The following is a 288358-nucleotide window of genomic DNA, read 5'->3' on the forward strand; positions in this document are numbered from 1 at the left end:
GGCGCTGTGTGTGGACAATGCTGTCTCGCCTCGCTCGCGCATTTCTCGGCACACATTTCACATCTCTCGGTATAGTGTGTAACCGGCCTAAGAGTTTGTAATACCCTAGATCATATATGTAACAGATAACTCCTCCCTACGTTAGAATCGGCAGCACTTTGAAGAGAACAACCGCCAGGATCGCCACCCGTCCGCCGTAAACGAACACGAGATGGCAGCACAGTCGCTAATGCAATTCAAATGGGTATAATGACGTGACTCCTTATGTAAAAACTAGATGGCAGCGTAGTAAACCTGACAAAAGTTGTAAACCTCAAAGCCTATAACCCCGACATATCTGTTACATATATGATCTAGGGTAATACTTATATTACAAACTCTTTGCTGTCAGCTGATGGAAGCTATACCAACACCACCTACAAAGAAAGCCTTGCAACAAAATCTGAATATGTTGTGACGTCATGCTGTTTGGGAGTTGGCCTAGTGTTTAAAGCTCAGGCGGGAAGCTGGCATTTTCCACATGATTTTAGTTGAGATTATTTTATGTTTTAAATGAATGTGCATGTAAAATTACATTCCAGTGGTGCAATATTAACACATTATAAGGCATAATGCCTCAAAAGTGCAGTGTGCCGAACTGTAGAGGCAATTACTTAAATGGACCGAAAGTGAGTGTGTTTTCTCTTTTCCCACCAAGGAAGACAAAGTTTAAAATGGATTAGAGCTATTCATCGGAAAGATTTTATTCCTACGAAAAACTCCAAGTTATGTGTAATGTTAGCTTACTGGTACCGAATTCTTTTCATACTAAAATAACATTAAAGGATAAGAGCATAGTTTGCAAACGTAACATAACCTCTCCTTTCATTGGTCATTCACGGTCCAGTTTGAATTGTCTTGTAGGTGTGTGAACTTCATTTTAGAGAACATGAGATTGAAAGAACTACATGCCTGTTTGATGTAAAGATTGGAAAGTTACTCACTGCACCTTTGTCAAACCCAAGATTGATAAAAGGTTAGTTCTATATTTCATTTCTAGATAGGGTAGGTCTGCAATGCTGTAAATAAATAGCCTATTCATTTTTTCTTAATAGAATATTAATTACAAAATTTTAAAAAATTTAGATGCATTCCATCACAGTTCCCAAACTGCCCTGAATCTCTCTCTGACATCACTGCTGTCTGCCGTGAAGAGCCAGAAGACAAGAGACATACAATAGAAAACCAGTGTTTAGCAAATGCAATTGCTAACAGTTTATGTACATACAATGAACATATTGAGGCAATTACATTTAAAGATTTTGATGAATTGAAGTTGAAACTGGATGGCAATAGGCTTAATATTGAATGGGACTTGATAAAAAAAAGAAACATGCATGTATTTCATTCTAATGAACGAGGATCCTAACCCTCATATTTCTTGCTGTGTTAGAATAACACAAGATTTGTATGCTTCATTATTTGTCAATAATGTAGAAATCAAATGCTGTAAAGAGATGTCATTACCAAAGCATGTTAATACTCTTACAGAAATTGAAACATTGATACATAATGCACATTCTGTATATGCGTCTTCCACCATGTATAACAGCAAAGATATTGATGAAACTTTGGCGGTTCTTGATGGTTTGTTCCAACATTTAGAGAGTATGTTTCCTGAGAAGAATCATATGTTGAGCTTCTTAAAAGAACAGCTACATTTGCTACCTAAGAAAAGGGTAAAAAACTATTCCTGGGAATTATTGATCTTCTCTTCATTGGTTCATTCGATATCTCCCCACGTGGGTCCAGGAACTTAACTCTTCCTGCTCCACGTACTTTGAAAATAGTGTATTCAAATCCTCTGCAGGAGCAAAATGACAATTTTCTGCAGTACATGACAAGTAGGCTAAATTTTCATTACTCTCTCGAGAAGACAAGTTAGTTCTATTGTCAATGGATGAGGTCCACATTAAACCCCAAATTGGATTTTAAGCAGGGCAGGGTAGTAGGCGGTGCAGTGATGAATGTGCCACAAGTGCATGTGTTCTCATGATTCACATTATAAAGATGTTGTCCATATTCTGCCTGTCAGTAATATTCATGGTGATGCATTATTCATCATTCTGAAAAATGTAATTCTTGGATTACAAGAAATTGGTTTTGAAGCAACAACACTTATTTCAGTTGTATTTCCCAGACATGGTTGAGTGTGAGAGAATGCATGTTGCATAATTTAATGTACTGAAAGACCTATACTTGCTAGAAAAGAATAATCTTTTAAAATATGGTTTCTCTCTCTAATTGAAAGCATTGTATCCAACAAATTTGGAACGTCAAAATGTTTCTTTGGCATAATTAGAAACATTAAATCCAGACGTTTGAGATGGTCAAGACATGTAGGACGTATGGGCGTATCCAGATATGTATATAGACTGTTAGTTGGGATGCTGGAGGGAAAAGACCTTTGGGGAAGCCGAGACATTGATGGGAGGTAATATTAAAATGGATTTGAAGGAGGTGGGATATGATTACTGTAGAGACTGGATTAATCTTGCTCAGGATAGGAACCGTTGGCGGGCTTATGTGAGGGCGGCAGTGAACCTCCAGGTTTGTTAAAAGTCGTAAGTAAGTAAGTAAGACATTTCTCTTTTGCCTCTTGATCGCAACAAACAACCACTGACCTTATTATCTCCCTCTCCTTACTGTGTACGCTATATTAAAATTAAATTATGGTTTATTTAACGACGCTCGCAACTGCAGAGGTTATATCAGCGTCGCCGGTTTGCCGGAATTTTGTCCCGCAGGAGTTCTTTTACATGCCAGTAAATCTACTGACATGAGCTTGTCGCATTTACACATACTTAAATGCCATCGACCTCGGCCGGGATCGAACCAGCAACCTCGAGTGTAGAAGGCACATATTACCTTGTTGCATCTCGTATTACTACTGGCCATTGCGTAAATATCTCTTCACAGAACGCAAAATTACTGTAAGTACAGATCACACTAAGCAAGCAAATGTATTTTACCCGCCTCTCCTGCCCCTCTACACCTCGCGCCTCTCTCTTTTAGCTGCCCAGATAAGTTGCGCGGACAGTAGATGAACATAATCTAATTATTATGCAAAGCTGGTATTAATGTAGGCTACTTATATATATATATATATATATATATATATATTTACCTTGGGGATTTAGTGAAGTGAATTTTTAATGGCAGGCAGAGTAACTATCTCATGCCCCCATGTTTTAGATTGCTACCAGTGCACTTCATTAGAACCAGGTACCCAGCTTCGAAGCCGTTAGCCCTGTGAACTTACAATATATTTATGTTCCCCTATTATCATAATTCAGGGTTTGTATCTAAGAAATTAGCAAGTTTTTTGTGATAGTAGAAGAGAAGGCCTACGTGATTTATTTAAACTTACCTGTAGGCTTTAACATTCTCGATCGTTTCGACTTTATTTTCATTAAAGCTTCTCGAAAATCTGGATCAAAATCGTCATCTTTAAATTGATCAAAGCATAATCTGCTTGTATAAGATTGAATTTATCCTGTTTTTTTGCACACAATTACCCATTTTTTTTTCTAATTCCTAAATCTTTAGGAATGGTAAAGAAAGACAACTCTTTATTTTCATCGTTGCATACCGCAACAGCACACCTTTACCTGGCATAATGCATTCAAAACAACATAAACAAGAAAAAACATGAGATACTGCTTTGAAGCATTTTAGCTTTGGCGCCCTCAGATATCTTGTGACGTCAGAATCGCTCTCCTTTCTCCGTCGATCCCTCGCCAACAAGTTCGATACTAATGCAAACCTATGAGAAGCCTTGGGCTGCCATTTACCATTGTCGTTTACGTCTTCCCGCTTTATATTCAAATCATTCAGTACGTCAGTAGAGAGTAAATTGTTGCGAACTTGAGTACGTTAGGGATATACTGTAGTTTCAGTTCTTGTGTTAACAGCCGGGAAAAATGTACATGTTGTACATTATGACCATAGTTTTAAGTTGATATTTTTTAAGTGTCTGTTTATTTTCTTAGTTTTAAATTACTGATATTTTTAAGCGTGTGTTTATTTGATTGGTACAATGAGTGATCCTCAAGAAGGACCGTTCACGCCGAAAAAAAAAACGTGAAATCAGGAAAGAGTTATCTAAAAGTGAGAAATCTTGGCGGAAACAATCATTCGTTGAATCATGGTTGGAGGAACCTCATTTTAAAGGTTGGTTGGCTAAATCTAATGATCCCTATAAAATAAAATGTTTTTTTTTTTTTTTTTTTTTTTTGCAAAAAGGAACTATCGACCGGTAAGAGTGAATTAGAAAGACACAGCTCCACGCTCTCGCATAAAAAATGCATTACAGTTGAAAAATGTCCCCAGAATGACCCTTCTTTTTACAGGAAAGCCATCTGATGATAAAGTAAAAGTTCAGATTACGATGTTTGGAATTCTATCAAGTACCTTTCAATGAATCCTTGTAAAGATTGCCCCTCAACAAGATGTTGTAAGTAATTTGACTTCTAGATCCAGAAATTGCATTAACTTAGGTGTCAGTAAGATTGTAGAAAGGTCTAGTATCACACTTACTTCACTAGTTGATAAATATAAGACAAAAGTAAACCAAGAATCAGTATTAAATGAATGGAGTCTTTTACTCAATTACTTCTCTTCTGAAGAGAAAACTGCTTATCTAAATTTTCCTGCACTAGAATTTTGGAAGCAAATAGAAGAATGTCACAATTTCAATTCTGAATTTTTGTTTAAAAATTTAGGAAAACTATCCAAAATTTGCTTCTTTGCCTCATTCTAATGCAGCTGTAGAGTGCATAAGTTATTTTTCAATGGTTAGTGATATAAAAACGAATAAAAGAAAAACTATCAGCAAAAACAGTGTTGTCTCTAGTGCGGGAGAAACTTGACATGAGCAACATGAACAAAAAGTGTTACAACTATCCAATCATCGACGAAATATTGATACTGTTCAATGAAAATGTGTACCCGTAGCTTACAACAAGGATTCAAGAGACAACAAAAAGCTGGGCTGCTGGTTGCGGAAGAAGAATGTGAACAGAATCAGCAATAATATGCCGATCTGAGGGTGAGTACCGTACTCTGTTGCACTGTGATATTTATTAGGAACATTGTCTTGTTCTAATTTATTATTTTATTTCGTTTTTAAAATGTGTATTTTGGAGTTTAGACCATACTGCCCCAAGGGGGATTGTTTCTAAATATAGGGGATTTTTCACCCCATCTGATGCTCTATGCATTTTCATTCAGTAACCTGTTCCCACTGTGAAGTGTTGCCTCTATTTTTTCATGCTGAATAGGTTATCTTACCTGATTGTCCATGCACCTCAAACTTACAGGTCAATGACGAATGTTGCGCTCTAATAACAAAGGTACGCTATTGAAGTTTGAATTACCAATATAAATATAATTACAATAATTCATATTACAAAATGATATATTCCTGACAGGCCAACTCATCACACACAACATAGCATTAATTCAATGTTATCCACGAGAATGTTTTGTAAAGTAACAATGTATTGTTCAAATAACTTATTAACCTACATGTGTGAGTGTTGGTAATTTAAATTTAGGACATGAAAAACACGTTTTTAAAATTTTGAAATTTTTCTGGATATTGAAAGAAAATTTTAAATTATGAAATTTTTCGATTTTTTTAAATTTTGAAAATTTTTGGAATTTTCAAAATTTTTGAAACTTGTTTTTCAATTTTGAAAATTAAGAATTTTTAAAATTCTTTTAAAATTTCGAATTATTTTTTTGAATTTGGAAAACTGAAATTTATTTGAATTTTCAAAATTTTGGAAAATTTCGAAACTTTTTTTAATTTTTCAAAATTTTGAAAATGAAAATTTTTGGTATTTTGAAAAAAAAAATTTGGAAAAATTTGAAAATTCCTCAATATTACAAAAATTTGAAAATTCTTGAAATTTTCCAAATTTTGATATTTTTTTTTGAGAAATTTTGGAATTTTGAAAATTCTTTTGAACTTGATATTTTTTGAATTCTGAAATATTTTGAAAATTTGTACAAAATTATTCTAATTTTGAAAATTTTTTAAACTTGATATCTTTTGGAATTTTGAAAAATTTTTAAAACGAATTTTTTAAAAAGCTGAAAACTGAAATTTTCTTGAATTTTGAAACATTTTTAAAATTGTTCGAATTTTCAACAATTTTTGAATATTGAAAATTTTAGCAATTTTGAAAAATATTTGAAAAATTTGAAATTGTTTTGAATTTGAAAAATTTTTTAAATTTTGAAAATTATTGAAAATTTTGAAATTTTCTTCAACTTGGAAACATTTTCGAATTTTTAAATTTTTTTAAGCTTGATATTTTTTGAAGTTTGAAAATTCTGAGTTTTGGAAAACTTTTGAAAATTTTGACAATTTTGAAATTTTTTAATTTTGAAATATTTTGTAAATTTTTGCAATTTTGAAAACTTTGAAAATTTTTGGAATTTACAAAAATTTGAATTATTTTTTTTTTTAATTTTTGGGATTTGGAAAATTTTTGAAAATTTCGAAATTTTTTTTATTTTAAAATTTTTCTGAATTTTGAAGTTTTATTCATTTTTGAAAATTATGAACATTTTCAAAATATTTTGAAATTTTTTCAAAATTCCATAAATTTTAATTTCTCAAAATTTTTCAAAATGACAAATTTTCAAAATTTTTAGAAATTAAATTTCTAAATTGAAAAAATTTCAAAAAATTTTGAGAAACTAAAATTTATGGGATTTTGAAAATTTAAAAATTTTTTTTGAATTTAGAAATTTTTTTAAAATTTGACTAATTTTGCAATTTTTAATTTTGAAAATTTTGAACATTTTTTCCCATTTTGAAAAATTTTTTAATTTTGAACATTTTACGGATATTTAAAATATTTGATAATTTTGAATATTTTGGTTTTGAAAAAATTTGAAAACTATTCAAAATTTTGAAATTTAAATTAGAAAATTGAAACTTGATATTTTTTAATTTGGAAATTTTTGGAATATTGAAAAATTTCGAAATTGTTTGAAAATTTTTAAACTTCCTTGAATTTTGAAAAATTTTTGGAATTTTGAAAAGTTCTGAAAATTTTGAATTTTTTTTAAATTGGAAAAATTTTGAGTTTTTTAATTTTGACATTTTTTTTAATATATCGAAAGATTATGAAATTTTTTTTGGAATTTTGGAAATTTTTGAAAATTGAAATTTTTTTGACTTGAAAATTATTTAATATTTTTGAAATTTTGAAATTTTAGAAACAATTTTTGAATTATAAAATTTTTTGGAAATTTGATAATGTTTTTAATTTTTGGAATTTTAAAAATATTGACAATTTTTGGAAATTTTGATAATTTTTGGAATGTTGAAAATTTTTTAAATTTTGAATATTTTTGAGTTTTGAAAATTTATTTTGAAAATTTTTGAAATTTGCAAAATTTTGGAATTTTGAAAAAAAAATTGAAATTTTTATCTGAATATTCGGAAGTTTTTTTAAAATTTTGAAAATTTCTGGAGTTTTCAAAATTTTTTGAAACGATATTTTTCAATTTTGAAGAAATTTTGAAAATTTAGAAATTTTTTTAATTTTGAAAATTTGGACATTTTTTGGAATTTTAAGAATTTAAAAAATTCAAAATCTTTTTAAATTTTGAAAAACATTTTTTTTTGTATTTTGAAATTTTATTTTGAAGATGAAAATTTTTGGAATTTTCAAAATTTTGATATTTTTTATTTTTGAGAGATTTTGAAAATTTTCGGAATTTTTTTAATTCTTTTGAACTTGAGATTTTTTGAAATTTGAAAATGTTTGGAATTTTGAAAAATGTTTGAAAATTTTGAAATATTTAATTTTTTTAATTTCGAAAAATTTTGAAAATTATATTTTTGAAGTCTGGAAAATTTTGATTTTTTTTTTAATTTGGAAAAATTTTGATAATTTAATTCTGAAAATTTTTGGAAATTTTGAAAAATTTTGGAATTTTAAAAACCTTTGAAACAGTATTTTTTGAATTTGGAAATTTTTTGGAACTTTGAAAATTTGAAATATTTTCGAAAATTTTGAAAAATTTTTGAAAATTTTGCAATTTCTAATTTTGAAATATTTTGAAAAGTTTTGGAATTTTAAATATGTTGAAAATCTTTTAAGATTTTTTAAAATTTTTGGAATCTTGAGAATTTTTAAAAAATTTTGAATTTTTTTTGTTTTGAAATCTTTTTGAATTTTGAAAAATTTTGTTGATTTTTGAAAATTTCCGAAATTTTAATATTTTTTGAATTGTGAAAATTTTGAAAATTTTGTGGAAATTTTTATATTTTTTTAATTTTGGTAAATTTTGAAGATTGCAAAATTTTGAAAAAATTAAAAACTTTTGAAAATTTTGTAAGTTTCTTGAATCTTGAGAATTTTTCAAAATTTTTGGAAGATTTTGAAAATTTTTGGAATTTTGAAAAATATAGAACATTTTTGAAAACTTTTATATTTTTTAATTTTGAAAATTTTTGAAATTTTGAAAAATTTTGAAAAGTGAATATTTTTCAAAATTTTGAAATTGGAATTTTGAAAATGTTTGTAAATTTTGAATTTTTTTTAAATTTTAAACAATATTGACAAATTTTTTAATTTTTGTAAATTTTCGGCATTTTGAAAAATATTTAAAAATGTTGAATTTTGAAAAATTGTGATATTTTGGAAATTTTTTAAACTTTTGATATTTTTTAAATTTTGATATTTTTTTACATTTTCATTTTTTTTTTAATTTTGTAATTTTTTTCAATTTGTTTTGTTTTGTAATTTTTTTAATTTTGAAAACTATTGCTAATTTTTTTTAATTTAAAAATGTTCAAAATTTTTTTGAATTAAAAATAGAATTTTAAAATTTTGAAATTTTTTTGAATTTTCAGACTTCAGATTAGAGTAACGTATGAAACGAATAAATACAATTGAAATGTAGACAAATAGTATACGTAGTGTTATGCTTAATAATATTATATTTATTAAACAGTGTATATAAGTACAATTAAGGAAAGTTAGCATCGTTTGCATAGTGGGATAGTGTCAGTTCTTTCTTTGCATTCGATAATGTGATATGACGTATCGCAGGGTCCTCCACATATGGTGCACTGACATCCGTCGGTGGGGCTTTTTTTTTTTTTTAATTGGTCAACTTTTGGATACAGTATCGGAATCTTGGGTGATCTCCCGACTGTTCCTAATTACTTTTACTTATTGCTGAGAGGTAGTTCATTTATGATGCTGCACTCCCGTCATAACCAGGATGAACAGCGTGAAAACAAATTTGACAGATAACTATGAGAAGAGGAACAAAGGTGTACAATGTCTTGTGTAGTACTGAGGGTTATAAGTTCCTAGTTTTGATACATACACATTTTGGTGGGAATGTGCCTGTTTATAAAATGTTTCAGCGAATCTCCTAATGATAACTGGGATACTTTCCACTTTTAGATCTTGATGTATCTCTTCGTTTCTTGTGTACCACCCGCTGTTATGAATTACACGTAATACTTTATTTTGTACAATTCGAATGGGATCTAATGTTGTCTCAGGTGCGTATCCCCATACTGTAGAACCATACAAAAGCACTGATCTAATCAGCAATTTATAAATTGTTACTTTTTTAGATGTTGACAATGCACGTGTTTTTAAAAGGGGATACAGTTGTACCATTCTTGCTTTTGTTTTTGCTCGTATATTTGCAATGTTGGTATGCCATAACAGACGACTATCCAAATGGATTCCAAGATACTTAACAGAATCCTTAAATTCAAGGGCAGTACCATACAGTGTGAGTTTAGTTTGTGGTACACTTCGAGTTCTACTGAAGGCTATGACTTGACTCTTCATTGTATTTACAGTTAAGCGCCAATGTTGGAACCATTCTTCTATAAGGTGGACATGCCGTTGAAGTCGACCAATGGCTAGATCGGCATTACGATGTGTAGTGCATGCTAGTGTATCATCTGCATATAAGGCTAACCTGGTGACGTCAGTTTCTGGAAGATCTGAAGTATATGCACAATATAAGTAAGGGCCCAGTACTGAGCCTTGCGGAACTCCTCCTTGAATTTTCTTTTGTCTTGATAAACAGCCGTCTTCCTTAACACAGAAACGTCTGTTCCGAAGAAAATCAGCAATAATATGAATCAGTGCATCAGGAACCTCTGATTAGATTAATTTATAAATTATACCAGTATGCCACACAGAGTCAAATGCACTTTTGACATCGAGAAATATTGCTACGGTAGTAGCTCTGTTGTTGAAACCGATAGTTGTTTGTTCAACAAGACGCAGCAGTTGGTGTGTTGTAGAGAGACCTTGTTGATATGCAGCCTGATAGGGTGGAATAAGGTTTGGTGCACTTTGTAGAAGTCTGGTCATAAGAATTCGTTCAAATACTTTGCCAAGGGCATTAATCAAACTTATTGGTCTGCGATTTGCTGGAACCTTTGGATTTTTCTTTTGTTTGGGAATGGCAGTAATATATGCAAGTTTCCAAGCATCTGGAAAATATCGATGAGCTATACACTGATTGAAAAGCTTGGTAATATACATAAGTGCCTTTCTAGATAAGTTTTTAAGTTCCATGTTGTTAATTTTATCAGGACCTGGTGCCTTTTTAGGTTTAAGGCGTTTAATAATGGTTTTGACTTCTGACGGGCTCGTTAAACAAATGTACTGGGATACGGGACATAGTAGGAATGTGCTGACAGTTTCCTCGACATGGCGATAATGTTCAACTAAGCTGTCACATTCGGTGGGGCTGTGGTATCCCTTGGTTAGGCATATTCGATGATGTAGTCCATGGGCTGCAACTCTCGTGTATAGATGGCGCAGGTGGTAGTCTGCTTCCTTCCATTCGCTGTTTGTCATCGCTGGGGTGCTGAGGAGTCTATGGTTAATGTCTTTTGCTTTTTGTCGTCTGTCTTCCAGGTGCTTTATTATAATGCATAACTTCGAATATGGAAATAAGGTAAGTATTGATAGAGAAAACATAACCTATAATTGCAACACAAAATATGCGTGCGATGCAACTGAAAATTATTGAAACGAGCATAAATGAATGTGCAAGAATTTCGTAATGAAGCGTGCGTGCTTTATTTCAATTAATTACAATATTAGGTACTGTAACAGTAATTAAAGCTATACTGTATAATTTTTCGTAATATACTATATGTATCTCGTTTTTAGTTCAAATTGTGTATATTATCAAACATCGTATTATTTATAATGTAGGTTATTCACACATAAAAAGGGCGCAATAATTTAAATTTAATAAAACAAATACGGTAAAGTAACAATAATGGATTAGACAAGAGTAACATCAGTAACGCTGCACTTAGCCCTAATCACAACTTACTTTGCATGTCAGTCAATGTTTCACTTTTACATGTATATTATTACCGTTGCTTACGATTATTACACATATTTACTGTTTATAATTCACTTAACTATATAAAGGGCGCAATATTTAATCGAAATAAAGGCAGGTATTCATACGAACTTTGCCTGCAACAACGTAATTTTCACACCAAAAATAATATTATACCTCAAGTTGCAAGTGAATTATGTCTCACAATCACTGTTTCAAATTTTGCTCATGCAATTACACTACATTTCAGACAGATATATGTTATTCTTCATGCACTCGAACTATTCATATCGTTGCTTACGGGATTACACAAGCTGGCGCATAGCACGATCGAGAGTAGGTCTCTGTGAGTCATGACAATTTCTGCCGCTAGGTTCGCCTCTCTGCCCTAGGAAATGATGAATAGTACCATTACAAAGCATTGTGCATCGTGAAAATAGTTCGATTAATTGTGCATTACTGATTGAGTACGAATATTATAAATATGCCAAGCATATTACAGTGTTATTTGAAGTTTGTTCAGCTAAGTTATATTCGAAAATTGTCTGTGTTTTGCTATGTGAAGAACTCGGTACCAACAGGTCGTATCTTTATATGTTAAGGTAAATCTCAAAGTTCTCTCATATAACAAGCAATGCTATGTTAAAAGTGGCGAATTGCATTTCCCGACTCTCGAATGATGTGACCCGAAATGTAAAACAATTTCATGCATTGTTTCACTTACCAAGCATTACTAATATAGGCCTAATGAAAATGTGAACGACGTGATGTAAACATTGAAGATAATGTTGTTACTGTTTCCCCTTTCTCTTTTAGAAAATACCGACAAAAGTAATGAATTATCTTCATGCTGTACTTATTAGATAATTAATGTGTATTTGTCTGTATTTTAGACCTGTGTATTGTTATGTAATTATCAGTGAATTAGGTTAGAGAACTTAACAAGGTTAGTATGAGATTAGGTAATGCACCTCAAACTGTAACTAATACTGGCTGCTGCCGAAATAGGCTGAGGTGGTTATCGTGTGAAACAAATTATATCTGGAATATCTAGTTTTATTATATACGGATACGTAAAGGTTTTTTTTTTTGTTTTTGTTTTAGCATGTGTTTGTAATTTTGTGAGGTTATGTCTAGCCTAATTTCTTTTTATTCTTGTATCATTACCAATACATTAATTTATTTTATATTCATTTCAGGTGTTACATCTATGGTGGCAACTCTACTTATGTTAGGATATGAAGTAACAGTATATATTCAACTTCATCATTTGCTAAATATTAAAGAAAACGGTATGTGTTCGACTCATTCCATCGTCATTTCTTTTTATGTATGTGAACCACGTTCGTTCTAAAAGTGCTACAATAAATGAACACTATAGACAACGTGATGGAACAATTTACAAGTTACTGTTAAAATGCTCAACATTTTCGAGTGGTGCTATACCCATTGTTTCAAAATGTACATACATATTTTTACATTTCTATAAGAGGTGTCATAAATTATTTCAGCATATTTGTAAATTCTTCAAAATTAATTCTTCTAATTAATACCATAAAGTAATGAAATAATATAGCCTAGGCCTATATGTGATTTTATACTACCGGTATTGATGTTGATCTTGGTAAATTAATCCAATTTCACAGTGTTGTCTTTTGTATTGTGGTTCATAACAATTATAACAGTATGTACGTGGAAATGTGTTTAAAATAATAAATTCTAGCTCATGATTTTAAGTGGTCGTTTCAATGGGAGGTTATATTGGAAAGATGATCACAAATGGATAATTTACTGCAAGATACAAAAACTGAATATAAGTGAGTGTTCCGTTGAAAGTGAAAGTGAAAATTTCGTTTTACAAGAGCTAAGTAGGCGTACACGCACTAAAATACTACAGCGTTTACTATTACTATGCTCAATAGATTAATCAGTAGGCCTATAGAAATGTTTTCACCACTGCAAGAAAAAATCGCGCAATAATTATACTTCTCAGTTATTGTGACGTCCGTATTTTTTTTTAAGAGAGGGAAAAGTTAGGCCTTGCAAATGCGTAATTATGAATTCAAGGAAATTAAAGATAATGCAGTACCTTAATTAGTTGCAATATCTTATTTAATAACAATATTAATAATATTAGGTGAAAAGGGTAGGCTATAGTGCGTATATGTAAGATGTCAATTTAATTTATTTCCGGAAATGTTTGGTGTATGAACTGAAGTACAGAGCAGACAGTCCCTCAGTTTATATGTAATATGTTTTAATATCAAGAATGATAGCCTTTTATTGTAATATAATTGAGGAGTAGAAGTTTGCAAATTACGTCTATTGTCCATAAAATATTGTACGAAGCATTTAATAAGCAATGATGAGTCCTTTAAATGTCCCAAATGTCAATGTCTTTTAAGTGTTCTGCTATGAATATATAGGGCAGAACAGCGCTCCGAGCGGCGGAATTGGCATTACGAGGGAACCGCTTCAGACTCGTTTTTCAAGCTCTATGCGCTAGCTTGTATAATCTCGTAAGCAACGATTCATATCGTTGAAAGGCCGCCCTTCGCAATCAGCTGTTAAGTGAGTCACGTGGTCTGCCTTACGGCCTGTAGTAGATCAAGATGGCAGTGCGTTAAGCCGTTGTGAGTTCTAGTTTTATCCATGGAGCTCTTTATAATGTTGGGATCGTTGGTTCTATCTACAATATGAACTAGTTGGTGAGCAGAAATAGTAAGGTATATTTCTCTAAAATGTAGTGTAATTACGTTAGTAACATTTGAAACAATGATAATGAGACACATTCACTTGCGACTTGTATATTCTGCAGTGCTTGGGAAAAGTGACACAAGTTAGTTTCCACAAACCTTTTTTGATAATTTATTGACAACTTACGGAACTTCTGCTCGCTTGGAAAAAAATACATAAGTATTTCTCCCATTACAATAATTCATACAGAAAAAAATCAAATCGACATAAACCAGTGTAAGTTGTCAAATTATCAAGAAAGGTTTGTGGAAACGGACTTATGTCACTTTTCCCAAGCACTGCAGAATTATTATTTTTGGTGTGAAAATTACGTTGATGCAGGCAAAGTTCGTATGTGATACCTGCCTTTATTTCGATTAAATATTGGGCCCTTTAATGTGGTAAAGTGAATTTTTGGTGTTATAAACAGTAAATATGTATAATAATATAGGTACTTGTGTAGTAGAACATTAACTGGCATGTAAATTAAGTTGTGATTAGGCCCAAGTGCTTTAACTTTGTAATCAGACTTATTTTTTACCGTAATTTAAATTATTGCTCCCTTTGTATGTGAGAATAATCTACATTATAAATAATACTATGTTTGATAATATACAAAATTTGAACCAAAAACAAAGAGATAAAAATATATACGAAAATTATAAAATGGTACCGTATAGCCTAGTTTTCGTTACTCTTACAGTATCTAATCTTGCAATTAAGATGTCCTGCCTTTACATACGTTATGATGCCATACCGGTATAGAAATTATAGGTTATGTTTACTGTATTTACCTTATATTCCTTTATTCGCAATTATACATTATAGTGTTATGTATGATACCCAGCACATGCAATTTGCATTTATTTATTTAATTCTTACTATACTGAGTTGTATTGAATTGTTTTTATCAACTATCTACAAGGGGAAGTAATATAACTGTATGTACATTTCATAGGAGGGACTGTTGTGAATTTTCTACCTACAAGTAATGAAGGTAACCGCGTTCTGAAGTTTATCCTAAATTCTTCTTTACTAAATCTTAAAATAGCTTCCATTCTGAACTTAAATGTTGATGCAAACAGGTTATGTCAACATGGTGAATTCTCTTCACTTGATATACCAGTTTTATAAATTAGTACTAACTTTTTAGGGATCTTTGTGTTGGCTTTATTCGACATATAAATCTAGCTACCTGGTTACATCAACAAATACCTTGGATACATAAACAAAACAGAAGAATCGATCATTATGGATATGGTCGATTTAACTATAAAACTCATTACATTCTCCCCCAGATCAGTATTGAATATAGTCCAGTAAGTAACTCGGAGGTTTCACTACTCTGCCAGAACGAGATACCGGTATATTGTTCTCGTTTGACTTAGTCTCGCCATTCTTCCATAAGACTCATTCAAATTGGAATCACTCCTTTCTGTTATTCTCAGGCTTTGTGAAGGTTTAGAAATAGCTGTATTCTGGTTGTCATTATTTTCGACGTCTTCCATTTGAATTCCATCCCACTCCTCAAAAACAGACATCTGTTCTTTCGGAGCAAGTTGTCGATTCAATACAGTCATCTCTCTTACATTAGATGTTCGGACATAAGAACAGGTAGGGTTTGCCTCTATCAACTGAGCTTCTTCAACTAATGGATCGAACTTGCTTGCATGAACGTTTCTTCTCATGTCTACAGTTCCCGGTGTTGTCAACCATGTCGGTAGCATACATCCATTTGCAGAGCATCTGGAGTGTGAGAACATATGTTCATGTGGTGTTGTGTTAGTTGCTGTACATAACAGAGATCGAATAGCATTTAAGGATTCCTGAAGAACAGTCTCCCATTGTATAACTGGAAGACCTCGAGATTTTAAGGTCAGTTCTATAGTCTTCCAAATTATTCCGTTATATCTCTCAATCTGTCCGTTCCCTTGGGGATTATATGCTGTAGTGCGGCTAGTTGCTATTCTTTGTGAACAAAGATACTGTTGAAGTTGCTGCGACATAAAAGCAGAGCCTCCATCAGAATGGATAAATGACGGACTCCCAAAAATCGAGAATAAAGTTGATAATCTGTGTATGACCGTCGAAATTGTAACATCACTGCAAGGGAATGCAAATGGAAATCTGGAATACTCGTCGACAATTGTAAGTATACATTGCTAGTTTTTGAAGGTATTGGCCCTTTAAAATCTATATTCAGACGCTCGAAAGGTGATGTTGCTTTAATTAGTCGATCTTCTCCTTTGTAGAAATGAGGTTTAATTTCTGCACACACCGGACATGATGCAGTCATCTTGACATCTTCTAAGGAATACGGGAAATTAGCACAACGAATAAAATGTGCCATTCGCACTACACCAGGATGGCAGAGAGCCTGGTGAAGCTGATAAAGAGTAGGCATTCTAGCAGATGAGGATGAGCAGACTCTGGATAATGTATCAACTACTGTGTTATCCTTTCCAGGACGATAGACAATATCAAATTTGTAACATGATAATTCTAATCTCCAGCTTTCAATCTTCTCATTTTTTATTTTTCCATGTTTAGTACAATAAAAACATGAAAGATGCTGATTTTTGATCGGTTAACAGCGAAAATGGGCGTCCTATTAGGTAATGTTTCCATTTTTGCAGTGATTCAATAATAGCGTAAGCCTCGTTCTTTACAGCAGAATGGCGGCGTTCACTTTCAGAAAGGGTTCTAGAAAAGAACGCTACTGACCTTCCAGATTGGGACAAAGTTGCAGCTATAGCAAAATCAGAAGCGTCAGTCTCAGCCAAGAATGGAACTCCTTCCTCTAGAGACTACAACTGACTTGGCGATATCAGATTTTATTTCCTTGAAGGCAGTACAAACATGAATAGGAATAGGAAATTCTCTGCATTGTATTAAGGGTCGTATTTTATCAGAAAAATTTCGTACCCATTTAGCATAGTGTGAAAACATCCCAATTGCTCTTTTTATTGACTGTTGATCTTTACGAATAGGTAGATCCAGTAAAGGACGAATACGATCAGGATCAGGTTTAATAGTGTTGTTTATAATTTCATAACCTAGGAGGTTAATGGATTTAGTAGAGAATTTACATTTGCTTTCACTGAGAAACTTTCTCAAGTTTTTATCGTGATCTAGTTGACTAGTACCACACACAGTAATATCGTCTAAGTAAGCATATACTCCATTTAGTTTTTCATTGCTGATAATTGAATTAATCACCCTCTGGAAACATGCCACGCCATTCGTAACACCAAATGGAATTCGCAGAAATTGGTAAAATTGTCCACAGGCTTCAAAAACTGTATAAGATCGCTCATGTTCAACAATGGGTATCTGATGATATGCACTCTTTAAATCGACAGTACTAAAATATTGATATTTAGCTACTTCTGAAACAGTGCTTTCAATACTAGGAAGAGGGTACGCATCAAGTAGTGTAAATTTATTTATGGTTTGTGAATAGTCAACAACCATTCGCTTTCTATGATTAGTACTCGAAGTAACAAGAACTTGTGCCCTCCACAGCGATGCACTCTTTTCAATTATGCCTTCATTTAAAAGTTTGGCGGTTTCAGATTCTATGAATTTGTTGTCTTCTCGTGAATGTTTACGAGACTTTATAGCAATAGGATGACAATCCTGAGTGAGATTAGAAAATAATGACACAGGCGATATGGAAGCAGTAGCAAGACCACAAACAAAGGGGTTCACGAGGTCCCCCAAAAGCAATTTCAATAGAAGAATGAAGTTTGAGTATATCATGCCCAAGTACTATAACAGCACACAAGTCATCCATAATTAATAGCAAGACATCATCAAGTTCTATAGTAGCATTACAGCTACCTCTCACATGAGAAATCGACGGTCCCAAGGAAGAACATTGTAACTGACAAAATGGACTTTTGCAGTAGAATTAAAAACAACTTCGGATGGCTATGAAAAATCCTTTGCATTACCATTATTGAAATTGATGTCTTACTCCATTGTAGTGATAACACATTCTCTAAAATCATTCCTTATATGAGGAGCATCGTTTCAAAACGTATTATGTGCAACTTACAATTTTTTTACATGAACGACGAAAAACTGGATTACTCGTAAACCGGAAAAGTTTTCAAAACACTACACAAAACCATTTTTAAGTACTGGTTTCACAGTTTACAAATATGACGACTTGGAACCATCAGACTTCACAGCATGAAAGATAAATAAGTAGAGAGTAACAAATTTAATCTCATCCACTGGGGGACTTAATACGTTTTGAAACGATGCTCCTCATATGCATATTGTTACTTACAATATTAGAAAGTTGACATAAATTCCCGGTAGGAACATTGTATGTGACATACAATAGTATTGCTTTTGAAAGAAGGAGTGATAATGTCACAGTTTACACTTAACAGAATTGTAACTACATAACTACAAACAGGAATGTACATAAATATTTACAAAAAGTACAGTAATTTGTTTTACAATGCCACTGAATTTAATGTTACTCATCACTGCCGTGATAAATGCCAGGAATATGGGCTGTATTTCGTCACACTGACAGCAGATCGATGAATACTTTACTTTGAGAGATGGGTAGTGGAGCAATGTAGATTTATATCCTTCCAAGTCCTGAGTTTGACTTTGCGTTGTATGTCAATGCTACTGTATGTTCTTGTTCTTTAATATGATTGTATTTTATGAATATTGCTTGCTTAATTCAGAAACAATTTGAATTTGCTTCACTTTCATCGAAACACTTTTTCATTTTCGTCTGTCAAATTTGAGTTGTCCTTTTCGTTGGCTATTAGAGACTTCAAGTTTTTTAAAATCAATTTGTGCTATTTAAGTTACCTCGTAGGGTTTCCACTTGCTTTAGCCATTTTCACCAGCATTATCCGTTGTTCAGAGTGAATACTGTTCGTGCTTTTTTTCTTCGTTTATTTAAAGGATGGATTGAATCTGCTTTATTCCATGTGTGTTCTTTTTTCCAGGAATTTATCCTGCACAGACATATTATAATACTACTGTCAAATACAATGTGTTGTAGAAGTCCCTTATCGTTATCATCAGAAGTATCTTGCTCTGGTGCCATTTCCATTTGTTGCAGGTCAATCTGTGATACAAAATGAAATGTTAGAATTCCATTGTTATACCGCAATTTTTTCTTATGAAAAGCAACATTCAAAAAGCGAATCATGATTGTATTAGTTGAAGTAATACAATACAATATTATAGTTAATGTTGGGTTATCAGTAGGGAGACTAAACTTGGATCTCAATGAATAATCTGAATCGAAATATTCGCCCTCAGACCCAAGTATGGAAAATGTTTTATAATAGGCTACTCTGGAAATTTCAGACGGTGGAGAAGAAGTTAAAAACTCAGATTTTTCATTTAAAAATTATTTTAAAAGTACAGAACTCATTTATAAGAATATGTTTAGATATAACTTAAAACCAATACAGAGCTAACTGAGCTTCAAAATAAAATGTCAAGATTGAGGTGCAGTTACTAACAAATCTAGAATACAAGTAAACTGTAGATAGGTTTGTAATAACCGTGCCTTAATATTGCATCAAACCAGAGCCACACGGACCATATGCTGGATTATATAGAATCTATGGAATCCTATATTGTTGATGCAAGGAGAACTTCCCTATTTTTAGTTATGAATGTGGTCACACGATAGTTATTTGGATATTTCATTCTTAAGCTAAAGTTTTCAAAAACACACTATATAGTAAGTAACAACAAAATATAGCAAAATCAAACTTACCAGGAACATCTTCTTCTGCATCTTTATAGATACACTCCTTCGCAAACATCCTGCCTAGGACTCACGTTACGGAATGCGCGCTGGTTCGAGTCCTCATGGGGGAAGAAATTTTCTCATGAAATTTCGGCCAGTGTATGGAACCGGTGCCCACCAAACATTGTGATGCACTTGGGGAGCTACGATAGGTAGCGAAATCTGGTTGTGAAAGCCAGCTATAACGGCTCGGGGGATCATCGTGTTAACCACACAATACCTGCATTCTGGTTGGATGATCGTCTACATCTCCTTCTGGATGTGGACGTGAGGCCAGCAGCCGGCTGGTCTCGTTGGTCATGGTCCTTCATGGGCTGTTGTGCCTCGGATTATTATAGGTCTGCATGTTGTTGCAAAATGCAGATACAATACTTTTCAATTACTTACACTGATTCAATTATTCATTCACAGAAGACTATGGTAACTGTGTCACTTACAATAGTTTTAACAGGACATTATTGCGAAAGAAGGCAGTCGACAAATGCTTAAGTAGATACAGTACTGGCCTATTCTACGTATAAAATGTATGAATGTTGGTTACAATATTTCAATATAGTGCGATTACTGCCCAAATACCCGGCCGATCTTAATCATATTTATTCCACAGATGGTCTGTTATGAAACCTTCAGGTCTACGATTAAAACTCAAATTCTTCAAAATGTCAGTTACAATGTTCTTCCTAGGGACCGTCGGAATGAGTACTGATGATGCATTGCAATCTGCACATTAGTAGGTGTCGTTTCAAAATTATGCCTGTTTACTAAGGAACTGTTAATGAAGCTGGTGGTACTTCCTGTATCAATGAGAGCTTTAGCTTGCACTCCATTAATTTTAACTAATAAGATAGATTTATTTAAAAAAGTAGTTGAAGCCTCACAGAGAGTATGACTCAAACTAATGCAAGCATTTGAAAGTTTATTGTTTCCATCATAAACTTTCCTTTTAGATTGACATACCTTAGCAAAGTGTCCTTTCTTCTTGCAAGTATTACAAATAGCATTTAAGGCGAGACAATTACTTCTCATCTGACGATTGAAACCACAGAAGAAACACTTGTTAAATTGTTTTTGCGCAATGGTTGGTACACTATCAGGATGATGTGATTTGTTAGACTTCTCACTTATCTCTTGCACATTACCTGATGCTGCACTGACTGATGACACATTATTGTACCCATATTCTTCTGGTTGTCTGAAAGCCATCTTCAAGGCTCATGCTTGGGAAAATGCTTCATCTAATTTTAATGTAATATTTTCTAAAAGACGTTGTCTAATCGGACATGATAATAGTCCAGTAATAAAAGCATCACGGATGCATTCATTTCCTTTTCTTCTGCTGAAACTGCTTTAAACTTGCAGTCCTTCCCCAATAGTTTAAGTGCTTGCAGATATTCATCTACAGTTTCGTGTTGCAGTTGTCGTCTTGTAGCTAGGCGGTGTCTTGCAAAAATTTCATTCGTGGGTTTTACAAACACAGATTCAAGGTAAACTATAGCTGCCGTATAGTTGTTACAATCTCTTATAAATGAATAAACTTTAGGAGATATGTGATTTATTAACAGCTGAAGTTTCAGCTCTTCTGTAAGTTGTCCTCCTGCATTGGCTGCCAAGAAATTAGTAAAAGTATTCTTCCAGTACTTCCATTCCTGAGATGATGATTGCGATGCAGGGTCCAAATCTAGTCGTTCTGGACGCAAAAATTTCTCCATGTTCTTTCTTCTTCCCCTTTTACTTATTAAATTCGTTAAAGTACATATCTTAATAGAATTTAATCAGTACAATATTTGTTTTATTTATGTCGAATAAATTGTAATAAAGTTGCAATCTATAGAACCAAAGTTGGTTTTATTCGACATATAAATCTAGCTACCTGGTTACATAAACAAATAACTTGGATACATAAACAAAACAAAACAGAATAATCAATCATTATGGATATGGTCGATTTAAGTATAAAACTCATTAATTTAAACAGGGTTTTCTTTTAGTTAACATGATTGCTATTACTGTAATTAGGCCTGCTGTCTTTCTTATTTTGTACAAATTTAGGGATATCAACATAACATTTAGACCTATATGATATAGTTCATTATAATTCTTAACATTTACTATTAATACTTTTAATAATAGGCCTTTTATATTTTAATTCAAATATAATTTATATGTCTACTGAAAGATTAATAGCTGGTCGAATGTAAGAGAAAGCCTTATCACTGACATTTGAAATAAATATTAATATTAACTACACAACTCAAATGTCGTTTACAACTTTTTATTAGCGCACCAATAGGCCCGCAATTGAGGGCTTTGCCAGAAAAAAGGCGGATAGACCTATACGCCCTTCTTCGGGAAAACGGTTTAAAATGTAGTGAATAATTATAGTAGCGAAATTTTGTTTTGATTGTACTGTACATACCTTCAGGACAGGACTGCGTGCGTGTATAACATTTTATTCAGGTGCATTTTAAAATCTTAGATTGCATGTATCTCAATTCGCCATATTGACGTATATGCCCTTTTTCAGGCAAACCCCTCGATTTGTCACGCAGTTAAGGTTACATTAGTCACTCATCCGAGGTTACGTTAGTCACAGCTTTTTTTTTTTTATAGGAGTAATGCGAAATTTTGAAACAAGCTTTATTATTATTAACGAGGTTGTTCTGTTATTGGTCTAACTTTTATAGAATTCATTTTTTAATTTGTTTCGAAAATTTGAAAAATTTCAGTTTTTCTTGACAAATGTGACATCAATTGCCACCACTTTCAAAAGTGTCACGTGGGTTTTCATATGGTCGATAAATGTTGAAAATATCCTTTTATGCTCTCAATGATGTCCATATTATATGATAAATTTCAAATTGCAGGAAGTGTATAATGTTTAGCTCCTCTTTTCATGGCATAAAATGACGTAAAAATTTTAGTATTTCTTCCTTTCGTAGTTAACGTGTATCATTGCCAATGGACATGAAAACGAGTCTTAAATAAATCGATGTTGTCAAATTCAGATTCTTCAATAATTTAGCATTAAAATGATATACCTATAACATGTTATCAATCATCCATTCCATGCGGACGGGTGTGACATTTGCATACCATTTGTAACTAGTTGTGACTGGGGTGCCAGATATTAAGCTGAGCTTTATTATCTCTTAATTCTGAATCAAGCAAAAGTAATATTCAGATTGTATTGACCAGTGATTCAACCTTACTTCTGTAAACTTTTATTTCTTTCATAGTTTATTATTAATAAATAAAATAAACTTCAGAGTAATTTTTGAGACGGGTGACACAACTGTTACCATGAATGTAGGCTAATTCAAATCTTATTATCTACCTCACTTGCTTTTAGAATGAATTCCTAAAATAAGAAAGAAAACTACTGTTGTAGATAAGAAGACACCAAATCAGCTGATTGATGAAAAGAAGGAACAATTCAAGGACTCTCAACATAGATCATTTTTCACACTGAAGTTCAGCGTGTGCACACTTCACATTTGTTCATAAAATAGACACAAATACAGTTGTTGAACTTATTTTTACTGTAAAATATAAGTAATAAGAGTTTATTATTATTAGTCTTCAGAAAGAAATACTAAACTTCACAGTTTAGCATGGAGTGGCTGCAATGCAGAAAGATGAAAAAAAAAGTATAATGTCGCGAAATCGTGGAATGATCCTTTTTCTTAGTTTCATAATAACCTATGCTCTGCCCAGCTGCATTTTCGATATTATCTCTGATATTTTTCCACGTGCTCTTAATATCTAACTCCTCAACTTCATCGACACTTTCTCAAGTGGCAAACCTATTTGAAATTTCGACCTGACAATGTTACTTAGTTTTCCTCATCTTTTAACTTCTGAATATTGAATCTCCTAATATTAACTTGTTGTTCTAGTCTTTCTCTTAATTTTCTAATTACCAAATAATGGTCAGAATTATAGTCCGCCCATCTGATGTTCGAATGTCTACTACACTAGTTTATCTATCAAGATGTGATCTATTTGGTTGTGTGTCAGTCAATCTTGGAGAAGTCCCAAGTGTGTATATATCCTATCCTTATGCGGAAATGTTGTACTTTTCACAATTAAATTTTTTGATGTGGAAAGTTGACTAATCTAACTCCATTATCATTACTACTCTCTTTTCCAATAGTCAGTTTCAAAATATCCTTCCATCCTACTTTAGCATCAAAATCCCCCAATAAAATGTTCATGTGATATCTAGATAACTGGTCGAAAGTGTGTTCCAATTCCTCGTAGAAGCTATCCTGTACATGGTCGTCTTTCTCTTCTGTAGGGGCTTGAGCATTTATAACTATGATATCACACCATCTACACTTAAGTAGGATCAGACCATCTACACTTAAGTAGTATTAAATACGATAACCTGTCACGGATAAATTCGACCTTTTTTACTGGTGATTTTATTCTTTTGTGAATAAAGAATCCTGTTCCTAATTGGTGATTATTGTTTCCTTTCCCCATAGTACAACAAGTAATCTCCTATTTGTAATATGCCATTCCCATATAACCTAACGTCCTGTACTTCCACAAAGTCTATTCTCTGTCTAGCTAGTTCCTTTGCTACTGATGTTACCCTTCCTGTTCTATAAAGACTGTGACATTTCGAGCACCAAATCTCATAACCTTATTCCTTTGCTGTGGTCACGCGAAAGAATCTGTCCCAATCCAAGGCTTATGTTGGGATTTCGTAATAAGCTCGTTTTTTTTACAGTGATGGGTTGTTATCCCTTCGCCCAACCTCCAAGCTGGAGAACCACTCCTTATTGGCTGTCCGTGACTTCTTATTCAATATATTCGCAGCTACCCTCTATATCTGGAGGTTGTCTCCTCTATCCACAACCTGAGGACGCGCCATGCTGTGTGATAGGGACTCACAATGTATGACATGCCACTAAAAAGTATAACAAAAGTAATTAATAGTAATCTGACTGTATTTGTTGTATGTTCCACATTTTCAGTGCTGAATAATTTGTTATTATAATAATAATGTATTTACTTATAATTTTTCTTATGAAAATAATTTGTGGTGTCAGCTTTTTTGAACACGATATCCAGCTGATTTTAGAATTTTAACTTGGCAGCCCTGAAGTGTGATAGATTTCTTTCATACTAGATTCCCTGCTGCATCATACAGTATGTAATTCAAAACCTTAGGCCTACATCATTCATAGTACTAACATTGCATTTAGTTATACAGGCCTACTGCATAGAATGCACCTTTGAACACATCGTCCTCTCAGATGGATTGGTATTTTTTTTTTTTCACAGGTACTGGTACTAGTCCCACTTCCCATTTTCATAATGTAACCACAGTCTACTATATACAGTCACGAAGCTTGAGTTTTGAGGGTGCTAGAAACAATAGACTGTGACGGTACTATTTTGCATTGCCTATAATGAGGTGATATTAGCGATGCTAGTGGTGAGCAACTATCTAATGTTTGCATATTTACTACGTATTGAGCTTCGCGACTGTATATAATAGACTGTGATGTAACTAAATGTGAATACAGTCTATATTACAGGTACAGTAGCACTATATTTAAAAAATATCTAGAGAGACATTTCACTGCAGTTGCTATACAAATGATTTAATGGCCCCGGAACAATTTTTCCCTTCAAATTATTCGAACTTGATTTCTGGTCAATATCATTTGATTCATTCCAGTGTATTAAGGAGCTCATATGATAGGCATATACTGTGTTTTTTGCGGACATGCAACCACGTTTCCACAGTTTTAATCAACTTTTTGAGTACATTCTGGAAAAACTCAAAACAATTATCACTATCACAAAGATTATGAATCCGTTTTTAGTTGTGCTCAACTGATTGAAATTCCAGAAACTATGAAGAAAAATCTCATTTAAATATGTACCTTGAAATGAAATGTTTAAATTATACTTTTTTCACAGAATGTAGATCAATGAATCAAAAGAATGCAAGAATACCTCGACCTTGCAAAAATATACGCGATTCTTAAATTTTTAAATATTTGCAACCTTGTATTTATGCAAAATGAGTTTCTCTTCTCTGTTCACCATCAAAACAAAAGTGAGAAATTTCCTTGGACTTCAAAATGATATCGCTGTGTGTGTATGGATTGCTGAGTCCAGACTTGAGAAGCACATTAATCACATTAATTGTTTTTTACTTCATAACTAATGAAACATTTTTTATTATTATGTTCAATATTGTTTATGTTTCTAAATACAGTAATAAAAAAATTAATTAGAAACTTTTTGACATTTTGTAAATCATCTCACGACCCCTTTCAACCCCTTACACAACTCCCCTGGAGGTCGTTGTTGTATCTCAAATGTATGCTAGGGCTATAGTTTTACACACAAAAAAAAAATAAGCATAAAGACAAATGGAAAAGAAAAAATAAATTAGCTTACACAATGTAAACAAAACGTAAACAATCCGTAATTTAGACATTGCGATTGCAAAGCAAACATCAGGCATTAATTTGAGACATACAAAAACAGTTACAACACACATTCGTAACACTTCTATAACACAAATATGCAGCTTTCCGTACCATACATCATAAATTAATACGCAATAGTCACAGAAACACAAACTATAATTGAGGGGCTTAGAACAAAAAGCAGGTAAGTGACATTATTTAAAAAAATGAGGTAAGTGCGTGTTGTGATAGCCCAAAAGGATGTTTCTTTGGGATAAAATCAGGTAAGTGATCACCAGACATCGGATTCTAGGGCAAATGCCTATTTTGTTTCTTTAGGAGAAAAGTAAAAATAATTATTAATATTTGTGTTTCATGGAAATTGAAAGGTATTCAAAGAGTTTTATAGTGGCCTAAAATGCCCTAAAACGGTTATTAGAGCCTAATTTGTTAATATTCGCCTAAAAATGCCTAACTCACTGTAAAGTTTCGCATTTTACTCTTACTTTTTATAATTTATACATGCATTCACTGCGAAATTTAAGGCATTTAAAAAGTGGAAAGTTTGCTTCACACCGACCATGAAACCAGTGATAAAGGAAACAAAATGTTTTGAATCTCACGACACTCGCAATAGATTTCACCTAATTTAACATGTTCGGAGGCATAAATGCCGACAAAGAACCAACCTTAGTTTTGAAGCAGGCTACAATCACAACATGTGCTGCTACCGATTCAGAGATATACTTTACTATAAAAATGACTGTTTTCTGTCTGAAACCGATTAGCTGTACTGCCCTTCAGAGTGTCATAAAATCACAATTTTTGGAGAAAGAGTGTTTTTGAAATATTTATGAAAAGTCGTAAAACTGCGAATTAGTAGGGTAAACCGTTACAAAATATTTAAAAGAATGGCCCTCCTAGTGTTAACACTACCAGGAAATGCAACAATAAGTGGAACTTTGTATTTTTGTCCAATTGAATCTCAATAACAACGGTTCATTTGAATGCTCGTTAACAGTTGCTCTTTCCCTCACCTTATTTGTGTTGAGAAGTTTTGAGCGGTAGGACGTTTTCCTGTGAAGTTTAACGCGATAATGCCAAAAAATATAAGTGCAAAATCTACATTGATCCGGCAATGGCTAACAGAATATTCAGAATTCACTTATGATGGAAAAATAATATTCTGCAAGATTTGTAGCAAACAGGTATGTAACAATAGTTGAAATATATAAATTCTATTAATTTTAATGAGTAGGCCTATAATATTTATACATTGACTGAGCTATCCTGAGGTATAATTCTTTTTAAGACCACTACACTTTAACCTTTTAAATTCCGATAGTTAAAGTATTTGCAGGTCATTAAAATTTTGATTGTTCGAACCCACTAACTTTGTGATAGAAATACGGCAATACAACAATTAGGATTTTATTTTAATTCAGTTTACTTTACATTTTTAGATTTCGCAAGAAAAGAAGTGCCACCTAAAGCAGCATGTGCAAGGAGCGGCTCATAAGGCTAAAGCTCAGCAGAAAAATCAACTGCAACAAACTTTACTAACACAGCCTACTTCATCCAATCTCAGCAGCAATTTCTATGCTGATTTAACCAGAGCGTTTGTTGCTGCTAACATTCCCTGGAATGCAATTGAAAATCTGGTTTTAAGACAGTTTTTACAAAAATACTGCAAACAAAATATCCCATCTGAGTCGACCCTAAGAAAAAATTACTTAGACAGAATATACAATGAAACTTAAGCTTCCATTCGGGAGGATATAGGTGATTCTTACATATGGGTCTCTGTGGATGAAACCTCAGATCCTATGAATAGGTATATAGCAAATATGGTAGTAGGAAAACTTAGTCCTGATGGACCTTCGATTCCACACCTCGTATGTGTTAAGGAACTTTCGAAAGTGAATAGCCAAGCCATTGCTTATTTTGTAAATAAAGGCCTACAGTCTTTATACTCAGGTAATATAGACGATTCTAAAGTTCTGTTGTTTTGTACTGATGCTGCCTCATACATGGTTGCTGCAGCTCCACTTCTTAAAACATTTTATCCTAACCTCACGCATGTAACCTGTCTAGCACATGGCCTTCACAGGGTTTCTGAAACAATCCGGAATGAATTTCCTCTTGTCAATTCGTTTATTTCTAACACAAAAAAATGTTTTTGTAAAGCCCCATCCAGGATTTCAATATTCAGAGAGAACTTTCCAGATATCCCACTCCCACCTCAGCCGGTTGTTACACGATGGGGAACCTGGATTCAGTCAGTGGTGTATTATTCTAAGTATTTTAAAGAAGTGGTCACAGTTATTGATAAATTACCTGAAACTGATAGTTCAGCGTGTGTGAAAGCAGTGAAAGATTGTCTGAATGACTCACGAGTGAAAAACGATATTGCCTACATAACATCAAATTTTTCTTTCATACCTGCAAGCATTGAACAATTAGAACGTGAAAAACAATCTCTTTGTAGCCAAATAGCAATAGTAAAGGAAACTCAAGTGAACATACATTCTGCTTTGGGCGAAACTGGGGAAAAAGTTAAAAATAAGTGGGACAACGTATTAAATAAGAATGTAGGATTTTCATTGTTGGAAAAAGTATCAAGAGTGATATCGGGGGAAAATGTAAATGTTCCAGTGAGTATCGATGTTTGTATTGTACCTAATTTAAAATTTGCGCCTCTCACATCAGTTTCGGTTGAAAGAAATTTTTCTGCTTTCAAAATGATTCTCAATGACAAAAGGCAAAGGTTAACTGTGGAGAATTTAGAAAAAATTCTGGTGGTGTACTGTGCAGATAATTATAATAAAGTCTGAGCATGGAACTGAATTTCAATAACTTAAAATTAGTAATCTTGATATCAGTAATCATTATTTCATTAGTTTCAATATATTAAATTTGTGCAGCTCTGTTTATAAATATAATATAGTATTCTTTTTTAATGTTTAAACATACTTTTTTGTGCGTATTTTAGTGTATAACTAAAAATTTTAGTGAAAGAAATAAGTATGATACCTTGATGTACCTAAAATGCCTATTTTCATTAAAATAGAGCCTAATTTTACAAATTGTGAGCTTATTTTAGGCGCCTAAAACTGCAATTTTTAGTGCCTAAAAATCCGATGTCTAGTGATCACACTGTGCAGTGCTGCTATATGGGCATCATTTCATTTGTGTATAATATTTCATTGCATGTAGAACTTTAACTGTAATTTCCTCAAAACTAAGTTTCCGTCACTTACCTGCTTTTTGTTCTAAGCCCCTCAATTAAGACATTGCGAGAACATCAAGCATCCCATAACTATGACTCACATACAAAACATATCAAGCATCCGCTGCAACACATACACTTCAACATAGTAACCACACTTTTAAAAGTTACAAATTTGGCTCCAAGAAGAATAAATAGGACACTGTTACTTACTACTGTTATTTTCTACAAGGTCTTAAACACATCTGTAATAAATCTGTGAAATTCCTTTAAGCAACATTGCTTCAGAAGAACTTTTGTTATTGGTGGTGACAAAGTTGTATCGCATATGCTGAGATGGGTTCCTAGCCGGTTCTTGTAGCGGGCACTCAATAACAGCTGCTCGACTGTTTGTGGGGTGTTCACAGGGACATGAGAGCCGCTTGGGTTGTCAATTTTGAAACGTTCAAAATATGAATTAAATTTTCCGTGTCCAATCATAAATTGCGAGGAGTAATGGTCAGCGCGTCTGGCCGCGAAACCAGGTGGCCCGGGTTCGAATCCCGGTCGGGGCAAGTTACCTGGTTGAGGTTTTTTCCGGGGTTTTCCCTCAACCCAATACGAGAAAATGCTGGGTAACTTTCGGTGCTGGACCCCGGACTCATTTCACCGGCATTATCACCATATCATGCAGATGCTAAATAACCTAGATGTTGATACAGCGTCGTAAAATAACCCAATAAAATAAAAAATAAATTGATTGGATATGTATGATGGTTCATAATTCTTTACGGTTAGTCTATCTTTAACTGTGGGAAAATATAGTGATTTTGTGATTTGTACTATTTTACCACATTGCATTCCAGTCATTTAACATGTCAACCTTCATTTCCATTTTAACATAAGAGAGGGGTTATTTAGAGTATGTGTGTTCTGTTTCCGAATTCGCGGCCATCTTGGCTAGATGATCTGCTCTTTCATTTCCTGTGTCACCTACAGGACCACGTACCCAATCGCGACCCAAACTTTGGGAATCACTGGTCTAGGCACTTGAACACAACATATTGCTGTTTACACCACTTACACATATAATTAATTTCTTTGTTGCAGGAATTTGTGAAATGTAAATTTGAGATGGAAACTTCGACCAGCACCTTCAGTTGTTATGTAGGAGCTGATGGCAGTGTTTATGCATATCAAGAAAGAAATGTTATACAAAGGGAACCTCCTGTGTGGCTATCTTTCATTAGAATCTTCTTCAGTCCACGAGTTATGACAGCTGCATTAAAGTTTGGACTAGCAGCTTTTTTTATGAATCGTTTTGAAAGGCTTGGGTTTATAATAATGTTGTTGTGTTTTGCCCTGTACTAAGAGAATGCGGTAGGAAAATGGATACACTTTTTTTCTTGTTTTGCTTATATTATTTTTGTAGCAACGTAAGTTCTATTCGGTTTTGAAACTTAAGTTTCTTTATAAAGAAGTTTTCGTTCTTATTCACAGTTTATGGAATTGATATATTAATATATTGAACATGTTTCGGATAGTTAATAGAAACGGATTTATTTCGATGCTTACAGCAAGGAATGTATTAAATTCCAGTGTTGGAAAAGTGAAGAGTGCATCAACATTTAACTGTGTAAATTTTCACTGCACACATCTTTTTTCACGAAGTGGTAAATGTGGTAATATTCTTAAACCCCAAACAAGATTATTTCATGTGACAGCAAGTAGGCCAGCACTGCCATCTGTGGTCATCATTGCTCTTAGACCTCTGACAAAGATTGTGGCCATTTTGTTTGGAAGAACGTTCAGGAAATGGTGGAGATCTTTACCGCCAGAGAAGAAACAAGAGTTACTGCTTAAACTGAAGAAGAATAAGAAAGTATTAGTAGGTAAGAAATTTAAAAATCTTGTTAGTAATGTTTAATATACATAATATAAAATGTAAATTAAAGTTTGGTTTTGTAAAAATTTTAGTGTGGAGGTTTTCGTAGAAAGATTATTTTTAGAATTAAAAGAGTCATGTATTATTTTTTCAGTAAGCATTGCATTCATCTTTTGTAATGATAAGATACAAGTGCAGTAGAAATCCACTAGTCCGAGCCCCACTTATCCGAATTTTCGGAAAATCCAAACTTGCAGTAAATAAATAAACGAGTCAGTGAGTGAATGAATGAATAAACAAATAAAATATAAATAAGAGAAAAAAAAGAAAACTGTTATTTGAAGTGAAATACAATGAATTTCATGCTACAGTATTTGAATCTCAAAATATACAGAATCTCTAGTGAATGAATTAGACCTCGAAACTGGATGAAGCAAAGGGCGGGGAGGGGATGTCAGGTTTTCCTGCTTGCATTCCTGTCCCCTTCGTAATCCGTAATTTTGATAATCTAAAAAGGCTCCAGTCCTGATCAGTTTGGACTAGCGGAGTTCTACTGTTCATAAATGATTCACTTTACATTAACAAACATTGAATTAAAATTTTTATCATCATCATCATCTCAGTGAGACATTCTCGATACTTGTTTTTTTTGGACGGCCCAAAGATCTCTTCCCCTGGGGACAGTATTGAAGCATGGCTTTTGGAAGTCTTTTACGATTCATTTGTTTGGACATGGTATTTCCACTGAAACTGGTACTTGTTTATAAACTGTGAAACTGATTGTTATTGGAGTTCTTACATGATATCCTCATTTCTTCTGCGGTCCAAGCGAGTATATTCTAGTATTGCTATCATAAATTTAATTTCACAGGCTGTTATTCTGCTTATATCAGTGCTTCTCATTGTTCATGCTTCATTACAGGTCTAACGAAAATACTTTGTGTGTTGCTGTACTAGGGAATTTTGTTGATTATTCCCATTGTTTTATTATCTGAAGGATTATGTCAAAAACTCTTAACGAGAGAAAAATATGGTGATAAATATTGTCTGTTGTTATGGTTATGTTCAAATGCTTGCAATAAATATTAAACTAACTATATAATATTTATTAAGATTTTGCTCATTATTAAATTAATTAATTAAGTAATAATAATAATAATAGTAATAATAGAACAATGCTATTTTACTACTACTACTACTACTACTACTACTGCTGCTGCTGCTGCTGCTGCCAACCCTTGTCACAAAGATCTGAATTGAACGAAAGCCTTGTTGTTATAAATAATACTAGAGAACCCGTGCTGCTCCACAGCATTCATTTTTACAGTCTATGGAACTTCTTTCCATATGAAATTTGATGTGTGCTTGTCCTTTGGTTCTATATCAACCTTCAAGACTTTGCTTGGGATAGTGCAACATGAAGCTGTCCATGACTGAATACAGGTTCTGGTAATTAATTGCCTACTTCAGCTGATATCTGGCCTTGAGCTGTATTGATCGTTGTGCAAAAAGCCAAAAGTATTGGAAATTGTCGTCCTTTGAACAAAAATGGCAAAGAAAAACCTAATGGTGTTATGTCAATGCGAGGAATACTATTCTTTGGCCAACATTTATGCCAGTAATAATGCCCAGATCTAAACAGTTATCTTACATGCAAATCTAGCTTTTAGGTAAAGCTCCCTGTGAAGCGGACTTGAATAAATTCAAGGAAAAAATTGTTCCAGAGCTGGGTATCGATCCTGGGACTCTTGGCTTAGTGCACCAATGCTCTACCGACTGAGCTATCCAGGAACTTCACCCGACCGTCTCAATTTTTCCCTTTTTATCCACATAACTCGAATAGGCTTACACAATGCCAGAAACCCACATCGAGTGCACACAAACTCTGTGTGACTTGGAATTGTGATTTTCTGGTAACATACCTACAGTACCTGTACCCTGCTTCACAGGGAGCGTTGCCTGAAAGCTAGATTTGCATAATATATATGTTACTGTAGGTACATTAACAGAAAACCACAATTTCAAGTCACACAGAGTTTGTGTGCACTCGATGTGGGTTTCTGGGAGAAATTAAGACAGTGTCAGCTGAAGTTCCTGGATAGCTTAGTCCAGGCCTGCTGAACCCGTAAGTAGGGGAAAAATGACGTCAGCCTCACTCCACTTCTATTGGGGATGATCGACTTCCGCATAGAGTTGTTTACATTCTCTGTCCTTGCAAAGGTCCATCAGTGGCGGCATGTAATTTTCAAAAAGGATTGTAATAAATTCATTCTATTTATAATGCGTTATTTCGTTTCAAGGTTTACAGTTATGCTAGATTTCCTGTCGATAGTTTTCTTGCACCTAACCTGCTTTAGATTTTCGAAAACTTTCCTCCTATCATCACCTTACTTACTCCTGAGCTTCACGGTCCTCTGAGAACCTTGGCTTCCTTCATCAATGCCTCTATCTTCTGCTGTTTTTCTCATCTTTTAACCTTCATTTCCCTTAGATCGTTTCAACAGCATCTAACCATCTTGCTCTAGGCCTGCCTCTTCTTATGCCCTCAATTTCCCATTTAGGGCCGTCTTTACCAATCTATCCTCCTTCATTCTTATAACATGCCCTATCCATTGCAGTCTTTTCTTTCGTATATTGCCAACTATATCAATATCTTTGTATAACTTTTGTAACTCATAATTTATTCTAATTCTCCATATGTCGTTTATTTTCAGAGGTCCATAGATTTTTCTAAATATTTTCCTTTCCCGTGTATTTAACTGTAGCATGTCAGCTTGTGACACGGTCCATATCTCACCTATCATCACCTACGGAAACATAAATTTATAGCATTTAAGTAATGAACCTTGAAAGCATAGGCGGAGTTAGGGGGGGCACTGTCCCCCCCCAAACTTGGCCGAACTCTTTCTTTTTTTCTGTTAACATTATAAAATATTGAATTCAAAAAATGTTTCTTGTTTTTGTTTTGATTAAGTTTCTGTGCTTAAATTGACGAATTAATGTCTTCAGACCATGTGTGTGGACTATTAGCCTATATTTATTTTAAATTTCTGAATGTTTAAGAATTTCTATACCTCATTTAAGGAATGGAAGCACTGTAATGTTTTCTTACTGATGTGTTAGAACTCTGCAGCTGTTGAAGCAGCCACTTGGAGAAATATGAGTAACACACTGCACAGCAGTATAATGTGTAAACTTGAAGACGAGAGATTAAGTAAAATAATTAGAATTTACATTTGATGTGACATCTTGCTTTTTTAAATAAACAGATATAGTAAATGTAGAATTGGTCCATCGCTGTGGAGTGGTGGTTAGCACGTCTGGCCATGAAATGAGCGGGCTCAGGTTCAGATCCTGGTTGGGACAAGTTACTTGGTTGGAGTTTTCCGAGGTTTTCCCTCAACCAATTGAAGCAGAATTGCTTGGTAATTTTTCAGTTTGGACCTCGGACTTATTTCGCCATCATTAATTCACATATCATCATCCATACCATAGCCCTGACCAAGTTCACTGTTCGACATGCTGTACTTGTACAAGAGCACGGCCGTTCGGCTATCCAGTCATTCACAGAATAGGAGTGGTAAGCACAATAAGCCTCAGGCTGCAGTGTAAGCCTTCGAGTCCCTACTCCGTACAAGAGGAAAAAAGAAAGAAAAATTGACTGTATATTTTGTTACAGTTTTACTTTATTTTACAATACCTTTATTAAATGATCATATTCAGATATACTGTACCAAGGTCAAGCTATAACGGGGGAGTAGATAAATGATGTCCCCCATAATCTCGTTATATCGGGATTCTATGGTTTTGTTCCCCCCCCCCCCCCAAGGAAACGGTTCTCTCTCCGCCTGTGCTTGAAAGTCACTATTCATTTCAATTCAAAATGAACACGAGTGACGTCCTTAATTTAACAGTATATAAATAAATAATCAATATACAGTTCGTAATAATGAACTTATCTGAAAGTTTGTGCATTCCATAATTCTTAATATGCGCTTTGTTGAAATGTAGTTTAATATTGAAATGACGAGTAGAAATAAATTGGATGAGACACAGTAAATAAGCAATTCTTCGGTCTTCAACAACAAAATAATCATATTCCCATTTCCTTTGGAAGTAGTATTTCTTCATGGGTTTAGATTTTGCCATGTTCCAGTTGTCTTTAAACTGCAGTATGCATATTGTGTATTTATTTATATATATATATATATATATATATATATTATTTATTTATATACTTATTTATTTGGCTGGAGTGCATTACAATGTTGAATGACAGCATCGACATCCGGTCATATAGCTATCACTCACTTATCAACGTACGATTTATTTATAGTCCTATTACTAGTAAAACCAGTTAAGACCAGTAATGCAAGTTGTGTAAAAACAGGAATTAAAACTTTATTAATGCACGAAAAATCATAATAAATTCTTCAAATAAAGTAATTGGTTTGTTGCCTGCATGCAACATTTCAGACTTATTTCATTTTAATAGAATACAGAGCACGGAAAGACAAGTCGGGGACTTTACTTAACTTATTTTACACAAAAAGTGGACTTTTCGGCTTTACTAGTAGTAGGATGATATATACATAGGTAGACCTTCTTACATTATATGCACACATACATTTTAAAATTTATTTTACGTGTCTCTTAACTTATTTATTTCCCTCATTCATTTTTCTCCTACTTTCTGAATGTATGTTCCTAAGGATTTTATTGTCTTGATAGTGTATTGTATACCTGCTGCCGCGAGAATGAATGTTGATGCAGTCGAGCGTAACTAGAACGCCATGACCGCACTGGTAGACAAGGTCGGTGGGTAAGAAGGGTAGTAAGGCAGTCACTCTGAGGAGCTACAGTTCTGCAGGCCTGGCTTAGTCGGTAGAGCATTGATGCGCTAAGCTAAGGGCCCCAGGATCAATACCTGGCCCCAGAACAATTTTCCCATTGAATTTATTCAATTGTCGTACATATTCCAAACTGTAAGTTGAGTACCATTCAACAGGTCTTGCGAAACATTAAGAATTCTCAACAACAACACAATAGAACCTTCTTTCAATTGTAAATTATGAAATGACAAGTTATATCTAAGATATCTAGGAATTAGTTGGAAACTACAAATATTTGCTCTCATCTTCAGCAATTAAATTATTCACACTGTTGTGACTCCTCGATGCTCTGGGAATAAGATATAACACTATGCCATTGATTTCGTTACAGTGTTCACTTTAGTGCCTAATTAGCTGTTTTTGAAGAAAACATGATACATTTTTCAGTGTGGCAACTTCATTTCAGTATATTTCAGTGATATCACTTTCAGGAATTTGGAGGGTGGTAAATCAACCAAGTCTGATTTTTCGTGATCGACTTGGGGGGGGGGGGGAATTTGCCATGACTTATTTGCAGTAAGTCACATTCCTTTGGCTTTGCTCGCATATTTTTATCATGTAAATATTTTGAATATTGGCCACAAAGGAGTGAACCATATGGAATTTTGGACAGTGGTTGCTCTCGACAACAGTCAATACCTGCCTGAAATTGCCTCTCAGAACTACAATTTTGTCCTCAAATGACACATCATTATTCTTGAGCACATTATTTATACACGCATATTAGTCATAGATACTTCATCCCAGATCATTAGGTTTGGTGAATTGAAGCCTCTTTGCTATTAACTTTTACACCTGATACATGTAATTTGAATCGACAGTACAGTCTTGAGGTAGTAACATTGCTGTGTCACCAGTCCATTTTGAAAATTAATGTTAAGACAGCAAATTATAAAGGTTTTACTATCTAAATAAATTACATTTCAATGAGAATTTAATAATTTTAAAATCAATGGTCATGTCCATCTGTACCATGGCTTGTTCTTGTAACATTATGCTGGGAGGAGAAAAGAGAAGGAAGTACAGTGACATCAAAAACTTTTTCTTGCATTTTTAACTAGCCTATACTAGCATAGCGAATACTGTCCACCTGAATGTATAATGAAAGTATAGGATGAGCAAAGGTATGTTGCTGATATTGGAATAGAAATGCAATGATACAGTGAGTCATTAAGAAATCAACAAAGCACATTTTGTTTTATGTTAGCAAAATCCACAAACACTTAAGTCTGGAGAAACTGAAAAAGCTAATGTGCCTGAAACCGACACGTGGATATGAAATAAAAGTTTAACATAATTACATAAACAAAATAAATCTCTCGAGATTGCAAATTTAAGAACATGCACTCTTAACTCATCAGTGCAACACGTTCGCCTTGAAACAGTGTTATTTACTATGGCACATAGTTCCTTAATTTTCCTTTACTTGTTTTAGGAAGCTGTGTAGGAGTTACAATATGAATATGGAGAAGTGGAAATTCAAAAGTTTTTAAATTAGGTGTTGAAAGTGATTTCCATCCATTTCAATACATGCTTCAACCTTTTAGACATATTAACAAAAACCTTCTGTAGAGTGCTTCCACTAATGCCATGTATGGTTTCCTCTATGTAGGTCTGCAATTCTTCAATTTTATGGGATGTTTGGCGTACACTTTCGCTTTGCAATACCCCCATAGAAAGTAATCTACTGTTGTCAGATCAGGTGATCTTGGTAGTCATAGTCCTGCACTTACCAACCTACTGTTGTAAAACTCTTCCAAGAATTGGATCGTATTATGTGCCGTATGTGCTGTAGCACCATCTTGCAGTTCGTCTTCATGAACTTCTAAAAAGTTTGCTATAATATTCTCTCTATAAAATTTAGCATCTATTGATTCTTCGTAAAATATTGGGCCAATAATTCTTCTCTGAGACATAGCAACCCAGACTCCTATTTGTTGTGGATGTAGGGACGTTTCAATGAATTTATGTAGATTGTTGTGTTCCACGACCTTTAATTTGACGACAGCAAGCTCCATCAGAAAAAAGTGTAGGTCCAACTTGTCCTCAGTCATACTTTCTTCAAACCAATGGCCAGACAATCTAATGTGTATTACCGTAATGTTGTATATAAACATGTGTAACTTTTTGCTATTAGCACTTCCGTAAGAAATGCAGATTTCTGCAGCCAACCTCTCTAAGGCCAAGAGGACTCTTCTGCGTCTTTTCTTTTACATTTGCAACTAATTCTTCTCTTAGTTTTGTAGCCTTTCCAACATACCTTTTCCATTCTGTGCATCCGGTTTCTCTAAATTTACTAACCAAATTAAGATTTCTGCGGAAGTTTTCAGTGATTACATAATCAGGAAAACGAGAAACAAACTGTTCTTCAATGTTATGCTTCCAGTTTCCATCTCCATCCTTGCTGTATGCACACAGCAGAGCGAGCGTGTTCTGACAGTTACCTCGGTTTATAAGCATGTGCCTACATGGTACAGGTACAATAAAAATGTAAGGAAAACGTAAGTAAGATGGCCTGGAACTGCAACAGCTGTGTAAGGCTACTTACTGCTTTGAAAATATAATATTCAAGTTTTAATTTCATGCACTTAGTTAACATGAGCAGCCAATTTTTTGTATTTGTCTATCTCTTGTGAAGATCTATGTGCAAAGTTTCAGCGTGATCGTATATACAGTCTCCTTGTTAGTGTTCATTAGTGTGTTAAGTTGACTAGTTACTGTCATTTGTTGTTCTCTGTTTAATGGCGTGTTAAGTGTTTCACATGGATATTTTGCTAATTTCCGTTTTATTGTCGGTAGCCAAGCTCCACAAATTGTACGGATTATCCCTTATGGATTGTCCGCACTGGAACCAAGGAGACAAGATGTAATGTCTCACCATTAGCGTGCTCGGCTCCCAAATTTAGTGGTGGTGGTTGTGGTGGTGGCGGCGGTGACATCTAATGCCCAGGCACTTCGATGTCCTCCATTGGCTTTGAAAAATAGGTAGAAGTACTACCATTTTCTTTATATATTTAATTTATTAAATTATAATGCCCAGCTGTTATTGTATTATGATGTAATGTCATTATTTGTCATTATTAAATGCCTCCAAATATAACCAGACACACACAACTCTGGAATCAAGAAATCATTGCTTCTTTAAAATCGCCTACCAGAAATGTCTCGTGGATTCCTACCAACAGAAATTTCTAGAAATAGTCTGGCTTCCAAAATTAGAAAATGAAAAGTAATACATGCAATGTGAGAACATTAAATTCATACATTACTGATATAATTTGCGGAAATAATATTCTTTTATTATGGAATACTTTAGTAAATAAGGATCTAAATGCCATTCTCAAACTTTCAAGGAAGCTATTGGCACATATACATTCCGGCATTTAATGAACACATAATAAAAACGATTAAGGAACGAGTTTGGGCTTCGATCCTTATTTATATATATGGCTAGGAACATAAATTATTACCGGTATTGCAGTAGGAACACACGTTTCGCAAATTAGATTTTATTTTCTTGTAAGTTAATTCAAGATCCAGGAAGTGTACTTTCATCTGCTTGTTGTATGTTGCTGTCTCGTAATGTGTCATTGTGAATTACTGAAGTAGTTCTCCTAATAAGTCGTATTAAACTACTAAGCATTTATTTTATATTCTGTGTGTTTATTTTTTTTATAATACAGCTTCAAGTGTCCTGGCTACAACTAGTGTGGTGTGGTATTATTCAAGTCATCTTGTGGAGGACCCTATCACAGGCAGAAGAAAGTTCATTGTGTTCAATAATGATCAAGTTCTGCAAGTGGCAAATCTGGAATTGGAATTGGTGAGTCTTATAATGTGAAATATTTCTGTTTTCAACAAGATTTGTGATCTCTTAAGAGAATGAAATGGCAAGGGAAGATCCCTGCATGGGAATGGTAATTTTAATTGCTGAATTTGAAGAGTAAACAGTAGGCCTAATTTAATAAAAAAGGGGTTGTAATGAAGTGCAACTAATAGCAAGCCTAGTGGATTGGGCAACTTTACAGACTAGTACATTTACAGCTGAAGTGAACTAGATAGTCGGATGTGAATAACAAGCCATGATTCAAAACTGCATAGTAAACGAAAATGCTTGCTTGATTGATGACTTATTCACTAAATAAACATGGATGCCTTATAATTAACTGGAGCTATGAAATCTGAAGGTGCATTCGAAGTATAATGAAAGGTTTCTGCAACATTGACGTTCTTTATATTTTTTAAGTATTGTAATATTTTAGATCCTTATCTTTTCCACATAACTCATAATGAAACTGCACTGGGAAAGTGCCTTCTTAATTCAGTGCTGCATCGTGATGTCATGGTTTGAGAAAAATAGTCTATGAAGAAGGCCATGACTCAAGCATACATGTCCAAAGCTCCCTAGTGTGTAGTTTACAAGTCAGCTAGTTGCTGGTCACTAGTGTGTAGTAGGGACACGTCCTTAGGTTCAAATCCCTATATTTCTAATTGTTGCTTTATTACTTTCTACTGTTCAGCGATTTATATTGTCATTATATATATATTCTTTTATTGAATGTCACATTTTTATGTTCAGTTACTTATCTCTTGAATATATCGACTCTTGAGACTTGTAGTTTGGTAAACACAAGAAATGTATTTAAATGTATGTAAAATTCAATACAAACATATAATTGCATATGAGATTGTCGAATAATAACACAATAATACAAAGAAGAAAAAGAAAAGCAGAAGTACGAGATTGGATCATATTACAGGATGTGTGTGTGTTTTAGATTTTTGAGAGGCTAGTGGTAAAAAGACAGGTGTGTCAACTACAGGACGACCCATACTTTTTATTGCTCTGTAGTAGTATAAGCACGAGGTTAAGTGACCCATTCCATACCAAATGAAGCTTTAATTTAATTTTATTCTCAGTGTGGTCCGAAACATGTGCATTTAATCAGAAAATTTTCTGGAATATGTTTTGTATAAAGAAATAAATCTTGAACCAATAACCATAGCGACAAGACCAAAATTGCTGCTTGAATGGAGGTCTACCCACCAGTAAACCGCAGGATGTGATCACTTTAGAAACAGTAATTCGAGAGGAGTGTGGTTGGGTGCTACATGATATGTCAGTCACATCAGCAGCAAATGCTAGTGCTTACGATGACTAATGACTCTATTACTGTTTCATTCTAATTTGATCCTCTCATGTACTGTCATTTATGTGTAATAAATGATTGAAAAGTTGGATATAAATATGGGTCACCTTCAATAGAACATTGCATTATGATTTAGTATCTGACTGTTGCTTTCTTAGTGAATAGCAACATAGTACGATGGCAGCCTCATCTTGCATTCCCTTGTTGGAGAACAGTACTGGTGATGTGTATATTGAAGAATGTGAAAACAGCGCCATTTTAAAAAGTCATTCTTGAACTTATGCATTGTATTATGAAAGAAGATAGCTGGGATGAGACCTAAAGTGAAACAAAAGCTGCTATGGAAACATAAACAGACTTCATATTTAACTTAATCAGTGTTTCCAACTTCATGCACAGCACGAATAGATTCCCCCTACAGTCCCTTTTCTTCTGATGCATCGAATTTACTTGAATTCTGTTACAGTAATTCCCCCATCCATGTCCGTGATGATTGTCATTATAATGCAGATCAGTAGAATGTGTAGGCATACAACACATCAATACGAAATTCTGCATCAGTGACAGATGGGCTATATGGTTAGCATTCTTTGTGGAAGAAAAGGTGTGAAGGGGTTTCTTATTTGCATGCCAAAGAAATCACTTCTTAACAAAAAAATTTGAAATTTACACAAACCTTTGTTTAATTTATTTAAATTTACCAACATTGACAAACCTCCGTGATCAGTTCCTTCCAATCCCCACCCACCGATAACCTTCCCCACATGACACACACTGTAAGCCTGCTTGTGTCCATCATTCAACAATATAACCTCACAGCTTGCAACGTCATATGTAAGTCCCGCATTTATATAAAAATTTTTGAAAACTATTAATTACCAGTAATAGTTAAGCACAATACTAATTCTTTTTCATTTTGAATATTTACGGTTGCATGTGGCCTGGTTGATTTACACAACTTGCAACGGTTTTCCTTGTCATTAACTTCAGTTATAAGAGCAACAAATGTGCCACGTAAACACATAGCCACAAACAATACCATTTGTCATACAATGCATTAATGGAAGCTAATTTTTTCATTGTTTTATTATTATATTTAAACAACTTATTAATTAGCAGTAATTATTTTAACTATTTTAACTGTTTTAACTTTTGACATATTTGTATTCTAATCCACTGTTACATTTATACCAAAATGATCTGAAGAGGCATAGTTCATCTATGTAACTTCGTCATGCTAATTTAGTGAATATATTTCACTTAGCAATTGATAAGCTTTTAAGATGGCAAACACTCAAACTTCTAGATTACCTTAATTATTTATATGTGAAAATTAAAAACTACATACTAACTTAATTACATATTAGCTTAATCACACATCATCTTACTAACTATTAACTTAAGTCATTACACGTCAACTTAATTACACATCAACAGTTTTATTTATCAACTTAATTTCATATTAACTTAATACAATTTAGGGATCCCAGACATCCCAATTTTGAAACCTTGGTATTGTGCTCTACCTAGGACCTATATGTGTACCACTTTTTGATGTTGCTTTTTTGTATCTTGTTTTGCTTTATGATTCCATGAGCTGACTTGAAACCCAGATCATTTTTGTAGTGTTCTTTTGTTTATTGTTGCATTATGTCACTTCTGTGAAACTATGTGAGTTCATGAACAGGAAGTAGACAGGGAACTTGATAAAATATGTAAAAATGTACTACAACAATGGAAATAGGTGTTTGTATAAAATATTTAAATATATTTATATGTTTGTAATATAGCTGCAGCAAACATAATATATTTAAATAAATTTTCTACTTTGTTTTTGAACTACTGCCTCGTGATCACTCACTGCTCTAATCAAATCTTAACTGTTCAAGCAGTACATGATTGAAGGAAGGCAAGTCAGTACATGCTGCTGAGTGATAGTGAGATGCCACCGAAGCGAAAGTGTGTGTTTTTGGGCGACTTTCCTTTTTTTTGTTAGTGGTGCTGAAAATGACGTGGATGAAGTGTTTTGTGTTATTTGCAAATCTATTTTTTTCAATCGACCATGGTGGTAGAAATGATATTCAAAAACATACTAAAACCACAGTCTAGTACTTGCAGTCACGAAGCTCAATACGTAGGGAATATGTATCCACAGATAGTTGCTAACCACTAGGATCGCTACCATCGCCTCATCACAGACAATGCAAAATAGTATCGGCACTATCTATTGTTCCTAGTACTCTCATCACCTCAAGCTTCGTGACTATATATACTAGACTGTGCTAAAACCAAGAAACACAAAGAAGCATTGTCAAGCAAAACAATTAATTCGTATTTCTGCAACTAATTATGGGTGACAGTGGAATGGTTTTGGTGGCTAAAAAGGCCATTCACTTTTCATACAGTAAATGACATGGTCCAGAAATACGAATTTATTTTAACTTCGTATTACTAGTTTGAATTTGTGATGTGCTGATATCATGCATTTCGTATATAAATTTCGTCTCTAACAGAATACTGCACATGTTTCAGCAAATTCATTTACACAGAGATCGTTTCCTGCCTCATTCTCATCCTGCATATAAGAGAGTAACGGAAGTGGCAAACAGAATTCTTATGAAGAACAAAGATATGCAACCATTGAGAGAAAGGAAGTGGGTTGTTACTGTCGTGGATGAGCCTTCAATCAAGAATGCGTTTGTTTTGCCAGTGAGTATTCCTATATATATTCTAAGCATGATCAATTTTTATTTTTTCTTCTTCTCCTTTCCAACGTAAGATCCAGCTTCTATGGTCTGTGCCTATGTTACAGAAAACCAATGTACTCACCTCTTTCTGGGAAGTAAGAATTAATTTAATCTCCAAAACACAGTTCATTTGAAATTACAGGGTGAATCAAAAGTCTGGAACCATATAAATATCTTCCATATGCTTGATTTTCGATCACTATTGGTGTGTTACCAGTATTTGTAAGACTAAATGCTCTACCAGAGACACATTCGATTCTAGCCCTCAGCTATCACAAAAACGCCATTTTGAATGCAACTTTGAAATTTTAAATGAAAAGGGGTTCATGTAGGTGCTCAAAATCATGTGAAAATTTCTGAGAAAAACAATGGTGCAATCCGTTTTGAGATATCTCTTATCGTTTTCAAGTTATTTAAAGATAACAGTAATAATGACACAAACATTACCGTAGTTACTGCTTCTACAGGTATTTTGTAATATGTTAGGGTACTAAGGAGGCTTTGAAAAATGTGTTTTTATGCAATTCTGGTAATTAACTTTTCCTGCTTTACTGTTTGGTTAACCTGTGACAGTTTCAATGCATTGTTGTGATTATTTGAAGCTTTCCTATAACAAATTTCTTGATTTTCGTGATGGCATTATTGAAAGAGGAAAGAATTGATATCATTCTTCATTCTGGCAGGTTAAGCCACAGATATGTTGCAGCAGACTGGACGAACAGTTCCATGAACATTGGATTGGTCGATGTGGACCAGTAGAATGGCCGCCCAGGTCTCCAGATTTAACACCCTTTGATTTTTTTTCTTTTGGGGTTATATAAAGAGCTTGATATATGAAGAGAAAATTGAAAATGTGGCTAGAACATTTTGTACCATTTCCGGGGTGACTTTAACACAGGTTTCAATTATACAGTTCTTTAAATGTTCCACACTCTCAATTTGGCGTGGAATTCTAGAACTAGGCATTCTGATGACATGTGATCTCCAGTTTTGTCTGTATTTCTGTAGGTATTCTGTAATCGGTTCAATCTGCAGTTCTTTCATAATGTTAAAATTTCTAATGTGATCCATTCTCGTGTATCCTGTTGTATGACACATAAATCTCATTTCTGCCGCCGTTAATCTTTGTGAATCAATATTACGAATCGTCCAAGCTTCACTACCAAAACAAAGTATAGGTCTGGCCAATGTTTTATAAATTCTGATGCGCGTGTGTTTTTGTACTAAGGTTGGTTTGAATATCTGATTAATTATTCCCATAGCTCTGTTGAATTTAATAATTTTCTCATTCAGATCTTTTTCTTCTTCACATGAAATTTGGTAACCGAGATAACTAAAATTTTTAACTTGTTCAATCTTATTATTGATGCAAATTTTGCTATGGACTGGTTCCTTTCCTAAAAAAAGCCATCACTCTGTGAAGAGATTTATTAAATCTACATACTTAGACTTCAACAAACAAAATTTGATAACTCAATCCCAAGGGAAAAAATGGAACTCTCTGCATCAAAATCCACAGTTAATTCCCGATTTACCACGAAAATCGTCTGTAGCTGCATTTAGATTGGCAACAGGCCATGATTGTTTGGCCAAACACCTGCATAGAATTGGAATATATCAGTCCCCTAACTGCCCATTGTGCAACTCAAACCAAAAAATGGATTCGGAACACCTCAAAATCTGTGCTTCAGTGGCTAGTCATGATAATATCTTTGAAAAATATTGGAGTGCAAACTTTATTGTCAAACGCCTGGCATTAGAAAACAACAACTTTAGATTTTTCAGTTGAAATTTCCATATTGAAACTTTCTGCCATTTGATTAAAGTTGTAAGCCAAATGTTGTAAATTATCTTCTGAAGTTGCCATAAACACAATATCATCAGCAAATAATAACGTATCTATTTGGGACAAACGACTTATTGGTATACTTCATGTGGTATCAATCTCCATTCCTTAATAATGTGATTACAGAGGAGATAAACTACAACCCTGCCTCACTCCTTGATTTATTCGTTTCCATTCTGAATATTTGTTTTCAATCCTAACCTGTATATGATTATTATTATAAATATTGTAAGTAGGTGTTATTAATTGATTTGGAATACCATCATGTGCTAAAATATTCAATAATTTGTTTCTATCTACTCTGTCGAAGGCTTTCTTCATATCAATTTACTGTACAATCATTTGTGGGTTCCATTTCATGAATAGCATATTGAATTTATATTTTGTATTTTGTTGAAATATATTATACTAGGGTTTTGCACTTACCTATCAGCTTATTTCTTGAGAAACAACAAAATAATAATAATAATGATAATAATAATAATAATAATAATAATAATAATAATAATAATAATAAGTAGTGTACCAGGAATTGAAAGACATTGAGATTATTGTATATTATACCAGGCTGCAAAATTTAAAATTATTTCTACTCTTTAAATGTGTTCGATGACTGCATATCATAGATATGTTATAACTAACAGTATGTGTTTCTAATCTATTTTCGTTACCTTTTTTTTTTTTTTTTTTACATACATACAGACAGGCCATATCTTCATCTTCACTGGAATGCTAAATGTTTGTGTAAATGATGACCAGCTGTGTGCAATTCTAGCACATGAAATGTCACATGTTCTTCTTTCTCATATGGTGAGTTGATATCTGAAATAAAACTGCAGTGTGCATATTGAACCACCGCCATAATTTTAATTGTATTCTTGCTATTGTAGTTGTAATCCCCTGGTAAAGGGGAAGAGAAGGCCTGATGGCTTAATCTCTACTGGGTTAAATAAATAAATACTAATACTAATCAGTGAATAAACCATTTCTTTTTTTCAGTTTAGAGCATAAAATAAATTTATCGTCTAAAATTTTAACATACAAATAATCATATCCAAAGACTGTCTAATTAATGTTCCCAAATAATGAGTTTTCATCATTGAGGCTTATAGTAAACATATAACTTCAAAATTATTATTAATTTCTTTAAATGTGTTCTGGATTGATTTAAATTTGTATATACATGTAATTCGTAGTAGGTCATGATATGTACTGCTTATTTTTTGTTGCACCTGCTTGGTTCTGAAATGTTATCATTTAACACAGAAATGTAACTGTGTAATATTTCAAATTTTCTGTTTGAGTAAACCATTTCTTTTCCTCAGTTCAGAGCATAAAATAAATTTGTTTGAAAATAAAAGCCACCTATATGGTTGGTATCCAGTGGTTAGGGATCAGCTCATGCCAGTAATCCTCTTGCTTCCCAGTAGAGTCCTGGAAGATCCCTTCTTTCCTTCTTTCTTCTGTCTAGGCATCTGCAGCATAGTGGTGATCCTTGTTCATGATATCTTCACTGGGCATTGGTTTGTTGTGATGATTCCTATTTTCTTGAGATGTTCATATCCGGTTCCCAGACTGAATGATTTTCGTGATTCTGAAACTATATGTCTTTCAGTTCATCTCTGTTGTCTTCTTGATATATGAGTATTTTGTTTTAATTCCCTCAGATGTGAGAGGGGATTCTTTGTATTATCACTGTTTTGCCTTGTGATGTTAATATCTTATACATGCTTCTTATTTCTTCTATAGTTCCTGTTCTTGTTGTAATTGTTTAATGCTTCTATAGCTCATTTGGAGTCCACCAGTATCACTATGGATAGTTGATATAGAAGGTGTTTCAGAGCTGTCATCAGTTCTGCTTCAAATGCTAGGTACTGTGCGAATGTTTTACTGTAGATCTGTATAGATTCATCTGGATATCTCGTTGATAGTGTTCAGTGATTCCTGCAGTAATAACTGTGGTAGATCCATCGATTTTGATACCGTAAAGTGGGGTGACTTTGAATGCTGAGGTGACTTTGAACAGTAATTTAGCGCCTTTCTAAATTAAATGCTGTACCCAATTGCGAAAAAACTGTTTAAGTTGTCAATAAATTAGTTCAGTTTTTTCGCAATTGGGTACAGCACTTAATTTAGAAAGGCGCTAAATTACTGTTCAAAGTCACCTCGGCGTTCAAAGTCACCCCACTTTACGGTACCTCTTCTGTTAGTGTTGGGTTTGTTTTTATACCTATGTAGTCTAATGGATTTGTGGGAGGGAGACTTTGAATTTTTCCTCTGTGATCTTGTTTTGCCAGTAATTCAGCTGTTTTAGTTCTGAAATATTTTTTCTTTCGTCAGTTTATTTTGACAGTCTTCTTTATGGAACCATGTGTGTTTTCGTTTATTGATGTCTAACTTTTAATCCACAAGGTTCATACAATACATGGTTCTTTCAATGTTATATTTTGAAATGGCAAATGTAGTATTCATAAGGTAGTTCTATTCCCACTGCTGCTGCTAGTTCTTAGAGATGAACATCAGATTTATTTACATTAAATTAAATAAACACAGCTTACTTTTCGAAATATAGCCTGTAATGCAATTTGGTGGCAATATCATACTTTTGGCTGGAAGGCAAAAACTCCTTTAATGTCTAGTTCTCATGAAAATCATTGAAGTATCATTCCTATAAAGAATGAGCATATAGTAAAATAACCATAATTTGAATGTACGTTGTCTTGCATTATGCCTTTCAGTTCTTGGCTTGACTTCACCATCCTGGAAATAATCCGCATTCTGTTGACTGAAGATCTATAGCAATTATGCAGAATGTCACATACATGCTATTGAATCTAGTTCATATAGTTTCATTCATTGAAAATGGTAAAAAGTTAGGTTCTAAAAGAGTATTTACTGCTTCTCCATTTTTTACTCTGACTTAAATTTCATCTTGTAAATATTTGTATCAATATTTCCAAGTTTATTCTAAATTCTTTAGTCATTATTTAGATATGCTTTTCAGAAAAACTATGTACGAATTTATTACGAGTCTCACAAGTGCACAAGATGCGAGAGTCAGTGTTTGTATTCTTATAAATCTCTTGCAGGCCGAGCAGATGAGCAGCTTGCATTTAGTGGATCTGTTGGTTCTGGTGCCTCTGGCTTTCATGTGGGCTGTCCTCCCAGACGTCGCTGCTCTGCTAACTCAGTGGCTGTCGGGATATTTCACTAAAGTACTGTTCCACCTGCCGTTCAGCAGAGCATTGGAGGCTGAAGCAGACCAGATAGGACTTCAGCTCACGGCAAAGGTTGTACCAAGCATGTCAGAATATAGAATAAGTAGTGTGATCACTCCTTCTGCCTTGACGTAGCAGCAGCATAAGCAACCACATTTTTAAATCAGTGTGCTATAGCTGGTATTCAGTGCAATATTTAGAAGAATCTATCAGTATTTTACGAGTAAGTAATAATATTTTATTTTATTACAAAACTGCCCGCCACTGAGGGTAGCCCTTACGGACTCAGTTTATCCTCAAAAAAAATTAAAATACATATGTAAACATAGATATTAAATTAAAAAAAAAAGAAACAAAGTAAAGGGCATGAAAAATTACAATTGCTATTAATGTGATTAATTAGGATATGGCAGGACTTTTTAACACAATTATCACAATGTCTTCCCTTAGAGATGTTGGCAGGCCGTCGAAATTCTTCGACAAAAGCTGGTATAGCCCCTCGAGCACCTATGAGAAAAGCCGAATACCTCAACGTGAATTAAGGCATATTTCAGCTTGAAATAGTTGACTGTAGGCTCATAGATCGACTTCTTCTCAAGGTGGACCTCGGCTGACTGATGACATCTACTTCAAAACGTATCGTGGGGTCCACAATGATGCCCTGTTTAGTGTCAGCATTGTACGCTAAAATATCTACTCGTCTCGTTGACCCATTTCCAGCTAGACAGGAGATTTCTTCTTCTACTATCCAGCCCTTATTTCTTAATGCGGCAGCAATTTTAGATCTTATAAGGTGGTGTCTAGAGTTCCTCAAGAGCAATCCTACTACATGTGGCAGGTTCGAGATTTTCAAATTACACTTTCTAAAAAAAATAAAAATAACTGGAGACAGTCTCAACATAAATGATAGAAAGGTAAAGGCTCTCCATGGGGGCATGGAGGTGGGGCTCCATGCATTCCTTTACCTCGGCACTAGAATGAGGTGGTGTGTTCAACACTACGCTCAGACCATCTTTTTACTCCTGTACTCAGTTTGATAGGAGGCTGAGTGAACCTCGGGGCCATTCTGGAAATTTGGCAAATAACAAAAGTGATTGCTATGCTGAGCTACAGTTTGTCACAACTTTATTGAATTTCTTAACTAAGGCTACTGCTCACAACTCTGATGTTAAGGCTTTAATAAGCTGAATTTGGTACATATTGTGAATTTTATTAGTAACAACAATGTAATTTATTCGCCACAACAATAATTCCTTTCTACAATTCGCCTTAAACGCTCTCGTCAACAATTGGATTTTCACTCAACACAGTATTCGTTATAGCACTCCACTGACGACAATGACAATTTACTTGGACTAGTACGAACAACAATAAACTGTTAATCTTAACTAATATTTACAAAGCACTATTTACAAATCAGAACTATCAGTTCTCAGTTCACAGTTCTTCTATCTCAGTCACTCGAGTTCACAGTATCTCGAACCACAGACCTTCAGAGACAGTTCACTGCACTCGAACTCAGGTCCCTCCAACTGCGGTCCACTGCACTCGAACTCAGGTCCCTCCAACTGCGGTCCACTGCACTCGAACTCAGGTCCCTCCAACTGCGGTCCACTGCACTCGAACTCAGGCCTTCGGATGCTGACGCAGATGCGGACGCACACTCGAGTCGAACTCCGGTACACAAGACTGGCTTGCTTGCTCTGGCTTTCTCACTGACTGGCTGACTAATCAACTGAAAACTCTGCTCTCGTTCCTTCGCGTCCGTAATTTATAACCACAGCGACGTAGCCTCGAAAGTTCCACGCGTCTCTAGAGATGGCACTCCAGAAAAATCCAGAGCCCTCTCCTCTCTACCAGCACCAGATGCGCGCGCGCTCTCTCTCCACTCTCTCGCCGCGTTGGCCCTTTCCCCTCTCTGCCGCGCGCCATCCCAAAGTGCTCCGCGCGATCTTTTCTCTTGCGGGACGCTGGTCGTGAGTTCGAATCTCACGTCGCTGTCACAATATCGTCGCTGCACCTCCAAGATCTGCTGTGTGTTTTTAAAAAGATTTTGCAGCAGAAAGAAAAAAGCATTCTACATCTTGATTACAAAACTTTTAACACTGTATCACTTCGGAATATGCATGATAAGACTTTCTTCTGTATATACATATAAAGCAAAAACTAGGTATACTTTATGAAGGTAACATCACCATTATTCTTACCTTATTCACTATCAGTATTACTGTGATCCTCTACTGCAGCATCTCTTGCATCATCCTCTACTGCACAATCACTTCGATCGTTGTTGTATATTACCACAGGTAGCAGCAACCACATTATGTGGGGATTCCCCCTTCCCCTACATATTACTGTCAAAAATTGGAGTGCGCACATTATGCGATGGCATCTCGTAGTAAGTAAATAAAGTAACCCTCTACAGTTTCATTTCTGTTCTTCTGATGCTTTTTTTTGCCAAGAACAGACTTTTCAAGTCTTGTATGAAGGATGTAATAGGAATGCTTTGGAACTTCACTTACATCTTCGGGCATTGTTAACAATTTCAATATTAACAGACTATGTTACTTTTATAACTTTTTCTTTGTTTACATTGGTTTCAATTTGCTGTATGCGTCCTTACACAGTGCAGCACTGTACATGTATGTGTGAAACTGTCAAGGGTAGCAAATTAAATTCACATTTTGTGTAATAATTGTGATTATACAGGCATGTTATGACGTGCGTGAAGCAAGTGCATTCTGGGGTAAGATGAAGTCAAATGATTCCCACATCGAGTGGCTTTCTACTCATCCCAGCAACGAAACACGACAAATGGTACTGGATGCCCTAATGCCTGTTGCCATCCAGCTGCGAGAAAAGTGTCAGGTGGGACATAATTTTGGTTTCTATGGTAAAACTTTGCTTTACAAGCACTCTGAGTAGTATCACTTTCCTTAAAAATAAATTATATAATCATTATATTTATTTCCTTTGTATAAAACTATTGTCATGTTGGCCTATATCGAGATGAGTGGCATGTAATTTGTTCTTCCTGAGTGTTGCAACAATTTTGTCAACTTCCTTGTAGAATTTTGCTGACAATGCAATGTGAATAGTAGCACGGAATGTGTAATTCTGTTGATTGTGAGTAATTTATATGAATTCTGATTGGTGAGCTTCCTTGTAGAATTTTGCTGACAATGCAACGTGACAGGTTGAGTGACAGTCTAATTTTCTGTCTGGTGGAGACGGTACGATTGACATAATATTTTTATGTGTGTTATTGTCTTAGGTCACTTTGCTCGCATTACGACACATCAAGAGTTCAAACACTGCCCATTTTGTATGCATGACCATTCACACCTGTGCATGATGCCACAGTGCATTAATGAGAGTCTGCGGAGCAATACAGTGCTGTGCAATCAGTATTTATTTATACAAGCTTTAACATCCATGGTCATATTGCATGTGTAGGATCTTTGAGTACATCAGCACGCTGTTGAGTATATTTGCGATTTTGTTTCTACTGTCGTGTGTTATAGATGGCTTGTGTTTTAATGTTTAGGATATGAATCATGGTATGTGAATTTCCAATCCGGCATTTGCCTTTGTGATTGAGAGAAACCATGAAGAACTCTAAATCAGATTGGCTTACCACAGGGTTTGAACCTGGAACCTCCCGAATGCGAGTCTCTGAGCCACCTCGCTCAGTTGATCAGTATTCATCGGGAAGGATATTTTCAATCAGAAGTTGTCAGTAGACACTAGGGTTTCTCCATTTGAAGCTGCATTGTTGAAATAAATAGTCAACTGTTTTGTATACCTGTGAATCTTAACTTCTTATAGGTTAAGAATTAAAATGGATTCTAAAAAACTCATTAATTTGGTGAAGAATATCCACTTCTTTATGACAAATATACTATTGCAATATCATTCGTGCAGGGGAGTACATAACACACTAGCAGTATGCTGTTAACACAATCAAATACTAGCTACATGCTGCACAGCACCATTCCAATTAGAGTGGACTGTGCTACTTCCTACTTCACAGCTGTACTTTCCTTCCAAAGGAAGGCTTGCTAAGGCTTTTTATCACCCTGATTGCTCTTCAGTGGGCTTGAACCTTGGATTGATTGGCAAGCATGACTGCACCACCCAGGACGACATACAGATGACAATTTTTAGCCTGACTTGCTTTGAGAGGAAAGTAAAGCTGGAAGTCTGTGTGGCATGTAAGAGAAGAAAAATATACTGGCAGTTTCTGTTGTTAGCATACATTCTGTTCATTCTATTATGGAAGGTTATGAAGTTCATCCCAGAAATACACTTGGAAAAGTAAAACACATATACTGAAGAATAATAATAATTTCACTCGGTAATTAGTAATCGATTATTAACAATGATAGAGTTGTGAAAAGTCTCAATTACACAAATTGTTTTAAACATACCAGTAACAATGAGATAACTGAAATACATTCTAGAGTGCATTTCGGTTTGAGGGATCCATGACACAGTGAGCATGATAAATCTTCAGAAGAGAGGAAATTGAATAAAAAGGCCGTTCATTGGTGACAAAAGTTAATTTGTAAAATAATTGATGAGGCGCCTCAAAACAAAGGCATTAGCTACGCTATTCCACGTGGAGCAGGATGGTGGGCACTACTTAAGACAAAATCTGACAATGAAGAATCACAGACATAAGCCAGGTGATTCTCACAGCTTGACATGATATTGGGTTACCACTGTTGTAATTATAATAATTTGAAAAATTATTGAATTACACTTTCCTAGAACATGAATCTTGAATTCTGTAGGTATACTCTTTAAATTATTACTTTTATATTGCGTGCATTACCAGACTTTTTTTCTTGCTTTCACTTTGTTATAGTGTCCCGAACTTCCACTACTGGATCCACGCAGATTCTTAAACGAAAATTCAGAGAAGAAGCAATAATGAATATGATACAAACCTATTGTGCATGGTTGATTTTATTGCTGCAGCACTTCTGTTTCATACATTATTTTATATTTGCTCAGAGAGCAGAGATTGCAATATTCATTCTAAAATTATATACTACTACTGCTACTGCTACTGCTGCTGCTAATAATAATAATAATCATCCTGTTTACTTGAGAGAAGTTAGTAGAAGACTGTACACGTGATTTTCTTCCTTTGTGGAACATAATACATTAGTATAGTGAAAGGCTGTACAAACACGCAATATTATTTGTATTCTTTTAACGAGTTCTGTAAGAAGCTTTGTTTTCAGTTAGTATCTATAGTATTGTATGAATTTTGTTAGTTTTCAACCTTGTTAATACATGATGAGAACTAAAATAAATTAAACACGTTTTTTGTGTTGGAACTTGTTCTTGTTACTGTTAAACTTCCTCATAAGTTTTATTTACTTCCTCAGCCTATGCCATGACAATATATATTCCTATATTTCATAGTAATGGTACATAAAGTTTTCTCGTTCAAAAGGATACAGTTTACTTGTTGCCTCATTGATTCGCCCAATCCGAGTCCAGTGAAAATCTCTTCGCCGCACTATCTCCCTGATAATTTATCTTTGCCTGGGGTGCAGCTCCTTCGTCCTTACTGCCAAGTCGTACATACCCAAATCGTCGCCTCAGGTCATTGGTCCCCACATGTAATATTACAGTTTTTATGTCCCTTTTCTCCTGTTGCCCCAATTTCTGTCTCACTTCTTCGACTCGTATCCCCGGGCAGCACAGCACTTCGAGGTCCTTATTTTCCTGTCCCACATGTCGCACCATCACCAATATCTGCTTCTCCTCGCTCGCCTCCCCGTGTCGTTCCTCGCGTAGTCGCCTGTTCTCTGCTTCCATCTCTCTCAGCCGTTCTTCCATCTGCTGCAGCTTCCCTTTCAGTTCCGCCACCTCCTTCTTCAGCGATTCAATTTCTGTATCCGTGGTGTATCCCTCATACGTTCCTTACACCGCCAGTTCTCCTCAATATGCTGGTCCCTCTTGAGTTTCTGGCAGCTGAAATGAAACCACGTCGAACAGGTGCTGCACAGAAGACCAGTCCTCAAATTGTTTCTGCATACTCCACACTTCACAGGTCCTGGGTTCAGTTCCACTCCTCCAATCACCAACAGCATGGCTAGTATCAGGATCACAAAACTGCTCAGTGTCGGTTCCGCACTCCCCTGGCCCGAAGCTGCCAGGATTCACTTCACCATCCGCGCCGCCCGGTACGCTGCCGGTTCACATCCCATTCTACCTGCTCTCTAAGATAACCTGTTCTCGACAACCACCTGCTCTCGACTCTGTCATGTCCCATCTTTCAAAAAAACAAGTATAATTTTATAGCTTAGGTATTGAATGTTTAATAATTATTTATGCTGGTATATTTTATCTGCGCAATATTTAACAGTTAGTGCAAAAAATCTATAGGAACGAAAATCTGGTGGGTTTTATGCGAGCCTCTACAGTCTGGGCTGCCCAGAACGAGGAAACGGGGGCAAATCATAGAGTTAGTATCATATAGAGAGCACATAGCTTCTCAGAAGGCTGTTGAGGGGTATCAACATCGAAACACGGACGAATCACGTGACTTTGGGACGAACACAGCCGATTTCTGTTGACTGACATAGGTACGTAAAGATTTTTTCGATCCAGCACAACAAGTAGAAATATTACGTTGTTCCTATCATACCTAGGTATAATGAAGTTCACTGATTATCTAAAGTCCTGCTATTCGTCCTGCAGTATATTATTTATTAAACTTAATGCCCAGACACTTGGACTTGGTATAAGACCATTGGTCTGCTTATTTTCCGATTTAATTCACCTTCAGACTTGTATTCAAAGTTTTTAATGTCACTGCATTATTAATATTAGTCTTTGTATAAAACACATGCTGGTGAAGAATTAATGGAAAGAAGAACGTGGCCTGCTGTATCATTATAAGGAGAGGAACAAATTGAACGGTTATGCATGTTTTGTACACTAATAATAATAATAATAATATCGAATACATGAGTCGCCTAGAATCAAATCAAACTGCACTTCATCAAAAAAATCTGATTTTTCAGGAAAGACGAAAAACTAGTGCAGGTAGACTCCAAACGGTGATTTTGCTGTTAAATTAAGAACATATGAATTGCAGTTTGACTTCAAACGAGCAGTTTATCATATTCCCTGGAAAATTCTGCAGTGAGACATGTCTTAAACCCACATTTCATATTTTGGAGAAAGTGGAGTTTGATTGTAGGCGAATCATATAAGGTATACTATAATGAAACTAGTTAATGATGGTTTTATAACTACTTCATAGGCCTAATACTCTTAATACTTTGTTAAATGAAAAATATTAGTCATTATCGTAACGCGACGAGACTTCTACACAATTATGTAATATTTTAATTGTAACCTTCTTATACAGGGCGATTCAGACCACCCGCAACAGTCATTTATTTCGGAAACTAATGCATTAAAATTTTCGAGAAAAAAATATTTATTACTAAACCACATGTGAACTTTCACTTGAGCTTGATTTCATCAATCAGTTCTAACAGGAAGTAGGATCAGTGGCGTATCACTTTAAAATTTCAAATGTGAGTATGGGTCAAATAGGGTACCATTTGATACAGCTCTTCAAAACAAACAACTTTCATAGGAAACGTTTTTATTAATTCCTATTCTTTCAATGAGAAAACGTACGAAATGCAATGGGTGATTCGGACCACACGTAAGCCATTTATTTCGGAATCTAGTGCATTAAAATTTTCGAGACAAAAATATTTACCACTAAACCACGTGAACTGCCAGTCACTTGACCACGACGAAGTGTTATGAGTCACTGACAGTGTTAGAAGAAGAGTACGGGTGTGTGCTGCTCAGAACGGCAGACAGTTTGAACATTTATAAAAATTAATGGAATTGTCCAGTCTTTAAGTAAAAGTCAACACTAATTGTCTTGTTTACGTTTTCGTCTTTTAATATTTCTCAATATTGATGGCATTATCTTTTTGTACGTTTTCTCATTGAAAGAATAGGAATTAGTAAAAACGTTTCCTATGAAAGTTGTTTGTTTTGAAGAGCTCTATCTAATGGTACTCTAATAGACGCGGACTCCCATTTGAAATTTTAAAGTGATACGCCACTGATCCTACTTCCTGTTAGAGCTGATTGATGAAATTAAGCTCAAGTGAAAGTTCACATGTGGTTTAGTGATAAATATTTTTTTCTCGAAAATTTTAATGCATTAGTTTCCGAAATAAATTACTGTTACGGGTGGTCTGAATCACCCTGTATGCTGTTCTGTTTAGTTTCAGAATTTTCTTCTTTATAAACAATAAACGATTTTCTGACATTTTGAGTGTCCTTTACATTTATTTATATTGGTATGGATTTTTACAAACTGTAAAATTTGAGAATGTATGTCACATTATTAAGTCGGTATACTGATAATTTTTTCGTGAGCATAATCAAAGAAGAGGATTTATCGACATCTTAAAAAATCATGAACAAACTATTGGATTTACTGTCCATTTTGTCTCAACTAGAAAGTAGCCTTAACCATATCATTAATTTACCGGTATGAAAAAAAAATGGCTAGCATTGAACACTCCTGAGTAACTTGTAACATCAATTTGTTTTTAGGACTAAAAAAACATTTGGAATTACTTGAGAAGGGAAAAATTCACTAAGGAAATACATTCATAGAATAAAAAAAATGCGCAGTATAGCCCACGTAGGCCCGTAGAATACATCACCCAGTCTAGGGAATGAAAGTATAGCTTTTTTGGTTTAAATATTATATTTTTGTTTTTGATTTACAAATGGAAGGGGTCTATGCTCAGTAATGTAGGTACATTTTGAACTTAGAAATTACAATAACTAAAGATAAGTAGGGATCATGGAAGATTAACTGCCGAAAGCTCATAAAAACCTTCAAAACTGGAATAAAAAATCAGCGATATTTTAGAATAGTATAATGGATGAGAAAAAGAAACCCTGGAATAAATTTCTATAAAAAATTTCTATATGAAGGATAAATGATGTGTGCGATAGTTACAAATGGAACGATATATTTGAGTAGCTTAATATCAAAGGCAGACATCTGACCTTCAGGTGAAATTTAGATAATGTGGATTCTTATACATTTTTTCATGCTTCTTTCAGTTATGGTGAAACTATATACAAATTCTAACACTACATTTATAAAAATAAATTGTTTTAAAGTACTACAAAGAACACTGTGAAACAAAAAAGTGCCCTTAAATCAAAACTATGGAGACGACAGATGTCCGTCTTTGATATTAAACTACTCATTTCTTCTTTTCATGTATTTTTCTTTGCATCCATAGCAACAGCAGTAGTTCGCCATTACTATAATCGGTATATCATAACTTATTATCTTACTTGAATTAATGAATCAAAAGCAAGACCCCAGGTATAAAAACACTACAGAATCGTCTGCAACATACCAAAGTCACGTGACTTACGTTTTCAATGTTGATACCAACGAGCTAGAAGTAGAATATTCTACTTCTAGCTCTGTTAATACCCTGCGCAGTAGACAGGCATGCTCTATCTATTTTAACCAACGAGCTAGAAATGATTTCTATAGCTTATAGCTCGTTCATATCTGCTGTGTTTCGCGGTGGCACCAGAAAGAGCGCTGTACAGGACAACATGACCCCTCTATATTCTCTTTCTAACTCGTTGGACTTCACAGAAGAAGGTGATGACGAGGAAATTATATTTTTCTCCGCAAATGTATGTTTTTATTATTTTTATTTAGTAATATTTATTATTAATTTTAGCGACATTTCTGGGGATTTTTTAACAAACTTTGGTGGCCACACCTGTGAAGTAACGGTTAGCGCGTCTAGCCGCGAAACCAGGTGGCCCGGGTTCGATTCCCGGTCGGGGCAAGTTACCTGGAGGTTTTTTCCGGGGTTTTCCCTCAACCTAATATGAGCAAATGGTGGGCAACTTTCGGTGTTGGACCCTGGACTTATCTCACCAGCATTATCACCTTCATCTCATTCAGACGCTAAATAACCTAAGATGTTGATAAAGCGTCGTAAAATAACCTACTAAACAAACTTTGGAGAAATTAAGCTACTTTTTTGCTTAAAAGTTAGCGAGATTGTAGGGCGATATGTTTGCAACAATGGTTCGGAGAGAAGAATATTGAAAATTGTATTCAGTGTTGCCAATTCAGCGGGTTTCCCGCTAGATCTAGCGGTTTTCAGTGTTAGTTTAGCGGGTAAAATTTATGAAATTTGTATTGCTGATATGGGGATTTAGCGGGTATTTTTAGCACTCACAGCGGCAAAATAATCTAATTTTACATTGACAATATAGCAATTTAGCGGTTTCTGCACGGTCTCATAGCGGATTTTTAAGATTCGTGTTGGCAACACTGATTGAATTTGCATTGGTAGTATGGGTACGTGCGCCGGGCGGATGGATCAACCCGTAATCCTTTAATAAGTCTATGGATGGGTTCGACGGATGTATGGGAAGAGGCGGGCAACATCTTCACACTTTATAGAATATTTAGAAAATAATTATATACAAACTGGTCACAGTATAAAGTATCTTTCGTATACTGTGAACAGGTTGAACGGACGAGGTATACTGAGACAGATGTTCGGTAAAAGCGTACAAAAAATAAACGTGGAGAAGTAATTATGTTGTTAACTGTTAAGAGTGGCGTCTGTGTTTTACATGTTAACGGCTAAAGTATTACTTACTATGGCATCAAAAGCATCCAATGAAATCGAGACGAAGCTCGCAAAGAAGTACTCGTTTCGTTCTAGAAGGCGTCAGGACTCAAGAGACAAGTGTGCTGAGGTTACAGAGACATCCCGTAGTAAAGAGTACTCCATCGATAAAAGTATTCACAGTAAATCGAAACGCAATACAGAGCACCATGTGTCCATACGTTACGAAGAGTGTCAGGAGAATGAATCCCTAGATAATATACAACCAGAGTCCAGTAATTCGGGGATCACGACAGGAAATAAGGGCAAGAAATCGAAGTGGGAACCGAAAAATTGGCATGAAGCTATTAATAATATAAGAGAAATGAGGAAACATAAAAATGCTCCAGTCGATACAATGGGTTGTGATAAATGTCCAGATAAGACTGCTGAACCTAAGGTAAGTGCTGAATTTCTGTCAATAGACTATTCACATCTTCACCTAACATTATTTGAGTGGCGTTATGTATTAACAGGCTATGCCACATTCTGTTAGTTTCGAGAAAACTGCATTAGAAGATTTTGGAACATTTTAAATCCTGGAGACATATAGGCCTACTGATATTTAATTCTTGCGGAGTTGATAACCACACATAGGCCTATAATAATGTTTCATGTACTGATTCATACTATGTGGATAAAAATTACAGTACGCACTATTATGGACGATATTCCAATATTTTACTTAGTCGAAATAGAAACGATCGCATTGTAGCGAAGGATGGGTGGAGCGGAGAAAAATTCTCTCCGGCACCGGGACTCGATCCCGGGTTTTCAGCTCTATGTGCTGACGCATTATCTACTAAGCCAAACTGTATTCCAGTTCCGTTGCCGGATTGGATCCTCTCAGTTTCCCTTTGGTGCCCAACCCTCATGCACTGTGTCACAGATATGTGACAGTGGTACAATGTCCAACGTACTACTTGCAGAGATCACTCATTACGAGTGACTAAGTGGCCGGAATCCGATGGAAGTGATTATTTATGCATATATTATTATGATGTACCGAAGTGCATATGATATTTCCGTGCAGGAATTCTGTGTTATCATATGATGAAGGATGAGTGGAGTGGAGAAAAATTCTCTTCGACACCGGGACTCGAACCCGAGTTTTCAGCTCTGCGTGCTGATGCTTTACCCACTATGCTACACGGATTCCAGTTCCGATACTGGATTGAATCCTCTCAGTTTATATCATAATAATATGATATGCATAAATAATCAATTAGTGATTCAAGACGGCGCTCATTCCGTCGGATCCCTCGTAATGAGTGCACCTCTGCACATAGTGTGTTGAACATTGTGCCAGGGTTGTCCACAAAAGGGAAACAATATTTGGTTAATAAGGGTTAAAAATCTGTGTTTATCACCAACCTTGTTAAAATAACGTAAATCCTTTTGCTCAGGAGCATTTGGTACGATTCAGAAATGATTGCTGACAGGTTACCTCAAACAAGTAAATTGAATCGATATCATACCATTTTGTTACAATTCATTCATACCGATTCTTACAATTCTTATCATTAGTTATTCAAATGAATGATTCGTTCATGCTCACATTGAGTTCTAGGCATAGTCTCTCTCAGGATGGTATTCAGAGGGAGGCAGTGGATTTAACCTCCGTGAGTACTTAACAGTGGCAATCTCTCTTGCAAAGAAAATAATATTAAGTACGGTAAGCAGTACGAGGTAAAATTTCGGAAATTTCATCACTTATACTAGAAGAGGACTGTTAGGTGTTCCTGCAGTCCTTTTGAACATCTTTCTCCATGCATTTGCTACTCACATACATAGACCTACAACGATTTCACTCTCGCATAGGCCTATTAAAAGTTTTTGCTAAGAACAACAATGCCTGCAAGCCTGGATAAATGGGCTGACATTCACTTGAATCGTTGTTGCCCTCAGTGTTTTACGGATTTAACTGAAAATAAACCACCCCTCCCTCCCTCCCTCCCTCTCTCTCTAAAATTCACTGGCACAACACTGGTCTACCCATTTCAAACTGTTTCTGTAGACAACGTTCTTCTGAAGGCACCAGACCATATGATAAGAGGGCAGTTAAGCAAATTTTGCAATTGCCAAGTGATACACCTAACATTATGCTTTATACATCCCATAAATATAAGTGACTATCAGTTTTTAGAACGTGGGAAGCTTATCTGCAACAAATAAATATTAACAATATGCTTCAAACTGCATATTAATGCTGCACGGAATTATGAAGAGATTCACAAAACTTGTGTCACTGAATTAAAGATTAATGAGTCAGAAGAACATCTATCTGTCCAACAATCACGATCACGCCTTGGAGAAGATGAATATAAATCATGGTGTGACTGCCCACATAAGAGGGAAGTTCTGTCTGCAAACCAATGGATAGTGATAAAAGATGGAGAGACATGCATAAGATGATGGCAATAGTTCCACCAAATAGATCTATCCCTGGGCGTTCTGGCAACTCAAACCACCGCAGACATTGCAATGCAAAAACTGCCCTAGTAAATATGTAGGACAAACCAAGAGAAATTTTCGCACACGTTATAGGGAACATGTTTCCGATTTCAAATATAATAGAAATAAGTTGAAGTTTGCAACACACTAATCAACCACAATCATGAACTTACAGGCGTAGATGACACCCTCCAAGTTCTAAAAACTGTCAATAATTATAAGTACATGAATGCCACAGAGAGTTTTACATGGCTACCCACTCTAATAATAATAATAATAATAATAATAATAATAATACCCATTTACTTAATGAACAATATCCTAATTTAAACAACCCGCTTTTCAAGATTGTGCAGAAATAATTCCGGTTTATCCACTAGGTTTGCCTGGTACACAGTTTTCCTCATCTGCTACATTCCACTGTAAAGTTCAGTCGTGTTGCTGCATCATTGGACTCAAGTCAACTTCTCCTCAACCTTCTCGTAAGTATCGTTAATTCACAATATCAAAATTTATATCCTTTCTAAAAATTTTATTAAAAAAATTCTTTCACACTACTCTTTATACTTTACAGGGCTTTAATTCCACACGTCCATAAACAGCAACACGATCATCCTATATATTGTAGCATATTTTAATCATTTTGGGAACTACACCTGCATAAACTTGAAGATTGCCATGCCTTCTGTCTTCGTTATGTACACTTCCATGTTAATACAGTGTTATCAGCATATTCCACGACATCTTGGTAACATCATCCTGCTACACGTATTTTAATGACATATTACTCAGACTGCCTATTATACCAGTTTTTAATTTTTAAGGATTGTGTTTAACTGGAATATCTTAAGTGTTCATTTTATGTTAATATGTTTTTAACGTGACCTGAAGATGCCAAATTTATTGGTGAAAACGTTTATCATAATTTGTAAATGCTACTTCATGTAATAACATAAAGGTTGAATGCATGTAATATTGTTAAGTAATTGACTGGAAGAACTTACACTATTTGATTGATACTATACTTATCGGACCCAACATGCCTTTAAAATCCTTCCTCATGTGTTAGGGAACTGTTCTCAGGGAGGATCCCTAAGAATTGTCTCTCTGAAGTGGATAGCAACAGAAGAATTGATATAATAGCTGTGAGCAGAAAGAAACAGTTTTCTGAAATAATTTATCTTGGAGTCGAATTTGAAATATCTACTAGACAACACATGAGGTAGATGAAGAGAAGGAAAACAATATACGAGCCAACAATACATTAATTTAAAATAAAGTCAGTGGGCTGTTCTTTGGTGCAGCAAGACCATTACAAAATGTGGAGAGGATACAGAATTATTACTAATTCTCGACGGTTATCTTAAAAAAAAAAAAAAAAACATTTATATGGACTCTCATTCAGAATGTAATCACAATATATATTCTATATTATAATATAAAATAGTTATTTATGCTACAAGTGGATAATCTTGATAATTATGGCATGAGTGAATGTTTGTCGCACTCACTATCATTAGTGCGACAATTTTCACGTGTGTCGTAATAAGATTATCCACGAGTTGGATACAGCACTTTATGGCATCTTAGCATTATAAATTGTATGAAAGAAATTCAATTTGGGACGAATTGTCTTCATATGTTCATATCGATTAGTTGAGCCTGGCCTTGGCATTGAGTAAAGAATAATGGATGACCTTTTTTTTTTTTTTTTTTTTTTTTTTTTTTTTTTTTTTTTTTTAGTGGTTAGCAACTATATATTTATTTATTTATTTATTTATTTAATAATAACATATACATAAAAACGTTACATTAAAATACCCCGAAAGAGCAAAGCTCGTGTTCGGGGACAGTTCCGTTACATAGATACACATACTTTGTAGACAAAATACTTAAGAAAAAAGCTCACATAAAGATTGTAATAAAATTAGTAAATAATAATACTAATAATAACTGAGTGAAAAAAGAGACAATGTTTAGATTGATGGATTAATATTAAATTATTATTAGTAGTATAATTAGTGCAGGTCATGTTGACATAGTAACCAAGATAAAATAGAAAAATACACTTAGGATAAAAATAAACTTGTTTTACAATACATGGTACATAATATATATACAGGGAAGTCTGTCATATTAACCTTGCAGGTTATGTTTTCTTTATTTTGTTAATATAGTTTCTCTGAACCACAGAACTGTTTTATGTAATATCACAAAAGTGATACAAATTGGAAATAAATGACACGTTACCTTGTGACCTGCATTTCATTTCTTGTTACACAGAGTAGAAGATAGTCAGACGAGCTGCATGCATCCCGATCCAAGCGTTCCAGTATTACATCATAAGCGAACATGTCATTGCTTTTATAAGGCGATTGTGAATGATATTCGATGTAGTAACAACCTATTTATAATGCTAGGAAGGCATAAATGTTATGTAGGCCTATTCTTCCTTCCTTTTTATGTAACTTGTAACATTTTTCAGTAATGAACCTTATTTTGTACAATATTCTGTGTTCTGGCAAGCTGAATGTGAGTCAGATTTGTAAAATAAAATATAAAATGAAATCATTAACTAATCCTGCATCAATGATAGAGATATTAAAACATACATAATAGATCAAATTAGATTGGATTCACATGGTATTAAGTAGCTAACTTATTTCTTAAATAAGGCAAGGTTTGAGCCCAGGTGCAGTTGCATTCTTCACTTTACTAAATCTCATTTAGTTATCATTAAAGAAGGAACTCTCTCTCCTGCTGCTCATTATATTCAGAATTATATAATTTTGCAGGACACAAGATATCACTGTTTAATATCTCTGATGTTATCGAGCCAGACAAAGGATGCAGTGACATATGCAGCTATGCAAAGACTCCAGAAACATGGACTGACTGTACCCAATATTATCACCACAGATGACAAAACGCTGGGTGAATTGATATATCCAGTTTCATTTTGGAAGGTAAATATACCGATCTTCATTATTGTTATCATGTTATTTGTAAATGTAGTAATGATATAGTGAAAGTAAGCAACATTATTGATATTTTTTACAACTTTTAAACTAATTTTTTCAACTGAGCACACAAACCCTAGGTAGTTGCCTGACTATGCTTGTAAACTTTGCTTTGTTTCTGTGTACCTATTGTCGTCTCTGTTTTCAATCAGATATTGAAATAGTTTTCGGAAATGCAAAATGATTGCACTAGAAAATCTGTATAGAGTACTTAAAAATATAATTCTAAGCTGTCGGCTGTTATAGTTAACACCATAATGAAAAAAGTGTTATTACTAGATTCGGGAAGTTTGATATGTCAGCATGAATAGATTTGTTTTATATCTTGTTTCAGGTTGTGTATAGTAAGTAAACTTAAGTGAATACATATATGCAGGGTGTAAGGAGGTATTATAATGAAAATATTTTTAGAGGTAATGGATGTATTCATGGTATATTGAACTACATTATGTAACAATTTCTCATCCTTCGCAGGTATTTTTAGGCATAAAAAATACTATGTTTTTAGGTTCTTAAGTACAGTGCACCCAGGAAGTCTCTCCGCACTGGAGTGTATGTGCTCGCAACTGCAATTATGTTGGTAGCATCAGCCGGGCCGGGTTGTTTAGCTAACGGTATCAGTTGAGGGCAGACGGGGCGTACTGCAGTCTAATTGTGAGTGAGTGGTGGCTAAAGACTACCGGTGACAGTGCTTTCTATTGAAGAAAGAGCGTTTTAGGTGGAATACGTTTTTCGCGAAGGTGATAAAGTTATGGAAAATGTGAAACAGAAATTTCATATACGCTTTCCTAATTGCAGGTGTCCAAATCGCGATACTGTACGTGATTTGATCAATAAATTTCGTGGAACCAGGTCAGTTCTTGATGCACCAAGAAGTGGCAGGCCTACATTTTTAACGACAGAAACACGTGATGAAATCTCGGATTTAATGTTGCAGAGTCCTACAGAATCAACGCGCAAATTAGCACAAGAGGCTGGAATGTCTAAGTGGACAGCACATGAGGCTGTAAGAAGCGAACTTCAGCAATTATTGTATCCCTATAAAATTGCAGCGGTTCATGAATTAAAAGAAGGTGATTACGAAAAAAGAGTGAGGTATGTGAATGATTGTAGAGATTTATAAATGGTCATGGACTTGACGTTTTAAATGAAACTTTCATTATGGATGAAGCATGGTTTAACTTATCCGGCTATGTAAATTCTCAAAATTCATGGGTTTGGTCTTCAGAAAATCTCTATGCTGAAACAACCAATGAACTTACGACGAATATAATTAATGATGTGCATTCGATTACGCAAGAAACATTAGTGAAAGTGTTTGAAAATAAGTGTATAAGAGTCATACTGTGCCTTCAAGAAACGCTTCCAGCATCTGTTATGATTGTGGTGAGTACACTGTTTACGTTTTGTTCCAGCTACTACCAACATAACTGCAGTTGCTAGCGCATACACTCTGCTGTCTGACACTTCCTTGCACACTGTACAAAGTGGTCCTGCATGGCACACAGCATCAAACACTCGCTGTTTTAAGTTCTTGGCAATAAAGCTTCCCGGGCATGTTGCTTTCTACATTCATTGAATATCAGCTAATTCAGCAATTGTGACTTCTTCCATTACATCAAATATTGGCAAGTAAGCTTCCTGTAGGGCTAATAACCCTAACTGACTGAGACAGAATGTTCATGTTGCAGTATGTGTGCAGCATTTCATGATACGATCATTGATGAAAATTCAGACTGTAAAGTAACGTGACACATATTATGTGGAAAAAGTATTAGCATGGGCAAGGGAGAGGTAAATAGAACATTTTCTTATATGCATTTTTATTTCACAGGTATGAAAATATTTGCATATGTACTCTCATAGTTTCTCGTGAAGACTTTTCTTGCTGACCAGTATCATTAGTAATGTTGATAACAGAGTCTTGAGATGATGAATTATGACTTCTAGCTATATGTATGTGAATACCTCGTTTTGTAAAATTTCTATTACAAATGGTACATTTTATTATGTCAGAAATTAACAAAGATGTGGATGTAGATGGATTAACGTCAGTTTCATTCATGATAACGTAATATTGGTTGCCAATGTAAACAATTCTTCCATGTGGTTATCAGTATTCCATATTGGAGAAAGAAATAAATATATAAAACTTATATTCAAGTGCCACTAACATCATCACACGTTCCCACCAACTTATACTTCACATTCAAAATCAGGACTAAATAAATTAACTGTTTAAAACTATGAAATCACAAGAAAATAATGAACTAAATATAGCCTAGGGCTTTGTACTTTTATTTTATTTATACTATTTATTCCATTAGATTTAAAACTAGTCCAGTTACAGCTTTTTACCTTATATAGGTCATGAGCTATTATAAAATATGAAATCGCATACCCACCTGAAGTTTTATCATTTTTGCTGATTTTGTGAAATCAGTAATTCGAACAATAATAAGAATACACATTTTAATTAAATGCACATGTCAACCTACAGTTACGCCAAATCTCATGAAAATCTAAAATGGTAAGGTTGAAAATGGCACTGGGATGTGTTGATTTGACATGGAATGATCCAGTAACATTTCTTTGCGGAAGTATAGCTACAGTTTCTTCATTATCAGTTCTGGCTGATCACAAAGCTGGTGTTTGAGTGTGATTTCCTCTAAATTTTGAGGATGTAAATGCCACAGCAACATTGTCCAAGTCCGCGTTTATATTGTAACTGTTTCAATCTAAGTATCTTCATTATTTTCGGGTTCCTTTGCGACTGTCAGAATAATAATATTAATATAAGTTATCTCTATGTAATAACCAGACATCGGATTCTAGGGCAAATGCCTATTTTGTTTCTTTAGGAGAAAAGTAAAAATAATTATTAATATTTGTGTTTCATGGAAATTGAAAGGTATTCAAAGAGTTTTATAGTGCCCTAAAATGCCCTAAAACGGTTATTAGAGCCTAATTTGTTAATATTCGCCTAAAAATGCCTAACTCACTGTAAAGTTTCGCATTTTACTCTTAATTTTTATAATTTATACATGCATTCACTGCGAAATTTAAGGCATTTAAAAAGTGGAAAGTTTGCTTCACACGGGCCATGAAACCACTGATAAAGGAAACAAAATGTTTTGAATCTCACGACACTCGCAATAGATTTCACCGAATTTAACATGTTTGGAGGCATAAATGCCGACAAAGAACCAACCTTAGTTTTGAAGCAGGCAACAATCACAACATGTGCTGCTACCGATTCAGAGATATACTATACTATAAAAATGACTGTTTTCGGTCTGAAACCGATTAGCTGTACTGCCCTTCAGAGTGTCATAAAATCACAATTTTTGGAGAAAGAGTGTTTTTGAAATATTTATGAAAAGTCGTAAAACTGCGAATTAGTAGGGTAAACCGTTACAAAATATTTAAAAGAATGGCCCTCCTAGTGTTAACACTACCAGGAAATGCAACAATAAGTGGAACTTTGTATTTTTGTCCAATTGAATCTCAATAACAACGGTTCATTTGAATGCTCGTTAACAGTTGCTCTTTCCCTCACCTTATTTGTGTTGAGAAGTTTTGAGCGGTAGGACGTTTTCCTGTGAAGTTTAACGCGATAATGCCGAAAAATATAAGTGCAAAATCTACATTGTTCCGGCAATGGCTAACAGAATATTCAGAATTCACTTATGATGGAAAAATAATATTCTGCAAGATTTGTAGCAGACAGGTATGTAACAATAGTTGAAATATATAAATTCTATTAATTTTAATGAGTAGGCCTATAATATTTATACATTGACTGAGCTATCCTGAGGTATAATTCCTTTTAAGACCACTACACTTTAACCTTTTAAATTCCGATAGTTAAAGTATTTGTAGGTCATTAAAATTTTGATAGTTCGAACCCACTAACTTTGTGATAGAAATACGGCAATACAACAATTAGGATTTTATTTTAATTCAGTTTACTTTACATTTTTAGATTTCGCAAGAAAAGAAGTGCCACCTAAAGCAGCATGTGCAAGGAGCAGCTCATAAGGCTAAAGCTCAGCAGAAAAATCAACTGCAACAAACTTTACTAACACAGCCTACTTCATCCAATCTCAGCAGCAATTTCTATGCTGATTTAACCAGAGCGTTTGTTGCTGCTAACATTCCCTGGAATGCAATTGAAAATCCGGTTTTAAGACAGTTTTTACAAAAATACTGCAAACAAAATATCCCATCTGAGTCGACCCTAAGAAAAAAATTACTTAGACAGAATATACAATGAAACTTTAGCTTCCATTCGGGAGCATTCTTACATATGGGTCTCTGTGGATGAAACCTCAGATCCTATGAATAGGTATATAGCAAATATGGTAGTAGGAAAACTTAGTCCTGATGGACCTTCGATTCCACACCTCGTATGTGTTAAGGAACTTTCGAAAGTGAATAGCCAAGCCATTGCTTATTTTGTAAATAAAGGCCTACAGTCTTTATACTCAGGTAATATAGACGATTCTAAAGTTCTGTTGTTTTGTACTGATGCTGCCTCATACATGGTTGCTGCAGCTCCACTTCTTAAAACATTTTATCCTAACCTCACGCATGTAACCTGTCTAGCACATGGCCTTCACAGGGTTTCTGAAACAATCCGGAATGAATTTCCTCTTGTCAATTCGTTTATTTCTAACACAAAAAAATGTTTTTGTAAAGCCCCATCCAGGATTTCAATATTCAGAGAGAACTTTCCAGATATCCCACTCCCACCTCAGCCGGTTGTTACACGATGGGGAACCTGGATTCAGTCAGTGGTGTATTATTCTAAGTATTTTAAAGAAGTGGTCACAGTTATTGATAAATTACCTGAAACTGATAGTTCAGCGTGTGTGAAAGCAGTGAAAGATTGTCTGAATGACTCACGAGTGAAAAACGATATTGCCTACATAACATCAAATTTTTCTTTCATACCTGCAAGCATTGAACAATTAGAACGTGAAAAACAATCTCTTTGTAGCCAAATAGCAATAGTAAAGGAAACTCAAGTGAACATACATTCTGCTTTGGGCGAAACTGGGGAAAAAGTTAAAAATAAGTGGGACAACGTATTAAATAAGAATGTAGGATTTTCATTGTTGGAAAAAGTATCAAGAGTGATATCGGGGGAAAATGTAAATGTTCCAGTGAGTATCGATGTTTGTATTGTACCTAATTTAAAATTTGCGCCTCTCACATCAGTTTCGGTTGAAAGAAATTTTTCTGCTTTCAAAATGATTCTCAATGACAAAAGGCAAAGGTTAACTGTGGAGAATTTAGAAAAAATTCTGGTGGTGTACTGTGCAGATAATTATAATAAAGTCTGAGCATGGAACTGAATTTCAATAACTTAAAATGAGTAATCTTGATATCAATAATCATTATTTCATTAGTTTCAATATATTAAATTTGTGCAGCTCTGTTTATAAATATAATATAGTATTCTTTTTTAATGTTTAAACATACTTTTTTGTGCGTATTTTAGTGTATAACTAAAAATTTCAGTGAAAGAAATAAGTATGATACCTTGATGTGCCTAAAATGCCTATTTTCATTAAAATAGAGCCTAATTTTACAAATTTTGAGCTTATTTTAGGCGCCTAAAACTGCAATTTTTAGTGCCTAAAAATCCTATGTCTAGTAATAACACAGGTTTACTTTTCTGAGAAAATATAATTTGAGGCATTACAATTAAATTTAGAGACTAATTTTGAAAAAAAAATTAAATTCCATAGTAATGATATGCTATTACTGAAAACTGAATGTTGGACTATTAGAATAACAAGACTATAAGTTTTCTTAACAGCATTTTTTTTCTTAGTAAATATTATTTCATATGGGAATGCCTGTTATTATTCGGTTGAGAAGCTTTTGTCATCCAGTCTCAAAAAAGCTGAAAGTTAGAATTTATAAAACAGTTATATTACCGGTTGTTCTGTATAGTTGTGAAACTTGGATTCTCACTTTGAGAGAGGAACAGAGGTTAAGGGTATTTAAGAATAAGGTGCTTAGGAAAATATTTCAGGCTAATAGGGATGAAGTTACAGGAGAATGGAGAAAGTTACACAACGCAGAACTACACGCGTTGTATTCTTCACCTGACATAATTACTTATTTACTTACTTACTTACTTACTTATTGGCTTTTAAGGAACCCAGAGGTTCATTGCCGCCCTCACATAAGCCTGCCATTGATCCCTATCCTGAGCAAGATTAATCCAGTCTCTACCATCATATCCCACCTCCCTCAAATCCATTTTAATATTATCTTCCCATCTATGTCTCGGCCTCCCCAAAGGTCTTTTTCCCGCCAGCCTCCCAACTAACACTCTATATGCATTTCTAGATTCGCCCATACGTGCTACATGCCCTGCCCATCTCAAGCGTCTGGATTTAATGTTCCTAATTATGTCAGGTGAAGAATACAATGCGTGCAGCTCTGCGTTGTGTAACTTTCTCCATTCTCCTGTAACTTCATCCCTCTTAGCCCCAAATATTTTCCTAAGAACCTTATTCTCAAACACCCTTAATCTCTGTTCCTCTCTCAAAGTGAGAGTCCAAGTTTCACAACCATAAAGAACAACCGGTAATATAACTGTTTTATAAATTCTAACTTTCAGATTTTTTGACAGCAGACTAGATGACAAAAGCTTCTCAACCGAATAATAACAGGCATTTCCCATATTTATTCTGCGTTTAATTTCCTCCTGAGTGTCATTTATATTTGTTACTGTTGCTCCAAGATATTTGAATTTTTCCACCTCTTCGAAGGATAAATCTCCAATTTTTATATTTCCATCTCGTACAATATTCTGGTCATGAGACATAATCATATACTTAGTCTTTTCGGGATTTACTTCCAACCCTATCGCTTTACTTGCTTCAAGTAGAATTTCCGTGTTTTCCCTAATCGTTTATGGATTTTCTCCTAACATATTCACGTCATCCGCATAGACAAGAACTGATGTAACCCATTCAATTCCAAACCCTCTGTGTTATCCTGAACTTTCCTAATGGCATATCCTAGAGCAAAGTTAAAAAGTAGAGGTGACAATGCATCTCCCTGCTTTAGCCCGCAGTGAATTGGAAAAGAATCAGATAGAAACTGGCTAATACGGACTCTGCTGTAAGTTTCACTAAAACACATTTTAATTAATCGAACTAGTTTCTTGGGGATACCAAATTCAATAAGAATATCATATAAAACTTCTCTCTTAACCGAGTCATACGCCTTTTTGAAATCTGTGAATAACTGATGTTCCTGGCATAATTAGGAACATTAAATCCAGACATTTGAGATGGGCGAATCCAGAAATGCATATAGAGTGTTAGTTGGGAGGCTGGAGGGAAAAAGACATTTAGGGAGGCTGAGACATAGATTGGAGGATAATATTAAAATGGATTTGAGGGAGGTGGGATATGATGGTAGAGAGATTAATCTTGCTCAGGATAAGGACCGATGGCAAGCTTATGTGAGGGCGGCAATGAACCTGCCGATTCTCTAAAAGCCAGGTGTAAGTAAGTAAATATTATTTCAGGAATGTCACTGTAATTTTGTGTTTGAAATGCGAAGTAGCCTGTATTTCAATTGTAGAGCAATATTACAATGTTTTTTACAACTGAATGTTATATTGGTTTTTATACTGCTGGATATTGAACCTTTTAGAACACTGGACCTTAGTGGGCGACTTCACTGTTGGACAGAACATTGTGAGACTAGAGTAGGACCATTTCATATGTGAATGTTAGTTAGTGTGGATTTTCTTTGATGGACTGTATCTCTCTGAATTGTCAGCTCCAGTTTAAACACCAAGGTTTTCTTACTAAGAGTCAGCAGTTCTTCTAAGAGGGTTAGAGTAGATTATAATGATTTACTTTCTCACTGTTTGAACATAAAAAACTCATGTGGCACAATATTATTTTCATTTTTAGACCTTTTACATAAACATAAATACATGTTTGTTGGCAGTTCTGATACCGAATATTCTATCTGTTCATCCATCTGTGAAAAGTCTTTTCTGCTAAATTATTGATTTGTTCATATTCAGTATCTGCAAGTATTTTCAACTCTAAGAAGTATGCCCACATGAAAGGTTTAATTTAAAAAATAAAGAATAGTTTATTTGAAGAGCTAACATTGAATGGAAATTTACTTGATATTGACCAATGATTTCCGGCTTTCTTTAGATAATTAATAGCAGTACCAAATACGTAATAAGCAATTTTGGAACATGTAGCACTGCAGTACAATGCATTGGCGCTTGGAGAGACTCCATTGATTTTTTTGCTTCGTGGTGTGAATTACTGATAGTTTTGTCTGTACTATTCACAGTTTTGTAAAATTAGAGGGGTTTTCATACATAATTTAGAAGAGTGCACTTATTGATTCAGACATGTCAAGTCGAGCAGATATCCTGTTGTCATTGCTTGAAATGTAATGGGAAAGTGTGTATCATTTATGTTACTTCTTCAGAAGTAGTGGTTGTTAACTTGTTCTATTAACAGGACCATATTGTATCATTTCCTCGACAGTTTCTCACCTCCTTCCTGTCTATCAAAGCATCATTATAGAAACTGATTTGCTGACTAATTGTTTTATATCTTAAATCTAAGAAATTTTAAGAAAGAAAGAAATCACTATAATATGAAGGATTAAAAGCAACAGTGGCGTAAGTCAGCAGTTGCAAGAAAGATATTTTAACTTTTACGTTCTGTGTGCAATTGAAATATAATTTAAGCAGCTATTTATGGAAGTATAACGTTGTTTGATATTTTAAATACAAGAGAGAAGTTCACACTTATTCTCTTTTTTTTTTACATAACTTGAAATGTAAAAAACAAACTTGTCTTATGCCACTGTTCCTTCGACCTTCTCATGTAGTCCATGAGTCTTTTGACAAGCTTGCATAGTGGCTGCTTATTATTACTTAGTCTGCACAGAATGACTGCCATTCTGTGTTACACTTTTACAATAAATGAAGATAATTTTTGCTGTCATGTGATGTGACGTGAATATGTATACTGTTCTATTCTTTTAAGAATTAAAATTAAAGAATACAAATACAAATACAAATGGAGATTCATTGCCGCCCTCACATAAGCCCGTCATTGGTCTCTATCTTGAGCAAGATTAATCCAGTCTCTACCAACATATCCCACCTCTCTCAAATCCATTTTAATATTATCCTCGCATCTACGTCTCGGCCTCCCCAAATATCTTTTTCCCCTCTGGCTTCCCAACTAACACTCTATATACATATCTGGATTTGCCCATATGTGCTACATGCCCTGCCCATCTCAAACATCGGGATTTAATGTTCCTAATTATGTCAGGTGAAGAATACAATTTGTGCAGTTCTGCGTTGTGTAACTTTCTCCATTCTCAAAATTTCAGAGTAAAGTGAATTATATAAAGAAGACAACACAGATACTGCAAGAAGAATACAGTGGAGACATACCAGACACTGCGGAGAAGCTGTGCACATTGCCAGGTGTAGGCCCGAAAATGGCTCATTTGTGCATGAAAACAGCGTGGGGTGTACTTAGTGGAATAGGTAAGATATTTCTTCTGAAACATACTTTCATAATAGGTACTTAGTAATATGAATAATACAGAATCACCTATATTCGATAAGTTCAGTAGCATTCTTTACTTTTTTGTAACACTTACCTTTTAAAAATAGCTATATTTCCACTCATGTCAAAAAAAAATTATTTGCAGCTTTGTACTTGTAAGAATTTCATTGTTAAAACAAAATTAATGGTTTTTCATGAACTTGTAAAAATTTCTATGGTTAAGTACTCTTTGTCCCTTGTGGCAGTTCACGAATGGTGAGAAGATATATAAATTTAAAAAACTTTTTAACCTTCAATGGGGGTTAACACTAAAAAGGCGTTTGCTATTTTTGTTTAAAGAATTTGGAATACTTTTTCCAAAATTTAAATTTACTTACAAAAGAAAGCTACAATTACTAAATTATGGATAATACTGTACAAAACTGTAATTGAGATTCTGACTGACACGTATATGTATTAGCAAGCAGTACATCTCATTTGATGATATGTGTCAGAGGAGGAACAATTGAAGGGCAAGGAGCTTTGTACACTTTTTTTTTTTTTTTCAAAAATGAGTTCTGCATGTTGTGTGGAGTTGAATTCCATGTAGTTTGATCCTATGAATAAACATTGTGATAATGTGAACAGCCTAAGTCCTATGACAGATTTTAAATTTGGCATACAAAGAGAGAACACGACATCAGGCAATTTAAAAACGGGAGTGCTCCACTCCTGAGGGTGAAAGGAGGGGTGTGGATTGCTAGTGAAAGTTCTGCAATGCAGCAGGGATTGGTTCGTCTCGCTATTCAACTTAGTTTGTCATTGAGGGGTTTTGAAGTGGATGCTCTATAATCTCAAATTTCATGTGAAACTGGGAAAATCTCCAACGGAAGTGCTTTCAATTGTTAAAGCAGGTGTGCAGGGCTAATTTAATGTCATACAAAGCTTTAGTGAGGGTCAGGGGGAAGTGCAAGATGATGAACATCCGGGTCAAAGTTCAAGGCAATGCTAATTGTTGAATGGGTACCTGAGGGTCAGACTGTAAACCAGCATTATTGTGTTGAGGTTCTGACAAGCCTGAGAGGATCAGGACACAGTGCTCTTTGAGTGAGTGAGTTGCTATGCCGATAGACGCATTCCATAATCCATGTTCGCCAGATTCAGCCCTCTGTCCTAACAGAACCCATTTATGAATAACATGCAGTGGTGTGTAGACAAGAGTTAAAGTGTAACTTTCTGGAAATTAACCGCATTTTTAAACCAGGCTGACCTCGTATGCTAAAGACAGACTTTAAATTGCTCTCCTCAACAATTAGTGGACTGAGCTCGTTCTTTCCCTGTACCCTTCAATTGTTTGTATACATCTGAAGTCTGATGAGTGTAATATGTACGTAACTAGTCAGTGATGTATGCAATGGAGAGAGAAAAAACTGGCCACCCTACCCTATTATCTCCTGGTTTAGTTGTCTCATGAGTGATACCTTATTGGTGTCTCTTATGAAGTTCAAATCCGTCTTCGGACAGTTGACTAAGCAACTATTAAGAGCACGTTGGGTGCAAGTCAGTTCTTCTTGTTGCTCTCTCGCTTACCTCATCTAATTTAATTTACATTAAATAATAGAATAAACTTGTACAATGCTGAGCTATTCCCCTTAAGAGATGGATGGGGAAATCTGCAGTATGCAGCATATAGATACGAGTAAATTGAATGTTCATGAATCTGAACGGGAACTTTGAGAACAAGGTGCACGAATAAAAAAAAAAGAAAGATTTTTGTCAAAGGTGAATATTGCCTCTTCAACCATATTGTAAGTAGGTACCGTACGTGATAAACAAGATATGCAGCCACCAATGTCTTTTTTTTTTAATAGGGAAGGGACTATGGGGCTTGAATTCCTCATACTTTTTTCTCTGATTGCAGAAAGAACAAATGCAATTTTTAATAGATGATACAATATGATCGCAGTAGTATCACAATTATTCGTGCGTTTTGTAGGTTAAAGACAAGCAGTTTTGAATACTGTGTATGTGTGTATCTAATGCTCTGGATTTAACAATGAAGTCATCATCCTTAGTTTTGAATAATATGTATGATGATTTTGAAAATTTGAAGTTAACATGGTTTCAATAACTTACATAGATTATATTATTTATAGGCCTATATTTTTTTCACTGTGGATCGTCCTAGATAATAAACATCCCAGTTCATCGAGAGTTTACTGTAGGCCAAGTATCGTTCCATTGTAAAATGCAGTTGTAAACTTCGAGGACTTCTACAAGTACTGCATACAATCTAATTGTAAGCTAACATAGCTTGCTGTCGAGGTTGCATATGTTTTTATTAATTTTTTTTCTTTGCCTCTTCCAAAATGAAATTGTAGCCAGCAATTCCTTATTTGAAGTAGTTCTTGTTGTTTAATAGGCGCAATTTAATTAGTTATATTTTTTTAAGGTTGAAAGCATATATTCAGAATCTTCCGCATCTGATTGAAGGCAAAAATCTTTCACTGGTTTTTACATATAGGAACAACAAAAATTTGGCATTTTGAGTTGTTTTTAAGAGTATTTAACATACTACTACACTGCGTAAATCCTCAGTGTTTATATATTGGAAAACAAATGCACATGCAAAGCACATCCTTCAAAGTACACACATGCTATCTGTTGGTGCTAGTTCAGGATATCCCTATTACATCTTAAAAGATTTATTTTTCGCATAACAGTATTGCTATTATAATGACATTGATGTTGTACTTCAGCAGTTTGAGAAGTTTTAAACGTGAACGCAGTTATTTTCAAATTAGTTATTTGATGCTGAAAATTACAACTAACTTTTGGTAGGTTATTCAAAATCGCATATATAACATTTTCTGTTGTGAAATAATGTTATTGTATTTATTAAATAGGTAAAGAAAAATGTGTAAAGAATTAATGTAACTCGATTTTATTTAAAGCTCATTTTGTTCACCTGTCATTTAGTCACTGTTTCTTATGCATCTCTGCACTAGACCGCCAATGCGTGAAAAGGGGCCTAAAGTCGTGAAAGGAAATTTTACAGGAGAACAAAATAACGAATTTGCGGTGTAAAAACTGCATTTCTATGTTTTGACATCTTGCGCTACCTGTAGGCTTTTTTACACACTAAACTAGGACGTAGTTTTACACAATGCTTTATAAATACCTACATCTATCTTATAGTTTCTAAGAAAACAAATGAAACCTTTAATTTGCATTTTTCTCGAAAAGTACATAATGCAATATCAATATTCAATAAGTAATATATTAAAAACTATAGCACCTAGAACCATGAATTTTTTTTTTTAACTCTCTGTATTTCCATCCTCTTTTTGAAACCACAAAAAAAAATTTTTAATCCGACTTCAGGTCCCATTTCCTGCAACTAGTCACATACAGTATATGATTTTCATAAGGCATCAAGAAACAAGAACAATGTACAAAACAGCGTATTCACAGAATCTTGATCAGTGCTTTTTGTTCTAGGAGTAGACACACACGTCCACAGGATTTCGAACAGACTGGGATGGGTCCCAAATCCTACCAAGACACCCGAAGCAACCCGTATTGCACTGGAATCATGGTTACCTCAAGAACTCTGGGATGAGGTGAATACTTTGATGGTTGGCTTTGGTCAACAACTCTGCAAGCCTGTGAATCCCAGCTGCAGTACGTGCCTCAATAATGAACTCTGTCCCTACGGTCGTGCCAGAGTGACATGAGATTTATTACACTACAACCATATATACTTGTAACTTTTAAATTTTGTAAAACTTTTAGGAATTGTAAACATTAAACCATACAGATAATTGTTGGCCAGATTTGTAAGACATTCAGTTACATACAAAATAAAAATCCAAATTTAACATTCCTTTTCACGTACACATAGCTACAAAACTTTTCTCCTGTCAAATAATTCCCTCACACCAAATTGTTCTTTTTCTTGTTTATTTATTTATTTTTACATTAACAACTTTCAATTATGAGTGCATATCACGATCTTGGTGGAAAAAGTTTGTAACTACAGTATATAGAAAAACAATCAGACTAGCAAACTTTTTCCAGTAAGACTACAATATCAATGTTTTGTAAGGTTACAAAATGCTGTTGTGGTAGAGAATTTCGAATGATAAGAGTCTGGAACAGCATTTTGGCGTATTTTGGTTTGAGTATCACTAAATCTTTCATGAGCATACTAACTAGGAAATAGTACTGTAATACAATATTAATTAGTAGAGCCTGGATTTTATGTAATATGGAAATGAGAAATATGTAACTAAAAATGACAAAATATGTAATAAATAAAAAATATGTAACTTAAAATCTAAGCTTTATTAAGTTTAGATGTATATGTAATACAGGTAAGAAAACTGAACTGAAAAAAATTACAAGTGCACATGTGATTCAACCTCATTTCATTATTGTTTGGAGGCACAATTAATAATTAAATATTTTTGGCAGTCGTTGATTGCCTTTTGTCTGTTAGAATATAACCGGCACTTATTTCAGATGAAGCATAATACTCGAAATAATGTTCTCAGGGAGCTGCACACACACTCACCTTTAAGTATTTTGCATACAGTGGAGAAAGTTGTGTATCCTGGGTTCTCTTTCAATGCATCATTAAATTTTACTGAAAAACACTCACTGATAACTCCTGGCACAACACTCAGTTTGTTGGTTGCATCTTCCATTATCAACATAGATTCATGGAGGGCCAGTCCAGAAGTTTCCAGCTTTTTAATGGTGTTCGAAGTGACTGGATACCAAACACAGTTATTAGAGTGCCTTTGCCTCCACAGCCTATGACTACCAAATGGAAACATGGATAGAAGCTGTGAACTTTTTTAACCTAGCGTTACCATATGGTAACGCAGTGCAGAAAGCAATATAACTTGCTTCATACCCGTCCTTAATTAATAAAACTGGAATTTTTCTTTGTGAATCCAAGGTACATGATTGGTTCTTTCTTATTACATTATGAAATCACAACTTTATTATACCAGTTGGGCAAGAGCAGCTGCACGATTTAGATGTTGCTTTCTCAGCAGCAATTTTGGAGAGCAACAAGAAGTAAGATAATTTTTTTATTACTTTGATTAACTTGATTGTAATGTTTGTTGTGGTATTTTACTTATTGTTGATTGTGTATTCGTGTACATCAAGCACAAGTTTGCAATCCGTAACATTGTTGTGGATATAATACATTGTTTCTTACGTTACCATATGGTAACGCTAGGCTAATATGTTGTCACTCAGTCTTTGTGCTCTCGTGCTACTAACAGTAAGCTGGAGGAGTTATAGGAAAGTACAAGTAACAAAATGAATGTTACAAACAGGTGCGTGGAAGTGCATGAGATACTTTGGGAATTAGAAAACGAAAAATTAGAGCATCCTACATAGAGCCACCAAAGCCCAACTTTGTATCTGACGAGAACTCTGCTGATGTAGAGGGCGGCATGTTCGACAACCTGAGTATTGAAGCTGGGGTTATTTTTGTTAATAGCGACAGAATAGGTGGACCAGACGATATTCCTTTCATAGAAGAAGAGGAAGTTGAAGAGTCATGTGTGATAGAAAGAGAATGATACCGTCAACATTGCAATGTGTGGAAATGGTGGCATTAGGGAAATGTAAGTGGATAAAACAGTATGTTATAACAGTTCAATAAATTTCTCCAGAGAGTGACTTCTAAAGACAGAGATGTGACAAATTTTGTTTTCTTTATAAAAGTTCGCTTTATCTATGTAAAAACCGTTTTAGCCCATTTTCACATGGTAGCTACAAGATGCTTGGCAGCCAATTCTACTTGGCTGCCAAGCATCTTGTAGCTACCATGTGAAAATGGGCTAAAACGGTTTTTACATAGATAAAGCGAATGAATTAGAATTCAAATGGGAGATTTGAAGAAGTCGGGAGCACCCCAAAAGGCTAGGGGTGACCATCTACTTCCAAATACAGCGATATTGGAGCTACGAGATGGTTCCAAAAAGTAAATTTCCATGGGGCCGTTTCCAGAAATAAATACAATTTTATGGAAAGATTTATTCGAACAGATACAGGAGTTGTTGAGCTATTTTTTTCAACATATTACCACCTGAATTGAGACTTTTTGATACCGTGGTATCAACACAGAGGTGCAAACGGCTGTCACACACTGGTTCCAGTTCCAGGTGGGAGACTTCTACAAGGGACAAAAGTTGATCGCACGGTGTGACAAATGTCTCAGTCCCATTGGGAAATATGTTGAAAAATAGTTCAACAATTGCTGTATCTGTTCCAATAAATCTTTTTCATAAAATTGAGTTGTCTTTGTGTAAGCGGCTCCGGGTAAACTTCCTTTCTGGACGTCATTCGCAGAACATCTAATTTTATAAGATACGATGGAATGGAACATTAGTGATTCTGATACCCGGAGACAAAAGACAGCAATGTGCTAGTGAGAATGCTCTTCTAGCATACAGCTTTCTCAAAATTAGATGTAGGTCTCTGTAGCCCATGTTTTTTTTTGTCATATCATAAGAAATGTTTTACCTTACTACCGAAAGATGTGAAAATCGCACAAAAAATTAATGCAAAACGTTATGTTACGAAAATGTGTTTTGTTCATACGACTATATTGTGACAATAATTCTATTTCGTTTATTTGTTCAGGTATTGTGAAAGTAATTTTCTTATTTTTGTATTATTTGTATGCAGTGTGGTATTGTGTGGGGCAGAAACGTGGACATCACGATGAAGTGAAGAGAAACGAATAGATGCATTTGAAATGTGAATAAGGAGAAGAATGGAACGTGTTAAGTGGACAGACAATAAGAAATGAAACCGTGTTGGAAAGAGTGGGTGAAGAAAGAATGATGCTGAAACAGATTAGGAAGAGGAAAAGGAATTGGTTTGGTCACTGGCTGAGAAGATACTGCCTACTGAAGGATGCACTGGAAGGAATGGTGAATGGGAGTGAATGGTGAAGAGTTCGAAGCAGAAGAAGATATCAGATGATAGACGACATTAAGATATGTGGATCATACGAGAAGACAAACAGGAAGGCAGAAGATAGGAAACATTGGAGAATGCTGGGTTTGCAGTGAAAGATCTGACCTGGGGCAAAACACTGAATGAGTGATGAATATATTATTTGTATGCTAAAGTTCAGTTAAGTTCAATAAATTGCTTGAAAGATGTTATAAGGCAACAACACATTCTTCAAGATTTGACAACATAATGACCTAGCGTTACCATATGGTCACGCCCTGTAATTCCACATATTCGCTTCAACAATAGAAAACAAAAGCATTATTGTGTTCAATTACATCCATTTAATTAGTCTATAACGAAATAAACAAAAAACTTGACGAAAAATAATTCAGGCTTTTAAGGGTTAATTAACATTTTGATGGTGGATACATTTTCTTTTGAATGTGCATGAGTCCATGAGTGCCTTTCAAGACAGTTGGATTTCGAACACCATTAAAAGCTGGAAACTTCCGGACTGGCCCTTCATGAATCTATGTCACAGTGACACAAAGGGCATATTGAAGGGAATTTAATATTTGTAGTCTTTCCAGGAGGAAAACAATATGGTGTGGAAACGATTGGATAACTTGTAAATGAAATTGGTAAGTATATTTTTATAGATTTATTAATTTGCCCTTACAGAATAATATCTGTAATATTGACAATATTTGAGGAGAAAAATTCGCTCCGGCGCCGGGGATCGAACCTGGGTCCTTGGTTCTAAGTACCCAGCGCTCTGACCACTGAGCTACACCGAATTCAATCCACAGCACCCGATCGAACCTTCCTCCTTCAATGTTTCCCTTTGTGGCCTGACTCCAAGTTAGGCACATGTGTTGTATTCCGCAGTTAACGAGTCACTCAGCTGAGTGCGCTCGAAATCCAGCAAGCTAGCCATCCAAGGAGCCACCAGAGCGCATTACTTCCGGCAAGTGAGCACGCAGGCCACCCATCAGCGCAACCGCCTTGGAATCCATCACAGAAACACCACAGTCTGCTATATAGCCTACAGTCACGAAGCTAGGGATGATTTTTTGCCAACGAGTTGCATTTCTCGCGATAGTTGCTAGTCGCTTGGAGCGCTGTGAGTACTAGGAACTGCCATCGTGATCTAATACAGGCTGTAAGGCAGACCATGTGACTCGCTTAACACGATCACAAAGGGCGGCGTTTCAACCATATAAATTAATTGGAATGCATAAAGAGTAACATATGTTTATCTAAAATGTAGTGTAATTCCATTAATAAAATCTAAAAAATGATTAGGGGACACTTCAGACATAATTCCTTGCGAGTTAAGGTGTAATATTATTTTTGGTGTGAAAATTACGTTGTTCGTATGTGTAATACCTGCCTTTATTTCGATTAAATATTGCGAAATTCTTGTACATTCATTTATGCACGATTCAATAATTTTCAGTTGCACCGCACGAATATTTAGATATGTTGAAATTATAGGTTATGACATTGTTTACTGTACCAGTTGCCCCTTTCTGTCTAATTTTAATGATCTCCAATGCCTTGCCATTCAATGAAAATTATAGGTTATGTTTACTATATTTAACTTATATTCCTAAATTCGCAATCATACATTATAATTAAGCATAATGTCATGTATGATACCCCGGATATTCAATTTATCTGTATTTTAGTACTGCAATTGAGTACTGAATTATTGTTATTTATCTACTACTTAAGAGACGAATGTTATATTTTATTTAACGACGCTCGCAACTGCAGAGGTTATATCAGCGTCGCCGGATGTGCCGGAATTTTGTCCCGCAGGAGTTCTTTTACATGCCAGTAAATCTACTGACATGAGCCTGTCGCATTTAAGCACACTTAAATGCCATCGACCTGGCCCGGGATCGAACCCGCAACCTTGGGCATAGAAGGCCAGCTTAAGAGACGAAGTAACACAATTGTACGTACACTAATTTTACAGGAGTGGTATGGTAAATGTTTTGTCTAAAATTAAGGAAGGTAGATGTGCTAAATTGAAATCACAATATAAATTCTTTTTTTATTAAACCTCAAAATAGCTTCCATTCTAAACTTAAAATGTTGACGTGAACAGATTATGTTAACATGTAAAATTCTCTTCACATCAAAATAACAGTTTTGTAATTATTTCTGCAACATATTATGCATCAAGAAGTAAACGGAACTTATGGGCACATTACACTAAATAAAGCTTAGCAATGATACGCAATAAAGTTATAATATAATATTTCACTGAGCTCCATACACTGAAATAGAAAATACGAACGAACATTACGGCCTGGGTCTAGATCGAAAAGGCATTGACTGTGCCGTATTTCGCATTTTTGTGAGAAGCTATGTAAACTATGAAGTGTTCGTTATCGGTTGTAATAACTGTAAATGGCTAAAATACAATAATTTGAATAATAATATGGGACAAGGAGACGTTTGTAGTACTATAAATTGTAAGAAAAATAGGTTAGAGTTATTCTTATTCCGAAAGATCCAGGAAGGTGAGTTTATAGAATATAATATATATTTTATGAAAATAATATATAAGTTAAACCTTATGTATTTCATATTTCAATAGTGGAAGGAAGGTCTTAATTTTTTCAAAAGAACATGATATCGAAACTAAAATACATTTTATCGTCTGCTAGGTAAAGAGTCTATGATGAGGCGATAGTAGCGATTCTGGTGGTGAGCAACTATGTGCGTTTGCATATTTAGTAAGTATTGAGCTTCGTGACTGTAAATATTAGACTCTGAAACAAGCACCGTCTGAACCGGGCTATGATCTAGGAGTATCACCACTGTCGCCATGTTCGTTGTTTTCCAACTAAACCTGTTTATATATATATATATATATATATATATATATATTCTTCAGTTTCTAAGAAACAGCAATTAAATATCGGACTTTGGCTGTTTTTCACTTATGGCTTAAGTACCTTATTAAAACATTTACTATTGTTAATGTAGGAAGTGTGTTGTTTTCCACTCATGGTATAGTTTCTTTTTGACCACGAGTGTTGGCAACAGAAGAAACAGCTGATGATTTTCCAATTTGAACTGTGAAAAGAGCCAGCTCCGTGAGAACAACAACCATCACGTCACCCAGCTTGCCAGCCAGCAAGAAAATAAGCACCTCTGAACCGGACTTAACTAGTTGGTTGTTCTCTTTCCTAATTCCTCCATATTTATTCAGGGTCCTCAACTGTAGCGGATTCTATTTTTCAATAGTTGGGTACACTGAGAACAATTAAGAATGACAACAAGAAAGTCTTGACTACATAAACCAACGAAATAAACACAATAGCATTCACTTTGAAGATGAATCCGTCGAGTGTTTTACTATTCAGTGGCAAAAGAAAATCTGGAAAGGACTATCTAACAGACAAGATACATGAACGGTAATTAGAAGTTAGCTGTTTTAGTGAAACTAACGCTGAGGTAGTTCCGATGACTTCGGAAGTGAAAGTCGAATTTATAAGGGATTTTTTTTTTTTGTGAAGATACAGTTGATCGTATATGGAAAGCATAACAAAAGCAGGTCAATATAAAGTATCCACCGGCCACTGAACGAATATTGCACATTTTATCACTGTCAATGTGGCGCTATAAACCAATTTTCAATACTTCTATCACGACATTTAAATTATTGTACTGTATATAATTATTACTACATTAACACATTTAATATATCACATAACATGCACTGGATGCGTAATTACTATGAAAGTCGCCATATTTTCTTCCGGAATTACGATCCACTTCCACATGGCTACCAACGAGAAGCAGGGCCGGCATTACATGCAAACGAAATTATACTAAATGTGAGGAATGTTACTACAGGTGTGTAATATTATGTGACAGGTTAGGTTAGGTTAGATGTGTATTATGTGACAGGTTAGATTACGTTTGATTAGGTGTGTAGTATTATGGGAGGTTAGGTTAAGTTTGATTAGGTGTGTAGTATTATTACTATTTTGGCGACATTGAAACATCCACACCTGTGGAGTAACGGTTAGCGCGTTTGGCCGCGAAACCTGGTGGCCTGGCTTCGATTCCCGGTCGGGGGCAAGTTACCTGGTTGAGTTTTATCTCACCCAATATGAGCAAATGCTGGGTAACTTTCGGTGCTGGACCCCGGATTCATTTCACCGACATTATCACCTTCATTTCATTCAAATGCTAAATAACCCAAGATGTTGATAAAGCATTAGATGACCAACCAGCAATTATATTCAGTATATACACTCATACTAGTGCAACAAAGTTCGGATATGAATGAATAAGCTTTTGAAAGGTTTTCTTAAAGTAAAAATTGTGAAATAAAATAATCTACTAAAAAAAAAAAAAAAAGACACTGAAACCCACTGTTATTGTGAGGAGCTGACCAGAAAGTCTCTGCGAGGGTATTTTAATTAGCTGTGGTGCCGAGAGGTATTGATGAATGGAGCACCACTCTTCCTAGAACTGACCAGAGATAAGATATGTTGTTATGAGTTACGAACCTTATGACACTAAACAGATAACAACACAGTCACCATATGATGTTTAATTATACTGTGGCTGAAAATATCAGGTAGTTTGAGACTAGCTATGTATTGGTGTGTTGTATAAGTTGAAACTGTTAGTTTGTATTTTAAAAGTTGATTGAATGTTTTCCCATTGGTTAGTTACTGTAATGTAGTTAGTAGTGTGTCATGTCGTTTTCTGCGAGCAAGAGTGACATTACGCTGGCTGTTACCTGCGTGTAAGATTGGCATTACTGCACATTCCTATTAGGGCTCATCTCGTGGGTACATTAACGAAATGTGACCGTATTCTTCATTCACGGACGATTTTCGTATATAAGAAAGGTACGTTTTTAGGGTGCGTTAAGTGGGCTTACAGCTCTCCCAGTGATCACATCAATTTCTACTAATCAATACTATAAATCCAAGGCATTTTCAAGGTATTTTATCAAGTTCTTTAGTGGCTTGGATATAAGTGATATTCACCCAAAAGCATAACCAAACCTAACACATCACATTCGTATTTGCAAGTTATGAGCAGAGTATGAAGGAAACTACCTCAGTGCTGTCTACCAACGACACTGCCCATACTGCGAAGATTCAATCGTTCTCCAAATAAATCACCTCAGATGATAAACATGTTTATTGTAATCTCATTGTGTAGGCCTATCTGGTTTTTACCTAATCTATGGTAATCTATTTATTTAATGTCTTGTAAACTGAAAATGTATTATACCCTATCTTGTTATTTATTGTGTCTTTTGGTAGTTTTACTATTCTTTGGAAAACTTAAGAGTGTTAAAATTAAATTCATATTAGAAATCTTATTTTGTGTGTGTTTGTATTTTGTGTTTGTATCTAATGACGAACCTATAATCTGTAATAGATTGTACAGGGAATAAATTTCTCTATGACTAACCACAGATCTGCATAAGCAGTCGGAGGAAAGTCATTCTCATATTTAGGCTTTTTATATATATCGTACATTACGTCACAACTGACGTAACAGGTTAGAATGACATACCAAACCATACAAATAACTTAGAAGACCTTCAACTCAATGTATAATTTCAAGAGACTATTGAAGCGATGACAAAAAGCAGAACTACATCTTGTGTTATACAGCCCGATCGGTATTAGAGGTATCCATTATACCAACAACAATATTACTTACTTACTGGCTTTTAAGGAACCCGGAGGTTCATTGCCGCCCTCACATAAGCCTGCCATTGGTCCCTATTCTGAGCAAGATTAATCCAGTCTCTATCATCATATCCCACCTCCCTCAAATCCATTTTAATATTATCATCCCATCTACGTCTCGCCCTTCCCAAAGGTCTTTATCCCTCCGGCCTCCCTCTGGTACAATTTCCTTTTCCCAAATAGCAAGTACAAGCTTATAAATTTCGTTAGATAATGCACTTCCACCCTATTGTATTAATTCTGCTGGAATTTGATCGATACCTGGAAACATAATTTTTCAGATTTTCTATCTCAATTTCGACTTCAGAAAGTGTGGGTTCGGGTATAAATGGCTCAGCAGTTTGTATTTCAATTTCGTCCCGATCATTTCTGTTTGATCTATATGTATATTTAGTAGTTGCCTAAAAATTTTTTTCCATCTGTTCAGGATTGAATGAGAGTCTGCAAGCAAGTCACCATTCTCATCCTTGATCACGTTTAGCTTGCCTGATATCCATTCTTAAATTCCTTTATGCCCTTATATAAATCTCTAATGTTTTTTTTTTTACTATTTTATTAGTCCAGCCTGTCTGAATTGGTTTGTTTTGTCTCCTGATGTTACAATTGAAATACCAGTACTGTTGTTGTGCAGGCAGATATGTGTTGCAGAAGAATGGAAAATGTTGTGGTTAAGTGCACGTGTTCACTGTGCTTGTGTCCGTCTGCGTTACCCGATGTTTCAGTATTCAGATATAATTCATAGTTCTGAATCTGCTTTACTGGATTCGCACAAATTGTCACATCAGTATTTTGCATCTTGAGAACCTCCTATACTGTATATAAAATTTAATTTCTCACCCATTTCTACTCCCTTTCATACTCTTAGGGAATAAATTCGCACAAAATAATGCCACATTCGTATTCTGTGACCTGAAAAACCCCAGATATAAGATTTCATTGAGATTGGATGACATGATATTTCTCATCCCTGCCTCCTCTCCATTAGCCTCTACCTTTGGGGATGATATTTTAAAAAATTATCCAAAATGTTTAATCTAAATTGTAGTTGTAGAAAGTAACGTTCATTTTGAATTTTAAAGTTTCATGTCGAAAAGTTAAAAAAATTTTGAAAACTTTCAACCCCCCCCCCCTTCCTTTTCTCTCATCTTCACTGTCTTAGGGGATGAAATTTGAAAAACCCTCAAAAGTTTAAACGAATTCTAGAAAAGAGCCTTTGTTAAATTTCAAAGCTGCATGTCTGTTGGTTCAAAAGATATAACAGTGAATTTTGACATTCCTACGTCCCCTTTTTCACCCCTTAATGTTCGTATTTCGCAAAACTCCGTCTTATTTCTTGACTAGGGATTAAAAGGAACCTACACACGAGGAGGAGATACGATGCTGAGTCAGTCTGTTGGTCATAAAATAGCTCATATGTATATAGAGTGTGGTACAGTAATGAGGAAAACTTTATGCAGCGAGAACTGGTCCCTTTTCACCTTCGACTAAATTATCAAAATTTTCAGTGTCCCAACTTACATACGACTTTGAAACTTATATTGTGGTTAATTTACACATAAAAAACACAAAACCATAAAGAAATGGAAATAGCAACATTTCACCCCATTTTCTTAATTAGCAATTTACTTGAAAACTGGTCTCTTTTCATATGCACGCATACAAATATTGCCTTTTATTTACTGACTTATTGTCAGTGTATAGTTTCAGTCAGTTTATGGTTTAATCTTTAGAGAGATCGTTTCTTTTCTAGACTTGGGGTGCAGAATGTGGCAATGATAAAAATTTCAGCTCCTATTAAAACTCACTGGGCAGAAAAACATCACTTAAATTTTGAAGAATTAATGAGTGCTGGAGAATATAAAGAAAAACATAGACAAGACATGATTAAATGGAGTGAAGAGATCAGGAACAATAACTATGGATATTTCTGTGAGGCTGCTGTGAAGATGTTTAAAGGTAAGATGTTTTTAGATATTGTTCTTTGTATGTCTTCATCTCATTTATTTTATGTTTAAAATCTATAAATAGGCTTACATCATACACTTGTTTCATAATGATCTTCGGACTTACAAACATTTATTCAAGTAAACTACTGAACATTAGAACATATTCATGAATATCCTTATAAAATCTTTGAAACTTAATTTTTTTCACAGCCATCCTATTAACAAATTTTAACTTCTGTTTAATTTTGTATAATAAAAATGCTTGTGCCATTATTACACTTCCACAATAATAATTATATAGGTATACTTTTAGTCAAAAGTTATTTGTATATGATAGGTAGACGGTAGGTGCCTCTATAATAAAGATAGCATTGTTATAATTCCAACGTGCTGCAGCACCAAGCACAGGGATTATATTGAAGGAGAGGAGAGGTAGGAGGACTACGCCTTATGTCGATGTAGATTTTGTTACTCTGACAGAGGAAAATTAGAGAAGGGAAAACGATTAGGCCTATGGATAAAAAATACTCAACTCTAAATATGTCATTTTCTTTTGAGTTGAAAAAAAGGGGAGTTCAAACCCGGTAACTCTTCCTTCACCCTTGCGTATGCTCCTGGACAGTGCTAAATTTCAGTGGCCACTTACACATACTCGTACTTGTCTATTATATTTTTAGTACACTTTCCCAAAATTTCATACATTTCTGTCCTCATCTTCTTAGCCATTGCTATCATTATTGTTCACTTATGCTCTTGACTAAATCCTTCTTTTTGTTTAGTATTTATATCAGTTTCCCTTGTTTTACATGTCTGCCCTAACCTGCTTAATTCACATTATTAATCTGATAACCATTCATCATTGTTACAATGCACAAGCTTAAAAGTAAGAGAAATCACATTCTCAGCACTATTCCTTCTGCTTTTTTTCTTCCCCTGCAGTGCCAAAATGCTTTCATTTGTAAACACTATCAGCCCCATCTGACCGTGTGTATTGCTCTGCTATCGCCTCTGAATGCAATCCTATTCCTCTGTTTAGCTTACTCATCTCTTCCAGAGCTCTGCAAACATCTGAGGGAGAGTCAAAAAGTAACTTTAATCATTTTTTTATTGATTGGATATGTACAATAAGACTACAAACACTTCATCACTTTTCAACATAGTCCCCATTACGTTCAATGCAAGTGTTTCTATTATTCTACAGTATGTTGAAAAGTGATGAAGTGTTTGTAGTCTTATTGTACATATTCAATTAATAAAACAATTATTATTAAGGTTACTTTTTGACTCTCCCTCATACTATATATATTTCTGTTCGTGATTGACACCATCTGTTCATTTTTTGCTACGTTTTGCATTTCTACACAGTCGTTGATTTGATTTAATATATTCCTTCAGCAAAAAGTCATGGGGAACAGAAGTAAGCGTATAAACTCTGACTAGTCACATATAGAGGTCATCGGTCTAAGAGAAAACTGGTAGAAAAAGTGAAGTTATCAGAAGAGAACATGGAAAAGTGGGTACAGCAGGAAGAGTAAGTGAATTAGGCAGTGAAGTGTTGGAGAACAGAACAGGAATGAATCAGAAGGAAGCAGCAATGAAGAACTAGACAGCAGGAAACTTAAGACTGGAGGTAGAAAACATTAGTGTGAAGATGGAGGACTTGCAAATGGGTTAAGAAAGAAAATGAGTGATTACGAATTCAATATGAGGAAAAGGAATCTATTAATTTTCGGTATAGAAGAAATGGGTCGCGAAAAAAAGCAAAAACCTTGGAGACAGTATGTGACATGTGTAAAGTGATCTTTAATATAGAAGTGAGTGAAGAACACATTCATGAAACTTACAGATTAAGAAGATGTGTAAATACACATCTTAGTAAAGATGTGTAAATACACATCTTAGTAAGTTTTAGGAATACAAGAATAAGGAAAGTTATTTTGAATAATCTAGGACTGCTCAGGACTGCATAGAAAAAGACAATTAGAAGAAAACTACTACTCCAGCAGCGGATTTTCAGGAGAGGCAAGGGAGGCCGTACCTCGCGTAATATTTTACCAGAATACAGTATGACAGTATTAATTCCAGCTGAATTAAGGTCAATAAATTATAGCAAATGACGGACATTTTTCCTTTTATATTAATTTTACTATTCACTATGACTAAGATGTAAGTTACGTCAAGTGGACCACATCCAATTGGTGATGCTAGCTCACTTGTAGATAGTACAAATAATTCATACCGAAAAATAACAGTTAGCGCTGTAACCTGTATAGTCGACATCAGCATTCTAGCAGCCTGCAGTATCTTCTATGCAAGAGAGGGAGAGAGGAGACAGCTACATCACTTTGCTCCCCGGTAACCATGACAACAGAACTTCAACCAATAAGATAGCTGGTCAGCGGCATGTTTAAACTTAACTAGAACGCTCGAGGGGAGCTGAATTTGGCGATGTCCTACCCACTGCTGACAACTGCACTGCTGGTCACGGCTGATTTCAGCTTGTATAGGCAAGCTCTTTCTTTCTTTCTTTCTTTGTTTTAGAAAATTGAGTCTCGTGTCGTTAGTTTTCTCTCCCTGCGTAAAAGTTTTCTTTTATGTTGGTAGATTTTTCTCTTGTTTGCAGGTGTTCCTGTTATGCAGTAATGAGCAAGTCCCAGATTCTTAGGTTCGAACCAATTTTGTTGCTATCTGTTACTCTCGAAATATTGCTTTTCTTATTTGTTTTATGTTGCAACGAATTACATTCTTAAATTTAATATGACCTAAAAAGACATAATTCGTTGGTTAGGACTTAAAATGGCCTAAAGAGACCTAATTCATATCAGGAGCACTACTTAAATGAGTGGTTTGCGGGTGTAATAATTTAATAAAGATACAGTGTTGTAGACATAATGGACTATTAATAATATTGGTAAATAGTTCTATAAAACATTCCATCGTCACCACGTGAATCATCAGGCTACTTTTTAGATTTATAAGGTTAGGCCTGTAATAACAGATATTTGAATGTAACTCTAAAAGAGTATTGTAGTATATTAACAGTATGTTGTTTATTTTTTCTATTTCCCCCCCCCCCCTGTAAAACCATATAAATTTCCTAAACATAAGATGTAAAATCCTAAAAAATTCTAAACCATAGATTGGAAAACCTAATTTTAGTTTCTTAAAACCTATAAATTCTGCGCTTGGTAATGAGGTACGTCACAGGCTTTATATTTTAACACATGTAATGAAAACTCTCATCAGTCACGTCTTGGCCTCCTCAACTTTCAAACCCACCCTCCGCCACTGTACTACTCCCATTTATGAAAGCAGCTAGATCGAAAGGACATATTGCGAAACTGTGTGAAGATAAGTTGAAACTGAATGGAAAATTTTATGATGTAAAGTACTATTTGGAAAATGAAGATCACTCAGAAATTGAAATATGTGTCTTAATGGAAGAAGGGAAGAGTGCATCAGACAGATCAGGGAGAAGAATACAGTGTTACAGAAGGATCAGCAGGCAAAAACAACTTGATGAATTGTGGAAAAAATTACGTACATCTTCTGGCGGTAGACAATAGATGGCTACAGACCATAATGTAGTAGTGGGAAAGTGAGTGACATGGTCAGGAACCCATCCCAGGACAATGAATGAGGAAGTCTAAAGAAGCAAGAACGAAAAGGCGATGTAAGCAGAAGCATTGATGGAAGTATGCCTATGAGCTTGCTTATAACAGGAGTAAGGTCTTCATACTCGAATAGAAATAAAAAGAAGAACGACATTGATTTTTTAGGATGTTCAGAATTTCTGTGAAAATTGTGAAAAATCTATAAGAGTATGAAGGACTGTAAGGAACACAGGTGCACGAAAGAAGGTTAGTGTAGAAAAGAACAGAATAAATGAGTTGGGAAGTGTCGTAGGAGGAGAAAAGACTAGTAAAAAGGGTGTGATAGAAAATAGAAACCAAGACTCAACAAGTAAAAGCAAAAAGAAAAGTACAGGAAAGAGGAGTGTAGTAACAGAAGAAATGGTGAGTGGAAAAACAGAAGAGGAGATTAACAATAACAATAAAGAGAGTAATATGATAGAAATTAACAGTACAGAAAGGGCTGAACCTATGACATTGAATATGATAAGTAAGAAATGAGGGAAGGTATTAAGGGAACTAAGTAAGGTGGAGGGAGATGGAATATGTAAATACGAGGAGTGATCAGGAACTTGGAAAAAAGCGACGGGGAATAGTGTAAATCTAGCACAGAGTCCAAAAAGTGAGGGGGAATAGTGTAAATCTAGCAGAAAATGAGCGTTCAAAAAGTGAGAGGGAATAGTGTAAATCTAGCAGAAAATGAGAGTTCAAAAAGTGAGGGGGAATAGTGTATATCCAGCAGAAAATGAGCGTTCAAAAAGTGAGGGGGAATAGTGTATATCCAGCAGAAAATGAGCGTTCAAAAAGCGAGGGGGAATAGTGTATATCCAGCAGAAAATGAGCGTTCAAAAAGTGAGGGGGAATAATGTATATCCAGCAGAAAATGAGCGTTCAAAAAGTGAGGGGGAATAGTGTAAATCTAGCAGAAACTGAGAGTTCAAAAAGTGAGGGGGAATAGTGTAAATCTAGCAGAAACAGAGTTCAAAAAGTGAGGGGGAATAGTGTAAATCTAGCAGAAAATGAGAGTTCAAAAAGTGAGGGGGAATAGTGTAAATCTAGCAGAAACTGAGAGTTCAAAAAGTGAGGGGGAATAGTGTAAATCTAGCAGAAACAGTTCAAAAAGTGAGGGGGAATAGTGTAAATCTAGCAGAAACAGTTCAAAAAGTGAGAGGGAATAGTGTAAATCTAGCAGAAAATGAGAGTTCAAAAAGTGAGGGGGAATAGTGTATATCCAGCAGAAAATGAGCGTTCAAAAAGTGAGGGGGAATAGTGTAAATCTAGCAGAAACTGAGAGATCAAAAAGTGAGGGGGAATAGTGTAAATCTAGCAGAAACAGAGTTCAAAAAGTGAGGGGGAATAGTGTAAATCTAGCAGAAAATGAGAGTTCAAAAAGTGAGGGGGAATAGTGTAAATCTAGCAGAAACTGAGAGTTCAAAAAGTGAGGGGGAATAGTGTAAATGTAGCAGAAAATGAGAGTTCAAAAAGTGAGGGGGAATAGTGTAAATCTAGATGAAAATAAGAGTTCAAAATGACACTATATTTTATTCTCTCTTCTGCTTTGGCTGTCAGGAATCTCTGCATTATCATGAAATGACATCTGTCTGGAAAGAACAAACTTTGTGAACGCAAGGCTGGTAAATTTTTACTGCAGCCCTTTTCATCTTTTTCTACTTCATGTGCTGTTTGTTCATCTAATGTCTCTGCATTCTCAATAACTGAAATGTTGACATGAAGAGAAGGAAAGGGATGTGTTAAAGTCTAAAGCAATGCACTTCTGGATTTGTACAAGTCATAAGTCTAAAGCACTGCACTTCTAGATTTGTGCAAGTCACATGTCGAAAGCAGTGCACTTCTGGATTTGTACAAGTCATAAGCCTAAAGCAATGCACTTCTGGACTTGTACAAGTCATAAGCCTAAAGCACTGCACTTCTGGATTTGTACAAGTCATAAGTGTAAAGCACTGCACTTCTGGATTTGTACAAGTCATAAGCCTAAAGCAATGCACTTCTGGATTTGTACAAGTCATAAGCCTAAAGCAATGCACTTCTGGATTGTACAAGTCATAAGTCTAAAGCACTGCACTTCTGGATTTGTACAAGTCATAAGCCTAAAGCAATGCACTTCTGGATTTGTACAAGTCATAAGCCTAAAGCACTGCACCTCTGGATTTGTACAAGTCATAAGCCTAAAGCAATGCACTTCTGGATTTGTACAAGTCATAAGTCTAAAGCACTGCACTTCTGGATTTGTGCAAGTCACATGTCGAAAGCAGTGCACTTCTGGATTTGTACAAGTCATAAGCCTAAAGCAATGCACTTCTGGACTTGTACAAGTCATAAGCCTAAAGCACTGCACTTCTGGATTTGTACAAGTCATAAGTGTAAAGCACTGCACTTCCGGATTTGTACAAGTCATAAGCCTAAAGCAATGCACTTCTGGATTTGTACAAGTCATAAGTCTAAAGCACTGCACTTCTGGATTTGTACAAGTCATAAGCCTAAAGCACTGCACTTCTGGATTTGTACAAGTCATAAGTCTAAAGCACTGCACTTCTGGATTTGTACAAGTCATAAGCCTAAAGCAATGCACTTCTGGATTTGTACAAGTCATAAGCCTAAAGCAATGCACTTCTGGATTTGTACAAGTCATAAGCCTAAAGCAATGCACTTCTGGATTTGTACAAGTCATAAGTCTAAAGCAATGCACTTCTGGATTTGTACAAGTCATAAGCCTAAAGCACTGCACTTCTGGATTTGTACAAGTCATAAGCCTAAAGCAATGCACTTCTGGATTTGTACAAGTCATAAGCCTAAAGCAATGCACTTCTGGATTTGTACAAGTCATAAGTCTAAAGCACTGCACTTCTGGATTTGTACAAGTCATAAGCCTAAAGCAATGCACTTCTGGATTTGTACAAGTCATAAGCCTAAAGCACTGCACCTCTGGATTTGTACAAGTCATAAGCCTAAAGCAATGCACTTCTGGATTTGTACAAGTCATAAGTCTAAAGCACTGCACTTCTGGATTTGTACAAGTCATAAGTCTAAAGCACTGCACTTCTGGATTTGTACAAGTCATAAGCCTAAAGCAATGCACCTCTGGATTTGTACAAGTCATAAGCCTAAAGCAATGCACTTCTGGATTTGTACAAGTCATAAGCCTAAAGCACTGCACTTCTGGATTTGTACAAGTCATAAGTCTAAAGCACTGCACTTCTGGATTTGTACAAGTCATAAGCCTAAAGCAATGCACTTCTGGATTTGTACAAGTCATAAGCCTAAAGCAATGCACTTCTGGATTTGTACAAGTCATAAGCCTAAAGCACTGCACTTCTGGATTCGTACAAGTCATAAGTCTAAAGCACTGCACTTCTGGATTTGTACAAGTCATAAGCCTAAAGCAATGCACTTCTGGATTTGTACAAGTCATAAGTCTAAAGCAATGCACTTCTGGATTTGTACAAGTCATAAGCCTAAAGCACTGCACTTCTGGATTTGTACAAGTCATAAGCCTAAAGCAATGCACTTCTGGATTTGTACAAGTCATAAGCCTAAAGCAATGCACTTCTGGATTTGTACAAGTCATAACCCTAAAGTACTGCACCTCTGGATTTGTACAAGTCACATGTCTAAAGCGGTGCACTTCTGGATGTAATTTCCATCCAGAGGAAACCATCCTGAGGATATATTTTATTACTTTTTAAAGTTCTATCACTCTTAACTCTGAACTCGTGAATTTTGGATCCAGTGGCATATACAGTAACCATTAGACCACTAAGGACAACTTCGCAAATCTTTGATTTGCTATGAATACCCTGTAGTCACCGCTAAAAGAAGTCATTATTCGTGCAGTGCACTTGTGTACTGGGAATATTATTCTTTTATATTTCTGTTGCATTCACGTAAACAGTGCTGGATTTAGGCCTAGGCAACCTAGGCAATTTCTCTCTTTCTCTCGCGTCCTTTTTTTTATTTTCATTTTACAGTGAAATTTGTTTGTAAAACACTTGTTGGTAAATGTTTCTGAAGTTTGTTCTTGAACACATTGTGGAAGTCGCATTGTCACGGTCGCAGCGAGAGCAAAAGAAAGTGTGTAGCTGCATAATTATATTGTAGGGTAGGGATAATATTAAAATGGATTTGAGGGAGGTGGGATATGATGATAGAGATTGGATTAATCTTGCTCAGGATAGGGACCAATGCCGGGCCTATGTGAGGGCGGCAATGAACCTCCGGGTTCCTTAAAAGCCAGTAAGTAAGTAACTGTGAAACTGCTTAAATTTAACTGCTTGTATAAACAAGAATGCATTGTTGAAAATCAAATTAGATGTGTGTTTGTTATAATAACCACAACTATCAGTTACATTTCCAATATATATCGTCAACAATACTATTTAATCACTTCCGAGCATGTGCACTACATAATTCGATATGAAAGGTTTATTCCCCAAAGATTTGGGGTTTATTTTTCAGTGTAATTTATACTTCCTATCGAAAAAAGAAATACTCGTAATAACTATACCATCAACAAAACCAATGCTTAAAAATAAACCACAGCCTGGCTTTCACAAATCAATTTCGTTTCAACACTGAGTAAGTTTGAATATGTTTCTTTGCATCGAATGTGATGTGCTTCGTCAGATCGACTTTGATGACATCATCAATGCATTCTCTGTGAAGAAAGTGTGAAGGAAATCTTTATAATTCACAAGTAAGATGCATGTATTTTGATTCCAGTAATTTATTTATTGTTTTCTGAATTGTAACATTTCATTTAAACTAAACATGACCTGTATAATAGCTAAAGATTTTTTTGTTTGGTCCTACAGAATATATCTGTTATGGTAACAATTAATAATAGAGGAGAAAAATTCGCTCGGCAGTTGACGTAATGAAATGTCAACATACATGCCCAATTATGGAGTCAGGCCACAAAGGGAAACATACTGGAGGAGGGGAGTTCGATCCGGTGCTGTGGATTGGACTTCGGCATAGCTCAATGGTGAGAGCACTTGGTATGTAGAACCAAGGACCCAGATTCGATCCCTGATGCCGGAGCGAATTTTTCTGCTTATAAATTGTTTGTGGGACTTGGGGAGTGGCATTATACCTGAATCCGGCCTACACATAAACTGCTGCACTAAGTTTGTTTGAAAAATATTAAATCTACATAAGTATTATATTCTATAGCAATACAGGGAGCGTAAAATAAAATAATTTATTTACAGCACACGAAAAACCTATATGGATAGTAAGCGACATCAGAAGAAAAACAGATTTGAAATGGTTTAGAGAAAACTATGGTTCAGCTGTGAAGACTGTGCGAGTTGTAGCAGATGATGATGTTCGTAGGCAAAGAGGCTGGGTATTTACGACAGGTAATGTTTACTATAAGAAATGTCTTTATTTGGCTGCATTTGCAAATTAGGATGCAGTGTAAATAGTGATCCAAATGGCTAAAGTCTCAATTTCCTGCTCCAAAGTTCTGAGTTCAAATCTAGTGAGTCGAAATGGAGTTTCTGTGCGAGAATTGTTCAGTTTGGTACAGTATAGATCCATCTGCCAATTGATGGTGTGTAGTGCATCACTTAACTTTATCATTCTCATGGCAGTGATACAGAAGCTGCAGCACAACTATGGTACGGTATTTGTTTCTTAAATTAGGTAAATAGAAATAAAACGGCTCCTTGACAAAATAAACTTCATTGATAAAAGAAAAGATTAGCATTTTTCCAAAAATAAAACCCTTCTTGGAAGTAGTTGTGCTGTGTGTGATAGGTCAACTACTGGAGATTACAAAGCAAGTCAGGAATTGCTAGAAATGGGATATTTTAACTTTCACATTCTACACAATTGAAAAATATGTTTAAATATAGTTTAAGGAATTATAATAGGTTTATTTGCAAATTAAAATGCAAATCAGTGCTTATGTAAAAGTATTGTTTGCAAGTATAGACATCCATTATGCTATTTATCTTTTTATAATATGAGTAAGAAAGAATTGGGACAAGCCTGGAACATTTTCTGAAGACAGTTCGTTCAGTTCACTTCATGTGACAGTGAGTTCGTTGGACACTTGTTCCTTTTCTAAAATTATAGAATAAAATGGAAGTAAATGTATTATAATAGTAATAATGAAGAACCTGCTGACACTACAGATAATACCTGGGTTGAGACAAGTTACCTGATTGGCGTTTTTCCGAGGTTTTCCTTCAACCAATTGAAGCAAAATTGCTGGGTACTTTTCGGCATTGAACTTGAGTCCCATTTCGCCAAAATTTCTTCACATGTCTTCATCATGTTTAACATAGCTTGTGTTAAGTTCAAGGTGCTTTGCTGCATTCATACAAGAGCACAGCCATTATATAATTCACAAAATAGGAGTGGTAAGCACAATAACCCTTAGCCTCATCTGTTAATAAAGGTATGTGTATTGCTCTGTGGGCAGATTCTATGCTCACGATAAGACATATTTATGACTTCGTTTATTTTATCCTATAATTAGGCTACTACTTGTACAACTATTAAATTGAGACAGTGTATTTAACACAGGCTTCATGGAAGAATTTTACATATTCACCATGTTTTACAAAACAATAGTAACATAAATAATTGATTAAATGTCGATCTTACTCGTGTTAATTGTGTAAGCATGTGCGGCTTACAGCTGTTTCGATGTTTCCTTACACCATCCTCAGAGCCTACTAGATCTCGGCATCATCTCGAACTTCGCTGCCTCTTGTGTGGGTGCGTTCGATTGTTGAAAATGTTGAAATGTGGTGTCAAATAGTGTGAAAGATTCAACATGGAATAGTAACATGTTTAAGTTAATGCCTATATTAACATGTAGTAGTATTTAAAACAAATATAAACAACGGCTGCAAGCTCCATTTATTTAATTGAACCCATTTCTCTATGTTCCCTCTGCTCTGTTGTTAGGTAAGATCTTTTGCTGCTGGTGCCACCTTCCCCAAGTATAGCATAAATCACCTCTCCCCCTCCCCGAGGGAAAGGTCTTGCTTGCAGTGGAATTGATGTGTCATAATAGGTTAATTCAAGATTCACAGATGGAAAAACAAATGGCATGCAAGAAACAGTTTCCGAACTAATTACATTAGTCACGTAAGTTCCATTCCTGCTTTGCATGTTCATTATGTTCGTTTAATTTACAGGAATAGATGATGCTGAAACAGAGTGTAATCTGGATGAGGAGACCGAGTGGGACTGGAAGATTGTGAACAATGACAATGAGGCAGAAACAGAGCTTGGAATGCTGAGCATACTGACATGGGTCGGCAGTATTAGTTGTGCACAAGATGTTTCGTAACTGTCTTGTACTTCAAGGACATTTAATTGCACAACCTTTGAAAAAGTCAAGTCGGTAACAATATGAAGTTTATGTATATACATACATACATTCCTTGTATATTCATTCTACCCTGGGCATCAAACCCAGCATGCTTCAATCTTTGCTATTTTATGCCTTCCTCTTAGTCTCAGCATATGATCCATGTACCTTAATGTTGTCTAACATCTGATTTCTTCTGCCCCAGACTTTTCTCCCATTCACCATTTCTTCCAGTGCATCCTTTAGCAAATGGTTTTTTCTTAGTCAGTGACCCAGAAATTTCATTTTCTCTTTCCCATCAGTTTCAGCATTATTCTTTCTTCACATACCCTTTCTAGCAGAGCTTCATTTGTTATTTTGTCTGTCCATTTCACACACTCCAAATTTCAAATGCTTCTAGTCGTTTTTCTTCACTTCACCATAATGTCCATGTTTCTGCTCCATACAATGCAACATTCCACACGAAGCACTTCACTAGTATCTTCCTTAGCTCTTTTTTCCAGAGGCCCGCTGAATATGCTCCTTTTTCTATTAAAAGCTTCCTTGCCATTGCTATCCTCTTTTGACTTCCTGGCAGCAATTCAGGTTACTGCTTGGAAACAAAGAGGAAGGCAGAAAATAGAAAAGACTGGAGAAAGCTGGGTTTGCAATGAAAGAGCTGCCCTTTGGCATAACTCTAAATGAATGAAATGAATGAATGTATATGTATATATATATATGGAGTCCCGCGCCGTGGCGTTGCGGTCTAAGGCATCTTGCCTAAGACTCGCGTTACGAAATGCGCACTGGTTCGAATCCTCATGGGGGAAGAAATTTTCTCATGAAATTTCGGCCAGTGTATGGGACCGGTGTTCACCCAGCATCGTGATGCACTTGGGGAGTTACGATAGATAGCGAAATCCGGTTGCGAATACCAGCTATAACTGCTGGGGGGGGGGGGGATCATCGTGCTAACCACACGATACCTCCATTCTGGTTGGATGATCGTCCACCTCTGCTTCGGCATGTGGGCGTAAGGCCAGCAGCCGGCTGGTCGGTCTAGGCTCTCCACGGGCTGTAGCGCCACGGATTATTATTATATATATGGAGGTTATGGAGAAGGCAAAACTTGTTTTAATTTGCTCATATATATGTATATTTAAATAAAAATCAAAGTTTTATCAGTATGTGAAAACTTTTAAGTTCAGTATTTGAATTATTATTCACTTTTACTTTTCACAGTCTCTTCTTGTATTGTACATGAAATCCTATTATCTGCATCTTTCATGTTTTAACTTCCCTTCACTTGAAAATAATGGAATACAAACATCCTTAGCGACCAAAACCCTGTACCATTCTTATATACAGAGTGGGAGGGAACCTATTACATTAATTCACAGAGGTAATAGATCAAGTCAATGGGAACAACTTTTGTCAAATAAGTTTTTTGATACGTCCAGTAGTTTTGATAATACGAAATGCAATATGTTGCAACCCTGCAAAGAGTAGCTGTACTCTTTTAGGTCATTGCTCCATAGTGGAGATGGGTGGAACTCCAGTCATCCACTCCTCAAGACTTGCGAGAGGGGAATGTAAACAAAAACGTCTCATCAGATACCTTTCGATCAAATTACTGTACATAGTAACACTTAACACATAATTCCTTTTCCAAGTTAATTTTTAATTTCTTCAAAGATAATAACTTAAATGGAGATTGAGTTACAGAATGTATATTCGTAATAATTTTATTTTGAGTTTGCATCAAATGTAAAGGAATTTTTAATGGAAATAGTTTTGTTTTATAAGAATGAGCCGTCTTAGAATAAAGTTTTGTCACACAGATATTTTATAAGTTTCAGAAAGGAGGCAGTGTGCATGATCAGACATACAACAAAACAAAACAAATTTTATTACCTTAACTAGTCATCTTGTGAACCAGTTCGCTATCCTCTGATCATGAGCACTGCCTCCTTTCTGGAACTTATAAAGCGTGATAAAACTTTTTTCTAAGACTGTTCATTGTTTACTATTTTGTAATTACGTTAAAAGCAAAGAAATCAACATATCCAGTACTGTGAATGTTAAATAAGTTTCATGGTATTAAATTTAGAGTTAAAGAGGTTATAGAATAATAATAATAATAATAATAATAATAATAATAATAATATTTATAGTATAAGAGAGTAAAATTAGATTTTATGCGTGAGTAGGAAGATTAGCGCCTGAGATGAAGCCAAAGCCACGAGGACATAAAATCTGTTTGTGCAAGATTGTGCGTATTTGCTTGCTTTCCCACAAAACCAATACACGGTAAGTGTGAAATACCACATTCAGTATTCCCAACGTAACACACATAACAATTTCCCTCTTCTTACCGCTTAAGCGCCATATTCATTTTACTGCTTTAGGCTTTTAACATATTATTTTTAAAGGTATTCAATATAGTAATAATTATAAATTGGAAACTTACCACTGCAATTTCACCTAAATTGCACTGTTAATTATTGTTTTTAAATATTTGCAAAAATTAAGTAAACTCTACAACTCCACTAAAGTTACTGCATTTGTAATGCAAGTAACATTAAGGAAGCCGTGCAAAAATCAACAAGATTCCAGACTCATCATAGACTGGGGGAAAAAAAAAAGACAGACGTATATCATGGCCTGCTGCAGTACAGTAAACACAGGAAACATTTTATAGCAACAATGTTGAAGAAAGATATATTTGTTTTCCAAAGTTGCCGTCATTGAACAGAAACCAAGATGGAGATTTCATTGCAACTAATTAGAAATTCCTCTTTCAGGTATGTAATAAACGATCTTCGCACAAAATAATATACGATACACGAGCGGTATGTTTGTTTTCATGTTCTCGGAAATTAAAAAAGCTCAACTACGTTTCGCTTTTTCAGTCTTTTCCTCGAACATGAAAACGTCAACATACCGCTCTTGTAACGCATATTACTATTACTCTCGCGTGCTATACAATATTTTATCTATGACTGGTATCTAAACTGGTCTTTATTTCATCATCCTTAGCAATCTAAACAATGGCTTTATTAAAAGTATTTAATTCATTGCTGTGAATTAAAAGCTTTTTCCATGACAACCTACACATTAGCAACCATAAAATCCATACATTCATTCATTATAACGTCCTCACAAGCAATACATTACAAAGAAAAGGGTGCAATTTAAAATTAAATTCAGATAGCAGTAATGGATAAAATATTGTATAGCACATGAGAGTGAACAGATTTTATACATTCATGGCAATGATCAAATATGTTGGATAAACTGCTGCACTTAGCTATTGATCTATAATTTTTCAGACTATATTTATAATTTTTCTTAAATATAGGAATTACCTTATCTAATTTCAATTCACTTGGAAATTCACCACAGCTGAAAGAAAGATTTACAAGATAAATAAGTGCTTTAACTATAAATACTTTTAATAATGAGCATAGGTGGAAAATAAAAAAATTGGACCCCTTATGACTCGGTATAAAATGTTATTAGAGACCCGATTCTTTTACTGCATATAGTAGAGACTAGCCTACAAGGCAACTTTTGCACATCCTCACGTTTTGATTTTCGAGAAGACAAAATCAGTAACTTTACTGGACACTCAATTGGTTCACAATCTATTTTCGTTCCTTATACTAGTGATAGACTGCGATCACTAATCGCGATTATCGACCTAATCGCGATCGTGGTTATAGTGTGCCATCGTACCGATCGCGATCATGAACTTAATCCTGTTTCCACAACGAGTTAGAAGACTCGATGTGTTTCCAGAACTAGATAACCGCACTGAGGCACGGCCATGTGGACGAAAGTAACATTTTAGTAATTTTTGGTTTCGAATCACCTAGATTTATATTATTTAGGATGTTGTGATAGCTTCTGCTGTGGAATTTTGTTACCCCTTCCATTGTATTATATGTACGTATGTATTTATTCACACTGCAAATCGGTAAATACCCAGTGGCAGTGGTAACTAATTACACTCAATAATGACAATAATAAATTAATAATAATAATAATAATAATAATAATAATAATAATAATAATAAAATAGCAATAGTATAATAATATTAACAAGGAACATCCTAAATTAAATGAAGCATGATCACTTAAAATAGCATTTAAAGTAAATCAAATTTGTATTTTAACCCTAAGTTCGAACTAAAACTCACGAGTATGATATGTCCATATATGTACAAGTAGGCTTACTCGGATCAACTCACTTCCTGCACTGGAACTACGACACATTTCATTGCCACTATCCTGATTTCACTAACACTTAAAAAACATTTCACTGTTCAAATACTTTGCACTACCACTATAAACTATAAAACTTCACTGACATAGCACACTTCACTGACACAGTACACTTCACTAACACAACACATTTCTTCACTGATACAACACTTCAAATAACAAAATATCAATTATTACACCATTTAAGTACTGTAGTGTGCATGATATACTACCGTCTATTAGTAAAGTCCTTAAGCCTATTTTAAATACATTGTTGGTTATTGGTACAGCCTTTAGTAAGTCTGCAGGTAAAGCATTCCAGTCCCTGATAGTACGATTGAGAAAAGAAAGCTTTCCAGTGTCCATCCTCTGTCTTCTTTCCCTCAATTTATGTGAGTGGTTGTTCCTTGAAGAGTAAATAAAATAGAAAAATAATACAAACGAAAATAAATGGCTGGAAAATGACATTTGGCTACTATTAGACGTATTGGAGAAATATAATGCAGATGTGAGAAAAATAGAAAGAAATATATTAACAAATGGCAGACGAATTATTCATATATGGAAGGCATTATAATAATTATTTATGTTATGTCATTATTCTTGTGTACTGATGGCGCCATGAATGCTTGTAATTCTATCGGCTAATAAGGATCTGATCTACCGGTAATCTAATAGAAGGCTGCTGAAAGATATTTCGTTTCAATAAATAATGGATTACAAACTGGAACTGATTTCTTTTTCAGATTTTTAATTTCAGCCTCCATTACGACGATAGGTTAGTTTATAATAATAAAACAATTTGATTTATTAATTACTGCTGTGTTTAATGATATTAAGTTTTAAGCAAGTTAGCTTGTATAGATGGCAGGGGCGGCTCTAGAAGTGAGTAGCAAGTTAGCGCTACCCCCAGAAATTTTATAAATAAATAATAATCAGTGATGACTTACCAATAGGCCTATATACTCTTCTAACATAATAAGAAAGACCCCTATTATCTGTAGAGGGCTTGTATGTTCATCTGTTAACTCTGTGTCTGCTAAGGGACTTTGGGTGCTAGAGGGGCAGGTGCGGGGAGAAACTCTGGAGGCGGAAATTTTAATAAGTATTCAGGATCAACAAACTAGTATGGAAACATGGTTTTATAGCCTACTAATAAAAATGCCATACATCAGTTTGCTATAGAAATACGTACTATTCGTCTTCATTAGTTCAAATATAATCTTTTTCTCCAATTTGTAGGTTTGAAAAATGTTTTCAAGACATTTATTCACAATGAAAGGATTACTTAAACACAATGTAAATACTGAAAAGTGAACAAAGATATTGAAGAATTTTGTAGACCTAATATAATATTATTTCGTAATAAATGGGATATATTACAAAAAATATACTATTTTACCATCCATTACTTTCATTAAAGAGTGTTTCGATCGAAATTTTTCTCTTCTGGATTTTAAATTGCATCCACAATCCCTGTTCTGCCACCAAAACCAACCCCATGTTTGTTCTGCCAACACCATATTCAACATAAAAGAGGGAGCATGGCGAAGTGTGATAATGTCATTACATGCTCTGTGAATTATGCTGAATTCAGTGGCGAAGCCGATAATGCAGTTGGGGAAAACGAAATTAGCAGTGCAGATTATGTAGAGCACTGAAAGCCTGAGCAGTACGTTACAATAGTGTTGGCAGTAATTTTGGTATGAGATCTGTTTTATACAAAACTATTCTAGCATTAATGAATTAATATTTAAATCACACATTTAAAAACAAGTTACAATTACAGTTATTGTTACACTGCTGTTGTGGTTGACTCTAAAATGTCGTCAATAATATATAATTCAGTTATAAATTACGAAAATATGTTATATATTCATATTTTAAATATAACTTTATAAAATAATGATTTGAATCTCAAGTTTTCTTGAAAATAGTAATTTATAAATACGGCAGTGAAGTAGTAGTAAGAAAACTTGCTGATGTACATAATATGCAGTTTAATGAAGTAGCTCTAAACATGTAGCATTTATAGAATTGGCTTTGTGTTTTTATTCTATTCATTTACCTCTGCAAGGAATATTTGATAATGTTGTATGCCATTCCTCTTATTTGTTCATTCAGACTTCTTCACAAAATTTCAAATTATTGTAACAGAAATTAGGATTTTCAGTCTGGAAGTGAATCATTTTCATTTCGAACTCTGCTGGTGATTGTCTTCTGGCTGAAATGGGGTCTTCAGTCATCCCAGTTTATTCTACTAGCCGTTTCTTTAACTTTCTTCCATGGAAACGGTGGCGCTGAATCTGTAATTTAAAAACATGTATAAACTTTTAAGAACTGTATTTCGGGTTACATTAGAAAAGATTTCAGTCAGAAACAGTAACAGTCTTGTGATATAAAATGGTAAGTTCGAAAAAGAAGTCTTAAGTGTGGAGAAAGCCATTTTGAGTTAGGCTACATTCTTTTGTAGTGTTAGTAGTTTGTACTACTACCCCGTATAGGTATTCATACAGTAAGGAAACTTTGCCACTTTTTTCTGCCATACAGATATGTGCACGCGTACAGCTAACGGCAACACTACTGGGAACTCAGCTGTTTATATGTTATGGTGATGATACAGAAGCGAAAGATTTTTAGGAGAATGAGGGTTTCGAAGGAATGATTGTTGAATTCAATTTCTTGTATAATAATGATATTTATATTCTATTGATTGATCATTTATATTTTTAATAAAATCAGTGATATTAACCTTCCAATTAACAATTTTGGAGTCATTAAACTTGTAATAATGTGACTTGCAGTACATTTAACTGCAGGTTAAGTGGTATTTGAAATTATTGCCGGTTTTCAAGTAAAATACTGTGCTTTCCGTATTCTTCCTTTGTTTAAATTTATTTAAATTTAAGATGTCAGACAAGCAATAATGTGCATCTTTTTATTTAATATTACATGTTTTGTGAGATGTTTATTCATTTTTTCAAGTTAATAGATACACTAAGGTGGGATTTTTTTAACCCTTACGGTGATTTTCGGTGACGTCTAATTAGTCAAATCCACTTTCCTCACCTCCTCGCTAGGCCTCTTGGGATCTGTTAAGATGCGAAAGAGAGAGTGGTGTGCAGAAAGGAACGGCAAGCTACCGCATTTATCTTTCCCAAGAAAAAATGGCATGATGAGTCCTTCCACGTCCAGAAGGGGGATGCTGGAGACGGACACAACAGAGAGAAGAAAGAAGATTGAGGATTGGAACGTGGAATAATGTAAGGACTTTTTTGCATGTAGATAAGTTCGAAAACTTGAAGGGAAACGTAGTGGATGTGATGAGAATATCAGAAGTGAGGTTGGAAAATAGTGGCGATTTAGTGAGTGTTGAATTTAGATTGTTTTATTCAAATGGTGAGTGCAAAGGAAGTCATGGTGTTGGTGTATTACTGGGACCACGTGTGAAAGATAAAGTGATATCAGTGCATTATGTAGATGACCGGATGATATAGTGAGACTACAAGGGAAGAAAATGGACTTGGTGCTAGTGCAAGTTTATATGCCACGTAGTGGATTAGCAGACGAGGAAGTGGAAGAAGACTATGACAAGATAGAAAAGAGAGTTGAGAAGGAGAAGAAGGGAGCATGCGTAATTCTAATGGGTGACTGGACAAGAGGGAAGAACAGTTGGAAAATATGGATTGGGAAGAAGAAGACAGAGGAGAATCTTTGGTAAATTTTTGCAAAAGAAATGCAATGATTGTTGGAAATACATTATTTCAACAACATAAACGAAGAAGTTACACATGGACATGCCCAAGGGATGAAAGCAGATACAGATAGACTACATATGATACAAAAAAGATTCCGAAATTGCTTAAAAATTGCGAAGACTTACCAGGAGCAGATATTACCTCAGATCATGTCCTGCTGACAGGAGAAGTAGATGTTCGTCTGAAGAAGATAAGAGGAAGACAAGCAACGAAGAAATTGAACATGGAAAAACTGAAGAATGGAGAGGAAAGAAGAAAATTTGAAGCATATTTTCAAGAGAAACCCGCTACATTGAAATCCGTACCTGAGAATAGTAATGAGTACTGGACTCATCTAAAAAGTTGTATACAGACAACAGCAGAAGAAACAATAGGATACAGAGAAGGTGTGAGAATGAAGAAACCTTTGGTTACAGGGAAAATGTTGGAGGAGATGGAAGAAAGGATAAAATGGGAAAACATCAACACAGAAGAAGGTAGAAGAAACTACAGGAATCTTAACAACGAACTAAGAAGAGAAACTGATAAAGCGAAGGAAGACTGATGAAAGAGAAATGTAAAGAAATAGAGGATCTAGAGAGAAAAGGAAGATAAAATTTAATGTACCGCAAAGTAAAATGTTTGGACTTCACAAATAAGAAAAGCAAATCCATGTGGTTGATAGAGGACGAAATCGGAAATAAAATAACAGACATACAAGGAATACTAAACACATGGACGAAATATATGTAGAAGAATTATATGAGACAGGGAATCATCCAGATGACTTGGCTGTAGAAGACGAAGCAGCCGTATCAGAAGACAAAAAAGGATTTTCTATTTTAAGAGAAGAAGTTGAACTAGCACTTAGGGAAACGAAGAACGGGAAAGCAACAGGAGTGGATGGAATCCCCATTGAATTAGTGAAATCCTTGGGTAAAGACAAAAAGAAAATTCTGTCATTATGCAACGAAATATATGTGAAAGATTTCATGGAGACAGTGTTGCTTTCAATACCTAAGAAAAATAATGCCAAGAAATGTAACGAGTTCAGGACTATCAGCCTGACATCACATTCAGCGAAAATTCTCCTGCGATTACTGAATCAATGTTTATATTCTAAGATGGAAGAACAGTTGGAAGAAGAGCAGTTTGGCTTCAGGAAGGGAAAAGGTACGAGAGATGCAATTGGACTGCTACGAACAATCGACGAAAAATACCCAGAGAAGAGTAAAGATATGTATATAGTATTTGTGGACTTAGAAAAGACTTTTGACAGAGTGGATTGGAATGAACTGATGGGATCCTAAAGAAAACTGGCTTAGATTGAAAAGAGAGGAGGCTGTTCAGTAACCTTTATATGAAAAAGGAAGCGAAATAGGGAGAGGAGTACGTCAAGGATGCCCTTTATCATCTACTCTGTTCAACATCTACTTGGGGGATTCAGTGAAGAACTGTTTTCAGAACATGGGAGGAGTGATAGTAGGAGAAAGGAGAATAAAGTGCATAAGATTTGCTGATGATATGGCGTTGTTAGCAGAAGAGAAGATGATACTAAGGGATATGCTACTGAAGCTAAATGACAGCTGAGCAGTATGGGATGAAGACAACAAGACGAAGACCATGGTCATAGGAAAAAAGTAAAGAAGGCAAACTTGCGAATTCTAAATGAAGCAGTAGGGCAAGTGGACAGCTTCAAATACTTGGGATGTGCTATAAGTAGTAACATGAGCTGCTGCCAAGAAATAGAAAAGGAGCATCTGGAGAAAGAACTAAGAAAGAGAATAGTGGAGTGCTTTGTGTGGAGTGTAGCATTGTATGGGGCAGAAACATGGGCATTACGACGAAGTGAGGAGAAGCAACTAAAAGCATTTGAAATGTGGGTATGGAGAAGAATGGAAGGTGTGAAATGGACAGACAGAATAAGAAACAAAGCTGTTTTGGAAAGAATGGGTGAAGAAAGAATGATGCTGAAACTGATCAGGAAGAGGAAAAGGAATTGGCTGGGTCACCAGCTGAGAAGAAACTATCTTATCCAGGATGCACTGGAATGGTGAACGGGACAAGAGTTCGAGATAGAAGAAGACATCAGATGATAGACGACATTAATATACGAGTATATATGGATCATATGAGGAGACTAAGAGAAAGGCACAAAATAGGAAAGACTGGAAAATGCTGGGTTTGCAGTGAAAGACTTGCCCTTGGGCAGAACACTATGAATGAATGAAATACGGTGAACTTGTAGTTATGGTTTTTTGCCGTCAGTTGCGCTTAGTGATGCTCAGCTAAGATGTCACAGTCCTACTTTTTAAAATTGATTAATTGGTTATTTTACGACGCTTTATGAACTGCTAAGGTTATCTAACTTCTGAATGAGTTAAAGGTGATAATGCCAGCGAAATGAGTTCAGAGTCCAGCTCCGAAAGTTATCCAGTATTTCTCTCAATGGGTTGAGGGAAAAACCGGGAAAAAAAACCTCAACCAGGTAACTTGTTCCAACCAGGAGTTGAACCCAATAAACAAACTGTTATCTTATTTCTTGAAAAGGAAACATCCTGGATATTAAATGAACGTTCGGACTACACCTGTTTCATAAAAGCTATCAATCTTGTAATAGTAGTGTTTGACTTGTTATCTTGTCTAGTTTTACTGAATATTATTAAATTAACATAAACGAGGTTTGGTGAAATTGGCCAGTAACTAGAAATATTAAAACACATTAATTAAATTATTTTTTGCACGATAGTGTGTTTTTTTCGTCGTCACAGCAAACGGCCGCCACTATTGGAAGTTGAGTTTACTGAATTCAGAGCTGCCAACCTAGATAAATATGTTGAAATATTATAAACAACTGCTCTAGGGTTGTAATTAAAAATACTTCTGCTATTTATCGATATCTAAGACAAACTTCTTGCTGAGAATCAATCAGCTGTTCATAATCTAACGTTCGTAGGTAGGCCTACTGTATATTAAGATTAAAAAAAAAAAATTATTTTCAAAATATAATCTCGTGCTAAAATATTGTACAATACACGTTTGTGAAGTGCATTACAAAATCTCGTAAACTGAAAAACTCGCTCCGCTCGTTTTTGAAACTTTTCCTCGATGTTGGTGAAAAGCACTTCCCAACCTTGTATCATAATATACGATAGTGCGTACAGTTTCATTTTACCACTGTTATCAGTGCCTAAAATGTCTTTAAAACACCAATGAATAAAAAACGTAATTACTTTAGGCACTACTATTATTTTACACACTGCCAAAGAAAATGCAATATTCAGTGTACAAATTCCATTCAGTACGAAATTAATGCATTACCTTGATTTTTCATGACGTAAATATTACACGTGACATAAATAAGTAACAAATTTAACATTAATATTTACATTTTAGCCCGTACTATTCTGAGATTACATAAATAGTCATTGCTTGTATTGTATGATTCCAATCCACGGTTATTTACTTCATTGAATTAGGCGATGCTGATATGGATGCACGTAAAGCTACATAAAGCGTTCCATACGCAACTTTCCCTTGATAATGTCCTCTTCACAGACGAATGTGCTCTCTAACGAAGCATGCATTCACGAAACATCGTCTTTTGAAGTAAAGAAAACCCATTCTTTTATGAAGAAGTGGAGAGAAATCCACCCCACGTCATGGTGTTGTCTGGACTGAGTGCAACACATATTTTCGGCCCTTTCTTCTTCCAAGAGTCCATTAATGGGCCAGCCTGAATCGTTGGTGCCACAATTGCAACAAGCTGGTCCTGCAACAGGACACTTCGAATTGCAAGTGCACCGATACCTGAATACGACCTTTCCTAACCAGTGGATTGGAAGGGGATCTGCAGATGATTAAGCTTTTTTACCTGGCCTCCACGAAGTCCCAACCTCACAACACCTGATAATGCTCTCTGGGGATTCATAAAGGACAAAGTGCGAAATCACCGCTATAACACAACGGCACAACTACGAGCAGTGTGGAAGAGAAGCGACCCTTGATTATCTCCACAAAACATCTGCCGGGACATGGCGCAGAATTCAGCTGTGCTATGAGAATGAAGGTCTTCATACCGATGTATTGGATCGTTAAACTATCAGGTACATGTCCGCATCAATCAATCAACCATACCCATCGCAGTGTCCTAATACATGGGGGATATGCCCACTTTGTGACCTTTCTGTAGTTTCTTTCAGAGAAAAAGTATTTTCTGAGTTTTATTGAAATTGAGACTAGAACCGTTCGTCTGAAATCAAGATTGTGGGATTGTTTATTGGTGAACAAAGACAAGTCGTTGCTAGAAAAATGTGTATTATCGGCAAACACGTACAGTTTCCCTGGAAAAGGATGAGACGATTGAATATTCCTAAGTCTCAGATGTAAGACACTGCGCATGATCGGAGACCAGAGCACCGATACACAAGATATAGAATATTGAGTTACTTAAATTCAGGCTATTTGGTTTGTTACGAGCATCGTTCCGAAATTCAATTAAAAAACTGCAAAAAATATGATAATATTACGTAAATAAAAGATAAATATCTACATAAATCGTGTAGTTAAATCGACAATGGACCTTCATGACTAGATCGACACTCCGCACAGAAAGGAAACCTTTCATGTAGTTTCCATAGCTCAGACGGTAAGACTTCTGCGTGTTGTGTAGAAGAGTGCGAGTTCGATTCTTAGTCTACACAACAATTTTTTTTTGTCTAAATAACGTTGAAATAGCTAAGTCACGTTGAAATATAGTTTTACAAAGTCCTGAGATTAAGTGTTAATGATCGCAAACAATACAAAATTACAAGTTATAATATTATAAACGTTAATCTAATGAATGCATTTATACACACACATATATACAATGTAAATGCATATATATTAAAAACTAACAATTAAAATGAAATTAAAAAAAATATATAATAATAGACAAACTTTCACAAAGGTTTAGAGTCCTTAGGCTATGTCATTTGTTGAGTAATTATTACAATAATTTATTAATAGCTTTCCCATATGTGTAAGAAATGCACTCGCAAAAAACAATTTTTGTTAAAAGTATGGCTTTGGATTATTTCATTCTCACCCCTGCAGTTAATTTTAACTATTTTATCTACGTGTTTGCATTCAATTTTATTCATGTTATGATTGAATGTATAAGCACTGTTTGCATATTTAGTAAGTATTGAGCTTCGCAACTGTATATACTAAACTGTGATATAAGTTAATTAATTCGTGATCTATTTGTCATAATTAATTGTAATAAGGTTATTAGCAAACTAATAAATTCAGTTCTATTTTGTGATAATAAAGTGATATATTGTTTAATACCTTTGGAAGTATTTGATGTTAATTCGTGTAAGTAGGCTATAATTTTTTGTTTATCAATGAGTTCGTAGCGTAATGGCTACGATAGAGCTTTACTAAACGAGATGTTCTATATAGGAAATTAATTATACAATGACAAATTTACCTTTCAATTATATAAACTTTTAGCCATTGGCGTTGCTCAGACGATAGTGCGTTTGCCTGATGATCTGAAATTGCTCTTGGGCGTGGTTTCGATTCCCGCTTGGCTGATTACCTGGTTGTTGTTTTTTTTTTAAGATTTTTTCCAACCATAAGGCGAATGTCAGGTAATTTATGGCAAATTCTCGGCTTCATCTCGCCAAATATCTCGCTATCTCCAATTCCATCGACGATAAATAATGACTCAGCAATTTGGTATTATCTTTGTGTACCAAGATGTGTAGTGTAAAAAAAATGTTATTTTTATTTTCCATATTTTCCCATATTTTAGAGTTAAGCATAATATACTGCAGTGGCGTATACTGGTTAAAGGGTTTGGGCTACCGCTACCCTATTATTACACAAAATATATCTAACAATTACTTTAATTTTAATTACTATGGTAAAACTAATAATACAAAATTATTACATTATGTTATATTATAAACTTTTTCTTTCGTAATTTCCTTGGGCTACAGCCGGTAGCCCCGGTAGTCCGCAAAATACGCCCCTGATATACTGTAATAATTGTCAATATATTTCCCATGTTTTAAAATACTGAAAAAAAATATATAGTCCATTTAAAAATTATGAAATTCCTTTAAAAAGTAAGTAGATGTAAACAAGAGAATTTCAATCACTTACAGTAATTCTTTTAAAATTGGAATTAAGAATAGGTACGGCTTAACGTAGTAACAAAAATTCACATTCGAGTGGTTAAAAAAAGTACCTTCACTGATTGTACCTAATACTAGGGCCTACTACTAATATCTGAATTAATTGGTATCACATTTAATATTAAATATTATTTTTGTTAAGCGAGCGTCACGATGGGAAAACGAGACTTCTTAAAACATTAATCGAGTATTTGAAAAAATTGGTAATAACCTTATCCAAACAGAAATGACCTCTTTGTGTTTAAACAGAAGCAAATAACACGTCATCCGAAGAAATAAAAAATTATTATTATTATTATTATTATTATTATTATTATTATTATTATTATTATTATTATTATTATATGGATTTATGTCAACAATGAATTAATGTTTTACAAAAACGAGATGGCCCATTTATATGATATTTTTGGTTAGTATTTTATGTTCAATATGAAGAATATTATGTGTTTACCTTTGGTGCTGAAGTGTTTGTTTCGAGATATTTTAATTCAAATGTTGAGCTTCGTAATGTTATAATATGTAGGCTACGTTGCGTTCGTCTTCCTTGCAACGTATGATTTCTGTGGCTTGGTAACAGATTTCTATGGCAGTGGGGATGCACTATTTGTCATTTGTTTTAAAGACGTACGATCTAATTCGCTGTGTGTATGTTCCGTAAGGGCGCGCTTACTATTGAGTCATGTAGTTACGAATGTTTGTGCCTGCCGCGGGTGGTGGTTTGGAGATTATGTAATGTTATGCCGTAATGAAGAACATATTCGAACGTTTCTGATTTCGCACGGTGTTTTGTGTAAGTATTGTTCGTGTGAACGTTGTGGAAATACTAGATTAAAGGCGAATTGGAAGTACAAGTTATTTAGAAGTCAGAAGAATGTCGCAGTATCGAGGGAAACGGCTAAGGTTTGTGGTGACAAAGTTTCAGTTTTTCATAACACTTTCGTTACTCGGGCACATTCAGATGTTCGATGTTTCTACAGTGTGTTCGTTTGTTTATTATTGGTTGTGTTTAAATCCACCTCATCAGGAATTTATTATGAAAGAACTTTATATCAAGACGGTAGTTGGCTGATATTATTGTAGAGAAATGTGTATTGACTGGGATCTAAATAAGTCTACAAAGTTAGGGAAATATTGGTGTTGTTAAATAGACGAGGCTAAAGTTGATACGAGGAAGTACGATCGTGATCGTGTTACTGGGCGCCAGAGGATTTTATAGGGGTGAGGAGAGGGAATTCTACTAATATATGTTTTGTGCCAGTGAACAGTCGTGATAGTTCAACGCTCTTTGAATATTATTCTGGAATATTATGTTGATCCAGATATAAATTTAATTAGTGATTGTTGGAGGAGGTTATATTTGTGTGGAAGATAAAGGTTCGTATATTTACGAGTGAATCATATTGTAACTCAGTACTGGAGCACATAACCAAACTATTTAAAGAGGGGAGTGAGGGCTAAAGTTCTTTGATATATTCTGCAGTGTTTACCTAGCGGTAGGTGGGTAAAAAATAACACGAACGACTAGTGAAAAAAATCTAAGAATCGATTCGTGGTATAAACAAATCGTCGTTCAAAAGAATCGTACGAATCGGCACGGTACCGTATTCAACAATACGATTGTATTTACGTATTTGCTTCAGACAAGTTAACTTGTTAGCGGTCATTTCCGAATAGTGCCGAATGCTCCCGAGCGAGTAGAGGGGAAGGACGTACGTTACGCTATTTTAACAAGGTCAAGGTAAATATCTTATGGTAGAGATGGTACACTAATACACAGCTGGTAATAAACAAGAAATTAGAGCTTCTGAACCAAATATTGTTTCTATAAAGAAAGAAAGGGATGTGGAAACAATACTGGATTTGTAAAGTATGAAAATGAGTACGCTAATGTACTCTGCCACTTACTATTCTGATGTAAACCGGCCTTTACTGACTCGGTTACTGTATGAATGTAAACTACGCAATTGTACAGCAAAGATATCGATCGCAATGGATGAAATCTCTCATGGCAAAGTGAGTCGTGCGTGCTTAAGAGATTGACGAGAATTTCAGAATAGATAAGTTACTGTTGTGCTTTTCTTATAGCAACATGAAAATTTCAATATAAGGATCATGATTGTCTGTTACCAGAATATTTAATTAGTTCCATATTATACAAAGATATTATTTAATGCTTTGAAGCGTAAAGTTAGTGCATGAATAAGTAAACTTACGTGTACTTGATCTGGAATATCGCATATGCCGTCCTCTTCTGGTATTATATTGAGTGCACATCATCCCGTACACCCGAATTCCAGGTACGCTGGCATATGTTGGTTGGTCGTGGCTCATGGGACCTTCTGCAGTGAGAGAAAACAATTTGTATATAACTAACTCGGTTGTTAGGTGACGTAACTATTCCATCTTAATAAAGATACTGTCTATAGTACAGCAGTACGTTTAATTCCTTTCGATTGACAACATAACGTCCCTTTTCAGTAGACTTATTGCAAAAGTATTGAGACAGCTGACTGCAGCCCAAAATATCTACTTATGCACACAATATTAGGCATACGGGGCAAACAACATAATTTTCATAATACTAAACAAGTCTTAATATGAAAACTCACCGTAAATACCTGGGAAATGTTGTGCATGTCAAATATGAAGTAATCATAATAGTCTGTTATTACCATCCTTGAGGTTCTGATAAATGTTCTCAGTATTTACATAGTTCTACAGCTTGCATCTGCTTCTTTTGCCCATTGTTCAGCAACTCCTGATCCCAATGTGCAGATATAAAGGCTCGTCAGGTATCGTTATATCGTTGAAAACTGTCTCTCGGCGCTGGCGAGATAGGACACACATTTCTCAATGAAAAATGTTTTAGACCATGTTATTCTGTAGCATAAGTTCTGAATCACCCTATACGTACGAAACCCAAGAAATCTTCTTTCAACAGAGAGTTGGAATGTATCCAGAACTTCATTTTAAAATATAGGGCTAATGTAAATCGCATTTTTATCGCATCAACCACGCTTTGTTATCAGTATCATGACAGAAACTTAAAAGAGCTCGAAATTTTCGTCTTTCGGCAATTGCATCGCCTCTCAAAAGCGGTTCTTGTTCATCACAAAATATTGTTTTTATTATTGGAAGAAGTGCTTCCCTATTTTCTTGAATTTCTTTTCTGCTATGGCTACATTCTCTTCTCTGTCATAAATCGCTCAGCTGATCGGATCCAGTCCGTATGATCCGCAGTTGCCGGCTTCTACAGGAAGACAGATTACGGGTACTCCCCATGAACACCGAACGTGCACAGTAGGCCTACTTTTCCAGAGTATAAACAACTAAATATTGCAATTGTGTTAAAGTTCGCGCTCATTTCTGACAGAGATATGTTGAAAAATAAAACAAGCAGCGTGTATATAAATTTAAAAGCAGGTACTTGAGAAACTGATGGTGTGTTTGTTATTAAAACAATAAACAATATAAGGGGTAGTTCCCCTTATACCAATGTAATCAGAGCTTGTATACAGAACATATATGCTACTTGTAACTACTGTGTAAAATTTCATAAAAATCTGTTAGATAGGAGGAAAGTTACTAATGTTGTCTAATTGCGGGGTAGTTCCCCGTAAAGAAAGCGGTTCAGTCGTTCGATCCAGATGACACGGCTCACCACGGGCGGGAATGTTGGTGGAGGGGTCATGACGTCAGGAGGCGAGGAGCTCTGTTGGCCTCGGCGCAGTGAGGAATGAGTTTTAATCTACGTGCAAAGAAGGAAAATGAAACTTACCGGTGACAAAGTGGTTATATTGCAGCCAGATAAAGTGTTTTCGTCTTTTGAACACGTCATTGCCTTACATCCGGTGAAGACAATCTGGAGTAACCAAGGAAGTTTTAAACTTCTGGAGGATTGTAACTTCAAAGTCTTGTGTGTCATTTCTGACAATAAGATTAATCAGGAAATGTTTAATATCTTGCATGAATATGGCCTACGTTGTTTATGTCTAATATTGACCATCCTGTGGTCTACGCGTGCGATATCGTAAAAAAGAGGAAAATAATTGGATAAACCAAAAGGATCCTGCCAAATCTTTAAGATTACCTGGTTTTGAAACTGAGACCGTAGACTGTAATGAAGATGCATTTAAAACAACAGAATTCAATAACCTGAGAGATTGAGAGCTCTCTATAAACAAATTTAACTACAAAACTTCGTATCCCAGCAACCTAGAGAGGCAGTAAGAGTCACATTTTGAACGAGAGCACTGAAGCTGCGTGGCTATGAAGACCCTGTAGAGTTCATTGCTATAAGAAGTAACATGAAGTGAAACGGAGAATAGCAATGGCAAAGGAAGCGTTTAATAGAAAAAGGAGAATCTTCTACGGACCTCTGGAGAAAGAACTAAGGAGGAGACTAGTGAAGTGCTTTGTGTGGACTGTAGCATTATATGGGCCAGAAACATGGACATTACGACGAAGTGAAGAGAAGAGACTGGTTGTTTGTTGTTTAGTCAGCTGTCTGAAGACAGGTCTGAACATCACAAGTGATACCAACATGGCACCAGTTATGAGGCAACCATGCCAGGATTAGGCCTGCATACATCACCGATTAGCTAAATATTGCACTAATCAGACTTCAGAAAGCGACTAGAAGCATTTGAATGTAGATATGAAGAGGGATAGAGTGTATGAAATGGACAGACAGAATAAGAAATGAAGCTGTGTTAGAAAGAGTGGGTGAAGATAGAATGATGCTGAAACTGATCAGAAAGAGGAAAAGGATTTGGCTGAGTCACTAGTTAAAAAGAAACTGCCTTCTGAAGGATGCACTGGAAGTAATGGTGAACGGGAGAAGAGTTCGGGGCAGAATATGATATCGGATGACAGACGACATAAAGATATATGGATCATATGCTGAGACTAAGAGGAAGGCAGAAAATAGGAGACTAGAGAATGCTGGTTTGCAGTGAAAGACCTGCCCTTGGGCAGAACACTGTGAAAGAATGAATGAATGAATGAATGAAAATACAAAAAAGCAGTAAAAATGGTGTTCGCAAAATGAATATTTTTCAGTTTCAGTTTCTTGACAATTTTGTCACTTTGGTTCAAAAGTGGACGAGAACAGGGGAGAATTTGGAAGGGGGCTCTCTAGCCACTGACACGGGCAAAACCCTCATTCAAAGTTCAAGAACGCTTACTACGATGATAAAATTTTACCTGGAAATTAAGAATGTGAAATACGTACTACCTGGAACATTTGAAGCAGAAAAGTTCACAGATATTTTAGAGGTGGAAATTATAACATTTCTGTCACTCAGGTAATGTTTACAAAAAATAAAATTAAAGCAAAAAATGTACTTGGCATAAAATCTGCAATAAATGACATGATATCGCTAAATTTTGAATTCCTAAAATAATATGACTAAGGTTCGAATGAACAAAATATGACTTCGAGTCCGAGGTCTGGAAGAGCAGTTCCAAGATATTGTGAATTCTATTCTTATAATGAGATTGAAATTTGTAAGTCAGCCCTTCATTATGTTTGCGCAACTCCGCCTTTAAAGTGTATAAAAAGTGATATGTCAATAATGTACGAGTATACAATAATATTGATAGCTAGTTGGAGAAAGTATGAGTGCTGAGGAGGATATAAACGGAGGAGGGCTAATCAACATCGTGGACACATGTCTTCGAGAGACTGATAAACAGTATGAAATGTTCTGCACATTGATTAATAATAATAATAATAATAATAATAATAATAATAATAATAATAATAATAATAATAATAATAATCTATGTAAATCTGGTTTATCAATGTGTACAAATCTTTCAGTGCCCAATATTCTAGTTTTTGAAAATTAATTTCAAACATTCTCTCCAATCTTTTCTGTTAATCCAATCTTCTTGTTTTTATTTCATGAATCCTGTAGTATTGTCTCCCTCTCTTCAACCCTCGGGCGGCAATCATTCCGACACTTTTTTTGGTACTCGTTCTTCACTCATTGGTAATGTTGTACGTAATACAGTATTGCATTTTTTACTCCAATTTTAGATTTTATTATGTTGTTTCTAATTTTGTCTCTTTTTGATTTTAAAGCCGATATTCTCCAAAAGTCCGTTTCCATAGCTAATAATTTACAAATTGTTTGATGTTTCAGCTGCCAAGTTTCTGTCCCACATGTTGCTATACTTCTTAACATGCTCTAAAATGTGTGATTTATTTTATTTGGTAATATTTCTGTCCCAGAGAATGCTATTTAAGGTTGATATTGCTGATTTTGGCATTACTATTCTTCTTTAGATTTCATGACCTTGTTTCCCATCTTTGACAGTTATTACTCCAAGATATTTATAATTTTCGCAATGTTTAAATACAGGATTCCCATATCAAGTCTTGAGTTTGATCCTCTATTGTCATGTAATCGGATTTGTCCATGTTAACATGTATGTATATTCTCCCAAAATGATTATGATGATGATGATGATGATGATGATAATAATAATAATAATAATAATAATAATAATAATCCGTGGCGCTAAAGCCCTGTAAGGATCCAGACTGACGCCCACATGCCAGTGTACTTAGCACGATGACCTCGGCAGCCATTATAGCTAGTTTTCGTAACCGAATTTCGCTGTCTGTCGCAGCTCCTCAAGTGCATCACGATACTGGGTGGGTACTGGTCCCATACAAGCCGAAATTTCATAAGAAAATTTTTTCCCTCGTGACGACTCGAATCAGCGCGCATTTCGTAACGCGAGTCCTAGGCAGCATTCGCTGAAATGGGTAACGGGTAAGCAATGTTTCTAAATATGCTTCATCGTGTAGAAGGGATAGATAGAAAGCATACCCGCTAGCAGCCACGGATGCACAATAGTGCATTCTCTTATCCGCGGGTAGGGGACGCTAGCCCGAGGGTGCGCTGTGTTGCTGACCGCTGCCTTAGACTACGAAGCCACGGCGCGGGATTAATAGTGAAAAAAATGTAAACTCATACCTCAGTGAGCAAGATGTTACACGAAGCATTTGTGAACACGTCAGGCTCTCATATAACTTTCACTCAGATATATTTCTCATTTTTTACATTTTTCTAGGGAGGGGTCCATGGCTTTCATCAGATTTCTGAAGTGGTTCGTGACTCATAAAAGATTGAGAACCACTGTCCTAGTGGGATTGACAAGAATATTTTTCACTTCATTTCAATATTATGTTTTTTAAAATTATAGAGTTGTATTTGCAATACATTTACATTATCTAACAACAAAATGTTTTGCTTTATGCACTTTTTTATGTTTTTGACAATAATATTTAATTATTTCAATTCAATTTGCCTTTTCAATTTAGAGAATTGTTTTTACAATATTAAATTTACATTATCTACACAACGATATGCTATTATGATTTTGCTTTATGTTTTCCTTATATATTTTCTGTGCTTTGCAATGAGCAGGGAAATCTCTGAAACAATATTTTACTTTTCTAAAACAATTTGTACCTTATTGACGACGGATTGCTTTAAATGTTCTATTAGTTGCATAAGCTCGTCCCCAACAGCATCATTATTATGTGCTTGAGCATGCCTGGTATTGCAGTGTGGCTCCTTATATTTTTTTTCCGTGTCTACATACAATACTAAGCATTTGGCACGTTCACCAGTCTGAACAGAAAGAAACGGTTCCTCTCATTGGGAATCTTGAGTAACTTTAAATGCAGTGTCGGTCCTGTTCTGTTCTGTTTGTAAATAGATCTCTTATTGTAGCACTATCCGTACCCGTGTGCTCCGCTGCACCCGTTAGAAATAAATATAAAGTAATTACATAATTAAAATAGGACATTTGATCCAGGGAACATTCGTGTTTGACAGAAGGATAAATCGTTTAATATGTTACTTAATTTAAATTGTATTCAAATAATTAAAATGCGGTCATTTTGGTCCAGAGAGCAATCATTTGGTGCAATGACAATTCCTTTAACATGTTTCTTAATTGTTATTACACGCAACCATAGTTTAATGAAGATTGACATATCATTTAGTTTTAATGTGTAAACTTTATATTACTTTCTCCGTTCCATTACTCTTTCATCGTATGATGACGCAGAATATCTGCATGGAAATATCATATGTACTTCGGTACATTAAAATAATTTATATTACTTGCTATATGTTTCAGAAGTTACTGTAATAACATTGTAGAATTATGTCCATCTAGAGAAACTACACTTTCCAATGGTGAAATAATAATTAAACAATTAATTAGCTTCCGATATTACTTCATACAAACACAGAAACATTCTATGTAAGCTATGTTTAATAGCTTTCGAAGTCCACACCTGTGGAGTAACGGTCAGCGCGTCTGGCCGCGAAACCAGATGGCCCGGGTTCGAATCCCGGTCGGGGCAAGTTACCTGGTTGAGGTTTTTTCCGGGGTTTTCCCTCAACCCAATACGAGCAAATGCTGGGTAACTTTCGGTGCTGGACCCCGGACTCATTTCACCGGCATTATCACCTTCATTTCATTCAGACGCTAAATAACCTAGATGTTGATACAGAGTCGTAAAATAACCCAATAAAAAAATAGCTTTCGATTGTTGTTGTCGAAGGCCCCTTATACACGAAGTCATTTGTTTTTATTTCAGTACAACACCTTAGTCCCGCGCCGTGGCGTCGCGGTCTAAGGCATCCCGCCTAGGACTCGCGTTTCGGAATGCGCGCTGGTTCGATTCCTCATGGGGAAAGAAATTTTCTCATGAAATTTCGGCCAGTGTATGGGACCGGTGCCCACCCAGCATCGTGATGCACTTGGGGAGCTACGATAGGTAGCGAAATCGATTGCGAATACCAGCTATAACGGCTGGGGGGATCATCGTGCTAACCACACGATACCTCCATTCTGGTTGGATGATCGTCCACCTCTGCTTCGGCATGTGGGCGTGAGGCCAGCAGCCGGCTGGTCGGTCTAGGCCCTTCACGGGCTGTAGCGCCACGGATTATTATTATTATTATTATTATTATTATTATTATTATTATTATTACAACACCTTAGATGGCGTTGTTATTGTAATTTTAAAACTCATTTATCTCATTAAATATCAGTCCTATCAAAATTTTGTATAGTATATAACTTATCGGAAATTATTTTTAAAGAAAATCAATAATAAGGGAGATATTTCGATTTATTTAATTCAGGCCACCTTATAACCCCCCTTTTAAATAAAGCATTTAGAATGTCATATAGCCTAAAATCTAAGTTACAACGAACTTAATTTATATTCCAATTTTCATATAAATCGGTTCAGCCATTATCGCGTGAAAAGATAACAAACATCCAGACAGACAGACATACAAACAAAAATTTCAAAAAAGCGATTTTCGTTTTCAGGATGGTTAATTATACATGTTATTATTAGTATATATAAAGTACCTACTTCAGTCTTCAGTAATTTGGTACCTAGATAATTATTTTACGTTTAATTTGTACTTCAGTAAGTAATACTTTCTTTGTTTTCTACAATAATTTGTCGTGTCCTAATTAATCAGGTAATATTCTAGTACTTCGATTTTATTGTAACTGTAAATTTAATATTAATTGTAATTTAAATTTTAATTATATATTTTTAATATCGTAGTTGTAATCCCCTGGCAGAGGGGAAGTGATGGCCTGATGACCTTATCTCTACCATATTAAATAAATAAATAAATAAATAAATAAATAAATAAAAAAGAAAGTAAACAAACAAATGAAGAAATAAATAAGTACCTGAGTAATAAATTAATAAGTAAATGAATGAATAAATAAACAAACAAACAAATGAATGCTGTGTCAGTAAACCTATCCATTTTACAAACGCCAGCGATATTACTACTCGGGTTGAGTACAGGTTTCCACCTAGTGCACCGGGCGCCCACTGTGCAGTATGCCCGCCGTGAGCACGTCAGCTGTTCAGATAAAAGAAAGTACGGTGTACCCTGTAACTGAGGAGATTAGTCGGTGGCCGTACAAAACAGTTTTCGGCAGTAGCGGCTGGTGGTCAAAATAACGAGTGTGCTACAATCTCCATATTGGTATATATTTATCTTAATTTGAACCAGTGAGCTCTGTATTAAACTGGAGGCACCACCGCAATCCTCTTTCCTGTCTGAAAGCGTGACTGTTGGTGAGGGTATTGCTCTCTCTTTCTAACTAATGTGTTTCAAGGAGTCTTTCGTGAGGTTCATGTTGCACATGCGCAGTAACCAATAAAATACCATTATTGTGTACGATAGCATTCACTGCAAGAGAGACAAGGACAACACTGTTAGAAAGAGATAGCAATACGCTCAGGCGCTCAGCATTTAAGCACTGAGTTGTGCCTTCTGTTTAGTATAGAGCTCACTGTTTGAGACTCGCCTAGCGATGAAATATGAAGTCCATACGACGTTCCTTCCTACTGCAGGACTTGTCAATTACGCTGGTGTTAAACACCCCCCCCCCCATCTTATGCGTTTCAGGCAAGAAAAACATCTTTCTGGCTCAGCAGTGGTCATTGGTGTTGCAACCAAAATATTTAACAGCTTCGTTACTTCACAGAATGGATCCTGTGAATTGTTGCAGACTGTATTGCAACAACTGAACAGCTCCATCTATGTTTCGTAAGTCGAGTCTTTCGTGTAGAACTCAAAGTTGTGTCTTTAACACTCTTTTGTTCAGTACAGTAGCCTATAGCTATTGACAGCAGCTTCAAGTTTGCGTTCAGGAAAATTATGGGAAAAATTGTCAAAAAAAATTGCTAGTTAACAATTTTGTTGCAGTTAGGTAACTTGAAGACTGGAAACGATGAGTAGCTTCCTGAATTAAATGGTCACATACTTCCTTGGCTTCATTTTTCTGGGATTCCATTTTCCGTCGCTTGCTGGCTGATTCAGGAGGTAGGTGGCAGCAGCAGTCGGACACTTGAATTACCAAATACATTGTAAATAGTTCAGAGTTCTTCCACAAGCAAGCATTCTTTCGTTACGTTTTACTTTTGCTATATCCAAGCTGTGTTGTGCTGAAGCTGATTACAGCACTTTCCCATGTAAAAATAGCCAATCAGAGCAGTGATTTCAGCTGCGCACACGCGCATAATTATCTACATTCTCAACGAACCCCCTGAGGCACCAAAGAGCGAAGAGCGAAGACTAGACACACTATAACGCATCATTAACATAACCACGGGAAATACTGTGGTATTGCAAATACATTATTTGAGCAAGAATTATCATTGTGCTGTAGCACATACGGACGGGCCGCCCCTGGAGGAATTTTGAAGATACATTTCAGTTGGAAGTTGGATCCTCACCAACATGACAACGCTCCAGCCCATGCATTGCACTGATTATACGGGGACGACAGTTAACTAAATTCTGATGAGATTCTACAGAGTTACAGGAGTTTTTTGGTTCTGAATGCAATTAATGTTATTGCCGCAAATTAAGAAGTTGTCAAACTTACCGATCTGTGTTTCTTGGTGTTTCGATTTTAAATAAAAGCTATTTTAATATCTAGGAACTCTGAGTCAACGTAGCGGGATTTTCCCTTTATTCCTGCCGTGGCAGGTTCTCTCTCAGTAATTCGGTTTGTATCATCTTGTCGTCTATGAATAGGCTTATTTTGAGAAATTCATGAAATGAAATGCATTAATTTACGAGAAATGCTAATGCTACTGCATGAGCTGCACCGCATAAAAGTGTTTGTTGCTTACCTAATATGTTTCTGGGCGGACAGCGGCAGATGACGAGATAGTGCGACTTGCCGGTGCGGATGTTCTGCAGCGCCAGCAGAGACCAGTCCCTCGGCGCGCGGCACTCCCTCATCTCGGCGACGGGCTCGCACGTCTTCACAAGCGTCAGCGCCTGGAACATTGAATGCAGCAGTGGCGTACGCACAATTTTGTCATTATTAAAATTGTTTACAATTTACATTGTCGGTATTCTAAATTCTGTGTATTATTATTATTATTATTATTATTATTATTATTATTATTATTATTATTATTATTATGTTATAGTGTATTTCGATAATGTTCGGGTAAATGGGGTTAAGTAATTTTTTGTGCAAATGAAGTTTTGTTCTCCTAGTGAATACACAAATTAAATTTTACAAGTAGGTGTGCAAAAAAAATAATACTTCCAGTTGGTGTGTTTTATTTGTGTAGAAAGTTATTTGCAATAACGGTCCCAAGTTTAATTTTCATTTATATCAAAACTCATTTTTATGACTAATCTCCCTTTACCTAAATACAAGTAATTTAATATTATTATATAATTATTATATATTATATTAAAAGTATGAACTCTCAAATGCACGAAACGTTAAACGAACGTTTCACAATAAAGTCAAAACTCAAACTAACGAATGGATAAATACCGCTCTTAAAATGAGTTTAAAATCGACAGCACACAATATTTAATATCTGCACTGCAGAACTGTTAAACAATCTTTTCAATATATTTCACAACAAGTCAAATTTCGTATTGTGTCTGCTTCATTTTATTACAAGGTCGGTACTAGACAGCAGGTCTCTCTATAATAAAGATGGCATTGCTATAATTGGAACGTGCCGCGACACCAAGCACAGGGATTATGTTGAAGGAGGGGTAAGAGGACAATATCTTATGTCGATGTAGATTTTGTTACTCTGACAGTGAAAAATTAGGGAAAGGAAAACGATTATGAATAAAAAAAAAACATTAAAATCAATCTTTAAGTTCAAGGGAGGGGTTCAAACCCGGTAACTCCCCCCTTGCGTACGGTCCTGGAATGCAGTAACAGTATTAGCTAACTTACTGCATACCGGGTGTTTTAATAAAATGGACGATTTTGTTTGTTGCTCGAAATTTTCCCTTATGGTATTCCGAACACTAATGAACTGTCATTTATTAACAAAATGACGCCATTTGGAGAAACGGATCGTTGAAGGGAATCGCTTCATGCAGTTGCTGTTAATGCCTGTTGTGAAAATGGCGGTTATGTGGTTTCTGTTACGCAGGAGTGTAGTCGTAAAATAGTACCAGGGCGCTTCGTGTAAAGGTTATTTATTATTATTATTATTATTATTATTATTATTATTATTATTATTATTATTATTATTATTGATGTAAGAAGTAGCAGCAGGAGCAGTAGTAGTAGTAGCAGCAGCAGCAGCGCCGCTGTTATTTTAAATACTATTAATCCAAAAAATACAAATAAAGCAGAATAATAATGTCTGTTAAATAATTACGTACACATATCCAACCAAAAGAATTTTCATGTTTCCCTCTCCTCGTGTTGTCCACCTTCTATTTTCGTCTGCTGAGCGGTGATGCAATAACCGTGGCCTATTGTAAGGTACGTCATTCATTTAGAAACTGGTGGTCCGTTGAGTTTTACAGACATGAAGGACGAAACATGATTTATCAAAAGTTTTGTTCCAAGTTTATTGATGATTATATTCATAGCACTGAACCCACGTTCACACTTACTGTGCTGCATGGCATTGGCTTAACTGCTTCTGTCAAAGGGATCAAGGCGTCAGGAAGTTTCTTGCCACCTTCGTCTAAATACTCACAAAAACCATTTAGTATTTTTCTTACGTTAGCAAGTCGAAATTGTCGGCACATTGTTTGAGGCGGTCCTTTTAATTTTCCATCACTAATGACGAAACCCTTGCTTCATCGCACGTACTCGTATGAATAGAAGAGCATATTAAAAAATACGTGCAGACAAAGCACTGTTCGTCGTGTTCAACGGAGAATTGCAGAATTGTGAGACTGCAAGTATAGGGTGACCAGACCTCCTCTTTTGTCCGGACATGTCATCCATTTTTAGGCCTTTGTCCGGGGTCCGGGCGGATTTTTTGAAAATCATGAAATGTCCTCCTTTTCGTAACTTCTATACCTGATATTTTGAAATTATCTGATTTGACGCCTTTTTTCATGTAATTTGCCTGTAGGTGGCAGCAACATCGACGGAATATACTCTTAGCGAACGATCATAACTCTCTCTAATTGTAAGGTCTTCGATTAAAACGCATGCCGTTAAGTTTGATAATGTGCACAACGTCACATTTAAATAAGTAATTCAGATATGGACAAAAGCCGGTTGATACAAAACATGTTTAGAAAATCATCTGTAATGCACGGGGAAGTCGCAAACTTGGTTAGCAGAGTTGGTGATTGTGATGTTGAGGATTGTGTGAAAGGCATATTCATAACTTATGAGAATTAGGTCACATATTTATAAACTAATTTTGTATTTTTTTAGACAGACACTTCGTATTGTATATAAGAGAAGCGGAACTTACGGAACTAGTGTTGAGATTGTCGCCCTCGAGAATTACTCGCCGGACAGCCATAACGGCTTCTGCACATTCCGCTCATAATGCGCTTTTAATCGAGGCAATCGTGTGCACACTGCAGCCACCCACTTCACGCTTCGTGGATGTTTGGAATGCCCAGTGTGAACCAATGCTCCAGCAGCTAACGGTTGAAGTTAAACCTTTATTTCTTACATAATACAGATTTATCTCCGTGTTCTTTCAAGAAAACCCGTTTGAACTCCTCATCTGGGAGTGAAGTAAAGTTCGTCCTGCTTCACAAGGCGTGATTGAAATTGCCCACCTATAGGTTTAGGCGCAAACCACGTCAGGCAGGCAATTTACCACCAGAATTTATATAATGTTAACCTAGTGAAGTAGTTAATACTACCTGTTCAATAACATTAATAAGTGAGCATTTATTTTTATTGACGGGAATTTCTTCTACGACATTGTGCTCTTTATTTGATGAAATATACTTGAGTGAAGCTATTTCCAGGGTGAGATATTGACTGCCTTGTGTTGCACCCACCTTGAAAAATAAATGGGATAAAGCGTTTTAGAAGAGTGATTTGGGAGCAACATCTTCTAGACTCTTTCATGAAATTATTTATTATAATGTCCATCGCCATATACAGTTTGTCGCGATTATTTGAGCGGAAAGACCTCTGAATGTTATCAAGGAAAGTGTCAGTTTCTTCATATTTTTTTGTTGAGTTACTTTGAATGCTTGGTAAAAATGACATAAATCAAATAAAGTATTTTTCTAACTTATCTTTGTGCAGTACCTAATTTTCTCATATTATGATTCAGATAAGTGAGTAAACCAGAAACTATTTTGTGCAAAATATTACAGGCTTTAATTTTATCTGTAATAGGTTTACGTTTGAGGAAGACAACATTCTGAGATTAATTAAAACTGTTCTTTAGTCAACTATCCGAAGACAGGCCTGAACCTCACAAGTGATACCAACAAGGCACCACTTATGGGACATCTAGACCAGGAGATAATGGGGTAGGGTGACCAGTTCTTTTCCTCCTCCATTGCAAATGACATACTAATTTGTAAAACGAATCATGTGTGCACTTTGATGATTTTTCTTCGTATAAAGTAACAAACAAAGATTTCATTGATATTTTCGTGTATGGACTTCTGGTTTGTGGCAGTTGGAGCACGTGACAATATCTATTGGGCATGAACTCATTTAGACAGCGAATTGTAGGCGAAAGTCTATTTTGTCCTAGATACGTTCATATTAAGTTCTTGCGTTTAGGTTTTTCATTGATATGTAGGCTTAAATAGACGAGCTATATACTTCATAAAATGTCTATTTTTGCCTATTATCTCCAAATTTTGTCTATTTTACACATTTATACTTACTTTTATTTTATTTTATTTTATTTACAAGTGTGCAAGGCCTATAGTATGTTTCCAAACTCTTGCACCGCGTATATTCCAAGACAATATTTACTAACTCCTTCTGCCTTGAGCTGTCGAATATTATTGATTTTGAACTTTACCTTGCAGTGAGACTACGGTCGTTGGAATAATACCTGATACTTATTAAGAACCGAACCAAAACGGCAGTAAGGATTCTTCCAGGTTTTCGCGGGGTACTCCTGTTTATCCTGCCGATATTCCACAATTGCTCCATTAATGATATCGTATGGTACTATATAGTTCGCCATCCATGGTGCACCGAGGGTAACCCAAAAATAGCTTCGGCTCGTCGCTCATGTATGGGAACGCTTGGGTGACTGACGTGAAGTCAACTACTTAATTATTTTGTGTGCACCCTAATGGAATCCAATATTTGATCTACTCTCTTTATGGCATTATACTAATAGGCCTGTGTAATATGGCCAAGGTTTCATCTTCCTGTCTCTTAAGATTCAGCCCGTAGGGGCAGTATGCTGCGCTATGCATCGGCCAACTCACAGCACTGTGGAGCAGGACCTCACGCTCCAGTCATCCCAGTCATTGTGGGTATAATGGTAATAAACAAACAATGGTATTGAAAATACTGTCGTTCATGGAACAAACCTACAGTAAGCGTGAATTAACATTTAAATTATATAAAGGGACAAAAATATGTACATTGTCACAATTTTCTGGAAACAAAATATTACTTTGTTCAAAGAAAAAACGTTCAGATGGGATACGACGAAGTGAAGAGAAGATAATAGAAGCATTTCAAATGTGGATATGGAGAAAAATGGAACGTGTGAAGTGGACACACAGAATAAGAAATGACGCTGTTTTGGAAAGAGTGGGTGAAAAAAGAATGATGCTAAAACTGATCAGGAAAGGAAAAGAAATTGGCTTGGGCACTGGTTGAGAAGAAACTGCCTATTGGAGGATGCACTGGAAGGAATGGTGAACGGGAGAAGAGTTAGGGGCAGAAGAAGATATCAGATGATAGACGACAGTAAGATATATGGATCATATGCCAAGACAAAGAGGAAAGCAGAAAATAGGAAAGATTAGAGAATGCTGAGTTTGCAGTGAAAGACCTGTCCTTAGGCAGAAAATTATGAATGAATGAATGAATTCCAACCTTTAATTATATGTAAAGCATCTACACGCGTTTTGTCCACACCTGTGGAGTAACGGTTAGCGCGTCTCGCCGCGGAACCAGGTGGCCCGGGTTCGATTCCCAGGCGGGGCAAATTACCTGGTTGAGGCTTTTTCCGGGGTTTTCCCTAAACTCAATATGAGCAAATGCTGGGTAATTTTGGTGCTGGACCCGGACTCATTTCACAGGCATTACCACCTTCATCTCATTCAGACGCTAGATAACCTAAAATGTTGATAAAGCGTTGTAAAATAACCTACTAAAAACATATGCGTTTTACTTACTACTGATATTGATACTGGTTTTGAAATTGAAAGGAACAGGCAAGATACGATTTTCCAGTGGATTCCCTCCCACGTTGGAATACAAGGGAATGAGAAGGCAGATTTCTTGGCAAAGAAGGGCACAAAAATAGTTAACCCAAAACTAACCAACCTCTTCTTTCATTCAACAAATAGTAAAGTAAATCCGTGGCGCTACAGCCCATGAAGGGCCAAGACCGACCAGCCGGTTGCTGGTGTCAAGTTCACATGCCGAAGTAGAGGTGGACGTCATTCAACAAATACTATTATTAAATTCAATTTTAAAGCCGAAAGATCAGAGCGGCTAAAAGAGTTGTAATATGGATGAGAATTTCATATCTCATACACGTAGTTCCACTGCGCTGGTATGAAGCGTGTATATGAACTGATCTTTCCTCTAGAGTCTGTAGTATGCAGATCATCTGTGTTGATGCTTGCTGAACAAGGTATGATACGTGTCTATGAACTGACCTTTCCTCTAGGGTCAGTGACGAGCTCTGTAGTATGCAGATCGTCTGTGTTGATGCTTACTGAACATGGTATGATACGTGTCTATGAACTGACCTTTCCTCTAGAGTCTGTAGTATGCAGATCGTCTGTGTTGATGCTTGCTGAACAAGGTGTGATACGTGTCTATGAACTGACCTTTCCTATAGAGTCTGTAGTATGCAGATCGTCTGTGTTGATGCTTACTGAACAAGGTATGATACGTGTCTATGAACTGACCTTTCCTCTAGGGTCCGTGACGAGCTCTGTAGTATGCAGATCGTCTGTGTTGATGCTTGCTGAACAAGGTATGATACGTGACTATGAACTGATCTTTCCTCTAGGGTCCGTGACGAGCTCTGTAGTATGCAGATCGTCTGTGTTGATGCTTGCTGAACAAGGTATGATACGTGACTATGAACTGACCTTTCCTCTAGGGTCCGTGACGAGCTCTGTAGTATGCAGATCGTCTGTGTTGATGCTTGCTGAACAAGGCTCACGATAACGACTTGGGCAGGCGCACAGCGGCTGTGTGAAGTTGAGGCGCACGTACACAGCGTTGCACACCTACAACAATAACAGTACATTACTAAGTACCTTTGCATGTTTATATCTACTCTACAGCTGTCAAAAGAGAAAGTGGCCACTCTCTAGATACTAAGTTCCCTTCGGGTATCTCCGCTACAATTCGGAGACAGACGATGTTACATGTAGTTGAACCACGATGTCTGCTATATACAGTTAAAATTAAAGTATTCTACGTATAACACTTGTAGCGTAATGATAGCGTTCCGGGCTGGTATCGTGAGGTCCTGCGTTCGAACACGACCGAGTGCTTTTATGTTTTTTTTTTTAAGATAGAGAGAAAATATAATTGCTGCTGTCTCTTTTATGACTGTTTTAGTAGGCCTAATTAAGATCAGGTTCATGAATGCATTATGCCATGACTTTATCATTATGGCTGCAAATGGAAAGAAAGAAAGAAAAATGTTATATTCAACAAAAATATCTTTCGTGGCATAAAGACAACAAACATACTGACGTCTACCTTAGAAAATTCAAACAATTAAAAGTTAAAAAAACCAAACCAAAAGCCATGATTCAATATTTAGTCCATCTTCCTCCAATCTCGATCACATTTTGCTATCGAGTGGACAAATCATCAGGACGTCTTTGAGGGGGATTGGGCCAATTTTTCCGCATATTATTATGCTTCTTTACTTATGCCCCCGTGGCTCAGTCGGAAGAACGTCTGAATTCAGATGTCAACGTTTCAGGCTCAAATTCTCGTCGTTTCTTTTAATTCTATTGTGTTACAGGATAGTAGGCCTATAATGTAATAATATAAGAAGAAAAAACTGAGACTAGTATTATGCAACTGTATCTAACAAGTCACACGAAGGACTTGTTGGCGAAGAAGCCATTTCGACCTCTTTTCGTCACTGAATTTAGTGATGCTGGTATAAACAAACGTAGCGAAGCTTGTGCTTTATTGCTTCAGACTTCCTACAGCTTTACTCGACGGAATAATTATAGTCTTCACAGATGAATTTACGATTTACTGCAGCACGTTTCTAGGCAACAGAAAATTCACACTTCGTATTGGAGTTGGAACACAATCCATCACACGTTACGTTGTGAGGTGTTGCTGCACATTATGTGACTGGATTATACAGGGTGTTAAAAAAGTATCCAATGTTTTAGGAGGTGATAGTATGCATCAAAACAAGAAAAAAATGTCTAATAAACATGGGTCCTACAACACATACTTTCTGAGATCTGAACACTTGTTCATAGGAGGTGCTCAATGTGACGTCCATTTACGACAATGCATTTTTCTACCCTACAATACAGTAGGCTACCAGATAATCATACCATAGTTGACACCCCTGGCATGGAATACTAATACGTCGCAAGGAATACTGAAAAGAAAAGTCTGGTTGCGGATATGAGCGGGATTCATCAGGGATGGTGTTATGAATTTTCGTAATCAGCATGTGTGGGCTGATGAAAATCCCCATGCAGTTGAAGAAACAAGGCATCAGCACCGATTCTCAATCAACGTATGGGCAGGCGTTCTTGACGATAGATTAAGGACCATACGTGCTACCACAGAGATTAACTGGGGCTCGTTATCAGGACTTTCTAATTAATGTACGTATTGCCTACCTTGCTGGAGTATGTGCCATGTCAGCAAAGACTACAGATGTGGTTCATGCACGATGGCACACCAGCACATTTTTTCCGCAATGAACGTGATCACCTGACGCTGATATTTCAGGACTTCTGGATTGATCGGGGAGGCCCCACGCCTTGGCCTGCTCGTTCCTCAAATCTAAATCCCCTAGAGTTTTGGTTATCAAGAACAACCAGGTCAATTTCAAAGAGTGCGCGATTCCTTACGCCGAAGGGCAGAGGAATGCATTGCCATGAATGGACGTCACATTGAGCACCTCCTGTGAACAAGTGTTCAGATCTCAGAAAGTATGTGTTGTAGGACTCATGTTTATTAGACTTTTTTTTTCATGTTTTGATGCATACTAGCACCTCCCAAAATATTGGATACATTTTTCTTAACACCCTGTATAAGTTTAGAGCCTGTTAGCTGAACAACCTACCTGGAAAATTTTCGGACGTGATTAATGCACCAACTGACTGAAAACGGAGTTACGAATCCCGTATGATTTCAGAGCAATGGTTCGCAAGCCCACTTCGCGCCGAATGTTCATGACTTTATACATGGATTGCCCTTGGATCTCCAGCGTTACCATGGATTGCACGAGGTCACTGTTCATTACCGCACAGCTTTTGGTCCACCGCTGTGGAGTAGTCTGATCGTGAAGGAGCGGGCCCGGATTCAAGTCCTGATTGGATCAAGTGACCTGGTTGAGATTTTTCGCGGAGTTTTCCCTCAACTCGTTAAGAGCAAATGCTGGGTAACTTTCGGCGCTGGACCCTGGATTCATTTCACTGATATTATCACCTTCATTACAGACTGTAGATGCTAAAGCGTCGTAAATAAACCAATTAAAACAGCTTCTGAAGATACATAAAAGAGATAATGGCTATAAAGCTCTATGAAACTGATGATGAACTACGAGTTGCTGTGAAGGCTGCCTTCCAACCATAACAGCGATGCTAAGCAAAACATCTCAGAGGATCTGGAGACGAATCGAGCTTTGCAGTGACAACTACGGAGATCGGACAACTCGTCCACATCAGTAGGTGTCTAGGAATATGTTGTTCCATACTGTGTAGGTATATGTCTGGCTATTTGTCTCATACTCCTAGCGGGAATTTAGTCCATCTCTGCACTTTGGACAATTTGTTCAGTTTACACCAGAAGATCAGCTGTCGCGCTTCGTAGAAATAAGTGTGTGTGTATGTTTTTTGCAGTATATATTTCAACATGCCCTATTACATAGGTTGTAATATTACATGTTTTGACATTTCTAGATAATTACAATTTTAAGATTGCAAATTTACAAGTTGCGTAATCAATAAATATCTGTGTGATAAGATATATGATGAGAATAAAATTATAGTTAAATACCATTCCAAATTATGAATCCTTACACCTTCCTACTTACAAATGACATTAGCATTATTAATTCAAGATTATAAGACCCTGTGTTTCCCTAGTTACAATTTAAAATTACATCAGCAGCAATAATTAAAGTATATATCACTCCTACATTTTCCTAGTTACAGATTTCAATTCAATAAGCAATAAACACACAAAAGGATGAAGATAATATACCAGTAAGTTACACAGATTGATCAAAAGACATTAAGGACATGGACATAGTTCCACAGTATCAGTTTTACAAATTACACATAAAATTAGAATATAATCATCTTAAAATATAATTGCAAATTACCAAACCCCACATAAGAACAGAAACACACTAAATTATAATTAAAAATGATCAAGACTTCACTTTCACTAACTTATTTACAAGTTTTGCAATTTCACTATCAAGTTTGATGTTTCACAGAATTGTGAAGTCTATACCGCGGACGAAGGTCGAAAATATGTGTGTGTGTGTGTGTGTGTGTGTGTGTTGGATTGTCGTCTATTATAACTCCAAACTAAACGATTAAGGATGGGCTCATAAATACTCTTTAGAATTACTATGGAGCTAGGAGGCCGCACTAAAGTAATGTGGGGACTTCATCACACAAATGTTTGAAACGCTGCTTTATACTGCACAAGCAAATGGTGCAAAGCAGTGGTCGGCAAAGAGTACGTCACATGAAATGCAACCCGCAATACACAGCAAAGGGAACGGTAGGAGGGAAGGATAACCAAACTGCTTAACATGAATGAACAAGTGATGGCTGAGGGGAGGGAGATCATGGCGTACCCCTCCGCCCTTCTTGTGTATTAAGGGGTCAATATGCCGACCACTGGTGTGAAGACATAAACCTACCAAAAATGGTTGCTCGAAACATCTGCTGAATTTGTTGCCTGAAAATTTAATGTGTAATCCAATACAGAGGAACTTCAAGAAATTAGAAATTTTTGTTTTCATAACCTTGAAACTTCTTTCCTTCTATCTTTTCAGCATTAGGCTATGATTCCCTTTTTCTTTCGAAACGCAATCTCTGCCTCTCTTGTGATGTAAGGCTTATTTTCTAATGTTTATTTAAGGTTATTTTTACGTAGAGTTTGAACTTTTATTTCATTTGTTTTAATTTGTTATTGTGTCTACACTTGAAAATCAAGTCACATTTCTTAAAAATGTGAGTTTATATTCCAGTAAAGTCATTTTTCCACTGAAGCAACATCGCGATCCTCCTGCTAATGCGCTTACCGCCTCTACTCCGAACATTTTATTTGCGTTTTCCTGTTCCTTTTCCCTTTCAAAAATTGCAGATTGTTTGGAAGTTTTCAGTTTTATCGGCTTCATAAATTACATTGAATCACAGATAACTGAAGCGTGAAATTGTTCCGAAGTGTAATTTTATTTAAGACTAATTACTTCTTTGTCTTCACTGCATGCCTTTCTGAAAATGCCCAGTTTTCTGGTGGTGGGCTTACAGTGAAATACACGGTAGGTACCGTACCTGCTGTATGGCACATTCTGGCAGCAGGTAGATGTGCTGGTTGTGGGGGTAGTAATGGTACTTGGTGGGCTTACAGTGAAATACACGGTAGGTACCGTACCTGCTGTATGGCACATTCTGGCAGCAGGTAGATGTGCTGGTTGTGGGGGTAGTAATGGTACTTGGTGGGCTTACAGTGAAATACACGGTAGGTACCGTACCTGCTGTATGGCACATTCTGGCAGCAGGTAGATGTGCTGGTTGTGGGGGTAGTAATGGTACTTGGTGGGCTTACAGTGAAATACACGGTAGGTACCGTACCTGCTGTATGGCACATTCTGGCAGCAGGTAGATGTGCTGGTTGTGGGGGTAGTAATGGTACTTGGTGGGCTTGGTGAGGCCCGCTGCCGCTGCCGCCGCTCCTCCCGGCAGCTTCACTGTTTCCTGCAACAGGCACATCAGTTTGTGGTCACAGTTGAAGGATCATTACGAGACTTTTTTTATTACGAAGTAAGTACAGTTTACATGAAACATAAAAGCTGATATATTTTATCTTAAAAGTATTTATTTCAGTCACTGACTTCACAGGATATGTTTAAGGTACTACACCTTTACATTACATATTTAAAGGACGTATGAACGTTTTCGTTGGTCTACGTCAACATCATCAGATACGAAGTACATTTCAGCAATATCAGTGCTCTCTACATAATATCTACGAATACAAAACATATTTAGTGGCATGCAAAATGAGACGTATTAAAATACAACATTGCTGCGATACACATTGACATTCTATATGACTGCCTTGATTGTCACTTACTTAAGATACAAGTATAGATTACAAAATATATTGATTCACACACACACACACACACACACACACACACACACACACACACACACACATATATATATATATATATATATATATATATATATATATATATATATATATGTAGAGAGCACTGATATTGCTGAAATGTACTTCGTATCTGATGATGTTGGCGTAGACCAACGAAAACGTTCATACGTCTTTTAAATATGTAATGTAAAGGTGTAGCACCTTAAACATATGCTGTGAAGTCAGTGACTGAAATAAATACTTTTAAGATACAATATGGACTTCTCTGAAAATTAAAAATGAATTGCAAAATATGATATATTTTAAATTTTCTATTTCGAAATGCTTAGATTTAACTTGAAAGAAAAAAGCTCATATATGTTACATTCTATGTTTCGAAGTAATATTTCACATGAAACGAAAAAGCTGATGTAATGTTAAACGAAGTAAGAACATTTTACATGAAACAATAAGCTAATACATTAGGGCCTACGATTTAGCCCAGAATAGCTTATTATTGATGCAGAAATATGCAAGCCTAAAAATAATCATTCACAACAGAAATGAATATTTAGAGAAAATAAGAAGAAATAGGTTGAAACAGTACTATACTGTTATTTATTTTATTTCATGTAATTGTAATTATTGTATATTATATATCACTGCCACCGGGTGTATACCCAATTGTAGTGTTAATACATACATACATACATACATACATACATACATACATACATACATACATACATACATATACGAGATGTTATGTTGTTGTTCAGTCAACTGTCCGAAGACAGGTCTGAACCTCACAAGTGATACCAATAAGGTACGACTTATGAGGCAACTAGGCCAAGAGATACTGGGATAAGGTGGCCAGTTGCTTTCCCCCTCCATTGCATACATCGCCGACCAGCTACATATTACACTAATCAGACTTCATATGCATGCAAACAAAATTGTTCTTCCTCTGACACATATCATATAAATCACCTTCAATCACGGAAAAATTAAATGTTTCAAATAAATTTTTACATTATGCAAAGGTAGAAAGTAAGCCTACGTGAGTCGGGAGGCTGTTACAATTAGTGCTAAACACTGGAGATCCCGGGAAATACGAAGAGTTGGCAACACTGTCTGGTAGAAACAATCTCTTTCCATGATATACGTCACACATTCCTACACAGTCGAAATCTACACTAGAAGCACACCTTTGCATCTACTTCCAAGAACCAAAAGAGCGAATTTCGACCTAAAATAAAAGAAATCTTGGTAAGGGAAACTCTTTAATATTGTGGTCGATGGTATTTCAGGTAAATTCACAAAGAATCGTGTAAAAGGATGGCTGCTGAATCCACTCATTCTTGATGTTACTATTACTTTGCAGTAGCCAGAGAGATGAACATGTCTTTGAAGATGAGGAAATAGTAAAAATGTTAGACAACAAGACCATTCACACAAGAAGTCACTCCTTGTGTAGCCTGACGTGTACTTTAGATAGTATAACATTGTTGTTCGCAGATTGGAAGTGTGTTTCAGGCACACGTTTATATCCATTAACATGACAGAAAACTACATACATGATGGAGTATTTAAAATGAAAATTGCATTCTGTAGTATACCACTAGTTTCGTTCATCGGCGCTGCAAGATAAAATGATTTTATATGCGTGGTAAACTGTGGATCTGTCACCAGAAAACAAGTAAGAAATTTCCGGAATGTCCTCTAAACTATGGTCCGATCTCAAAATTGTGTGTGTGGCACAGAAGTAGCCATTGCATCGTCAAGTGCTTGTATCGTTCCATGATGATATGTCCAGACCATTACCGATAAAGAGTGTTTTGATGTAGCATTGAGCAGAAAATTTCGAACCACGATATTTAAAAAATTCGAAAAGCAAACCTACTGAAATCATTACTACCAGTTTCTTACGCTTGTAGGTTCCCGAGCGCCTCTCGTTGGGCTTGTTACCTTGTTACCTTGTTAGTACATTCGCTAGTAAAACGTCTGTATGACGTGATTGCGTCGCTTAAGACACACCGAGACATAGTATGCTGTAAGATATATTTATGTACTGTACATATCCAATAACTATAGAAAATAAATATATTTCTACTTCGCTACAGAGAATGAGTTTGTCCAATGAATTTTTAGTTTTTTTTTAATGCAGTTTTAACATAACTATCTTCAATTAATTATGTTTTATTTTGATGTATTAATTGGATTTGCCTCAAGGTGCTACAAATTATTTTGTGCGAGATCGTGCGTATTTGCTTGGTTTCCGCACACAACCAATACGCGGTAAGTGTGAAATACCACATTCAGTATTCCCAACGTAACATACATAACAATTTCCCTCTTCTTACCGCTTAAGCGCGACATTCATTTTACTGCTTTAGGCTTTTAACATATTATTTTTAGAGACGTTTAACATAGTAATAATTATAAATTGGAAACTTACCACTGCAATTTCACCTAAATTGCAATGTTAATTATTCTTTTTAAATATTTGCAAAAATTAAGTAAAGCCTACTACTCCGCGAAACTTATTGCATTCCTGATACTAGTAACATTAAGGAAGCCGTGAAAAAATCAACAAGATTCCAGATGCCGATGTTATTACTGCAATATGTTATTTAATAATATTGTTAAAATATTAAAATGAAAAATAAATCATTACATAACCTTACCGTTTATTTTAAGTTCGCATTTATAGACTGGGGGAAAAGAAGACAGACGTATATCACGGCCTGCTGGAGTATAGTAAACACAGAAAACATTTTATAGCAACAATGTTGAAGAAAGATATTTTGGTTTTCCGAAGTTGCCGTCATTAAACAGAAACCAAGATGGAGATTTCATTGCAACTAATTAGAAATTCGTCTTTCAGGTATATAATAAACGATCTTCGCACAAAATAATGTATGTTTGTTTTCATGTTCTCGGAAATTAAAAAAGCTCAACTACGTTTCGCTTTTTCAATCTTTTCCTCGAACATGAAAACGTCAACATACTGCTCTTGTAACGTATATTACTATTCTACTTCGACGATAAACTTGGGGAAACTTGAATTTCCTTGGTTGAATTTTACAGCTGTAAACGTTGACCGTCCTGCCGTGCGAAGCACCGACTCATGTTCCAAGACAGGAGATGCTTGCTTATTGTATTAATGATGGACGTTCAAGTAGGATCATTGAACTGAAAAGAAGACAGCATTACGCATCACAGCTCTGGAGTGGTGGTTAGGTGCACGTTTTCGTTAGGAATATGAAATGTCCTTTCATTTGCAGCCATCTTCAAACATCTCGCTTGTTCCTGATGTTTGATGTGCGGTCGTGTCGTCCAGCTCTCCACTGCAGGTGAAGTGCTACTGTGCAAATAAATATCGTGGGTCCAGTTCCATTATCCACAGCCTTCGCTTCTTATGGAAGTCTAGTGTTGGTTCAGTGTGCAATTGTGAACATGCTAAGGCAATAATAATAATAATAATAATAATAATAATAATAATAATAATAATAATAATAATACGATGATAGTGATGATGATGATGATGATGATGTTGATGATGATGTAGAAGGAACAAATAGATGTTCGCACGTACTAAATAAAACTTCATTTTCGTCGCAATTAATGCGCTGATTCCGAAAGTCACATTGATTTTCTTTTATTGGGTCTTGTCCGAAAGATACTCAATGGAGACGTAATAGGTAGGTACCGGTACTTCATTTATTCAGTGTAAATGTTATTAAAATATTAAAGTACTAGCCATGTCCGTGCGCTGCACTTATTACCAGAAATATTCAGGTTACAGTTTTATTATTAGTAAAAGGTTAAATCGTTTATGTTCCGTGGACAAAGAGAAATTAAAATGTAGTATAAAATTAGGACTTTAGTACGTGCTAAATAAAGTTTAAGTAGGGCTATAGATTACATAATTAAGTAATAAAAATGTTTGGACAATATATGAAGTTTTCTGTGCGTGAGGATGTCTTAATCCTGCCGTATCGCGCATTTGTGGTCAGTCCTCGATTCACCGTAATGATATGTAGGCCATGTCCAGCTAGAGGAACTACACTTTCCAATGGTGAAAGAACTATCCCAATCGGTTAAGTATCTTCTGAGATTACTTCATACAAACACACACTCGCTCTTTACATATAAATATTGATAAACATTTGTATGCATATCGATTACAATGATATCCATATAACAGTAGTGTAAATTGAACATCTTGCGTTTGTTGTGCAAGGCCGCCTTAAATAAACGCAGAGTCATTTGTTTTTACTTTACTGTATTTGATTGACGCGGCACCGATATAAGAAGCATCGTTACTTTAAATCTCATATACGTCGTTAAAATAAATATCAGTGCTATCAAAATTTTGCATTGAATAAACTTCTGGGAAGCATTTTTTTAAAGAAACGTTTGTTATGCAATATTTTACCAATTAACCATAATAAGCAAGATATTCCGATTTATTGACTTCAGTCCCTCTTATAACCCCCCCCCCCCTTTTAAAGAAAGTATTTTGAATGCCATATAGCCTAAAATCTAAGTGGGATGCAACGTACTTTATATACAATTTTCATAGAAACATATATACAAACAAAAATGTGAAAGATGCTATTTTTGGTCTCAGGAGAGCTAATTATATAGCTTATGTTTACTATTATTGCAAAAGCGAAAATTACCAGAAAAAATTATGTTACAGTTTTAATATTAGTATAGATTTGACCCTAATATCAGGAACCTTTCGGTAAAAAGTGATAACTAGTGTATGTTAACGGACACAGACCAAAATAATCGACTATTTTTTTTTTGACTATGTGGATAGCACGAAAGCTTCCCGACCAAGCAGTTCGAGGTTCGACTCCGGAGTGGACAATGAAAGACATTTATCTTCCGTCCACGGGACTGGGTGTTTCTCCGTTATCTTGTGAAGTCTGTGCGGTCACCGTGGGACATGCTAGTCACATGACCGGGGGAGGAGCTCGCAATTGTGATATGTCTTTACTTCGTGCCATGTCTGACAGGCGACGTAAACATTGCCGGCAGAGGGTGTCACATTTCAAGCTTGTCTTGAAGTAGGGTGGAGATAGAATCTACTTCGAGATAAGTTTGGAATGTGACCTCTGCCATTGGTTGAATAGCAATTATCATTCTCTCTTCGTCTGCCTGTCAGACATTATGGAACTCAGTATAATGCAGCTGTCGGCAATATAGTACATTTAGAACTTGTAGAACGCGAGTTCACAATCCGTACCTGTACCGGCAGGGTTTGTTGACGTGTAGTCTCTGCGGTGCATTTTCGTATAGACCCACATGGCACTCATCCAAGGTCATGTTGACGATTTTCATCACATGTTATTATATCGACTCTCATGTTGTCGGTTATCCGTTTGTCCCATTTTACTATCAGTTAGTTTTTTTTGTCGCCATGTTTGGTCTGAATACTCCCTCTACTTTTAATTGTTCTTTTATACACGATTGCTTTGGTATTCCGATTTTTTTATCTTACGAATGGAGGCCGAATCTGTGCAAATTTAGTTTTCGGGCAGCCTTCTCTTGAGAATCCAAACATCTTTCAAATAAATTGTCATTAAAGCCGGATCGCTTCTTCTCGGTTCTGCATGCATGCACCGTATGTTTCGCGTCAGGTGTACGTTGGAAGATGCGATGACCTTGTCACTTCTTCAGTTGCACCCTGGCCGTGTAATATGGTGCTGCCACGTATTGAGAGGAATGTCCTGGTGAAGGACGCCGCACTGAAGGCCGCCTGTACGCGGAAGATGTCGCAGTCACGGCCGACTGGACGCCAGTCATCTGCAGCAGCGCGAACGCCTTTGTTGCTGCCACAGCTTATCTGGAAACCATTTCAATATTTTGCAGCAAGTCATATTTTTGGGTTTCTGAATTCCGCTGATATGGCTATGTGGATAGTGAGTGCGCTTCTCGACCAAGAAGTCAAGGTTCGATACCCGCCGTGGACAATGAAAGAAATCTAATCTCATGCCCAGGAGGCCCGCTCTTGTGAGATGCTAAGCGTGTGATTCAGCGATACTACTCGTAAGACGGAAAGGGGAGGGGGTTAAACCCACTGAGCAAGAGAGAAATAGAGAGAAAGATAGAAACAAAGAGATGGAGAGAGAGAGGAAGAAATAAGGAAGAGTTTCTGATTATGAATTTTAATTACCCCAACTTAACCTTCTTTTTTCCCCTTTCTGTTCCATTTACTTCAATTTCACTCTCCAACATTTTTCTCTGGTTTCTTCTTTATTTTTTATTCTACATTTCCCTATTTTATTCTATCGATTCTTCTTTTCTTCTATTTTACTCTCAGTTATTTTCCTGTTCCTCGTTTTCTTCGTTCACCCTTTAAGCCCTTCTCTCATTTTCTTCATACTTTTTTCTGTAATTTATTCGTCCACTGGAAGGCATAACAATCCTCACGCTGGGTCGTGTAAGTCCTGATGCCAATTTTTCTCTTTCAGTTCGAATTCCGATCTTCACTCAACCTCTGTTTAGTTGGGCTGGTCGGTATTAATCCATGCCAATGATTTTCTTCAATTTCCCTACTTTCCAGTTTGTGCGATAACTGCGGTTGCTTCATTTTATTTTTCCCTTGACCAATCTTCTTCCTCACGATTGTAATTCCATCAGTTTGTCCGTTAGTACCTTGCGACCTCGTGTCCCTGACTTCAGATCTCCTCTGCTCTTTTGCATATCCATGTTCTCGCTTCTTCGTATTTAATCCAAATATTGGATGATCTTCATTTGCCTTACAGAATTCTACGTCATAGAATTTCCCATTGATTTTAATTCGTCTTCATATAATTTTGCAAAGTGACCATCCGCTCTTGCCGCCTTCACGAAAGGGAGTAGTAGCTTCCTTTTACATCTGATCTCGTAGCTCAGTTCTTTTTCAACTCGCACTCTGTGTAAGTTCCTTAATGTTTTTTCTTTGGTTACTATATTAGAGAATCTTATCACAATAGGTATTTTACATCCCAATCCAATTCTACAAGTCTCCTCGATGTCTTCTGCTCTTACCTCCAGTTTCAAGATCTCGTAGCATACTCTGCGTACCGCCTCCCCGGTTTCTATTGCGAATTCACGTCCCTTTTCCTCTACTCCGAAGAATAACAATGTCCTTTTTCTTGACTTATTTCGTACTGCTTAATTTTTCTCTTCATTTGTTCCATTTCTCGTCTCAGCAATTCAATCTTCTCACTGTGTCCCTCCATGTTTCAATCTCCTGTCTGTAGTCACTTGATTCATTATTATTTGCTCTTTCTTCATTATTTAGATCTTCTATATTCCGGTCTACTAATTCTTTCGCCCCTGGTAATATTTCCTGTTGTACACTCCTATGCATTTTCAATTTCTTGGATTGAATCTCCTTCCGTAGCATTTCCTGAGGGCAATGCCTCTCTGCTTGCAACGTCAGAGCCGCCTCAACTTGCGTCCAGTGCTTATATATTTGTGACATGATACTCGTATTTGAAAACGAAAGTATCCAACTTTTAAACAAAACATTTAAAATGACTCGCTGCATTATAAACGATAAGGTAGGACTGTTAGCGGAGTATTGCTTTGCTTATTCAAAGATGTGATTTTTAACTCTTGATTAAAATTATATACGTACGTCTTATCTTTAATTAATACTTACTTACTTACAAATGGTTTTTAAGGAACCCGAAGGTTCATTGCCGCCCTCACATAAGCCCGCCATCGGTCCCTATCCTGAGCAAGATTAATCCACTCTCTATCATCATATCCCACCTCCCTCAAATCCATTTTAATATTATTCTCACACCTACGTCTCGGCCTCCGCAAAGGTCTTTTTCCCTCCGGTCTCCCAACTAATACTCTATATGCATTTCTGGATTCGTCCATACGTGCTACATGCCCATCTCAAACGTCTGGATTTAATGTTCCTAATTATGTCAGGTGAAGAATACAATGCGTGCAGTTCTGCGTTCTGTAACTTTCTCCATTCTCCTGTAACTTCATCCCGCTTAGCCCCAAATATTTTCTTAAGCACCTTATTCTCAAACACCCTTAACCTATGTTCCTCTCTCAGAGTGAGATTCCAAGTTTCACAACCATACAGAACAACCAATAATATAACTGTTTTATAAATTCTAACGTTTAGATTTTTTGACAGCAGACTAGATGATAAAAGCTTCTCAACCGAATAATAACACGCATTTCCCATATTTATTCTGCGTTTAATTTCCTCCCGAGTGTCATTTATATTTGCTACTGTTGCTCCAAGATATTTGAATTTTTCCACCCCTTCGAAGGATAAATCTGCAATTATTATATTTCCATTTCGTACAATATTCTGGTCACGAGGCATAATCATAACTTTGTCTTTTCGGGATTTACTTCCAAACCGATCGCTTTACTTGCTTCCAGTAAAATTCCCGTGTTTTCCCTAATCGCTTGTGGATTTTCTCCTAACATATTCACGTCATCCGCATAGACAAGAAGCTGATGTAACCCGTTCAATTCCAAACCCTGCCTGTTATCCTGAACTTTCCTAATGGCATATTCTAAAGCGAAGTTAAAAGGTAAAGGTGATAGTGCATCTCCCTGCTTTAGCCCGCAGTGAATTGGAAAAGCATCAGATAGAAACTGACCTATATGGACTCTGCTCTTTAATTAATTTTAATATTAATTATTATTAACTTAATTTTGGTTGCTTCCGCTGGTTTGGAAGCCACGCTACGCCACTGATGCGTTGTATTCATTATATTACTGCACTTGCATTTATTTTAAGAGTATAAAGTGACTTTTGCGCCATCTGATGTGTGTCTCCATTTGTATACCAGTTTTGGCTACGCATTACGAATGGTAGATTATCCTGACCGTTTCCCCAATCCCGTGCTTCGAAGTTGGACTTTCGCACATCAGCAACAGGAGCAGAAAGCGAAGTTCACCACACTGCTACTCCTTTGCAGACCACACGTGCATTTAGAGATATTGCGCCATGTCTCGTATAGCCTATTAGGGAACGTCACTATTAGCAACGCGTTTTGTTCATGTGAACAGCTGAGACAATTATGATTGGTTGCTGATCAATACAAACTGTGTCTTAGATCGAACAACGAAGAAAAATGTAACACACCATTGATTTGCGAAGAACTACTGCGACACTAGACACATCTGACATCTCAATAATCAAATTGATTAGAGATGTACCGTCACTGTGCTGGGACTGCATAGAATTGTACCATTATAATCTCAGTGTACAAACTGAGAAACATTTATCTGCGCCTACATCTGAATTGTGTCTAAGATTATTGGAAAGAATTGCCAGTAAATGTCTCACGCCTGTACTCGAATCGAAATACCCAATATTCCGAATCGAGGTTGTTTTCGTAAAGATAAATTATCAGAAAATCATTTTGTACGGCTAGAAATGCTTTCCTGAAAATGAACATTTCGTGGCAGTGTTCTGTCACCTTGAGAAATTGCATAGCGACGTGCAATCTGCCATGTTCTTATCGTCAACTGAGTTAATATCTTAATCGTGCACAACATTCATTGAACTCCTTCCAGAAATTACCGTTCTGTAGAGGTAGGCATAATACATTTTCTTTTATTCTCTATTGCAGTAAATGAAATAGAGGTAGCTTAGCCACTTTGTGATCTATGCTGTCTACCGTCTGTCGGTCAGTAATTAAAACTGTTTGTTACTATTGGCATATCGCAATGAATTTTTTGCATGTATGTATTTATTTAGACTGCAAGTGGGCAACACCGGGTGGCACTGGTAACTTGGTTTCACAAAATAAATATAATTATACAGAAAGTTATTGAATGTAAAGATGTATTAGCCTATATTGTACCTCAGGTTGATTTACGGCGAAGTGGAAGAGAAGGCCTCATGGCTTTAGCTTTACACTAGTAAACTATTCTAATTCTAATCACTACTACCGCTACTATTACTACTACTATCATCACAACTACTACTATTTCTACTACTACTGCAGTTCTACCACTATTGCTATCACTACAACCTCCATTACTGGGCCTACTGCTGCTATAGTTGTTACTTCGTAAAATCGTATATCATTCTGAAGATTACATAAAATATGGAAATTTAACCTACTAGTTAAGTAAAAGACAATGAATGGAAAGTCAATGACAACTCATATAAAACAGTTTAAGATCTGTCCGTAATGTCTGTATTAAAGCATAATTACGATAGAAGTGGTGAGCAAAACTACGACAATGTGAAGGAATGGATTTCTTTTAATGTTGATGGGCTTTGATTAATTGAAGTGTGCAGTAGTTAAGCGGTAAGTTGCTGAATAATGGAACCCTGCTGCGCGTCTGAAGAACCAACACACATTTGTGCGGCCATCCACTACTGACTATTTACTCGTCGCTAATTATAAGTTATATTTAATTTGTTTATTCTGACAGCGTTAGGCTTTGAGGCTTTCTCTTCCAGAAGTGACATATGCGTAGAAATAATAATGATAACAATAATAATAATAATAATAATAATAATAATAATAATAATAATAATAATAATACTTACTTACTGGCTTTTAAGGAACCCGGAGGTTCATTGCCGCCCTCACATAAGCCCGCCATTGGTCCCTATCCTGAGCAAGATTAATCCAGTCTCTATCATCGTATCCCACCTCCTCAAATCCATTTTAATATTATCCTCCCATCTACGTCCCGGCCTCCCCAAAGGTCTTTTTCCCTCCGGCCTCCCAACTAACACTCTATATGCATTTCTGGATTCGCCCATACGTGCTACATGCCCTGCCCATCTCAAACGTCTGGATTTAATGTTCCTAATTATGTCAGGTGAAGAATACAATGCGTGCAGTTCTGTGTTGTGTAACTTTCTCCATTCTCCTGTAACTTCATCCCTCTTAGCCCCAAATATTTTCCTAAGCACCTTATTCTCAAACACCCTTAATCTCTGTTCCTCTCTCAAAGTGAGAGTCCAAGTTTCACAACCATAAAGAACAACCGGTAATATAACTGTTTTATAAATTCTAACTTTCAGATTTGTTGACAGCAGACTGGATGATAAAAGTTTCTCAACCGAATAATAACAGGCATTTCCCATATTTATTCTGCGTTTAATTTCTTCCCGAGTATCATTTATATTTGTTACTGTTGCTCCAAGATATTTGAATTTCTCCACTTCTTCAAAAGATAAATTTCCAATTTTTATATTTCCATTTCGTACAATATTCTCGTCACGAGACATAATCATATACTTTGTCTTTTCGGGATTTACTTCCAAACCGATCGCTTTACTTGCTTCCAGTAAAATTTCCGTGTTTTCCCTAATCGTTTGTGGATTTTCTCCTAACATATTCACGTCATCCGCATAGACAAGCAGCTGATGTAACCGTTTAATTCCAAATGCTCTCTGTTATCTTGGACTTTCCTAATGGCATACTCTAGAGCAAAGTTAAAAAGTAAAGGAGATAGTGCACCTCCTTGCTTCAGCCCACAGTGAATTGGAAACGTAATAATAATAGTATTAATAGTGATATCATTATGAACCTTACGTACGTATAATGAAATATTGTAGATAAAATAACATTGCAACAGTGTCACGACTAATTAACTGTCAATATTTATGATTCCTCTTCCCTGGCACTGAAGCACAATCGTCCATCGTCGTCGACCCGACACTTCAGTCGCCTTCTAATTGTTTGAGCGTTCCTCTTTCATTTTACAGATCACTGAACCTTTTAAGGCTGCTTGAAGTCGTTCACGGTTGAGAGGTATAAATAATTAATTTTGTCTATTGTTACTTCACTGGTGGCAGAATGTACAAGAAGGCACTGTTCGCAAGTCAGTGTGTGGATACTGTGTCAGAACTGGTTGAAAGGCAGCGGCTCCAAACCGGACAGCGAGCAGAATTGGCATTCAGCACAGAGCAGACTTCATGCAGTTTTATATTTGTCTAACTTTCGTGCTTAATGAGAAACCTTATTTTTTGTTTGAGACAAGATTCGTTCGTCATTGTTGCTTCTGCTGCATTTTTCTTATTGTCTAATAACTTCAGTAGACCAATTTTCTTCGTATCTAAATCGAATCCAATTGCAGAATTCAAAGGCAATTTGGGCTCTCAAACATTACATAGCTTTCAGCAGTAGGCCTTCGCCAGGGACGGAGAACAGAGCAGCCAGCAAGAGCAAGTTCGTTTTCACGGTCACGATTCCTTATCTTAACCGATGGCTGTTGTGGTTTAGATATCAATGCCAATCAATCCGTATTATTATTTTTCTCGCGGCATTCAAATCATTCTAACCTATCTGATGATATCCCCCCCTTACTTAACTGCAAATGAGCACAAACGCTACTTAGGTATAAATTTTTCTGACATTTTGCATATCTGATTCCCTAACCGTTTCTAATGTGTATCATTTTACCTTTTAGGTGTGTTTCCAAATTATATGTAACACGCTTTGTCAAATCTGGCAACCTTTTCATAAGGGAAGCTAAATTTATTGTATTTATTTATTATTATATTTCAAAGATTTGTATGTTTGGCTTAACTGACCACTGAAGACTCTGAACAAAGGAATCATCAGATTGACGAAACGTTAACTATTTGCTGGCCGATGTTGCTGACAAGATTGTTATTTTAACCACATATTAGAAAATTGACGGTTAAGATCACTTTGGTCGAGTAACATTTTTCACGGAAATAGGTGACATCGACTTTGTATATTGTTTCCCGCTGCAAGTATAGAGGATCTGGGCTCGATTCTTGGTAGTGAGGTGGAGACGTCTTCCTAGTTTGCGTTTGTGAATAAGCGTTGTGCTAACCACATGGCAAGGATTCCCGTTCCATGTAGGTTCAAAACTCTCACGAGAGCGGTAATGAAAAGGAACAATAGTCTACTCCATGTTGTATGTGACGGTGACAGTGGATGGAGATGTGTTATTTGAACTGGATTCGTTCCATTTTATATCTCTTCTTGGAAAGATAGTCTAAGTATACATTAGTTAAAAAAAAAAGAGCGGCTCTTCCAAAATCTCTCCATTTCTGGACACTTCGGAAGCTTTCGTAATGAGATGTTTCCACATACTTTTACGAACGAGGAAGGAAGGAAGGAAGGACATCCTTGTCAACAACATTTAACTACAGTCCACCGCTGTGGAGTAACGGTTAGTATGTTTGTCCGTGAAACGAGCGGGCCCAGATTCAGATCCTGGTTGAGACAAGTTACCTCGTTGAAGTTCTTTCCAGGGTTTCCCTCAACCCATTGAAAGCAAATGCTGGGTAACTTTCTGCGCTGGACCCTTGACTCATTTCGCTGGCATTATCGTCTTCATTTCACTCAAGCGCTAGATAACCATCGCGGCTGATAAAGCGTCGTAAAATAAAACAATTAAAAGTAATAACTAAAAATTAAGGACAGGAATAAAATAAACAAAAAATGAATGGAAGTACCGACGTAGAAGAAGTAAGGTATGAGGATAATTAAAGTAAATAAATAAAGTAGAAAATAATATATATAAAATAATACAAAATACAATTAGAGTAATAAAAATATGAAATGTGATCTATCAATGACATTCGTCTTAGGAACAGAGCTAAGAGCGAATCTGTGTCTGCAGTCTGCACAGGCACGCCTGGAATAAGTATCGTACTGGCACATGGAAGACTTGTAATCAGGTGTCAACACGAAATCGAAGTGTTCGTTTGGTTCAGTTCCACCTGTTTTATCTCTCTTTTGTTAATCTTCTTCCGGAGCTAAAACACGAACGCCTGGAAGCCGTACCTCCAGCAACACACAGATTATAAGATATGATTCACTTCTTTACGCGGAGCATTGGAACATCATTAGTGAATGGCTAAAATGTGAGCTTTCTATGCAGGAGACGAGGGCTCACATTCAGGAAATCTTAACTGGAATTATTGTTGGTGAAAAGAGTCTGCTTCATCCGCATCACTTGTGATGAAGTAGTTGTAGTGTGTTACAGCGCAAGACAGCAGTGAAGCTCACATCTTTCAAACTGTACGATATTGCGCGTACGTTTTAGAATTTTTATCTTCAAACTTTCCATTTTGCCATCGTTAATATTACAGCATATAGTAATCTTGCTATTTTGCGTTTCTATAATTTGTGCATTTGAAAGATTTTTTTTCTGCAGAAAATATTATTGATAAAACATTAATTTAATTGAGAAAAGAAATGCTTGCATGCTGAAACTGTATAGAATAATTATAAACTCACGGATATGGCAACTGCAATATATTAATTTAATATCGCACGCCCAGTAAAACAGCGTCGTAAGTCGAAACTTGTGATTCGTAAGGATACGGCACTTCTTAGTAAAATACTGCTGTAAAAATATATTTTAATAAATAGGTACCAAAACCTTTGATAATTTATTTTTTTATTAGAATTTCATACCTCCATCTAGTAAAACAGTGTGGGAAAATCATTTACGAAAGTAGTAGGCCTGTGTGATTTTCGACTTACGACATATTTTACTGGGTGTGCTTTGCTTTCTCTTCTGCCCGGACTATTTCAGGCATTGACAATGCGATCCCATTCCGAGAGTCACTTGTTTTGATCATCGTTTTCAGTTCATAATTTCTTCAGTGCATAAATCTATGAGTAAGTGCCATTTTGAAAGTTGTCACACAATTGAACGTGCATGGTTTTATTATACTTAGGTATATAGCCTATTGTTTTACTTGATCACTTAAATAAGTTATTTTTACTTGTTGCAGAATGCTTTGGTTTGAGGCATGATTTCATTTAATTGTGGTCTTTCAAGTCCAAGCAGTGACTAATCTTTATATGTTATTATATGCACATTTACGTTTACAGTTAACTTCTTTCTCTTCCATTTTGTACACAGATCCGGTTTCCTGCGATTTGTTTCTGAATACACACGTCATACTTGTGTGAACGAAATGAAACGCGCCCTGTTGGAGTGCCGCATGCATCTTGTTCTTTTTTGCCTCATATCTGTCATGCGCCATCTTATTTCGTGTCATGACTGAAACCTTAATAGGAGTCAAGACATTCGGAGTGAAATATAATCTCGTATGACAGTAATACTACTTGCTTCTTTCTCACGTATGTTACATAATTATTGCTATTACGCGGGATAAGTAGTGGGCTCAAGTCTGTCCATCGTCTTGTTAATACAAACTTGCATGTTTCTTTTTAAACAAATATTAATAAGGATAAAAATTAATTGGCAGCCTGACTCCCATGCAAAAACAAGACAATGAAGTGTAACAATGCTCTCCTTGCAAGTAGGCTACTGAGTGTTCTGCGTCTATGAGACAAACAATCGACTGTAAGAATTTGCTGCCTCTAAATTTATTAGTTGAACGAAGGAGACAATAATTTAGGCTTGTTGTTACTTTAATTCCATTTTATTGAACTTGTTTAACAGTGTGTTAGAAAATCCTATTGATGCTGTGCATTGGCAACTCTGAGTCTAGTTTATAGCGCTGAACATTTCGTGGATAACGCTGACATCTTAACTCATGAATTTCAGTTCATGCACGAGAAACAACCGCCTTGTGATAGAGCGCGCTATAATACCACGGGCAGTTTTCATGGGGCAGAGATAATAAAAGGGTAGAAAAAGAAGCTGGAGTGTCCCTAGAAAATCCACTAATCACCATTGCGCTTATAAATTCCACTTGCACCCACGGAAATTTGAGTTTGTGTGGCTAGTACTGATGATGGTTCATTTTTAGTAATTTTGAAATAATGATGACATAGGAAATCGAAGAGCTGGACGATCAACATGTCTGGAATGAATTTCTCCTTATTCTGTCGTTACATGTTCAAACTCAGCCTCTTGTATTTTTCCGGGTAAGTTAGCTGCAAAGCGTTTACCTATTCGTAGTACAGAGGTTACGAAGTTAGGAACCCTTCACTCTGCAGAAACGCATGTTTGGAGTCAGATGTGTAATTGACATTTGCAGCTCGTGTACCGAGAAGAAAATACGGATTAAGTAATGTACTCACATTTTTGTTTTAAATTACGATAAACTTTCGTGTTCTGAATTCAAACAAAAGGCATTTCATAGCACCAGGATTTAAGGGGCCGTTCTCTGCTTTTATAATAAGCAGATACATTAATTAATTTTGCACTGCGTTTTATGAGATAATTACGGTTTAGTGTGATCGTTCCTTATTATTTTTTTCAGTTTCTGAAAATCGATATTTAAAAGACAAGTTGAAAATCGTTAGTGGTTTATAATGTGGTTCTAAACATAATTGGATAATTGGGGAAAAAGATCGGAATCCACCGAAAGTGAAAAACGAATCATTACTTTCACTGGAAGGAATGGTGAACGGGAGAACAGTTCGGGGCAGAAGAAGATATCAGATGATAGACGACATTAAGATATATGGATCAGATGAGGAGACTAAGAGGAAGGCAGAAAATAGGAAAGACTGGAGAATGCTGGGTTTGCAGTGAAAGACCTGCCCTTGGGCAGAACACTATGTATGAATGAACTAGCAATAGGTAAATGATATGGAATGTATCATCATGTTAAATATTACTGCGCACAAACTGTTATCGTCCGAGAAACGCGCGTTTAAAGTTGAGCATTGTGAGAAAGAACGGTCAGGGTCGAACTTTCAATTTGCTTTCCTCTTTGTGACCCTGATCTTTTTTCCGCTTGTATCCATTATTTCTTTCCGTTGAAATTCAGTATTGCTGGCATTCAGACTTCTAAAACTAATAATATTGGTCCTGTTAAAAGTCGCTTATGCATAATAAGTAAACTTTGCAACTAGTGACCGGAAATGCTTTAATAAAAAGAAACCTCTCCTTGCTTATGTTGCCATCTGGAGGAATAACGCAGCAGCGAACTGTGGAAGCACTTCTGCATATAATAGTAACTCCTCTTGGTAAAAATGTTTTTGTTTGTCATGAAGTGCACAGTTTCAGTTGTCAGTTTACTTGCATATTCCAAATATCTGACTAGAATTTTATTTTATAAGGCCGAAGGCCAAGGAAAGAGAGTCGTTGAGGCCATTGCTTGTCAATTGTGATGAATGAAGTAATCATGGAAACTAAAATTAGAAACGATAAAAAATGGCACCAAGGTGGTGGTATAGTAGGCCTGCGTTGTTTAACGCGCTTACAACTGAAGACTTCATTGAGCGTCGGGATTCATTTTGATCGAAAATGGCTACATTTTTTCGTACAGTCCTCCACCAGGGACTTGGAAGAGCCGTGAACCTATGCCACTTCCCTCCCGAAGGTAAGGATTTTATCGCTGTCGGCTGGACTTCAAGCCTCGAACGGTGAGCACAAGGCCACAAGGACGACGGTGATGATTGTGAGCATGAAGGAGTGCTCACAGGATGATGATCAAGCTATGGTAGGAACGATCATGATTTTAAAATCAAATGTAGGAAACAGAAAACGGATGTAGGTAAATTCTCATGTTTAAATAGAACTACAAATGATTGGAATGACCTACCTGCAGCGGTCTTTTTGAGGGCTGTCCTTCCTTAAGGAGATTCAAGAATACCTTAAAAAGTTGTGTATAAAGTGCAAATTAAAATTAAGGTGACATTCAACATTTAATTTTTTAAGGTGACATGTATTTATCTAGCCTGACGAGTTTACTTCCTTGGTTTGAATTGTAAATTATTTAAAAATAGCGTGTAAGAGGGCCTTAGGCTAGAAATGTTTAGTTTAAATGTAGTTCTGTTTATAAGTATGCATAAGGGTGTAATTATTTGACTTATTTGAACTGTTGTATCAGTGAAGCGAGGTGAGTCAGTGAAGTTATGGTTTTACAGTGCAGTGAACAGTTCCGATCAGTGATAATTTATAGCGTCAATGAAATGTGTTCTATAGTGTCAGTGAAATGTGTGCTAAAGTGTCAGTGAAATGCGTCATAGTGCCACTACAGGGAATGAGATGAGAGTAAAGTGAAAGACTATTGAAACTTATGTAGGGCCTATACATGATTATGTAGGTTGTATTGTAAAATTAGGTATTTTATTTATGTTTTATTATTATTGTGTTAAATTGTATTGTGTATTCTTATTGTATTGTGTATAAAATTGTATATGTGTTGTAAAATTGTATTGTGTATTGTAAATTTTATTGTGTATTGTTTATCATTTTATTGTGTATTGTTTATATTGTTATACCGCTGCCACCGGGTGCTTGCCCACTTGCAGTGTAAATAAATACATACAAGCAAGTGGTGCAGATTTGCGTGAACGAGGTGATGATGATGATGATGATGATGATGATGATGATGATATCGACCTGCGAGCAGGAGGGAGAAGGTAATGACGGTAAACATGATGAAGACGAGAATGAAAAATATGATGATTATTATCACATCGAAAACGAGATTATGAGAAGGGTAAAGAAATACAAGGTTCTGTATGGTTGTGAAACTTGGACTCTCACTCTGAGAGAGGAACATAGGTTAAGGGTGTTTGAGAATAAGGTGCTTAGGAAAATATTTGGGGCTAAGCGGGATGAAGTTACAGGAGAATGGAGAAAGTTACACAACGCAAAACTGCACGCATTGTATTCTTCACCTGACATAATTAGGAACATTAAATCCAGACGTTTGAGATGGGCAGGGCATGTAGCACGTATGGGCGAATCCAGAAATGCATATAGAGTGTTAGTTGGGAGACCGGAGGAAAAAAAGACTTTTGGGGAGACCGAGATGTAGATGGGAGGATAATATTAAAATGGATTTGAGGAAGGTGGGATATGATGACAGAGACTGGATTAATCTTGCTTAGGATAGGGACCAATGGCGGGCTTATGTGAGGGCGGCAATGAACCTCCGGGTTCCTTAAAAGCCATATGTAAGTAAGTAAGAGAAATACAAGAAGGAAGGGAATGGATATGAGAGGAAAACCTTGGTGCTAGAGATGGGGGCGGGGTAAGGACAAAAAGATGAAACGGCAGAAGTTGAGATCAGAGGATGCAGCCCGGCAACGTAACAATGAGGGAAGAGTAGGACTTGTGGTGTGTCAACTCTTCCCCGAGCATCACGAGGTGCAGATTCACCGTTATGGCCGCTGGGTGTTATGCCATTCTATTCGAAGAGATTATTTAAATGCTTCCCTTATGTACAATGAATGACAAATCGCACATTTAACCCAACAGCAACTGATAAACAGGATAGATATTCACACTCAGTAGCTGGCAGCATGGAGTCAACGGCCGACAGTCTGTAGCGTCTCAATTCGGAACTAAAATCGTCTGAACGGTACTTAACGGCCTTGCTAAGTTAATACGTCATTAAATAGGCAATCTCCGCGTTAAAACAACTTCTTAGTGTAAGTGAATGATAAGCTTAACTCAGAATTTTAATCGATCCGTTGTGCATCGTAATCAGCACAGAACACGTGGGTAGGCGAGCTGTGCGTTCTGAGGCACGCGAGACAACGTCGTTCTTCTGTTGGTCTCCATGTCCGAACAGGCAAAGTTATCGGAAAAAGAACTCCCAACACTAGATTTACAGTTCGAATATTTTTAATTCTTCAACATATAATTTATCCATAGTTTTCTGCCCAAGAATAGGCCCTTTCCTGCAGATCCAGCACTCTCCAATATTCTCTTCCTCTTAGTCTCTGCATACGATCCAGATATTGAATTGATGTAAAGTTCGCAGCGTTTTTATTTGAGATGAATTGAAGACAGAAATTAATCAGTAATATATTCTGAAGGAATCTGCTAGTTTGGAGTTACAGACGTCGCCAAGCCAAGTTTTTTTTTTTTTTTTTTTTTAATTTATTGAGTTTGCCCCAACGAGTATAACTCATATGTAGGACCTATACAAGAACACATACATATGTTGTACAACGTAATTGAAAAGTCATGATACTACAGTCTGTGAAAAACAAACACTAACACAAGAATTTATGAAAGGAAGAAAGCAAAATAAGAACAAATAGTAAGATAACATAAAGTTTTGGGCAGAAAGAAGAAAAAGTTTGAAACCATGAAATAAATAAATCAACTGAGAATTAAAATAAATAATCTTCCCAAAAACGTATTTTTAAACGATTCTTAAAACACCAGCAATTTGGTAAAAGTCTCTATTCTAAAGGAAATTGGTTAAAGGTTGTTGTTAAAAATGGTTAAGTCCTTTTGTTCCGTAAGTTACTGAGCTATGCTGAGAAAAAAAAATATATTGTCTTTTTGTCTTATTAAATATTTAGCCTATGTATATCTTTATTAAACTGAAATATAATATTACTATGTATTAAATTTTTAATAACTTTGTACATGAAAATAGCAGCACCTAATTTGATAATTGATTCAACTGGTAGAACGGAAGAAAATTGATATAGATATTTAACTGGAGTAAAATAATGAAAACCCAATAAATTTTTAAAGCTCTATTTTGAATAACTTGTAAAGGTCTCAAAGCAGTTTTCTTGTTATGTCCCCAAATAAATGACATACACATTAAATGAGAATGGATAAAAGCATAATATACATTCAAGATACAAGATATAGACAAAGATCTTTTAAGCCGTTTCAAAATACCAGACATTGGAGCAATTTTCTCACAGACAGCCAAAATATGCTTATCCCATGTTAAATGTTCATCAACAATCAAACCTAAAAATTTAACTGATGCAACTTTTTGTATTACAGAATCATTAAACTTTAATTCTTTCGGAATAATATAACAAAATGAAGGTTTAGTGAAAATCGTATAAACAGTTTTTTTTTTTTTCAAATTCAGAGACAGCCCTCTTTGAAACGACAGAACCATTTTTTTGCAGTGTTTACTCCGAAGGCATTCTCGCCGTACACGACACAAATGTTTCGAGCCGCCTCCGCTGTCTTTGCTCCTCTATTAAATTCAAACAGAAGAATATGTCGGAAGTGTTCGCTTGACACTCCATCTTCTTTAGCACAATCTTTCTTCAAATCCGCAAAATTCAAGTAGACTGCTTATCAACACAACACTCCAAATAACAAATGACAAACGATGAACAATCTCTAACAACGGAGTGACGAATAGAAACGCTACTAACTTGTGCATGAACATAGTCTTAATGTTGTCTGTCACCTCTTAGGTCTATCTTCTTCTGCCCCGAAATATTTTCCCGTTCATTCCTTCCATTGCATCCTTCAGTAGGCAGATTTTAATAGTGATCCTACCGATTTCTTTTTCTTTTCCTGATCATTTTCAGCATTATTCTTTGTGTACCCACTCTTTCTATCACACCTTCATTTCTTATTCTGTCTATTTCACACAGTCCATTGCTCTCCACATCCATATTTAAAATCCTTCTAGTCGTTTCTCTCCACTTCGTCGTGATGTCCATGTTTCTGTCCTATGCAATGCCACACTCCACACAGAGCATATCACTAATCTCTGCCTTGATTCTTTTTCTAAAGGCTCGCAGAAAATGCTTCTCTTCTATTAGAAGCTTCCTTCGCCATTACTATAGTCCTTCTACTTCTTGGCAGCAGCTCATGTTGCTACCTACAGCACACCTCAGGTATTGTTCTACTGCTTCATTTCAAATTCGCACATTTACTTTATTTTCTTCCGACAACCGTGGCCTTCGTGTTGTTTGCATCTATCTTTATCGCATACGGCTTACCGTAAATCACTTGTTCAATATCATAATGTGTAGGCTACCGGCATCTGTAGTAAGAACCTCGAAATCTTATTTTTTCCAGCATCCCACTGCTTAATCTTCTACTTCGCGCAGGCCTACTGGAAGGTAAAAACATTCCATGACTCAGCAACTGTTAAAACCTCATATAGTGTATGAAACATCTTTTTCTTTTTTTTTGGAGTTAAACTGCCCGGTTTGAAGCCTGTTGTCGGAGTTCTTTCGAGATCCGATACATTTTTGGATTCAGACCGCATGACATTCTGATAGGCTTGCTCATTAAACTGAAGTGTGGCCCGCTTTTTGGGTTCCAAAGGGTCATGGGTCGGCGCTGCAATGATAAAACTAAGGTCGGGCGTTACTCTTCATATAGGTTTCCAGGCTAGTAATACATTCCACACGTGTATTACATGCAGTATGTTGACAGGCGTAGCAATTTCCCATTACCGTGTGAAATAGTACGAGATAAGGTCTTCTTTGATGTGCATGAAATAATGAGTTGGAAATGTCTACTCCAGCATCTGAAAATTACGTAACAAACAAGTTCAAGAACTCTAATTACATGTGAGAAAGAGGATATTTTGTCTTTTCCACAGCACTGTTACAAATATTTTAAAATGTACATTTTATTACATTTCTCTTGAAGTAGACATGTACAGGCAATTCTTCTTGATCTTCTAAGGCAAAGTGAGGAGCTGGTATTGTAACACCTGATTACCTAATGTTTCTTTCTTGTAGACGCATGGACTAGAGTCTGGTATGGTCTTTAGATACTGTACATACGTAGATACATCAGAGTCTGTCCATTTGTTTAATATGGAATGATAGCAAGAAGAATGGAGCTACTCCAAATATCTACCGTAATTCTATGTCTGTCCAGCTCAAATTACACTGGATTGAATTCAGTGGAAATCCGATTTTCTAGCTTGTTGGCTAACTGCACTTTAACAGACAAATATAAAGTATAAACCAAAGCGAATCGAAAGTCAGGCTTATAGAATTTAATACAGAAACATATTACGATACATTTTATGCTGATGATCTTGACTAGAGAAATTCGCATTAATCCTACAAGGCTCCAATCCATATTATTAACAAAAAAGAGGTCCTTCCAAGAAGAAGAAATGTCAAAGACAATTACTGAAATCTTATAAAAGAACATAAGTCCTCATGTGAATAATGCAGTCTTAACATTACCGATTTTCTTGATTCGGTTTGGAATTAAAGCTAACCTAAACGAATAGCTTATGGCTATACTTAACAACGTAGAGTTTCGCTTACAGTGAGACAGCACAAAGAACGAAGCAATAGGCTAGCCCTCCACTTTTATTGCCTGCATTATATCGATCCTCGTTAATAGAAAGAAAGAAATTTATTACCTTAGTCCTTAACACTCCCACCGTGACACCAGGTGACGGATACCGACAGGTGAACCTGTTTAACAGGATTTTGCACCGTTTCGTCCGATTAAAAGTTGTTTCTTTAAGATTTTTCTTCTAATTTCTAAAAATGTGGAATTCTCTTGGATATAAGCCTGGACTGTGAAAGGAGTTGAGGTATTGTGAGCCCGAGCGTTGTCATGGAATAAAATAGTAACTCTTCTTGTTATTGTTAAAATAATAATAATAATAATAATAATAATATTTATTTATTTAATTATTCTGATAGAGTTAAGTCAATAATAATAATAATAATAATAATAATAATAATAATAATAATAATAATAATAATGAAGGGCTAAAGTCAGCTGCTAGCCTCACGTGTGTGCCTCAGCAGAGGTGAACGATCATCCAATCAGAACGAAGGCATCGTACGGTTAATTCTTTCATACTTGCTCTGTATTTTGTAACAGTATTAAAAGTTACGAAACGTTACAATAAAATTTAAGTCCATTATACAGAGTGTAACAAAAGTTTCTGTAACACTATGTTAAAATTATTCTCTTGTTTATTTTCTATTTTCTCAGGACCCACGTCCAAATTTTATGGTGTAGGAGTTGGTACTACTTGATTGTGGTGTGATGCAATCCTTTATTAATAATATGGCTGAAAATGTGATATTTACCATCAAATATTAGAAAAAAAAAAACTAAAATTTTCACAGTACCAGAAACTTTTGTTACACTCTGTACAGTTTATATTAAAGATTTAGGCTCAGCTAATTTACTCCAGACAATCTTAGTATTTGCTGGTCCCGGTAATGTAAACAATATGCTCACTCAGTGGCGCAGCTATAATGGTTCTGGTGGCGGAGGGTTTGAAATTTAAAAAAAAAAAAAAAAAATGACTAATACATGCGGTAACAAAACATCAATGTGTCATTACTTATAATTGTAGTTTGAATGAAACAGAACTTCTCATTGGGCTAAATAGGTCCCCAACTAAGGCGAACAGTGAGTCCACATGAACACAAATGCAGAATGTGCTTTTTCGGCAACAATGTAGTTATGCACATGTGGAATGTGTTAACACGACATGCCGGTATCGCCCCCCCCTCCAACTTCTGATTTTAACTTTCATATCACTATCACTTATTGTGCTGACGTGTAAACGTGAGATGTAATTTTTTTCTCGCTGCAGTTCATTCCGTGTTCACTGCACGGGATGTTGTCTTTTTAACTTCCTTTTCGTCCAACTAAGACTTAAAGGTCTGACTGGAATTCAAAGAAATATTATATTGAAAACATAGTTATTCACACATATTTCGGTTGCATGATGCAAATGCAACAAAAAAAGTGCCCGAACGCAGTTCCAGCTCGTTCCGCCAGAAAAAAGCACTGATAACTTTTATGTAGTGTTGGACATTCAGTGTTGTAGATAGGTCGATGTTAACACACAATTGGAAAAAAAAAAAAAAAAAAAAAAAAAAAAAAAAAAACCAACAACTTGAGTGGCATTTAGAAAAAAAACAAAGGTATGTGTCAAAAATCCCAACCTATCTACTATGCTGGATGTCCGATAAAAGATATTTATTATTGTTTCTGAAAACTCACCTACTTGAATTTATGTGAAGTCTGCGCTTAGTGGATTGCACAGAGTTTCTCTATACGTGGCCTTATGGTTGACAGGTCAACACGTAAATCATCTTCAAGATGCAGCAGTCTGTTCATTTGTTTAGATTTCACTATTTTTATGGTAGAAAATGCTTATTCACACAAGTAGACGTTCAGTTCTAAATGTATTTTTAGTTTATTCGGCACCATCGACTGATTTGACGAAACATTTCCCATATAAGACACTCAGGATTTTGTTTATATTCATCTCCACTCCACGTAGAACCATAGCGCAAGTATTCGTCACTACATTTACGAAACGTAATACGTTTTTGTGAACTCTGAAGAGAATTTTCGCTCACATTATTTGAATTAGCACTGCTGTCATCTAACCCAGAACTTGATCAGATTGTCTTTTTCGAATTAAAAATTTGTCCATGATAAAATCTAAATAAATCACTTTTGAAAAAAAAAGTAGAACTATCACCCGCTCATACGTATATACTGAAACTGACCAATTATGTTCTGACGATTTTAAACTTTGTTTAGTGGGAAGAGTAAACGAATTACTAAGTATTGTTGCAGGTGTTCACTTTCATTTGAATTATCGGCAGGCAGAAAAAAAAACTGAGCATTGTTGCAAGTGTTCACGTTTCTTTGGTAAAGTCTGCCTCAAAATAAAATGCAAGTCTACCATATCAAAGACGTCATAATGGCATGGATGGCATAAAATTTATTTTTCAATTCCAAAATTTCGCGGCACACTCCATGGGGCTGTGCGACACACCGGTTAGGAACCCCCGGCTATCTGAACTAATGGAATGACTGATTGTCACGCTACAAGACATTCGACCACAAAAGGTAGCATCGAAAGAAGACGACCAAGAAGCCGAAGAAGAAGAAATTGATTTCTTTTGTATTTATTTAGTTAAATTTCTAAATTGCTACGGCTGCCAAAGTCATAGACGACAACGATGATGATGATGATGATGACGATGACGATGATGATGATGATGATTATTATTATTATTATTATTATTATTATTATTATTATTATTATTATTATTATTATTATTCTGTCTTCTTGTGCAGGAAGCTTTTCGGTCAATGACGTAAGAATTGTAATAAAATAACTTTCATATGGTTAGTTTGTTGTTACAGACCCGTGATGTCATGTGTAAAGACAAGTTGAAAGAGTCGATTAACGTTTCATCCTTGACCTCCATATGACACTGCAGTAGCGTGTATGCATTGCAAATGTACGTCTGTGCTGTAACAAGGGTAAAATGTATAGTACTCACGGCAGCAGTTTACTTACGGTTTAAACGCCTACACATGTTTCTAGTAAGTCACGTTTCTTGTTCCCGGAAGAGCTATTAATTCAAATACAGGTAACCTGCTGGCCGAATTAGCCTGCCTGGCATTTGCAGTGCATTGCTATTTTAAAATGCTTCTTACTGAAGATCTTTTAAACCTTCACCTCGTCGTCGTCATCATCATCATCATCATCACCATCTTCTTCTTCTTCTTCTTCTTCTTCTTCTTCTTCTTCTTCTTCTTCTCCATCGTTATAATGACCATGACCTCAACTTTCCTCTAACTTTCCTTTCGCTCATTCCCCCAGTCATCACCTTGTTTGCTCTCCTCTTCCTCCCCTCCGCTCGGCACGCATTTGCACCGCTGCGTTGCCTTTATGGATATCACACTTGCTCTATAATTTCTAATTTAAGCCCAGCCCTTGTCAGATATGCAAGTCCCGTGAAAACAGACTTCGATCTCCGGAAATGCTGTGAGTTTTTCGTAAAATAAATTGCTTCTGGTTACTCCTCATCTCATCAATAGTTTCAATGGGGCGTTAAGTAAATAAACACAAGTCAGCTTATTGAAAACTTACATCTCGCCAATGACCGCAATCCGTTAACCCACAAGTGTTCTTTTCTTTTTTTGTGTAAATAGTTTTCTGTCATAATTGTTATTAAAGCTCCTGTCTTCCGTTACATAGGCGACCTTTGTCTTTCACTGCCAGTTCCAAGAGTTAAAGCAGCCAGAACGTGAAGCTTCCTCTCACCTCACACAGTCGTGTAACATTAAATATTTCACTTAGTTTCTTTTATGAAATATGAGATTTTTATTTGTTACAGCTGTTAAATTATGGTAAGTTTTCCCAGTCTAAAGCTTTTTAAGGAGAGAAATGTCCGCTACTATAGGTAAAGTTCCACCTTTGAAGGAGAAGAGGGCGAAGTGCTTCTCTTGTAATTCTGAAATAAAGAACATTAAAGTGTTGTAGGTTACATAATTGTCATGCAAGTTATTGGGCCCATTTCATGCAGCATGCTACACGGAATCACAAGCGTCTGTTCGCAGTTTATGAGCAATAGTGGGATGAAAAGGCTGTGCAACTGAAGTGCTGGTGACGTGCAGTGTGTGTTCAGAGATCTCTTAAAAAATTCGTTGATCGACGCCTTCCAAACATACTAAATACTAGAGATGAACAAAACTAACTGTCGCTCTCGCTCGTTGTGTTCTTTGCACTTGTCTTTCGAGTCTCGTCTCGTAACTCGAGCGCTTCGAGTCTTGCTCATCAATTCATCAATCTCGAAATAGCATTTGGCCGGCGTGGAAAGATTTCGAGCTTTGAATAACATACATCATTGAAATAAATGACATTGAAGATATTTAATTGATACAAAAAGACAAAACAAGTGTCATAGTTATCAAAATGTTCTGGTTCTATTATCAGATATTACCTATGTTTATATAAATAAAAAATCTCACATTTGTATTTCTAAGTAACATAAACCATAACGTTAAATAGAGCGCTAATAGTTTTTTCACTTGAGATTGTACACTTGGTCTCAAACATACGAAAATAAAAATCTTTGTCTAGTAATTAAATAAAGATTGGGGAACGAATTATTATACACTGAAAGGTAGAGATGATGTTTCATATAGGCTACTTGATCGTTTATACATTTAAAACAGTTGCCAAAAGAGATAAAAGTTCAGTCTGGTATAAACAACTGTGACGATTCAAGGCTGTTTGACGTTCGAGAGTTGATCACTCTCGAAGTCCCGATGTCTTGATATTTGCTTACAAGCAGTCAGTGACGAGTCAGTAATGTCGTGCGAGTTTTCGGCCTTGCGGGCGCTTTAGTCTTGCTATCTCGATCGTTGTTCAACTCTACTAAATACCTAATAACCAGAATAAAGATCTGGTACGCAAGTCAGAAAATCCGACTGAAGTGTAGATATATTGGGCCTGTCTTAAGGAAAGGAAACAAGACGATTGAAAAGTGGAGAGTAGATTGAACTCAACAAGACGCACCATCGTAGAGGACGGATAGAAGACAGGGAAAATCTGGAAGACATTCAGCAGGGACAGGTTGTGTTGGAACATATCACGGGTACCAAGTCTGTGGTGCAAAATCCTAGCGTTTTTTTCCTATTGGTGGCCGTACTTACAAGAGCACCTGTGCACACTGTTGTGTGCTTTGATTGGACAGCGTCTACAGCCAATCACGTGGTGGTATAGCGAAACTTAGTTATTCTGTATGTTGTTAGGCCTAATCTTATTATTTCCATGTGCTCATAATTATTTTTAAATTAATTCTCGAATAATCGATATTCTTACATCGATAGCTACTCTCAGTACGTACAAGATTAACGAAAATCTTCGGCAGTGCATGTCTGGACGCGTACTCTGCTGCAGAAGGTTCGTTTCTTACATTTGCAAACGCCTGCTTACCGAATGGTAGCGAGCTGTAATTTACGTCGCCATTGGAGTTTCCTTTACCTTAAGGATCATTAATACGAGACATTATCATTACAGAGTTCAGCGCCTCGTGATGAGCTCCTTTATTAAGAGGCGGTTCTTATTACTTGCATTTGCATACCCGCTCTTTTACTTTCGTAATTAGCAGTCCACGTAATGATATCGGTTTAGAGTAGTCTACGGTTATTCGTAAGAATATACATAGGTTGATTTTTTTAGTTCTGGCAACTATTTTTTTCTTGATACACAGCATACTTCCATGGTTCTAAATTTAACAAGCCTTCGATGTAGTCACCAGCGTCGCGTACAACGTGTTCCCAGTGATGCGGATCCCGTTGGTACTGGCTAAGCTGTTGATGGTGCGAATAGAGCGGTCGGTTGCCTGTTCGGAAGCGAATCCCGCGAAGTGGGTCCTTCATCTTAGGGATTAGATCGAAATCGCAGGCACTTAAATCCGGAGAATATGGCGGGTGATAAAGCACTTCCAGCACCAGCGAGTGAACAATTCAGACCACTCCTGCGGCATGCGTCCTAGCATTATCATGGGTTATCCATAAAGTGTCGCCGTTTTCTTCTTAGAGCTGCTCTCAAATTGTTTCGCAAAAGCGAACAGTACTACTCCACATTAACGCTCTGCCTTGGGGGAACGGTATGCACACCATCCCAATCATAGGCAAGAATCAGCACAGCCTTCACATTGGTGGGAGTCTGCCGAACTGTTGTTTCTCGTGGTGACGCCACTCGTCCGATTGGCGTTTCAGCTAAGGTTCATAAGATCTGGCGCAGGTCTCATCAACTGTAATGATACTTTTTAGTAGGTTATTTTACGACGCTTTATCAACATCTTAGGTTCTTTAGCGTCTGAATGAGATGAAGGTGATAATGCCGGTGAAATGAGTCCGGGGTCCGGCACCGAAATTTACGCAACATTTGCACATATTGGGTTGAGGAAAAACCCGGAAAAACCGTCAACCAGGTAACTTGCCCCCACCGGGAATCGAACCCAGGACATCTGGTTTTGCGGTCAGATGCGCTAGCCGTTACTCCACAGGTGTGGATACGTCGTAAGAAGACCTCTCCTTCGCGCTCATAGTGCTGCAAGAGAGTACGAGAAGCGTCATATCGCTCCCATTTCTGCATGTCCGTTAAATCATGCGGAACTCATTTCGAGGAAATTTTCCACATTTTCAGGCGGTCCTTCAAGATGTGAAGCACAGTCGAAGGCGTGAATCCTGTACCTTGCGCTAACTCACGAATCGTTAAGTTCCGATCCGTCTCCATTACCGCGGACACAGTCCGTGCATGTTCGCCACTTGCTGGTGGGTGACCAGATCGAGGCATGTTCGTCCTTGCCTCGCAGCCTCTTGCAGTCCTTGAAGACACTGTCGTGCTGTGCGACTCTAGCACGTTGACTTTTTAACCAGATTCTCTTTTCTTCCTTCGAAAACATTGCGACTGTATTCTGCGACCGCTTCTTCACAACTGCTCGTCGGACATGGAGGGGGAGGGCGAGTTCATTAGCCGTGAGGGAGGGGAGGCATGTAAGCAACCTGTGGTATAAACGATATTGTCTGGCTCCTTTGCACGGTATCGCTGCAGCATAGTTGTCACTACTAAAAAATGAACCCATGTATTTTAGTATCATGGCGGTTATTACAGTAAGCGTTTTATTAGGAGTGTATAGGCGAGAAATGTATTGATAATCAGGTTAGAATAATGAACTGTACTGGAAAGATGGACTTAGAAATGTGAAACTAGTAGGTAATAGTCCTAGCTGTTCAGGAATATCAAATAAGTGGTTATCGGCATGTACAAAATATGTCCTTTTACTTGGCTGCGAAGTCCAACATATTTATATCATCTCCGTGGAGAGGGAACACCTGAAAACTTTAAAATAATAATATAGATTCAGTTTACTGACCTCTGAAGTGAAAAAAAAGAAATAATAAGCATAATTATGTTCCTGCGCACTTATTGCGACAGAAACTTGGCCAAATACATTCACCGCTCAAACAACAGACAAGCAAGATGGTCGGGAATAACGACGAGACGGGAACCGAACGCCCGTCGCAAGGAATACACGCGCTGCCTTTACCCAAGACCAACACAGAGCCTTCAGTTTCTTCTGTAACGCTTTTCCGTCCTTCATGAATAGGTTAGGATGTTGGATGAAGACTATGAAAACATAAATACATTAGAAGACCTCCAACTCAATGTAGTATAGCCTACGTTCGAGATAGGTCTACTATTGAAATTTATGAGCGTTCTACGTTAAAGGCACTGGTGGAAAAATTTGGAACTACATCTCATATTACACAGGTACCTATTATATCAACAGTATTAATATTATTATTTATTTATTTATTTATTTTTCATATTACTCCCTTAACGAGCACGTAATGATTTATCAATTTAAATGAAATGTTTAATCATAATATGCACACCATACATGGTTTTTGGTTTAACATTATGCCTATGAATATAATGTTTAACGTTAGACTGAGAACCATTGACAACACAGCCCCTCTGCTATCCGATCTGTCCACAACAACGACTTGAGTGTTTATTAGATTCAAACATAACAGGATTGCCAACATCTAGTCACTGGTCAGCTGAACAAAAGCGGTTAATATTACTACTTTGTAATCGAATGAAATTCTAAATCGGCTATCCAAAAGATTATAATTCAATAATAATAATAATAATAATAATAATAATAATAATAATAATAATAATAATAATAATAGTAATAGTAATAATAGTAATAATATCAATGTTATAAAGCTAGCAAATCCTATAAATAATGGGTATTCACATGTTAAAAATTTTAATGCCACAATTATAAGGTTAGTTTTTCATTCCCAATGAACATAGCTAGCAACACTCAGCTTCAGTGAGGCGAACTAAGGAACTTCAATAAAGGTACAGCTTGCACCATATGAGTTAAATCCCTTTTTTGGAAGTGAGGGTCCAGGAACATTGCTCGAGTTATGTACGAGTGTGGAGTTCATCATGAATGTACTTACCAGACGTTAACCTTAGATCGTCCACCTCTCGCGTGTTGGCTCTCGCACCATACGAATTGTTACCCATTCAATGGATGGATGAGAACTATAATGTATTCGGAAGAGGGCAGTCACCGCAGCCTTGGGCTCATTGTGTATTAGGATGATTATGGAGTAATTATAACTTCTCTGTGATTTACTGCTTGGTGCCATCTTATCGATTCGACTATGACATCCAGCTCTGGCAAAGTCCGTCTCCATGTTAATATGCCATGTCCTCAGATCGATGGCAGTTCACGTGCTTGCGTTCTGCTGCATCCTTTGACCGAAAGATCGTGCCACCGCAGATTCCGCGTCATCTGAGCGAGGGCACCTGCACTCCCCGGTCTGCCGTAGTCCATTATAGAAGCCCCTACGACTCTGCAGCTCCTTCAGACAGACGAACCACGTCTGCCACGATCTGAGATGACACAAGCTAATGAAGACGAAGTGAGTCCGAGGACAACGCCGACACTTGCCCAGCAATTCTGCTTCAAGGGGTTCAGGGAAAAGAACCCAATGTCCCAATGAGGATTTGAACCCGGGCCCGCTCATTTAACGGGCACCAAAAACACCATTTATGAAATTGAAAAGAAAAGTAACGGACTGGAATAGAATTCACAACCTTTAGATTTGTTTCACTCTGCCTCAACCATCTACGTTAAACTTTCACATGTAAGAGTAGAGCTACTACAAAACGTTGAAAGATATGCCTAGGCCTAATTAAAAGCGATGTGTGTATTTGTGATTAAAATGGGGTAATTTAAAGTCACTCAATTAAATTCAACCATTTCGTTCTTCAGAATAATGCAATAAAGTTAGGGACGGAGGAAAATGCTTTAAATAACACAATATTATTTTCAGTATGGTGTGAACTGATCGAGATTGTATAACGCATGCGCAGAAGTGTCCAAGAGATACTTTGAAAATATTAGTCACTCAATCTTTTTTGGAGCGACTGTACAGTACATATTTCTCATTTTCATATAGCATAAAATCCTTGCTCTGGTCATGAAACAGCAAGGTGTTGCTATGGACATTGTAATGCGTAATAGTAATAGTAATAATAACTATAAAGATTATTTAGAGGGGAAAACCTGCATGTACAGTACCTCAAACTAATAATACAATATATCCAGAGTGAACAGGAAGTAACGTCATTAATTGCAGGGAGTTATTCTTTGAGATATTGCGAACAAAAAACTGTAATAACATTTTTCTCGTTTTTGCTTCCTTTTCTAGATAAAAATCCCTTTATGTGAGACATTTCATAGCGTGTTTTGGGAAAGCCATTGATTTAATTCCCAATATGCCCAGTCAATTTAAGAGAGCAGTGTTTTATGATGATAGATGATTGAAAGAATTTTAGTTTTGTCCTTTAAATGTGCAGAAATTTGATCCGAGCAAATGTAACATTGCGAAATTCCTTTGCAGAACGAAAAGTTACATTTGTCGGATCAAATTTCTTTCCTTTCTTCAAAACAATTCACAACAAAATCACGGCCTTCCGTCTCCCCTTTCTCAGAATCTTCAATGCTCGAAGATAAAATCATTTTGCGATGGTAAATACTACCGAAGAGTGATGCTGAATATTGTGGAACGACCTTCGCCCTGTAGTCAGCATTATGAAAACAATTACAGTTTAGTACACAAATGATAATCAGCTTTAGAGAGTTACAATTATTATGAAACCGTTGCTCTTACGACATACAGCGCAAAGATGCAAGCAGACATTCATTTCAAATTCTTCTTAAACTCAGCGAAATGTATGCCGGTAAGTTACTCTAAAAGCAAGACTTATTTTGGTCCGACTCGTTTTATTAGGCCTATATGAACACAGAGTAAGCAAGAAAGAGAGTGTCGTTGAATTTGCTGTCTGTAACAAAGGGCGCAGTGTACATATGGTTATGAATGATGTGATCAATGAGCAAAAGTTACAAGATTTTTACAGACGCTTTTAACCTGGTTTCCAAAATTTAGAGAGAGAACGTTACTAATCTGCAGCCTATGTATGACACTGACCTACAAACGTGGGAGCCGTGACGTGGAATGGCATGCACGCACTGTTTGCCGTGGAGCTTTTTATTCTGCTTGTTAGTAGTGCTTATGCATCCACGCACCATAACAACGAAATGCACCTGTTGACATCGCTTTCCAAGTGGAATTCCTCACATCCGCATTGTTTCCTCTAGATATACAAAGAATAAGCATATATTTGCTTACTTCTTTTTTCCAGTCCTCCGCTATAGCCACATGGCTGCGTTGGACTTCCAGCTGCGCTATTCCTGCCTAGGATTCTCGACTTGGAAGACTGGTTTCGAATCCACATCAGTGAAATCCACATTAGTCTAATTCTGATAAGGTCATTTGGAACGAGTATATTTTATTTACGTACATATGTACCTATCACAATCATAAGATTGTTAGAAATATTATTATGTATCTACGAACACATCGTGTGTTTAAGAAGTATCGAGTTTTTTTCCAAAAGTATCGATCGCTCTCAACTATCGAGTGTAGGCTATAGACATTTCGAAAGTAGCGAGAACCCAACTTAATAATAATGATAATAATAATAATAATAATAATAATAATAATAATAATCTTGAAGTGGCTCTTGTCTTATTTTTGGAGGTCAGTGAACTTATTCTAAGATGTTCACAAAAAATGTGTGTCCGTTCATGACACGAGGTTAACTCAATAGAAAATGCAGAACAATTAATATAGTAACGGCCAAGTGCACCACTCTTGATCAAAATTTCACCAAGGCAAAGTTCACATTTCACCCTGATCAGCCTCAATATCCGGTGCATCAACCACGATAAAAGTTACATGAAAACTTAACCGCTCGTGGTGCAATCTGTCAGGGTCAATTTCTAACAAAGTGCCGGCGTGATGCGATGTTCATGATTGAATGGAAAACGAAGTAATATATCTGGATTATTTAAACAGAAACCAACGTCAAATTGGAGTTATTGTAGAAAGGGAGGATCCTTTTGAAGAATACAGAGATAGGAAATTCGAGGAAAGACTTGGTCTGTCCAAAGAAACCGCGTGGTGGTTACCGAATGAAATGAATGAAAGGCTGGAATTGCCTGCTAATCGAAATAATCCCTTCTCATCTATGAATAGAGTTTTAACAACGCTAAGATCGTACCCTACAGGGACATTTAACATTGTAATATTCATCGTACCACGGCATTACTCTTTATAACTATAAGCATTATTGTGTCTTTCTGTCCACGCGTATTTCAAGGGCAGAACTACAATCTGTAAAGGGTTGATTTTGTCAAATATATGGATTTAATTTTGCTATCATTACATGTATTTAATGGAATAGGTGACTTCCTGGTGACATCTAAAATGTAGAGAACACTCACCATTCTGTTACAATACTAATTAAATCTTGAATGTTGGAGTTAACAGCATATATACATATATATATATATATATATATATATACAGGGTGGGGCATGGGAACCAAGTGTTTTTTAAATGCCTTGTACTCGGCCATTATGAAAGGGAGAGACGTGCGGCATGTGACAGTCCATTCCGTGGCTCATAGCATTTCACCTGCAGTCGGCATCATGGAGCAGTGGACGCATGTTTGCGTATGATTGTTTTGTTAGAAATGGCGAGTCGATGACCTCGATACGGCGTGAGTTTTGCTACAAATTCAATATTAATCGCAATGATTCTGTTCCCGTGCGTGACACAATCTTATGTTGCGTTAAGAATCTTAAAAAAATAGTCGCAATACTGAAGAATAAATCGCCCGGCCCCCAACACAGAGTGCGTACTCCAGAAAATTTTCAGCCAGACAAGGATACTGCGCAGCCCAGGCCCTCTGCTCGAAGACATTCAGCTGCTCTTGGAATCAGCAATCGTACGGTACGATGGATTTGGCAAGGCGATTTACATTTACACCCATACAAGATGGGTGGTTTCAGCAAGATGGGCCACGGCGCATATCTCCAGAGCGTCAATGGCAGTTCTTTTGCCTCCTGTTTTCCAATCGTCTCATTTCGAGATTTGGTGATGTTCCATGGCTCCCTCGGGCCCCTGACCTATCCACGTGATTTTTTTCTATGTGGGTACCTAAAGGCACGTGTTTACGAGGATAAACCCCGAATACTAGATGAATTAAAGGACACAGTACGTCAACACATCACCCAAATCAACAGAGATCTCCTGGAAAGAATAGAGGTGAATTTTCGTCAGCGCCTTAAGCAATGCGTCAACACAGACGGACATCACATGCCAGATGTAATTTTCCGCTCATAATTGAAATGGTTTGTTCTCACAAACGTTGTTCTACGAATAAAATGTGTTGAAAACAAAAACTGTTTTATGATTAATTTAAAAACACTTGGTTCCTATGCCCCACCCTGTATATTTATATATTATAATTATTATTATCGTTATTATTATCATGATTATCATTATTATTATCATTATTATCATTGTTGCTATTATCATTGTTATTATAACTTATTATTTTTATTTGGTGTAATAAAAATGATGTAGCATGTTACGTGAATTTTCAAATATAATTATTGCATTATAGGCCTACGTATCACCTGGTGTGCTGCAACTACAACCACGTAGTATATTTTGCTTTCAGAGATCCCCCGTCGGTCTCATTGTTTAAAAAAAATATTGGCGTAAGAGTCAAAATCCCTACTTCATGGTCTGAAAAATTTCGGGGCTATCTTACTGTTTTCCATATTCATTTCATTTTTCTGAAGCGTTATAAACAAACGAATCAAGCAGAGGTGTCTAACAAAATTGAAGCGCTTAACAATGGATAGGCCTGTTCTGTTTTTTATCTTTGCTCTTGTACAGATTCTTTCCTTTGTAGGAAAGTTATTCAAGCTCCAGAAGAATGGGTTCTGTGACCGAGGATCATTGTTGGTGCACCGCAGTCGTATTTTGACCGCTGTTTTCTTTTTACCGTGACCTTGGCCATTACCCACGTTTTTTGACCGAGTTTGGTGCACTCGGCCATAGCTCTCTAAAGCGAGCTAGATACAGTAAGTGTGTTTCACCAACTGTCTTCAGTTTTTATCCTAAGGCAATGTCACTTAAACTCGTGGTACCCGTGGTATAAAGACTTTGGGTCTGAAATTAAGCGATTTGTGTAGGATATTATTATTATTATTATTATTATTATTATTATTATTATTATTATTATTATTATTATTATTATTATTATTATTTCTGTAGTCCTTGGTTTTTGCTTTCCCTTATTTCATTATAGGGGGCAATATGTATCATCTTTCTTCCAATTAAAATAAAATTGCTCCTTCTTTTCTGTTGAGAGCTGTCTTGGGGTTGGATCTTTTGAATTGTAACCGACCTACCTCCGCCACTGACCGTGGCCTGTGCTCGGAACTTCGAGACTGATCACAGTATAGAGAACATACTGTGGACTGATAGTCTGCTGGGGGTCACGACGGACCTCTGCCGTGGATCTCCTCTCCGCATCATTATGCACGGCAGACTCAGCCGTACATATCGGGGACAATAAGGACTGCCGGCTGACGTATTGGTAGCATGGGGCGGCCCGTGCTATTCGTTGGCTCTAGACATTGCCTGGAATGTATGTCCTGGTGTGCGGCGGTCAGGAGTTCGGAGTATTCAAAGCGCGCCACTACTAACCAGCAAGTTATTTCGTCGAATCATCAATGTTCCCCTTGAGGTTATTTAAGGTGGCTCACGTCGCTGTATTGGTTGGTCTACGCATTGGTATCATTCTGTTAACCAAGAAGCTGTCCTCGGAGTCATCGTGTGTACGCAGCGGTCACTACGCATTGGCCGTAGTTGTGGACTTCATCCCTGCGAGCCTCGCGTCTGTTTTCCAGCTTGTGGAGCAGGACACGGTAGTCGGCGGTGCCGCGCCTGTATTCCATCTATGCGGCGTGAGTTCGTTCTGAAGTCAAATTGGCTTACTATTATTGTCATCCTTATTCTCGTTACCTCAGTCTGAGCTGTGGAGTGGCTGATTGTTGGTTATACGGGGAAGGTTTCCATTTTAGGGGTTCTGGGTTTGTCATCCCGTTTAGCCGACAATTTTAGCTATTCATCGTCATTATTAGTCATTATTGTATTTATTATGATCCGTGGTTCTTAGTATCATTTAGTCATGGATCATCTGAGGAATTTTAGGTTTGGTCTTTCATGAGTAACAGTTTATATTGGTCAATTGTTAATATTTTGTGTAATTGTACTTTGTAAATACCGCGTTTAAAGATTGTGTGCACTAATGTACAAGCTTTTGATGCAATTATTGAATGGATAGTAACAGATTTGGTGTACGAGGCAACCACTACTTATACTATTGATCCATCGCCAAATTATGTGTACTTTATTAATGACGCATGCGCGCCACAATTTCAATTTTAGTCTCAATAATTAAGAATACTACTAATTATTGTTCACATCCATAACGACACCGTTGTAATGTCATCGCGTTTATTTAAACTTCTTAATCCTACTGCGGCACCATCTCGTTGACGAATATGGAGCATACAAGAAATTTAATTATACTCGAATTACCTTGATATAACCACGCCTTATAGGCTACAAGAAACCTAGATCTCAAGATGACAAATTGAGCCTTTGAGTAAAATAGTAGACTACGTCTATATTTCATATTAGAAAACGACATTTTAGTTCATTATCTGGTTTATTTTGCACATTATCAATGGTATGCATACAACAGTTAATTAACTTCATATATCTACCGTTGATGTGTAAAATAAATCAGTTAATAAAGTAAAATGCCGTTTTCTTAAAATGTAAAATATGGACATGGGCCACTATTTTACTCAAGGGCTCAACTATTGTCACTTGCATGGCAAGCGTAGTCACCATATCCATTTTCGAAGTATTTTTCACCCTTTAAAAGCACGTTTCTTTCACATTAGTCAAGGACATACTGAATTAAAAAAACTTGTGTAAAAGGGACGAATTAACTGTTAATTTTATTTTAATTACAAACCAACAAAAGTTTCAAAATAGTTCTTCCTTCAGTAAAATAGTCGTACAAAATTGCGTACGGTGTGGAGTGCGAACGTACCTCGTACAATTAGTCAAGATAGTCGTATGGGTACGAATATAGACGTACGTATGGCAACCCTGGATTTTGCGACGTCGTCGCACAGTGTAAGTTAAAGTCGAGTAGCGTTTGTACGTGAGCATAACTAAACTGCATTCAGAGCTACGATAAGCACGGAGCGATCGTGCCTGGCGGGTAAGTAGAACAGCGTGAGGGCAGCGCTTGAGCGAAGGAATCTGTGAGCATGTAGGCATTTGTCCTCAGACAGACATACTTAAAACTTCGCACATAGGCCTATTTTTGCAAAGTGGCACGTCTTTAAACGAGGTACACAAGTGGTCTCACTAGGAGACATGTATCAATACTGAGCGATTCCGTAACGAAGAAAACAACGTGCTAAAACTGGGCAATTATTGGAATCGAAACGTGAACAAAAGCTAAGAACATGAACTGAGACGACAGTCCTCTGTCGCCATGACACGAGGCTGGACAAAATCCGTCATGGTCACTGCTGCAAAGGACAGTCTGAGTAGCATATCAAGAACACATTAGCCATTAGCGTATAACATGTCAATTTCATCGAGAGAAACTCCCAGAACCCTAAATGTCGCCGTAAATCTTACTGGTTAGCAACCTTCTATTCGGATTTGCTTCCCAAAGCGAAGAAGGCGAGAGCATCACAACAGCGTGGTGGTACGAATTAGTGATGGCAATGAACCGTAGACTACATTGAAGGTTGTTAAGAGTGAACGGTTTGTGCTTTGCAGAGCTGTCCGTACTTCCGTGTTCGGTTTGCGCATTGTATGTTACAGTGCAATTTTGACTTCTAGGACTTCTTTTCGCTTCCCCTTGCGGAGTACCCATGTACCGATATTATATAGTAGTACATTCAAAAGTCTATGTTTGACTATTTTCAGTAGACTCTCGTATACATAAAATCAGTTATCATGAACCAGAATATTAATTTCCCTAAAAGTGCTGTCTCTTATGGTCTTTTATTTTACATTATTTGTGGCGAGAAACGAATACAGATCCTCAAAGTGTATATAAAGTTGTTTCTTAAAAAAAAAAAAAAAAAAAAAAAAAAACATTTTCTCCATTTTCTCCATTTTAATTACGACCAGGTAACCTTAATTTTGTAAAGTAATTCATGTAGATATATTTTAAATCCTACTTCTTATTGTGGAAAATTGAATCGCACTTTTTAGAAAGGAACTAAGTCAAAATTTGTCATTTTTTTTTTTACTGATGAAATGATCATTACTTTCGAGAAGCGTTGATTGGCAAAGAAAGGAACTTAGTCAAACCTTTCCCTGTATCATTAACATCAAATTTATGTTTATAGCACGGCACTGGTACACTAGTATTTATTCATGAAAATAATTTTTTTTGATCTCCTGAAAAGTTAAGAATTTTGACTTAGTTCCTTTCTAAAAAGTGCGATTCATTAATGTTTTCGATTAAAGGCATAATTCAGTCGATAATTATTCCATCAGTCGTCTTTGGAAGAACATAGCCTATATGACTACGTGAGAAGAAAATATGAAGAAGAGGCAATATTAAGGAAATTGCCATTTTATGCTTATGAAATAAATGTCCTAGTATGTTGAGTCTCATGTGCATAATTTTTGGTTGAGTCGATGGATGGATGAATACAGAACATGAGAGAAAGAAAATAAAAAGCAACATATGCAACAATTGGAAAACAAACAGCGCTCTGCACAAAGAGGGACGAGACATGGCGCGTCGCTACTGGGTAGGAAGACTGAACTAGTTTATTTTCTCGAAAACTTATTCCTTGTAACATCACGATATTTTTAATACGTGGAAGTAAACAATAATAGGAGTGTTCCGTTATAGAAAAAGACAGTTCCGTGGTTGTGGCAAAGGAGTATTTTAGCAATAAGTGGAAGTCAATGGCACGGCTTTAAATTCTCCTCAGAGCATGAATAATTCGCCTGCTGTCACGTGCCGGCAGGGAACACCGTTGAGGACGGTAAGCAGGATGACTATTCCTACCTCCGTGTGAAGTTTTTTTATAGCGTTGATATAACTAATACGACACTTCCAATTGAAATCAGCGTCAAAATTCAACGTGGGCGAGAATGGCCAACGAATTCTTCCTGGAGCCTCTAACAAGGACAAGGTTCTTCACGGCCCTCCAAACCTCACTTTCTTCCCCAAGGAAGGCACACTGAGGACCTTATTGCCCTTGATCAGTAATGGAGACTCGTTCAGACATGGTTTCTTGTAAATAGTTCTCTTAATCTATCACAAAGTATTTCAATATCCGGTAATTTCATCACTATAGAATTTTTTATATTCTAGGTTTAATTTGTAATTCAGTAAATACAAAAATGTTCTTTGTTCTTAACTTCTATGATAAAATGTCTAGCTTTCATTAATCAGGTATTCTTGTCGTACTTTAATTTTTATTGTAATTATAATTGTAAATTTAATATTAACTGTAATCTTATTGTTCATGTTACAGTAGTAATCCCCTGGTAGAGGGGCAGAGAAGGCCTGACGGCCTTATCTCTACCAAGTTAAATAAATAAATACTACTAAATACTAAATACTAAAACAAGGACGTCTAGCAGGCGACGTCGAAACTATCACGTTTAATTTGTGCGGAGGAGCATAACGTTTGCTTTGTACTCCGAACAGATGGCTTGACTTTCCATGTGTTTTGTTTTTAATATCGTTCCTTTATAATTATTGTAATCATGTATTTGTTAATTGATCGCATGAATATTAATAACAACAGTTTACAATAAACAGTAAGAATATGTGGATATGTATCAAATACTATTGATTTGAGATACAAATACTGATATTCAGTCATAACTAGACTTCGTTGAATTGCCACACGCAGCATGCAATCAGGTTGCCCATGTACGGTAGTATAGAGGAGGTGAGCGGCCGCCCGGTCTCGTAGTATAAGCAGTTCATGTTAAGAGTTGTGACCGGTCCAAATAGATAGAGCAGCTACAGCTAATGTATACCTATGTAAGCACTTGTTTTTGCATTACTGTGGTTGGAATAGTCAAACCTTAACATTTTTTCAGTGCAGACAATAATTCAATCAAACATACTACAATGAGAGTGTTTCTGTTCCAAACAATTGCCCCTGGAATACCCTTACCCCCGCAGCCAGTCTTGACCCGTTGGGGAACGTAGTTGGATGCTGTTAATTATTATGCAGAACATTACGGCAAAATAATGGAGGTAATTGATGCATTGGATAGCACAGACAGTTCCGCTGTTGCAGCTGTAAAATCATAGCCTTCTGAACAGCTGAAGATATTCTTTTCATTGATTCTAATTTTAAAATCGTGTCCAAAAGCATAATCCTGTTAGAATCGTCTAAACTGCAACTCTCAGAAGTCCTTAATATAGTGGATAAAGTATCACAAACCGTTATCCAAAATAACAATTCACTAATTTCAGAAAAAGTGAAATTGTAAGTTGAGAAACGTTATTGCTAAAAATTCTGTCTATTCACAACTTCATATTATAAATGATTTACCATCAGGTCACGACAAGACATCTGAAGTTGGTGTACTAAAAAGTAGTGACTTTCCGTTCTTCAAATATGCACCTATTACATCGTGTGATGTTGAACGTACATTTTCCCAAAATAAAAACTGTTTAAGTGACCATCGGAGGAGGTTCACTTTGCAGTCGCTCAAAATGTACGTAACTCTTCACTGCAATGCACATATTCAAGGATGATGTGAGTATCTTACATTAAATTTTAAGAGTTAATATATCTCACTATAAAATAATTGAGTATTTACATGTTTAGACATTTCCTACTTCAATGATCATTCATTATATTTCTTGAATGCAGGATACAGGTTTTATTGTAACCGCAGTATACTGCTCAGTATTTACATTAGAGGCATACTCCAGCCGTTGCACGTCCCCTTCTCATACAGTCTATACCGCGTGCGTAGTAAACCTTGCGATTCTCGTGGCAATTCCACGAAGTCTAGTCATAACACATTTTACTCTTTTCGTAACAATTCAATTAAAAATTTCCTAATGATATTCCTGTTTTGATGCTTACTGTCTTGAACTTTTACTTAGAAGACATATGGAAATTAAAATAATTTGTTTACTTTGTATCGCAATACAAAAACTGACGTTTTAAATTTCTGTGTCTGTTAGTCCGCATGTATGCTATATTTCAAGTCCCAAAACTTTTGCCTAAAAGATTTCAATTGGAGGTACAATTCTGTTGAAATCGTTGATTTTTACAGCACCCTACTTTTTGAACATATAGTAAGATACCATTATTATTTCCACGTAAAAATGTGCGTGGCTATGTCGGGGACAGTCCACAGGTTTTACTTGAACGCGTCTGTCTCAAATCGAGAGATCTTTCTAAATCAGAGCTCGCTCACGTCGGAGTCGCGAGGTGTGGCCCTACTGCACGCCCAAAATGGCCACCAGTCGCGATATTTGGTTTGGCGCTAGCACATTGGAGTCTTTTTTTGTATAGGCTATACTGCCCGGAAATGTCCGCCAGTCGCCGATGGTGGAGTCTGAACGTTACGCAGAGAGAATTGGCTGGTCACTTACCGAAAGCTCGCAAACCAAATAAATGAAAGACAGAATAAAGTCCAATGAAGGATGAATTGTGTAATGTTTAAGGGAAGAGAAGAGCCCAACAAAGCCCGTCCTGAGCCCTTGCTCTGCAATGAACTGGCCCTTCAGACAGTGAAGAGCACGAGAACAATATGATTGGCCGATGCGTGTAGTTCTAGAGATAGCAAAGATTTTATGTAGGCCCTACTTACAACTTTCATTTTGTAACCGCATTTGTCTTAAGGTTTCATTTAAGATTAGGAATAGAAAAATTAAGAAGGTCTGAATTTACACAGTATGCTTTAGCTGTATTTTGTAACCACAAGGAATGCTGGAATGATGGCAGTGTGTTTCGGCACAGGTTGTGTCCATTCTCGTTCTTTACGGTTGAGGTCAGGCAGGGTACAATAAAGAAACTCAACAAGGAAGCATTACGCATAGAGCCCACAGTATGTCTTCACTTCATCTACTTTCATGTCATGTAAGTCTTAGAAAGAAGTTTTGTCGCAGATACTTCACGAGTCCCAGAAAGAAGGCAGTGCGCGTGATCAGACATGCTGTACGATGAAACAAGCCTCAACTAGTCCTTCACTTGTGAACCAGGTCGCTCGTCCTCAGATAATGCGCACTGGCTCGTTTCTGGGACTTGTAAAGTGTCTGTGCGACGAAACTTGTTTCTAAGACTGTACACTTCCGGAAACGAAAGATGACCGATCACAAGGTTCAAGCAGCCAACCAAAAAATGTTACAGTCCAACAAATACAAGCTTTGAAATCAACTGCACTGCTTTATAAGAAGCAAATCAGTTGGCCTATCCGATGTTTTCCGACATGACAGGCGAGACGCATAGTATACTGTTGTGAAATATCGAGTGCTTGAAAGCAAGCGCAGTGGTCGTCAGCACTCGCTGAAATGGGTAAAGGGTAAAAAGTGTAACGAAATATGCTCCGTAGTACAGAAGAGATAGGGAGGCAACGTACCCGCCAGCGTCACCCTCAAGAAGAAAACACAGTGGACCGAAATGCACCCACTGATCATACTGAACTGTCCCGCTCTTTTTGTCGTTCTCAAACTCAAGCTTTTTACTTTGTCTTTGGCTTCCTTTACCAAACAATCGAACTTTAAAGCCATTTCTTCCCACAACTTCAGCTTCTTTTTATTATCTTTGTAACTGGGATCTCGCAAGTCCCACAAAATATGATTTTCATGATATTCTTCAATTTTTGCTTTATTTGTATCCCAGCTCATCGTGCCGCATGCGACTGGACTGCTGAACCCAACAGCGGTGCGGTGGATAAGCTTGCGGAGTAGAGTATGCTGCCTCCCTAGTCAACCTGCAGCATGCGACCCCTACTTGGGTCCCTAGTTTTTTTTTTTTACCACCGAGCTACTGGCTACTAAGTTTTGTCGTGTATGGAAGTAGTAAACTATAATAGTGACTTTTGTTCTGGGCCATCAGAAAAATAATGTGACATTAAATACTTTAATTTATTTAATGACTGTTTCTTTGAAGCATTAATTAAAATTACCGACTTCCACACGCTTACAGCGTAATATGAATGATTATATTACAACGCCTTTGGGATGAATTAACTGATGTATAGAATTAGAGTGAAGTGTAGGCTAGTGGAAAGACAAATGCCGTAAATAATATTAATAGACCATAACATTTAGGAACCCAAATTAATATGGAGCCATAATTATATTTCTATATATTCTTACTTCTTTAAATAAATAAAACATAACTGATAATGTAGGGCACTCGATGAAATGTGCAAAGGGTAAGCGGTGCCGTCCCGTATGCACCGTCGTGCAGCAGGAAGAGCTAGAGAGCATACCCGCTAGCAGCTACGAGTGCACCATGGTGCACTGTATTCTCCGCGGGTAAGAGACGCTAGCCCCAGGGTGCTCTGTGCTGACGACCCTTGGTGTAGAGCTTCGAACCGTAGATTGCGTACTCTAGACATATAGGCTACACCTTTACCACTCGACCATGCGCTTGCTTTAAAACACGCTTGCTTGTTTTCATAACAGTTTAGAATGCTCTTCTGCCTCGTATTACAGGTTTTTTTTTCTAAAAAAACTACAGCATTTTACGTCTGTATATTTTTGTATGATTAACTCCGTAAGTAGATGAAATTATTGGGGATCATCAGTGCGGTTTTCGGCGTAATAGATCGACTATTGATCAGATTTTTTGTATTCGACAGATAATGGAGAAAAAATGGGAGTGTAAGGGTACAGTACATCAGTTATTTATAGATTTCAAAAAGGCATATGACTCGGTTAAGAGGGAAGTATTATATGATATTCTTATTGAATTTGGTATTCCCAAGAAACTAGTTCGATTAATTAAAATGTGTCTCAGTGAAACATACAGCAGAGTCCGTATAGGTCAGTTTCTATCTGATGCTTTTCCAATTCACTGCGGGCTAAAGCAGGTAGATGCACTATCACCTTTACTTTTTAACTTCGCCCTAGAATATGCCATTAGGAAAGTTCAGGATAACAGGCAGGGTTTGGAATTGAACGGGTTACATCAGCTTCTTGTCTATGCGGATGACGTGAATATATTAGGAGAAAATACACAAACGATTAGGGAAAACACGGAAATTTTACTTGAAGCAAGTAGAGCGATCGGTTTGGAAGTAAATCCCGAAAAGACAAAATATATGATTATGTCTCGTGACCAGAATATTGTACGAAATGGAAATATAAAAATTGGAGATTTATCCTTCGAAGAGGTGGAAAAATTCAAATATCTTGGAGCAACAGTAACAAATATAAATGACACTCGGGAGGAAATTAAACGCAGAATAAATATGGGAAATGCGTGTTATTATTCGGTTGAGAAGCTCTTATCATCCAGTCTGCTGTCCAAAAATCTGAAAGTTGGAATTTATAAAACAGTTATATTACCGGTTCTTCTGTATGGTTGTGAAACTTGGACTCTCACTCTGAGAGAGGAACATAGGTTCAGGGTGTTTGAGAATAAGGTGCTTAGGAAAATATTTGGGGCTAAGCGGGATGAAGTTACAGGAGAATGGAGAAAGTTACACAACACAGAACTGAACGCATTGTATTCTTCACCTGACATAATTAGGAACATTAAATCCAGACGTTTGAGATGGGCAGGGCATGTAGCACGTATGGGCGAATCCAGAAATGCATATAGAGTGTTAGTTGGGAGACTGGAGGGAAAAAGACCTTTAGGGAGGCCGAGACGTACATGGGAGGATAATATTAAAATGGATTTGAGGGAGGTGGGGTATGATGATAGAGACTGGATTAATGTTGCACAGGATAGGGACCGCTGGCGGGCTTATGTGAGGGCGGCAATGAACCTTCGGGTTCCTTAAAAGCCATTTGTAAGTAAGTAAGTAAGTATATTTTTGTATACGTATGATAAATAGCAACCCCTCCCCCTTGTTTTGATGTCTCCTCAGCATAGATACGTAATATTTAAACAGGGAAGAGCCACGAATATCTCTTCATGGTATGAACCAGGCTTTTGGCCCGGAGCATGCGTAGTGTGGCATTCTTTTACTTAGAAAATGCTCGAGCCGCTCAACATTTTTGTGCCTCGCTGTACATTTCCACAGCTTCCCTTACGTCACAGATGGTTGCTGACTGCAGGCACCGAAGTACTTCCAGTGTTGTGTGATGAGGTCTGGTGGCTGTCGCACGACATTTTACATCGGTTTTTTTTCCCAAAAGAAAGGAGCCTAGATTGGCTAATTGGGTGACAGTTCCGTAAGTGGAACACATCGCTTGTTATTTGTAACTTACAAGCCGATTTTAATTATATCCGGAATATTAATTTTTGATCGTGTCCCATAATTAATTGGAGTCACGAATTGAGGAATGAAAGCACTTCATCACCTTAAAATTTTAAATTCTGTCGCTGCGAGATGAATAGCAATCGCTCTGTTTCTGCAAGTTCTCGCCTCTCTGCAAATCAATAATTTGTATAGGAATCCAATTAAATAATATATTCTGTACTTACTACAGTACCTCGTACTTCGAGTTTGTTTATATGATAAAACGGCCATTATGTAATATAATAATAATAATAATAATAATAATAATAATAATAATAATAATAATAATAATAATAATAATAGCTTCAAATACTTGGGGTGTAGGCCTACTATAAGCAGTATCATCAGCTGCTGCCAGGAGGTCAAAAGGAGAATAGCAATGGCAAAAGAAGCCTTTAATAGAAAAAGGAGCATCTTCTGAGAACCTCTGAAAAAAGAATTAAGGAAGAGACTAGTGAAGTGCTTTGTTTGGAATGTACCATTGTATGGGGGCAGAAACATGGACATTACGGTGAAGTGAAAAGAAGCTAATAGAAGCATTTGAAATGTATGTATTTATTTACACTGCAAGTGGGCAAACACCCGGTGGCAGTGGTTTAATAATATAAATAATACACAATAAAATGATAAGCAATACACAATAAAATTTACAGTACACAATACAATTTTACAATACATATACAATTTTATATACAATACAATAAGAATACACAACACAATTTAACACAATAATAATAAAACATAAATAAAATACCTAATTTTACAATACAACCTACATAATTTATGTATAGGCCCTACATAAGTTTCAATAGTCTTTCACTTTACTCTCATCTCACTCCCTGTAGTGGCACTATGACGCATTTCACTGACACTTTAGCACACATTTCACTGACACTCTGTAACACATTTCACTGACACTCTATAACACATTTCACTGATACTATAGGACACATTTCACTGACGCTATAAATTATCACTGATCGGAACTGTTCACTGCACTGTAAAACCATAACTTCACTGACTCACCACGCTTCACTGATACAACAGTTGAAATAAGTCAAATAATTACACCCTTATGCATACTTATAAACAGAACTACATTTAAACTAAACATTTCTAGTCTAAGGCCCTCTTAAACGCTATTTTTAAATAATTTACAATTCAAACCAAGGAAGTAACTCGTCAGGCTAGATAAGTACATGTCACCTTAAAAAATTATATGTTAAATGTCACCTTAATTTTAATTTGCACTTTATACACAACTTTTTAAGTTATTCTTGAATCTCCTTAAGGAAGGACAGCCCTCAAAGACCGCTGCAGGTAGGTCATTCCAATCATTTATAGTTCTATTTAAAAATGAGAATTTACCGACATCCGTTTTCTGTTTCCTACATTTGATTTTAAAATCATGATCGTTCCTACCATAGTACGTTGGCTTTTCTAACCGAGCCGTTATGTCTACCCATGCTTTCTGACTAGATGTGCTCTATACAATGATGTTATTCTAGTTTTCCTATGTCTGTTTTCCAAAGTTTCCCATCTAAGTTCTTTTATCGTATCGTTTCCATCTTCTCTTTTACCTTTAACAAATTTAGCTGCCCTATACTGGATTCTTTCTAAGGAATTTATCTGATATATTCTATAGGGATCCCAACATGTAGTTCCGTATTCCATTAACGGTCGCACTAACGTTAGATATGCTATTTTCCTCGATTTGGGGCTAGCCTTTCTCAAGATTCTCATAACAAAGTGAAGTGCCCTCCATGCTTTACCCGTAACATTATCAATATGCTCTCCCCAAGAAAGTTTGGAGTTTAAATACACTCCCAGGTATTTACAACATTGTTTTTGCGGAATTACAACACCACTGAATTCGTAATTAAGACTAGTTTCCTCTCGGGTTTTACAAAATGTTATAGATTTACTTTTAGAACCATTTATTTTCATCCTATACATTAACGCCCCGTTATAAACTTTATTCAAGTCTGTTTGAATAGCATCTACATCTGAATTATTTCTAATCTTTCTATAGATAATGCAGTCGTCTGCAAATAGCCTCACATTTGATGTAATATTCTGCCATAGGTCATTTACGTATATTACAAAGAGTAATGGACCCAGAACGCTGCCCTGTGGCACCCCTGAACTTATATTTCCAATTTCCGATATTTCATGACCTACTCTAACTCTCTGGGTTCTACCTTTTAAGAATTCTTGGATCCATAGCACCACTCTTTTATCTGTTCCTAGCCTACTTAACTTATCTATTAATATGTCATGTGGCACCAAATGAAATGCTTTCGAAAAATCAATCACAACTGCATCGATTCTTCCGCCTCTATCTACCTCTTCAGCTAGATCCTGAACCAGCGACGTAATTTGACTATTACATGAGAAGCCTTCCCTAAAACCATGCTGGCGGTTGTAAAACCAGTCTTTCGCATTTAGAACATGACGAATGTAATCCGATATCAAATGCTCCATGACTTTACATACGACAGATGTAAGGCTAATCGGTCTGTAGTTTCCGACATCTAATTTATTTCCACCTTTATGTATGGGTACCACTATAGCTGATTTCCAGTCACATGGAATAGCTACATTGTTTATGGAAACATGAAATATACGCATTAAGTATGGAATTATGGCCTCGGAATCTAATTTAAGAATCTCTGTAGCAATTCTATCTGGTCCTCGAGACTTCCGATTTTTTAATTTCGTTATTCTCTCTCTAACCCCTTTGGAAGTTTTTTTGAAAATCGAATTTGGTTCACATTCACGGTCTGTGACACAACCACTCCTATCAGCGGGATGCGGATATGGAGAAGAATGGTTCTTCGCAAGTGTTCTTTTTTTTTCCTTATAATGCACAAGAATGTGCTCCCGTAAGTCTCTTTTCTACACTTAACGGACAGATGCGCTCTCAAATTATTATACATACATAACACATTACTTAACATTACTGTAAACTTAATTTATTTTCTAAATGAATTTATTTTTAATTTCTTCAAAGATAGTAACTTAAATGAAGATTGAGTTACAGAATGTGTATTCGTAACAATGTTATTTTGAGTTTACATCTAATGTAAAGGAATCTTTAATGGAAATAGTTTTGTTTCATAAGAATGCACATCCTTTACTATTTTGTAATTACGTAAAAAGCAAAGAAATCAACATATACTGTGAATGTTAAATAAGTTTCATGGTATTAAATTTAGAGTTGAAGAGGTTTAGCGCAATATAGAATGTTAAAAACCAAACGATTTACGTAATTAATTCATTGAATACTTTACGTTTTGATCTACAGTAATTTGATCGAAACGTATTGGATGAGACGTTTTTGTTTACATTCTCCCTCGCAAGTCTTGCGAAGTGGATAATAAGAGTTACCCAATCCCACTACGGAACAGTGACCTCAAGGAGCACTGCTACTTTTTGCAGCGTTGCAACACGTTACATTTCTTATTCTCAAAACTATTGAACGTATCATAAAACTTATTTGACAGCACTGACTTGCTCTATTACCTCTGTGAACTACTGCAATAGTTCCCTTCCACTCTGCATGTATACCTCACAGCAGCGCATCGATTGAAGGGTCTTATCCTGAATGAATTGCAGTTGGTCCAAAGAAACGTCTAGATATTTTAAAGACAGCACGAGCCATTTAGAAGCGAAATGTAACATTAACTTGTTATGTAAATATGCATCTAATCGTAAAGTAATAAAAAATACGTGTTAGAAAAACATCACGCCTTGAGAGCAAGAATTTCCATGTGATAAGTAGGACTACATAAAATTAATTAGATTTTGTGCTTTATATGGAGAAGTTGAGTGGCATGGCGCTGTGTTATAGATTGGACTAGCATGGGTTAGTCACAGATCTTCTCTTTCTGTCTCTTGTGTGAAAGTATGTGTGCTACATGCAGCTCAATGATCATGCACGTCCTTATGTGTTAATTCATTCATTTTAACAAACCATTTTGCTCTCTAATGGTTTACCTGCCAGAAAACAGCAGATGTCGTCGTCTACATGCATCAAGTCCACATTCTGGTAGAGGGTAGCATACACAGCGCTATTGCAAATTATGAAATAACCAGATGTCCCGTAGCAGCCGGGACAGTCCGTTTTTTTAGCCTCTGTCCCGGATTTTTAAGGTGTAGCGGACTCGAGAATGTCTTTTTTTGTGGTAATGACTTACCGGCATAGGATTTTCAGTGCAATATTTCTTTGTATCAGTTTGGCAACTGACAATTGTGCGGTTTATGTTCTTGGTACGTATATACAGGTGAGGCTTGGAGAGGTACGCAGTTGACGTAGTGGTAAGACGATGCCAACCAGCTAATCACTAACTTGTACTGTTTTATACTTCTACATGTATGCGCCAACTGCAAACGCATAATATGCTTCCTTCGAAATGACTTCATTGCAGTTGTAGCTTTGGTGAGATGTTCTATTGTAAAATACAGAGCCTTTTTAACTTTGAGTTATAGTACGTATGGAAATAATGTCACCGCAGAAAAGAAAGTATGGCCCGCAGAAGGAACATCCATACATAAAAAAGCAATTTCTACCTGAGATGTCCGATGCAATAAGTATTTATCCACTTTCAGTATAAGCCATGGTGGCGATACATATGAACAGTGAGAGTCGTAAAATAATGGTCCGCATTTAACACCCATTGACAATAGTTTCAAAAGTGAAAGTTTTGATAATAAAGATATGGAATCAGCAGCTGCCCAATCTTGGACTGTCCTGCTAAACTTATCCCATGTACTTCTGAACCAACATTGTGTGCCCGTAGTAAACCCGAGGCAATTGCTACAGATAGTAAATAGGAGCAAAATGGAAGTGTTTTGGTGGAGCGATAGTGGAAAACTGGAGTAGCTCGAGAAAACCCCTCTGCAAAATCAGGTTTGTCCACCACAAATTCTATCATCCGGGCTGCCTAGATGGAAGGTGGGCGCGCTACCTTCTGAGCCACAGACGCGGCATCAATACTCCTTGCATACCAAGGAGTATGTGTCATGAATATTGCAAGCCTGCATATTGACCTTACTCTGCACCAGTCTCACAAAAAAAAAAAAAAATGGTGTGAGAAATTTTATCCGACAATTTCAAGAAATGATTTTCTACTCTAAAATATAAGAAAGCACAGTAAAACTATTCAGAATTATAAACAAACTACAGTACTTAGAAAATAAGAACAAAAAATCCTGTTGGTAGAAGACTAAATCGGAAATGAAATAACAAACAAGGAATACTTTAGAGATGAAAGAGAAATATTGAATACTTACGAGACTGGGAATCGTCCAGGTGAGTTGGCTGCAGAACATGAAGCAGCCTATCAGAAGAGGAAAAACGATTTTCTATTCCAAGGTAAGAAGAAGGTGAGTTAGCGCTCAGGGAAATGAAGGATGGAAAAACAACAGGAGTTAATAGAATTCCATTGAATTAGTGAAATGCCTGGGAGAAGAAAGAAATAAGCTGTATGAAAAGGGCGAATGGCCTGACAGGAAGGAAGAAAAACAATGCCAAGAAATGTAATGATCCACTCAACGAAAGTTCTCTTGCGAATCGACCTTTATATTCTAAGATGAGAGGAGAGCCGGGAAAAGAGCAATTTGGCTTCAGAAAGGGAAAAGGTACGAGAGATGCAAATGGAGTGCTGCGAACAATCGGGAAAGGATACCTAGAGAAGACCAAAGAAGTGGATTTAGTATTTGTGGGGATGGGAAGACTTTTGACAGTGGATTGCAATAGCCTGATGGGCATTCTGAAGAAAACTGGTGTGGATTGGAAAAGCAATCTTTATATAAAACAATGAGTGAAAGTCGAGATAGGGGAAGAAATATCAGAGGGAAGTGAAATAGGGAGAGGTGTACTACAATGGTGCCCTTTATCACCTACCTTGTTTAACGTCTACTTGGAGGATTTAGTAAAGGACTGTATTCAAAACATGGGAGAGGTGATCGTAGGAGGAAGAAGAATAAAGTGTACAAGATATGCTGATATGGCGTTGTCAGCAGAAGAAGAGACAATAAGTAGTGAGGGATATGCTACTGGAGTTAAATTATAGCTGTGAGGAGTATGGATGAAGATAAATGCAAACAAGACGAAGACCATGGTTGTCGGAAGAAAAATAAAGAAGATAAACGTGCGAATACTAAATGAGGCATTTGAGCAAGTGAACAGCTTCAAATACTTGGGGTGTACTGTAAGCAGTAACATGAGCTGCAGCCAGGAAGTCAGAAGGAGGAAAGCAATAGCAAAGAAAGCATTTAATAGAAAAAGGAGCATATTCTGCGGACCTCTAGAAAATAACTAAGGAAGCGACTAGTGAAGTGCTTTGTGTGGAATTTGGCATTACATGGGGCAGAAACATGAACATTACGACGAAGTGAAGAGAAACGACTAGAAGCATTTGAAATGTGGGTATAGAGAAGGATGAGGTGTGTGAAATGGACAGATAAAATAAGAAATAAAGCTCTTTTAGAAAGAGTGGGTAAACAAAGAATAATGCTGAAACTGATCAGGAAGAGTAAAAGAAATTGGCTGGGTCACTGGCTAAGAAGAAACTGCCTACTGAAGGATGCACTGGAAGGAATGGTGAACGGGAGCAAAATTCGGGGTAGAAGAGTATATGAGATGATAAACAACAGTAAGCTACACAGATTGTATGCAGAGACTAAGAGGAAGGAAGATTGGAGAATGCTAGGTTTGCAGTGAAAGACCTGCCCTTGGACAGATAACTATGTATGAATGAATAAAGAAACTTTGACTCTACGGACAAAAATATTAAAATGCAAATATACTGTAGTTTTACATTTTGATATAAACGCACAATAAACCGGAAATGACATGATTTTGTTGGGGTTGGAAGTAACCTGAGTTCACGGCACACTGCTTGCAAAAGTAGATAATACTGTGATCTGTAATATAATTATATACATTATACGTTGTCTAAAATTATTTGTTCGTAGATAATACTGTGATCTCTAATATAATTATATACATTATATGTTGTCTAAAATTATTTGTTCGTAGATAATAGTGTGATCTGTAATATAATTATATACATTATACGTTGTCTAAAATTATTTGTTCGTAGATAATACTGTGATCTGTAATATAATTATATACGTTATACGTTGTCTAAAATTATTTGTTCGTAGATAATAGTGTGATCTGTAATATAATTATATACATTATACGTTGTCTAAAATTATTTGTTCGTAGATAATACTGTGATCTGTAATATAATTATATACGTTATACGTTGTCTAAAATTATTTGTTCGTAGATAATACTGTGATCTGTAATATAATTATATACATTATACGTTGTCTAAAATTATTTGTTCGTAGATAATACTGTGATCTGTAATATAATTATATACGTTATACGTTGTCTAAAATTATTTGTTCGTAGATAATAGTGTGATCTGTAATATAATTATATACATTATACGTTGTCTAAAATTATTTGTTCGTAGATAATACTGTGATCTGTAATATAATTATATACGTTATACGTTGTCTAAAATTATTTGTTCGTAGATAATAGTGTGATCTGTAATATAATTATATACATTATACGTTGTCTAAAATTATTTGTTCGTAGATAATACTGTGATCTGTAATATAATTATATACGTTATACGTTGTCTAAAATTATTTGTTCGTAGATAATAGTGTGATCTGTAATATAATTATATACGTTATACGTTGTCTAAAATTATTTGTTCGTAGATAATACTGTGATCTGTAATATAATTATATACATTATACGTTGTCTAAAATTATTTGTTCGTAGATAATACTGTGATCTGTAATATAATTATATACGTTATACGTTGTCTAAAATTATTTGTTCGTAGATAATACTGTGATCTGTAATATAATTATATACATTATACGTTGTCTAAAATTATTTGTTCGTAGATAATACTGTGATCTGTAATATAATTATATACGTTATACGTTGTCTAAAATTATTTGTTCGTAGATAATAGTGTGATCTGTAATATAATTATATACATTATACGTTGTCTAAAATTATTTGTTCGTAGATAATACTGTGATCTGTAATATAATTATATACGTTATACGTTGTCTAAAATTATTTGTTCGTAGATAATAGTGTGATCTGTAATATAATTATATACGTTATACGTTGTCTAAAATTATTTGTTCGTAGATAATACTGTGATCTGTAATATAATTATATACGTTATACGTTGTCTAAAATTATTTGTTCGTAGATAATAGTGTGATCTGTAATATAATTATATACATTATACGTTGTCTAAAATTATTTGTTCGTAGATAATACTGTGATCTGTAATATAATTATATACGTTATACGTTGTCTAAAATTATTTGTTCGTAGATAATACTGTGATCTCTAATATAATTATATACATTATACGTTGTCGTATTGTATTTTTGAATGAAATGCACATCTTGGAGGTAAAGGGACCAGGACTGACCGGATGTACGGTACCGCTTGTAATGCGCACGTCCTGCATTTGAAAAGTGCAGTTCATTGTTCAGGGTGTGAGCTGTTTATAGCTACATAAAATAACTTGTGTGTCATACATGTGGTTCAATTAACCTCGATTCATACAAGGTTAGTTAGTAAAAGTTGAAGAGTTCCGCGAACTAGGTCCAGAGAAGGGCACTTTTACCAACCCGACTCGTGCCATATATCTCGTACCACTTCTTGCTGTAAGTGGGTGATTGGATTCATTATACAGTCGCACCGCTTTCAATGTGAGCATCGACAATAAGCATTGGACGAAATATGCCGAAAATAATTGCGAGAAGAAACTCGATTGAAAGCAGTAAGGCGCGCTCTGCAGATGTCTCTGCCCGGCTGTCCCACATTCCCACGTGTTTCAACGTGTTTATTAGTGTATTCTGCTGCTAAGTTACGAGGAAGATGAAGTTTATAGACGTGTGGCGTTGTGTTCTTACAAGCCGCTTTAATATCTTGTTAACAGCGATCCTTGCTTCTCATTACAACTGTAGTGCTCAGTGCCATCTGATAACTATTCCAGGGGCACAAACAACGAACTAGTTGCGCGACCAGAATATAGACGGGATCGCTTGTTAATCTATTTTACACTAACTTTGAGTTTAAAATTTATTATTATTATTATTATTATTATTATTATTATTATTATTATTATTATTATTATTATTATTATTATTATTAACACTTCCGTGATTTAGACAATCTGTACTCGCTGTTGTGGATACTAAGTATGTTATTAGTAATGGACATACCAAGTTTCAATAGTTCTGTAAATATTAATAATTTTATTAAACTTTATATCGTTTGATATAAAATGCTCCATGCACCATATTGTAAGAAATTTTCAATATTTCTTTTTATTTATATGTTCAGAGAAGGTATATAAATAATGATAAGTATTAGTTTATTATGGGAATAATATAGTAGGTAATAGAGCTATCTTGGTTTTAATTTCATACTTTTAATGGCACAAAATAAAAAACTAACATCGGAATATCAAAATAAAGATAATAAAAATGGAAAAAAACAAATTTTCATTTTTTCTTCAGTTTTGTTCGAAAATTTCACCTCTAGACAAGAAGCTGAGTGCTAGCGCACACTGAGGGCAGACCAGTTTGTCTGCGGCTGCAGTCCGTGCTCTTCGTATTCGTCTGAAGGTCAGTGCTGAGTACATCCCGTTTTCTGTTCAAGATAACTGAAATAGACTAAATTGCACATATCTTATGAAGATGCATGCGACCAATCGGAGAGGAGTCTGAATTCAGAAAATGGTGTATATAACATCGAAACTAGTCAGTCAGGTAAAATAACACCTTAATTTAAAGAGTCCATTAACGCAGTGAAGTTGTTACTTTTTAATTTAAATAATTAATATTTGATCAGTGATTCATTCATTGTATTCTGCCCAAGGATAGGGCTTTCACTGCAAACCCAGCATTCTCCAGTCTTTCCTATTTTCTGACTTCCTCTTAGTCTCCGTATATGATTCATATATCTTATTGTTAGTGAAAGCTTCACCTTTCGTTACAAATGGAAACAGTTGTAATTATGCTATAATATTGTTAGGAAACTGTCCCAAATGTTTTACAAACAATCGAATGAACGCTGAAGGATGAGATGTCCACGTTGTACAAAGCATCCTCACCTGACACGAAGTCTCCTCTATTTGGATCTACAATAAACCGTATAGACGACTGCTCGTGTGTATGAACGCTAGGGCATCTTTCAAATCCATTAATCCAGTAGTTTTTGGTGCCTTGGACTTTAAAAATTGTCTTTGTTCTAACTCAGTAACAGATTATGGATTTTTCTTTTCACCATGCAGCTCATATTTTCCCAATCTTACACCAAATAAATTTTTGAATTTCAACAGTTGGATTTTTTCTATTTGTCTGTACAGCTTTGCGAACTTCGTGCGCTTCCAAGTGAGTTCGCCCAACTTGGAGATATTTGCGACTGTAGGAACATCTCTTCCCCTTTCTTTCAGTTCCCGCAGTAGCAACACTGTTACATAAATATTTATATTTTGTTCCGAACAAGAATCACTGAACATGTTGACTTCTGTAACATTACTAGGGCATAACGCAAAGTTCCATATAACTTTATGGACAGATATCTTTTGAAAAATTAAGCCCATTTGCATTGCAGTCATCAGCACTAACTTATAAAAATGTAAAATCATAGCGTAAAAAAACTACAGTCAGTGAAGCCATTATAACATTATGCATTGAAGTTGCCTATCATTCTTTTAAAAAAGTGGTAATTCTAGCCTGTTATTCTATCTTGTAATCCAACACATATTTTCACAATTTTCCTCCCTGCTTAACAAAATAACATGGCCTTTAGTCAATGGTACATTGTTTCCAACACAATAAAATAATTTTATAATAATTATGCTAACGGAATATGTATGATAAGACTTTCTTGTGTTAAATTCTAACGTACCTTGTTTACATGTTTCGACCTTTTATGGGTCACCCTCAAAACTGGTCGTTGTTGGTCTTGGCGCCTCTTGATTTGTTTCCTGTGAGGGTGTGTTCGTGTGATATAATGTAGAGTCAAAGAGTGTGTGTGTTCTGAAATTGAGTTGTGTGTTGAGAACTTCGTTGGGGTGTGTTTTCGTGTGTCTGTATATTTCATATTGTTCTAGTGTGTTGAGTTTCTGGCTTTTTGGTTGGATGTGTAGTATTTCCATGTCTGTGTTGATGTCTCTGTGGGTGTGGTTAGCATTTGTGATGTGTTCTGCATATGTGGAGGTGTTTTGTAATTTTGTTATGGCTGTGATGTGTTGTTTGTAACGTGTTTGAAATGATCTACCTGTCTGTCCTATGTAGAAGTTGTTGTAGGTGTTACATTTGAGTTTGTATACGCCTGTGTGGTTGTATTTGTTTGTTTGTGTTGTTTGTGTGTTGAGATGTTTTTGTAGAGTGTTATTTGTTCTGTATGCGATGTTGTAATTTAATTTCTTGAATGAGGTTGCAATTTTGTGTCTGTTTTTGTTTTCGTATGTTAGTGTGATGTATTTTTTGTGTTTCTTGTGTTTGTGTTGTATTCTTATGTTTTTTTGTGATTATGTTTTGTCTTAGGTATTATGTTGTCTATTATGTTGGGGTTGTATCCGTTTTCTTGTGCTATGTATTTAATTGTGTTCAGCTCTTCGTTGTAATCCTGTTGGTTCATTGGTATGTCGAGTAGTCTGTGTACCATTGTTCGGAATGCAGCTTGTTTGTGTTGTGTTGGGTGGTTGGATGTGTTGTGTATGTGTGATGTTGGTTTTCTGTATACTTTGAATGTGTGTTTGTTGTCGACTTTTGTTATTGTGATGTCTAGAAAATGTATGGATTTGTTGTTTTCAATTTCTAGTGTGTAGTATAGCTTTGGGTGTGTTTTGTTTATGTGTTGATGCAGGTTTTGGATCTGTCTTTTGTTTCCTTTGTATAATATTAGTATGTCATCTACATATCTGTGCCAATATATGATGTTGTCTGCGTGTTTGTTGTTGTCTTTGTTTAGTATGTATGTTTGTTGTATGTGGTGTAAGAACATTTCTGCTAGTATGCTGGAAATGGGTGATCCCATGGGTAGGCCTTCGGTTTGAGTGTAATATTTGTTATTGTATGTGAAATAGTTTTGTTTTGTGATGATGTCTGTGGTTGTGGATGATTTCTTTAATGTGTTCTTGTGATGTGTTGTTTTTGAGCATTTGTTCCAGTATCTGTAGTGTATCTTTTATGGATATGTTTATGTATAAGTTAGTTATGTCGAAAGTTGCTAATGTTGTATTGTGTAGCTAGTTTATTGTTGTCCTTTTTTTATTTCTGGCTTATTTCTGTTATTACTTTGTTTGTGTGTGTTATAACCTCTTCAAGTTCTGTGTTGTTCCTTATGGTTTTGTCCATGTTTGTGGCTATACCTGGTAAGGTTTATCTTGTCTCAGTAGCAATAAAACCAAGTCCCTTCAAATGAGGGTGGAGATTACAGGAGGGTTGTAAATTTTCAGGATTCCTTTCAAAACCTTGTTATTGTGCAGGCTGCCGGAACTCAGTTTCTTGAAAGACAAGCTCAGTGACGGAACTACACAGTACGAAGAGAGATATTTTGTTATTTTATTTTGTGCTACAGAATGTATCAACTAGTCCCTTCCGCCACTGGATCGATGGACGGCACCGCTCCACTCCCCCATCGCCATAACAATACAGACGAAGTAAGACACATCTCCTTTCTCTCTCTTTTCAAAGTGAGACAAGATATATCACACAGACTTTAGTTTGTACCTTGTCGTGGTCTTTGTCGTTGACTTTGTTAAGGTCATTATCGTGGTCTTTGTTCTCTTTGTCACTGTCTTCATTGTGACCCTTGTCTTTCACATGGTCCTTATCCAGGTACCTGTCTTTGTCGTGGTCGTTTTCTTTGTCGTGATCCTTGTTGTCTTTGTCATGGTACTTATCACCCGTGCGGTGTTTGAATGATCAAGCTTTCAGCCTATCACGCAGGCGGTCCGGGTTCGAGTCTCGATCTTTCATCGAAAAACCCACAGTGACACTTGTGGCGTGCAAGGTTCCCCATATCAGGCATCCGCATCATTCAGCCGACATCTCGTCATTCCACAGCATTCTCCGAACGCCGTGGAGGGGGCTGGCCTAGGAACGAGTGGCGTTGCCTGCTAGGAGCCTAGGCACGCAGTGAGCCTTGAGGCCATTCAATGAAAATTAAACGCAAAACCTTGCACCTATGTTACTTAATGTATTCAGCCGATATATTGCGTTTTGCGTCTATGTTGGGTTGACATAGCCTATGCCGAAATTTTTCATGCCGTTGTGAAATACTTATACATTTACTTAGATGAAAATGAGTTTTGTACAAATGTTGAAATTCTCTTTTGCAATGTGTGCAAACATAAAGTTAATAATAATAATAATAATAATAATAATAATAATAATAATAATAATAATAATAATAATAATGGCTTTATTTAACCTGGCAGTGTTAAGGCCGTAAAACTGGATCGGAACTAAGTAATTACATACTGATACAATTTAGGTACATAATGAGATCAAAAGCGGTAGTTACATAAAATTTACCTCATAAAATAAAAATAAACATAGTGGAATACATATTAATGTTGTTGGAATCAAATACGAATCACATAAAAACAGAAGCCGATAATTCAATTAAAAAAAAATGTACACAGTAAAAATAAAAATAAACACATTAGTATACATATTAGTATTAGATTACAATTAAGTAGGATTTACATAATTAAACCAGAAACCGACAATTGAATAAAATGTACACAAAAATATATTAATAATAAAAAACAACACAGTGGGATACATATTGGCGTTAAGTGATAAATAAACATGATTTAGATAATAAAAATAAATACAGTGGAACACATTCCATTCAATATTTGCAACGCGTTAGATCTGGCAACTCATCATAAGATATTTTTCTAATTTACATTTAAAGAAAATTAAAGTTCGGCAGCCCTTGACTTCAGGCGGCAGAGAATTCCAGTGACGAGAAGTAGCAACAGTGAAAGATGAAGAATAAAGAGATGATGTGTGCAGTGGTATTTCTAGCGTGTTATCATATTGTGACCGAGTATTTAAGTTATGATACCGAGAAAGACTGTGGAATCGGACAGATAAGTAAGAGGGAGTAGAGGTGTGCAAAATTCGGTATAAGAGAGAAAGGGAATGTAACTTTCTCCTCTCATTTAACCTGAGCCACAATAATTTATCGAAAGAAGGCGAAATGTGATCGTAGTAGTAGTGATACATTATTTCGTATCACAGCTTTGAACGGCCGCAAAACGCAAAACATTCAGTGGCCGAAAAGTAAAACCTTGTTACATTTGGACAGAGCTAGCAGCCGTCAGCTGCTCTCTTGTGTTCTCTTCAACTACGCAGGAATTTCTTTCTATAAACAAGCAGTGCTCGTGATCCGATCCGTTGGTTTTTCCGAGGTTTTCCCCAGGTGTAAGACGAATGTCTGCTGATCTATGGAGAATCCTCAGACTCATCTCTCCAAATATCTCGCTACACTATTCGCACCGATGCGATGGTGGATAAACTTATATTTGACACTACGAGTTGAAATAACACAATGGACAGAAGGCGAGTCCTCCAGAGAAATTGAACAATTCAATAAAATTATTCACACGTCCCCTACTTCGCCTTGGCCAGAAGATGTTTGTGACAACCCTGCTCCGCTGCGACTGCTAGTTCTCGGAGAAAGTCCTCAGAATCATACCTGCCGGTGTTCTAAGGCCTTCCAATCAAATCCGGAAATAGGAAATAGCCCTGAGAACCGGAGGGGAATCTCAATATTTGCCGCCTTATATTACGCTGTTTGAGGCGCTTAGCGCTGTGCTAGGATGTAAAGCAGCTTCACTCGTAAGGCGAAGAAAACCCTACCGGGAACCATCTCTCATTATCTCAAAGAATGGTGTTCTAGCGGATGAAACTATGGACTGGAGAACAGAACTGAAACTGACCCTCTTCCGAAATCAGTAAGCCAGAAGAAAAAGGGTCAGCACAAACGTATTAATGCAGACTTAACAAAAAACATTTGTGATATTCAGAAAGCCGGTTAACACAAGCTTGCCCGCAATATCCTTTTTTTCAACTTCACTTTCCCAATTTTTAAAATCGTTCTCTTGGATAGACGCCTAAGTTTGATTGATACCGCAAACACGGTACAGTGCTTCGTATATAATTTCAAATTTTCATAAATAAAAGATGTAAATAATAATATTATATACAAAGCACTGTACCGTGTATATATTATATACTATACGAGTAATATGTAGCAGCGAAAGTTGCTCCACTTTTAGATGATAGTTAAAAAATTCCAACAAAATCATTACCATACACCTAAGAAATGATAATATTATTGTTATTTTATCTTACGAAGAACTAAAAAATTTAATCATCTTATTTTAATGTTTTTATACAAACATTTTTGTATTAAAAGTAAAAAATTTGAAATGTACAGTATTTTTAACAGCCTTGACTTAATAACAAATCGAATGAGACACTTGCATCGTTTAGTACAGAGCCATGCCAACGTTGAAACTACATTTGACATCGTCATAATCGGCATAGTTTAGTACAGAGCCATGCCAACGTTGAAACTACATTTGACATCGTCATAATCGGCATAGTTTAGTACAGAGCCATGCCAACGTTGAAACTACATTTGACATCGTCATAACCGGCATAGTTCAGTACAGAGCCATGCCAACGTTGAAACTACGTTTGACATCGTCATAACCGGCATAGTTTAGTATAGAGCCATGCCAACGTTGAAACTACATTTGACATCGTCATAACCGGCATAGTTCAGTACAGAGCCATGCCAACGTTGAAACTACATTTGACATCGTCATAATCGGCATAGTTTAGTACAGAGCCATGCCAACGTTAAAACTACGTTTGACATCGTCATAATCGGCATAGTTTAGTACAGAGCCATGCCAACGTTGAAACTACATTTGACATCGTCATAATCGGCATAGTTTAGTACAGAGCCATGCCAACGTTGAAACTACATTTGACATCGTCATAACCGGCATAGTTCAGTACAGAGCCATGCCAACGTTGAAACTACATTTGACATCGTCATAACCGGCATAGTTTAGTACAGAGCCATGCCAACGTTGAAACTAATTTAATATAAAAAAAAACATTCTTTTCGAGGGCCGCAGACATCCTCCAATAATAATTAATTTACATAAATGTCTTAGTGATTAGTGTAATTAATAATACAAGTCTGTTCAATTAAATTTTTTAAATTTTAAGTTTGGAACTTTACTATCGGGCCGCAGCAAACATAGTGCAGTTTGTGAAATGCGTTGCAAAATCTCGGAAATTTAAAAACTCGCTCTGCTCGTTTTTGAAACTTTTTCTGTATTTTGTAAAAGCGCTTCCCAACACTGCATCGCAATATACTATTGCACGCTAGTAAATTGATCTATTAGCCCTGTTATTGGTCCATGCATGCGCAATTTAACGTCTGAAAGAATATCCTCAAAATATTGTGAATGATAACAGTTGTCTCATAATAGATTTTCTACGATAGTGCGTGAAGTGCAATTTCACGCACTATTAGCAGTGTGTGAAGTGAGCTTTTTCAACACCAGTGCGTGAAGTAAGCATAGTGTGCAAGCCTCGTTTCGCAAACCTCCGCTCCTGCCAAAATACTACTCGCGTCACGGACTTGTATCATAAATAACTATTAAATACTGTTTCAAAGTGTAGGCTAATGCAAGTATGTTTGGTTAACTGAATTTTAATGGAATACACTTAAAAATAAATATATGTTACGCCATGTATAATAATAATAATAATAATAATAATAATAATAATAATAATAATAATAATAATAATAATAATATAGTGAGACAAGTGGCCAACAGGCTTGGAGCTCACATATTTAGTTTCTTACAGCCCCGAAACTCTTGCAAGGACGCGTTTTGCGTACCTTTTAAAGTTCTCGTCCAAATTCTCGTCTTTCAACTCAATAATAATAATAATAAAAATAATAATAATAATAATAATAATAATAATAATAGGCTAATAATAATCTTAGTCAGTGAGTGGAATACTACACTAAAGGCATTGTCAGTATTTACAAATCTAATAGATTACAAAATACATTTCCTTAATTACAGATGTAAATATTTAAAATATTAAATTATTTATCAAATTCTATATAAAATATTGGTAAAAGTACTAAAATACTGTACATTCTGGTTATGGCTTTTATCAGAGATAGATCATATGTACAGTAATGAATATCTATGCTACAGGCAACATAAACAATATATGTGTATCTACAGTAGAGCTATATACCATCCCACCATAACACAATATGTTCCTCATATGTATTTATGCTGTACAAAGCAAAGCCTTGTCTTTTATCCGGTACGTAAATTGAATCATAAGTAACGTCTGTATACATGAAGGCAGTTTATTAAATAAAGCCAGACCATAATGCATTTGTGTTTTGCTTAGTCTAGCACAAGGAAGTACAAGACTAGTGTTACTTCTAACATTGTGATAAATTATGGACCATATTCCTAACAGGTAAGTTTGTTAATGTATAGCAATCAAGTTAATATACAGGGTGGGCCGTAAGTAATGTCATTAATTTCAGAGGGTTATTCTTTGAGATATTGCAAACAGAAAACTTTAATATAATTTTGCTCGTTTTTGCTTTCTTTTCGAGATGAAATTGTTTTATATGAAGTATTTCATAGCGTGTGTTAGGAAAGCCATTGATTTAATTCGAAATCTGCTCAGTCAGTGTAAGAGAGCAGTGCATTATGGAAATGTTTAGTTTTGTCTTCTAACGTGCAGAAATTTTATCCGAACAAATGTAACATTCAAAAAATTGTTTGCAGAACCAGAAGTTACATTCATTCAGATCAAATTTCTGCACATTTAAAGGACAAAACTAAAATTCTTTCAATCACTTATTATCATTATACAGTGCGCTCTAAACTGACTGAGCATATTGGAAATTAAGCCAATGGCTTTCCCAAAACACCTATGAAGTATTTTATATAAAACAATTTTTATCTCGAAAAGGAAGCAAAAACGAGGAAAATTGTATTAAACTTTCTTGTTTGAAATATCTCAAAGAATAACCCCTAAATTAATTACATTACTTACAGTTCACCGTACATATAAACAGGGTACACCCAAAACTTTTAATTCCTGAAAATAAAACTTACAAGAATTTACATTACGTCTAACCCAAGAAACTGCTTTGTTCGTTTCACTTCTCCCACTGACGTCATAGAAATAAAAAAAATCGCAGATAACGACGGTGTTCCATTTATTTAACTGTAGACATCATTCGTCGAGGGCGCGATCGTATAAAATAGCACAGGTGTGAGTGAATGGTAGCGTTTTGACATCGGTTACACTTCTGATCTAGGGACAACATTCATTTGCCTGTCTACGACGCAAAGGGATTCAGTATATTTTGTGCGACATCGTGCGTATTTGCTTGTTTTCCGCACAAAACCAATCCGCGGAAAGTCTAAAATTCCATATTCAGTATTCCCAACCTAATACACATAACAATTTTCCTCTTCTTACCGCTTAAATGACATATTGATTTTACTGCTTTAGGCTTTTAACATATTATTTTTACAGACGTTCAGTATAGTAATAATTATAAATTGGAAACTTACCACTGCAATTTCACCTAAATTGCACTGTTAATTATTGTTTTTAAATATTTGCAAAAAATAAGTAAACTCTACAACTCCACTAAAGTTACTGCATTCGTGATGCAAGTAACATTAAGGAAGCCGTGAAAAAATCAACAAGATTCCAGACTCATCATAGACTGGGGGAGAAAAAAAGACAGACGTATATCACGGCCTGCTGGAGTATAGTAAACACAGAAAACATTTTAAAGCAACAATGTTGAAGATAGATATTTTTGTTTGCAAATTTGCCGTCATTGAACAGAAACCAAGATGGAGATTTCATTGGAACTAATTAGAAATTCCTCTTTCAGGTATGTAATAAACGATCTTCGCACAAAATAATGTACGATACACGAGCGGTATGTTTTCTTTCAATTCTCGGAAATTAAAAAAGTTCAACTACGTTTCGCTTTTTCAAACTTTTCCTCGAACATGAAAACTTCAACATACCGCTCTTGTAACGCATATTACTATTCCCTTCGCTAAATGTAGGTCTATATATTTCCTTTAATAATAAATCGTCTTCGACTGACAAAATATAATCCCCGACCGCCTCGCTCTTTTCTACTGCGTGTCGTAAACCAAAAATACGACTCAGGTGTGCTGATGGTTACTGCAAATCCAGTCCTCGACTGCGTTCCGGCCTTCGCTAACACTTACCGGCATTCAGTTTATTTCCCTTTAAAGGAAGCAATGAGAAGGACTTTTATCTCTCTTAAATGGCTTTCTCTCGGCCGTTCTGGAAGCAACAAACCTCTTATACCTGATTCCAGCCCACAAGTTATAGTTCACTGCAAATGTGCGTTAAGTCTGTACGGTGCCGAGTCCAACTTTAACTCCGTTGGCGACGTAGTTAATGAAGGTTTCTTATTGCTCGCAGAAATTAATCAATTTTTAAGAAAACATAATATCCATAGGGGGATTTTTCGCAAGAGCGATAAAATGCGAAATGACTGCAAAGCCTTGTGCTTTTCTATTCTCATTTTTCACGACATATATACATCTAACCTTTTTAATGAATTTTGAATATGCGATAAATTGCGAAGTTTCTACTAAAATACGATATACTGTAAATGCGAAACCTATTATTTTTTTTAAGTAAATTTATCTTATAAGGTTAAATTAATACACATACATACATACATACATACATACGTACATACGTGCATACATACATACATACATACATACATACATACATACATACATACATACATACATACATACATACATACATACATACAGTACTGTCCGTTACTCAGGAGAAGACGAGCGGAAAGAATGTGACCTTCTTGACTATCGCTGTTGATTACTATAAACATCGCTCAGATAAGCATCCCAGTAGCCGGGTTATTACTGTGCAGGAAACATGAGTCACAATGCGTATGGAAATTAAAGCTGAGTTGAACAGAAGGAGACCTAATGTTTCCGCTTACTGCAGTACAAATATTGACGTGTTGTCATACGTTATCTGTTCACATCCCTTTCCCCTCAGTCCGCTCTCGTCTCCTGAGTCATCGACAGTACATACGTGTACTGTCCATGGGAAGATCTTTCTCTGCAAACCCAGCATTCTCCAATCTTTCCTATTTTCTGCCTTCCTCCTAGTCTCCGCAAATGATTAACATATCTTAATGTCGTCTATCATCTGATATCTTCTTCTGCGTCAAACTCTTCTTCCGTTCACCATTCCTTCCAGTGCATCCTTCAGTAGGCAGTTTCTTCTCAGCCAGTGACCCAGCCAATTCCTTTTTCTCTTTCTGATCAGTTTCAACCTCATTCTTTCTTTACCCACTACCATGCCATGTTTGCAGTTTTTCTTGGGAAGGATAAATGCGGTAACTTCCCGTTGCTTTCCGCACACCACTGTCTCTTTCGCATCTTAAAAGATCCCAGGGGGCCTCAGAGTGGAAGTGAGGAGAGTGGATTTGACTAACTGGGCCTTCCGGACTTCACCGAAATTCACAGAAAGGGTTAAATGTCATTTCTATCGCGGTTTTTGACCCAATCAGAGACCGGGAAATCCCAATTAGCCACACAAACACACATACATACACACACTCATAATCCTTTGTTTCTCTTGAAAAATAAAACTATATCGAGGAGATTGTGCAACCTTGCAGGATGCGGGTGGTAGAAATTAGTGTCGTGCAATGTTTCAACTTGAGAGGCGATTTTAAGAAACTACAAACTGCGTCTGCTCCTTAGGCATCCAACAACACGAAGAAATGAAGCGTGTAAAAAAAATAATCTGCAGTAGTCCGTTGAAAACCGGTAAGAGGCCTTACGTTCGATTCAAATTTGCCGAGTATCTGTAGAACCGAAGCTACCTTCGCGTTTGTGTAGTCTTTCCCTTCCCTTACATGCCCGTGCCTTCCTCCTCTCCTGCGCCTCATGCTTTGGCTGCATAAGGATGTCAAGCACATGCCTTGCCAAGTTACGCACAGTGAGGAGTGTAGGTAGCCTAACTTTTCTTGTTATTATCATCACTAAACATTAAAAAAATATAAACACAAATAAATCAAAGAAAATATATTTAAAAAACGTATGTGTTCATAGCATATAGTATAGTATATATAATCACGTCTTTGCTATCGACTAATATTGTGCATTGTCCAAACATGAGAGAGGAAACCAAGACTTCAAAAACTTAGTCTTATTTCATATGAAAAACTAATCGCAAGATCAAAGCTAAAATTCTTATCCGGTTAAAACGTGAAGGGGTGGGAGTGGAGGACAGCGAATATTTTCATAACAAACACGGCAGGCCTCCTCCTGCAGAGCGAACATCGTACTCAGCCATACTGGACGAACATGGCGCCTTTGTTACTTCACACATCTGTTCTTACCTTGCAAGTGCGATTTATTTGAATATCATGTGAAGAATGTAATTATAGTTACTTTTTGTCGGTAACTAGTAGACATATATTATAAGTAAAAACTGTCATTTACTGTATTTTTAAAACGTAATGTGATTTACGTATATGTAACGTACAGTAGTGACAAAAAAAACCGGACCGACCCTTGTAGCTGATTTCAGAGCCTTCTTCACTCCAGAGCACGATAGATTGCTAACTAAGACTTTCGTGGTTCGAATCTTGTCTGGGAAGGAAACTTTTTTTGTTCCTTATTCAAATGTATTCCCAATACTTTTCGATTGTAGCGATATTTTACTACTTAATTAACTTATTATTCGTTCTAAAATCCTTACGTAACTAAAAGCATGAAGGGATGGGAGGGAAGAGTAAGAGAGGCCAGCGGACTTGAAGGGACAAGTTCGAGCGAGCTGGACAGATGTGCTTCTTCAAAGCAGACTTCGATTCTTGTCACGCTCGACAAACTTGAACCGAACATAGCACTTGAAATGCATGGCACTAGCAGGAATTGCACAAATATTTTTCTCCAAGAGTTAGTAAAGTATTTAACTCTACTATTTCTGGCCATATATTGTCAGCTGATTATGTAAGAGCAAAGCAAAGATATCATTTTACTTGAATGTTAACATGAAGAGTTTAGTTGAGGGATATGAATATTTTCATACTCAAATTGTTCAAAATATTCAGAAAAATAAAGATGTGTACCGCTCAAATTATGCAGAGTTCCCCCAAGCAGCTGTGCAATGTACCTATTTGGGATGCTGAACAATTTGCCAGTAAATACAATTGAATTGTAAGTGATAGAAAAACACGAGTGAAAAACGAACTGTGCAGGTGTGTTCTATAATTTGTTTCAATAATATGATTCATGAACATGACTTACAATGTGATAATCAGTATCTCTATGTGTGATTTTAATTCTACGCTGTTGTTTTCAAAAAGCATACCTATATTAACCTACTTGTTTTTCTTCAAAACGCTATAAAACGCTAAATGACGAATGTGTAAATGCTATGAAATAATAAATGTTAAAATCAAAATCAAAAATTTCTGATTTAAAATTGCTACAAATCACCACCTGTAAAACAAGAACCCTGAGATAATGCAGGGATTTCTTCTGTTGTCTGCTACGCGTACTTTACTACGTTGCCACTAAAAATGTGGTAAGGATTTCTTTCGTTGTTAAAAATTTGTCACTCTAACTCATATTTATTTAAAATCCAATTACCGGTCGATAGTAGTGAATAGAGATTAATTTCCAACATGAGTGAATTCCGTGTTCAATTTATAAGCTAAATAGTCTATACATATCATTTTTGTAAAAGTCCATCTCCTATTTTATCGGTACAGAAACTTTTCTTAATTTTCAAACACTGCAAAATATTAACTTATGTTGGTTTCACATCACGCGGATTTTATATCAGATAATGCATGGTCGTAAGAACTGAATTTCTTGTGTATCTTGAGGGTGTCGCGGAATTTGTCCTGACCGCTGTACAAACTCTGCGCAGGGTAGTTCGGTAGTCCTGCCGTCTGCGTCATCTCCTTTGCACTCTATTTTCCTCTATTCACATCTTAACAACATAATCAGCTGCGGACTCACCTGAGGAGGGCGCGGGGTGTAGTAGTCGCGGCGCCCTGGCCCTTGCTGCGCAGTGGTGCCAACTTCCGTAGTTTTATCCCAATCTCGACGGCTGGGATAAACGCTGTTCGCTGTTGTTTCTTGACGGTAGTTGGCAGTGACGCTGGGTGTCACGCTGTTGGTGGTAGCGATCTGCACAGTTCGCGTCACGCTGCCGGGCGGGGTGGATGATGCCGGCATGGCCCTGGAGCTCCTGTCCCTGTTCACAACGTACACTTGCCCGGGCGCGGATAGGGGCGCGGGGGTTGGGGTGAGCTGCACACTGTTCACACTCGCCGGCCGGCTGAGCAGCAGCGCGGCGGCCACGAACTTCATCACTCCTAACCCCATTGCGGCTCGGAGGAGCAAATTAATTTCGTAGAGTTCAGTCACGTTTTTTCATGAAGTGTGCAAGCGCCTTTATCCTAGAATAGGTCACGGCAGTTGTTAGAGGTTACGAAACGTGAACAGGAAGTACCGACACGACGGTTTATTGTCACTGTGCTTCATCCAGGTTGAATTTCACGTGATTAGTTTGCACTTCGTCACCAAGTTTTAAGCGACGTCGTTCGTGACTGACACACGCCGCTGACTGTCGATGCGAATCCTGCCACTCCTCACGGTTGAATAACCTTTTCTGTTATAATTCTGATTTTGTGTGAGTGTCCGCGCATGTTACGAAGCAGATTTCGAAGGCCGTTTCCGAAGTTAAAGAAATATTTCACACACTTTGAAACGCTGGAGTAGTCACTGCTCCGTGCAAATACCGCGGCCGGCGATTCACAAGCACAGCGCAGCGCTCTTCTGCCAACTGTCGCGCCGCACTACCCAGGAGTGGCGGCCGCCTCGCTTCGCCGCATTGTCCTACTTTGCCGTCTAAAACTGTTGTTGGTATTCCGTCCGCCCTCGAACATCAGTAACCAATCCTATGACTGTTCCCACGACTAACGGACCAATCGTCGACAATCATTTTTTGGGACTGAAAACACTGATTCATGTGTTCAAACAAATCTCCGGTATGAAATTGAACATTCGGCTTGTCGCTCCAATTACAATTCTTAAGTATGTGCCGAACACTTCCGGCTTGTATCCAACACATGGAAGTCATATTTATTGCTTCATGGATTATTAATTGACTTCATCCGAGGAGAATGAGTTTCACGAGATTGAATTGCTAGGTACAAACCAGGTTAAAGAGCGGATACATTTTGTAGACATTGTCTTACAGATGACTTAGGCTAGCACGGTTAGTATTGATCATCCCCTGATACGACAATAAAAAGGTTCTACTTGCACTTTTTATTGAGATTGGGTTACATATCAAATCATACAGCTGAAATTCAGATTTATCCCTTATTGCAATTGAGATCCGGAATCCAAGAGGGGCCCAAGTCCATTACATCTAACTTTTGGGAAATTGGAAAAAATGTTTGCTGTTGCTACAAAATGCCACTGACTAATTATTTTTTGTTTCGTAAGTACATCTCCATTACATCTTTTCATATAACCATGGCAACAAGCTTCTACTAATTATTTTGCGTGAGAAATAAATTTTGGAAGTGATTAAATATTGGGCCCCTCTTGGATTCCGAGTCTCAATTCTTATGTCAACTGATTTAGTTTCTTACTCGTAGATCCGTGAGAAAGGTCCCAACTATAAACGAACTTTCAGTTTCGAATAAAAAGGATCTATCCACATCATGCAGGCACCGTCTGCTGCTGGAACGAAGCACTTCAACAGCTTATCAGAATGGGATTTTTTACCACTGTATGCCCTTCAATGTCGAAAATATTAATAATTTATATTTAGTATAAATATTTGAGAATATTAATTATGTTCTCATCCGTACATTGCATCTCAATGCAGTCAGGTTGGTACACCATCTTGCATACAGTATTATGGTGATGAACAGCTGATGAGATTTCCTGCGCATTATTATCGATTATGCCATTATCAATGATTGAATTTACTAATCAGTACCAAATCTTGAAATATTCTACATCCGTCACCCTTGTATTGACTGATTGCATTTGAAAACTTAGGCTGCAGTACATGTGTGTGAAACTTCATCATTTGTTCGGCTACTACAGGTTGCAAATAATAAACATCCTTATAAAGTGATAGGCTTTGTGACCGAACATTTTAAAGACTTTGACAATATCAACAAAATTTCGATTTCAAGAAAGTTTCATTTTCACAAGTTAATAGTTGATGTTTGGGAAAGAACATGATATATCTATTGTGGGAGTCAAGTTAAATTTTGACGATACTGAATTTCATGTAATTTAGTAAATGTAAGGCCCCTGAAAACTAAACACCTTTCCTTCAACAAACAATTATTTGAAATATAGTATAAGATCAGTAAAGAGAAGACTGCAGATATGTATTTTATGTTAAAATGGAAACCTCAGGAAGACAGAAAACACCATGAAATTTTGATTAAACAGCACATAACTTTTCTTATTAAAAAATAAAAACTACTTAGCCTCTTCGATTTGTTATTCTTCTATTAATTTTATAAAATTCTGTTAAATTAAGTTAAAATCGAACTTTTCAAAAATTTGTCGTTGTTACGACCCTGCTTCAATTCATTTAATACGAATAATTAGTTCGAAGTATTAAATTTTAATTCGCATCTAAAATGTTGTTAATAATAATATTTAAGTCTTCTGATATTATTTTCCACTCTTGCCTTCATTTTCTCTTCTTAAGGTAGGCTATAACTAGGGTAGGATTTGTATCTAATTAGGCCTACATATTCTATTTCCTTCAATCTGCTCATCTATGAATTACAAATCTTTATTAATTTTATTATTGTCTTGCTTGGGTCGATATACGAACTGAAATATAATTCCGCATATTTTTACATATTTGCCCTATATTACATGCTATACTTGATATTACATAAACTACATATTTGGGGTTCTAGATCATCTTTACTTCTATCAAGTAAAATATCCCCATTATTTAAGTTGGCAGAGTTGAATTTCTTCGGAAAGGGAATGTGGTCGGAACGACACTTGCAAACCTGCAGTGTGAGAGTCACAACTTAACTTACACTTCGATTGTAACTTAGCTAAAAGCTAGTAAGATTTAAGGTACTGAAGACCAACCTTACACCTCACTTAGCTCTATAATTTGCCTGAAGAACAAACTAATGAGACAATTGTTTACTACGATAAATTTACGTTTATGGACTAGAAGATGGCAATTTTCAAGCATTCTATGTCATATTATTTGATTCTTTATTCTCAAGTTATGCCTATCTAATCATAAATTCAATATAATTTCGAATTTTATCAATGTACGTATTTCGAAGTCATGTAGGCTAGCTATAAAGAGAATATTAAATTTCTCTTATTATTATTATCATCATTATTATCATCATTATCATCATCATCACCATCATCATCTGAAAATCAATGAAGAAGGAAGATCTGATTTTTAAAAATGGTTAACTTGTAAATATGTATGTAACATAATAGAGTTTGTAAAATATTATCTACAATGGACTATGATTTTTTTTTCTTAGAATAAAAATTACTTTTATTCTTATATTAATGTGCTTCACTCAACATAAGTTTAAAATTTCAATTCAATTCTCATGTAATTAATATTATCAATATTACTTACATTTTTTGTACATTAAATTTCTTCTCCTTCGCCAAAACCTAAACGACGTCCCATTTATTTTCCATCAGGTCTCCATATTTAAGCAAGTTCTTTGATGTGGGCCTACACCTTCATTTGCCGTTCTTTCCATTTCAATGGATGTTTTTAAAACGAAGTGTGGCCCCACTGAACACCAAGCTCAGTTGCTTTTACTTTTGTCAAGAGAAATGTAAGTACTGTATCTGAATAAGGACCCGGTACTTTACTTTATATTACCTAGCTTCTGTCTTAGTGTTGTACGGTGAGATATCGGACAGAAGGTGCTTAATAAATTCCATGTAGTTATAGAAACAAAATCCAGGATATTAACTTTCATCGCAACCTGCAAGATCTTGGAAGGAGAAGAACAAGATCTTTCTGCGGATATCGTTTCAGGAAAATTCCGTCTCTTGAAATTTGCTCCAGCAACGTCCTGCGGCGTACAGAGGTTATTTTCAGCTTATGAACGGAGACTGTCTGAGCAGCAATATTCAGCGACCCCCGAGAATCTTGAAACATATTTGGTACTCCACTGAGCAGCAGATTAATGTAAGAAAGATTACTTCACATTCACTACGCATTGACGCCGATTACGAGCATGCTCTGTCGCTCGAGCATATCCGGGAAGAAAGTCGGCATACCCGCTCATGTAATTTCTACTTCTTGATATTATTATTATTATTATTATTATTATTATTATTATTATTATTATTATTATTATTATTATTATTTCTGTTGTAACCTATTATGGCAGTTATATTCTATCTATTATTCCCCCTTTAGTGGAGGGCACGGACTGGGACTGTCCTCGCACGCAGGCCGTTGGGTGGGCCCATTGTACTACTTCGGGCTGGAATGGTGTCCTGTCCTAAGATCCCTCGCGCTACATATTCCCCTGCGAGCCGCCTCCGAACTCCCCTACAGCCTGATGACCCCTTTACCTTTCAGCGTAGGTCTCACCGCGGTCCGACGAGTTACCATGAGTCCACGGTGCATAGCGCTACCACCAACAACGAATGACCACATGTCCACGAGATCCAAGTTCGCCGTGTCGTCTCCCTGCTATGCTTAGATAATAACTATGAGGTTCTTCTCGAATATTTTTAAGACGTACAGAATGGAACATATGATGCTGGTACAAAAACTAAAAGATTTTTAGAACATCTGAAAAAATTTGAAATTGTGTTTAATATTAAGATGCTAATTTTTATCTTTGAAAGAATAGAGGAACTTAATTTGAGCTTCAAAACGTTTCACTAAATTATCGCCTAACTTACACTTTTGTAGGTAGACCTACTATTTTGTCTTCTATAAAAGGAGACAGAAATAGCCTACTGATGAATTTTTGTCACTTTGGAAAGATGTTATGAAAAACCCCATACACTACAATTAAGTCCTCCTAAACATTCACGACCAGGAAAAAATCCCATTAGAATTAGGAGGTGTAACTTCTCAGACATTCAGGGAAGGTTCCAGTTTTATATTATGAGGTATGTTAATTAATGCAAGTAGTTTTAGGCAATATCATCGCTTGAGAACTTCTCGTGTTGCATACATTTAGGGATTTTTACATAAAATTGTTGCCACCTATTCTATTGAAGCCTAAAAATTCGAGGTCTAAAACATGAGCATGCCCCAAGAATTTCTGAAGTCGCCGCCCATGTCTACGTAAGCTATAATCATTTTTGCAAGCAATATAATTGAAGAGAACAATGTGCGGCATGTATCAAGTGCTTCAATACCAACCTAACGTAAACCTGCGTGTTTCAATATTGCGTATTTATTTGATATTAACTTACATACTTCAATACATATTTTGCCAATTTTTGTTACATAAATTATGTATATATTTCACACCTTGATATTACATAAAAATCCTAGCTCTATTTATAACCATCATAGATTCTACCTCAAAACTCGACACTTGAAAAACATTTTTCAGCGTAAAAAAGTTCTATCTGAAAAAATATATAATTTCAGCAATGGGGGTATAGTACAATTTTGATTAAGAAAATTCCATCACAGACTGCCCTCCCTTAATGAAAGCATATTTCAAAAGTTCAGAAGAATTTAATTAAAAAACGGAAATTATTTTTAATTCAAACTGAAGCCTCTCTCGAAACAAATTATAAAAATGCTGATAGAACCTTTTTATTCTCATGACTTGGTGTGCTTTGAAGTTATGTGGACGACATGGCCAGCAACTCGAGAATGACGGTGCAGTGACATTTCATAGCAGCGCTACAAATATTTTATAACTTGTAACACTAATACGTAAATTATGCACGTAGTGGTAACACCATATTAACACAGACAACATAACACTCCGCACAACAGTTTACAGTAAATGCTACGTTCTGATTGGTTCAGAAGACTACCACACATCGTTCGTCAACTTTTCCATAGCAAGGGTTGCCTACGCAAATAACTGTCAAGTGCAAGATTACAACGACTACTACTACTACTGATGCTATTACTACTACTACTGCTACTACTACTATCACCAGATCAATTTACTTATTATCTTAAAATTTGTATGCTGTATTTATTTTCTTTTCACTAGTTATATTATTTGTTTATTTAATTATTTTTATGTTGATATATATATATATCGATCGTTCGATGTGTCCCCTAAACCTGCGTTACATGCTCTGGCGTACTCTGTTGAAAATTCCTGGAGTGTTTCGTATTTCGTGAAATCCAGTTTGGATACGCTCTCAGAATATCAACATTAAGTTCAGGAGTCGCATAAACCAGGGATTTTAAATGTCCCCAGACGAAGAAATCCATTGGATTCAAATCAGGCGATCGAGCAGGCCGTGAAATGAATCCCCTTCGACCAGTACATCTTTGGGGAAATCGAGCATTAAAAAAATAAGGAACTATCAGACTGAAATGAGCTGGAGCAGCATCGTGCTAAAACACATTCGTTGGATGATGTCCAGAAGCACATCTTCAATTAAATGATGCAGATTATTTCGTTCTGTTCACTCACAGAATACATTTTCTTCTGATTTCTTTGCTGTACAAAATACAAACAAACAGAAAACCACCAAACAATCGGCGGTCAATGAAGGGACAAATCCTTTAATAACTCCCTAACGAATGGTTTTCAGACCCATGTTCTAATTAACTTTTTTAATTGTTTTGATGTTAGGAACACGTCCCCGAAATATTTAACACCAATTTAGATACAGCCTGTATATATATACAGCGTGTTTCACGAATACATGCAAAAATTGTAAATACTTTGTGGGTATAATGTAGAGGTGAAAATAAGACTAAAGTGGTTTATACAACTTTTTCTGAAAATCCTTAATTTCCGACTTATGATGCAATACGTAATGTTAATACTTGCTAGGCTTAGCAACATGAGGGCAGTAGAGGCCTCAGGACGTGTTTGTTATTCCTGTAACCCACTAGTTCATATGCTTCGTTTATTTTTTCAATTGTGCTGTGTTGTAATTGTATCATCGTCACCACATCTCTGCTGGGTTGCGGTATGCACGGGCACTTGAAGCAAGTCTATCTGCCGCTGGCGCTGTTGCATGGCAACAGTCAAGAACTAGCCATAAGCACCGACAAATTAGTGCCACGTTAGGTATTAGCTTTGCTACTCTCTGACCTACCCTTCGAGATAACAATTGCATCCATTTCATCTGCAGAAAGTACAAAATTTAACATCTGCAGACTACCCTCATCATCTAAATTTCTGTCAGTGGGTACTATAGCGTCATGCTAATGATTGAATATTCATTCATCGCGTACTCTTTACCCATGAATCCATGTTTACCTGTAGGAGCTTAACAAAACGCTTCTATGGGCCATGAATTTAACGGTTATTGGCATATAACAACAAAATACTTATCTTTTGCGTTGTGTAGTATTCCAGAGGTTTTAATTTAAAGAATTAATAAAACTAAATTCTTGAATTTATAATTTCTGTTTGGCTAAACTGTATTGTGCAACTCGCCATTCTTTTGTTTTGAAGGCAGCCATTGTTTCTGGTTTAGTATTGGAGAAAGTTACATGTTCTCCATAGGTACTCCGGTTTTTACGCTAAATATATTCATCACATGTACTTAGCATAGTTAATAGGCGTTAGAGTCGCAATCGTCACACAAAACATGAATAATAATGTTTTCATTCATTTAAAATAATTAGTACCTATAGATCACATTATAAAAAGTATGTACTTGTAGATATCAGATATCATGGCATATGATTAGAAAGTTCACGTAATATCACAACCGTCACATACATTAACAGAAAAGTATTCAATACACAGAGTTGCAGCATTGTATTTATATACGAAACATTTGCGCAAAAATGGTCTAACCCTCATTTCTTAAAAGACGAAAAATATAGGCGATAGACATGAACGTAAAAACGGTTTATTCGTCAAAATGGAATAGTTGCAGATTAGTGCTGCTTTCTCTTGGCTGCAAGCGATACTAACTATTTATGATGTTCTAACATCAGAAAGCGTCGTGGAGGTTAAATGTATGTAATAAATAATGTAGGCTATATTGCTGTCTTCTTGTAGCACTTTTAAAAGTCACTTTTTCTTTAAAAAAAAAACAATCTAACTCTCAAGCACGGGGTGGGTAAAATAAAACTGGCCAGCGGAAAATATACATGAAATATATGAATTTATATGTATAAGACTGTAGCGAATAAAAACCGTAACTATCCGAAAAGAGTTCGAACACCAGAAAACATTGCTCGAGTGCCGGAAAGCCTGGAACAAAGTCCGACGAAATCGCAACGCCGGCCGTTTATCTGTGCAAGTGGGAATTAAGAGAACGTCGTGTTGTGTCGAAAAGGCCTGCATATGCGTCTGCAGCCCTACAAACGTACTGGTGCGCAGGCGTTAAAGCGTCCAGACGAACCTTCGCGTGTTGAGTTCTGCCGGTGGATACTGAGTGAAGTGCAATCAGGACTTTTGGATCTTCAGTTTTTCATTTCTTCAGAAGAGGCCTGGTTCAGCCTGTCAGGGTATGTTACCTCACAGAACAAGCGCCATTATGCATCAGTAATTCCTCATGAGTACATGGAGGAGTCGTTGCATAATCCTGAGGTTGGCGTTTGATGAGCAATGTCAGGTGTCCGCATCCTAACATGATTCCTTCACGAAACTGTTAATGCTAACCAGTATGCCCAAAATATGTTTAATCCATATGTGGATCACAGAGGAGGGAAGACTGATGGATATTTTCCGGGCCAGTTTTATTTTGCTCGCTCTGTGTAAGAAGGAAGGAAGGAAGAAAAAAAGAAACGAAAGAAGGAAGAAAAAGGAAATTTAATAACAAATAAACTTAAGAAAGAATAAAGAAATCTGAAAAGGAATAAAGAAATTTAAGAAAAATTATACATTTAACAAATAAGGAATTGGAGAAGGAATAAAGAAATTTGAAAAAGCAATGAAGACATTTAGGAAGGAATAAAGAAATTTACGAAAGAATAAATACATTGAAGAAGAATATTAAGGAGGAAATTAAAAAAAAAGAAAGAAATTTGAGGAAGAGAACCCCAAAAAACTTAAAAGTATCGAAAATTATTGAGCTCTTTTTCCGAAAGTTATCGAACTTCCGACACTTCCAAGTTTCAAGGATATCAAGGCATCGAAAGTATCGGTTGTCCAGTTGTAATTTTTGTAATTTCATGTACACCGTGTTCCGCTTATAAGTATAACAAAAGAAATAGCTATAACTTCTGAATTAATACAAGTATATAGTTGAAACCAACTGCTACAAAGAATGAAAACTGGGAATTTTTGTTACCTTATGTTCCATAAACCTCAACATGGCTTCCATTGGTGGCACGGGAAATATCCAACCGGTATTCAACCTCGACCCAAGTGTTATGAAGCATCTGTGGTGTAACATTGTTGACAGCAGCATAAATTCTTTCTTGTAAATCTGCCAAATCACGTACTGGCGTCCTGTAGACCTGGTCCTTAACAAACCCCCACAGGAAAAAATCAGGTGGTGTTAGATCTGGTGATCTGGCAGGCCATGTGATGTACGGTGATCCTCTTCCGATCCATCTTGCAGGGAATTGTTCGTCTAAGAATGTGCGAACCATGTTGGCAAAGTGTGGTGGAGCCCCATCTTGCTGGAAAATTGCTCCATCTGGGAGTTGTGGGACAGCATACAGTTGCAACATATCCAGGTACGTGTTTGCAGTGACTGTCTTTTCAGCAAAGAAATAGGGACCAATGATTCTGTCACGCATGATCCCACACCAAACATTCCATTTAGGGGAATCCCGTTGGTGTTCAATTACGACACTTGGATTTTCCGACCCCCAGATGCGACAATTGTGTCGGTTTACTTTTCCACTGACGTGGAAGGTTGCCTCATCTGAGAAACAGACTCGAGTTAGAAATGTCGTCATCGTCCACTTTATCCAACATTGTTTCTGCAAAGCGTTTTCGTTCCAGTTTATCATTCGGCGTAATCATCTGATGAAGTTGCAGCTTGTACGCTCGCAAACGCAATCTTTTATGGAGCACTGTATGCACTGTTGTTGGTGGGATGTTCAACTGCACACTAGCCTGTCGAATGGATTTCCGCGGGCTTCTCTGAAATGCCTCGCGAATGCGTTCGACATTTTCGTCAGACACTTTACGCTTGGAATGTTTACCTGCATTAGACAACAAACTTCCTGTTTCTCTGAGCTGCCTATCCCATTTCATTATTGAGACGTACGTCGGTACAGCTTCCCTCGGTCTAAGATTGTACTGACGGCGAAACAAGCGCTGTACACGAATTATGGATCTATGTTCTGCTAATGACAGCACACAAAAGGCTTTCTGCTGTGGCGTCCACATGCTGACTGACTAAAGATACGATACGAATTCTCTTATTTAATGATCTGCGCATGCGTGAGTCTTCTAAAAATAAGTAACAACAATGGATTAAAACTTCCCAATTTCCTCTTTACAATGGTACCAATCTTAACCCATTTGCATGCATTGTTATGAAATTATAACTATTTCTTTTATTATACTTATAAGCGGAACACGGTGTATTTTACCGAAATTATGATAGCGAATTTTTACCGCTCTTTAGAATAACTGTTTAAGAAGTTCACGTTGCCCGGATTCCACTCGTTAGTTAAAACTTACAATTCAGGAAGCAGGCCTGCAGTATTTTGGAATTATTGAATAAACACAATATTGTGTAGGCTAAGCGTTCCTTCTTTCTGAAATGTGTGCATTAGCTCGGTGAATCGGAGAGGAGTGGTACTGCATTGCCGAGTGTGGACACAGACTAATTCATATTTGCCATCAGTGGGCAGTGAAACACAGCCTCTTTATGAACAGGTCTCTCTTCCCATACGCTGCAAGATACTATGTGAGGTTAAGAAAATTCCTAGCCGTCATTCAGTTATATGATGACTTCTCACGAAGTGACGACAGTTTCACCTCCTACAATAAATTAATATGTGAGATTTGTAGTCGGTAATGTGAATCTCTTCCCAGTATCTAGTTCATTCCTCGTAATGTTGTGTGAAGTACAGAAGAAGATCATGTGATACTAACTGCAGTCAGTGCTGCTCCAAGCAGCAGAGCAGGTCTGGTTCCAGCTGCTCTTCACAGCACTTTTATGTCGTCTTCTTAGTCACTCAGGGGTGCGAATGCTAACGATACTGTGAAGGTAATTAAAAAAATTAACTGATAAATGCTCAACTTCACGTGAATTGCTATGAGAGGTCCAAAATTGTGAGATACATTTTATACAAAGGAATTAAAAACAATTTCCGTATCCGTCTTACAGAGTATCCGCTTTTGGGAGATTTAGTATGTAATTTGTTATAATTTGTAATTTTCCGGTATAAGATGTGTCCATAGAGAAAGGTACACTGGATATATATATACATTTCCTTTTGTTGGTTCTAGTAGAACATCATGCCGAAGGTGTAGCACAGCGGTCGTCAGCACAGAGCACCCTGGAGCTAGCGTTTCTTACCCGCGGAGAACACTACACCATGGTGCATTCGTAGCTGCTAGCGGGTATGGTCTCTACCTCTTCCTGTTGCACGACGGAGCACACGGGACGGCTCCGCTTACCCTTTGCACATTTCAGCGAGTGCTGACGACCACTGGTGCAGCATAATCAAGAGAAAACGGTTCATTTTATACCTTTATCTTCTGCAAATATTACACAGGTATCCTCACACGTCCCTACGTCAGAGCCACGGGTTATAAAATATATAAGACTGAGTCCCTATGTCATCTCTGTAAAGCTTTCTGACTGCTAAGCGAGCTGGGCACAGATCGAGATAACCGGAAGTATGACCTCCGCATGGAGTTTTTAGAAGTCACTTCATTTCTATGTCTCTTCATAATTGTCGTTACCATTTCTAGAATATTGCTATTGAATTTGTATTCTAATATTTTTTCTTTTATCTTATAGGTGGAACATAATGCTGTTTCGGGTGCGTACAAAAGTCTCGTTATTCTCTCAGAAGGTGTTTGTTTAGTCCAGTTTAATTACAATTTTGTGCAGTTCAAATTTCTGACTTCAACTCACGGACGCTACTTTTCCGGTTACATTTTTTGCCAGTTCTTGTCGACTTGGCTGACAGGCTTGTGGTGGGTTCAAATCCAGCCGATGGCAGTAGATTCCAAAGTATAGGCTAATAAGAATCCTTGACATGGCTTCCTCCGTAAGGGAAGTAAATCCGGGGATCGCTTTCCTAAATAAACGGCGCGTGAACGAGATAGTCGCTGTGACCTTTAGTGAAGTTTTTTTCTTTGGCGCAAAGGTTTCTCTGTTAACCTTGTGCTTTCTGGTAGCGTCTACTGATCGAATACGGAAACTATAAAAAAAAAAATCTATTCCTAAAATCGCATAATTGAGAAGATTCCGATAATTTTACAACATCTTTAAAACTTGGGCAAAAGTAAAGAGCGGAGTTAGCTGGTTGTTTCATTTTAAAGGCCGATAAAATCTTTAACATGGCTTACTCCGGGGAGGAAGTAAAGCTGTGTCGTAGATTTGCGCACATAAAGAAGCCTGGCTTCAGGCGACCAGTTCTCGCCTGCGTTGAATTTCGACGCTGAATAACCTCTGAAACCGAAAGCGTCGTCAAATAAAATATTACAACCAGAAGTGCTGCAGCTAGCCGTGAGATCTGAAGCGTGTGAACTAGTGCTCAGATCTAGGCTGTTGTGTAATGTATCAGTGATCATATCATATCTGAATTGCCCGTGTAAACTTCATTCCTTACAAGATGACTCTGCATGTAAACAAATGCACGTGTCTGAATCCCAGGACAAAGAACCTCTTTATGGCGCTTTGAACGCTAAACTAATTAGTTCCCAGCCTGTTACACATATCCGAAGATTAATACGATATACGAAGCAGTCAGTGCTGTAGTTGGAAACAAATTTTAGGGGTGCTGTTGAAATGTCCTTGGTCAGACTGTACGGACTCTTTTCAAAAGTTACTTCTTCGCCATGCAGTCGGCTCTGCAGTTCTACTTCAGATCGCAGCCACAATAATTGCACATAAGGCAAGAAATTGAACGCTGACACTGGTGGCCCAGTACTTTTTAGGAACAAAAGTCTAGCAACTCTTTTACTGGAAGAGTGAGTGTGCCTTTTCTTAATGCAGATATCGTTCATCACAGTAATGCTCACTCACATTCTTTAGTTGAAATTGTAATAGAATCTATAATATGTAGGCTAACTGGACTCTAGATTCATGAACGCACGAAAATTCTCTACTGTAGTAATCTGCTAGCATTACGCCTGAGCGAGTTTTAAAATTAGCGAATCAGTGCAGCAGAATTCTTGAGGCGCCAGATCATAAAATTAGTGTTATGCGAAGGCATCTACTGTACGCAAGTTTTGAAATTAGCGAATCAGTATAGTAGATTTCTTGAGGCGCCATGCCATAAAGTTAGTGTTAATTACAGAAATACCACGGCGTTATGCAAGCTCGAAATTAACAAATCACAACTACTGCTGAAGTGCCAGACTGTGTTTTTCGATAAAGCAACGAATGCACTACCGTTTAAGCAAAGGATATGAGATGTCCGCCGCTGCTTTTATGCCAGATTTCATATCAAAATGTTTTTCAAATAGCTAACATCCTCCATTTCAAAATATATTAAAGACTATTTATACATAACTAGCCGTACCCGTGCGCTCCGCTGCACCTGTTAGAAATAAATATAAAGTAATTACATAATTAAAATGGGACGTTTGATCCAGGGAACATTCGTGTTTGATAGAAGGATAAATCGTTTAATATGTTACTTAATTTAAATTGTATTTAAATAATTGAAATCCGGTCATTTTGGTCCAGAGAGCAATCATTTGGTGCAATGACAATTCCTTTAACATGTTTCTTAATTGTTATTACATGCAACCATAGTTTAATGAACATTGACATATCATTTAGTTTTAATGTGTATACTTTATATTACTTGCTATATGATTCAGAAGTTACTGTAATAACATTGTAGAATTATGTCCATCTAGAGAAACTACACTTTTCAATGGTGAAATAATAATTAATCAATGAATTAGCTTCCGATATTACTTCATACAAACACAGAAACATTCTCTTTAATAGCTTTCGATTGTTGTTGTCCAAGGCCCCTTATAGACGAAATCGTTTGTTTTTATTTCAGTACGGCGCCTTAGATGGCGTTGTTATTGTAATTTTAAAACTCATTTACCTCATTAAATATCAGTCCTATCAAAATTTTGTATAGAATAAAACTTATCGGAAATTATTTCTAAATAAACTTTTGTTATGTAATATTTTTCATGAAAATTAATAATAAGCGAGATATTTCGATTTATTTAATTCAGGCGCCCTTATAACCCCCCTTTTAAATAAAGTATTTTGAATGCCACATAGCCTAAAATCTAAGTTATAACGAAGTTAATTTATATTACAATTTTCATATAAATCGGTTCAGCCATTATCGCGTGAAAAGGTAACAAACATCCAGACAGACAGACAGACATACAAACAAAAATAAAAAAAAGCGATTTTCGGTTTCATGATGGTTAATTATACATATTAACACCAATTATTTTTGGAAAATCGAAAATTACCAGAAAAATTTTGGCTACAGGTTTATTATTAGTAGTATAGATTAGATATTTTCGAGTATAATTTTTTCCGGTACGGTAACAGCGTGTTTTTGTTTTAGACGGTACGGCGTACCGGCCCAACCACAGCACTGGAAGCAGTTGAAAAAGTCATTACTAATACTTAAGAAAGAATGTAATTTGTGGGCGAGGCGAAGACGGACTGTTGTTGGAAATGGGGCTGATAAGATGACGTGCACCACTCACAACACAGGGGATGGAAACATAGCAACCAATCAGCGGTCGGGGCGCGGAAGGAGTTTGCGTTATGTTTGTTATGCGAAGTCACCGTGTACGGAATGAAGATTAGTGTATGAGGGATGTTGGGTTAAACAGGTAGGTAATTTACGTAAACCTAAAATATTTGTTGTTTATAGTAGTCTTGATTTTTATCCTTGCACGCTGCAACGGGCCCTCTTTCTTTCATTTACTTCGTTCAAACTTCAACCTATGCTATTGAGTTTGACTCCGGTATTCGAAGTAACCGTATCACTCTTGGTTCTGTTACTAGAATTGAATAGTGGTAACTGGATAATCAGTGCTACTGGACGACCAACCATTCCACTTAGCTAGACGATTTTTATCATTAAATTTACATTTATAAGTTTACGGTATTAATTCGTGTTGGTGTGAACTGAGCTTACCGGTGATGATGCGGCGCGACAGAAACACGTGACGATCAAATATATATCGAAGCTGTGCACATAACAGCGGAAGATCAATATAGCTCGCAATCTTAAAAGCTAATCCCACAATCTGTAATATCACGAACGAATGAGACAGCGGAACTCTGATTTAACGGCCCGAAGCAGGCAAGTCACTTTTCATGTTCGTCCAGAAGGAAGTGAGTGCGTCCAGCAGAGTAAATATTGCGCGGCAGCAGCTGCATGAGACCGGACGCTGCTGCCGTTACTGTGCACGTCGCATCTCGACAATTTTGCCGTAGAAACAGAGTAGCAAACAGGCAGCAGCCCGTTAGTCTGCTGATGTAAATAGTCACTCGCCGCCACCCGAAGGACCGAAGCGCAATGGAATGGAATTTCGGGAGGGGCACTATATCCCAGCACTGCGACCTTTCAAGATCTATTGCGCTAACCCTCAGGCTAGGTGCATTCCCAAACCCACTCAGCCGGGGCGGCGGCGTTCGGAAATGCTGCAGATACTAACACGGGGACTGCGACCTTGTCCGTCACAAGAGTAAAAAAAATGCCAGGCCTGGACGGGACTCGAACCCAGACTACCTACGTGACAGGCTAAGTCTGACTACTCAGCTACCGAACCATAAGTTTTACCCGGGTTGAACTACGAATGACTGCGTGCAGTTCTGTGTTGTGTAACTTTCTCCATTCTCCTGTAACTTCATCCCTCTTAGCCCCAAATATTTTCCCAAGAACCTTATTCTCAAACACCCTTAATCTCTGTTCCTCTCTCAAAGTGAGAGTCCAAGTTTCACAACCATACAGAACAACCAGTAATATAACTGTTTTATAATAATAATAATAATAATAATAATAATAATAATAATAATAATAATAATAATAATAATACGTATAGGTACTAGTAGTACTTCATCATCATTAAACAGTAGGCTAGACCTAGGGAGCGAGTCAAACCTAAGTGACAGGCATTCTTACCGGCCAGCAAGCCGAGTTTGGTTCTCCCGGCTGGATGTCCCTCTGTCCGAAGTGTAATTTCCTTCGCACTAAGCCGGTGATGCAAATCTGCTGACACTTTGCGTTGTAGATCTCCGTTAGCGAGTTGCCTGAAACGTATGGAGAGACGACAGTTGCACTTGTATAAACAGTACAAAGCATCCTGCGCGCTGGGACGTATCTGCTGAAGAAGTAGGCGTGCGCTTCGCACAACGTTTCTTTTCATGGGGTCGGAGCCGGTTCGTCGCCACTCAGTACTCTTAATAGGCCTAAGTTGAAACAACTCGCTTGCAGAGGTCGCCAGGAAGATTGTGTCGCCGGCTAAGTGGATGAGCCCACGCATTGCGTTCTGCGCCCGGCTGAGACAACAACCCAACCTCGTGGTCTGCTGTATGATTTGTGATTTGTACGGTCTTCGCTGTCCAAACAGTGCGTTATGCTTGGTGCTTCATCCTTCTGGAAGAGCAACTTATGTGTCAGCGAAACACACTTTCATTCAAATCGTAATGGTTTGTGTGAGAACAGTTGCTAATACATTGATCATATGCAGGTCAGCACCTTCATAGTGTGGCATGTGTAGAGGATCGTTGTAACAGTGGCGGTTCCTCGGGGCAGGGAGGGGAGGAACGTCCTCCTCACATTTTCTTCTTTTGAAAGTAAATACCAAATAAAATATGTGCCTTGAAATTCGAGGAAGATTCGATAATTTTTAAGTTCACAGCTATAAGAAAACCTCGGTTGATCGAGTTTTAAACGATGCGCGCTCATGTGCTGATAGAAAAGTGTGAGAAAGATGCGAGATTGTTTGTGAGGAGGAAAGGCACTCCATTCCTCCTTTACTGCAGTTAGCACACATAGACAACAGCGCACTAGCGGCCAGAGAAGGAAGCAGAGTTTTAAAGCGAGTAAATGAACGGAGAGGGAGGAGATCCTCCTCTGAATCAGTGCATGGGCGGGAAATAGAAACCGACTGGTCGTGCAGCAAGCTCGCTACCGCTGCCATCTAACGATCTTGCATTTAACCAGACTAACACACATCTAGGAGGAGGCACAATAAAAACAGTTTTAACGCAACGCTATGAAAGACACCACATAATTCATATAGGCCTATATATTTTTAATTATGAATAAAAAATATTATTCATTGCACTTTATATAGGCTACTATTCATGGTTTGAAACTTTCAAGAATATTTGAAAGTTAAAGTCGGGTTTATATAAAACAAAGAGGAAGTAGTTATACTTTAGTATCGCAGATCTTTTTGGTCCCTGAAATTCACTTCCATTCATTGTGTACTAGATAGGGCAACAACCAAGTTGTCAGTTTTGTACAAATATATTTGAAATTGAAAGTACGTACCCCAAACTACATTATTTCTAACATAAAAAATTGGCCACCGGCAACTTTGAACAATAACGATAGTATGACTTTACAAGAACTGATATTCTTCAAAATTATGTGATACTGAACTTGTAAAATGTGCATGTGGCAACACAGACCACGTGCGTGGGTGCAGTGTTCTCGCTTTCCTCAGATTATTTCCCATTCCCATTTCCGCTGTTCCGATTACGTGTTAGTAGCTGGTCTCTTCCAACACGTGTGATGCTGTAGTGTGCTCGAAAAATGCTGCGAGGTGAATTTCCTTGTAATTGTTAATTTGTGCAATTATCCAACAATGAATGGAAATGAAAACATTATATATTTTGGACAATTTAGGAAACTCAGTTTACAAGAACAGATAATTGCTATACAGAAGGGAAGGCCAACCCCAACACTACCTGGTCTTACATGTATGCATGGTGGCTAATTTGTAGCATGTTTCATTCAAGAAGGTGTCATTTCGTCCTCTTACCTTCTTTCCTCCTGTTAAGAAATACGCAGGAGCCGCTACTGCGTTGTAATGTTCATTGTGATGGCAAAATTAAGGATTGAGATATATTTTAATTGTGAAATATTTGGAAAAACATGTACAGTAGTTCATCATAATTTTATTGTTGAAGAGAAATAATTTTACGAAATAAATTAAATTACAGTGGCTTTACAGTAAACAATATTATTTCTTGCAATTGTTTATTGTAAAGCCACTGTTAATGTAAGGATCCTGTTAATGATAATGTTGTTTAAATATTGTACTGTGTAAAGGAAAATAAATTAGTCTACTAATACTTACCGCAACGTGACGTACAGTTCACTGAAATGAATATAACGCCCTGGTCTGTATGTGTCAATGTGAATTCCGAATTATGTTTTATTTAACGACGCCCGCAACTGCCGAGGTTATATCAGCGTAGCTGGTGTGCTGGAATTTTGTCCCGCAAGAGTTTTTTTTTACATGCTAGTTAATCTACTGACATGACCCTGTAGCATTTAAGCACACTTAAGTGCCATCGATCTGGGTTTGCATCGAACTCGCAATCTGGGCACAGAAGACCAGCAGTCTACCGACTGCGCCACTCAGGCCGACTGTATCAATGTATGTAAATGTAGAATATGAAAGATAACTTTTCAAATCTAGGTGACCCTCACTTCCGGGTATTGAAGTCACAAAGAATTGAAGTAATATTTTCTATCTTAGGTTAAATTCATTTAGGATTATTTCAGTCTGAATTTCAACCACTGCCTGCTGGATCGCATCTTATGGCTGCGTAACTGCCTGCTCATTTCCCTTTTTTTGCATTGAGTTTCGCGTGGAGCATTATTGTCCGTTTTCAACGCTAGAGTAACTGCCGTTGGTTTGGCTGTGCAGAGTGAATTGTAATTTTTAATTTGAAATTTGTATGTAAGTAATTGTTTATTGATTATATGTTTTTATTTTCTTTGAAATATATTGGAAGTAAGAAATACTAGAGTTAAAGTATGTTTAATTTAAAATTGTTTTCTAAACAAGATTTGTTGTAGGAGGTATAAAACTTGGTTTCCTAAAAATAACAATACCTATTAATTATAATAAATTTACAATTATGTAGATTTTTCATATTAAAATCTTAATTAAGAAGAATTCTTGTCATTTTAAGTGTAACTTATCTGTCATCTAAATTATTACAACAATATGAAGTGGAAAGGATCGGAACACTATATCTCGTAAAAACATTTAATTATAACTTAATATTTCCAAAGATTGTTGTTTAGTGAAATATCCGAAAACAGGTCTGTACCTCACAAGTGATACCAAGAAGGCACAACTTATGATGCAACTAGGCCAGGAGATAATGGGATAGGGTGGCCGATTCCTTTTCCCCTCCATCGCCGATTAGCTACATATTACACAACTCAGACTTCAGATGCATACAACAATTGTTCTTCTTCTGACACAGTGAGATGTATTGTCTGATAATAGATGTACATATCAGCCAGAACCTCAATCACATGGGGTAAATTATCTGTTTGCAATATTTTACTCGGCATTTCTTTTCGTTCTTTTTGGGAGGGGAGATTTTATTTTAAATGAGTGCAAAATTTATCACACTTCGAATGAGCCTTTTATATATGGAAAAATTACTTTCTGGCAATACTGAACTTAATAAAACAGTGGGCCTAGTGTTCGTACAACAATGCCTTGGGTTTGAAGAAACTGCCATTTTACAAGTAGGAAGTTACCACCATACTGTCGTTAATGCCAACTGTGATTTCCAGTAATCTCTTAGCTCGGTTACGGGAAACATATATTTCTTCGTAAACATATTTAAACTTGTTGAAAATTTTTATTTCAATTTCACACATTATTTTTATTTCTTTAATTTATTTTAATGATAATTTTAGTAAACGCCTGAAGCAAGCATAGGTTCACTTGTATAATTGTATGTATGTGATACAAAACCGTTAATTAGAACTTGTGTTTGGACGTAGTATCGCTTAGAAAAAAAAAGTTTAAGTTCATTATTAATAGTTTTACATATTAAGCATTGCGGAAGGATCCAGACACCCTGGGCCATCGTTTCCCTAAGTCCATGTCTTTCAGGTACTTAAGGACGTCGTAACAATAGTTATTTTAGAGTACTTTGCATATACTGATAATGTTAATAACGGAGGGCATTACCTGCCACCTAGCGGCAAAATAACTTTTTTCATTACTCGCACCACGGCCAACTTGATGCTACCTTCGCTTCTTTGTACAGGAGAAGCGAAACGAGTATCAAGTCGGCCGTGCTCGCACATAAGCGCTGATTGAGCAGGCAAGAATAGGATGTGATCCAGCACGCAGTGATATCAACATAATTATAACTTTACTAGTGGCTTGTGCAGCAAATGCTGCTGCAAACTAAGTTCGTTAGACGTTCAAATAAAAAATTTTCAGATTTATTTTCAATGAAGAATACTTGTCTTTTAATAGTTATTTGCTTCCATAATAATGAAACATACTCCCTCTGAATGGATTTTTTTAGGCCAAATACTTTCGCTTGAACCTATCCAACTTCAGTTTTTGAGTTTCAACGCGAAAACGCAAGTATCAATGTCAGGACGACAGCAGTAGCTATTTCAGGTCATTGTGGATTGTAGGCAAAAGTTAAAAAAAATGTAAGGTTTGCTAAGCTTTCGAACAATAGCATTTTCGTATAGCTGCTGCATGTAGAATTTGAAATGTAGAGCGTAAAATCATTTTATCCTACTAAGAGATCATGCTGAAATGATCTGGAGACTACAAAACTTTCTAGGCCTCTTATTTTATCAGTAAGTAATACCTTTTGATCTTTCCTTAGGAACTGTAATTTTTGCGCTCTCTCGAGCCAATACTGAAGACAATGACACATATCAATATCTACACTACACCGCCATTAAGTATATGAAAAATACCCAATCCCACTGGGCTAATAAGTATAAAAATATTTGATTTTTAATAACAATATTATTATCTTACTGAAGTTTTGTAGTTTTATATATAGCAGCCATTCAGTAAATTATAGAAATGAAGATCTAAATTAAGATATTCTCTACATTTACTTACATAACCTCAAAACGTTTCACTTTCATGTCATCAATATAGCATCAATATTATGTACAATTAATGAAAAATAGATGCATCATGATATTAACTATAATAATATTTAATTTCTAATGATAATAATGTCATCAAACCACCTCAAGTTTCGTAGATTTGAATATCCAATACACAGTTGTACTAAGAAAATTATTATACACTGCAGAATCAGTTTTTAATAACAAATTGAATTGAGCTCTAAATATGTCGGCAATCCTTCAGGTCATGGCCTTCGTGTAATAGCCTATTGTTTATTGTAGTGTGTTTTGTTCTGAAAGTCAGTCAAGTCGGCCGTGATTCGATAAAATTAGTTCTCAAAACTGACAACAGATGGATTTTGGAAAATAGAAAAATTGTGTAGGAAAATTGACATTTCACTGAAAACTACTACTTTTCCGAAAAACTTTGGATGCCAGGCATGAAAATGAGGGGTCACTCATTAAAATCGTTCAGCCGTTTTCCCGTAATTTCCATTACCAGTTCAAATTATATATATAGATTTGTCTTGTCTGCCGTATCGATCATAATCTCCTTGGATTCTGGACTGAAATGACGTTCCTTAATATCAGTGGTTATGTAAGCATATCAGCATTCAGTCTTTGATTCTGGACTAGAATGACATTCCTTAAGAGCAGTGGTTATTTCGTGCTACACCCTAATAGTCTTTCCTGTAAAATGGCTTTTACGTCCAAGTCTTAAGTTATCTCCATTTTCCTAAGAAGTTAAGATTACCGTAGAATCCTTAATAACAACAAATAGAAGAAAATATCGTATTTTGAATGCATTACTGTAGAATTGTATGCATTGTGTGTTATATTTTTATCATCTGGGCTGTCAAAGTTAATTCTCCAGCAAATTACATATGAACAATGGGTTGACGGAGCAGAACTCCCTCGGATGCCGGCATGTTAATACAGAGACAGAACACAGCTTCCGTAATGGGGCACTGGCCGTTTGTCTCTTGTTTCCCATCTGTGCATTTCCTACAGCGTGACTTATTTGCTTGGATAAAAACCTGAAATTACTAATTGTGTTATGACGTTAGCAATTTTTTTATATTGAAGTCTTTCGTATCTTATAACTTGAGTTCGAGATATTAACTTCCAAAAGTAAGAAGTTTTTTGTTGAATGGAAGAGGCCTGCCTTGTGGCTGGCGATGAATTTTTGCGTAATTGCGTGTTATTTAAGCTTGCCTTTTGTCCAGACGATGCTTTTTCTAAGGGATTATTTTTTTAGAAACAGAATTATTAAAGCTTTCTCGGAATGTTGTGGAGAGTCCTGTCCTGCTCCTCCCCATGTTTCAAAGACGTCGGCGCATATGATAGCATCTCACTGAAGCCTTTTTTTTCTCTTTAAATTCTGGTCATATGCGTCTTTGTCGTTTGCGAAGTTAGGCTCTCAGAGTTGTCTTGTCTCATGTCGTAGATGTCATTGACAGGCAAATGGAGGTAAGAGATATTTTTTCTGAAAGTCGAAACTTACGGTCTGTACGCCATTATTTGCCGTAGCGTTTTTTTTCTTCACAGTGACGCTGAACTTCGTAATGTGTTAATTTTTTTTTTAATTTGTGGAGCTTCGGCTCTCTTCAAGAGCATTTCTGTCGCTATTCATTGCTTTCTTCATTTCCTCGCAGATAGAACACGAGTCTTCCCAAATAATGTACTGTGTATTTGTTGACACTGCAAATGGGTAAATACCCGGTGGCAGTGGTAACTAATTATACTCAATAATGACAATTAATGATAAACACAATTAATAAGAAATAGAATTATTAATAAATTAATAATAATACTAATAATAAATACTAAAATAATAATAAATTGTAATAGTATAATAATATTAACAAGGAACATCCTAAATTAAATGAAGCACGATCACTTAAAGTTAGTGTTATATTCAGTAGTGTTCGTAGTGAACATGGAATTTAATTTCCATGCGTCATGCCTCCTTTAAAGTGCAATTATTCTGGAAAATTGTCTAGCAGAAATAGTTCATAGTATTTTAGGTAACATTCAGATGGTCTTGTAAGTATCGCATCTTACTGCCTAAGAAACTAGAGTGAGTGAGAAGGTTAAAAGAGAACTTGCAGACATATTGACTAGTCTCTCTCTTTCTCTCCGAGAGTCAAATTTTTTTACGAATAAAGGCTGATTCACAATAAACCGGAAACGAGAATCGGAACGAAAACAGTAAAATTGTTAAAATGTATACATTTAAATGTGAGCAGTCACAATTAACGAAAAGCTTGCCGGAGCCCAGGATCGGGAACGGAGAGTTGCCAAGTTTCAACTTCGGCGTTCACGTTTCCGATCACCGCCCACTAGGTTCATTCTATTGCCATCTAAAAGCTATTTTGTCGTCGTATATTTTGTAGCAAGAAGACCGTGACATAACCTATGCATTATTTTGTTCTGTGCTGTGCATCATGGAGCAAGTTTTATTTGATGAGATTCTAATATTGAGTGTTGAGGAAAATCCTCACGTTTACGATAAGCGGCGCGCCTCGTATAAACATGAGAAAATGAAGGAAGCGAATCATATTTTATTACTGTATTGGTTGTATTACACACTACATATTCACGTTTCAATTCAATAACTACTGTTGTGTTAATTTTTGTTCTATTACAAATGTTTCTTCTCTAATTACTTTACGTTATGGTAGACTTAAAATAGGTTGTGTTAATAAAGATGCATGGGCATCAAAGAGTTTGTAATACTTATACAGGGTGTTTAAAAAATACGGGGCATAATTTCAGGTATGTATTTCCCACATGTAGACAATCAAAATAGTTCATTACAACATGTGTCCGGAAATGCTTCATTTCCGAGTTATGGTCTTCACAACATTGAAATTCACCGGAACGTTTTTTCTTTCCGCAGGTCGTTGTCATTACAGAAGATGTTCAAAATGTCCACTTCCTGCTTGAATACAGACCTCACATCGATGTCTCATTGACCTGCGAACACGATCCCAAACTCCAGGAGTATTGCGTATGTCCTCAGAACATGCCACAATTCGATTCCGAAGGGATTCCAAATCAGGCACCGGAGACGAATAAACCAATGATTTTAAATGGCCCCACAAGTAGAAATCGAGAGGGTTCAGATCAGGTGAGCGTGGAGGCCAAGCAATTGGGCCACCTCTACCTATCCATCGATCAGGAAACCTTCGATCCAAGTACCAGCGAGCCGTACGACTGAAGTGTGCAGGAGCGCCATCATGCAAGAAGTGAATGTGTTGACGACTGTCTTCTAAAACATGAGGTATGGTGTTTTCCAGGAAGTTTGTGTACGCCTGCCCCGTAAGTCTGTTTACAAGTACATGGGGTCCAACTAATCGATCACCAATGATACCGGCCCACATGTTGAGGAAGAACCGCACCTGGTGATGAGATGGAACAGTTGCACGTGGGTTTTCATACGCCCATACATGCTGATTGTGGAAATTTGTTATGCCATCTCGTGTGAACTGTGCTTCATCTGTAAATAATACTAAGGCAGGGAAGTTCGGATTTACACCACACTGCTGCAAGAACCACTGACAGAACCTAACTCGTGCAGGGTAATCTGCTGGTGACAGGGCCTGTACACGTTGCAAATGATAAGGATACAATTGATACTCTTTCAACAGTCTCCAGACAGTCTTATGAGGAACATTGACTTGCAACGCTACCCTTCGTGTGCTGATAGAAGGAGTCATGTTCACAGCCTCCAGAATCTCCTCCTGTACTTCTGAAGTTGTAGATCTTGGTCGTTCCCTTCCCAAACCAGGAGAGTTAAATTTTCCATACTCGCACAGACGGTAATGGAGACGTACAAATGTCTTCCGATCTGGTAGCTGTGGGTACCTCTCCTGGTACAAACGACGAGCCAGCGCAGCATTGCCGTCCGCCTTACCGTACATGAAGTGTATCTCTGCCAGCTCTTGATTTGAATACATGTCGCACAGTCTAACGCCTACACAACACTGAATGTAACCTTCGCCTCGGAATGAACTGTCAGAGTGCCCTCTTAATGTCTCCTTTGACGGCAACGACCTGCGGAAAGAAAAACGTTCCGGTGAATTTCAATGTTGTGAAGGCCATAACTCGGAAATAAAGCATTTCCGGACACATGTTGTAATGAACTATTTTGATTGTCTACATGTGGGAAATACATACCTGAAATTATGCCCCGTATTTTTGAAACACTCTGTATGTTACAAACTCTTTGATGGGCATATTTATATTACCGTTGAAATTTTGAAGTTGATTAACCTGTGTTTATGTTGGCTGCCTTGTACTCATGAGAGAACGCTATTGGTCAATTATACACAAATAACTTCAAAATGCGTAATATCGACTTTACATTATCGTTATTGACATACATATCGATATGCATAGTCGTCTACGTTCTCGGTTTATTGTGAATCAAAAATTTTCATTTTCACGTCCTCTGCTTCTCGTTTTCATTCTGGTCCTCGTTCCCGGTTTATTGTGAACCAGCCTTAATCCGAACGAGCTGTCACTAGATGTGAAAATGCGTCAACATATTGAGAGAGCTAAGGCCGTGTCTGATGAAATTCATTGTGGAGATTCTTGAATCAGCAGCTCAACGAACAGAATGCTAAGCAGCTACTTGGCGAGGAAATAACGGCCACGAGTCAACAAGAAGCGGCGTAGCCTACTGAGAAGCTAGCTTCCAACGGTTGGAAGTGAACGACAAGCACATGTACGATATTAATACATAATTTGTAGCTTCGTTTCATGTTCTCTTATTTATACGCAAATATCTGAAATTATCTTATGAAGAAGAACGTGTGGATGCGTCCAATCATGTCTGTTCGAGTTATTATCGCATCCTGGTGCATCGCGATCCAGCCGCTCTGTTGTGCAGGCGATGGAAGTGCCGATCTGCTTCTTAATAAAAGAGGCCGTCAGAATGAACGTGCCAAGGTAACACAGAGTCCATGTTGTAATACACATCTACACTTTTTTCGTCCTCGATACTTTAAAGTAATAAATAAGAATAATCCTCTTCATAATGTTTTCGTCTTATTCTGCATTTGACGGATTAGGAAAATCACGTGTCCCGAATAATTCATAGCAAGTCTTTGTTAAGGTCATTTAACCGTGTTGAAGTGTGCACATCGATAATAGTTCTGGGGTCAAAACATATGACTCCAATGCGAAGGATAACTCTAAATTAGCAAGTGTTATGAATATCACCGAATGGATTTCGGATAGTTCAAAGACAGCAACTTGCGTGCAACATATATCTTTGTCCGTAAATCAAATATGTTTGGCATTGCGATAAATTAATTCCGAAAATCATCATTTATTTTCACTTACAGAGATAAACAGAGATTAAGGGTGTTTGAGAATAAAGTTCTTACGAAAATATTTGGGACTAAGAGGAATGAAGTTACAGGAGAATGGAGAAAGTTACACAACGCACAACTGTACGCATTGTATTCTTCACCTGACATAATTAGGAACATTAAATTCAGACGTTTGAGATGGATAGGGCATGTAGCATGTATGGGCGAATCCAGAAATGCATATACAGTAAAGTGTTAGTTGAGAGGCCGGAGGAAAAAGACCTTTGGGGAGGCCGAGATGTAGATGGGAGGATAATATAATGGATTTGAGGGAGGTGGGGTATGGTGGTAGAGACTGGATTAATCTTGCTCAGGATAGGGACCGATGTCGGGCTTATGTAGGCCTACCTAAATATAATTGTCTTATGCAAATTTTATTTCATTAAAGGTACGTTATGGTACAGCAGTGTTAGAATTAAAACATAAACAGCTAAAATTAGGCATACATACCTAAAATTGAATTATATAAACTTTATGTCACATAATTATATTAGGTATTTTAGAAGAGTACAGCAATCATTGAATTAAAAGGGAAGGCGGGCATTGCAACTGCATGAACGTGGCTGTAGTAATATCCTGACTGTAATGCTTATAGGTGGTAATATTCAAACTTATTTATTTTTGTAATGTTGATACGTTGTGGATCGCTTCCGCTAAGCAGCAATGATGTGTTGCGGGTTGTATCGGCGTGCTTCCGCTAAGGAGCAAGAGGCGCGTTACAGGAATGGCAACGGACATTTTTTGCCGAATAGGTGCGCACTTAAGGCTCATCACAATGAAAATTAAACATAACGTAAGCGTTAACTTAAGAATGTAAACGTTACGGTAAAATCAAGACCATTCAAGATGGGAACATAAACATAACAGCACACAAACTTGGTAACCATGGAAACATAACAACGGCTCCATTTCCTCATATCCTGTCGTATACTTCAGCGCTCCACGATTGTGTTCTGTTTGCAAATCACGTAAGCGTAAGCATGAAAGTTTGGAGTTTGCAAACTTTCATGTTAGCGTCTTACGGTAATGTTTATGTCAATGCTTATGTGAATCATTGTGAATGATCCCATTTGGTAGCCTGGGCGCAAACTTCTGTGTTTATGTTACGGTTATGTTTAATTTTCATTGTGAATGGGCCTTTAAAATTTCCACGTTAATAAAGAAAACTAAAATTAAATGGTAGTCTATCCCTCAATTTAATTCATTGGTTCCCAAAGTGGGGATCGCAGATGATTTACAAGACAGTTTTGTTAACATACATTCATGTTGTACTTGACACAAACATGAACAACGTTGAACATAAGAATAAAAAATATGTCGGTAGTTATAAAATAAAAAGTAATTAATGTAATATCTATCCGTATTAAAAAGTTCTATAAACTCCGCAGAAAATATGTCAAACAAGTTATCTTGTGGTTGAGTATGATTATCGATAATATTATACCAATTGGTAATGGATAATTCATTTAAAAAGAATACAGATTAACATTAGTGATTTTCCTAACAGTTACAGTTGTATTCTGGTCCGAGTTTAAATTCCCATTGTAATCAATAACTTCGCGAACAGTTATTGCTTTGTGATCGGAGAATCCAGGATCGGCGACCTTGACGTTATACAAAAGCGGCTGTAGACTAGTAAACATATTATCTGAACGTGACTCATCTCTGGTTGGTTCAAAAATAGTTCTATAACCACCATACATTCTAAATAAGTTACATAGGCATTTACTTTCATTTGAATTATTCATAAAATTTATATTAAAATTACTGAAAATTAAAAACTTGCAGTTAAACTTAATTAAATAATTTAAAAGATTGTCTAACTTCTCATAAAATATATCAAGTGATCCACTGGGTGATCTATAGATACTGATAATTATTAATTCGATACGTTCAATATAAACACCAGAGGCTTCACAATAATCAGATAAACTAATAGCTTTGTATGATAATTCATTTTTGATATATATAATAGTGCCTCCATTTTTTAATTTAGTTCTTGAGAATGAGTTGCAACTGTGAAGACCTCTAAAACAGTAAACTCAATTTCATCCTGAAGCAGCCAGTGTTCACAAAGACAAATTATACTAAAATTTAAGAGATATAAATAAGCATTCAAGATCTCCATCTTATTACGTAAACATTGGACATTCATAAAAAATATTTTAAAATCGTTAGATTTGAGTTCAGTACTATAATTATTTACTAGATCTGGATCACTAACCACTCGTCTGATTAAAACAATATCATTTATTATAGAATAATGATTTATTCGTTCTGGTTCCGATCTGTCTTTTGTTTTGTCTTTGAATACAAAAAACGTCTTACACAAGAGTTTTCAGCTTTTAGAGCGTTAGATAAGAGTTCGTGAGTTTGCAAGTTCAAATATTTGTGGAGTTATTAAATTTTTTTGCCTCCTTTGAAATGCATAAATGAAAATATACCTGTTTTCGTCATTTTTTTCCCTTAGAATACTTTTCGCTTTATTATTTTTTTCGTGTTAATAGAAACATTTGACGCTAGATGGAAGTAACACTAAAGACGACAATTAGGGGCTTTCATATTAAAATGCTGTGTTAATTATTTTATTAATCCCTGCTGCGTTGCACTCTATTGCCTCAGTAACATTCAGTGGATATGTTGACGGTTAAATAATTGGAAATAATTAATTTGCAAGTTGTGCTCAGGGAATATGATTACTATACTAATCTAAGTCCGTGATAATCAGGGCCTAAACGTAGTAATTGTAAACAAGAAGAAAGATCATAATTCTGATGACAAAATATATTCCGATTTCCTGGAATTATAACCACAAATTTTCACCAATTTTGTAATTATCTGTAATATGTATTAACATAAGCAAAATTATTTGATTATATTACATTAAAAGGAGTTGTAAAAAACAAAAAAAGGACAAAACAAAAAATTCTCCACGGAGATTCGAAGCATGCTGTGCAGGTAGCCCAGATCAGCGCCTTGCATCATGCAGTTAACTAAAGCGGCGCACGGAGATTTACGTAGTGAACTGCGCGCTCACCCGAAGGACTTGGAAAATGTTCGCTGCTCAAGAGACCGACCACTTTCATTTGGACCAAGTGTACATGTTTTGAACACTAGGAGGAGTAAGTCAAGGAAAATGTTTGGCAATATTGTTTTGAAAGCTGCTAAGAATAAACAAAAAGCCGGTTTACTGCTACTAATTAAGAATTGTGTTGCAAATATGTATATCCTTTTTTTTTAATAGATTAATGATCTGTAACTTTGTGTACCAAGTGATTCTCTAAGCATTTGAAGTTATTTATTTATTTTTTTTTATTGTACCGGTAACGATTACTTTTTATAATAATAACTTAACTTCTAAAAGTACATATGATCTGTTTTACAATAAATGTACCACAAGTCAAACTAAGGGATGAAAATTATGCTCTTTGGGGGTATAATATTCGAGTTATGTGTAAAACTATGGCTTCTTTACAACATACAGTACATAAAACACTTTTTTTTATCACGAGATGAAAATAGATATCCGAATTCATAATTTTGCTGAGTACAAATTTCCGAACATGATTTTTTTTAATCGTTTCCTCTGAAAATTTACATTTTCTAGTTGAATGACTTTCCTTGCGGGATGGCGATATGTTTTAGTTATGCGTCATGTTTGAAATTCAATAAATTAGACAATTTGATCTGATTTTTTACAAATTTCTGAACATTATTATTTTTTTAATCGTTTCCTCTGAAAATTTACATTTTCTAGTTGAATGACTTTCCTTGCGGGATGGCGATATGTTTTAGTTATGCGTCATGTTTGAAATTCAATAAATTAGACAATTTGATCTGATTTTTTACAAATTTCTGAACATTATTATTTTTTTAATCGTTTCCTCTGAAAATTTACATTTTCTAGTTGAATCGCTTTCCTTGCGGGATGGCGATATGTTTTAGTTATGCGTCATGTTTGGAATTCAATAAGTTAGACAAGCTGATCTGATTTTTTACAAAATTCTGAACTTATAAAATTTTATAATCATGAAAGTATGAACTCCTTGCCTCACCCCTTTTCTTAAAATCATTATACCATATTTTTAGTATGGGAGACCTAGTGTGTGCCATAAGATTGTGTTGGTAGAGCGGGTGGTGAGAGTCCATCAACCTGTCATCTCTGTATCATCCTCTTGTTATTTCTTAATTTCTTTAATCGAAAAACGACACTCATAAACTGCTGTTGACGGAAGCAGAGCACATCGAGTGGATCTGCTGTAATATTTGTGTACGCTCATTGTCGAGTCCTGCCCACGCAGGAAGTCGCTGTACTGGGAGTAACGGATAATTGAAATCGCATGTAGCAGGAAACGCTACGTGCCGGTTAACTAATTGACACAGATGTCATTCTAAACCTGTCCAAGTTTCTCAGACTATTTTTCGCACATTTTCAGAATATTCATCTGGGCTTTGACCCACATTTTACTTTTACATTACCAAAATAATGATTCTTAGTAGATTTGTACTTCAGAGACCAAATACAATAACCAACAGCGTTATGAGATGCTTGAAAATTGATCTCAATTGATTTGTTGCTCGTTGAGTATAAATTTTGTTCGCCTTTGATGTAGCATTTAGATCTTTTTGTTTTTGTTGTTGTTCATGTCTGCACAGTAACGTTTCTTTGTCATCTCTTTTAGTTCCATTTTTTCCAGGATGCACAACATATCTCTATATTTTTTACTTTATTATCATTATATTTACGCCTTCATTTTTTCTTCCTGCCGAAAAACTTGCATTATTTTTTTATATAGGGTGTTACATAGTGTAAGTCGACCGGGCGGCGCGCGACCGACACAAAGGCATGCAACACGCGGAAAATCGTTTCCCGCACTCTCGGCAGTTCAATTTCTCTGTAGGAGTGATTATGTTGACGTTAGATTGCGTGTTGTTCTTCTGATTGTGTTAGTGAAGTGTTTAGATTAGCTTGCTTACCTGACATCACAGAAGTTCACATTAGAGCAAAAGATTTTCATGATAGAGATTTATCTGGAAAAGAGTGATTGCGGAAAGTAAAAAGACTGTTTGCAACACAATGCCTATGTTAGCAACAGCAGCAAGAGGCCCTCCTAAATCTAAATCTAAACACATCGCTAACACAATCAGAGGAATAACAAGGAATCTGACGTCAACACAACCAGAGAGACTGAACTGAACTGGACTGCCGAGCGTGCGTGAGACGGTTTGCCGCGTGTTGCCGGCTTTGAAGGATTCTCTACGGTTTTCGGGGCGACACTTGTACTTCAATTCAAACTACAATTGAATTTTTTCATGTCATTTTTATTTTCATCTTTATCTTTTTACTTTACTGCAAGTTCTTAAATTGTAAGTCATTTAATCTTCTGTAAATTGCACATTTACACTACTTTCTTGTGAGATACTTAAATGTCACACCTGAAATCTTACTATTTGACATTCTTTGTCTTTGGAAACCTCACCAAGCTGAGGAAGATTGATTAATATTAAATTAATTAACTGTTGGTGAGTTTTACATACAGAACGCTTGCACTCCAGTGTTATGCGACTAATCTTGCACTCTGATCGTGTCTTAGTGTTTATGAATCAAGTTTAATCTCTAAAATAAACATTTCTCGTCATACGAACAGTATTCAGTCGTAACGCAAACAACATTCAGTGTATTTCATCACAATATAAGAAGTCTAAGAAATAAGACTGATGAACTCCTTAGATTCTGAACATTTAAATCCGAATGTGCTACGTTTTATCGAACACTATATGAAACAACAGGAAATATTATCTCTCTGACTGGAAGGATATAAACTAGGTGCTAGTTACTGCAGACAAGCTCTTGAGGATGGAGGCATGAGTGTATTTCTCAGATCTAATCTTAATTTTAAAAATATTGATCTTTTACATTTTTGCAAAAAGAGGGATTTGGAAATTTGTGCTGTTTAATTAGAAACTGATACATATAATTTCATTGTAATATGTCTATATAGAGCGAATCTGGAGACTAAGAAAATTGTATTCATTTATTGGAAAAGACACTGGAATACTTACGAAAAGTGAAACGTGAATACATTAATTGCGGAGACATCAATGTCGATTATCTAACAGAAAGTACTAGGAAAGATCAATTAAATCATTGCTAGTATCTTTCAATTTGATTTACACAATAAATTTTCCGACCAGAATACAAGAGGATTCCGCTACTGCAATAGAGAACATACTTATCGGAAAGAAAAGAACAGGTACCTATATCTTATTTACTTACTTTTTATTATTCCAATTGACAAAATATGTTGCATAGGAAAAGCCAGTAGTTATTAATTTCGTTGAAATATTAATCAACATAATAGAAACTTTTTTCAGTTAAAAACGTTTTTAGTTTATGATGAAAGATGAATGGAACGGAGAAAAATTCTCTCCGACACCGGGATTTGAACCCGGGTTTCCAGCTCTTAGTGGATAGAGCGTCAGGACGTAGAGCTGAAAACCCGGGTTCAAATCTCGATGCAGGAGAGAATTTTTTCTCCATTCCAGTCATCTTTCATCATATGATGACGCAGAATATCTGCACGGAAATATAATATGTACTTCGGTACATCGTAAAAATATATTTTTTTAGTTTAATTTTAAAATGAGAAACCTTACTTACATTCTTAATATCTTCAGGCAATTTATTATGTAATTTCAACCCAATAACATTTGGTGATTTACATTTCAAACAACCTCAACAATCAATGGTCTTTCGGATCATGATGCTCAACTCCTAAATATAAATAGGCCTATTAACACATCATCAAAAAAACCAACTAAAGCGAGATTCAGAACTATAAACAGGGAATCATTAAATAATTTGAAACAAATCTTAAAAATGAAACAAGTGAATCAGTATATAATCAAAGTGAAATGAACAGTAAATGCAACGAGTTTCATAAAACATTTCGAAATATTTTTTAATCCAGCTTTCCTATAAAGTATAAAAATGCAAAAATATCCAACATTGGATGAATGACACAAGATATTAAAATGTCATGCAAAGCCAGGGATCATTATATATACAGAGTAGAAATATTTGTTTAATGTAAATTTGTGCTATCGTAGAAAAAACATTGTTTGATCATATTCGTAAAATTACCTTTTTGGCCCTTGTGTGTTTGTGAAACGAGGCAAAAAGAAAACCTTTACGAACTATTGTCATAAACAACTATTAGCGATACCAATTGACACTTTAAGTATCGATACTATACTTTCGATATTATGGAAATATCGTCTCAACTCATGGCAGTTGTCGAGGTTGCCCTGCCGTGTGGTGTACAATCGTTAAACAATCATGTTTATCAATGCAAGCTCTTTCACGTTGGAATAACTTTTATTGACCCACTGAACGATAATCCTTGAGTTTCGCACTGATTGAAAAGGAGCGATATCCTTCTTTACGGCACCAAACGGAACAGAACAGCCTCATGATGGACGGGCTTGATCTCTTCCTCATCCTTCTTTCTGCGTTCTTGTGAAGGAGAGCAAGAGAAGATTGTAAAAAATCGTACTTGCGGACTTGGAATCAACCGCAAGGTATAAAAAGAGGCTATATCGCGGTTTCAGTTCTGTACAGGACACGGACCATCAGATTTCCAGTAGCTGCAGCACGTAGAAAGGAATTACTGCCATCGCTTCAAACACGTAATACGGAAGTTAAAAGTATTTCACTCTTTCTTTTTGTTTATTGGTCATTGGAAAAACTCCGTTAGCGAAGTTAGTTACAAATCATCCGTATTGTATCAAAGGTCACCATAGCAACCAGTTTCAAGGTCTGTCTTTTGTACCAATCTCTCAATACTTCCTTCTAATTCTGCTCGTCCATATAGTAAATACTTACAAAATCGGTTGTTCTCGAGTTTTTCGATCTTATTTTCTCCTTTTAACACTTTCACAGTCCTGACGTCCAGCCATCACTGCCTTCAGTGAAACTTCAAAACTGAATGAAAATTATATTCGTGTAACTCCTTCAATATTGATTAAAATACCGGTAATATAATTTTGCAACTTATAGATAAAAGTAAAACAAATTCGCAACATTGAGTAGTACGCACGCAACAGTCCTTATTTATAAAATCAAAACAAATTGATAACAATGAATATTAGACAAGCAACTGTTCTTCTTATAGCTAAAAGTAAAACAAATTTGCAACAATTAATATTATACAACTATAGTTCGGACCAATGGAACACAACAAATCAATGAAAGTGAAACAAACTCCAAGCAATTGCCACTATACCTACTCTCAACTTCACGTTATCGGTAAGAAACAAAAAGCGACAAGAACTTCGTTATTCCTCCTTATTATGAATAAACATATGTGACAATTACAAAGCATCATTTCTCTCAAAAAACGCAAATTTCAGAGTGAAATGAAAATGACTGTTACGCTTTAAAGTGGCAATCTAAATCTAATACTTCCCAATGTCGGAATATAATTTTTATTAATAAATTTATTAAAGTTTCCTTTGTGCGATATTTCGATATTTCACTTCTTAAATGTATAAACCATGGCACCTAGTCTTTCCTACAGAAATTCCATATAAATTTCGAAAAAAAAATAAATTTCCTTCTACTGCATCATCACAGAATCATTTCCACACTTATTTTGAGGTTTGAGAATGTTCAAATAAATTTAATGTTACCATAATTCTATTATGGTACAAATGAAAATGGAGGATTTATTGGTCATACATTATTAAAATAATACATTCAACTCTTCAAAATTGTTCATTTTATGGTCAATGACAGCATATCATTACCACCTGCAGCACTCATGCTGCTATGAGTCTCCTGGGCATTCCCCTTATGAACTCTTGGATGTCTTCTCTTGGCTGCGGTAGTGAAAACGCCGGCCCGCCCATACATGCTCAATTGGGTTGAGGTCGGTGCTGTGCTGGCCAGTTCAGTCCGTCACACGTGCAATGTAGTGCGTAAGTATAAAGGGAGTACATACCGCTGTGCCCTTAGTAGAGATGTACTGTAAGCCACCCTGGTCTCTGCATTCATAGTTAGAGCTCGAGGCAATGAACTTGAGACCGGGCGTGGCCATCGTGATAGTAAGTATGACGTCATGTGACTAGTTTGTGTGTGCAATTATGCCGGCGTATTAAAGCAGAATTTTAATACAATTAAAGATGAAAAATACAATTGACATTACACAACACAGAAAGTTAATTGCTTTTCTCAGTCCTGACATTACTTTTTTTAATGGTCTTGGTAGTTCTTGTCTTTTTTATTAAGTGGCTTTAGTATTTCTTGTCTTATGATATATGGTCTTGCCATTTCTTGTTCTTTTGTACTAAATGATCTTGGTATTTCTTCTCTTATTATAACTGGTCTTGGTATTTCTTCTCTTTTTGTACTAAGTGGTCTTAGTTTTTCTTGTATTTTTGTAATAATTGACAAAAAAATACAAATTGTTTTATTTAACGACGCTCGCAACTGCCGAGGTTATATCAGCGTCGCCAGTGTGCCGAAATTTTGTCCCCCAGAAGTTATTTTACATGCCAGTAAATCTACTGACAATGAGCACACTTAAATGCCATCAACCTTGTCTTTTTATAGTTAGTCTTATTATTTCTTGTCTCTTTATAATAATGGTCTTGGTATTTTATTCTCTTTTTGTATATGGTCTTGGTATATCTTGTATATTTATAATAATGATCTTGTTATTTCTTGTCTTTTTATATGTAGTCTTGCTATTTCTTGCCTTTCATAAATGGTCTTACAGTGAACTATAGTGGACTTTATGTTGTCAGCAAACAGCTGGATACATTAAGAAGATTGATTGATAAATGGTCTTGCTATATTTTGCCTATTTATAAGTGGTCTTTGTATTCCTAGTCTTTTTTATAAATGGTCTTGATATTTCTTGTCTTTTTTATTTGTAATAATAATAATAATAATAATAATAATAATAATAATCCTAGGCACGACAACCCATGAAGGACCATGACCGACCACCCGGTATGCTTACCTCACGTCCACATGCTGAAGCGGAGGTGAACGGTCATCTAACCAGAATGGAGGTATCGTGTGGTTAGCACGATGATCTTCCCAGCCGTTATAGCTGGTTTTCGTAGCCGGATTTCGCTACCTATCGTAGCTCCCCAAGTGCATTATGATGCTGGGTGGGCACCGGTCCCATACACTGGCCGAAATTTCATGAGAAAATTTCTTCCTCCATGAGGACTCGAACCAGCGCGCATTCCGTAACGCGAGTCCTAGGCAGGATGCCTTAGACCACGACGCCGGATCTTTTTATATGTGGTTCTGTTATTTCTTGTCTTTTTAGTACTTTTGTCTCCTTATAAGAGGTCTAGGTATTTCTTAGCTTTTTAAATATTGTCTTGATATTTCTTGTCTTTTTGAGCTTTGAGATACACACACTCAAATTTCCCGTGGTTTTAGAAATCAATAGATTCAATTATTCAGCGAGTAATTTTGTCCCTTATAAATTTATTACGAACGACCATACATTGACAAGCGGCGGAACTCCCTGGTCTTGCGCTCAACATGGTGCAAGGGTCAAGCTCCCACAAAAGTAACATAAATATTTTCTTTCGTCCTGGAAATAGAATCGTTGAATTTGCAGTTACAAAAACTACTGCAATTTAGATTATGTATGAGTCAATATTTTATAAGAATTATAAGGTAGTACATTCTTGGAAATATGTTTTAATGATGCCATACCGTGTAGGAGAGGCGGTATTTTCACTATAAACAGATGGCAGGACAATCAAGCATTCCTTTTACCCGTCCGAAAAGAAAGCAAGCAGTGACATTTTTCCGCATGATTACGTCGTTATTGGATGTGTGCTAGTACTTTCATCGCAACATTCTGCAGCGTGTTGACATGTCCGATGGTTTTGCTCTCTGCAATATGTGCCACTACGCATCACTGCACAGATGAATATTTGTCAGAGCACAGATGTCTGCTGATCCAATTCTGGTTGAACCACCAACTGTCTCTTCTGAATCTCGTGGCATGGATTTTACTTACAAAAAATACACAATGTAATTGAAAACTGCAGCAGGAACAATGAAACCGATATTCGAGTCTGTTTGCTGACTGCCTTGTCTAGAAGGATGGGATCCCCTGAAGACACACTTTAAATACGTAAAGTGATAACAGTAATACTTTTAATACTTTAAGTATTTCCAGTGCTTCTATAAGGAAGTTCATAAGGGTTTCATTTCAATAGTTATTTATGTATTAAGAGAGGTAAGTACGATGGCAAAGAAGTAGTCGGAGGGGATCAAATTCTACTTAACTTAGGAATCGCATATGTTTTTTTCCACTCCCACATTGTACGTAATTAAAATATATTTCTTCTTTTTGTGTGATTTAATATCACAACTGTTGGGAGGGTCGTTGAGGTCTTTTAGTGTTCTTTTGTTTGTTGCTATGGATGAAACATATTTTCACTTACTTTCCTAGGGAAGCAAATAATGTAACTTGCATCCTGTCGTTAATAGCAACCAACAGTATCAAGGTAAAATTCCTTTACTTCCCTGAGAACAAGACAATAACAGCTTACTTGCGGCAATGGGAGTGCAAAATATACCTGCAATATAAGGGGAATGAGAGCTGTACGTATTCCTCTACTGGTACTCAATATTGTCTTTCTAATAGCATATAGCTCTTCTTAGTAAACAGTTTGTTTTTCCAACCCTGCAACTAATTTCAAATTTTGACTCACAATATTACTTCCAGTTTTAGAGTTATCTTTGAACCTGGATCTATCTGTAAACCAGATGAGATCCTCAACTTTATCAAGTTTATGATCACTTGTCCAGTCATCTTTCTGGAAAAGCGACAGTGAATAATTTGTAATATGCGAATTTCGTAGTCGTGAAGTCAAAATCGTGTGGAAGATGGACAGTTCTCCATTGCATTTGTCATGGAGCAAAGCTGTCTTTGAAGTTGTAGATTGAGAAGTATTTGTATTCCTGCTGCTAAGGAGGCAATTTCCCTGCTCTTTTGTATTTTTACGACATAACCAATGCTACGTAATTGTGTACTTTACGAGTCGGAAATAAGACTTATTTTGAAAATCCTCTTGTTTTATGAAATCTGTTTCTGCTGGTCCGGAATCTCTTCTATGCTGTTTATAAGATACAGATTCCATGTCAAGCTCCCTCCTACCCAAAGACCAAGATGTTTAACGTTGGACAGCTAGCTTACTGAATTCAAAAGTCTACGTTTCTTTCAATTCCTTAAATATTTCTTTATTTGTCATTTTATTTAGGTTCAGGAACAGCAGTTTTATGTTGGTTATTTAACGACTCTGTATCAACTACTCGCTTATTTAGCGTCGATGTGATTGGTGATAGCGAGACAGCACCGGCGTGGCTCAGTCGGTTAAGGCGCTTGCCTGTCGGTTTGAAGTTGCGTTCGGGCGCGGGCTCGATCCCCGCTTGGGCTGATTACCTGGTTGGGTTCTTTCCGAGGTTTTCCCCAACCGTAATGCGAATGCAAGGTAATCTATTGCGAATCCTCGGCCTCATGTCGCCAAATATCATCTCGCTATCACCAATCTCATCGACGCTAAATAACCTAGTAGTTGATACAGCGTTGTTAAATAACCAACTAAAATAAAATAAAAATAAAGTGATAGCGAGATTGTATTTGGCGAACTGAGGCCGAGGGTTCGCCATAGATTACCTGGCATTCGCCTTACGGTTGGAAGAAAAGCAACCAGATAATCAACTGAAACGATAATCGAACTCCGGATCAGCAGGCAAACGCTTCAGCTACTTCGCGCCAGTGGCTAGTTCCCTGTTGGTGCGCCACCTTTGCATTAAATCAGAAACAGTCCCCAGGAATTTTACATTAATTAGTGTAGCAGACCGCACCGTCCTTGTTGGGCCACTTCTCATAGACTCCACAGCAGTGGCGACGACAGGACTTTCAAATGGGGGGATGCGCTGGGATGGGCGCACCAAGAAGGAGGGGGACAATGTAACTGGAAAAATGCACATACATATTCGTAACATTTTGAATCATGTTGTACTAATGTAGAATCTACTGCACAACCAAGAGATCTATAGTATTGTGTACATTATTGTTTTTGTAGCATTGGAGACTTGGCTCAAACAAATATACACTGCAGCATGTGTTGGATTGTCTGTATGCCTGCTCACAGTATTTTAGTGGATTTTCCCGATTAATAAGTAAATTGACAGAGATATGCCGATATCTGCTTTAAAACATCTCTCAAGTATTTGTCATTCAGTATGTCACTGAAGTTTGAAGAGAAAACAAAGAGAGACTGATTGCCTCGGTTGGGGTATGCAGATCATCTTAACTTGTAAAAACTTGTCCACTAAATGGTCTGCATAAGGCAGTGATTTCCCACTGGCCAACATATGACGTCGAAGCGCTTTGGAGCGTGTGAAGGAGGACAATGCTGTGTAAACATTTGAGACGAAAGACTAAAGTAAACTGAGGACAAGACACTGCGATGAGATGTGTGACAGTTATGAGAGGGCGATGACAGGTTGATAGTAGGACGCGACTTGGAGTTAAGGAATGACAAAATTATAGCATTAAAACTAAAGCTGTGTCCAAAAACCAAGTGACCGATAGATTGATACTTCTCCCAAAGTTAACAACGGAGTTAGAGTATTTTCCTTGATTACCAAATATGGAAGAGAGGGTGTAAACAGTACAATTTTTCTATTGCAATTTAAAAGAATTAAAAACCCTCTTGAGTCACATTTCCAGCTATTAGCAGCGCCATATTCAGTCGATGGGCATGGGCAGGGCATGTAGCATTATGGGCGAATCCAGAAATGCATATAGAGTGTTAGTTGGGAGACCGGAGGGAAAAAAGACCTTTGGGGAGGCCGAGATGTGGATGGGAGGATAATATTAAAATGAATTTGAAGGAGGTGGGATATAATGATAGAGACTGGATTAATCTTGCACAGGATAGGGGCCAATGACGGGCTTATGTGAGGACGGCAATGAACCTTCGGGTTCCTTAAAAGCCATTTGTAAGCAAGTAAGAATATTCAGTCGATGTTTGAGAACTGCAATAAGATCTCGTTGCTAGGGAACTGAAGAATGGATAAACATGTGAAACCAGTTTGTGCGAATTTTGCAGACATTTTTTCCTCCCCTATAGGTTTGCAGCGAAGATGCAGAATATACTCGTATTTGGCTCCACAGACGTTTACGAGCAACTTACAGGCCTATCAGAAATTGAGATATCAAACCCTGGCAATGAAGTTATTTGTCGGATTATAACTCCTCGATTTAGAGTTGCCCAGGCAATGGTTCCCAATTTAGGAAAATTGGTGAAAGCAAAACTCATAAAATACCGAAGGACCTGCACAAGTACTACTGAGATAGATGATTAACTCATAAAATACTCCTTGCTCTTTTCATACAAGCCTAACAGGCTTAATTAACCTAAATTCTTCAGTTACTGAAACATAAAGCTGCTAGAAACAGTAAACACCAAATTAATTTGATTGCTAGAAGTCAGTTTTTTTAGTAAGTATAAGACCTGCCCTGGGACATATCTCATTTGTTATCATTGGATTGTTTCATTTTTTTTTTTTTTTGTAATTGGGAAATTTAAAAGTTTTATTGTTAGATGACAATAATTATGTTAAGTAGATTAACGCACAGCATGAAGAGAAATTTATCACATTAATAAGCATGATCTATTTTGCACCTTTTAATAAATACAGCTAGTCAGTGCTGCCATTTCCAGTTTAAAAATAAGAAAATCACTAGGAAAGGTAACACCATTCTGTAAATTTAATAAATCAGGAACAGCATTTCTTAAACCCGCTGCTATTTAAAAATCTCCATCCAACGCCCTCTACTTTGCTTCCCATCTCAAGTAGCACCAGAGCACAGACGTGTGACGTCACAGTTCCGGTAGTTGGAAATGCCTGCAATAAATGCTATTCATCTCAAATAGTCCGAAACATAAGAAAAATATGCCTTATAGTTTTTTTTATAAAATGAAACTTTCTGTGTATATAGACAACTGTGATACAATGTTTTGTACTAAGTTTCAGGTATCAGGAGTTAATAGTTTTTTTTTAATTTCAAATGTTGAAATTTATCACATTTTAGTAAAATTTGCAACTTCAACTGTTATATCTATAAATCTTTCATCCGAATTATTAAAATCATGATTTATTGTGATATGAGAATATAGCCTACGTTCCTAGGGAGCATGTGAAATAGAAAGACAGAATAAGAAATGCAGCTGTTAGAAATAGTGGGTGAAGAAAGAATAATGCTGAAACTGAACAGGGAAATAAAAAGAAATTGACTGGATCATTGACTAGGAAGAAACTGCCTACTGAAAAATGCACTGGAAGAAATGGAGAAAAGTTCGGGGCAGAAGAAGATATCAGAGGATTCACATTATATATGGACACTGAGAGGAAGGCGCAAAATAGTGAAGGTTGGAGAATTCTGGGTTTGCAGTGAAAGACCTGCTCTTGACTAGAAAATCATGAATGCTTGAAAGATTGCAACGTATGTTTCGAATATCTCAAATTCATTTTCGTGCAGAAATTTAGAATAGCCTCACACACGAGAGCTGGAATGACACGGAAGTCGTGGATCGACAAACAGTTATCCCTACTTCACAGAGTGGGCATCGAACTGCAGCCTGGTTTGTTGATAGAGAATACACAGTACGTCACTGGACAAGCAGTTGACATTGACTAATGACCAACTGACGCTGCATCCACGGGAGTTTCTTTATAACGTACAGCATGTTTAATTTACTTCATGTAATGAACTCTGAAATTATCTCCTTCATCCACGATTAGATGGCGTCCGGGTAGCTCAGTTGGCAGAGCAACTGACTACGGACGGGAAGGCCCGGGTTCGATCCCGCGTGGTGATGGGATTTTCTCGTTGCCAAACTTGCAGAACGGCCCCTAGGTTCACTCGTCTGCTATCACATCGGCTACGGGGTCTTTCCCGGTGGTGCCGACCACAATATCTTTCAGGAAAAAATTCACATTAATACGTCAAAGAGTGGCGTAAGTAACGTTTTGTATCTCCTAAATACAATAGATGATATATTTCAATATTTACAGAAATAAAGGTCTACATTGTTTCATATATAATTTTATATTATGCAACAATAAAATTTAAGGAGAAATGCACAGATCCGATTTTCATTAAATCTTCATTTTATTTTATTTTTTTATCGAATTAAGGTCAATCTGTTGTCACATGACACATGCAACTTCCTCAAGAGATCTGACTATTAGATGCTGAGTATACACAGGCCAGGCCTGGCTGATATTCAGTGGCTTCTTATACATTACAACGCAGTATGTCAGCATTCACTTGTACTAATTTCATTTCTAGCGTGAATGTTTTCCACGCCGAAAAACCGATTTCAAATTCCAACGACCCCAAGTAGAACTTGTTGTGGGTAAGAAAGAATAATTTTGATGACAACTTTCTTCTGACATTTCTATTTCTCTTCATTCCCTTTTATCACATCATTGTCATGACGTTGGCAACATCGCAACAAACTAATTTATTACTGCAGCTGAACACAGTTCCACTCCTCTCTGCAGTTGGCAGTTGAGGTGCCTAGAAGCAAAGTCAGCAATCTCCACTTCGGAAAATTTTACAGTAGAAGCAAAAAAGGTGTTCACTGAACGACAATTCCATCAAAAACTATTTTCATATGTAATAGACATCGGAAAAGCAATTTTACACAGTATCTTTACTTCAAAGTAACTGTGGAACAATATATTAAAGCTTTTCGTATGGAGATTGCTGTTTTTGCTTCTCAGATGTGAATATATAGTCTTTGCATGTAAGATGAGGAAGATTACCAGGATTTATTGCAGATTTCAGAAGTCATGTGTAATTATCAAATTTAATTCTGAATTATAAACATTATTTTAGGGATAACAAAACATACAATTTTTTTTTTTCCACAATATTCAACATTTGAAAAGTCTTATTGTTCATCTTGCTACACACACAATTCTGGAGATTCTTCCATGAGTTCACACGCACAGTCATTAGTGGCTACCTCATGATAAGTCCAATGCATCAACATTGTTAATTAGTGTCTTGTAAAAATCGAATTTTTGCGTTCTGACGCCAGTTGTCACCGAAGTGGATTTGAAGCAGTCGTTTGACATCAGAAATTTTCTTAGGATGCACAAGATTTGGTTGTAGAGGTGGAATGCGTTTTGGAACCATTTGAGTGACATGAGTTTCTTTTTTTGTTATGTATTTAAAGCAGCCTGTGTCATGCATGTAAAAGTTTTCACCTCTCACCAGGATATTGCGAATATTGTTGGTTGGTCTCTTGAGAATGTTTCTCTATACTATTCATTTTACTGGAAATTTTATGATAGCTGTCGTCATTAAAACAAAGTAATTTAGTTTACTTTTACCTCAGAGAAATAGAACTGACACTGTAATAACCGTAATAACAATGAGAAAAAGGAAAGAAGACAGCTGACGGTCACATGACCAAATGGGATTCTCTGATTGGCCAATGTGGATATTGCTGACTTTGCTTCTCAGATTGTCAAATTTGAGCATGGAGATTGCTGCCTTTGCTTCTAAGCCCGGTTTTCAACATAAAAATTAAACCATTTACAGCTGCTTTTGCTTCACATAACCTCTGGAGATTGCTAGAAAACACCAAGGAGAATCCAATGCTGCCATAATATAAGTTTCTAAAAAAAGTGGAGATTGCTGACTTTGCTTCTAGGCACCTCAATCATTGCCATAGGCAGATTTTAGCCGTGGTTTCCAATTCGCCTGAACCTCTGGTACAGCACGGCTGACCATAGCAAGTTTCGAACTCTGTAACGAAATAGTAAGGAGATGTTGTTATGCTGATTGAAACACGAAAAGAATGTTAATAGTAATTTCCTTATTGTGAAATTCAATTTCATGGAATAATGCACAATAGAAGAGTAATAATCCGCGAAGCACGGCATTCCACACCAAATACTCGTCCGTCATGCTCTGCTGTCAATCCGTGTGAGAGAATCCTTAATGAAGCTGGGAGTGACTCACTTCCCATCCTGCGGAAGTTGCCAGAGAGATGCACTTTCCACTTTCCCACCTTCTTCCTGCTCAGAGATAATTTGCATTTCTGATTGACAAGAAAATCACTTCATAGAACAAACATAGACTTAGCTATTAATTGTATTTGTAATTGCCATCAAAGAAAAATGATTCATTACAATTTTAATAATGATATCACGATAACATAAATTAAAAATCCATTATAAGATGTCGACCGACTTTGTGGCCCTGGTCCGAACTGTGCCGTTGCGGAGTCGATCTGGTGACGTCAGGAACGTCTTTCTTCCGCAATTGAACCGTTCAGAGCAGAAGTGGTGTAAGTCAAAATTGGGCAATGAGGGTTAAAGTAAAAATTCTGTAAAATACAGCGCAAAGTACATAGGTTGGATAAAAAGTAATGGCAACACTGCTGCCACGTGACGATGGTGCGTTCGAGAGCTGCCAGCTGTGTGGACATGAACAAGGACTGTTAGATGAGTTAGTGCAGCCAGCGGCGACAGTACTCTGTCAATCTACTGCAGTATGTAGAACGTTCACTTTCATAGGGATAGTGCGAGCGCCCTAAGACCATCCTTACAAAACTAGAGCAACGTTCCTGGATCAAAATTGAAATGGCACGAGGTCATAGTGCACAAGAATGTTTTCAGGGACTGCGTGAAGCATGTGGCGATGCAGCGTTGCCATATCGCACAGTTGCACGATGGGTTAAAGGGTTCCGGGAAGGCCTTGTTGCACCGGTACCAAAGGGAAGGTGACGACTTTCTTGGACGAATCGTCGCTATGGACGAAACCTGGACTCGCTCGTATGAACCAAACTTGAAACGCCAATCAAATGAATGGAAGCATCCCGGTTCTCCTCGTCCAAAGAAAGTGCGCCCTACACAAAGTGCTGTGAAGGAGATGTTCATTGTGGCGTATGACATTGATGGGGTAATACTGCACCACGCTGTACCTCCAAGGCAGACTACTGGAACATCCACCGTACTCACCCGATATGATCCATGCGATTACGATCTTTTCACCACAGTGAAAGAACCACTGCGAGGGACCCGGTACAATACCGGAGATGAACTTATCCGTGCTTTAGGGCCAATACGGAACATCAACAAAGATGGACGCGCTGATGGTGTACGACGCCTTCCAAACATTTGGCAAAAGGTAATAAATATGGAGGGCGACTATATAGAAGGTACGTAAATGTTGTACCCCTGTGTATAAAGCCATGTCAGAAATATCGAACTGTTGCCATTACTTTTTATCGAACCCTAGTAGCAATTAATATGTCCTTCGTGCTATCCACTCACTACTAACAATTTCAATAAATTGAATATTAATTGCTATTTTGCCTGTATTTTACAGAATGTTTACTTTAACCCTCATTGCCCATTTTTGACTTACACCACTTCTGCTCTGAACGGCACAATTATCTTACCAAATATTCAACAGTGAATACGAATATGTTGAGTTTCATTGTTGTAGCTATAATAATATTATTGTTGTTGCTGATCCTGAGTATATATAAACCATTCACTTAATTGCACATGTTAGAACTATAACCGACACTAATTTTATTATTCGCAGGCCTTGTCATGCTGTCAACCAGGGTTGCCAGATGTCCCGATTTTCATATAAAAGTCCCGAGTTCCGCTTCGATTCGAGGCGGGACGCAAAAAGTCCCTCCTTTAGAAACCACTTGTATAATTGTATCATTACCTAGTAACTATTTTGTCCTAGGCCTAATAATTACAACAAATTTAAATTAATTTCCTTAACAATGCAGGTTTTTATATTGTAAAAAACGAATATTTTGGGGAGTGTAAGGTTTGTAACAGCAATTCAGTGGTAAATGTGATATTTCTAAACATTTAAAAAGAGACGTTCATCCCAAATGCATGGCAAAGAGAATGGAAAAAAAGCTTGTTGAAAATGCTGAAGTCCAGTAATAAATATGTAGGAAGCTCTGAAAATGTGTGCTGCACGGTTTGTTAAATTATGGGTTTCGAGGAGTAATAAGTCATAAAATAAATATGAATTCAGGTTTCAGTACATTTTATGTTATTGTTATCAATTAATAAACACTAAAATTTAAATATTTCATCACATCTGGTGCCATCTTTTGGAATTTGTGCTTTAGAATTAATAAAAAAAAAAACAGCTGGCGAAATCTATGAGACAGAAATTACTATTAAGTCATTAAGTTCATAATTTGGCGTAACATATTATTGCCACAAGCCCTTCAGAAAGACGCCAGAGAAACGTGATGTGACATGTAACTTGCAGCCAAATAAATATTGTTTTATATTGGAAATATGTATCTACAATATGTTTTTCTTTAATTAAAGTTTCAATTTTCAGATCCATTAGTTTCTTTAACTGTATATGAAGGGATATTTTTATTTCCTTCTTTCTTTATTTATTTATTTTTTTTTTGTAGTGATGAAAATGTCAACTCTGCCCATATTCATACCATTCGTTCTTTAAAATAAAACGTAACTACTGTATATTATGATGAAAAAAGGATGTCCCTCTTTGGTAGATCTAAAATGTGGCAACCCTGCTGTCAATGTAGAACAAGAGAACGCAGGACAAACTACACTTGCCGCAGTTTTGTCCGGAAGCGCTAGGCTTGAACCACAGAACGGACTAGTCGATCTTGAATCCAAGCGCTTTGGTGTTGACGTAGACTAACAAAGGATTCGAGTCCTAGCCGGATGAATTGGATGTCCGTGTTATTGACTTAACACCGCAAGTGATGCGCGTCAACGGAACGGAATGCATTTGACGTCGAAAGGCATGAATTTAGTGATAATTCACCGTCTGTGACGTCCGATGACCGTGACTTGCGGTTTCGGTCTTTGTGCAATAAAATATAACAGATTCTTAAAACTGCTTGTGGACGAGATTCTGCTTTGTGATGCAAATGAGCGTGAGTTACCACTTTATTGTGAAACCGCAGAACATGTGCAGCATGTGTCTAGTGAAATAGCTAGCCTACTCATTTTTAGAGTTCCAAACATTGTGAATAGCCTGCTATAAAATTGTTGGTGTGACAGAAACATATTTTGTAACGAGATTTAGGCCTTCACAGCAATTGGATTCAGAGAAGATAATAATTTCAATTTCAGCCGATTAACACTCGCCAGACTCGTGCTGCGTTGCAAAACAAAAACGTTTTATTCCTCAGTCCTTAGCGGTCCTACAAGTACTAACGCAGAGTTGAAGGGATGTCAGCTATCTAGTCCTCTGATTCTAGAAGTTAATGCTGTCAGTAAGTTGTAAACAATCCTTCCGAGACAGCCCATGGAGGCCCAATGCTGACCAGCTGACTATTTGCGCTTTCGACTCCTGTTTGAGAACTGACGCCCGACTGCGGGAAGACACATCTGTTCGTAATGGAGAAACATGCCCCTAGACAGTCGGTTATGGTACCCATGAAATTTGACAAAACATAAAACATTCAGATGCTTACGTTTTCATATGCACTAATTACGAAAATGTATTTATTTTTCCCGTATCACCCAAGGCTTTTGTAATACAACATAATCTCTATTTTCAATAAACGTTGCGCATAGGAAGTCGGTCCGATGTTGCATTATAAACGTAGATAAAAGTTTATGCAAGTGTCCACACCTGTGGAGTAACGGTCAGCGCGTCTGGCCGCGAAACCAGGTGGCCCGGGTTCGATTCCCGGTCGGGGCAAGTTACCTGGTTGAGGTTTTTTCCGGGGTTTTCCCTCAACCCAATATGAGCAAATGCTGGGTAACTTTCGGTGTTGGACCCCGGACTCATTTCACCGGCATTATCACCTTCATCTCATTCAGACGCTAAATAACCTCAGATGTTAATAAAGCGTCGTAAAATAACCTACTAAAATAAAAAATTTATGCAAGTGTTCATGTTCAGGATGGGTTTCTGGTTTATCTTGTATGATAAAGATTGTTATTGACCCTCTACTGTTAATAGGCCAAGCTATAATACTCATCTTTGTGTTGTGCGATTTATAATAGAGAGTGTGAAGTTACCAGTTCAAATTAGATGTGAATGATAGTGCATTAAAAAGTTAGAATTGCATTATAATAAGTTCGTGTGCATAACATCGCACTAACAAGTGACGGTTCACAGTGCGATGTCGAGTAAATGTGTTAATTCTCCGAACTTGCTTTGCTACGTGTGCGGCGAATTCTGTGCTAAATCTCAAAGAGAAAAAATTAGTCCTTTGATTCGAAATTGGATAAGGGTAAAACTTTTGCACCTAATTTCTGCTGTAGCGCATGTTCTCGAAATTTGAGAGGTTGGTTAAATGGCACCCGCCCTTCTATGCCATTTGCAATGCCAATGCTATGGACAGAACAGAAGGACCATGTCTCGAACTGTTTATTCCAAATATCTGGCTTTTCTTAAAAAAATAAACATTCTATACATAGCCTACCCAGATTTACCTTCCGTGAAAAGGCCTGTTCAGTATATCGATTCCCTTCCAGTTCCAAAGCCCCCTGAAGAAGAGACTCGACATGAGGAAGCCTCGAATCCTTCTACTTCATTCGCTCCTGACTCTGACAATGAAGTTGTAGACTCCAAAACGCCTTGTTTCATTTCACAATTAATGTTAAATGATCTTGTAAGAGACGAAGTCCAAAGCTGAATTGTTAGGATCTCGCCTAAAAGAATGAAATCTCGTACAGTGAGAGACTAAAGTGACAGTCTATCGAAAGCGTGAACTTAGTTTATCTACATTTTTTTTCTAAAGGGATGATCATATTTATTGCAATAATGTGAATGAGCTGATGTGTCAGACAGAACACATATTCCGAATGTGTGGCAGCTCTTCATTGACTCTTCGAAGTCAAATCTAAAAGCCGTTTTATTGCACAATGGAAATGTTTTTCCTTCAGTACCAGTGGCTTATGCTCTGAATGTGAAAGAAACATGTGGAAACTTTCGCATCCTTCCGAAAGCTCTGAATTATGACACGGCATGTCTGACATCCTGAAGACTTCAAGCCAGTTATAAAGGAACTGTCTATAAAGGAATTTCGCAAATGTTTGTGTTGAACACTTGATCATGGTAAGCACAGCGTAATTAATTCTGGCATCAGAATATACGATAGACTCCCAAGCAGATTAAAGATCCAAACAAGAGGTAAGACCCTTTCTACAATTAGATATATTTTATTCAATGAGTGAATATGCGCGTAAGACTACGTAGTTATAACCAAAATATTATTATCTAAGTTTCATGTAGATTCTCAGCTGTTTCCATGTAATACAGTAGGCTACTTCGTAAAAATGCCTATTATTATTATTATTATTATTATTATTATTATTATTATTATTATTATTATTATTATTATTATAACATGTTTGTAGTCCTAATTAGTCGATGTCTTCATACTATATAGTATATACTCATTTTTTTTTAAAGATGGGACATGACAGTTAAGCGGCCTAACTTGGAACTACAGTGCCATGTTGCCAATATGGACTACCACGCTGCCAGCTGATGGAACCCAGCAATTGTCGTGAAGATGGCTGACGTTAAAACTCATTGACAATTGACGCGAAGGTAAGAAAACAATACAAAAATAGGCAGAGAATCAAAGACGAAACATACCAATGCCAACATTGTGTGCACAATAAATATCGCCAAGCGAACTATTAAGCACTCGCCACGGGAAGTGTAAGTATGGCAAATCAACCGTTGTTACCATAGCAACAGGTCTACCACACTATGTGACATTCAGTTGTTTTTCCGATCGCAACGCTCCAGTCATGTCCCATCTTTCATAAAAACAAGTATAAGTGGTGTATATTTCATTTCATACAGACACACGAAAACACACCCCAACGAAATTCTCAACACACAACTCAATTTCAGAACACACACACTCTTTGACTCTACATTATACCACACGAACACACCCTCACAGGAAACAAAACAAGAGGCGACAAGACCAACAACGACCAGTTCTGAGGATGACCCATAAATAGATCGAAACATGTAAACAAGGTACGTTAGATTTTAACACAAAGTCTTATCATACATATTCCGAAGTGATACAGTGTTAAAAGTTGTGTAATCAAGAAGTATTCATAAATAAATAAAATGAAAAAGGACTCAGACTACATCCCTGTCTCATACCTTTCATTTGCTCACTTTCTGGGAAAATACCACATTGTGCTGGCAAATTGCATAAATAGCTTAATGGAAGAGATGGCTTTCAGAACTTTACTTGGTGTTTCATCATATCGATATGAATTTTTTTTTTTTGTAGATTTTTATAACATGCATGATTTCTGCTGCAGTAGTGGGAATAAATTTGAGACCTGGAAATTCAGTGTTAAATGCATCTGTTAGGCTGGATGCACACAGAATCAGATGCAGCATTTGGTCTGATGGTACTTGACTCACATTCATTTCCAATAATGTGATGCACAGAGAATCAGATGCGACAAGACGGTCTCGAGCAGGAGACAGCATTGGATGACTGCATGAACTTGGGCGTGAGCAGACGGTCTGGTGGTTGCAGTACTGCACATGCGTGAGCAGCTATGTCCACAAACTTGATGTAGAAATTTTTCATACACCAGTCGGGCCTCAGTCAACAAAGAAAACCATCTTCAGTCAAAAGCAGTGATACTCATTCTAGTGAAATTTTAAAAATCTTTCTCGTCACTTCTTACTTCTTGGATGACCCCATTTAGGTCACGTCTACCCAAAATCTATGTTTATTCTGCTCTTCTTCCAAAATAGTGAAAATACACCATGATGCTATTGTCTAGGATAGAGCAGTTTGCTAAACCCACACAACCAGCAGATCAGTTGTCGTGAGCAAACAATGTTCAGTGCTGCGAACCGTTGTGAGACACTATAAAGCAAACTGTCACATCACGAAGAACTGCACTGATTCCATGTGCATCCAGCCTTAAATAACCAACTGCAGTATATTCTGCACAAGCTTGAGTTTTTAAGTTGTCAATAATATTTATATAGAAGCTGTTCAAAGAATTCGCAATAGATTTTGAATCCTCTATTTTATAATCTTCAATTATAACAAAATTAATATTTTCTTCTTTGGATATCGACTAGTTTCATTTCTAATAATATCCCAAATAGTTTTAATTTTATTATCTGAATTTTGTATTTTTCTATACAAATGCATTCCTTTTGCCTCTTTTATAGCTTTTGGTAAAATTTTGCAATAGTTCTTATCAGGGTGCAGTGATTTAACTTGGTCTATTTGTACAATACAGTTTAAATCACTGATTGATTTAAATCAAATTATTTTTATGACAAAAATCACTGAATTACTTTCTAAATTATAATTTTTATTATTATTAATTTTTGAAGTAATAATTTACTAATACATTATACAGGGTATTTCCGGGCTGGTGTTACAAACTTTCAGGGATGATGGCGAAGGGCATATGTATCAATTTGAGATAAGGAACCCTGGTCCGGAAATGACTGAGTCGAAAGTTATAAGCAAAAATAGTTGTGTGGAAATGGAATTGTAATTTGGCACCACGTGCCCTCCTTCCCTTAACCTTTGAAACAGTCGTGGAAAGTTGGTATGGGCTGGATGTCTCCTACGTGGGTACTCGGCCCAATACAATCTGTGAGCTTGTCTACTGTTCCCATTGGCTCATCCATATTCGAAAATCAGGTCTGCATATTCCACTCTCGTATACTCCTCCATTTCACTAGGACTGATCGACTGGACACTGCAACTTGTACACATACACTGCTGTCTACAGACGTGCATATCAGGACCGACCATGTCCGTTACACATTACGCTATCTGCATTGCTTTAGTGTAGTTTCCTGTCCCCATCCCTCAGACAGCGCACTGAATGGAATACTGTAAGTAGACAACGTAAACAACGTCAGATGAATACAGTACGTGTAAGATGTACAGATAAATACACATAAATAAGGTGTACAGAGGAATAAAATTATTCCATTTCCACACAACTATTTTTGCTTGTAACTTTCGACTCGGTCATTTCTGGACCATGGTTCCTTATCTCAAATTTATATGTGTGCCCTTCCTCATCATCCCTGAAAGTTTGTAACATTAGCCCAGAAACACTCTGTATATGTTAACAATGTTGACATACGCACTGGGTAAATAAATAAAATCAATTTTCATTCTTATTATTGCCTCATTGCTCTGGGGTGTTGTAGAAATAATCTACTTCTAAACAAGAAAATCAGCTACAGTTAAAGCCCTGTTATATCTATTTACAAATTTCTTTTTAATATTTTCATCCCATGTTCCATCAATTATATGTTTTTAAATTGTTTACAGAAGTACACAGCATGAGCAAGGGAACACAACAGTCTTTCTGTACTTTATCAAGAGTCTCAAAATGGGAATCATATATTTAACTTTTCTCTTAAGCATAACGTTGGTAACTTTTGCTTGCATTTATGTGCTATCAATTTTGTCCCTATTATCTTCGCAGATTTTTAGAAGTGTAGGCCAACCTTTAATGTAAGCATTCAGACAATCCATTATCCAACGGATTTCAGGGGTGATTCTGTGTCAATTGAACCAGGGCATCACACCAACCGACACTGATTGTCATGTTATTTGGGCATGAGTTTTATGTGTACTAGTATAGAAGTCTGGCAGAATTTTAGACTATTTGGTTGAAGCATTTATGAATTACAGCCTGTTAAAATTCAATTGTTCTCACTCGGTAACTGTGATATCGATGAGTGCACAGTGGAACAAAAGTAGACATAAAAAGTGAAGGATTGAAGCTGGAGCCTTGCTTCTTGCTTTATTTTGTTCAGTATACACTGGAGATCTTCATAGTTTGGTTTTTTGAAGTCGGTATGCTGTGTTTCTTGTTTATTTACTTAAGTATCTAATTTACTTAAAAAACTGGCAAATGTATAGTGTTATAAATTTGCCAATTTACTTAAAAAATTGGCAAATGTATAGTGTTATAAATTTGCTGTATCTTTAAAATTGTTGTATGTACTCGTATATATATTTTTACAGTTAGGTTTTACACCAGCCTTTGTTAGGAAAAAATCTGTTTCGAGGAAATGAGAGGTTCTTGGAAAAGAAAAGTGACTTTGATAAAATCTAAAAATTAAGCCAGGTAAAGAATATGTAGAATCTCATTTTCCAGCTCTCTCTTAAAAACAAAACAAAGGACACTAATATAGTGCCACCTAGTTAATGGCAAGACGTCTCAATTAGCCTGCACGAAGGATTACAATTGTGTAGAGCTCAATGTAACTGGACATTGCGATATAAGTTTCCATATAATTTCAAGAAGCTCATTGAAACAAGGATTTTCTGGGCTGAGAGACTATGGCCTACTAGTGGAGTTGCTACCAGAAGTTATCTACTTCAGCGGTAGACACCTTCAGCTGGGCGAGGCACACACAGGCGAAGTGATCTCGGCGAACTAGGGGTATTTGATATTGCAAGTGGTTGTGTGTTGGGCTGGAGGCAGGGTCTGGTTTACTGGTTGTCTGTGTGGTCCGCACTTGGTGGTCTAATGTTCTCGTTCAGGCAATGGCATTAGGTTGTGTATAAGGCTGGGGCCAAGATTTATTAAGTTTCAGGCCTTCTTCCTTGCAGTTGAAGTTGTAACCTCGGGGAAAAAATATGAAGTATTACTGAGGACAAGGGCGGATGCAAGGGGGGGGGATTAAGGGGATATATCCCCTCCCGAAATTTTGAGAAAAATACGAAACAAGAAACAAAAATAATATTAATTTTAATTCGTGAATGTACATAGGAATTAGAGAGTTTTCCACGTAAATTCTCTTTGCTGAAATGTTAAATTCCAAGAACTGCAGGAAGACAAACACAGCATTCTTACTTCAAGACAGAGAGTCATGAAGAGTATTTTAGGCCTTTAAATTTCCTTCTCTTCTTAGACTATTTCATTAGTCAGCTCAAGGACAGGTTTTTAAATCATAAGGGAATCCTAAAGTCCATACAAACTTTGCTGCCTAAAAACATAGTGCGAGCATCAGGTGAAGATTTAGAAACTGCTGTTCAGACTGTAGTAAATCAGTGGCCCAATGATGTTGATACATCACCAGATTCTTTCTTCAATGAATTGAAGATGTGGAGAAGAAATTTCCTTGATCAGAAAAATCTTCACCTAATACCTACTGATTTTATATCATCTTTGAACAGGTGCAATGAAATTATTTTTCCCTGCACTCGCAAGGTGCTGAAACTTTTCTGCACGTTGCCTGTAACTACAGCAACACCAGGACGGTCGTTCTCAACATTGCGGTATTTGAAGACTTACTTGAGGAGCACGATGGGAGCAGACAGATTAAATGGACTGGCCTTGATGTATATACATATAAATGTAGAAGTAAAAGCTCATGAAGTACTGGATGAACTGTCTAAGAAGCCTCATCACCTTCTTCTGTAAATGTCATTCTGTCATTGTTTTTGTATTGCAGTCATTTTAAATGTTAAAATTAAAAAATTATGGTTTATTTAACAACGCTCGCAATTGCTGAGGTTATATCAGCGTCGCCGGTGTGCCGGAATTTTTTCCCTCAGGACTTCTTTTACATGCCAGTAAATCGACTGATATGAGGCCTGTCGCATTTAAACACACTTAAATGCCATCGAGCTGGGTTGGGGTAGAACCCGCAACTTCGAGCACAGAAGGCTATACCGACTACGCTACTCAGGCCAACTTGTAAATGTTTGTGACTCGGAAACAAATTGTAAGTATATGAACTTATTTCTCATTACTACATTTTTACTATCTCCACAAATCCCTCCCCCAAAAAAAATCCTGCGTCCGCCCCTGACTGAGGATGTCCATGTCCTCCAACCGGATGTCGTGTTCACCTTCTTGGAACACATGTTTTGTTACTGCTGACTTACCTGTCTGTCCCAACCGACAGTTTCTTCTGTGTTCTGTAAGCCAGGTCTTGATACTCCGTTTGTCATACCAATGTACACTGCGCCAGATCAGCATGGGATCTTGTGTACCCCTGAGGATAGAAGTGTGTAATTGGCTGACAATAACATACCGGTACTGTACTGCAAATTTGCTTGGTTGGTAAGAATGTCGTTTCCATATTGTGACATTTCAGGATCTTACTGATGTGGTCCATTACATTCCTATGGTATGGCAGGAAGGTAGTGTCTTAGTGGTAGCCTATGATCTTGAGTCTGGTTTTCTTCTGGGGTGTATGGCTCTCTTAATCTTAGGCGACGAGTAAGCCTTTGCACCCAGTGTTGATGTGTTTAAAAAAAAAAAAAAATGTTATGTTTTATTTAACCACGCTCGCAACTGCAGAGGTTATATCAGCGTCGCCGGATGTGCCGGAATTTTGTCCCGCAGGAGTTCTTTTTACATGCCAGTAAATCCACTGACATGAGCCTGTCGAATTTAAGCACACTTAAATGCCATCGACCTGGCCCGGGATCGAACCCGCAACCTTGGGCATAGAAGGCCAGCACTATACCAACTCGCCAACCAGGTCGACTAGTGTTGATGTGAAGTGGTCAATTTCCTGTTGGAGGTGATGCCATTAAATTTAAGAGAGCCACACACCCCAGAAGAAAACCAGCCAATCAGACTTAAGACCACTTTACTTCAATTCTCGAAGGTAATATTTATTACTGCATGCCAATTCTGTATCGTATTGAAAAGCGATATTAATTGTTCATTAAATTTCCAACTTCTTTACTGTGTTAATATTTAGTATTTACCTTGCTTGACTAATTTCGAAGCTTTGGACAATGAAGCACAAGACTTCGAAGGAGTTTTTCAGTGTTAATTTAGAGGATAAAATTTATGAAATTTGTAATGCAGGTACAGGGATTTAGCGAGTATTTTTGGTACTCATAGTGGCAAAATAGTGTCATATATAGCAATTTAGCGACTTCTGCACTGTTTCATAGCGGGTTTTGTTAGGATCGTGTTGGCAATGCTGCTGAGCGCGCGAACATTAAATTTTCTTACTCAAATTACATAAAGGAGCTCAAGTGTTAATATAGCTCGCCTATTGTCTCAATTAGAAGTGTCTATGCAACAAATTATTAAATCAGAATGTCAAACATTTATTATAATCTTAACTGCAGAAGATATAAATAGTGTCGTGATATAAAGTTATTCAAATTTCCAAGGAAGAATAAGGAGAAGCTTACAAAAATGGATTTAAACTCGGGTAAGCAGTGAATGAATATTCCAGTAATTAATTATAATAGGGTTACCATACGTCCGCATTTTGTACGGACAATTTGTATTTTATGATTCGGACTTAGAAATGATATTAACAATAAATTAATTGTCACATCCTTCAAGGGATGACTTCTATCGTAGTAGGCCTAACCAACGGTAATAACGTACACTTTGGTATTAAAAAGACGGTAATTTGCTAGGAGACGTCGTTGCACATAGGCCAGTTTTACACTAATCCTAAACAGCTTATTAAATATTGAACGAATTCCGAATTATAACCTAAAATAAGACACTTTCCTCGACACATAGGTATTCATAATAAGGTGAAACGAGCAACGCATCTTGTATTTTTGGTCCAGGGAAAATACTTCGTTTAACCGTGGTCTAAAAAGAAACTCGCGGCATGATGGTGAAATGAAACAAGGATTTCGAAGAAAATATTCTGAGCTTTTATGACCAGTGTATTTCATTATTTCTTTACAATTGCGTTACCACATTAAGGTACAAATGTATTTACGTACTTGGCTTCTAGTTGAGTCATATGTACCGTAAACAAAAGAAAAATTGAGTGCCGATACCAATTTCGCACCGAAATAAAGGTGAAGAGTTGCTGTTGAAGTGGGGTAAGTGGAACGGTTCAGGCAGACAGGATCTCTCCGTCGAGGTGGTACAGGCGACAGAGAGGGGCAGCACATAAATCTCATTTCTGTGCGTTTCCTTACTATACTGATCAGAGAAAAAGTGAGTTTTCTCAAGGTCGAGTCAGTGACAGGTTAGGTTGTTAGTTTACAAGTAACAATTGTCTAAGAATGTGCCCATTCTTCCAAGGCATAGCAAAAGCCTACACTAATCTAAAAAAAAAAAAAAAAAAGTATTCCCGTAACATGCCATCACTTGGGGGGGCATGGAGGTAGAGCCCCATGCTTTCCATGACCTCGGCACTAGAGTGAGGTGGTGTGGTCGGCACCACACTCTGGCCGCCTTTTACCCCCAGGAGAGACCTGGTACTCAATTTTATAGGAGGCTGAGTGAACCTCGGGGCCGTTCTGAAAGTTTGGCAACGAGAAAAAATCGTGTCACCACCTGGGATCGAACCCCGGACCTTCCAGTCCGTAGCCAGCTGCTCTACCAACTGGGCTACCCGGCCGCGCTACAAATCTAACCTGTCACTAATTCGACCTTACGAAAAGTCACTTTTTCTCTGTGATCATTAAGGAAACGCACAAAAATGAGACATGTGCTTCCCCTCCCTGTCGCCTACCCTTCCTACTTCTCTCGAGCAATTCTGCTTACCACACTCTCCAGCAGCCATCACTTTCACAGCAACTTTCTACCCTTATTTCGGTGCGAAATTGGTATCGGCACTCAATTTTTCTTTTGTTTATGGTAAACATGGCTCGACTAGAAGCCAAGTACGTAAATACATATGTATCTTGTATACCTTAACGTGGTAACGAAATTGTAAAGAATTATCTCGAATTATGGGAGGGTGTTGAAAAGTTTTCCTGGATTAAAGTAGGTTCGGATTATGAATTACATCGGAGCAGTGCTGAGAAATCAGCTGAGTTTATAAATTCATTCGTTTCTAATCTAATGCTGCCTTCAACAATGACAAACTTTTTATGATATCATGCTCGCAAATTTTGTACATTGAAAAATCAAACGAAATGTGAAGAAGGAATAAGAGAAAGAAAGGGACTGAAAACTGTAAATCTGTGGGTTGAAGTTGAAGTTTTCAACAAATTGAAAGAAAGTGAAACGAAATTTAACAATTTTGAGAAAGTTTTAGAATTTGCATGCTGTCTCCTAGAATTTTTGCTTCTATAGATAGTGCTTTCTTTGATGAAAGTCATTTGGATACCTGAAAGGAATGGGCTTCAAGTAAGGTAAAAGCATTGCTTCAAAATGGTTAATTCAGAATATATCCGCAATTTAAAAAAAAAAAAAAAAAACAGAAAGGTGCGTATTTTTGTATCCAGAATTATGGCAGTCCTAATATTTAATGAATATACCCCCACGTGGCTCAGTGAATTCATTTATTTATTTGTGTGCAATCATTTTCTAGAATCTAAATATAGTTATTACGACAGTGGGATGTGAAATTTGTCATTGTATCCAAAAAAGAAAGATAAGATATAACACTAAGTAATAAATTGCCGCTAAACAATGACAATCATCTATAAAATTAATTATTCCTTCCCACTACACCACATTGGTTTGTAAGTCAATATACAAAGTGGGAGTAATACTAGAGAAAGAAAAAAAATGCATATATCAGAAATTATTCAGGAGAATATAGCCAGCAAACTGTTCTAACATTAGTGACCATTCCACTTCAAGCCGGGAGAAAAACAAGCACAAATCAGTAGAGGGAAAAAGGAGTGGGTGATTTGGTTGTTTAATAACATTACATTCCTTTCCTTGCACCTTAATATAATTCGACAACAGCAAAAATAGTAGTCCTCCTTGTACCAAAAACCCACGATAAATTGAATGCAATAAATATGTTTATATATATATATATATATATATATATATATATATATATATATATATATATATATATATATATATTTTGCTGAAAGTTGTTTATTTCAATATAATTTCATCATAACAGTTTATGTACTGAAGCAGAAGGGGATGAATGAGAGGGCCATGCATCAGTTTTTTTGTGCAGTTGGCCATGATTTCTCTCAATGTTACGGCACAGTCTTAAGCTATCTATCTGTGTTCCAGAGTCATTTCAAATAATTTGGCTTATCAATTTTTTTTCAGTAGCTTCTTTAACCATCTTGGTAAATGATAAGCACAGGAATGGAATTTCGTAGCACTTTGTAAAATCACTCGGGTAGCATAGAAAATGAAAGAGAACACCTCCAGTGAATTCCACGGTTAAATACTAGTTTTTACTCCATTTGTATTATATTTTGCCAGGACCAAAAATACAGTCCAATGGAGTAAAAAATATTTTATGTATACCAAATCTGTGGTAAAATGGTTGAAGTGCACATTGCCACGGCTCACTGGAGATGTTCCCTTCATTTTCTAGGTTATTTGAGTGATTTTACAAAGTGCTACGAAATGGCTTTCCTGTGCTCATCATTTACCATTCCTTGTTTTAAAGATATGAATAGTTGAATTCTTTGTAAGTAAATGTTTCGTTATTGATAAGAAAAAAAAAAGTAGAAAATAGGTTCTCTCATTTATAAAATATGTTTTTGCAAGAATCATCCCTTTCATGCTTGCTATAATTCTAATTGCTTTCCTGAAGTACGAAAGCCCTCTAACTTCCCCCAAAACTAATGATACTCACTGCCAAAGGATGTACTTAAAACGTAATTGAACAGTGTGATCCCAAAACTGGCGATTTTCATTATATAATACAGTCCACACCTGTGGAGTAACGGTCAGCGCGTCTGGCCATGAAACCAGGTGGCCCGGATTCGAATCCTGGTCAGGGTAAGTTACCTGGTTGAGGTTTTTTCTGGGATTTTCCCTCAACCCAATTTGAGCAAATGCTGGGTAACTTTCGGTGCTGGACCCCGGACTCATTTCACCGGCATTATCACCTTCATCCCATTCAGACACTCAATAACCTGATACGTTAATACAGCGTCGTAAAATAACCTATTTCTCTACATATAATATATGATTATGCTTGGGACCTCTATCATTATATTTTAAGCTTGTTTTCTTCCAAAACAAAGCCAATATTTGTTTAAAATTTTGTTCTTCATTGTTGTATATACACTTTTAACACTTATATATCACTGGTTAGCATTTCAACTTCTTTACGGTGTTAATTTTTAGCAAATTACCTGGCTGACCTCACTCAGTCCATAGACCAGTGGATAAAATAACTTAGTCCATAAAAATGGACTGTGGGCTCACTCTCTTCAACTTAAGGAAACTGTTGCATATTCCATGAATATCTTTGCTGCTGGATGCTTTTATTTTGTTCACAATATTAAATATTGTATCCTCACATGATGTATGCTCCAATTTAAAATCAACCTCTGGCATTTGCACAGATGTGCTTGTTCCTGTCCACAGTTTCAAGAAAATACCTGCCTATGCATTTCATTGAGTTGCACTGGTATATTTTGATTTTCATCATCTTTGTTACATTCTGTCAATTAAATTCCATGCGGGTCTACATTTGTTGTTGGATGATTAAATGAAAATGGCATTTCTTTGTTTTGTTTTTTTTTTCTTTCTATTAGTGATTCCTTGTAAATTTCCTTGCTTTCTTATATCTAAGTTTATCTCCTTCCTTCCCAGAAAGTTTACATATGGACGACGTAGTATCTCCCTATTTGCATATATTCCAGTTGCTTTATAAACAATTTGTTTTTCTTGTGTCGCACATCTGTTCTTTTAATCTTTATTGCCTCTTCCGGAAAATACAGGTTAAAAAGGTCAATATTAATTATGGAAAAAAAAAAAAAAAAACATCAAATAAATCACTACCACTGCAATTTCTATAGTAAGATTCTAAACTTTGTATTCAGTCTTGATGCTTCACTCCCATAAAGATAACCTCAATACCTTTGGGAGAGAATACTCTTCTATGAATATAACTATTTGCGAAATTTGATCTCGACTGTCAGAAAGATTTAGTTTCTACAGGATTGCTGCATGATCAGATATCTCTACCTTGATGACAACTCAGAAGACTGCATGATGGGGCAATGTCAATTGTCTAGGGATTGAAGCTGTGAAGGTGATATTAGAAAACTGTGAAGGAATATAAGAGTTAGATCAGATAATATACAAAGAGTGAGTCAGCATAGATAGATCTATGTTTGTGACGTGTGTGGACATGTGTGACGAATTTATTGAAAAAATTAGCTGACAAACTCTGTCACCTCTGTAACCACCATTACATTGCCAAACAACAATCCAGTTTTTAGGTGATTTTTCTGAGGACCTTTCTTAACATGCTGTTCAAGATTTTCATTGGGTTAATGATCACTACATTGTATCCATTCGTGGCTTACATTGAATACAGTCATCCCATATCTATGTGTATCATTAGTAATATGGAATATAGCACTATAACTGTCCAATACTTTCAACGAGTTGTAGGTCTAACTGAGTATCTTAAGGGAAAGTATCCTGATCTATAAAAGATACTTTATTTTTCTGATGATGCTGCTAGTACAGAAACAATAAGAATTTCACAAGTATTCTGATCCATAGAAAGAGACTTTCTTAGTATAGAGGCAAGCAACATTATCAGGTCGAAATTTCAAATAGGTTTGCCGTATTAGCAAGTTCCAACGAAGTTGAGGAACAGTTGCATTGAGAATTTGTTTGTTCATTCCATGCCAGTGGTTTCTGGAGAACAGAGATTTTCTAAGCTTAAGTTAGTACAAAGCAGCAGACAGCAGAAGTTAGTGAAGGTGTTTGCAGCTCATAAAGCAAGAAAAGTTAAGTTTAAGTGAGTCATTTATCAAAATTCAAAGAAGCTGGCAAAGAAAAGTAAAGTCTGTTTTATAAATTCTGTAATTGTAATTATTTCATGCAAATTTAATGTAAATCAGTTAAAAATAATTTTAACAATAATTCGGGCTCTTTATAAATTTCAAAATTTAAAACGCAAGATTGCGAGGTTGAATTTGGAAAGGATTTAAATTGGATTATGTTAGTTTTGTTACAATTTAATACTAATTTACTGGCCAAGAACCAATCACATATTTTGAGGAGAATTGCCTCTGTTGAAGATTGGAATGTGTTGGAGTTATTGGCTGTAATGACTATACTTGTGTCATCTGCAAATAATATGGGATGACCTACATTTTTTCATAGGGAATTTTACTTGAAACAAGTAAAGAAAAGATTGATAAATGGGCAACTTACTAGTGTTAAATATTTAAGCACGTTGGCTTAAAGCTCTATACCGAAACAACTGTAAGCCCACGTGCTACACTAGTAAGTTGCCCATTTATCAATCTTCTGTAATAAGTGTTAAATGTAGTGTACGCAAGACTGGAGATGAAGTGAAGAAAGCTTTAGAAGTAAATCCCGAAAAGACTAAGTATATGATTATGTATTGTGACGAGAATATTGTACGAAATGGAAATACAAAAATTGGAAATTTATCCTTTGATGAGGCGGAAAAATTCAAATAACTTGGAGCAACAGTAACAAATATAAATGACACTCGGGAGGAAATTAAATGCAGAATAAATATGGGAAATACCTGTTATTATTCGGTTGAGAAGATTTTGTCATCCAGTCTGCTGTCAAAAAACCTGAGTTAGAATTTATAAAACAGTTATATTAAGGGTGTTTGAGAATGGTGCTTAGGAAAATATTTGGGACTAAGAGGGATGAAGTTACAGAAGAATGGAGAAAGTTACACAACACAGAACTGCACGCATTGTATTCTTCACCTGACATAATTAGGAACATTAAATCCAGATGTTTGAGATTGGCAGGGCATGTAGCACATATGGGCGAATCCAGAAATGCATATAGAGTGTTAGTTGGAAGTCCAGAGGAAAAAAGACCTTTGGGGAGGATGAGATGTAGATGGGAGGTTAATATTAAAATGGATTTGAGAGAGGTGGGATATGATGGTAGAGACTGGATTAATCTTGCTCAGGATAGGGACCGATGGCGGGCTTATGTGAGGGCGGCAATGAACCTTCAAGTTCCTTAAAAACCATAAGTAAGTAAGCAAATGCAGTAACAATTTCATTCTGATCATGATGTGAACCCCATTTATTATTAATTCAGTGGGATAAGTATTGGATTTCCGAAAAGATTCAACAGATTTCCAAAATTTCTTTGGTTCGTTCTATAAATGATCATCAATTGCTTGTAACCATTTTAATTTTTCAGATTAATCATAGCTTTGGCATGTTTTCTAAAATTGGAAAATATTTTATAATGGCGATCAATTTTTTTTTTTTAATTTCTTTGTGCTTTTTTCTTTCTTAACAAGTGGATGTAAGTTGTTTGAAAACCATTTAGGATAGTAGTGTACGACTTTTTTTAAAAAAGTGACAGAGGCAGCAAGAGAGATAGCATTATTTATAATTTGATAACAAGGAATTAATGGCAGCATTTACATCAATACTCTGATGTATGCAATTCCAATCATAATTGTAGAGAATAGAATAGAAATCCAGGTAATCACCTTGAGAATAATTTGAATAGGATCTAATTTGACAATGTACATACAGGTAATATCAAAGTTAATTCCAGATCAATGGAGATAGATGGGTGATAGATATCTTCCAAAACTAGAGAGTGATTGGCCAGTTTAACTATACAATTAAAGACATTAGTAAAGACTAGATCAAGAAGATTTTTACTGTTTATCGTAAAATTGATTTGATTTAATCCCAGAAGGCAAGAAGAGGAATATAAATCCTGAGTCTTAATGAACATCATTGAGATTACAGTCAGATGACCAGTCTATACTAGGAGCATTGAAATCACCCAGGATTAATATTTGAAAATTATGAGATCAAGATGTTTTTCAATAAAATTTAGATAAAATTTTAATCGTTTACGATCAGTGTCAGGTGGAAAATTAAGTTTCCATTTAATAAATTACAACCATCAGCCTTTTGAATTTCAATCCAAGCACATTCTCTAATAATTTCTAAGTCATATCGCCGACATGTAAAAGATATCTGGTTGCTAATTGCTGTTAAGGCACCACCACCTCTATTTTTATTGGTGTCTATTAGCACGAAACACAGTATAATTATTATTACGAAATAATTTTGAATTAACAACTGATTCAGGTAGCCATATTTCAGTTTAAGTGAGACAGATAATGATAACATTGCTACTTACTACATAACTAATAGCAGTAGCAGCAGCAAGGGGAAGAATATTCCCCCAGTGTAATGAAAACTATAGAGCTTTAAAATTGTTTTATTGAACAAGAGAATGGCACCAATACCGCATAAAACAAAAGCGTTTAAAAGACAATGCACCTATAACAGTAGTCACTAAACAATGTTAGATTGTGTGGAATAAATTACTACAACATTCTTTCCTTTTTTATTTTGGAACATAATCCAGAAGATTCTTAAGAGGGCATATTATTCTAGAATTCCTGAGTGTAGGTATAGGTATTGTTTTTTGTGGTTATAAGATTTTTAAATACTGGAGATTGTAAAACTTCGCCTTCTTTCTTTCCCAGTAGAAGAAACTTGCGGGGAGTGCGTTTCATTTAAGGTTCTGGTGGGTCATTAATAGAAGAACCTTCATTTTGGTTCCATCAGGTGGAACGTCTTCATTTTGAGGTTGAGTTCCTTGCCCCATTTCCTTCATAGGTTCAAGGTCATGTGCTGAAACATTAATAATAATAATAATAATAATAATAATAATAATAATAATAATAATAATAATAATGATGATTTATTTATCCTGGCAGAGTTAAGGCCATACGGCCTTCTCTAACACTCAACCAGAAGTAAAACTGCGTTACAAAAAACACTACAAATTTACAAAGTACACTACAATTTTACACACAAAACTGAATAAGATAATAATAATAAAATGTAAACAACAAGTAAGTAGAAATCAGACATAATATATAACATACAGAAAGAAAGAAAAAGGCATAAATTAAACATACAAAGTATAAAGTATAAAAAATAAGATTAATAATAATAATAATAATAATAATAATAATAATAATAATAATAATAATAAATAAGAATAGTAGTAGTAATAACAATAATAATGATAATAATAATAATACTAATAGTAATAATAAAATAGTGCAGTACAAAGCATACAATGAATACAATATTTTTAAGTACACACAGTAAGGAAAATTATGATTATATATAGCTCAACTTATCACATTATAGATATACCATTATCGGAAAATATGAAAACAAAATATAAAATAAGTTAAATATCACCAGAATATATAAAAAAAAATGTGAATACGTGGAAACATGCAATACAACACTTGTCATAATAGTAAGTTAGTTTGGCAACTCGTCATAAGATAATTTTCTAACTTGGATTTGAAAGATTTCAATGTTCGGCAGCCCTTGACTTCAGGCGGCAGAGAGTTCCAGTGAAGGCGTTTCTTCATTTTGAGTTAGAGTTTCTTGTCCAAATTCCTGTGTAGATGCAAGGTCACGTGTTTCTGTTCCATCTGACAGGCGAAGTTATACTTATTAGCAGAAATTTCGCGGTGTTGTACAGTATTAAGCTCATGGTCTCAGTTCTGCCCTGTAGCACATCCAGAAAATCCGAATTTTACTTTCGGCTACAAATTCTGTCCCATCTTAGTAAGCGTGTGTTCCTTGTGTATTGTAGTCTCAGGAGGTTAGCATGCTGATCCTATGGCCACTACTTGTAAATTATATTTTTTATCGTACTTCTCGCCGAAATGGACCAAATAGTGTAATTGAGAGTAGATGATGACGATAGATATTAAGATTCAATAACCTGCACAAAGAACTGAACATACTGCTGCCATGCACTTACCGGTACAGTAGCCTGTGTTCAGTAGACTACTGCTGGTAATGTTCAGAAAACAGCTAATTAAGTTATGTGAGGACTATGTAGGTATGACCATTGGTCATATCCAGCCGAATTAATGAATTGCGAAGCGAAAAAGTGTAGGAGGCCGTAAACCACGCTTTCTTGTAATTGCTTTCTTTTTGTGACAATTACTGATTAGTGTTAAGCTCATGTGATGGTATGGGAAGCTCTTGCAGATCAGAGAATTTAGGGAGAAAACATGTAGCTTTATCATCCTGTTAATCCCGGAATTATTTTTTAGATCAAAGAAAACTTGTTATACCCATTAAAATATACTAGCCGGTGCTTATGTAAACATGGCAAACGTTCGTTTTAAAGTACGTTGCCTACTGAAAACAAACTCGTTATCTCCTCCTAAAGCCTGTGATAACAAAGACAATAATTTCCGTGACTCGCTTATTTCTTCGTACCCGTTGGCTTAGTAACCGGACTTGTTTGTTTGCTGCTATCAGCCAGGTGATACGCCTTACAATAGAACGTTCTGGCCTCGTATTTCGAAATTGTATTTTGCTTTTCACTTTGAATACCAACGAACAACAATATGGCGATGTTTTCCTTTGACATGCCACTTTAAGGTGGCAAGTATTACAAATAGCATTTAAAGCAGGACAATTACTTCTCATAATATGACAATTGAAACCACAGAAGAAACACTTGTTAAATAGTTTGGCTAGTACACTATCAGGATGATGTGATTCGTTAGACTTCTCACTTATCTCTTGCACATTACCTGATGCTGCACTGACTGATGACACATTATTGTACCCATATTCTTCTGGTTGTCTGAAAGCCATCTTCAAGGCTCATGCTTCGGAAAATGCTTCATCTAATTTTAATGTAATATTTTCTAAAAGACGTTGTCTAATCGGACATGATAATAGTCCAGTAATAAAAGCATCACGGTTGCATTCATTTGTTTTTTTTTCTGCTGAGACTCCTTTAAAATTGCAGTCCTTCCTCAGTAGTATGAGTACTTGCAGATATTCATCTGCAGAAAAATATTCGTTCAGTGGGTGGTGGATACTCTACATTGAGCATTAAGTTCATTCTAGACTACAACATTCTTCACTGTTTAGGGATCAATTTGGTGAAAAAATGGATGATGTAGGTCAATTGGAAGCGAAGAAATGGTTACCGAAAGAATATATGATTTTTTTTTTTTTTTTTTCACAAAATTTTTGCTCCCAAAGTTTTATTATTTTTTTTTCCGTTTTGCAGTCCTTTCATTTAACCGTATGAAAAAAGTGAATTCTGAATTAGACTGAGGAGAAATTGTAAATTTTTACTCCAAGAGTCGATGCATACCTTAAGATGAATATGAACATTCGGTGCTGGGTAACTTTCGGTGTTGGACCCCAGACTCATTTCACCGGCATTATCACCTTCATCTCATTCAGACGCTAAATAACCCAGATGTTGATAAAGCGTCGTAAAATAACCTACTAAAAAATGAGCATTCGATACAAAAAAGAAAATAAAATCTCCTTTAACATCCAAATTTTGTTGAGATTTCCCAGATCTAAAGTGAAGTGTCCTGCATAACACTATCAGGTTCAATAAAACCATTATTATTATTATTATTATTATTATTATTATTATTATTATTATTATTATTATTATTGAACAGGGACTCGGTGAACAACGTGGCCTTGAGAGTCCTTACATCTGAATTGGAGTGTTAAGAGTCACTTTCTGCATATTCCAGTCCTATACAATTTTGATGTCCCACGCCGTGGCGTCGTGGTCTAAGGCATCCTGCCTAGGACTCGCGTTACGGAATGCGCGCTGGTTCGAGTCCTCATGGGGGAAGAAATTTTCTCATGAAATTTCGGCCAGTGTATGGGACCGGTGCCAACCCAGCATCGTGATGCACTTGGGGAGCTACGATAGGTAGCGAAATCCGGTTGCGAATGCCAGCTATAACGGCTGGGAGGATCATCGTGCTAACCACACGATACCACCATTCTGGTTGGATGATCGTCCACCTCTGCTTCGTCATGTGGGCGTGAGGCCAGCAGCCAGCTGGTCGGTCTAGGCCCTCCACGGGCTGTAGCGCCACGGATTATTATTATTATTATTATTATTATTATTATTATTATTATTATTATTATTATTATTATTATTATTATTATTATTATTATACAATTTTGATCAGCAATAAAATTGTGTAACAGAATATTAATAATTCCGATTAATCTAAGTTTGAACCTATTAGCTACACACCTAAAAGCCTAAAGGATTTTCAATGATATTCGTCATATGCCATCATTGTACTGTTTCCGTGTTAGCTAGCCTTGACGACCTCCTGGTGATATGATAACCGACAGGTTTCTATACTGATAGCAACACGCTCAGTCGTCGTTTGTTCTTCGGGTTTTAAGGTTTGAAGTTGCCTGCGTATCTAGTGAACATTGTGCTTTTGTTACATTTCTTGTAAGTGCAGTTTATAAATTATGATTTAAATGCCACTATTTTGATTTGTATACCAATACTTTATAAATAGGCCTATTTTACATTTCAACTTTCAAAATCCTATTATAAATAACTATCCAAAGTAAATTCATTGGTATAGAATTAATATATTTTCAGTAATAGAACATTTAGAAATGCAACCGTTAAAATTTTAGAGTTTGTTTTGAAGTTTGACACGAAATAAAATTTTAGATGGAAAGATATGAACAATAAAAATTATCTTAGTCTGTCACATGATAACAATATGCTCTTTGCATCTGCCAAATTATAATACTAAGTCTGTTTTATAATCTACTTCACTATCGTGATTGCCGATATAATTTTTTCTTACATGTATAATTTAAAGTTTCCAATTTCAATTTTATGTCATATTCATGTTGTACTTACGTAATACTTCACTCAAAAAAAATGAGCTGAAATTAACAGTTAAATACGAAAGTTTATATTTTAACAATTTTATTTTTCCATTGCTAGGTGTTGATTTTAAGCCAAATACATATGGCATCTCTTCCACGAGTCGTATTACTTCTGATCATCAACCTGCTTTCGGGTTGCATCGCAGCCACGGTGTGTCCTGCTGGAGTGTGCAACTGCACAAAGGAACTCAACGACAATGGTGGCAGTGATCTGTTGTTTAATTGTTCAGGTAATGGACTTCCTACTGTGCCACAGAATCTTGATAGGAACGCTACAATTCTGGATTTATCCAACAATGACATCGCTTACCTCCGTAACGACACGTTCAATAAAACAGGAGTTCTTCATCTTCATAAAGTGTACTTCAAACAAAATCGAATATCGGGCATCGAATCCGGAACTTTCAAAACAGCAGTATCACTCTCGGAGCTTGATCTGGAAAGCAATCTATTGGCGAAGATCTTACCCGGAACATTTTCGCACAATCCACAACTCGTCATCTTAAATTTACGTAACAATAGTCTGACTTCGTTGCCTGTGGACGTAATGACGTTGACAAATCATATAAAAGAACTGTATTTGGGTCACAATAGCATTACAGTTGTGGACACGGCTGAAGTTGAGAAATACTATCCTGAACTCCGCAGATTGGATGTGAGCAAGAATCAAATCAGTCGTATAGTGTCAACAAATCCTGTAAGCCAATCGAGTCTTGAAATTATCAACGCCAGCTACAATTACATAGCAAGAATAGACCCCGGTACATTCTCAAATGCCAGGAAGCTGAAGGACGTAGACTTGAGTAACAACGACGTAAGCAGCTTGGGAGAGGACACCTTTGTGAACAATTCAGATCTCGTAAGAATTGATATCAGTAGAAACCACATCATAACAATTCATCGTAATGCTTTTAGAAACAACCCGAACATAACGGAGATAAATGCAGGCTATAACAAAATGACGTATCTTCACCCGGATACCTTCAGCAAAAATCCTCTTCTTACGAAGGTAACAGTGAGTTGGAATGACATCAGAAAAATTCAGCCAGGAACATTCTCAAATAATCCTCTGCTCGAATCTATAGATTTCAATACAAACAAAATCCAAGCTGTGCATTCCAGTGCCTTCACAAATAATCCCAACTTGAAATCCGTCGATTTGAGCAGTAATGCCATTATAAGCCTCCATCCAGACACGTTCACAAATAATGAAAAGCTCGAATATCTGTTCCTCAATAAGAATCAACATATGCGCGTGCTTGATGGCTTAGTTATACGTGCTTCAACTCTGAAGATTTTTGATATGCAACACTGCAATCTTACTGAACTTCCAAAGGGCCTTTTGAGTAATACAAGCAGCTTGAAGGAACTGAATCTCGGGAACAATAATCTGACCACTATTGCGAACCTTACAAACCCAGAGAACAGTCAGTACGTTGACACTCTTACCAAACTAGAAGTATTGGATCTCTCCAATAATCAGATGCAGACTATCAACGTCGAAGTATTCAGCAACAATATAACCAAACTGAAAACTTTACATATTGCTGGTAATCCATTCCTGTGTGACTGCAAACTGAGAAGGGTTTGGTTATGGTCCCAGAAGCAAGGCATAATACCCAGAGAACCTCAGATAAATTGCACAAATGTACAGCGAGAATCAGTTTACTGGGGAGATGTTGAGCATTTGGACTGCGAGGAAGAGGAGGAGTCGCCTGCAGAGGACATTTCTACTGTAGGAAGCACGAGCGACGTGCCGGGATGTGACACTTGCACAGAGAAATACTTTGTTTCGCCTACGCCAAATATTCCTCAATCAAGAAGTGAAGACCGTGGAAATAAGATTTTAGTGGGTGTTTCCCTGTTCTTTCTTCTGCTCGTCATACTCGTCATACTTCCGCTGCTGTTCATCATGCGTAGGAAGTACGGCACTTACAAAGTGACGAAGCCTAAGCCCAGAATCGAGCAGAACGATGAACAGGTGCCTCAGAACTCCCCTGGCCAGACAGCATAACTTGTGGTGTTGCGGAATTTAAGTGTTTGCCTTTATGTTTCATAGTGTTTTGATTTGTGAAGTCTTATGCTTTATATTGCCTATGATTCAGTTTAATTATTTTGCAACCTTGTTTTCTTTTTGTGAATTAGGTTGATCAAAAGCTGAGGTCCGATTATCGATTTATTTAGATATAACTATATAAGGGAACAAGAATACTAAAAATAAAACTGCTGGGAAAGTGACATCTTACATCGACGTGAAACCTAATTGTATGAATAGCAAAAAAAAGTTTTTACTAAATAGAGATGGTAGTAAAACAATTGGTTACTAACACTTTTCACTAAACAGTATTTCTGTTATGTATCGACTTTCAAATTGCAATATGATTTATTGTTCGTAACGAAATTGTTAATTTCAGGTTACAGTTAATATTTTGTTATTTAAGAAACCGTATTGCTCGGCATAGTAGTAGTAGCGTACGCACTTCCTGCCCAAGGGACCGGGTTCGATTTCAGATGTGATTAATGAAGAAATCCATCTTTATAACACAATACTGGGTGTGTGTTCTTTGTCTTGTGATTGTCCTATGTCGTCTTGGCAGTGATGCGTCACCCTGACCCCAAGTACAGAGAGGCCTGCATTGTGTACCTATCTAATATTGGATCTGATGTAACTTTAAAAGAAATCTGACAGTGTCGCTATACCGGTAATAAAGTAAGAAAGAAAAGAAAACAGATTGATTTATGTTCCATTATTTAAACCATTAATTTTGCAATATCATTTTTCGCAACATACCAGGAATAATTGCTGTATCTATTTCTAACCCTGGAACAATCTCAACGTATTTTAGAGATCAATAAGAATCTTACATAGAACGTTAACTTACACTGAGCAAGAGCGAATTAAAAGTTGTCGAAATAAGGGTTGAGTGTATCCAAGAATGAAGAATAAAGACGAAGCTGTTTGATAGTTGCGTTTTAATGCCTTCACAGACTTAGGTTGTTAGAATATTCTGGCATTATTTATGCCACCTCTCATATAATAATTTCTGGTAATATTAGAGATTGTGGTCTACCTGCTACATTCTCTGTGCCACAGGCTAAATATCATTTCGACGTGCTGATCGGCATCCACCCGACATGTCTTCACACATGGGTCTTTAAATGACGTCATAGCTAAAATTTTGCGCTGCAAGATGGAGGCGACGCGAGGGGCAAATCTTCTTCTGGAAACTGATTTTAGATTATATCACAGTTTAGTGTATACAGTTGCGAAGCTCAATACCTGCTAAATTTGCAAACATAGACAGTTGAAATATGCATCCATAGATAGTTGCTAGCCACCAGGATCACTACTATCGCCTCATCACAGAGACTTTCCCTAGCAGTCGATAAAATGTATTGTACTTTTGATATCGTGTTCTTTTGAAAAATTAACACCTTCCTTCCACTATTGAAATACGAAATACATAAGGTTCATACATTATTTTCATAAAGTATATATTTTATAAACTCACCTTCCTGGATCTTTCGGAAGGATAACTCTGACCTCTTTTTCTTAGAATTTATAGTGCAACAAACGTCTCCTTGTCCCATATTATTACTCAAATTATTGTATTTTAGCCATTTACAGTTATTAGAACCGATAACGAACATTTCACAGTTTACACAACTTTTCACAACAATGCGAAATACGGCACAGTCAATGCCTTTTCGATCTAGACCAGGCCGTAATATATGTTCGGGTTTTCTATTTCAGTGTATGGAGCTCAGTGAATTATATTATAACTTTATTGCGTATCATTGCTAAGTTTTATTTAGTGTAATGTGTCCATAAGTTCCGTTTACTTCTTGTTGCATAATATGATGCAAAAATAATTACAAAACTGTGTTATATTAATGTGAAGAGAATTTTACATGTTAACATAATCTTTTCGCATCAACATTTTAAGTTTAGAATGGAAGCTATTTTGAGGTTTAATGAAAAAGAATTTATATTGTGATTTTAATATAGCACATCTACCTTCCTTGATAAAGACATGAAGTGTCTCCTAATCATTGTTTTAAATTTTATTAATGAAATTACACTACATTTTAGAGAAATATATGTTACTTTTATGCATTCCAATTAATTTATATGGTTGAAACGCCGCCCTTCGTGATCGGGTTAAGCGAGTCACATGGTCTGCCTTATGGCCTGTATTAGATCACGATGCCAGTGACAGTCTATTGTTCCTAGTACACACAGCGCTCCAAGCGGCTAGCAACTATCGCGAGAAATGCAAAAATCACTCCAAGCTTCGCGACTGTATGTACTAGACTGTAATTATACCCCGCTCGATGTGGGGTATAGAGAGGCCCTATCAGTCTGTAAGTTTACGTCACTATCATTTCCTCGTTCCTTATTGTTCTGATTGCAAGGTGGGTTGTTAGTGGACAAAAAACGAGCGTTCTGATTGTTTTAACTTCCCCCGAAAACAAGACTTGCGTCACTATTAGCTTCTGTCACCGATTAGAGTCGTCATCCCTCAACGTCTGCGTAAATGCCGATTCTGGATGCGATGGAAGCGGACAGACGGCGCAGGAATGTCTAACAATGTGTGCCATTAAGGGATGAAACTTTGGTCATTCCTCGAGGAAAAAATAATCATTGACTTTTCATTTATATGTTAGCCAGTTTTATCGACATAGGCCTAATCATCCTCAGAAATCATGCTTTACTTTTATTTCACAATTATTACACACAAAGTCTCGTGACGGAAAATTAACATAGGGTAAACTAGGGTCTGTTGGACAGTCGGGCATGTTGGACACATTCTGACTACGAGTGGCTACTTCCGTCATTGACTTCTAGCAGAATGTGGTGCCCACGAGTGGCGAGGTAACACGTTAAAGTACAGAGTGTCCAACATGCCCGACTGTCCAACAGACCCTAGTTTACCCTATTAAAGCCATTTTTTCACACTTTTATTTTTGCTGCATTTGCTCATATTCTAGGCTCGCAACCAATTCAATGCTAAGAAGTTAAATGTTACTGCATGTTATGGGAAGTATGGCTAACAAAACTACAGAGCCTATTCTGGATGAAGTAAAAAATGAAACATTATCTGGACTAAGGAAGTTAATTTTTTTAACTGACTTTCAAGTCACTTGTATATTCAAAATTGAAATTGTGCTATACTGTCAAAGATGCTATAGGCCTAAATTTTTTTTCAGGCTATAACCTATATTTTGTGAGAGTAGGTACATTTTGATAAAGTAAAACAACATAAGTAATCACTCAAAAAGTATTAAATTGATGATAATGAAGCTTGGGGACATTAATACTGCTGTAACAAGAGGTTTTGTGTGGAAGAAATTGACACTTGTGAATTATCAAGTTATATTATAATGAAATGAAAGACAATTTCACTATGTTAATATGACGGTGTTACTTTATGTAATTGATACTTTCGATATTATATCCAACATCCTCTGATTTCTAGTGAGTTCTCGCACTATCTTCTGGGAACACGCCAGAATTCAGAGAATGGTGGATATAACATCGAAAGTAGTCAATCAGGTAAAATAACATTGTAATTTAAATACTAGGGAATTCGAAAAGTAGTGGCGACATAGTTACTGTTTCACACTAAATTTATTTAGGTTACTTTTGACATTACATACTTCAAATATAGTCTCCGGCTATGTCAGCAATACGTTGCCAAATTCTTGGAAGATAGCGGACTCCATCTGTAGCAGGATTTCTGGACATCTCTCTCATGATCAATCTAAAGTTCTTTGGATGTCAACTCTTGATTGAAAGCGAATGCCTCGCTTCCACCCAACTTGCAATAGTTCAGCATGGTAGGACTCTCTCTCACAGGCTTCTTGTAATGCTCTAAAGCACTGGCAAGCAAACATTCCCATGGGGGCAGATAAAAAAGTTATTTTTTTCTTCCATCGTGTTAATAAAGTCAAAACAAGTTCTTGTCCTTATATAAATGTTGGCCACTCGAGCGCAAGTGAGTTTCCCTGGGACCGTTTACACAAATAAAACACTATTTCATGAAAAGATTTATTGGAATAGATGCAGCAATTGTTGAGCTATTCCCTACTGGAACTGAGACATTTTTCACACCGTGGGATCAAAGAGGTGCAGACGGTTGTCACACGCTGGTTCCAATCCCAGCCGGCAGACTTCTACGACAAGGGATACAAAAGTCGATCCCATAGTATGACAAATATGTCTTTCGGTGGGGTATATGTTGAGAAATAGCTCAACATTTGATGTATTTGTTCCAACAAATCTTTGTATGAAATTGTGTTTTCTTTCTGTATTGTATTGTATTCATTTACATTCCCTGGTATTCGTACATCGCTTCACAGCTAGAAAATGAAACATGTCAAAAATAATCTCAGTGGTTCTATAAAGTCTTAATTATAGTCAAAGTCTAGTTCAAGTATTATATAGAAGAGTTTTACAATACGTATAGTATATCTAGGTAGTCTACTAGTACAATACAAAGGTTTAGTATCAATATACTTAATAAAAGACAGAAATATTCATGAAGCGTTGTTGAATGTCATGAATTCAACCACAGGACAGAAGGTGTGAGAAATTACTTCTTTAATTTGGCCCTAAATAATTTTATGTTTTGAGTTTCATTTCTTATATTCATAGGGAGGCTATTAAAAAGTTTTACTGCCATATAACGCACTCCTTTTTGATAGCACGATAGACTTGCCGATGAAGTATGAAAGTCATTTTTTATGTGTATTTATGCTATGAACTGTTGAATTAATTATGTAGTTTTCACGATTACATGCGAGGAAGTTTATTAATGAAAAAATATACTAACAAGCCATGGGCATTATTTGGCCCTATACGATTCCCTAGATTTGGCACCTACTATTGTTCTAATTACGTAGTAGGAATATATTGTTACTATTTGTAGAATTTCCCCAGAATATTAGACCTATTCTAAAACTCATTACAGAGTGAAAGTATGCTAAGTATATTGTTTTTAAGGTATTGATATTTACTCTCTTGCATAGATCTAATAGCAAACATGTTGAATTTAGTTTGGGGGTTATTTCTTTAATATGATTTTTCCATAACACATTATCGAGTAAGCCAAGAAATTTGGTTATTGTTGCTTCTATTAGGGATCTGTTGTTAATTATTGCGCTAGAAATTTGCGAGATTGAATTTGGGCAGGATTTAATACTTTCGCTGCTTGAAGTACGCAACGAGTTAGAAAGAGCTCTTTCTATCTCGTTGGAAGTACGCGACCAGTGCTGCCATCTCACTTCAGTAAATGATCCAGGGAAGCTTACATTCTAGACGGCTCTCGTAATTGCTCTCGAGAGGCCAAAATTTGTATGACTTGTTTTGACATTATTAACATGGTAGAAGAAAAAAAAATGAACTTTTTTGTCTGCACTCATGAGGATGTTTGCTTGTGAGTTGCATGTTTTTCTCTTGCAACTTGGATTTTTATGAAACGCCTTTGTTCGTACCTCTAGGGCTGTATTGTTTACTACAAATCAGAAACAGCCACTGTATTTACAAAAAAAATGGCTACTTCGATACTTTCTATATTGCAAATTTATTAAACAATCGCCTGCTCTGTTACGTAGTACAAGATTTCAATGGTCACCGCTAGGAGCACTGATTTACAGCATTGCTGCCATTACTTATCGAATGCCCTAGTATCAGCACAGTGAAGTCACTTACTCGCTATTTCTGAAAATATGTTTTCTCTCTTCCTCATTCATGTTTAATTCTCCTTTGTGTGTAAGCTTATATGTAATTTTCCTCAGTGTTGCATAGTTATAATTTACATTTGAATTTATAATTACTGTAATTTGTAATATTGGTTCACTTACCACTTGCATATTCATTGATGTAACTTCTAACCCTTATATTATTTTGTAATTATTATTTTAGTATGTTTGCATTATTTTACTTAACTTGTGCTTGTATGACTACATCAATTTTTTAGTGTTCTTTAAACATTAATCTGTAAATTATTAACTTGTATTTATTATTGCAAATTGTATCAGCTTCTTTTGTTTCTAAGTGGAAGAGAAGATCTGATGGTCTTAACTTCGCTAGAATAAATAAATAATAATATTATTGTTATTGTTATTATTATTATTATTATTATTATTATTATTATTATTATTATTATTAAGTTCGAAAAATCATTTTTGTCCCGGTTCCTGGCGATTCTGCGTCGTCCTATACATAGATACTACGTTCTGTTAGGATGATAGTTCACCTCTGCGGAAGCATGTGGACGCGAGGCCAGGGGTCGGCTGATTGGCCCTGGCAGTTGCGCCGCGAATTAATTAATTAAATATTTATTTCTCCTTCCCTTGAGGGTTTCTGGGGAATTCGGCCGCTAGAGCGGTAACCTTGCGTAGTGGATGGCGGCCATGCCCGAAGTATGGACGAGGGGGCGTTCGGTGTAGAGCCAGATACTCCACAAAACTAATCGGTGAGAGCGGTTTCCTTTGGCCGGTTCCAAAAACGTTTGTCCAACACCAAATCTAATTTTGGAAGTAAACTGGAACCTTAGCATTCAAAGAAATAAGGAATCTGAGATACTGTATGTTGCAAATTTAATGAAGGCCCTAATTTTACGGGGAGTCGCGACGCAACTGTTCTTAAAAATTGTGTAATGCAATTCAACGTGCAGGATATATTGTGATTTACTTACGTGTTCTTAATATAAGGGGCCTGGGATCTCAGAAATCAAGCCCAACACTGCCTATAGGGCCTAAAGCAGATTTTACACAAGTAGACCTACTAGTTCCTAGCTACTGCAACATAATTAACTTGTATTTAGTACAGTATATGTAATCGCTGTGATTTTCTTGACAGTTGTCTGCAGTACAGCAAGTATAGCCTACCGTACTCTTATTTCAATAGTTTTATGTGTAAATGTGTTTTACGCGTTACTTCGAAGTTACAAAGGGTAGACTAATGTATTTCAAAATTAATGACAAAGCTTTTCACAAAGAAATGTGGCGAAGAGCCACAGCCTCGAGATCATGATATTGCGAATGGTTGTACGAATGCACAAATTGAACAGGAATACTACTATTACAGACTGGCGACAGTTTATTGATGAGGCTGAATATATTGAAGTACACAGCGAAAACGTTGGAGGAGATGGTAAGATAGAAGAAATAGACGAAAGCTAATTTAGTCGTAGAAAACATAACAGGAGTCATTTCGTGGAAGGGCAGTGGGTTTTGGAGAAATGGAAAGGGACAGCGGAACATGTTTTTTTTTCTTTTAAAATGGAATCATTTTTCAGATGAATTATTTCCATTTGCAAGCAAATAGGAGCACTGATGAGATAAGAAAAGGGCAACGTCGTCCTCGTGCACCTTGGGATCTTTAAACCGCCGCCACTCACATTTCTCCTTTGTATTTTGTATTCTGTCACAGCATTTTGAAAAACTATAATTTTGAATTTTGAACAGCTTACATGTAGAAAAGTAAGACAGATTATCTTCTATTAATTGATTTTGACACAAGATCAACTTTTCTTTTTAAAACTAACAAATGTGTCGAATATGTAAATTATCAGTTGAGTGGCTCAGTGTCAGAGTTGCCTAATCCACAAATTTTTAACTTCTGATATCTGCATAGAATGACTGTAAATTATCATTTATATGTGTGCCGAAGTACATGTAGCCTACTAGATAACTATTATATGATAGTAAAGGAGAAATAATTTCCAATTGAGAGCATAGAATTTAAAAAAATGACGTCCCGGTTTATACTTGTTTTTTTGAAAGATGGGACATGACAGGAGCGTTGCGATCGGAAAAACAACTGAATGTCACATAGCGTGGTAGGCCTGTTGCTATGGTAACAACGGTTGAGTTGCCAAACTTACCGTTCCAACGTGACGAGTGCTTAATAGCTCTCTTGGCGATATTTATTGTGCACACAGTTTTAGCATTGGTACGTTTCGTCTTTGATTCTCTGTCGATTTTTGTGTTGTTTTCTTACCTTTGCGTCAATTGTCAATTAATATTTTAACGTCAGCCATCGTAACGTCAGTTGATATCTCCCATCAGCTGGCAGCGTGGTAGTCCATATTGGCAACATAGCACTGTAGTTCCAAGTTCGGCCGCTAAACTGTCATGTCCCATCTTTCAAAAAAACAAGTATAGACTTCAATAACACTTTTCAGGGTAACTATGGTTTAAGCAACTCTGGCACCAACCATCTTTCTTT

The 288358-nt window shown here is 36.3% G+C and overlaps 4 protein-coding genes across 15 annotated transcripts; 3 read left to right on the forward strand and 1 right to left on the reverse strand.

Moving 5' to 3' along the window:
- The first annotated feature begins 13963 nt into the window (after positions 1-13963).
- On the forward strand, positions 13964-79439 carry Nthl1 (Nth-like DNA glycosylase 1). 9 transcript variants are annotated; one of them, XM_069838780.1, is made up of 11 exons: positions 13992-14114; positions 24678-24844; positions 30695-31476; positions 40045-40184; positions 44044-44220; positions 46807-46914; positions 49194-49394; positions 52032-52190; positions 65302-65472; positions 74941-75100; positions 78603-79439. In XM_069838780.1, exons 3-11 carry the CDS (start codon positions 31116-31118, stop codon positions 78836-78838), a joined length of 1713 nt encoding a protein of 570 aa, XP_069694881.1. In that variant the 5' UTR covers positions 13992-14114; positions 24678-24844; positions 30695-31115; the 3' UTR covers positions 78839-79439. The 9 variants fall into 9 exon arrangements, with proteins under 9 accessions (XP_069694877.1, XP_069694883.1, XP_069694884.1 ...); XM_069838779.1 differs by having other exon boundaries at positions 14001-14132; XM_069838781.1 differs by lacking the exon at positions 24678-24844 and adding an exon at positions 15839-16017 and having other exon boundaries at positions 14001-14114.
- Positions 79440-85346: 5907 nt separating this feature from the next.
- On the forward strand, positions 85347-101927 carry Pmvk (Phosphomevalonate kinase). Of its 3 annotated transcripts, none has more exons than XM_069838786.1 (4): positions 85350-85525; positions 89586-89791; positions 98642-98791; positions 100586-101927. In XM_069838786.1, exons 1-4 carry the CDS (start codon positions 85446-85448, stop codon positions 100738-100740), a joined length of 591 nt encoding a protein of 196 aa, XP_069694887.1. In that variant the 5' UTR covers positions 85350-85445; the 3' UTR covers positions 100741-101927. The 3 variants fall into 3 exon arrangements, with proteins under 3 accessions (XP_069694889.1, XP_069694887.1, XP_069694888.1); XM_069838787.1 differs by lacking the exon at positions 85350-85525 and adding an exon at positions 85593-85967; XM_069838788.1 differs by lacking the exon at positions 98642-98791 and having other exon boundaries at positions 85347-85525.
- Positions 101928-104424: 2497 nt separating this feature from the next.
- Positions 104425-209494, reverse strand: dsx-c73A (doublesex cognate 73A). Of its 2 annotated transcripts, XR_011334750.1 has the most exons (7): positions 208636-209494; positions 137974-138096; positions 133030-133170; positions 126648-126798; positions 117148-117273; positions 107075-107312; positions 104425-105412 (listed from the first exon to the last, which is right to left on the reverse strand). XR_011334750.1 is itself a non-coding variant. In XM_069838785.1 (6 exons), exons 1-6 carry the CDS (start codon positions 209002-209004, stop codon positions 107245-107247), a joined length of 978 nt encoding a protein of 325 aa, XP_069694886.1. In that variant the 5' UTR covers positions 209005-209494; the 3' UTR covers positions 105472-107244. The 2 variants fall into 2 exon arrangements, 1 of the variants encoding a protein (XP_069694886.1); XM_069838785.1 differs by lacking the exon at positions 104425-105412 and having other exon boundaries at positions 105472-107312.
- A 68085-nt stretch (positions 209495-277579) lies between these two features.
- Positions 277580-280368, forward strand: LOC138708692 (insulin-like growth factor-binding protein complex acid labile subunit). Its single transcript, XM_069838789.1, has 2 exons — positions 277580-277666; positions 278180-280368. The coding sequence occupies exon 2, from the start codon at positions 278204-278206 to the stop codon at positions 280133-280135; it is 1932 nt and encodes a 643-aa protein (XP_069694890.1). The 5' UTR covers positions 277580-277666; positions 278180-278203; the 3' UTR covers positions 280136-280368.
- The last annotated feature ends 7990 nt before the right edge of the window (positions 280369-288358 follow it).

This window comes from Periplaneta americana, chromosome 11, assembly GCF_040183065.1.
Source record: "Periplaneta americana isolate PAMFEO1 chromosome 11, P.americana_PAMFEO1_priV1, whole genome shotgun sequence".
In the NCBI taxonomy this organism is placed as follows: Eukaryota; Metazoa; Arthropoda; class Insecta; order Blattodea; family Blattidae; genus Periplaneta; species Periplaneta americana.

What these genes read in the sequence shown, in the direction of transcription:
- Nthl1 (XM_069838776.1), top strand. Translation starts at nt 31,116, where the DNA reads ATGTTTCGGATAGTTAATAGAAACGGATTTATTTCGATGCTTACAGCA. An exon ending in CAAATCTGGAATTGGAATTG is followed by an intron (nt 40,185 to 44,043) that starts GTGAGTCTTATA and finishes CACATGTTTCAG; the next exon opens with CAAATTCATTTACACAGAGA. An exon ending in ATCCAGTTTCATTTTGGAAG is followed by an intron (nt 65,473 to 74,940) that starts GTAAATATACCG and finishes TCAAAATTTCAG; the next exon opens with AGTAAAGTGAATTATATAAA.
- Pmvk (XM_069838786.1), top strand. Translation starts at nt 85,446, where the DNA reads ATGAATCCGTCGAGTGTTTTACTATTCAGTGGCAAAAGAAAATCTGGA. An exon ending in TGCTGTGAAGATGTTTAAAG is followed by an intron (nt 89,792 to 98,641) that starts GTAAGATGTTTT and finishes ATTTATTTACAG; the next exon opens with CACACGAAAAACCTATATGG. An exon ending in AGGCTGGGTATTTACGACAG is followed by an intron (nt 98,792 to 100,585) that starts GTAATGTTTACT and finishes TTTAATTTACAG; the next exon opens with GAATAGATGATGCTGAAACA.
- dsx-c73A (XM_069838785.1), bottom strand. Translation starts at nt 209,004, where the DNA reads ATGGGGTTAGGAGTGATGAAGTTCGTGGCCGCCGCGCTGCTGCTCAGC. An exon ending in CAGAATGTGCCATACAGCAG is followed by an intron (nt 133,171 to 137,973) that starts GTACGGTACCTA and finishes TTATTGTTGTAG; the next exon opens with GTGTGCAACGCTGTGTACGT. An exon ending in ATATTCCAGATCAAGTACAC is followed by an intron (nt 107,313 to 117,147) that starts GTAAGTTTACTT and finishes TTTAAATTACAG; the next exon opens with ATTCAGCGCCACCGTTTCCA.
- LOC138708692 (XM_069838789.1), top strand. Translation starts at nt 278,204, where the DNA reads ATGGCATCTCTTCCACGAGTCGTATTACTTCTGATCATCAACCTGCTT.